Raw genomic sequence first — 288,358 nt, 5'->3', positions numbered from 1 at the left:
CTATCTGCATCACCCTGATAAGGATCACCTGCAGTTCAGAGTCCAGCTCTGGAGTCCTCAGCACATGAGTGATCTTCTTGTGGCCTTTCAGTACTTAAAGAGGTCAGTCAGAAAGATGGGGACAATCTTTTTATCAAGACCTGTTGTAACAGGACAAAGTGTGATGGTTTGAAACTACAAGAGGGGAGAATTAGACTAGAGAGGAGAAATAAACATTTTATAACAGTGAGGCACTGGCCCAGGTTGCCCAGAAAGATGGTAGATGCCCCATACCTGGAAAGATTCAAGGTTGGGTTCTACATGGCTCTGAGAAACATGCTCCAGTTGAAGATGTCCCTGCTGACTAGAGGGAGGTTGGACCTTTCAAGTCGCCTTCCAACCTAAACCATTCTATGGTTTCTAGAGCAGATATCCCGCAAGTAGTACTCAGAGGAATGAATCTCATTCCCAAGTGCTAGAAGAGGAAAGTTCTACACTGAACCAGTTTAGAGCAGAGCCTGATAAGATGTTAAGCCACTGCAGTTAATAAACCCCACACCATTGTCTGTTCCACAGTACCATCAAGCTTCACCTGTGTAAGGAAGCTGACCTGCCACCCAACCCAGGGAGTAACTCATGTGCTACCTCCCAGCGCACACATCTGAAGCACAAGCCACAAACTGAATCACAGATCATAGAATTGTTAGGGTTGGAAGGGACCTCAAGGATCATCTAGTTCCAACCCCCCTGCCTTGGGCAGGGACACCCCACACTACATCAGGTTGCTCACAGCCACATTCAGACTGGCCTTAAAAACCTCCAGGGATGAGGCTTCCACCACCTCTCTGGGCAACCTGTGCCAGGCTTTCACCACCCTCACGGGGAACAACTTCTTCCTAACATCCAATCTCAATCTACCCATTTCTATTTTTTTCCTATCCCCCCCTTACATCCTAAAAAGTCCCTCCCCAGCTTTCTTGTAGCCCCCTTCAGATACTGGAAGGCCACAATTGGATCTCCTTAGAGCCTTCTCTTCTCCAGACTGAATAGCCCCAGCTTCCTCAGTCTGTCCTCATAGCAGAGCAGCTCCAGCCCTCTAATAATCCTCGTGGCCCTTCTCTGGACACTCTCCATCACCTCCACATGCTTCCTGTAACAGAGGCTCCAGAACTGGACACAGTACTCCAGGTGGGGTCTCACCAGAGCAGAGTAGAGGGGGGAGAATCACCTCCCTCGCCCTGCTGGCTGTGCTGAAGGCAGCTCCATTTTCATGATGCTGAAGCAAAGTGGGACGTGGGGATTGCACACACCCCAATGTTTTGTCGCTTTCTCGGGCTCAAGCAGCTAGAGTAGTTGAACACATCATTCTTTCCCTTGTCTGAGAAACATTTACGGCTTGTTACAAAAGGCTCAGGGATGGCATACTGTGTAATAGCTTAGATGACTGAAAACAAATTTAAATATAAGAAATGTGCTGGCTTATTTTTTGCATGTTGTAAATACTCTTAGGAACGGCATGGGGCCTTATTAAGTTTTAACCTCGGGTCTTTCAACTTCCTCGAGAAAAGAGAACAAATGGTGAAAAGCACGAGGAAATAAATAACCTCTATGATTTCCCACTTCAGCTCGAGCCCAGATATTTTTGTCAGTTGTTAATTACAGTCATATTTCCTTAACACCTTTAAAAAAGAAACAGCAAGCAAAAAGATTTCAAAGAGGGAGGCTGCACCGGCTCAGAAAAGTTCTGATTTCTCCAAACAGGCGGCAGCCCACTGAGCAAGGAAGATCTGTGCTGCCTGCAGCCCCTGTGGCCTGTTCTTCACAACTGAGAACTTTCTGATTATTTTCCAAACTCATATTGAAATCGACTGGGTTAGTCACTTTAAAAAGAGACCTCCTCGGAGCTGCTCTGTAACCCTTCAGCCTTTTGTTGGGTTTTTCGCTCCTACTCCTAGGTACCAAACTGTGTAAATATCTACCCAAACGCTAGCAGGAAAGCTGCAGGAGGACAACAAAGAGGTAACTGCTCCAACAAGAGATGTTGTCATTGCATTCTGTGCTTGCATGAGGCAAGCTGGTGAGGGGTTTGGAGCACAAGCCCTATGAGTACAGGCTGAGGGAGCGGGGGTTGCTTAGCCTGGAGAAAAGGAGGCTCAGGGGAGACCTTATTGTTGTCTACAACTACCTGAAGGGAGGTTGTAGCCAGGAGGGGGTTGGTCTCTTCTCCCAGCAATCAGCACCAGAACAAGAGGACACAGTCTCAAGCTGTGCCAGGGGAGGTTTAGGCTGGAAGTGAGGAAGAAGTTGTTCCCAGCAAGAGAGATTGGCCACTGGAATGTGCTGCCCAGGGAGGTGGTGGAATCACCATCACTGGAGGTGTTTAAGAAGAGCCTGGATGAGGCACTTGGTGCCATGGTTTAGTTGATTAGTTGGTGTTGGGTGATAGGTTGGACTCAATGATCTCAAAGGCCTTTTCCAATCTGGTTAATTCTATTCTATTCTACTCTATTGTACTCTACCCTATACTGCTCTATTCTACTAGATAAATACCCTAAGAATCACAAATGCATTTATTTATGCTTGGGAATTATGTTCAGAGGGTTATTTGGGTGGGGATTTTTAGGCAAGCATTTGACTGTGATTATTTTTACCTAGGGCCATAAGCACTGCTCTGAAAAATGCAGCTGACCTGTCTGTCTGCTTTTTAGCACATAGCCATCCACTCCCAAAATAGGAACCTCCACATTGCTTAACCTTTTGCCAGTGAAAAGCCCTTCAAGGTGGAGTCAGCCTGAGGGCTGGTGGTAGGTAGCTCAGCCATGCAAAGCTCTTGGTGTGTCCTGTCAGCTTCACATGGCTCCCTGATTAGTGCAAAGCCTAATTGCAGAGCTTGGCATCTCCTCACCCAGCTGAGACCTCCTTGCAGGGGCAACGCCTAAGCCGCTCCCCAGGGATCATGCAGCAGAGCAGCTGCTGAGTGCAAGAGGCCCAGAACATGCATGGAAGTTCAACAAGGGCAAGTCTGCAGTCCTGCACTGAGGGAGGAATACTCCAATGCACCAGTATAGCTTAGGGATTGACCTGCTGGAAAGCAGCTCTTTGAAGAAGGGCCTGGGAGAGCTGGTGAACAAGTTCATGATGAGCCAGCAGTGCGCTGTTGTATCCAAGAAGACAAATGGTATTTAGGGATACACTGAGAAAAGTGTGGTCACTGAGTCAGGAAGGTCACATCTGGAGTATTTATCCAGTTCTGGGCTCCCCAGTTCAAGAGACACGGGCAACTACTAGAGAGAGCAGTGAGGCTATGAGGATGATGAGGGGACTGGAGTATTTCTGTGAGCAGAAAAGGCTGAGAGCCCTGGTGTGTTTAGCCTGGAGAAGAGCAGCCTGAGAGGGCATCATCTCAATGCTCAGCAAGAGCTAAAGGGTGGGGGTCAAGAGGATGGGGCCAGACTCTATAGCCAGGAGGTTCTTTCTGAACTTGAGGAAAAACTTCCTTCCTGTGAAGGTGTTGGAGCCCTGGAGCAGGTTGCCCAGAGAGGCTGTGGAGTCTCTATCTTTGGAGAGATCTCAAAAATTCCTGAACATGTGACAAGAGGACAGAGTCTCAAGCTGTGCCAAGGGAAGTTTAGGCTGGAGGTGAGAAGGAAGTTCTTCCCAGAAAGAGTAATTGGCCATTGGAATGTGCTGCCCAGAGAGGTGGTGAAGTCACTGTCCCTGGAAATGCTAAAAAAAGGACTGGATGTGGCACTTGGAGCCCTGGTTTAGTTGTCATGAGGTGTTAGCTATTAGGTAATAAGCTGGACTTGATCTCTGAGGTCTTTTCCAACCTGATTAATTCTATGATTCTATGATGCTAGGCAACTTTGATCTGGGTCATCCTGCTTTAGCAGAAGGGTTGAACTAGATGATCTCCAGAGGTTCCTTCCAACCACTACCACTCTGTGATTGTGTGAACAAAATGTCCATGCCTTATGTGCAATCAGCAGGACTCCCTGGTAACCCTGCAAAGGTGATGGATGAGCAAAGTTTGGTGTTTAATGGAAGTTATCAGACACCTGTGCTGCTCTCAAATTACTGCACTGTGCTGTGATACGACGTGGGGCTGAGCCAGCTGCCAGAGGCAAGCTGAGATACCTTTGTTTTGCACAACCTATTGGTTTACATCTTTATCAAATTATGCTACTTTTTCATTTGATATTTTTCTTCAGCTGAGCATATGGAAAACAAAACCTCTGACTAGTGCTACCATGAAGTATTTGCAGTGTACTCACAGAGTATGTTGCAATGAATAACAACCCACTCTGCTTTCTGGGTGATCCAACAGTCACAAAGCTGTGAGCGGAGACAGCAGTGGTCAGCCCAAATCAATACAGAAATACTACCTCAGAAAATGACCCATTAAAATCTGTCTGCAAAAGGATGTGCAACCCCACTGACAACTCTCCATAACCTACAGGTTTTAGTAGAATCACAGCAGAAAAAAAACCCCAAACAGCAAAAGGATAGACTGTGATGATTACAGAATCATAGAATCATGGAAGGATTTGTTTTGGGAAGGACCTTTAAAGGCCATCTAGTTCCAACCATGTGCAGCCAGCAGGGATATCTGCAACTAGAGCAGGTCTCTCAGAGCCCTAAAGAACATGACCTGGAACCCTTCAACCACCTCTCTGGACAAGCTGGGCCAGTGTTTCACCACCCTCACTGGAAAACACTTCGTCTTTCCACATAGTCTAATCTCCCTTTTTCAGTTTAAAACCATCACCCTTTGTCCTGTCACAACAGGACCCTGATGAAAAGTCTGTCTCCATCTTTCTTCTTGGCCCCTTTAAGTAGAATAGGATAGAATAGAATAGAATAGAATAGAATAGAATAGAATAGAATAGAATAGACCAGACCAGGTTGGAAGAGACCTTCAAGATCATCACATCCAATCCATCAACCAATCCAACACCACCTAAACAACTAAACCACGGCACCAAGCACCCCATCAAGTCTCCTGAACACCTCCAATGATGGTGACTCCACCACCACCCTGGGCAGCCCATTCCAATGGGCAATCACTCTCTCTGCATAGAACTTCTTCCTAACATCCAAACTGAACCTCCCCTGGTGCAGCCTGAGACTGTGTTCTCTTGTTCTGGTACTGGCTGCCTGAGAGAAGAGACCAACCTCCACCTGTCTACAACCTCCCTTCAGGTAGTTGTAGAGAGCAATAAGTTCATCCCTGAGTCTCCTTCTCTCCAGGCTAAGCAGCCCCAACTCCCTCAGCCTCTCCTCACAGGGCTTGTGTTCCAAACCCCTCACCAACTTTGCTGCCCTTCTCTGGACTCCTTCCAGCAAGTCAACCTCCTTCCTAAACTGAGGGGCCCAGAACTGGACACAGTACTCAAGGTGCAAGGTCTCACTGGGAGTCAACTCTTCCACAGGTTGAACAATTCCAAAATGATAGTCCTGTACCCAGAAAAATCTCAATCCCACTGCTGGATTTCTAGGATAGCAAATGATTTGCCATTCAGTCTTTCAAATCTGTAGAAATCCTTTGGTGTCTCACTGTACTCGGGGGACTCTGAGTGGAGAGGCTTGATGCTCCATAGCCTGGGGCTCTGCTGGAGGTCAGCTTTTATGGCATTCAAATATTGAGCAAAGAAACATGCTCTTCTCAGTTTAGTTGCATAATGCTGGTGACTTTAGTTGTGCCTTTTTTCACATAAAATGAAAGCATTATTTTGTTCCTGAGGAGGAGCAGCGAGCAAAGGAGCATTGGAGATGGTCAAATGCTGAGAAATAGGTCTGGGAATGTATTCAGTCATGAATAAACAACCAATAAGATGATTCACTGCTGTGCACAGGTGCCTAACATTTGCTGTGTGGGAACACAGGGTGATGACTAGGTTGTTCATCATGCCACTGTGTGTTAATACACAAAAGTTCTCTGGCTTTCAGTTGAGACTTGTGCTACCCCCTGATTTTTTCTTGATGTGCCATTACGTATTGGAAGCTGTATCAGTTATCCAATAAATGAGTAAGCAAAACCAACCACCTCTGAACCATAAGGCATCATTAAGGATGACAAGCAAATAGCTAAAAATTTCCTGGGGAAATTAATTGCTGTGTTTCTGGGGAGCACTGAGAAGTCCCATGCACATGCAATACCTGGGGAGCATGGGCCATTTCTTAATACAGTTCTGGCTGATGGAGGGAGTCCCACTGCAGTGGGCTCTGGTGTTGCATAAAACCAGCACAGCAAATATCAAAGAGTACAAGGGTCAAGATGTGGGCAAAAGTGCTTAAAACAGAGCAAGGAAAAGACATCTGAGAGGGTAAGAGGGTTGCATCTCCCACCATGACTCCCACCATTGATTGAATTAACAAGCTAAGGCTAGTGGTATGAGGTTAAAAAACAAGTTCTGAGTCCTGCACTTGGGTTACAGCAATCCCATGTAATGTTTCAGGCTTGGGGAAGAGTGGCTGAAAGCTGCCCAGCAACACAGGACCTGGGGGTGCTGGTTGACAGCCAGCTGAACATGATCCAGCAGCATGCTCAGGTGCCCAAGGCCAAGAGCATCCTAGCCTAGATCAGCACTAGTGTTCCCAGCAGGATGAGGGCAGTGACCATCCCCATATACTGGCATATCAAATACTGGGTTCGGGTTTGGGTCCCTCACTACAAGAATAACATTGAAGTGTGGGCATGTGTCCACAGTACCAGAGTACATTAGAGATTGGAAGGAACCTCCAGAGATCATTGGGCCCAACCCTCCTGCCAAGGATCACCTAGAGAGAAGGGCAAATAAATTGGTGAAGGGTCTAGAGTGCAAGTCCTATGAGGAGCAACTGAGAGAACTGTGGGTGTTCAGCTTGGTAGAAAGAAAGCTGAGAGAAGGCTTCCTGGGTCTCTACAGCTCTTTGAAAGAATGCTGCTGTGAGGTGGGTGCTGGTCTCTTCTCCCAAGTAACAAGCAATAAGGATGAAAGGAAAGAGCCTCAAGTTGCACCAGAGGAGGTTTAGGTTCTTATCCAAAAATGTTGTCAAGTCCTGGAAAAGGCTGCCCAGGGGAGTGGTGCAGTCACCATCCCTGCAGAGATTTAACAGACATTGTGTAGATGCTGTGCTGGGGAACATGGATTAGTGGTGGACTTGGCAGTTCAGAGTTAATGGTTGGACTTGATCTTAAAGGATTCTTCTAACTATAGCAGTTCTATTATTCTGTGACAAGAGGATGGCAGCCTCGTGCTGTAAACATCCAACACAACCCTTTAACTGACTTCATTCCTCTGCAAAAGAATTTCCCCTTGTCCCAGGTGGGCTGAAGGTGTCTTGGATTTGGTGCAACCCTCACACCACCCAGACTGCTGCCTCCCACCTCTGGGCGTCCAGCTGGCTTCTCCACACTGAGCTGCTGCACTCTGCAGCCTTGTGCCCCCAGCTCTGGCTCTCTGCTCAAAGTGTCCACCCTCCCTGACTGACCATCTTGGAAGAAGAGCTTGATTTTCATTCAGAACCAGGCAGATAACTCAATCCTTTAAGAAAAATCAAAATGAAGCTCATGTTCCACTCATGGATATTTATGAAATCTACTGGTGAGACAGCTACAGTTCAGTGCTCTAAGGGTCAAATCCTGCTCCTTGTTACACCATTTAGGCCTGAGAATAAATCAGCTGAAGTCAGCTGATGCAGAGCACAATTTGTCTCTAAATATTTTAACTGCAGCATGAGTTTGTTGTCTACATGAGTGACTCGCCTTAAGAAAATCCGTGCCTCCTCTTTGCCTTTGCCAGTGGGGCTGCACTGATCCTTGTGCTTATTTAAGGCAAGCAGCTTTCATGCCTCACCTCCCACATCTGCACCTTGTGCCACTCACCTTTCCTTCCCTGTTGGGTGCTGTGCATGTAGGAGCATTTAACTCTTTAGCAATTAGTGCCAGGATTCCAATCTTATGTTTTATTTCTGCAATAGCCTGAGAGACCTGGGGGTGTTCAGCCCTGAGAAGAGCAGCCTGAGAGGGCATGTTCTCAATGCTCATCAATAGTTAAAAGGCAGAGGTCAAAAGGATGGGGCCAGACTCCTTGTGCTGGTGCTCAGTGATAAGGACCAAAGGACACAAATTAGAACCCAGGAGGTTCCATGTGAATCACAGAATCACCAAGGTTGGAAGAGACCTCAAAGATCAACAAGTCCAACCTGTCACCACAAACCTCATGACTAAACCATGGCACCAAGTGCCACGTCCAATCCCCTCTTGAACACCTCCAGGGATGGTGATTCCACCACCTTCCTGGGCAGCACATTCCAATGGCTAACAACTCGCTCGGTGAAGAACTTTCTCCTCACCTTGAGCTTAAACTTCCCCTGGTGCAGCTTGAGATTGTGTCCTCTTGCTCAGGTGCTGGTTGCCTGGGAGAAGAGAACAATCCCCTCCTGGCTACAGCCACCCTTATATATGAGGAGAAAGAGGACAAAGCACAATGGGCACAAGTTAGAGCACAGGACCTTCCATCTAAATATAAGGATGTGATCCTGGCCAACCTGCTCTAGGTGACCCTGCTTTAGCATTTAGGATGAACTAGCTGATGCCCAGAGGTCCTCTCCAGCCCCCAACATTCTGTGATTCTCTGGAATTCCCAGTCCCTTGAGGGCTAATTATAAATGTTCTCCAAGAGCACAACTTACTGGAGAGTCTACATGTACATGAGGCTCGAGAGAGAGACAGGGATCTGCTAGGTGAGTCTTCAATGAATCTTAGAAAATAAAGGAAGATATCAAATACCTCAAAACCAATCTAATGGAGTAAAGTTAGATTTAAAAGATTTTGTAAAAGAATTGAAGATAACTCTTAAAAAAAAAAGAAGCAGACTCTGAAAAGGGAAGTGCTGGCCAGGAGACTTCCAAGAGTGGACACTAAGGAGAAGAGTTTTTTTCACAGGGTCACAGAATCATTAAATGAATTGGGTTGGAAGGGACCCTGACAAAAGAAGATTGAGAGGGGATCTGACCAATGCCTATCAATATCTGAGGGGTGGGTGTCAAGTGGAGGGGGCCAAGCTCTTTTCTATGGTGCACAGTAATAAGGAACAACAGATGCAAAACTTGAACATGGAAGATTTCACCTCAATATAAGGTGAAACTTCTTTACAGTGAGGGTGACAGAGCACTGGAACAGGCTGCCCAGAGAGGTTGTGGAGTCTCCTTCTCTGGGGACTTGCAAAACCATTCACCTGGATGCATTCCTGTGCAGACTACCCTGGGTGATCCTGCTTTTGGCAGGGGTGTTGGACTTGACAATCTCTGGAGGTCCCTTCCAATCTCTAACATTCTGTGATTCTGAGAGACATGACTTCATCAAATGCTCTAACTGTGACTAGAGACAGCTTAATAGCAACAAATAGCTTTGGTTGTCCTTCACAAAGACCTTTCCCCCAGCTGCTGTGTTTATCTCTGGTTTTGCACTGTCAGGAAACAGGTGTTTTTCTATTAATAGCTATGATGCAGCAAGGCAAGGAGAAGGTGCAGTAGTATAGGAAAACAGGTGGTCTCCAGTTGAACAGTTTATAAACAATAACTAATCACTCAAGACCTGTAGCAGTTTCTAATGAGGACTATAATTACCAGCCAGGTGGCTGTAGTTAGAGGAATACATTGTTTTTAAACAGGTTCCTTGACTCAACAGCAGTTTTACGGGAGGCAGGATTGTCTACAACATATGTTGCCTCTCATTTTCTGGAGGGTTTTTTTTTGCCTGCCTCCCTCCCTGCGTGTGTACGTGGAGACGTCTAACGCCTTCCGGTGTAAAACCCTGTTTTCTGTCACTTGTGATTCCACAGACTTGTAATTGCTCTGGCTGGATCCTGAGTGCTTATGTCAGGGCTAATTTGGGGAAGAATTCAGCACAAACAACTTCAGCAATTTTTCAGATTGATGGTGGTTGGGGTTTTTGTGTGCAGTGCTACTGCATTGGGCATACGACAGAGTTAAACAGAAGCTGAAAAGTGGTGAAGAGCTGAACCACCAAAGCCTGTCTATTTCTTGTTATTATTGATTTTAATTGATCTAACAGAATCACAGAAACATTCAGGTTGGAAAAAACCCTCAGGATCACCAAGTCCAATCCATAGCCCTACTCTACAAGGCTCACCCCTAAGCCAGATCCCCAAGCATCACATCCAAACCACCTTTAAACACATCCAGGCTTGGGGACTCCACCACCTCCCTGGGCAGCACATTCCAATGTCTGACCACAATTACTGGGAAAAAATTCTTCCTAATGTCCAGTCCAAACCTACCCAGTCACAGCTTGAGGCCATTCCCCCTTGTTCTATCACCAATTACCTGTGAAAAGAGACCGGGACTTACCTCCCCACAATGTCATTTTAGGTAGTAGTAGTGAGCAATGAGGTCTCCCCTCAGCCTCCTTTTTTTCCAAACTAAATAGCCCCAACTCCCTCAGTCACTCCTCATAAGATTTCTTCTCAAGCAATGATTCCTTTTCCTAAAATCCTTGCTTACTCTAACAAATAGCTTTATTTTTTTTAAAGCCCTGATGACCCCCTACTTTGAATTGAGATGTTGCATTCTACAGGGACAAACATTGTCAATGACAAAGACTTGAGCTGTTTTACTGTTCCCTTGAAAATTCACCCAAACATGGCCAAGCCATAGGCCTGGGAACACACTCAGAATTTGCAATGAGATTCACAGAAGATTTCACAGGGAGGGAGCATGGTTCATTCACCTCTGGGCTGTACATGTGCTGCAGCCAGTGCCATTGCCGGGAGACTCTGGCATAACCTCCTGTTCTGGCTGCAGAAACTGAGCTGTGCTTATGGGAGACAGTGCCCTGCTCTGAGAGGGATGGAGAGATAGGGGGAAAAAAGAGACAGAGCAAGGCTTAAAGAAACAAAACAAGAAAGAGGGGAGCCACAGGTGGGTAGGAGCAATGACAAGACAGGCAGGAGCAAAGAATCATAGAATTGTTAGGGTTGGAAGGGACATCAAGCATCATCTAGTTCCAAGCCCCCTGCTATGGGCAGGGACACCTCACACTACAGCAGGTTGCTCACAACCACATCCAGCCTGGCCTTAAAAACCTCCAGGGATGAGGCTTCCACCACGTCCCTGGGCAACCTGTGCCAGTGTCTCACCACCCTCATGGGGAAGAACTTCTTCCTAACATCCAATCTCAATCTACCTATTTCTAGTTTTGTTCCATTCCCCTCAGTCCTATCACTCCCTGACACCCTAAAAAGTCCCTCCCCAGCTTCTTTTGCAGGACCTCTTAAGATACTGGAAGGCCACAATAATGTCTGATGTTCTACCTGTCCAGAGTTTTCAAGTGAAGACCAGTGAGACATGCAGGCCAGTTTCCTGGAGAAAGGAAAGCATATCCTTGTCTCCAAGGACCTTCCTATGAGTACCTCTCACTTTGATCATTTTGACATCTGTAAGAATCCCAGCTACACTGAAAATGTCTTGATTTGGCCACTTAGATCTATGGGAGAGTTTTGATGTAAATCCTTCTATATACTACAACATTTCTGGTCAATAACACAAGAGAAGAGATGTTTCATCACCAGGATACCACACCGCAGATTCATGACTTGTTGGAAAGCATAGTGACACACTCAACAATTTTATACTCAATAATGGGTTTGGATAGTGCCATATATTGAAGGATTATTGTGAAAGGAAACACATGGGAGGAGAACATTATTCTCAATATAGCTAACTTAGAGTCTATTCAAGCATGAAAGAGTAATTGGCCATTGGAATGTGCTGCCCAGGGAGGTGGTGGAGTCACCATCCCTGGAGGTGTTCAAAAAAGGATTGGATGTGGCACTTGGAGCCATGGTTTAGTTGTCAGGAGGTGTTAGGTATTAGGTAATGGGTTGGACTTGATGATCTCTGATCTCTTGATTCTATGATATTTTCATGTGATATTGATATCTTGTTTCTACAATTGGTGGCTATTAAATATACACAGAGGGACAGGTAATGACTATCTATGATAGCAATGTCATAGTACATTTTACAGTACTTTTAGAGACTGGAAATTTAGTTAATAATTGTGAAGAGGTGTTTGCTTAGAGTTTTGGGGATTTGTTTGTTTTCTTTTTGTTTTTAAAGTTACAGACTATCTCTAATCCTTAGCTTCATCCTCATCCTTTCTTAAAGTCATAAAGCTTAGTGCTTTGGGAAATTTAGTTTTGCTTTGGATGAGTTGTACAAAGCAGGATACAAACTTAATTTTCAGTTGATACTGAAAGATACAGCATCAATTAATAGGGCTGTATTCAGGACTGCAGTGAAGCTGCCAACAGCAGCATGAGTTCTGATTTTCAGAGAGCTTTCTGTTTCCTTCCAAGTGTACACAAAGGCCAAAGCCCATGTTAAATATCACATCTCGCTTTTAAGTTTATACTAGCCCATTTTGACATCTCCTTTGTCCTTCTCAAGTTAGTGGTATCATTTATAGGTTAATATCATAGCCTCAAAAAGGACTTGCTACTTTATTTCCTGGAATTGTAGGAGTAGGAGTCTTATGATAGGTTGGACTCAATGATCTCAAAGGTCTCTTCCAACCTGGTCTAGTCTAGTCTAATGTGTGAAGGTTTTCCAGAATCAGACACATAAAAATCTCTTGCTTGAAGTGCAAAAGTGAATTAGACAAGCTCCAAAGATCCACCCAACCAACTTCTCAATGATGTGTGTGAAGTCCAGAAAATCATAATGAATACAGAACCATATAGTGGTGTGGTTTGGAAGGGACCTTTAAAGGTCACCTAGTCCAACCCCCCTGCAGTCAGCAGGGACACCTGCAACTAGATCAGGTTGCTAAAAGACCTGTCCAATCTAACCTGGAATGTTTCCAGGAATGGGATATCTACCACCTCCCTGAACAACCTCTGCCAGCATTTCACCACCATCACCATAAAAAAAGTCTGCCTTTTCTCTACCCTAATCCTCCCTCTTTTAGATTGAAACCATCACCCCTTGACTTTGTGCAACAGCTCCTGCAAAAAACCCAGACTGTTCCCATCTTTCTGATTGGCCCTTTCAAGTGCTGAAAGACCACAACTGGGGTCACCCAATGGCAACATAAATAAAAGAGACTGTCCCCCTGTATCTGAGATTCTAGCCCAGACATTAATTTGTTCTTTTTCCCTTGATGCTTGATGCACAATGAGACATGAGTGTCTCCCAGATTTTCCTCTGCACTTGCTCTCCTGCCATCCATATTTCCATGTGTCTATTCATTGCACACCCAGGAAGGACAAATTTTGCTGCCTTTGGATTTTTGGATGGGGGTTTGAGATGGATTAATTATATGTCAAGAGGGGCAATAATAAGCGACTTTTATGACCGTCTTTTACCACTTGGTAGAAAGGTTGCATTTGAAAATTGGCTTTACTGTCCTGGATTTTAGGTTAAGTTCAAAATGCAGCTTCCGCTCTCAGAACTGAAGGGTCATATAAAATTCATTGCACTAGAATATTTATAAGTATCTGGGATATTTGTAGGAAACACCATAATGGGAGAATCAGAGCTCGCAGACAGAAGGGGGAATTGTTAAACGGCAAATAAAAAACCCTCCCCTTCCCCAGCACTTAACCCTACATAGAACCAGAATTATTACAAATCCCAGCAATGATTACATTTCATTCTGAACCTAGCTAAACCTACGTGCATGGAAAATGATTTCTGTGTTAATAACTCCCCTGCTGTGTGCACTGATGTGGGTTCACACTGTGCATCTCAGCACTGCCGCATGCCGTCGAGGTGCAGGTATCCTTGGAAGAGGTTTGGGGATTGACATTCCTCGCTTCAGGTATCTGGGGAGGAGCAAAGCCCTGTTTGTTTACAACCTCTTCTTTCTAATCACATAATCACATCCTTGAAGGCAGACGTCTGACAGAAGCCCTGAAAGTGAGCAAGGTAAACCTGCCGCTGCTATTGTTCCGACTATTATCTCCTCATCCCTCTTGCCCCGCAAGGTACGGGGGGAGGACGTTTGTCCAAGGCTATCATTTTATCTCACCGGCGTGTGCCACCACAATTAGCTCCTTGAAATACAGAAGTCAACTGGCTGTTGCAGAAACAGAGGGCATTCAAATGGAGGGTAACAGAGCACACCTAATTAGCTTTAAGTACCTGTAAACCTAGGAGATTCTACCTAACGATAAAAGCCAGGGAAAGTCCCCCAGGTATGAGTAACGAGAGCACAGCCAGGTTGGCCATGGATCAGGTGTTGGATGTCAGCTCCGTTGAATGCAGCCTATTGATCCAGAAGTTGCCTGTGTTTTCTGCCACAAATTGAATTTAAATGGCTTACACGACGACGACATCTGGCAGGTTAAGGTTTACCTGCTTCATATTTCAAAATGATTTTCTCCACCAGCAAATAGGTAGGAAAGAGCTCTTTTGGAAAGAAACCAAGCAAAGCTTTTGAAAAGATAGAGAGGTGCTTGTTGGCCGTGCCTGAGCGCGAAGCAAAGAGTTGACATCTGAGGAATACATTTCGAATTATTAAAATAATAAAGAGACAGAGCTTGCACAGATTAAGCACCGGCACTGTGCCTTCTCTCCTGCTGAATGAGATACCTGGCTCAGCTGAAGAAATAATAGAGCAGCACTAATAAAATATCCAGTCCTCACTGTCACAAAAAAGAGAAACAACCCAAATCTAACTTGATTTGGTGAAAGATTTTTGGTGATGATTTTGGGTTGGTTTGATTGTTACCTTTTGTTCCCTTTGCAATTCAAAGTTATTACAGCCAGGTAAGGTGCTGGTTTATTGACACACAGTTATCATTTTTGTTTGGTTTTAGAGTGGTCAGCATTCCTGACTCATGATCTAACAGACCCAGATCATTTACTGGAGGCTGTGTAGAACAAAATTGATTACTGAGTGTTTGTTTGTTGTTTTGTTTGGGGGGGTTTTGCGTTTTGCTCTTTCTTTGTGGGGGTGGGGGTGTATTTTTCATCCTCTCTCTCCAGCCATAGAAGCTCTGAATCTCCTTAATCTGTCTTCCAAGCAAAGAGGTTGTCATTTTTAAACCATTTATTATGATCCCGCAGGGTTGCACCTACAGTGTCCAATGGGCTCAGAGTCTTGAGTGCTTCTAGTTGCTAGAGTATAAAGACACTAAGACAACATGGGACCTCTTTGCCTGAGGCCTTTGAATTAGGTGTGCAAATTGAATCTGTTTTAGGTTGACAAACAAATATTAACTTGCACTAATGTTAGTAAAATATCTGTGTTTATGTGCAAAAAATAGTTTAGATGCTGTGAGAACAAGAAGATGAGGGGGGGAAAGCACCTCAAAAATGCAAGAGGCATAGGAGAGATCTTTCAGAAACGCTATCAGATGGCTACTACCTTTATGTCCCCCCCAATTATTTGTATTTAATGTGCCTGATAACTACTGGCCTGTTTATACACCAGCCCATTTGTCTTACTCGTGAGGCACCTTAGCTGCTGTTTGGACAACATCCATTTGATAATGAAGCAAGATGCAGGCTAGACAGCTGCTTTTTTCTCACTCATTTCACTCTGTTATTGGTTAACTTAGTGGAAAAATGTAAATTTTCCAGGGACTTTAGGTTGGAGGTATCCCAGCCAAGGTAGATATGTGCTTGACTTGAGGTCTAATTTAACTCCTGTGTAGTATTGATCGGCTTGGTCCACTAGGGACCCTTAGAGCCTTCTTTTGCCAAAGGTAGACAATGGTAAGTAAGTAAAGTGTAATAAATGCCCCTGTCTGGTCCCATGTCAATATACAGCTGCTTATTTCACCCACCCCCACCCCCCACCCCCCCCGCCTTTTTTGCCATTTTGAGTGCATCAGTATTTCACATTTATTGTAGTGTGATGAAACACCTTTCAAGATGGCCAGAGGGACACTCAGCAGCAAGCATTTAGGCAGTACAAATTGGAGTGAACAGGAGGACAGTTAGCAGGGAATATTTCTGAGGTCAAAGCAAGCTGAAAAGGAGCTGAATTGGCTAAAAGCAGAGTTGAGAGCTGCAGTACCTACTGCAAAGTAAATGTAGATTCTATTCCTCTAGACGAATGGACGCACTGGAGGATGATAGGGCTTCTAAATAAAAAAGAGGTTGCTGCAAAAGAATTAAGTATTTTGCACTGCCATGCATACAAAGAGCCTTTAAACACAGCAGCCACAGATGTGTCACCAGGATAGTCCCTACTTGGTCTTCATATGAACAATTTGCAGTGCACTGCAAGATTCAAGGGTCCACAAACCTGCACACTCCGGTAGATGCTGAGCTAATATTCTGCACAGTAAACTAAGCATTAAAATTTAGCTGCTCAACTGAGCAACAATGGTCAGTTAGGCAAGTGGACAAACCATAAGATTGTGGAATGATTCAGGTGGGAATGAGCCCTAGGTGGTCTCTGGTCAGACCTTTTCTCCCAGCAGGGTCAACTCTGGGGTCTGACCTGGTTGTTCTAGTCTTGATCCTCTCAGGGCCTGCAAACCTCCAAGGATGAAGACACTACAACTAGCAAAGGTGAAAGGACATCCAGGTTAACAAGTCTGTCCTCAACAATTTTAACTCCAGGATCAACAAACAGAACCCTGGATGTGAAAGCACAGCAGTCTGTCACGAACAGCTCTCAGGTTTCCTGAGGAAACCACTAAATTCTTGAAAAGAGTGAGAGAATAAATGACTTTGTGAATGCTCTCCTCTCTCCCCACTGACCCTACAACTGACCTAGATGACAATCTTTTAGCTCCCACAAAACTGTGCCCATTGTGTGCATAACTTTTAATCAGTAAAATACTCCAGGAGGAGCACTGAACTGCTCTTACCAATAAAGCTGCCATTGTCTAACAGTTGCAACAAATCATTTAAGACCAGATTGTATCTGGAGATAAATGTGAATAAATATACATGGCCCCACAAAAATCTCTTCAGCATCACACCACAAAAATTCAGGGATCAAAACACAAAGAACTGTGCAGAACTGTGAATCCCAGTAAGTGAGTACCTTGTAGCACAAAGAAGAAAACACATGCTTGGAAAATACAAATCATGGTTTCCAAATAAAGAAAATGATAAACATAGAGATGAAAATGTCTTGGGGCCTACAAGAAAGATGGGGAGAGACTTTTTAGGGTGTCAGGTAATGATGGGACTAGGGGGGAACGGGAAAAAGGTAGAAATGGGTAGATTCAGATTGGATGCTAAGAAGAAGTTCTTCCCTATGAGGGTGGTGAGACACTGGCACAGGTTGCCCAGGGAGGTGGTGGAAGCCTCATCCCTGGAGGTTTCTAAGGCCAGGCTGGATGTGGCTGTGAGCAACCTGCTCTAGTGTGAGGTGTCCCTGCCCATGGCAGGGGGGTTGGAACTGGATGATCCTTGAGGTTCCTTCTAACCCTAACAATTCTATGATTTGCCCTCTTTTTCAACAGATTGTTCTAGACTGATGAAATGTTAAGGGACCAAGGAGAGGACCTTCTCACAGCTAAAGACCTTGATGATCTTCTGCTTGGTCTCTCTTCAAGTGCAAAGGGAACCCTTTTCTCTTTTCAGTGGTGAAACTTACTCAAGGCTCTATAAACATGCACATAGAACAGAATCATAGAACCATTTAGGTTGAAAAGACCTTTAAGAACTCTGAATTCAACTAATAAGCCAGCACTGCCAAATCACCACTGAACCATATCCCTCAGCACCACATGTACAGGTCCTTCAGAATCACAGAATAAAACAGAATTGTATTGGTTGGAAATAACCTTTAAGATCATTAAGTCCAACTTGACATTGGACTTACTAACCTAGCACTGCCAGGTCACCACTAAACCATGGCCCTCAGCACCTGCTATTGATCTTCACATCACTAGGATTTCAGCCTACATGACTAGGGATAGCAGTTCAAACTTCACAGGTTTTGGCCCAAAGAATCACAGAATCACACAATCATTTGGGTTGGAAGACACCTTTAAGATCATCAAACCCAAACATTAAACCAACACTGACAATCCACTACTAAACCATTTCCCTCAGCACCACACTTACATGATGTAGATGTGTCCAGAGAAAGGCAGCGAGGCTGGGGAGAGGTCTTGAGCACAAGCTCTATGAGGAGACCTTGAGGGAGCTGGAGTTGTTTAGCCTGGAGAAGAGGAGGCTCAGGGGAGACCTTATTGCTCTCTACAACTACCTGAAGGGAGGTTGTAGCCAGGTGGGGGTTGGTGTCTTCTCCCAGGCAACCTGTGACTGAACAAGAGGACACAGTCTCAAGATCTGCCAGGGGAAGTTTAGGCTGGTTTTGAGGAGAAAGTTCTTCCCAGAAAGAGTAATTAGCCATTGGAATGTGCTGCCCAGGGAGGTGGTTGAGTCACGGTCCCTGGAGGCATTCAAAAGAGGCTTGGATGTGGCATTTAGTTATCATGAGGTGTGAGGTGTTAGGTAATAGGTTGGACTTGATGATCTCGAGGTCTTTTCCAACCTGGCTGATTCTATGATTCTGTGGTGGCTTTTCAATCCCTCCAGAGATGATGACTCCACCACTGCCCCTGGCAGCCTGTTGCAGGGCTTAGAGTAGAATAATAGAACAGTCTGGTTTGGAAGGGACCTTCAAAGGTCATCTAATGCAACCCCTTCTGCAGTCAGCAGACCCATCCTCATCTGGATCAGGTTGCCCAGAGCCCTTTGACTATCTCCATGTATGGGGCTCCTTTTGGTGAAGAAATATTCCCTGACCCTGAATATCTCCAGCGATGGGGCCCTTCGAGGTGAACAAATATTCTGCCTAAACCTCTGCTGGTACAATTTGAAGCCATTTCCTTTTGCCCTATCAATAATCTGGAAAATGGAAGAGCAGTGTGGAATTTGATTACACTCAAAACACAGCTGCATTTGTAGGTGAATTCTGCCCAGAATATCTCCTCAGTGCTTAACAAAAATAAATCAATCTTACAAACAAAGTGATATTTTCTTGTTTCACTACAAGCTTGTGCAAGCCTCTGAGAATGGTGGCACCATTGCTGGGAGCTATTCTTTTTCTCAAAAGAGAGTGTCCAAGCTTGCACATGCCATGGGGCTAGGGTTTCATCGGCACATAAGCACGGCTAATGGATTTCCACGCTCAGCACTCCTCTGCCAAGAAGCTGACTTTTAATATGGGAAATAGACCCCTGCTCAGGATGGAGCAGTCCTGGGCAACCTCAGGGGTCCAGGGATCGGTGCAACTTATTTTTGCCAGAGCAGGAGGTGTTTTGGAGGCATGTCCACAGCGGAGTGTAAAGTTATAGGCAGCTGGATTTAGCTGGAACACCAAACTATTTGTTGGAGCTAAACCTACTTGCACACACAGTAGCATTGTCTTTTGGCAGTCTCTTGCAGCATTTGATTGTCTGAGAGTGGGAACAAAATTACCAGAAGAGGAGAGATTAGCTTTATGTATAGTTCATTTGTTGCCTGCTCTCTATCCTAGCCTCCTCCCATTTTTCCATCCTGAGTATCCTGAGTTTTCAAGGGTAAGTCACTTTGTGATTACAATACATTTTTTTCCCCAGCCTAAAAGCCATAAGTAAAGTGAATGGGGCTACTCTTGTAAGTGCTTAATGCCTGGTGTAAGACTTGCATGATCTAGTCCAGAAGTAACACAGTTACCTCAATTACTGCAGTCCCACAAGGCTATTCACAGCAGTACTTAGGAAATGTTGTAGGCTCAAGCTCTGGTATTATAAACTCCTCAGGGCAGCATGACTGTACAGAGGGTCTCATCAGTAGTTAACAAACAAGTCCTCCATGAGACACTAGCCATTATTTTGTACCAGGCTCTTATTTACTTATTTATTTATTTTTACATCCAGGCAGGATGGCAAAGCCCACCACCTCAGCCTATCACTTCCCTAAAGCACCACCACACAGCGAGATGCTCTCTGCACTTTTGTGCCTTTCCTTTTTCCTTTTTTGTTTTCCTTCCCCTTTTCTTTTCTTTTTACATTGTTATCAGGGAAAAATATTTCTTGCAATTTCCCAGGGGGCTCCCTGGGACAGTGTCTCAGTGTGAAAGGGCACCATGGGGCTGCCTTGGACAGTTTTCTTTCAATAAGGTTGTGGTTTGTTTTGGGTTGTGGTTTTTTTTTTCCTCCTTTCTTTTCCTATTGTAACCACTCTGCTCTGCTGCTTCACTGATTTCCCAGCTGTTCTTCTTCTGTGGTGTCTCAAGCCAAACGCAGAAAATCTGTAGCTGGACAGCTCAGAAACAAGCAGCCCATCATGGCAAGCATGAGAAAACCATGAATACATCTTTCTCTTTGGACATAATGGTTTGATTCTCTGTTGCGTGCTGGGGGCACAACGTGTGGTGTTTGTACCCACACTTCACGGGGAGAAATAACTCTGCAAGGTACCAGCTGAGAGATAATAAGTCCTATATCCCCTACACATGACCCATATCCCATGTCAGAGCCCGTGTTAGGACTACAAAAGGTGCAAGATTCCCAACACAGAAGCTTATGTTATTGTTATTTATATCTGTGTGCAAAGCTGCCAGGGTCTCCAAGGTATAATTTCGGTCAGCTAGGTAGAAGTTAACATTGTCCTGGGAGCACTGAGCTTTCCGTGCCAGTGGATGGCTCTCACTCTGTCACACAAGGGGATGACAAGATTGAAGGCCCTACCAATTGTCTGCCTTTTCCCATGTAGTACCCCAAAAGGCATTATTTCTTGTATGACTTCACACAGGGGACAAAACAAAACGAAACCAACCCCCAAAACCAGCAAAACAAACACTACCTTTCCAACAACAGCTGAGAGTATAGCTACAAAGCACTTTTTTTGCTCAGCTGAGAAGCCCTTTTCCTTTTTCTTTTTCTATTCTTAAATACATTGTAAAAATACTCTTCAGAAAGGAGATTATGCAGGAATCTGCAAGATGCTTTGAAAGTTGAAGTAGAATTATAGACAAAATAGGACTGAAAGGATTTAGAAAGGTCATTTTTTTTCTCCAAGGCCTGAAGTTTTCTAGCCCATTATAGGTAGGTACCAGTAAAAACCACGTATTTGATACCAGTGAAGTTCTTTGTCAGCCTACAGTTCAGCATTTGTATTTTGAAAGAGGAGAAGACATAGGAAGAGCAATAAGATTTGGAAAAAGAAAAGCATAATGTATGGCAGCTTCCACAGTCAATTTCTGATTTCACAGAATCAGAGAGTGTAAGGGTTTGGAAGGCACCTCCAGAGACTATCCAGTCCAGCCCCCTGCCAGAGGAGGATCCCCTAGGGCACATCACACAGGAACACATCCAGGTGGGTTTTGAGTGTTTCCAGTGAAGGAGACTCCACAACCTCTCCGCCAGCCTGCTCCAGGGCTCCAGCATCCTCACAGTGAAAAAGTTTTTCCTTATGTTCACATGGAACCTCCACTGCTCCAGCTTGCACCCATTGTCCTTTGTCCTATCACTGGACATCCCTGAGCAGAGCCTGGCTCTATCCTCCTGACACTGCCCTTCATATCTTTATAAACATTAATGAGGGTACCCCTCAGGCTCCTTCTCTCCAGGATGAAGAGCCTCAGCTCCCTCAGCTTGGCCTCATGAAGATAGAATAGAATAGAATAGAATAGAATAGAATAGAATAGAATAGAATAGAATAGAATAGAATAGAATAGAATAGAATAGAATAGAATAGAATAGACCAGACCAGGTTGGAAGAGACCTTCAAGATCATCACGTCCAACCTATCACCCAACACCACCTAATCAACTAACCCATGGCACCAAGCACCCTGTCAAGTCTCCTCCTGAACACCTCCAGTGACGGCGACTCCACCACCTCCCCAGGCAGCCCATTCCAATGGGCAATCACTCTCTCTGTGTAAAACTTCCTCCTGACCTCCAGCCTAAACCTCCCCTGGTGCAGCCTGAGACTGTGTCCTCTTGTTCTGGTGCTGGCTGCCTGGGAGAAGAGACCAACCTCTGCCTGTTTACAACCCCCCTTCAGGTAGTTGTAGAGAGCAATAAGGTCACCCCTGAGTCTCCTCCTCTCCAGGCTAAGCAGCCCCAGCTCCCTCAGCCTCTCCTCACAGGGCTGTGTTCCAAGCCCCTCACCAACTTCGTTGCCCTTCTCTGGACTCGTTCCAGCAAGTCAACCTCCTTCCTAAACTGAGGGGCCCAGAACTGGACACAGGACTCGAGGTGTGGCCTAACCAGTGCAGTGTACAGGGGCAGAATGACCTCCCCTGCTCCTGCTGGCCACACTGTTCCTGATGCAGGCCAGGATGCCCTTGGCCCTCTTGGCTGCCTGGGCAAAGATGTTCCACTCCCTTCACCATCTTTGTTGCTGTACACTGGAGTCTTTCAGGCAGTTCCCTGATTTCTTCACCTGAAACATTTTACACCTAAAATGTCAGATTCAGTTGCCTTTGTTACAACTAATGTGAAACAAACAAACAAACCAACCAACCCCACCCCAAAACTCATGACTGAAATACATGGTGAAAAATCTTCAAGGGACATGGAAAGTCATTCTTTCACTTCTGTGTAGCCATGTTTGGTGTATGTGGTCCACCAAGTCTCTGACCAAATTGGTATTCTTGAAGTGAGCTTTTTTTTATTATTTATTATTTGATAGTCTTTTAATAGCTTCTGGATTTTTTTGTTTTAACATTTATTTTGAATATTATCACTTCCAGGCTCACTTCAGGGTGGGTGTCAGGGTGAAGGTGCCAGGCTCTTTTCGGTGCTGCCCAGTGAAAGGGCAAGGAGCAAGAGGTACAAGCTGGGACTCAGGAGGTTGGAGCTCAACATGAGGAGAAACTTCTGTGCTGTGATGGTGACAGAGCCCTGGAGCAGGCTGCCCAGAGAGGCTGAGGAGTCTCCTTCTCTGAAGACTTTCAAAACCCACCTGGGTGTGTTCCTGTGTGACCTGCCCTGGGGGATCCTGCTCTGGCAGGGGGCTTGGATTCCTTGATCTTCAGAGATCCCTTCCAAGCTCTACCATTCTGTGACTCTGATTCACATTTTGCAAGCATGCCTTCTCTGTGCAAGAAAATCTAAAGCCTTTTTATGCATCCTTAATGATGACAGGTATTGCCTACACATCTACTGATATGAACTTTATGTACCATCTGGTTACTCTTTCACTAAATCAAAACCCAACTGGTTTGATTCAGATGCATTGGAAAGTTTCACAGACAGGTCCTGCCACAGGCTTATCAGATGCAATCACTATGGCTCACCTTACAGACCAATCTACTGAGGCTCAAAGAAGATAGACAACATCTCTGAAGGCTCCAGTATGCAGAATACAAGCAACACAACCCTTTCCTTTCAGCTTCCTGCTCCAGCAATCAGGTTTTTCTCACTACCCAAGGAGAACTCAGATCCATTGATTCCATCAAAAACAAGGAATCATCATTTTTTAAGAAGTTCAGGAAGACAGTTTCAGTATTTCCCAGCAGGTATCTAAGCACAACCTTTGTTTCTGTCTCCATTTTTATCACTCTAGGCAATGGAAACTGGAGTTTCTATACTTAATGTATCGAAACTGCCTGGTCTCCAAGGTAGCAGGGGTATCTAGATACACTAGTAGAATACATTTCAGGCTCAATCACTTTGAAAGCCTGGATAATAGAGGAGCACTTGTACTTTGGATAACAAAGTTATTTCCTTTAACATCAACAAGCTGCTCAGCTAGTAACTGCATCAGGCATTGATTTTGTTAGCCTGTTTGTAGGCACTGTAGGAGCCTTTTTAACCAATAACACTGCAAAAAAAGAAAGAAAAAGAATTTGCAGATCATTCTTCTTGTGCCTTATTTCACAGAGCAGAGCTGACAGGAGGAGCTGTATTCATTTCAGCACTGCTGGTCTGAATGTCAGTGGAACATCTGTAGGAACAGCCCTGGATCTGTCAGCTGTAGCCTCACTGCTTGAGGATTGATTGAAGCCTGGATTCGTACCTCCAGCCAAATTTTATACCTGGTTTCTATTGGGCTTGCAGATGAGGTCTTGTGCTAAGGCTTGGAGATGCAACTAGATTCAGATGTTGGCTTCTTCCTGCAACACTCAGGGTTACGACAACCCTGAGAAGCACAGAATGGTAGGGGTTGGAAGGGACCTCTGGGTATCATTGAGTCCAACCCCACTGCCAAAGCAGGATCACCTGGGGCAGGCCACGCAGGCAGGTTTGGGATCTCTCCAGAGGAGACTCCACAACCTCTCTGGGCAGTCTATTACAGGGCTCCAACATCCTCACAGCAGAGAGGCTTTTTCCTCATGTTGAGGTGGAACTTCCTCTGCTCCAGTTTGTGTCCATTGCCCCTCACACTATCACAAGGCACCTCTGAGAAGAGCCTGATCCTTTTTTCTTGATGCCTACCCTTCAGATATTTATGTATTTCATAAATGCCTATATATTTGAACAGGGCAAAAATCTGCCTGTTTACTCCTTTGTCATTAGGAGGAGACTAAGGGGAGACCTTGTTGCTGTCTACAGCTACCTGAAGGGAGGTTGTAGACAGGTGGGGGTTGGTCTCTTCTCCCAGGCAACCAGCACCAGACCAAGAGGACACAGTCTCAAGCTGTACCAGGGGAGGTTTAGGCTGGATGTGAGGAAGTAATTCTTCCCAGAAGGAGAGATTTGCCATTGGAATGTGCTGCCCAGGGAGGTGGTGGAGTCACCATCACTGAAGGTGTTTAAGAAGAGACTGGATGGGGTGCTTGGTGCCATGGTTTAGCTGCTTAGACATTGTTGGGTGATAGGTTGGACTTGATGATCTCAAAGTTCTTTTCCAACCTGTTCATTCTGTATTCTGTAATATTAAATTTCAATTCTCCTAAGCTACCAGTTAGCTATTCCCTGGCCATCTTCTCCTTTATTTTTTCCTTGCAGGAAATGCTCAATTTCCATTTTTCCCTATACCCTGTGCTCTCTCTGAGCAGCAGCAGCAGGACAGCAGTGCCCAGCCCAGCCCTCCTGCCGTCCCTCACCACCTAACTCCTATTATCAGTAATAGCAGCTAGGCATGTACACGAAAACGAAAGCAGATCCCTTCGTGCAAACTTTCTGACAGAAGGGTTCATAACAAATTCAACAAAAAAAAAAAAAAAAAAAAAAAAAAGGAGGAAAGAAAAAAAAAAAGCAAAAAAAGAAAGCAAGAAAAAAAGGGGAAAGAAAAATAAAAAGAACCCCATGTCTCGTTTATTTTCCCCTTTCTTCCTCCCAGCTTTATGTCAGTCATCAATCGAAGAGGAGACAACTCATTTCATTTCTGTGACACACAATGATGGACTTGTGTTACAACCCTGACTTATTTTGAGAACTTCAATTTCTCAAGCTGAAAGCCTGAATGTCCCATGCTTGGAAGGGCTATTGATCTGATGGAGATGGACAGCTCAAGAGGAACTGATACATTCCTCACAGCATTTTTTAATAGTTCTTTATTTATTTATTTATTCTGACCACTGCAGAATGTAGAATTTCTGGTTGGTTGTTGACAACAAAATGCTTTGATTCTGTGATTTGACTGATACACTTTTACCATTTCTACACAATGTTTCCCCGTCCTATTTGATGTGGGAGTTAGTTATTATCTACTACCTGGAATGGAAAAGCTGGTTTGCTGTGATAAAACGTGCTAATTCGTAAGGTGCAGGAACCTATACATGCACAGCACAAAGGGACAGCTACAAATGTGGGCCACTTCCAGATCCTAATCCTTCCCACGTTATATGTGCAGATTTATATAACATTTCCTTTCAGGGAAAATAATGTCACCGGGAACGGCTTTAGATACTCACTCCCTGCCTCAGACAGGACAGACCAAGCATTACAAGCTGCACACATCACCTTGCATTCAAGCACTGATGGAAGAAAAGCTTGCATCACAATACAGAATACAGAATGAACCAGGTTGGAAAAGACCTCTGAGATCATCGAGTCCAACCTATCACCCAACACCATCTAAGCAACTAAACCATGGCACCAAGTTTCTCATCCAGGCTCTTCCTGAACACCTCCAGTGATGGTGACTCCACCACCTCCCTGGGCAGCACATGCCAATGGCCAGTCTCTCTTTCTGGGAAGAATTTATTCCTAACACCCAGCCCAAATCTGCCCTGGCACAGCTTGAGACTGTGTCGTCCTGTTCTGGTGCTGGTTGCCTGGGAGAAGAGACCAACACCCACCTGGCTACAACCTCCCTTCAGGGAGTTGTAGAGAACAATAAAGTCCCCCCTGAGCCTCCTCTTCTCTAGGCTAAACACCCCCAGCTCCATCAGCCTCTCCTCACAGGGCTGTGCTCCAAACCCCTCCCCAGCTTTGTTGCCCTTCTCTGGACACCTTCCAGCAACTCAACATCTTTCCTAAACTGAGGAGCCCAGAACTGGACACAGGACTCAAGGTGTGGCCTAACTAGTGCTGAATAGTATCTAATCAAGCAGACTAATTTTGCTCCAGAGCAAGATAAATATCAGATATCTGTGTCTCCTCCTCCTTTCTGGGTTTTCTCCCCACTTTGCCTCCACTCCCCCACACTTCTTCTGCATGGACAGCAGGTACCTGTCAAGCGTGGGGACATCAGTGAGATGGCAGAGCCCCAGCACCATGCAAGCAGGAACAGCCTCTTGGCTGTCTGCAGATCACAGGAAACAATCCATTCCACTCCTAATGATTTATATAATTTCTTTGGACTCACTCCTGGCTTGCAAGATTTTCTGCTTTTTCTGTTGTAGTTTGGAGAACCAAAGGGGAGGCTTTCAAAACCCAGGGAGCAGCTCCTCAGCCTAGGTGGCTTTGTGTGACAGGATTAGCATAGAATAACATCAGCTCAGAACCAGTCCCCAAGTTTCATTACCAAACCTTGCTTTTAAAGGAGGATCTCCTCCTCCAGGACTAATTTAGAGCAATGAAAATTAAACTGCACCTCATCTAATAGTCAAAAAGGTCTGGAGAAATTGTCCTTGTTTAAATACCAATTCAAGGCTTTTTCTGGCACAGCAGGCTCCTGTATCCATTTTGTTTCTTCTAAAAGCCAAATACTATTCAAACAAAACAGCCCCTTCCACATCAATTACGTGGCAAAATAATTAAAACAAAGTGGGGGGGAAAATGAAAGGAAAAAAAATAATGTGAGATAAAAAAATACAAAAAGGATATTAAAGCATTTTATGAGAACCTAGATTGTGCAACTAGAGCACGATGTGGCCTTAGATCTTTACTTTGTGTACAGAGCCAGACTTTATTCTTTGATTTAGTGCACAGGATCAGAGTTTGTTATGGTTAGAGTGGTTATAATTTTGTTGACATTTGAAAGGAATAAAGAATAAAGGTAAAGAGGTTGCTGCAGATAAAGCAGTGGCGATTCAGATGATGGGAAGAGAACTATAGCAACAAAGAATGCTAAAACACCATCCTAAATAGTTTGCCCCAACCCAGTCTCAAGCTGCACCAGGGGAAGTTTAAGCTCAAGGTGAGGAGAAAGTTCTTCACCGAGAGAGTAATTCACCATTGGAATGTGCTGCCCAGGGAGGTGGTGGAGTCACCGTCCCTGGAGGTGTTCAAGAGGGGACTGGATGTGGCACTTGGTGCCATGGTCTAATCATGAGGTCTGTGGTGACAGGTTGGACTCGATGATCTTTGAGGTCTCTTCCAACCTTGGTGATACTGTGAAAAAAATCTCTCTCTGTGTAAGCATTGGGGTTTTAAAGTGATCAATGAATTAAGGACAAAGACTAGTCGGCCTTTACCACATTAAGGGCAAGTACATGTTCAATCAGAACTGCCTGTTTAGAAATGATGTGATCAGATTCTCTGCCACTTTAACCCTTGGAGCCAGCAAAGCCCATCTGACGAGAACTGGAGAGGAGTCCCTTCTGAAAGGTGAAAGACACCAATAGCTACAAAGGAGTACCCAAGTGCCCCTTCCAACTTCAGCTGAGAGTATTTGTCATTGAAATAAACCAAACCAAAGCAAATCCAAACCAAACCAAACAAACAGCACAACAAAACCCAACCAAACAACAAAAAAACCCAAATAAAACAATCCAAACCCAAACCCAAGCTAGTGGCATAGCAAAGCTTTGGAAAACTGATGCAGTTCAGGCTTCTCAAACTTTTTTTTCATAGCATGACCTATATTTAAATAACTCTCCAGTTTTTTTCCCCATCACAAAACCACCATCTCACGCACAAAATCCCACATAGTATCTGTCACTGGCACTCAGAGGAGAAAAGCCTTTGCAGAGAGCTCAGTATTTTCCTATTAATAACTTCCCTCTCATACTGGAAGATAGCAGGGTGCTTGGGTCAAGGCAGCTTTTTGATTCCCATCTTGGAAGGCCAGCCACATCCCTCCCAGCTGTTCATGCCATCAGCATGGTCACCTCTCCGCTGGGCAGCTTGGAAAAATTCTTTTTTCCCTTCTGAGAAGCAGCAATGCTCCCAGCTTTTCCCTCTTGGATGTCTATTTCCTAGCTCCTTCCCACTCATCCCTTGTTATCCTGGGTCTGCAGGGTGGCAGTGGGGTAAAAGGGATCTTCATTTCTGACAGCTTCTGTGGGGCCATCCCTCCATAATATGGAAAAATAATAATAATTAAAATAAAAATACATTAAAAAGCGAAAGGAGATTCCTGGTTAAATCCTCTAGTTGTGCAAAAAGCATAACAGCTTGCATGAACTGCAGCACTATGACTCTTGCTGTTAATGCTTCCAATGACATCATTGTTTTCCAAATTACAAAGTGCAGAAGACTGGTTAGGGAAGCTGAAGAGAACGAGCTGAAGGCAGGCAGGCTCTGAGAGGACGTCGGAAGCAAAGGATGTTTCTTTCAGTTCTCTTCCTTATTGCACTAATTCCTCTCTGCACTCAGATTTGGTTCTATGGAAAATGCCACTGCAGCAAAGTCCAGATAATTAAAACCCTAAATACCATCAGACCTACCTCAGATCCCTGTGCTAACTTTGCTCTCCCCAGCCCTGTTCTCCCTGTTCCTCTGCTGCGCACAGCCCATCTCCCAGCTTGCCATCAAAGTGATTTTTGAAGTAAATGTTGAGCAGTGAGGCACAGAAAGCATTACAAAAATACAAGCACATTACAGCTATCATGTTTTCACTCTGCACTTTACATAAATACAAGGAGCTTGTGTCAAGATTTCTGGTTTAGAAATCCATGCTGTTCACTGCCCGTGCACTTGAAGGGTTTTTTCCCTTCCCTTTAAGCAGGAGGAGGCTCTAGGAAGACTGGCAAGCTGCTTTTCCAGGTGCTGGAATAGTGCAAAGCAATTGAACCATACTCATGGATGAGGGCCATCTAACTCATATGGCCAAAACTGTGTTTTCCTTTTTGGCAGTGCTTTTGTTCCAGGTGGAATAGTCTTTCATTCACATGAAGGAAACTCTTGTTTTCCTCACTCCCAGGTAACACAACCCACTCTACAACCACCCAGCTGCAGTAAAACACAGAATCTATCTGCACATATAAATATATGCACCTTGTCCTCGCTCATGCATACATTCTTACTTCTTGCTCATGCATTACACACCCTCATGCTGCTTACTGAGCTAATTGAAGAAAAAGCAAGGGCATTTTTTCCCCTGTTCTGTCCATGCCAGAAAGCCCCAGCATAGCTGCAAGAGAGAGCACTTTTACAACGCAGACGCTCCAGACCAGGTTCCAGCTGTCGGAATTTTATGTCCTTGAGATACTTCTGGAATAACAAAGTGTCATGCACGTCCCTGCCAGTACACGAGATCAGCACATGAGATCAGATGTACAGATGTTGCCTCCACATCCACCCACTGGCATCTTATTATCAGTGTAGTTAGTATCCTCCACCCATTTTCAGCCAGCTAGGAGGTCAGGAGTTGTAATTTGTGAGAATGAGCTGTATAGCAACCATTTATCTGAAAAACAAACCTCTCCTGGCAAAAACTTAGGAAGCAAATAGGAATCTTCTGGAGGTTTTTCTGTCTTGGCACACGTAGGTAACTAACAGGGAATGCTGTGGTTACGCAGTCCCACGAACAGTGGTACCTCTTAGAGGTGAAGGAAGGGACATGGACTAGCACAGGGCACACTGAATACTTGCTTTAGTTGACTAACAAAGGCCTTGTCCTTGGGAAGGAACATGGCAGAGCAATGCACCTGACTTCCTTCACCTTTTTATCCCTGTTCTTGTTGAGAAATGAAAGGTTAAGTGGAAATTCAGGCTTGTGGATGCTGCTGGGGGTAACAACCATGCCATGGTGACAGGGAGGCAAGGGTCAAGGGCAAACACTGCTGGACAGCCAGGGCCCTTGGTTAGGAACTGGTGAGCATCAATCAGAAGTGCCTGGAAGGAGATCTCTTGATAACAGAGCATTGGAACAGGCTCCCTAGAGAGGTTGTGGAGTCTCCTTCTCTGGAGACTTTCAAGACTCATCTGGGTGCATTCCTGTGAGACCTGCAGTAGATTCTGCGGTCCTGCTCTGGCAGGAGTGTTGGACTCAACCTTCAGAGGTCCCTTCCAACCCCTAACATCCTGTGATCTTGTGATCCTGTGATCTCAGGTCATGGAAATCTATGGATTTACAGAAGCAAGTGTAATTTCTACTTGTTTAAGGTGGCAATCTTATCAGCCTCATGCATGGCACATCAAGATGTGCAGAGGGAAAGACCCCTGGGCAGAACAACCGAGTCAGGATAAGTGCTGCATTGTTAATTACTCTGTTAATACATCCAGGAAGAAGGTGGGTTTGGATTCACTGCCATACAGACTGGTATTCTGGCAACTGGGGAAAGACATCTGCTCAGCCCAGGCCTCTGCTGTCTGTTTCTATGATCACACCTTTCTAATGAGCATCTTAAAGCACTTCCTGAGCAGAACAAATTCAGCCTCATATGTGTGCCCTCTTACATCTTTGGATGCCAACAGGTTAAACAGCTCAGAGTTACCACTGGGCTGGGTCCATCCAGGCTGAGCCTCAGGGCATAGTTCAGCAACTGGTCCCAGTTAGGCTGAACTCCAGGGGATCTGGTGCCCATGAGGGTCTGGTGCTGCAGCAGAAGGTGGGTTGAGCTCTATCATCCTCACACCCCTGTGCTCCCTGAAGGAGGAAGGACAGGAATTTGCCTGTTATGTTTTTCCTTCTATGCTGCAATTATGATTCCTTGCTTAACTTTCCAATCTTTAATTGGGTTGGAAAATTACAGTCACAGCACAGGGGGGGGAAAAAATTCCCAGCTACTCTGCCTGACTCAAACGTCTGTTTTCATTTACTACACCATGCTTCTGAGTGATTTTGTTAAGTAGACTAGAATAAGGATATCTTGACTTAAAAAACGTTTTGCCCTTCCTGGCTGCTCCATCTCTCCATGTGCATAGCAAGGTGCCCAGGAACTGCCTCTGCAGGGGAGTTTGGCCAGGGTAGCTTTCTGTGGGAGGTGATATAAATAGACAGAAAAGCCTCACTCATGGAATATAAATTTATTTCTACATATACCTTTCTCCCTGGCACACAATGTAATGTAATCTGTGTGACTCTTCCTTGCCAGAGAGGCCCACTCACAAGCTTTCATACGAGCACAGCTATTAATGTTGCACTTTTGTTCCCACTACAGAGAAAACTGCTGAAGTTTCTGGTGCATGGCACACAAGTTCACACTGTACTTTCATCATCAGATCCTCTAGTGCAATTAATCACACAGTGCAGGGTTAAAAGTGGTTTTCTTGCACCTGCCTCCCCGCTGGCAGGAGCAGAGTCAGAACATTTCTAATGATGGAGCTCCCTCTTCCCAGGAATTCAAAGATTATTCACCTGATGGTAATGAAGGAGGCCAATATAAATTGAATCCCTCTCCTTAAAAGTGGGGAAAGGGGTCAGGAATCAACTCACACAGAGCAGTATGGAGCAACCCAGTGCAGTTCTGCTTCAAAAGGTTTGAAATGCATCACTGATGCAGAACTGAATACAGAAAAATGCAGCCTGGGACAGCTGTACTCTGTGTGCAGCTCTTCCAAAAATCAGCTCTGACTTTCACAGAATCCCAACATGGTAGGGGTTGGAAGGGCTCTCTGGAGATCACACAGTCCAACCCCCCTGCTAATGCAGGGTCACCCCGAGCAGGTTGCTCAGGATCACAATTTCCAGGTGGGTTTGGAATCTTTCCAGGGAAGGAGAGTCCACAATCCCTCTGGGCAGCCTGCTCTTCTGCTCTGTCAACCTCACAGCAAAGTTGTTTCTCCTTAAGTTTAAGTGAATCCTCCTACGTTCCAGTTTGTACCCATTGGCCTTTGTCCTATCACTGGGCACCACTTAAAAGAGCTCAGCCTCATCTTCGTGACCTCCACCCTTTAGATATTCATATGCATTTATAAGATCTACACTCAGCCTTCTCTTTTCCAAACTCAAGAGCCCCATGTCTCTCAGCCTCTCTTTGTAACAGACATGCTCTGTTCCTCCTTCAATTCTAGTTCAGATATAGACAATTGAAGGTTACAATTAATAGTAACAGCAAGCTTCAATTTCACCCTCAGAATCAGTTTTTTTATTTCTCAGGAAGTCCTGAGAATGTAACACCTTTGAGGGTAAATCCTGGAGAATGCTAAGTGCAAAGGTTTTCACTATTTACAAGCTCTCAAACCTAACAGCCAGGTTTTAGCACCTAAAGCTAAATCAAGCTAGTGCTTGATTCTTTGCAGAACAGTGACAGCACTCAAATCTATTGCTATTGTACAGCCAAGCCTAAGTGATAGTGATAGGTGGTCATACTTAATGCCACATCAGTCTGTCACTTATGGCTGTGCACTCTTTACAGAATACAGAATGAACTAGGTTGGAGAAAGCCTTTGAGATCATAGAGTCCAACCTATCATCCAACACCATCTAAGCAACTAAACCATGGCACCAAGTGCCTCATCCAGGCTCTTCCTGAACACCTCCAGGGATGGTGACTCCACCACCTCCCTGGGCAGCACATTCCAATGGGCAATATCTCTTTCTGGGAAGAATTTCTTCCTCACATCCAGCCCAAATCTCCCCTGGCACAGCTCCCTCAGCCTCTCCTCACAGGGCTGCGCTCCAGACCACTCCCAAGCTTTGTTGCCATTCCAGTATCTCAACATCTTCCCTAAACTGAGGGGCCCAGAACTGGACACAGGACTCAAGGTGTGGCCTAACCAGTGCTGAGTACAGGGGCAGAGTGACTTCTCTGCTCCTGCTGGCCACACTATTCCTGATCCAGGCCAGGCTGCCATTGGCCTTCTTGGCCACCTGGGCACACTGCTGGCTCATGTTCAGCCTACTGTCAACCAGTACCCTCAGGTTCCTTTCCACCTGACTTCAGAGCACAGAATCACACAGTTTTGGAGGCTGGAAGGTACCTCTGGAGATCATCTGGTCTAAACCACTCTGCTAAAGCAAAAGGGTCACCCACAGGAGGTTGCCCAAAATTGTGTCCAGGAAGGTTCTGATGACAGCATAAGATCCTTAAATATTGATGAGTTTAAAGTTATGTTTAACCTAAACAAATACAGGTAGTTGTTAATGGTCATGGGCTATATTCTGCCAGCTGAAGCCAAAAGGATTCCATGGTTATAAGCTAAGTCTATAAATCACAGGATCACAGGATGCTAGGGGTTGGAAGGGACCTCTGAAGATCATCCAGTCCAACCCCCCTGCAAGATCAGAACCATAGAATCTAGCAGAGGTCACACAAGAATTCATCCAGATGGGTCTTGAAAGTCTCCAGAGAAGGAGATTCCACAACCCCCCTGGACAGCCTGTTCCAGTGCTCTGTGACCCTCACAGGAAAGAAGTTCCTCCTCATGTGGAGTGGGAACCCCCTGTGCTGTAGCTTATATCTATTTCATAATACCCTTAAAATACACAGACTGCATGTAAGTTGGCTTTCTATTTGGAAACAAACAACAATAACCAAAAAACCTCCACCACAGTAATTTGCTGCCCCTTTTCTCATTTTAGAAAATCACTAGACATGCTTGATGACTGATAGACTTGGCTCAGCTACACACATCTCTCATGGAGCTCAAGGCTGAAGCATGGCTTCTAATTCAGAAAAAAAAAGGGAAAAAAAAAAAGCCACACACTTGAAAACATTCATCTTATTTACTGTCTTAAGGTGAAGTCTACAATGGCAGAAGTGGAGGGTTACTACCTTCCTCTCACAGCACTCTGGCAGCACAGCTGTAGCTCTATGGGACACCAAGAGCTTTTTTTTTTAACATCTTTCTAATGGGCAAACTGTGCCCAAGACAGAACTAGAATACCTCCTACCTTGGTCGCTTGGCACACCACTTAGCCCTGCAAACAATTCCTCCACACACAGATTTCACTCAAACATCATAGAAGCATACAGCACACTAGGTTTCAAGGGACCTCTAAAGGTCATCTAGTCCAACTACCCTGAAGTAAACAGGGTCATCTTTAAATGGATCAGAAGCCTATCAACACTGACCTGGAATGTCTTCAGGGGCAGGTACTCTACCACCTCCCTGAGCAACCTATTCCAGTGCTCCACCACCCTCATAGTAAAGAATTTCTTTATAACATCCAAATGGTTAGGGTTGGAAGGGACTTTAAAGATGAAGCTCAACAATACTAAATGCAAGGTCCTGTGTCCAGTTCTGGAGCCCCTATTACAGGAAGGATCTGGAGGAGCTGGAACATGTCCAGAGAATGACCACGAGGATGATCAGAGGGCTGGAGCTCCTCCGCTATGAGGACAGACTGAGGGAGTTGGGGTTATTCAGTCTGGAGAACAGAAAGCTCTAAGGAGATCAAATTGAGGCCTTCCAGTATTTGAAGGGGGCTACAAGAAAGCTGAGGAGAGACTTTTTAGGGTGTCAGAGAGTAATAGGACTAGGGGAATGGAATAAAACTAGAAATGGGTAGATTCAGATTGGATGTTAGGAAGAAGCTCTTCCCCATGAGGGTGGTGAGAGCCTGGCACAGGTTGCCCCGGGAGGTGGTGGAAGCCTCACACCTGGAGATTTCTAAGGCCAGGCTGGATGTGGCTCTGGGCAACCTGATCTAGTGTGATGTGTTCCTGCCCATGGCAGTGGAGTTGGAACTGGATGAGCCTTGAGGTCCCTTCCAACCCTAAGAATTCTGTGATTCTATGATCATGGCCATGGTCACTCGCTTCCACTAGAGCAGGTTGCTCAAAATCCCTTCCGATTTGGCCTTGAAAAATTAAGCCCAGTTCTAAAGTGTGTTTTTTTTTCCCCTTTCATCATCATTAAATTCACCCTCAGAAGAATATGCAGTACAGTACTGTGACATCCCTTGGAATTATGAAGCACTGCCTCTGAGCTGCAAAAAAATGGGCTGGCATTCGTTTCTTTTCGATCTGAGGCCATTGATAATCACCTGTGGTTTAGTATTTGTATAGTGCACTGAAAACAGACAAAGTTCATCCTAAAGTGCCAGCTCAGTCTTCCATTAATCTCCAGCTCGGTCCCTTAAAGGAGGAAGTAACAAGTCTGTAATGATAAGGCTCGTGGCAGCAGCCAGAGCGCTTGAAGCTCTGTTCTTGTAAAGAAAAATTTTCAATTAGTTAAAGGAGCCAGGAGCATCAGCTTTCAAAAAAAAAAGGGAAAAAAGAAGAGCTTCCTTATGAATCTTTGATCTCTCTCCCTGTACCATGTTTCTTATGAAAGACAGTCGTAGTGGCACTGTTTAAATAGCATCTACAAAACAGTTCAATTTACAAATCAGGAGGATTAGAGTTGCCTTTATAATCTTTATTTAAATGGAGTAGCGTGAACAAGCTGTTAAATTAAGGGCTTGTCTGCCAGAGTTGTGTCCAACTAGAAGTGGCCAATACTTGAGAATAACAAACCCATGATTCATGCAAACTAGAAGCAGGAAAAAAAGGCCAATTTAAAATGCCTGATCTCAGCTTCGGGCCTAGAGTCTCAAAACCAAGGAGACTTACACTGCTACCCATCTTCTTAACTCCCTGCAAGCCATTACTTTACTTCAGAACATTGCTGTTCATTAAACTTGAATGAAAATAAGCAGTTTGTGAGCACACTAGAAGCTGGGCTTGGCCAGCTGCCCCTCTTGCTCAGGAGAAGACCTGTGTGGTACTTGCCATTTCAGTTATGCAGCTAGTGTGTGTGTGTGTGTGATGTCTCCAACTTCAGCTGTCCACCTCATGTTCCCCACTCTCTACTGCATGTAGATAAAGAGGCAACAAAATCACCCAGGGAGCTGTGAGAGGCCAGAAGCAATCATAGTGAACACCCAAGGAAAGGTCTCATTTGAGTCCTGAGCTGAAAGCAAGAGGAGCAAGCCTCAGAAAGGCAGACCATGGGAGACAGAAGGGAGGGAAAGGAAGACTCTAGTCTTGTCTTTGGTCTCCCCTCTGGCTGGAAGATTTTTCCTGTTATAAAACCACAGAATCATTGGGGAATACCTCTACAATCAAGTTCAACCCAAAGCCCTTGTCAAGAGATGTACCCCAAACCCTGCTGCTTTGCCAGCAGGGCCCAAAGGCTTGCAAGGAGAAACGTAGGTAGTGTATTATAGTATATTCAGCCAAAACTTGATCCCTGTCTGTAGCCTCCAGCTTTTAAAACCCCAGACAGCCATGGATCCATCCTCTCTTTGGCTGCAATGGGAGCATATTCTTCTGATCACAGATTTAAGAGTTATTACTGCTACTGCAAAGTGTGATGGCAGAGGTTATGTTCTAAAAATGTAAATGTCACTGAATTATAAAATCATCAATTTAGCTTTTTGTGCAGATATGTAGACATGAGACTCCAATTCCTGACACACTCACTGGGATTATCAAGGTTTTCCAGTGCTCTGGTAGTTGGCAAAGTGAGCACAAAGAGGTTCTGAGCATCCCATAAGTGGCAGAGAGACCTGATAGTGTTACCTGGCAGAGGCAACAGAAGACACTCATTCAGCATCTGAAAGATCAGGTTGTGGTTTTTGTTTTAAGGCAAATGCCAACTAAGAGTAGATGTAGGATATTTCAGTGTTTATGATAAAAACATACCAGAACATAACCCCATATTTCATCATAAAATATATTACATCTTGAAAGCATTTTTGACAGGGTTCCACTTTAGAAGTTAATGGCAACATCAGAGGTACAGAAGTCCTAGAATAAACGGAAAATTGGCTCCTAATATTAAAGACAGAGAGCAAGAAACCAAGAAAAGCATAGTCATAGATGGATGATACTGCTTTGGCAGGAAAGGTAAACAGTAAGGAAACATGCTGCCAGATGCAAAAAGACTTAGATCATTAAAAGGGAAAGAGATGTAAAAAAACATTCAACACAAATAAATTAGAACAGTATCACCAATACTGTCTGTCATCATTTCTGCTATAAATCCTGGTTAGCAGGAGCTTATTCCACAGCTGAAAACAAATATCTCCTGGATGGAACTTGGCACACCAGATTTCTGGCCTCTGTTAGCGTGCCTTTGGTCTTCACTAGGGGTTGTGAGAAACCAATGGAAATTGAATTTGGATTCACAATGATTCAGCTCATATTCACAACGCAGCCACAACAGTCTGCAGTACCTGAGCTTTGGAGAAGCCTTCAATAATTTCCAACAGGAGCAGGGTGGTGATTGTCCCTGTGTACTTGAGTCTGGTGAGGTCACATCTTGAGTATTGTGTACAGTTTTGGGCACCTCAATACAAGAGAGATGTGGAGGTGCTGGAGCCAGTGCAGAGGAGGGCAAGGAAGCTGGGGAAGGGCCTGGAGAATAAATCTTGTGAGGAAGTGACTGAGGGAGCTGAGGATGTTTAGTTTGAAAAAGAGGAGGCTGAGGGGAGACCTCATTGCTCTCTACAACTACCTGAGAGGGCATTGTGGAGAGGCTGGTGCTGGTCTCTTCTCACAGGCAATTAATGATAGAGCAAGAGGGAATGGCCTCAAGCTGTGTCTAGGTAGGTTTAGACTGGACATTAGGAAGAATTTTTTTCCCAGTAAGAGTGGTGAGGCATTGGAATGTGCTGCCCAGGGAGGTGGTGAAGTCACCAAGAGCCTGGATGTGTTTAAAGGTGGCTTGGATATTTATATATATATATATAAAATAATCCCATTGTTATTGCTACTACAATTATTATTACTATTACTACTAATAATAATAACATAATAAACTGATCCTGGCAAGACCCTGGTCTGTATCTCACCCATTTTATTGTCAATCCATAGCATTTTGATTTGCAATCTGATCATCAATACGGTAGAACTTGATTTTCCCCTTTACAACAGTAAAAATGTCATATCCTACAAAGTGTCTTTTCAAATCACTGTAGGATTCCTGGAGGATGTAGCATTGTCTTCTACTGGAAACCATAACATTTTAGGCTGCCGTTATAGATTTCCCTTCGGTGGAGCGTTTTGATCCATGGATACAGGGGATTGGAAGGGATTTGTCAGTGTAAAATTGAATTAAGTATAAATTGCTTAAATAATTGTATGTGTACAGTAAAGTGCCTTTGAAAAATAAGTCTGCAGGCCTGTATGTGCTGGGAAAAATGAGAAATTCCGAGCTCGGCGCGGGTCATGCCCTATGATACACGGTGCGCATCGCTGCTGCCTTTGGAAATTCAGCTGCTTCACCTGTCCCCCTGATGTGATGAAGACAGCAGGAGTAAGATAAATTGCTCTTCATAAAAGAGATTAGACCAGAGCAGCAAAACTTTATTATAGCCAGCAGAAGGGAAAACAAAGACCAAACAAACTACCTCCAAAGTGAGATGGTGTGTTTACTGCTGACCATTGTCACCCTGCAAGTGTGCTTTCAGCAGCCTGCCCTTTCCCTGTTTGTTTTGTCTTCTGGGTGACTTTGGTGTCTCTAAACTATCACCTCTTGTATAAATAAGGTCTTATAGGAAAGGGGCTCTTGTATTCCTGTGCTGGTGAATCAGCTGAGTGGTTTGGGCTTGGGGTTTTCCTGATCCTGTCATCATAAATCCACATTTCTTAGCAAAGTCTGGTAAGAGATTTTGACTCATGGGCTAAACCTAGACTTGTCTGTAAATGGTTTCAGCTTATGACTTAGTTATTTACCTGCAAGGATCATAGAAACATAGAATTGTCAGGGTTGGAAGGGACCTCAAGGATCAGCCAGTTCTAACCCCCCTACCATGGCCAGGGACACCTCACACTACAGCAGGTTGCTCACAGCCACATCTAGCATGGCCTTCAAAACCTCCATGGCTGAGGCTTCCACCACCTCCCTGGTCAACATGTTCCAGGGTCTCACCACACTCATGGGGAAGAACTTCTTTCTAACATCCAATCTGAATCTACTCATTTCTAGTTTTGTTCCATCCCACTTAGTCCTATCACTCCCTGACACCCTAAAAAGTCCCTCCCCAGTTTTCTTGTAGGCCCCCTTCAGATACTGGAAAGCCACAATAAGGTCCCCTCAGAGCCTTCTCAGAGATGTAAGAGAAAAGAAAGAAGAAAATGAAAAGAGAAAAAACCACAACGTACCTTGGTTCTCACAAGTGAACTGTGAGACATGAGGAACCCCTGTGTCATCTGGCACCAGGTATGGCGCATCTGTAATGTGGGCATATGGGTGATAACAGCGGGTCCCAGTGCACAACAGATCCACATAAAGAAGTGGAAGCAGGAAAGGTCTTTATGCATTTTTTCCCAAGAATATTTTATTTCCTGCCTCTAGCATGTGTCCTGAAGGATGAGTTATATAGTGCTGCAGCTCCAAAGGAGCCTTCATCCCCACCTGGTGTGTGTGTAACACACCTCAGAAAAATATCAGCACATACTTAACACCGTAGGCACCAGGAGATCCCACAGGTATATAGAAAACATATGGAAAAATAAGCACATTAGCATAGCAGAAGGCAATAAAGTACTAGGAGAGAAAAAAGGAATTATTTGGAAGTTGGAGACTGAATGTGTTGGAGGAAAGAGGGAAGGCAAAAGCAGCAGCTCACACCTCTGTAAACAGGCAAACAAGCAGAAACATTGCCTCTCCTTGCCTTCCAGGTTTTTGTTTCCACATAACCCTTGTTTTCCAACTTCCACTGTCTCCTTTCCACATTTTAGCTTTCTGGATGTTTTGATCAACTGCATACACATCCATGCACCTATATACAATCATTAAGGTTGTATATCCAAGATCAAGTCCAACCATCAGCCCAACACTAACATGACCACTAAACTATGCCCTGAAGTGCCATGTCTACACATCCTTGAACACCTCCAGGGATGGTGACTCTGTCACCTCCCTGGGCAGCCTGCTTCCAATGCTTGGCCACTCTTGCAGTAAAGAAATTTTTCTTAACATCCAACCTAAACCTCCCCTGGCACAACTCAGGAAACATTTGCTCTTGTCCTATTTCTTGTTACTTGCTAGAAAAGATCGGCCCCCACCTCACTACAACCTCCTTTCAGATAGTTGTAGAGAACAATAAGGTCTTCTCTCAGCCTTTTCTTCTCCACACTAACCAACGCCAGCTCCCTCAGCCTCTCCTTCTCCACACTAACCAACGCCAGCTCCCTCAGCCTCTCCTTCTCCACACTAACCAACGCCAGCTCCCTCAGCCTCTCCTTCTCCACACTAACCAACGCCAGCTCCCTCAGCCTCTCCTCTGAAAACACATAAACAAATAAATCCTGCTGCGCATTCAGACCCTCACCTCATTCTGGGAAACAGCAACTGGGAACCAGCCTGATGGTGAAAGGTTGCCCTGCAAGGTAACTCCTCAACTGACTTCTTCAGAGGAGAATTTTTAATGGGGAACCACTGCTCAGGGATCTACCCCTTCTATCAGGAGAATGGGTGGTCAAGAATAAAGAGAGTAAAACAGGGTTGTTATTGGTTTTTTAATGCACTCATGCCTCTTAACACCTTGTTTATGCTTTGGCCTTGGTAGTTTCTCCTTCCAGTTTTTTACTTTCTGTGTTTTTAAGGCACAGGACTTATCACTAGAGACCTTCTGACATCTTCTCAGACAGACACTAAAAAAGGGCGTAGACTGACTTCTGCTTTGGAAGAATTACTGAGAAAATTCATACATGCTGAGGGTACTGAGAGCGCTGCCGAAAAGTTCGGCTGTGATTTGTGCTGAACTGGCATGGTAATGTTCCAATTTCTGCTCGCTGTTGGATGCAGATTCTTCAGTGCTTATTACTCACACAGTTCAGAGCCTAAACAAGTTTTCTCTGTAGTTTTTGTTCTTTATTGGTAGACATATTCCCCAGGGGAAATGTTTTCCCTCCTCCTCCTTCCCCCCCCCCCCCCCCCCAAAGTCTCTCATCCACAAACTGTTTTCTGTTTCTGTTACAATTACTTCATGTCCCAGTCACATAAATTACAATTTAAAAACATAAAAAAGTTAGAAACCCTTCTTTGAATTTCTCTTTATCTCATATTTGCTATATCTCAAAAAAAAAAATGAGTAAAATGGTGGTTTTTTTAGAAATAAATATTTCCCTTTAATCGATAATAACTGAACAGACGTTTGCTAAATGAAGCCAACAGACATGAGAGGATTCGTGAAGTATTGGAGTTTTCTGACACTGCAGATTGGAAAGGGAGCAGCAAGAGGGCTTTGCCAAAGACAGGACTTTGAAGGCTTTTTTTTTCCCCTTCTCATACCAGCAATCTATGGAATGGAGGAGTTACAGCATGTGGAATGCCAGGATATTACACTATGAAAGATACTCTGCTCTGGTGAGACCCCACCTGGAGTACTGCAGCCAGTTCTGGAGCTCTTATTACAGGAAAGATGTGGAGGTGCTGGAACGTGTCCAGAAAAGGGTCCTGAGGATGAGCAGAGGGCAGGAGCTCCTCTGCTATGAGGGCAGACTGAGAGAGTTGGGGTTGTTCAGTCTGAAGAAGGCTCAGAGGAGACCTTATTCGGGCCTTCCAGTATCTGAAGGGGGCTACAAGAAAGCTGGGGAGAGAGTTTTAGGGTGTCAGGGAGTAATAGGACTGGGGGGAATGCAACAAAACTAGAACTGGGTAGATCCAGATTGGATGTTAGGAAGAAGTTCTTTGCCATGCGGGTGGTGATACACTGGAACAGGCTGCCTAGGGAGGTGGTGGAATCCTCATCCATGAAGGTTTTGAAGGCCAGGCTGGATGTGCCTGTGAGCAACCTGATGTAGTATGAAGTAGGGGATTTGGAACTTTATGATTCTTGAGATCCCTTCCAACTCTAACAATTCTATGATTCTATACTGTGCCCTTTCCCACCCTCTGAAGCAGAGCACACAGGTCACAGCTTAAATAAAACGAAATTCAAGCAACATTTTTAACTGTTCAAAGTCATACACAGTGACAACACCGAGCTGATAACAAACCTTTCAGCAATTCCTGATCAGTAACAACTGGGGGAAAATAAAAGGAAAAAAAATAGATGGCAGAGAGTCATTTGGCCTTCTTAAAAAACCTTAAGCTGCTGAAATCAGAGTCTTGATATTAGCATTGAATACAGCAACATTCTGATTTAAATTATTGACAGCCTGAACTAAATTAGTTAGCGTCTCATCTAGTTTCAACAGTCTGGTATTCATTGAGTCGTTCAGATGTTGGATGGATTCCATCAACATCTCCTGAACACACTTTTTTTTCCCCCCCCTTTTCTTTATTTTTTTTTAAGCCAATCTGCTGCTTCCTGGTTCCTTTCTGACACTTCCACCCCTTTCTAATATAATGTTCTCCGAGCTCTCACCCCTCCTTTCCACGTGCTTGTTCTCTGTCATCTTCACTTTCTGCTCTTGCATTGCATTTTCACACAGAATCACAGAATTGTCAGGGTTGGAAGGGACCCCAAAGATCATCTAGTTCCAACCCCCCTGCTGTGGGCAGGGATACCTTCCACTAGATTGGGTTGCCCAGAGCTACATCCAGCCTGGCCTTAAAACCATCCATTTTCCTCCCATCTCCTTATCTTGTATTATGTTCCTTATCAACTCCAGCGACACTTAACTCACCAAAATACTAATGATTCTTTTGCTTTTACAGTTCCTAATCCTAATTGTTTTTTTCTTTACAGATCACTACTGGAAAAGTTGCACTGCCATTGAAACTCATCCCCAAATTGAGTCTGAATATGCCAGTTGCTTTGCACTGCAATACATGAAAGTATCTCAGAAGGAAAGGAAAAAAAAAGACACCAGCCTTAGGGAAAGCCTTAAAGCCCCATGGCTTTTCATGTATGTCCAGGAATTTCCCCTCACTCTAAAGACCATTCAAAAAATGAGCACTTCCTTCATGGTAACTTTTCTCCTCCCTGTACTTTGATGTCTTCTGATGCAGCCTCAAAGTCTTACCCACGTGCTCTTGTTCCCTACAATTTCACTGCTGTACAGGCTGGATGTCACGGGGTGGAAAAAGTGGCTGAGTGGGGATGACAGGCAGCGTGGAAGCTGGGAGAGAAGGGAACACAGGAAAGAACAAAGCTTTGTCTTGAGAAATGTGGGAGATTTCTTCTGAGGGCCAGAAAACAAAATCCCCCTTCTGGGAAAAGCCTTTCTGACAAGCATAAATACACGTTTGTGTTTAGGCTGACGTGCAGGAATAGCAGAATGACATTTCTTTCACATCCCAAACTCATTTTCATCATTGAAAATTAGTGTTAAAAATGATAAACCCTTTCCTGCTCTTATTTCAAAATTACTGGTCTCCAGTTCCCCATGCATCCTTCTGAGTGACACTATTTCAGCTCCCACAGAAAAACAGCTTCTTTCTTTGCATCAACTCAGTCACAGGCCTCAGTGTAGGTATAGTGGCTCAGATAAACTCAAACCCAAGGTAGTCTCAAGTGCCAGGCTAGCAATGAGGGTCCTGGATACATTTGTCATCCTCAATTTGCTGTTCTTTATTCTAATTGCATGTGTAAACTAACTACCAGTTATAGGCTAGCAGAGAAGATAGCCTGTAAGCTAGATTGCAGGTGAGGAGGAAAGAGGAGGCACCAGTAAGACTGGCAGATTAATTCTTATACTACAGCTATCAAAGAGGGGAAAAAATAATTCTATTCTAAAGGGTGTCATATTTGACCAAAAGCCCACCATCATACTGCAGCACATGGGAGGTTTCACTGAGTTGCTCTTGTATCCCAACCCTGTCCTCTCTGAACCATCTGGGAGCTGGCAATAACAAAAACTGAGGTGTCTAAAGCACAAGTCTTATGAAGAGTGGCTAAGGGAAGTAGATTTATAGCCTGGAGAAAAGGAGGCTCTCTACAGCTACCTGAAATGAGGTTGGAGCCAGGTGGGGGATGGTCTCTTCTCTCAAATAACAAGCAATAGGACAAGAGGAGATGGCCTCAAGTTATACCAAGGGAAGTTTAGGTTGGACATTAGGAAGAATTTCTTCCCCCAAAGGGTTTCCAAGCCCTGGATCAGGATGCCCAGGGCAATAGTGGAGTCCCCATCCCTGGAGGCATTTCAAAGATGTTGTGATGATGGATGTGGTCTAATGGTGACCAGCAGTGCTGGGCTAACAGTTGGACTCAATGAGCAGGCAGTGTGCACTTGCAACCCGTAAGGCAAATCACATCCTGGGTTGCATCAAAAGCTGCACTGCCAGCAGATCCAAAGAGGTGATTCTGACACTTTGCTCTAGTGAGACCTCACCTGGAGTACTGTGTGCAGGTCTGGAGCCCTCAGTACAGGAAGGACATGGACCTGATGGAGAGGGTCCAGAGGAGGGCCACAAAAATGACCAGGGGGTTGAAGCAGCTCTGCTATGAGGACAGGCTGAAGGAGCTGGGGGTGTTCAGCATGGAGAAGAGAAGGCTCTGGGGACACCTAATAGCCTGCCAGTACCTGAAGGGGCCTATGAGGAAGATGAAGAGAGACTGCAGTGACAGGATGAGGAGTAATGGCTTTAAGAGAAGAGCAGATTTAGATTGGTCGTTAGGAACAAGTTCTTTATTATGAGGGTAGTAGAGCACTGGAACAGGTTGCCCAAGGAGGTGGTTGAGGTCCCAACCCTGGAAATACTCAAGGTGAGTCTTGACAAGGCGCTGGGCACCCTGATCTAGTTGGGGATGTCCCTGCTGACTGTGGGGAGGTTGGAACTGGATGACCTCTGGAGGTCCCTTCTGGCCTGGACCATTGTATGATCTTCAAGTTTTTTTCCAACCAAAACAATTCTATTTTTCTATGACAGCAAGACCTGCAAAGGGAGCAGCTACTTCCATGCTTTCCCCTCTGGCTTATTTGGGATTCTGGGGAAAGGGCTAACAGCTCAGAGCAACTCAGATTTTTGGCTTAAAAAGACACACAGCTGGCTGGGGAGAGAGTGAGAATTTGAGCTGCAGGCTCTGCACTGTGTTGTGCTTTCCTTGGCTCTAGCCTAGGACTTCTTGACTCTGTGTACCTGGGTCCTTTGAAGCAAATCTTGCTCCAAAGCTGCCTGGTCGAGACTGTGCCTAGGGTTCAGAGCTGCACAAAAAGACTCTGCGTACGGTTGAGAGCTGGACAAGCATCAAGAGTCACTGAAAGAGACACATCCATATATTTAGTGCATTTCTGGATGGCTGCACGAAGGTGTTAATCCCCCAATGTACAGCCATTAGCAAAAGAATTCATTATTCTGCCCAGTGAGTTATCCCTCTATTAAACGTTAGGAAGAATTAGCTTAATATTTACAGTCAGCTATTTGTTATGTTAAAGAGGCATTTGCCAAATCTTCAGCACCTCCACCACGTGTGCACACACACACACAGAGAAAAATAAAATCAGACTTTAAATGAAGTAATTCTGAATTAAAGAAGCACACTCATACTGCTGGGGGGGCAGATTTATAGGAGCCAATAAGGGGCTGAGAATGTATTTCACAGATTGCTGCTTTATGCTGCAAAAAAGGAGGGGGGAGAAAAAGCGAAAGCAAAAGAATAGAGTTTTCTATCTGAAGAAACAAATCTGCACATTAAAAATCAATGTTTCTCATGATACAAGCTTTGGTATTATTTCTGGGAATGCTACAGCTGGCATGCACAGCCTAGTTAAAATATTATAATTTACTTGACTGCGTGCATAGTCGATTTGCAGTCAAAACTGCCACTTACTACATGGGAGGAAAAACAATGACTTCCATGCTACTGGAAACATCAAAGGTACTTTTTGCACTACTCCCCCTCAAAGCCTCCTGGGAAAAACCCTGACTCATAAGCTTTCCACTGGTTGCTAGAATGCTTCTTAGCTTTGGAAGGGGGGAAAAAAAAGAAAAGTAATATATATAAATAAAATAAAAATCATATTTTGCTACAGCACCTCCACTGAAAAATCCTCAACAAGCAGAATGGATTGAAAAATTCAAGCATGACTAAAAAGTACATTCCCCACCAGTCAGTGAATTTTGCTCCCTATTTGTCACTGCCACCTTGGAGAGCGGTGAGCATTAATAATGCATGGGTGCTAGGAATGTATTAGCAACTAACCTTGCGAAGAAAATCAACTGGGGACCCAGAAGAGCTGCTGAACTAAAGGGAAAAAAAAGAAAAAACACAAGAGAGGAAAAAAAGGAAAGGAAAAAAAAAAAACCAAAAAGGAAGAGCAGAAAAGAAAAGAAACTAAGTCAGAGCTCTCTGGTATCCTCTTATTTATTGAAGAGATTTTGGGAGAAGTGTCAGGGCTGGCAGCGACTATGGATCACTGTAAGCAAAGGCTGAATGTCTCTGGAATGGGGTCATAATTGAGTTCATTGATCACATTCAGGAGGAGACCCACCCCCACCCATGAAGCTCCCCCCAGCACCGACCACTCTCCAGCAGAAGAAATACCCCAGAGGATAAAGGATGTTTATGCAAATTGGGCAGCTGGGGCAGAAATGTCTTTATTAAACATGTGGGGGGTTTTGTCCTACTGTTATCCCTGGTTGCAGCTGGTTTGTGTGTGCTAGTTTTGATCAAGATTTCTTGGAAAGTGGTCACTGTGCCATGTTTGGTGACAAATATTTTTTTGCTAAGCTAAGGATGGAAAAAAAACCTTAACCTATCTCTAACAACTGAATACAGAATAAGCCAGGTTGGAAAAGACCTTTGAGATCATCAAATCCAACCTATCACCCAACACCACCTAATCAACTAAACCATGGCACCAAGTGCCTCATCCAGGCTCTTTTTAAACACTTCCAGTGATGGTGACTCCACCACCTCCCTGAGCAGCACATTCCAATGGCCAATCTCTCTTGCTGGGAAGAATTTCTTCCTAGCATTCAGCCTTAAACCTCCCCTGGCACAGCTTGAGACTGTGTCCCCTTGGTCTGGTTCTGATTGCCTGGAGAAGAGGCCAACCCCCACCTGGCTACAACCTCTCTTCAGGTAGTTGTAGATGGCAAGTACTGAACCATAATGACCACAAGTTTGCTTCTAGAAACACAGATATTTACATCTTCTATGGTATGGTGGCATGATGACATATGGGTGCTTGGCTTTTTTCCCCACATCCCCCCCCATCTTGAAGCTCTTAGGTCTTTTCAAATCCAAGTACCCAAAGACATCCAGTACCCAATGAAAACATTCTCCTTTCTAAAAATAAAGCAGGCTTACCATTACACTTCTCTAGTTTGAGACAATTTGTACAGTGAGCTGCTGTATCCCGCTGCTAGTCTTGGCAGTAATGGTTTCAGTTATGTATTTATGTCCTGCCATCTCCTTTTAATATATATTGTTGATATTCCGAGGCCTGTTCTCTGCTATAACAATCATTGCAAGTTTTACATGGAATATAGGCACTTTTTTGTGTGTGTGTTATTAGCCAAAACAAATATTGTGTTTAAATCCACCTTATTGATTCACTTTCTCAATGAATGTACCTAACTTGTCAAGGGAATGGGCAGACAGGGAGGAATATTCCTAAGGACTGAAGAAAAAAGGCAAACAAAGTGTTTTGCTGCTTTTTTCCCTCCCCTTCTTCTGGATATACAGGCCAATAAAAAACAACACCCCATCATCTATTTGCCTGCATGCCCCAGAATTAACTGTGCAATCACAGTATCACAGTACATTAGAGGTTGGAAGGGAACTCAAGAGATCATCAAGTCCAACCCCCCTGCCAAAGCAGGATCACATAGTGTAGTCTGCACAGGAATGCTTCCAGGTGGGTTTTGAATGTGTCCAAGGAAGGAGACTCCACAACCTCTCTGGGCAGCCTGTTCCAATGCCACACTCTTCCCCCTGAAATAATCACGCTGACTTGATGCTCCCAGGAAAACTGTTTGCTTTGCTTTTGGGGTGTATTAGAAGGAGTGTGGTTTAGTAGATTAAGAGAGGTTCTCCTCCCCCTCTACTTTGCCCTGGGGTGAGGCCACATCTGGAATATTTTGTCCCATTTTGGGCCCCCCAGTTCAAGAAGGACCTCAGGGATCTGCTTGGAAGACTCCAGTGCAGAGCCACACAAATTATTAGGGATGTGGAACATCTTCTTTACAAGGAGAGACTGAGAGGTGACCTCATTCATGTTTATAGATATGCAAAAGGTGACTGCCAAGAGGATGGAGTCAGGCTCTGACCGGTGATTCCCAGTGACAGGACAAGGGGCAATGGTTGGAATTTGAGGCACAGGAAGTTCCATGGAAACATGAGAAAAAAAAAAATTTCACCTCTTTGGAGATATTCAAAACCTGCCTGGATGTGTTCCTGTGTGATCTGGTGTAGGTGATCCTGCTCTGGCAGCAGGGCTGCACTGGGTGATCTGTTGAGGTCCCTTCCAACCCCTAACACTCCGTGATTCTGTGACTCACTGGTTATATTTTTAGTTACCCATCACAGACCTTCATGCAATTAATTCATTAAGCTCATTATGACTTAATGTTGCATCCCAAATTCAAAGTTCTAGATATCCAATTTAATCTTTGGTCATTTTTCTCTATTAAGATGAGCTTTGAATGAGTTATGTCCCTCAACAGAAGGATTGGACCAACTCCCTAATTAAAGGCTGCAGCCTGTGGATAAGCCAGAAACCTTACTGTGACACAATCCTCCTGCTTTTCACCTGCTTTCCTAATACCTATCAACTAATTCATGCCATTCTTCTCATCTTCATTTGATGCCAAAGACAAAATGAAGTTAAAAGACACCTGCTGGTAGATAGATTTTCCACTGAACATGCTTATACAGGCCTTTAGGAAAACAAGATTCTGGCATCCTAAGAGGATCACATGATTAAGATCTGAAGATTGAGAAGAGAATTGGTTCAGTACCAGTTTCCCATTCTCATTACAATTGTTCTCCTGAGAACAGAGTAATTTTTCACCATTGTTTTCCTGACACCACAGCCTTTGTTGCATTTTAGTGTAGCTTCTTTTTTTCCCTTCCTTGCCATCTTGCTTTCTTTATCCCACCTCCTTTTCTTCTTCCATCTAAACCTCCTTATGTATGCCACAACTGTGTAATTTTTGTTATGGAAATGATTCAAGTTTTGTTTTGTTTTGTTTCATTTATCTCCCAAGAGTTTGTTGGGTTGATTTTTTTTTCTTTTTTTAGGGTGATAGTCACTCTGTAAATGATTGTAAAAATGCTTTTGTCACATTAGCTTGCATGTTAGCTGGTAAAGTGCTTGTTATTTTACTCTGATGTTACATTCACAACAGGATAACAGTTTTGATCCTGTTATGCAAAAATCTGCATTATAAATGAGAAGGCATATTTCACACTTTTTTATCTTGGGCAGATTCCTAATGCAGTCATTAGGTGATAGGATAAAAAAACTTGAGAGAAGTCAACTTCCATTATCTTAGCTCTCATTAGATTCAGTAGACATTAGCTAAGGCCATACACGCTGGTACCTTGTTTATAAGACCTGAATCTTGGTAATATTTAACCAATATGAGGAAAAATTTCAGCTTGACAAAGCCCACATATAAAACTTGTTAGTGGAATACAAAATATCTTGGGCTGAAGGCAGTTTAGAAAACCTTTTCCTTTTAACACATTTTTTGCCCCCCTTCCTTCATCTACTTCTATATCTTCTAAATAAGCCTAGAAATTATCATGATAAACTTTTTAATGGATTTCTGTTCATCATATTTCCACTAATATTAGCACTGCAAGGCTTCTTTCAGGCTGCAGGTGTGTAGATCATTGTTAGAAACTATGCAATGCAGTGGTGCTAAGCTCATAAAGCAGTTTTAAGATAAGTGTACATTGCAGGTGACTTAATTGTCCAGCATTTAAATCACCTCTGAATGAGTGCCCCCCTCTACAACTACCTGAAAGGTGGTTATAGCCAGGAAGGGGTTGGTCTCTTCTCCCAGGCAAGCAGCACCTGAACAAGAGGACACAGTCTCAAGCTGTGCCAGGGGAATTTTAGGCTTGAGGTGAGGAGAAAGTTCTTCACTGAGAAAGTTATTTGTCATTGGAATGTGCTGCCCAGGGAGGTGGTGGAGTCACCATCCCTGGAGGTGTTCAAGAGGAGATTGGATGTGGCACTTGGTGCCATGGTCTAGTCATGAGGTCTGTGGTGACAGGTTGGACTCGATGATCCTCAAGGTCTCTTCCAACCTTGGCGATACTGTGATACCTTAAGGTTTCTACTTGCTTTATTCTTGCTTTTAGAAGTATATTTGGTATCAACATACTGTAAGAGACTAAATCTTGTCTCTCTTGATGTGAATCAACAAAGATAAAATTACCTTTGCTCTTTTCCCAGAGAATAGCTATGTTGGGCAGATGCCACTGGACAAGGACTCTCTGGAATGTGCATAGACAAGATCAACTCTGCCCATGTCGCCTTCCAGTATCTGAAGGGGGCCTACAGGAAGGCTGGGGAAGGACTTCTCAGGATGTCAGGTAGTGATAGGACTAGGGGGAATGGAATGAAGCTGGAGGTGGGGAGATTCAGGCTGGATGTGAGGAGGAGGTTCTTCCCCATGAGAGTGGTGAAACCCTGGAATGGGTTGTCCAGGGAGGTGGTCGAGGCCCCATCCCTGGGGGTGTTTAAGAGCAGGCTGGATGAGGCTCTGTCCAGCCTGATCTAGTGTGGGGTGTCCCTGCCCATGGCAGGGGGGTTGGAACTAGATGATCCTTGTGGTCCCTTCCAACCCTGAATGAAACTATGAAACTATGAAACTACCCCTGAAAGGGAGAATGGTGCAAAAGGATTCACCACCTGGACACATACCTAAAAAACTGTATACAAGACCTGAGCAATACCTGCTCAGGAGAAGACAGAGACCTGAGCAATGGCTGTTCTGTAGAAGGAAAATGGAGAAGAAAATACAAGGACAGAAAAGGACATCACCATGGAGCCTGGAAGCAGCAGACCAGAAAGAACCCTCTCTCCATGTCCTAAGTTCTGCCTGCTGCAACTCATGGAGCTGAAGAGACTGCTCAGAGAAGGACTTGGACTTTGGGATCTCTCCCTGCATTCCTCCAGTGAAGGACAGCACAGCCAACAAGGATGACATCTCCACCATGCTAAAGCAGCAGCAGGCTTCCTCCACAGACCCAACACCTCCTCCACGCCAAAGTGGCAGCAGCCTTCCTCCACAGGCCCAAACCGTCTTGGGGGTTGGGGGGTGTAGTAATATAATTCCTTTCAACTTTTCTCTCCCTCTTGCTATATTTTCCCTCTCTCTCTCCCCCTTCTTCTGTTCAACCCACTTCATTCTGTTAATAAATAGCCTCTCTGTTGATATTTCGGCCTCGTTTGTGCCTCTAATTTCATAACACTGGAATATTCAAAAGAACTGAGTCTCTTTCCCTCTCTGGACCGAGACACGTACCCACTACAATCTGATAGCTTCCAACAGCAATCATCAATCACCATGACAGGCTCAAAGGGATGCTCCTATAAACTGGACACACAGAAGAATAGGGGAGCCTCAAGTGAGACGAGCAAGTTTTAGGAGGCTGTGTTCAAAATGCTGATTGGAGAATCATGGAATGCTTTGGTTTGGAAGGGACCTTTAAAGGTCATCTAGCCCAATGCTGCTGCAATGAGAGGGATCCTCCATGCTCCTTCCCATTAAAGCAGCACCTAACATCCAGATGCCCACCATCAGTACTTGTCAATGTTTTTGACAGGGTTATCCCTTGGAAAGTTGCATTTTGGTTTGTGTGCCTGTGGGGTCAGACCTCTCTTTCTGGCCAGTGCTTCATTGTTCTCAGGGATGACCTGATCCCTCCAGCACCTGCCCTGTATTTGAGAAGCACAGCTGCAAGGGCTCAGCTTGCTCTGCCCCTCAAATGAAGCAACTCAAGTCCCTTGGGTGGGAAACAGACAATCATTAGTGTGATGTTTAGGTATGGAAGCGGGGATCTCATTTCCAGCCCTTGACAATACATCTTGACTCTAACCCCTACTCTATCATAAAAAAGGTAGGACTTCTCCAAACAGCCTTAGTTAAAACTAATAAAAAGCTAAACCCAACAACAGCTCCCACAAAATTGATAAAAAATGCACAAGAAGAAAAGAGGTAAATAGAACTAGAGAATAGGGAGGAAGAAACAAACAAGAATTGCACTTCTTGGCTTAATTTTGACACAACAGGCTTCCACATTCAATTTCACAGAATGATAGATTCATAACACATTTTGGGTTGGAAGGGACCCCCAAAGGCAATCTAGTTAAACCTCCCTGCATCAAACAGGGACATCTTCAACTAGAGCAGGTTGCTCAGAGCCCCAAACAACCTGACCTGGATCACCAAGTCCAACCCAGAACCCTACTCTACAAGGCTCACCGCTAAACCAGATCCCCAAGCACCACATCCAAACCACCTTTAAACACATCCAGGGATGGTGACTCAACCACCTCCCTGGGCAGCACATTCCAATGCCTGACCAATCTTGCTGGGAAAAAAACGCTTCCTAAAGTCCAGTCTAAACCTACCCAGTCACAGCTTGAGGCCATTCCCTCTTATTCTATCACTAATTACCTGTTGGAAGAGACCAGCACCAGCCTCTCCACAACATCCTTTCAGGTAGTTGTAGACAACAATAGGGTCTGCCTCAGCCTCCTCTTTCCAAACTAACCATCCCCAGCTCCCTCAATCTCTCCTCCTCAGATATATTCTCCAGGCCCTTCAGCAGCTTTGTTGCCCTCCTCTGCACTGTCTCCAGCACCTCCACATCTCTCCTATATTGAGGTGCCCAAAACTGGACACAATATTTGAGGTGTGGCCTCACCAGAGCTGAGTGGAAGGGACAATCCCCTCCCTGCTCCTGCTGGACACAGCATTTCTAATTCCAGCCTAGATGCCATTGGCTTTCTTGGCCACCTGGGCACACTGCTGGCTCCTATTCAGCTGCTTGTCCATTAGAACCCCCAGATCCTTTCTGCCAGCTTTCCAGCCACACTTCCCCAAGCCTGTAGCATTGTTTGGAGTTGTTGCAACCCACATGCAGGACCTGGCCCTTGGCCTTGTTGAATCTCCTCCCATTAACACTGGTTCACTGATCCAATCTATCCAAGTCCCTCTGTAGAGCCTCCCTACCCTCATGGAAAGACCCCAAATAACTCTGCTGAGATTCAGATGAGGAGTTCTATACCCTTATTTCTATTTGCACATCTACACACATATTTACACATTAAGCCATATAAGGGGAAAAAAAAACCCTGAAACAAATTAACTTTTAAGCAGTGTAACATGAAGCCATTTACAAATACCCAGTCCATCCTGAGAGAGTCAAAACACACATTGTCTTTTCTCTTGCCCTTGCAGAGCCTTGCCATGCCCCCTTCCACTCTCAAGCCAATTTATTTTTGTACAAATGGAGTCTACAGATTACAAAAATGGTTTGCTCCAGTCATCACCATCCCTTTGAACTCTGAAGCCATTTGAATTTGCTCCTGACCAGGCTGACCATAAACCATTCAGTTTAGATAATAAAGGAAATGGAACAGTTTGTCTTGAGTAACCTTATAATAAACTGTAGCTCAGTAGTTATGAATTACAACTAAAACTGAAAACAAACCCAATAAAATAGGTGTCTGTGTGTAGACTTTATCTACATGTATGCATTAGAACTTCTTCCTAATGTCCAAAGAACATCCAGCTCCTGATGCCCTACCATGGGCAGAGATACCTTCCCCCAGACCATGGTTGCTCAAAGCCTCATCCAATATGACCTTGAACATTTCCAGCTCACTAGATAACCTGTTCCAGCATTTAATCACCTTCAAAGTCAAGACCTTCTTCTTAATATCAAATCTAAACCCTGCCCTATCTTTTAGTTTAAAGCTGATACCCTACATGCCCTCTCCAGTTCCACAAAGGTCAGGTATCACACAAAATGCATCACAAATTTTACATCCCAAATAATAATAGATTAATAGATGAAGGCTGGGTAACTGACATCATTTACCTGCACCTGAGCAAAGCCTTTGACACTGTCCCACACCACATCCTGGTCTCCAGGCTGGTGCAGGATAGGTTTGATGGATGAAGCATTCAGTGGATAAAGAACTGGCTTGATGACTACACCTGAAGGGTGGCTGTGAATGGGTCCATGTCTGAGTGGAGGCCAGTGATGAGTGGAGTCCCTCAGGGATCAGTACTGGGACCAGGCTTGTTTAATATCTCTGTTGGTGCCAGGGACAGTGGCATTGAGTGCACCCCCAGCAAGTCTGCTGAAGACACAATGCTGTGTGGTACAGCAGACACACTGCAGGGAAGGGAGACTATCCAGAGGGACCTGGACAGGCAGGAGAGTTGGGCCCATGACAACCTCATGAGGTTCAACAAGACCAAGTGCAAGGTCCTGCAGCTAGGTCAAGATAATGCTAGGCACCAATATAGGCTGGGCAGGGACTGGCTTGAGAGCAGCCCTGAAGAAAAGGACTTGGGAGTACTGGTGGATGAGAAGCTCAACATGAGCCAGCAGTGAGCACTTGCAGCCCAGAAAACAAATCATATCCTGGGCTGCCTCAAGAGAAGCAGAGCCAGCAGGTCAAGGGAGGTGATTCTCCCCCTCTGTTCTACTCTGCTGAGACCACACCGGGAGCAGTGTCCAGTTCCGGAGCCCCTATTACAGGAAGGATCTGGAGGTGCTGGAATGTGTCCAGAGAAGGGCCACAAGGATGATCAGAGGGCTGGAGCTCCTCTCCTATGAAGACAGAATGAGGGAGGTGGGGTTGTTCAGTCTGGAGAAGGCTCTGAGGAGACCTTGTTGCCACCTTCCAGTATCTTGAGGGGGGCTACAAGAAAACTGGGGAAGGACTTTTTAGGTAGTGATAAGACTAGGAGGAATGGAACCAAACTAGAATTGGGTAGATTGAGATTGGATGTTAGGAAGAAGTTGTTTCCCATGAGGGTGGTGAGACACTGGCACAGGGTGCCCAGGGAGGTGGTGGAAGCCTCATCCCTGGAGATTTTTAAGGCCAGGCTGGATGTGGCTGTGAGCAACCTGCTGTAGTGTGAGGTGTCCCTGCCCATGGCAGGGGGGTTGGAGCTGGATGATCCTTGAGGTCCCTTCCAACCCTAACAATTCTATGATTCTATAATCCTTCAAATCCTGCAAAACAAATGCCAATGTTTCAGCCCAGCAACAGGAACCAGAGCCCAACTCTGCTTTTTCCCAGTGTTTGAAATGAGCAATGGGTCCTGACCACTTGCTGGGTTAGGAAGCCTGAATTTCCATAAGTGAGGAGGGAACTGAACTGTTTTACCACATAGTTGGCTGCAGTTACACTAAGTTGTGAACTGCTGTTTGAAAAAGCAGAGGGTAGTGGAGGCATGTGCTCAGCCTTTGAAAAATGTTGTGTGCTTTGGTAGAAGGGTTCAGGGCTGTGTTGGTTCAATGGCTGAGGGACAAATAGAAGTGGAGTAAGACTCTTCCACTCGGTATTTCTGGCAACAAATCTGTTTTCAGCAGACCAATGGTTTTAGTCTTCTGGAGACTGTAACTTTTTCTGTGCACTTCCTGTACCAGGAGCTCAAATACTGAGCAGAGATGATGGTTTCCTTGGTGGCCACATCCCTAAATTCAGCAGTATTTCTGCCAGCCATGGATGAGAGGACACATTTCAGCCTGGCCACAGAGTTGCCCTGTGTTATTTAAGAGGATGCTATAGGAGAGGAGGTAAGAGAGACCTAGTGGAGCCAAGTGAGGGAATTTAAGCCCTTCCAATCCAGCAGGACTAACAATGAAAAGTTTGTAAAGCATCATTTCCCAAATATAGATTTCAAGGCTCTCCAATTCTCCAACTTCACAGAATCACAGAATTGTTAGGGTTGGAAAGGACCTCAAGGATCTTCCAGTTCCAACCCCCTGCCATGGGCAGGGACACCTCACACTACAGCAGGTTGCTCACAGCCACATCCAGCCTGGCCTTAGAAACTTTTAGGGATGAGGCTTCCACCACCTCCCTGGGCAACCTGTGCCAGTCTCTCACCACCCTCATGGGGAACAACTTCTTTCTAACATCCAATCTGAATCTATCCATTTCTACTTTTGTTCCAGTCCCCCTAGCCCCATCATTACCTTACACCCTAAAAAGTCCTTCCCCAGTTTTCTTGTAGCCCCCTTCAGATACTGGAAGGCCACAAGAGGCTATTAAAAAAAAAACAAAATCAAAAGAAGGAAAAAAAAAAACAAACCCCAAGAAGAACAACAAAGACAAAGCCACCACCAAACCTGCCATGCTTCCATGTATCACAAAGCACAGACTTTCAGTCTATCAAGAAGTCATCTATTAAAGTAGACAGCTGCTGATTAAAGACACAGTCAGAGGTTCCCAGGCTGAGCCTGTACCCAGTCCTGTTTCCCAGAAACCACAAAGTTCCTGGAACTTGAGTGGAGCACATGGAGATGTCCAGTGGCTTTGTAACACGTTGTAAAACATGTTTCTTTAGTCCACACTTTAAGGTGATGATAAGAATAGGAGAGCTGAGTCATTAAAGCCCAGCAAGAGGAGCTAGAGCAATGAAAGAGCTACAGTTTGGTTTTTAATTTTGGTTGGGTTTGTTGGAGTTTTTTATGAAGAAATAATAAAATAATTTTTCATTGCTGTCATTCATTGGCCAGCAGGATTCATAGAAACATAGAATTGTTAGGGTTGGAACAGGACCTCAAGGATCATCCAGTTCCAACCCCCCTGCCATGGGCAGGGACACCTCACACTACAGCAGCTTGCTCAGAGCCACATCCAGCCTGGCCTTAAAAACCTCCAGGCATGAGGCTTCCACCACCTCCCTGGGCAACCTGTGCCAGGCTCTCACCACCCTCATGGGGAACAACTTCTTCCTAACATCCATTCTTCCTAACATCCTACTTCTAGTTTTGTTCCATTCTCCCCAATCCTGTCACTCCCTGACATCCTCAAAAGTCTCTCCCCAGCTTTCTTGTAGCCCGCTTCAGATACTGGAAGGCCACAATTAGGTCTCCTCAGAGCCTTCTCTTCTCCAGACTGAACAGCCTCAACTCCCCCTGTCTGTCCTCACAGCAGAGCAGCTCCAGCCCTCTGCTCATCCTCATGGTCATTCTCTGGACATGTTCCAGCACCTCCAGATCCTTCCTATAATAGGGCCTCCTGAACTGGACACAGGACTCCAGGTGGGGTCTCACCAGAGCAGAGCAGATTCAGGCCCTGCATTGACACATGACAACAAGTTTATGAATGAAAATATCTGTGAATTCAAAATCAGCAGATGATGATCAATGTCTGAAAATTTGTGCAGGGTGTGCATTCTTCATTAATTGCCTTTTCATTTGATTATTCACCAAGCACTATTAATTATTCCCCTCTTTAAAACAGCTTCAATGATCTAATCAAGAAGAGAGGGGGAAATAGCATACGTCTTAGGAGACCAATCGTGTACATCAAGAATCAGGGATGAATAGGAAACAGTCAAAAGGGAAAATACGTGAGCACCTACAGCTAATATATGTGAAGTAGCTAAAAATAACTAACTAGGGCATTCACAGGAATCAGGATTGGTTCCCAATGACAAAAAAAAATCACAATTAAAAATAAACATTTAGCAGAAAATTGTTGCTAATGAGCAATTTGCCTAGCTATTCAACAATGATCCCAGCCATTCTCTGCCGCAGAAAATGACAATCTGAGCAACGAGGTAGCTGAAGGCTGACAAAGAATATTTTGACAGGGAATATCTGGGAAGAAGCAGAATTTAGTTATAAACTTGTCCACAATAAAGAATATTAGAAAGCTCAGCTAGCTTCACTCCTAGGTGTCTGAGAATGTGGTTGAGGAGGAAGAGATTTGCTTCTGAGAGAGAGAAAAGGTGATTTCTGAGGCATCCAGAAGCTGATTCTAATCCCCACTTTAATTAAAGAGGAGCAAGTTCTTCACACTGCATCTGCTAGACTTCCTTGGCACGGCCAACTGCTCATCACTCTGACTTCCATCATAAGGATTTTCCTAGTGCCAATAGGAGACCAAGGGGGAGGGCTGGAGGCAAGGAAATGATTGTTTTTAATTCCAAACTGGAGCTTTATATAAACTTCAAATACTGTAACCTTTTTTTTTCCCCCTCCCTCCCTTTAGTTCCTCAGAAAGGAGTTTTAATCCAAGCCTCTGCACATAGCCATAATTCATATCATTCCATAAAACCTCATTTCCAAAACTATAAACATGGTGAGGGGTTTTTTTAGTGTTCTTGTTGTGTTTTCCCTTTGTTTTTTTCCTCCCCAGGTCAAGACAAATAAGCCTCATGTGTCTAATGATACATGAGCTCATCAAAACCAATACTGTTGCCATACAGCATTTGCCTTCTCTTGCAGGCAGTACTTATCAGGTAGATAATAACATTTTATGCTGGGGGAAAGAAAAAAACACCACAATAAACCAAAACACAAAACAAACCCAAGACTTTTCTGAAGTCAAAAAGCCTGTAATCTTCTCTAATTCAGTACAGAAGAAAAGACATTATCCCAAGGAAATTCTTTTTGGCAAAGTAGGCTATGATTAAAGGTAGTCACTGGTACTTGTGATCGTTTCCTAACCTTAAGCTTTAACTCTCCTTCCAAGTAACCTAGTAGTTTATGGTTAGAACATATCTTGATAGCAATCCAAAGGCTTCCTGAAACACACACGAGTGGCTTGTGTTCTCTAGCAGATAGCTGAATTCAGCCATGAGATTTGCTGTCAGCTCTCTACAAAATAAAGCACATCACAAAAGAAAAACCCACCCTACAAGCAGGACTTAGATAACCGTCGCTCATGCACAAAAATAATAGCACAGAAGTTGGAACACACAAAATCTCAACTCCCCAAAGCCTATTTAATAGTAAAAGACTGGCAATAAGACTCACAACATTCCCTATACTTTTCCAGCATTGATAATTTCTTCTTCATTGGCCAGAACTGCGTCTCCTATCATTGAGACACACTGCAGTTCCTCCCTGCAAAATTATCATGACAGCATAGCACCACAGAAACCTTCCCTGCTCATAACCACAACGAGAACCTTTCATGAAAGAATGAAACTCTTTTACTTGCCTGTCCTTCCCCCTGCACAAACACCCCCAAACCAGCGCTGGCTCTCGGCAGCGAGATCAATAGGATTTGGTACTGCTGATCAAAAAAAAAATCAGCTTTCTACAGGACGTGGCTGATATTGAGGCATTCGAGTTCCCCAACAGATTTCACATTCAATTCTGAGACCTCCTTAGTTAACAAACAGCTATTGCATATGTTCAGTGTGTCTCCTCGTGCCAGGGAGATGGTGTGTTATAGACACGGTGGTTCTGTTCAGTTTTGCTGTCAGATGGATTACTGCAGGACACATGGTTGTGCCTCAGACACATCTTCTGGCCGAAGCACTGCGAAGTCTGGGAACGACCCAGAGCAGCTAAACTGTGCTGAGCTGTTCAGTGGCAAGGTTAAAAACCCAGCACAATGCTTGCATCTGTTTAGAGCTGCTTTTAATCCAATCTAATACAGGTTTTGTTATTATTTCTTATTTCAATACAAATTCCTTTTCTTCCCTTCCCCCCTTTGTTTTAATTTGATTTTTTATTTTCCCCTTCCAGTTAAGCGGAGAAAGAATAGAATAGAATAGAATAGAATAGAATAGAATAGAATAGAATAGAATAGAATAGAATAGAATAGAATAGAATAGAATAGAATAGATCAAACCAGGTTGAAAAAGACCTTCAAGATCATTGAATCCAACCTCTCACCCAACACCATCTAATCAACTAAACCATGGCACCAAGTGCCTCATCCAGTCTCTTCCTAAAGACTTCCAGGGATGGTGACTCCACCACCTCCCTGAGCAGCACATTCCAATGGCCAACCTCTCCTTCCAGGAAGAGCTTCTTCCTAACATCCAGCCTAAACCTCCCCTGGCACAGCTTGAGACTCTGTCCTCTTGTTCTGGTGCTGGTTGCCTGGGAGAAGAGACCAACCCCCACCTGGCTATGACCTCCCTTCAGGGAGTTGCAGACAGCAAGAAGGTCTTCCCTGAGCCACCTCTTCTCCAGGCTAAGCAACCCCAGCTCCCTCAGCCTCTCCTCACAGGGCTGTGCTCCAAACCCCTCCCCAGCTTTGTTGTCCTTCTGTGGACACCTTCCAGCAACTCAACATCCTTCCTAAACTGAGGAGCCCAGAACTGGACACAGGACTCAAGGTGTGGACTAACCAGTGTTGAGTACAGGGAGAAGCATGGCACTGAGCTGCAAAAGTCAGGCCAGGTGAAATCCACAGCTAGACTGTTCATTGCTTCCATCTAATTCACATTCAATTTCCCAGAGCACACTGAAGAGCAGAGTCAGAGCAAGGATCTTGGTATCTCTCAGCAGAGGTTCTTCCTTGCAGGGGGTAATTGTCATCATTCTCTCTTTGGTTACTCCCATATTAAAAGAACAGAATATGCCCAGAGCTATTTATTGGGCTGAGGACAACACACACACATGCACAAAAATCTACAATCCCATAATGGCCTTATTTAACATCACAGTCACCTCTGTGTTTTCCTTATGATAGAAGGAAACATCATATTTTAGGGAGGGTAGGAGATGTGATATTTTTGTTGGAGCAAATTGAGCTCACAGAAGTAGCTTATAAGCAAAAAAGGAGCTTCATCATGTTCAACCAAGAAATCCCCCACAACAGAATAAAACAAACACCCACCACCCCTCAGTGAAAAACAAACAAAACCAAACCAACCAAATAAACCCCCACACACACAAAAAAACCCCAAACCAACCAAAACCCAGACAAAAAAACACAGGAAAAAAAATAAATAGAAGAATGATTTGGGTTGGAAAGGATCTTAAAGGTCATTTAGTTCTATCCACCTCCCTGCCCATGGGTATTGACACCTTCCCATAAAATCAGAGCTCAAAGCCCCATCCAACCTGATCTTGGATCACACACAATCACACAGAAAGAAATTTTGTTCAGGGAAGATGTCCAGCCTCAGCTGAAGGAGCTGCCTTTGGAAAGCATCCAGGACAGTGGGAAGTTGATGCATCCTCCCCGCAGCTGACTCTCCCCACGTGTCCAGCTTGCATCCTGTGGCTCAGGGAGGTGAGGCTGGCAACTAAATCTTTGTTTGGATCAAGACCTAAGTCAAAGGTGCTAGAAGAAATGCTGCTCTCACAGATCACTTAGAGGTCAATGTTCCCCCAGTAGTATGAGATGGAAGGTGTGAATGTTGCCACTGCCAAATGACAGCCACCAGAAAGCCTTCTCTTCCTCTTTGCCCCCAGTAGGAAGATCTAAGAGACAGCATAAATATCACACAGCCATCAAAACTAACTGCACTCATACCATCACATCTTCCATGTTGATACCACCATGACTTGTCCTATACCAAATGTCACTGGCTCACAACCAGTCCAGATACAGCCATATTCCCTCCATGCATCAGGTCTCCATCTCTCCATAAAGACTGAGACACTGAAATACTCCTCCTTCTCTCTTTGGAAAACAATTACCACAGTACAGATGTGAGGGGAGAGAAACTCTCACAGGAAGGCACATGTTCAGGACACTTCATCTGCTCTTGTAAAACATCACTCAAAAGCAGCTGAGGAACTTGTGTTTCACTTGCTTGATGATCTGTACCAGTGGGTACAACATACTTTGTGCTGAGTGAAGGAATATGAGATGCAAATGTAAGTTTGAGAACAGCTTGCTTGACCATTGCTTAGAATCACAGAATTGCTGAAGTCGGGAAAGACCTCCAAAGACCACTGAGTACAACTGTTAACACTGTCAAGTCCACCACTAAACCATGTCCCTTAGCACCACATCTACACATCTTCCCAACCCCTACAGAGATGGGGACTCATACACTTCCTTGGGCAGCCTGTTCCAGGGCTTGATAGCCCTTACAAGAAAGAGTTTTACTACTGTCCAACCAATACCTCTCCTGGTGTGCCTCAATTTCTGTCTCTTGTTACTTAGGAGAAGAGACCAACTGCCACCTTGCTCCAGCCTCCCTTCAGGGAGCTGTAGATAGCAATACGGTCTTCCCTCAGCCTCCTTTTCCTCCAGTTTCCTCAGTCACTTCTCACCAGATCTGTTCTCCAGACCCTTTACTACGTTCATTGCTCTTCTCTGAACCAACTCCAACACCTCAATGTCCTTCTAGCAGTGAAGTATGAAGTGAAGCCTCACCAGTGCCCAGTACAGGGGGGCAATTGCTGCCCTGGTCCTGACTTCTGATGCAATTTCTGATCATCACAGTAGAGGAGCTCCTAAAAACATGATCCATTTTGTGCCCAGCTGTAACATCTGTACGCAGCTACAGCTGTGACATGCACTGAAAGTGAAGAGCAGCATAAGTAACCACAGCAGGGCAAGCCAAGCCCAGCTGCTAGGTCCGAGGTGCCACCTAAGGTCGCAGGATGGGATGAGCCGGCGGCAGCCTGCCCATGGTGGATTTCAGGCTGCGGTTAAATCCTCTGATTTCATTTTGCTTTGTCTGAATTCTGACCTGTGGGTTGCTGCAGTTTTTGCCTTTGCCAGTTGAGGAGCTTTTGGCTCATTCCCAGCTTGTGGCTGCTGAAATTATTCAGCAGTCTGCAAGTGGCAAACGTAAAGCACTTTGGACCCATTCTGCTTCCACTGCATCGTATCACATCCAGATTCTACACCTTAAGGAAGCAACAATGACCACCTCAACAGTCCCTGCATCTAACCACTTTGCTTAGGAATCAAGACATTTCCAGCACCAGGTAAAAAAGGCAGCTTCACTTCTCTCGGAGCACTTTTAGACCAGTTATAAAGTACCCACACAAAGCAGCAATACAAAATATCTCTGCAACTAAAGAAAGCCCCCAGGTAGCGCCCCTTTCCCCGGGCAAAACTCCCCACTGACTTCCATGCCCTAGAGAAGACTGGATTGTAGCTGCTGGCCCCTGACTTTTTGCTGCTTTTCAGATGTATACATCAAACCTCTCCAGAATGGAATCTTTGTCCTGGAGGGTTTGGGATCCAATGCATCTCCAACTCTTTTCATTTCTGTAGAATAATGAATCTGCATCAGATGCCTGTAGTTGGAACACCTACCCCTGCCTGTTGCTGCCACACTCTAGGAGATAATGTGCTCCATCCCTACAGCACGTTGTTGTTAGCCATCTAAGTAATAACAATAATTTCCACACGACTCACACACTTTTTTTCCCCCCTCAGTATTTCTGCAAGCCATCCAGAGGCGACAGGAACAAATTGATGGAGACAGAAATGGGAGAATCCCACCCTGTCAGAAGATGAATGAGCTGAGCTTGCATGATGTGAACCATGGCTGACAGAAGCGAGGGGGAATCAAAGAGTGAGCAACTTTTGACAACACACGCTTCACAGCTCTGACCACTGAGGATCTACATGATTATCTCCAGACAAAATAACTGTGAGTAAAAGGCTTACATACACTTAAATTAAACACAGCAGGGTTTTAGTAATCTCTGTTTGCATTTTACTTTCTGTTAAGAAGGAAATTGCTTGGACTTGGAACATTTCATTTAATGGCATTTTTAGTTACCTTTTGTACTTCTAATGCCATAGTCTAAATTCACCCCAAATTACCCAGCAAGGCAAGGGAAACTTTTGTCCTTTATTTTTAATTGCTGTAGCTTCCTTACCAATTTCACTAAATTAAATGTGTTTTAAAACATCACCGTATTTGAAACCTAATTATCCCAATCTCTGGATGAAGAATAGCTAACAATACAAACCCCATTTATGTAATTTATTTTGCAAAGGAAAATAAATGGAATGCAGTTGCAGTAATGATATACATGTTTGCAATTCCACCCTGGGTTGTTGTTGGGCTTGTTTTGTGTTGCTTTGTTTTCTTCTCTTCCCCAGAACAACCTAGGGAAGCTGCATCTCTTTTTAAACAAATGCTTCAAAAGCATCTCTGCTGTGGCATTTGTTGTATCTCTGTGCTGCTCTGAGAACGAGGAGAACTCTGCATAATGTCATGTTCTCTTAGTCTAAGAGGCATGAAGGACTTTTGTTTTGTGTGGTGGGGTTTATTTTTTTTTTCCTCCCCCTTATTTTTTGTTGTTGTTCTTCTAGGTGGTCATGAATGAGGATTATGGCCTGTCGCCCGCAATAAGGCGTGAATGAAGATCGTGGCTGGTAATTGTAAAGTGGCAAAGAAAAAGAGTGGGAGATGCAGGGCTGAGATGTGCTGCTTGTCGAATCATTATTCAGCACAGCCCAGCAGAGGAGAGTTTAATCTTTTTAGACCACCTAGTCCTGAGAACTTAAATTTCGTTTTTGTTGGATAAGCCACCATTTACTCACTGCATTTATCAATTACTTGCTGACTTCCTGCTACTTCCAGCTACAGCAACTTCTATCCCAGGAAAGAAAATTGTTCCCAACTGCTGATCCCCATTAAGCAAACCCGAGCAAACGTGCAAGCCTTCTTTGAACAACCACAAAAAAAACCACCCAAAAATAAAAATAAAATAAGAAACCAAAGCAAACCAACCAAACTGAAACCAAACAACAACCAAACAACACCTCTTGAAAAAAAAATAAATGCCAAACCAAATCAAGGCTGCACACCTCTCAAAACTCAAACAAGTCCTAAACAGAAAGCCAACAAAGTTGGTGAGGGGCTTGGAACACAAGCCCTACGAGGAGAGACTGAGGGAGCTGGGGTTGCTTAGCCTGGAGAAGAGGAGACTCAGGGGTGACTTTAGTGCTGTCTACAACTACCTGAAGGGGGGGGTGTAGACAGGCAGAGGTTGGTCTCTTCTCCCAGGCAGCCAGTACTAGAACAAGAGGACACAGTCTCAGGCTGCACCAGGGGAGGTTTAGGGTGGAGGTTAGGAGGAAGTTTTACACAGAGAGAGTGATTGCCCATTGGAATGGGCTGCCTGAGGAGGTGGTGGAGTCACCATCACTGGAGGTGTTCAGGAGGAGACTTGCTGGGGTGCTTGGTGCCATGGGTTAGTTGGTTGGGTGGTATTGGATGATAGGTTGGACACAATAATCTTGAAGGTCTCTTCCAACCTTGTTTATTCTATTCCATTTTCTATTTATTCTATTCTATTCCATTCTATTCAAACAATAAAAAAGCACAAAGAAAACAAAGCAAAGAGACTAAAACTTACAAACAAAACAAAGCAAAGCCCCTAAACCCCACAAATGAACCAAAATGGAGGAAAAAGTTATTAGAAGAATACACTAAAATGAATAAACAAAATCATGAAGGTCTCTTCCAACCTGCTCTGGTCTATTCTATTCTATTCTATCACCATTTTCAATAGGGTGTCTCATCATTCAACAGAACTTTGCTGAACTCTTCCCTCAAGCTTACAGAAAAACTATTTAGAAATGAGTCTCAAAAATAAAAGTCTGCTCTAAAAAATAATATTTATGTAAAAAAATCATTAAACAATAACAACAACAATAAAAGAACACAACCAAACAAACCCAAACCCATGGAAGCCAAAAATTCACTTCATATTTAAACTCCTTTGCTGAGAAGGTGCCTTCAAGCTCAGTAGCCTGCTCACTGTGAGTAAACAGCAGGGCATATGTGGCCAAACAATCCAAAAATACTTGTTGAAGATTCCTTCAACAAATATGCCTTGGCAATTTGCTTTGCTGTTTTCTGGGGGGGGTCATGTTATTTACTCTCTGCGAGTGCTCAGATGAGCCCTGCCTGGTTTATTCAGAACAAATATTTGGAAGACCTTTTAAATTTGGCCCAAATGTTTATTTGTTAAAAAATTCATCCGAGGGAGGGCTTGGTTTGTTATTCTTCCTTCGGTTTTTTTCCATCCATGTCGTTCCCTGCTTTACAAAAGCACTCCGATACCCAGGAAAAGAATGGATACAATGCTCGTGTGAGTTTGAGGACAAACTCTGCACTGTAAACAAGGGCTGGGGGAAAGGAGCAGGGCATGAAGAAGTCCAGCACTTGTTTGCATGAACCAGCCAGCAAATATTTCAAAATGCCAGACACATTCCTAGAAATCAGAAGAGCTGGGTGAGCGGATCGCAAGCAAGCAAGCAAGCACACTCAAATTATGGAATATTTCAGTTGCTATAAATAATTTAACCCCTTGTGGCTTAACACTTCAAATAAAATAATAATAATTAAAAAAGAAAATAAAAAAAGTAATGAACTCCATTATTTCTTTCTATCTTTTCCAACACAGTTGACTATAAGCCACCGGGAGCCCACTACTTGTATGGGATTCTTTAAAAGGTTATTAGGATATCTCTTAAAATTAGGTAGTTCACAAAGCTATTTACATTTGCTCTTGGGAAGCCAGAAGCTCATTTTTCCCTTCCATTCCTTTCCTTTCCCTTCCATTTCTTTCTTTTCTCTTCCCTTCCTATCCCTTCTATTCCTTTCTCTTCTATTCCTTTTCCCTTCTCTTCCCTTCCCCTTTTTATTTCTCTTTCTCATCCCTTTTTTCTTTTCCTCTTTATTTTCCCCCCCTTCTCATTCCTCTTCTTTTCCTCATTTTCTTCTTTCCCTTATTTTCTCTTATTGCCTCCTCTCTGTCTCTTCCTCTCCTCTTATTTTCTGTTCCTTCCTGCCTTTATCTTCTTTTTCTCTTCCTTTTTTCTTTCCTAAAAGTATGTCCTTCCTCTCCTCTTATTTTTTGTTCCTTTCTGCTTGTATCTTCTTTTTCTTTTCTCTTTCCTAAAAGTATGTCCTTCCTCTCCTCTTATTTTCTATTCCTTTCTGCTTTTATCTTCTTTTTCTTTTCTGTTTCCTAAAGGTATTTCCTTCCTTGTGCACACTTGCTGCCTTGTTACCCTTGGTTCTTCCTATTTGCTTGGTCTCCTCCATGGTTTCTATTCTAGAAAATAACGGAAGTAGAATTTTTTGTTTGGTTGGTTTGTTCTGTTCTTCAGGGGAAAGAATGAGCCTTAAAATATTTAACACGTGGCCAGTGGATAGAAGGAAAACAAACACTGGCACAGTGAGATCTTCCAGCATTCCTGGTGTCCCTTCACCATCTTAAAAAGAGGAGAAATGTCAATATCTGCTTTATATGACACTAATGATAATAAAGGTATCCAAAGTGTAACTGGAAAGAGAGCTTTCCTATTAGCTAGAAAGCATTTATTTATGCAGTGCTGAGAAGAACTGGAGCTGAAAATATCTTTTCAGGTTTGCAGACATTTAAGCACATTATTAGGAGCTGTGGCACGCCAACATGCAGGTATCACCCAATTTCATTATTACCTGATTAATTAACCTGCTTAAAGTGTGAAAGTTGGCACCTTGTCACCAGAATCCATGGGAATAACTAATGAGAAACTATGAAATAATTTGTTCCTCAATTAAATAAATAAAAAGAAAAAAACCCTGCAAGAGGTTTTATCTCATTATTCCTCTTCCCTGTTATCACCTATGCAAAGCCAAGAAGATTTTGTAAAACTCACTGTCTCTACATAAATAAATAAATAAATGCACTGTGTAACATCTTAGAAAACACTTCACAGATCTTTAATCAAATGGGGTGTTATCCAACACCAATAGGCAAGCCAAGAAGTTTTCAGGAAAAACATATTCAGCCAACAGTGGGAATGTGACTACGAGTCCTTTCATTTAGTAAGATTTCTTTGTTACCCTTTCTTAACATATCCAGGGGTCAGAGAGACAAAAAGATCTGCCTGAAATACTAATTGAGAACAAATTACACAACAAATATGGAGTTTTTTTGCTATTAATAAGTTACCTACAAACAGGCAATATCTTTAATGAGGCTCATTTGTGGTGAATGGTTGATGGGAAAAGGAATCTCAACTATAGAGAATGGCTGTTGTGAGCATAGGTTATTTGTTTTCATAGTTTAGGTCTATTTGTCACCCTGGCAAGTGTTCATATTCCGTTACAGGTAAAGGAACAGGTTCAGGAAGACGTTCAGGGAAGATTTAAACATTTAGGTATCACTTGAGGTGTGTCCTCTTCCACAATAGGACTATTAAGGAGCAAAATGGTCACTGCGCTCTTCTGCATCAGGAGTGTTAAAGAGCAAAGTAGTCACTGGGCTCTTCTGCACCCAGCAGACTTAGCTGATTATATATATGGAAACCGAGATGTTTAGTGCAGTGAATCATGGATTCTAAGCAGAAAGTCAGACACTTGGGGGATTTGGATGTGAAATTGTCTATAGATATCCAAGATACTGACACAGTAGGATGGGCGAGGGTGGTCGCTTGAATAGCAGATGGGCATTAGTTGGGATAAATAAGGATAAGAGTTCTGAAGATTAAACTTGTGGCTTTAAGGGGGAATGGGAGGAAGAGTAGGAAAGCTCAGATGGTTTGTTTTCTTTTTTTTATTCCCCTTAAAAGGAAATCTGGAAGTTTATTGAAGAAGAAAGGAAGGTGGTGGTTATGGTCACCAAAGAGAGAAATATAAAGCTGTAATTGAAAGCATCAGCTGTAGGTTTAGGAAAAGACACAAGCCTAGATTCATTGAGAAATGACAGTAAATGGTCTTGGCTGGCTTTGTGGGAAAGGAAAAAAGGAGAGAAATAAAAGCTGGGTTTGCATGATTTATGAGCGTAAGTAGGTATCTTTTTTGAGAATAACTTTGGGAACTTGGAGATAAACTCACTTCTTTTTTACTCCTCTCTCCATCCCTGGAGACTTGGGCACTATTCTGTTGAGAGCTTCAGTGTGCCATGAGGACAAACTGTGGTCAACATGAAGACAAGCTGTGGTCAACCCTACAAACACTTGCACCTCTAGTCACACTACTTGATCCTAGGCCCAGAGTAGAAACTGAAAACAAAGAGGCAAAAGCAGTTTCCTGATAATTGTTCCAAAAATAAGCAGATTCTCTCCCGTGACTGGAAACAAAAAAACAAACATATAAAAAGGAGAAGAAGAGGTGAGGTAACTGAAAATCTGCTGACATCTTCAGGGTTTTGTTACTGCTTTGGTGGTAGCTAGTGGAGACAGGTGACACATGACTTCCTTCCCCAGAAAAGGAATCATCCTTTTTGTCTTGGTTTACATCGCTGTCATGATTCATGGCAGGGGCACCACAAATCCCTTCTATCCCCCAGAACAGAGTGTAAGGTGCAGTTTGAGAGTGGGCTGCTAAATCATCCTAATACACTTAGGTAGGAAATAAAGGGGATGTTAAATTAATTGAAAAAATATATACCAGAACTGGTTCCAAATGCCTCATCCCAATAGTTTCATTTGTTATTACACACAAAAAGTCTTCCCTGTAGCAACAGGCTTGTTTATCCTTGAAAGTCTCTTATGCCATTGAAAATCTGTAAATATGAAAAATAGAATATTTCCCTCTTTCTAGCCCTCCCTGGTCAGGAGAGAACTTCCCCAAAACATACAGTCAGGGAGCACAGGCAACCCCCCCACCAGCCCACAGTCACTATTCACTTCTCTAAGGGCCTGCCTCCCAGTGAGACCATAGATAAAATAGTTTAACTGCTTTTATACCAGTGCAAATAAGATCTCCTTTGCTTCAAGAAAGTAGAAACAATGAGGTTTTGGCTTTGCAAGGCAAGAAAAGAAGGGTTTCTTTACTCCTGCTTTGTTACGAAGAGAACAAGACACTAGCAGCAGAAATACCTTCCCACCTTCCTCACATTAGAGGTAACAGAGACAGTCCTACTAGAAGTGACCTTTAATGGTCAGCTAGTCCAATGTCCCTGAACTCAGCAGGGACATCTTCACCTATGCAGGATGCACAGAGTTCTGTCCAGGCTTCCCTGGAACAGTCCCAGGCATAGGGCATCTGACACTTCTCTGCACAACTTGATCCAGTGTTTTGCGACCCTCAGAGTTGAAAATGTCTTCCTTCTATCCAGTCGGAATCTCCCCCTTGTTTAATTTAAACCTATCACCCTTTGTCCTGTTACAACATGTCCATCTAAAAAGTCTGTCCCAGCTTTCTGATCACCCCCTTTAAGCACTGAAGGGCCACCAGAAGGTCTCCTTGGAGCCTTCTCTTCTCCAGTCTGAACAACCCAAGCTCTCTCAGCCTTGCCTCACAGCAGAGGGCTGCCAGCCCTCCCATCATTATTGTGGCCTCCTCTGGATCTATTCCAACAGCTTCCTGCCCTTCTGGTGCTGAAGGTTCCAGAATTTTGTTCCATTTATAGCAAGACATCAGAAAAGACAAAAAAAATCCTGCCAATAATCTTTGGTTTTGTTTCTCCCTCATAACTCTCACTGATCCAAAGAGAATGCGGAATACAGAACTGACCAAGTTGGAAAAGATCTTTGAGATCATCGAGTCCAACCTATCACCCAACACCATCTAATCAACTAAATCATGGCACCAAATGCCTCACCCAGTCTACTCCTAAACACCTCCAGAGATGGTTATTCCACCACCTCCCTGGGCAGCACATTCCAATGGCCAATCTCTCTTGCTGGGAAGAACTTCTTCCTAACATCCAGCCTAAACCTCCCCTGGAGCAGCCTGAGACTGTGTCCTCTTGTTCTGGTGCTGGTTGCCTGGGAGAAGAGACCAACCCCCACCTGGCTACAACCTCATTTCAGGTAGCTGTAGAAAGCAAGAAGGTCTCTCCTGAGCCTCCTCTTCTCCAGGCTAAGCAACCCCAGCTCCCTCAGCCTCTCCTCATAAGACTTGTGCTCCAAACCCCTCACAAGACCTAGGAATGACTCTTTTGGTGTCATTCTCTCCTCACAGGGGAGGAGCACAGGGGGTTGGAGCACAAGCCCTATGAAGAGAGAACAACACCAAAAGAGTGGAGCAACCTCCCCCAAATATTGCCACCCTTTCACCTCTGCCATTACCCACAGTCACGCAGACACTTGCCCGTGCTCACACCTGCACACACATGCATGTACTTGATTGATGGAATCAGACACTTTTCTTTCTGGAAACCAGCTTTAGATGATCTTACTTATTTATTAGTACTACTGTTCAATTTATATTTTGGCTTGCTATTTATTATGCAAAATAGCATGCTCATATTTTATTCAGCAGAGCATTTGATTAGTGTAAAGCTTTATTTGCTGGCCTGCATAACAGCATTTTGTCTAGTCTGCAGGCAATATAAGATATTCCAAATCGTTCATAATTCTGACTGACTCCAAAAAAGAAACCTGTTAACAGGCTGAAACTGTGTTTCTCAGCGTGTAGATGGCAGCAGGGCCTTTGGTTACAGGAGTTTGGAGCACAAGCCCTGTGAGGAAAAGCTGAGGGAGCTTGGGTTGCTTAACCTGGAGAAGAGGAGGCTCAGAGGAGACTTTATTGCTTTCTACAACTCCCTGAAGGGAGGTTGTAGCCAGGGTGGGGGTTGGTGTCTTCTCCCAGGCAACCAGCACCAGAACAAGAGAACAGTCTCAAGCTGTGCCAGGGGAGGTTTAGGATGGGTGTCAGGAAGAAATTATTCCCAGCAAGAGAGATTGGCCATTGGAATGCGCTGCCCAGGGAGGTGGTGGAGTCACCATCACTGGAGGTGTTTAAAAAGAGCCTGGATGAGGGATTTAGTGTAATAGTTGAGTTGATTAGATGGTGTTGGGTGATAGGATGAACTCAGTGATCTTGAAGGTCTTTTCCAACCTGGTTAATTCTATCCTATCCTATCCTATCCTATCCTATCCTATCCTATCCTATCCTATCCTATCCTATCCTATCCTATCCTATCCTATCCCAAGTTTCAAGCTAATTTTATTCTGGATGGAGTGACTTGTTACTCTTAACAGTGAATAAACTTTTTTTGTTTTGGTGGGGGAGGGGAGTCTTCTTACAGTAGATACTGAATTGCTGCAGGTATTAGAGAATTCACTGCTTACTGCAGGGTGATTGGACTAGATGACCTTGAAACTTAGAAAGTTAGAGGTTGGAAGAGACCTCCAGAGATCATCAAGTCCAAACCCCCCAGCCAAAATCAGGATCACCCAGGGTAGTCTGCACAGGAACACATCCAGGCAGGTTTTGGAAGTCCCCAGAGAGGTCTCCACAACCTGCCTGGGCAACTTTGTCACCCCCACTGTGAAGAAGTTTCTCTTTATACTGAGGTGAAATCTGCAATGTTCAAGTTTTGCATCCATTGTTCTATGTCATATTACAGTGCACCATAGAAAAGAACTTGGCCCCCTCCACTTGACACCCACCCCTCAGGTATTGATAGACATTGATCAGATCCCCTCTCAGTTTTCTCTTGTCAGTGTCCCTCCCAACCCAATTCATTCTATGATTCTATGACCCTGTGGAAAAAAACTCCTCCCTTTAGCCTCCACTCCCTGAAGTCTCCTGGCCAGCACTTCCCTTTTCAATCTGCTTCATGGTTGGGTTTTGTTTTGCTTTGTGTTTTTTTTTAAGGAGTTATCTTCAATCCTTTTGTAAAATCTTTTAAATCTCTCTCTACTGCACTTTATTTGTTTTGAGGTATTTCATATTAATTTTTTTCTCTAAGCTTCATTTAAGACTTGTCCATGTTAATGCTGCCACAGAAAATAAATGTTTCTGCTGTGCTTCAAAAGTTGAAGTCACAAAGGAAGACCAGGGAACTTAAAAAAGGTGCCTTTAGCTATGTGTATAAAGACAATTCCAAACATTCTCATTTTAAATACCTTTTTTTTTTTTCCCTTTTATTTTTCCTTTAAAAAGGTAGAAAGTATAAAATCAAAGATAATGATTTGAAGTGGGAAAAACTGAGTCCAGGATGCCTGAACAAAATCAACATAATTCACTCTAAATAACAAATCATGAGGTAGATGGAAAAGGAAATTGCTGGCTTCAGCACATATATGGAGGAAGCATAGTTTGAATGGTTTAAGGGGAAAGGTCCAGGCTAATCTTCCCTGACAACAGACCATGAATGAGAAAAAAACCCAACTCAGCTCTTGTCTTGGACCCTGGCACAGCCAAGATGCTCTTTAGGACCGTTCTGTGTGTGGCCCCTGGTGGGGTGGGAAGAGCCATGCTCCCGGAAAGAGGGGAAATCTGCTCTTTTCCCCCAAAATGCTTTGGGTAGGGATGAACACAACATAAAGGGACCCCACAGACAACCTGAGAGAAATGTATGTCTTTATAATGATACTTTTAAAAGGAAAGAAGAAAAGAAAACTCCCTACCAACCAACCACCCAATATGAATAAAAAATCTTCTTCTCAGGGCAAGGGAAAGCTGTCTCAGCAGCATCACTTTTAAAATGGATAAAAGCCCTTCTCAGAGCTGAAGATAAATCAGTGGCACCAGCTCTAACAAAGAGAGAAACCTTACTTAGGGCTAAGAGACAGCAGGAGTGGTAGGAGTACCAGCTGGAACAGAGATGCACATCAAAGAAATGAAAGCCCTATGGCTGAAGAAATTACATGGATACTATAAACTAATAATTTTAAATATTAAAAAACCCTTTTCAGGCTAAAGAAAAGATCCATGTTGTGAGCAGCCAGCCCAAGGTTAGCCAGCACCATGTGAGCACGGCCCCTCAGAAGCTGAGACCTTTACCTTGATGCCTCCTAGGTAACAAAGTGAATTGTTTAATCTCTGCCGGTTAGAGACACAGCTTGTTACGTGGTGGGGTTGGATTCCTTTTGGTTGTGTTTCATCGCTGGGCTTTTTTAGTTTCTGTTAAGATACACTTGTTAATCACACAGCAAAGTTGCACACAATGTTCTGGTGCAGAACAAGGAGTTGTACACAGCCTGTGCTTCCCTCTCCGCTCGGGCAACAGCTTGCTTTTCAGCAGGACTCTGGCTTTTCCTTTGCCCTAGACATTAGGATTTATGGAGTTAAATTTAAGGTCTAATTTTCTTTTACCAGCAGAATGTGTCTCATTTGCTATCAGTGCATGCAGCCTACTTTTTGTCAACATGGTAATTCAAGGAGAAAGTCAGGCTCTCTTTGTTATCAGATTTACAATGGTTTCTTAAAAAGACAGCTTGTGTATACCTCCTGCCTCACTAGAATACTTGCTTGCTTGGTTCCTAACAATGGCTCATTAAATTCAGTCAAACTAGTATGAAACTTACCTTCAAACAGTTTCACTTGCTGAACCCCATTCTCAAAGGATTTTCTAATCTGCAATTTCTATTTTAGACTTTGAGCAGGAAATTGGAGAGAAAAGAGCACAGAGCACTTGCTGCACAAACACCGAAACCAAACAATACTTGATGATGCCGTTTCAGAAGCAGAATAGATTTGTGTCACTCCTGTTTTGAAGGCAATCATGCTCACAACATTTATTCTTAGAGCAGGAGCGTTCACCAAAGGCTTTGCCCGCAATTAATCTCATCTTGGAAAAGAAACCTACAGGTTCTAGCAAATTTTCCTTTTTTCCCCCCTTTTCTTTCTTTTCTTTCCTGTTACTTTGTTGAGCTGCACAAGAAGGTGCAAACCGTGCACAGCTCATTACTGACTGTTGTAATGTTCAACTGTTCCTGTACACTTCTCACCTCATCCCCCCAAAGCCCAGGATATTTAGCCAGATAAACAGAAACAGGAGGACAGCTAAGGTTTAGCTGGACAAACAACAGCACGAGGACTGAATTTTCCCTTTTCCTATACAAATGAGAATAATTCAGATATATAAACCTTTCTATCAATCTCTTGATATGCCTTTTTCACACTCCATTTGATAGACTGATTAATGAAAGAGTGGTCAGGCACTGGACCAGGCTGCCCAGGTTGGTTTTGGAGTCAACATTCCCAGAGACGTTCCAAAAAGACACAGACATAGCACTTTGGGACATGGTTTAATGGCCATGGTGGTGTTGGGTTGATGGTTGGACTTGATGATCTTTGAGGTCTTTTCCAAGCAAAACTGTTCTATGAGCAGGCATTGGAACAGTCTGTCCAGGACAGTAGTGGAATAGAATAGAATATAATTAAACAGGGTGGAAAAGACATTTGAGACCATCAAGTCCAACCTATCACCCAACACCATCTAATCAACTAAACCATGGCACCAAGTGCCTCATCCACTCTCTTCTTATACACCTCCAGGGATGGTGACCCCACCACCTCCCTGGGCAGTACATTCCAATGGTCAATCTCCCTTGCTGGGAAGAACTTCTTCCTAGGATCCAGCCTAAACCTCCCCAGGTGCAGCTTGAGACTGTGTCCTCTCATTCTGGTGCTGTTTGCCTGGGAGAAGAGACCAACCCCCACCTGTCTACAACCTTATTCAGGGAATTGTAGAGAGCATGAAGAGGCCCCTGAGTCTCCTCTTCTCCAGGCTAAACACTCTCAGCTCCATCAGGCTCTCCTCATAGACCTTGTGCTCCAGACCTCTCGCCAGCCTCCTTGCCCTTCTCTCTGCCCTTCTCTAGCTTTTGTTTATGCTTGCCCCTGGACTCTGCGTGCAAAGCTGAGCATGTAAATGTCACTGCACAGCTAAATACCTCCACAGAACCTTACTGCCTTGTCCTGCCACTAAGAAGGGTTCACCACCGCTTTCCAGGCAGCAGCCCCGTGAGCAGCAGATCGCGGCACTGACGCAGGGTTCGTGTCCCACGGGCAGCTCAGACCACACGTATGGTATAGCAAAAGTGCCATCTGGAAGTAATTCCCTGTTATTACTTCTTATCAAGACTGCTGAGGGTTGGGTGGGTTTTATTTTATTTTATTTATCAAGTATAAATGAATCATAGGGCAAACTGATGTATGCTCATTAAACTATGAAAACTTATTAGGCTATCCTTTTACTGCTCAAAATAGAAGCCTAATAGAGGTAGGCTAGCTCACGCTAACCTACAGCATGAATGTGACATGCAAAAGAAGAAATAGACTGAAATCTGTCTGAGTTATGCCAGGAAATTACATATTCTTCTTAAAGTAAAATAAACACTTGACAAAGCTGTTAATCATCCCTAGTGGAAAGGATTTACAGATTCAATATTAAGATGATGAGCTTCCCACTGGTCTTAGGAGCACTATAGTCAAATGAATCAATTTTCCCCTGAAATCATTTAGATAAAAATTACATTCACATTGAAGAATATGAATGGGTTGAATGCTAAAATGTCACTTTACAAATGTGTCATCCCTCCAGTGAGCTCCTATTAGTTGTCAGTTAATATTTAGTGTATTTTGAATGAAAAATTCCCACGTCGGTATCTTATGTGTAAATAGATCTGTAATGTACCATACAGCCTCACCTACATTTTTCCCCCCCTCCCCCCTTCTACAGAAACACTATTGCATAAGCATCTGCAACCTGAATTAAAAAGAATATATATATTTAAGATTGATTTTCAAATACTACTCCCACCCAGGCATTTCACATGCAACCACACTAAAAAAGATCTTCTTTAAAAAGAAGAAAAAAAAAGCTAAATTTGCACATGAAATAGCAAAAGAAGAAAGAATACATATTTATCTTGATTAAGATGATTTCAGAAAAGCTCTTGACAATTAAGGGTGAGATTTTTTTTGGTGGTGGTGTGAGGTTGGTTGGTGTTTTTTTTTTGCCTGTAATTTGAAACAAGTCCTTTGTTGAGAACATATTTGAACATTTACCTGCAGTTAAATGGTATCTGGGGACTCCAGTTTAAAAGAAAAGGGGGAAAAAAAGAAGAAGAAGAAGAAAACAAACAATTTTTAGAAGTTCCCCATTCAAAGAGGGAAGGGGAGGAGAAAGAGAAAAAGAAAGAAGGAGCCAGGGAGATTATAGAATTTAATGATTAAGAATGTGTGCAGTGCAGTATAAGTGCATTTGTTTCCTTGGAAACAAACTAGTACTGTTGCACTGAAGAAATTTGTAAGCATTAAAAAAATTCTGTAATCAGGCCCCAGGAGAACATATTAAATTTTTTAAAAGGGATAAATATTTGACATTCCTGGCCATTTTCTGACTGTACTTGTTGATGAGGCCTGCTGTCAATGGGTGGATGGAGAAATGGAGACGATAGGTGAACCTGCACAGCCAAGAACACACTTTCCGACGGCTAATCCAGGCAGCAGGACCAACAACTCTGGCATCACACAGAAAGATTTAGGTCTTTTAAGTAGCAAGTAGAAGGCAAATGCAGCTAAATGCAAATAAAGGTAAACTATCAAGCCTGTAATAAAGATTCGACGGGGGAATTATGAAGAAAAGAGTCTAAAGCCTCTGCCTAAGTCATCTTTGCTTGCAGCAAGCAGTGGGCTGGCTCCCAGGGAGAAAACAGGGCAATAATGCTCCTGTTTATGCCAGGTACAAATTACAGCATACTGGAGTTCTGGAGCTCAATTGATTCAAATAAAACAACATGCTCTAATCTCCCCAACCTTCCCCTGCTTTAGAACCAAACTCAACACACTTCTTTCCAACTACCCAGGAATATCTAAGGGCTTTGGTGGGGTTTTTTGTTTGGTTTTTTTCACTTCAGTTTTCCTAGCAAAGAAATTAAAAGTAATCAGAATGTTCCATTTACAGGCTGAAGTAAAAAATATGCAGAAACTCACAGGCAATGTTCTCCTGTTGAGCTGTCTGTTTTCAAATATAAATTATGTCAATAAGTTAGAACTTGTCAGTTCTGGCTTGGTGTCTATATAGATACATATCTATATCTATTTTTTCTCCCCTGGTCACTAGTAACAACCTTAAGCCAGGTTGTAGCAGCTATAACAGCAATTCCATTTGCCCTGGAAATCCATTCAGTTTGTCTTGTAATCAGGTAGAATAGAGTAGAGTAGAGTAGAGTAGAGTAGAGTAGAGTAGAGTAGAGTAGAGTAGAGTAGAGTAGAGTAGAGTAGAGTAGAGTAGAGTAGAGTAGAGTAGAGTAGAATAGAATAGAATAGAATAGAATAGAATAGAATAGAATAGAATTCTATCTGGTGTCACATGTGTAACAAAAGCCATATGACTTCCCTCAGTTAATTGCTCACCTTATTGCTGTCTACAACTCCCTGAAGGGAGGTTGTAGCCAAGTGGAGGCTAGCCTCTTCTGCCAGGCAACCAGCACCAGAACAAGAGGACACAGTCTCAAGCTGTTTAGGCTAGATATTAGGAAGAAGTTCTTCATAGAAAGAGTTACTGGCCATTGGAAAGTGCTTCCCAGGGAGGTGGTGGAGTCACCATCACTGGAGATGTTTAGGAGGAGACTGGATGGGGTGCTTAGTGCCATGGTTTAGTTCATGAGATGATGTTGGATGATAGGTCAGACTCGGTGATCTCAAAGGTCTCTTCCAACCTGGCTAATTCTATTCTAAGTCACAAACCAAAAATTCTATCAGGTAGCAGATGCACATGGATAAATAAATGTGAGACTGGTCAACCATTCTAAAGGAAACCTGCTTCACAGAGCCAAAGACACAGAGGAAAATATGCAGATCCTTTCTAAAAATACTATAATACAGTGAGCTCATCTGAGCTTATCCCTGTTACACTCAAGACTGTGAGATGTGGTGGATGAGGTTTTATAGTTGTGGGGAAATAATAATTGCCAAAATGATCCCTTGGTTTCTCCTGAATGGAAAAAAAACTCAAGACATAGAAAGTTAGATGGAAGAAAAATGTGGTGACAAGGATTCTAAGAACAGGCTTAGTTTCCAGTTTCCAGGAGCAATCTTAGATGTGTAAGGGGAAGCTCATGAAAAAAGTGTGTGTGGGGGGGAAATAGGTAAAAACTAGAAAAGGGTAGATTCAGATTAGATATTAGGAAGAAGTTCTTCCCCATTATGGTGGTGAGACACTGGCACAGGTTGCCCAGGGAGGTAGTGAAAGGATCATCCCTGGAGATTTTTGCAGCCAGGCTGGATGTGGCTGTGGGCCAGCTGATGTAACATGAGGTGTCCCTGCCCATGGCAAGGGGGTTAGAATTGGATGAGGTCCCTTCCAACCCTGACAAGTCTATGATTCTCTCCATAAAAAAATAAATCTGCATTGCTTCTGTACCTTCATTGCTTAGTGTCAGTGGATTAAGCCTCCATCTTTTTACAAAACTGGAAAAGAGATTCTTTTTTGCCTACTTGGATACTGAACTTACAGTGGTGAACCTGGTGGGGTTTGAAACCGGTCTGAAGAAGAAAAAAAAATTGAGCAGAGGTCTGAAAGGTGGAGGATCTGATGCTGTAAGGAAGCAATGCTGACTCTGGAGAGGTGAGGGCCACCTTTGCAACTGAGTGTTTTAAGCAGGATTGCTGCACAGCCAACCTGCTCAGTGGCATTTGCAGACTTCCAGACTGCAGGCTACTGGAGATACCAGGATCCTCTTTGATTCCAGTGATATTTTCATTATTTCACCACATTACATTAATTCCTTTTGACTCAGTGATTCTCTGCTGTGCTTCAGTATTTTATAGTGCTTATAAACAGGCAGAAGAGAAAGCAAAGTGCTTTAATGCAAAGTGCTTCCATCAGGTTTATTTACAAATGCTAAACATGTTTCCTACTGTAACATATCTGAAAGTGAAGACACAGAATACAGAATACACCAGGTTGGAAAAGACCTTCAAGATCACTGAGTCCAACTTATCACCCAACACCATCTAATCAACTCAACTATGGCACTAAGTGCCTCATCCAGTCTCTTTTTAAACACTTCCAGGGATGGGGACTCCACCACCTCCCTGGGCAGCACATTCCAATGGCCAATCTCTCTTGCTGGGAAGAATTTCTTCCTAACATCCAGCCTAAACCTCCCCTGGTGCAGCTTGAGACTGTGTCCTCTTGTTCTGTCACAAGTTGCCTTGGAGAAGAGACCAACCCCCTCCTCCCAGAATAGTAGAGGTTGGAAGGGAGCTCTGGAGATCATCTAGTCCAACCCTCCTGCTAAAAGCCTCCAACAGATTGCCCAGGATCACAATGCCCAGGTAGGTTTGAAATCTCTCTGGAGGTGACTCCTCCACCTCTCTGGGCAGCGTGTTCAGGGCTCTGCTACCCTCAAAGGAAAAACTTTTTCCTCATGTTAAGAAGGAACCACATGGGTTCCAGTTTGTGCCAATTGTCTCTTGTCCTGTTGCTGGGCACCCCAGAGAAGAGTCTGACCCCATCCTCTTGACTCTGCCCTTTAGATATTGACACATGAGGAGAACCCCTCTCAGTCTGCTCTTCTCCAGGCTGAACAGTCCCAGGTCTCTCAGCCTTGTGTCCTCAGAGAGATGGCTTATGTCTCATAGATAGAAAATACCTAGTTTCATGGGAAAACTGTTGCTCACTTTCCTTCCCAAATACACTCTTGAAACCACTAAATGCTACAAAAGGTCAACAGAAACTTCAGCTACCTGTGTCTTGTCTGACATGGTTCACTTGGTCATGAGATCAGGGAATAACTGGTTGGGAGACACATCTGGAGCCATCTAGTACAATCCTCTCTTAAAATAGGGCCAAATTTAGAGCTAGAGAGGGTTGTGCAGGAATGTCTGCAGTTGTGTGTAGAACACCTCCAAGGGTATGCCCCCCAAACATCCTCATCAGTTGTCTCTTTCAATACTTCACTAGCCTCAAAGAGAGAAATTTCAAGACTGATAAAAAGTAACGTGTGGTTTTGTTTTGTTTTTCCTTATTTGTTTGCTTTCAGTTTCTCAGGCTGATTCTTTGATGAGACAGAACAGTAGGTAGAGTTCAGACGGACATACTAGCCTTTCCTGTAGCTAAGAACAGAAAATAAAGACCTTATCGCAGTTATTCCAGCTCTTAACACAGCCCTGCTCTTGGAATAGATGCAAATCAGCTCAGAGATTCACCATTCTGCTATTTACAAGGACTTTGAAAGGGGGAAAAAAACCCACAACATCCAAAACCAAATCATATTTCCCAGATTATAAACCTGGCTATCAAACCTGGCCCAGGACTAACTGTGTCATACTTGGAGAATCATAATCAGTCCTTCCTCTACTTCCATCTGCTTAAAGAAGACTTGTGGGAAAGGCAAACTGCTATTCCTCTTGACAAGGGAGATAAACCTTTACTCTTTTTTCCCCCTCAAGGTTAATATTTCCCTTCATGTAATTAAAAAAGCCAACAAACTAGAGAGCTAGGACCAACAAACTAGAGAGCTAGTACCAACCAACCAATAAAACCCCAGAAACCAAAAACAAGAACAACAAATAAACTCAAAACAAACAAAACCAAGCAAAAATAGCCCCACAAAAACCCCAAACAAGAACAAAACCTGACCCAACCCACCCCCAAAAACCCAAATCACCACCAAACATAACAGAGCCTAAATGCACCTTCCCTAGTGTGTGTTTTCCTGCAACAAAGCAACAAATTAAGGACTTGCACAGACTTTCCATGCACACAGCTCTCTTTGATATCAATATGTTGCTTTTAGTTGAGGCACAAGGACAGTTTTGAGCTTTTTATGGTGTTTTTCTCTGACTACTTTTAGGCAGATTGTCACTTCTTCCTTTGAACCTTTCTCTTCCCAGCTCCCCTGTCCTGTATGTTGCTTTTCCTCAAATTCCTCATTCCTCAGGGTAAATTTGAGACTGGAACCTCTGACTCCTGTGCACTGCGATTATCTATGGGAAAAGTAAAACTGAGCCAGCTCTAGGGAGAGTTTTTCCTTTGGATCTCTGCAGGGACCCAAGGGTATTGCTCCTTTGATACTATTTTGTTAAGAATCTTCCAGTCTGTATGTGTGCGGTGGAAAGTTTATTGTGATATGACCATGTGGTAATAATATATCAAAGTCCAGCATTAAAATATTTCCAAAACATGAAAAATGGGCTGTTCATAATGCTAAAGAAGGACAAGCAAATTTGCTGACAATGTGGGTAATTTCCTGAAATCAGAGTTCATCTTGTAGCGAGCCCATGTTCTGCAGACAACAGAAACAAGCAAAGCATAAATCACTCACTCACATACACTATCTCCTCTGTCCTGAGAGTCACGTGCTTTGGGGGACCACAACAGAGGAGATTTTTTTGCCTTAGAAGATTAATATGAGGCTGCTCCAATATCCATAGAAAACAATGGAAAGCTTCTCATGGATGTGAACTCCAAGGGATGAATGCTGCATCTGGCTGTGACGCCACAAAGGCTTTAAAGCAAGACCTGCAGTGAGGTTTTTAACTGAGAAAGATATTGAAACCTAGGAGCTCTTACTACTTCAAAGAGCCTATACTTTTAATTCTGTGAAATTAATGCACACATGCAAGACAATTATGATATTGAGATTAAAAACAAACAAACAAACCAACCTGGATTTATCCAATTTTCACAACATAAAAACATATTGTGGAATAGTTCTTCTAATTGTTTTTTTCATAGCCCTATATGTCCACTGCTATATTTTTTGTATCTGTACAGGAGTTTACCTGTTGAGGCATAAATTGGAGCATAAACAGTCCCAATAACTGTGAGAATATATATGCATATGTATATATATGTGTATATATATATATATATGTGTGTGTATATACATATACACACACACACTACAAGTAACTTTGCTCTCTCAATGCATTAATAGCTCAGAAATCATTGTGGGGGGGGAATCTAGTTTAAAGAGTATTAAAAGTTTTTGGTACTCTTTGGGCTCTTGCAGTTACTTATTTCCAATTTTCACAACTCCAAAACCTATTGTGGAATATTTCTTCTAGTTCATTCCATAGCTTTGTATGTCCACTGCAATATTTTTTTGTATCTGTACAGGAGTTTACCTATTGGATCGTAAATTGGAGCATAAATAGTCCCAATAACTTTGAGAATATATATATATATATATATATAAAAACTATAAGTAACTTTGCTTTCTAAATGCATTAAGAGTTGAGAAATCATTGTAGGGGGAATATGGTTTGAAGGGTATTAAAAGTTTCTTGTACTCTCTGGCCTCTTGCAGTTACATATTTCCAAAGTGCTAATTCCATCTCACCTTTTATATGAATTTAAAACTGCATCACTTAAATGCAGTCTCACTTTCTGCTTTGATACACATCCTGTCTTGGAATATTTGACAACTTGATTATTTATTTGTTTTGTTCAGCAGAAAAGACAATTTGGGGGGGAGGGGGAGGGGGCTGGGGACGTGCCCACCTACTAAATCACAACTGGGATTGCGTTACTTAAAACTAAAGGGCCCTTTAACACAGGAAAAGTAAGGCTGCCTCGCAAATAAATTAGATACAGACATGAGATAAAGAGAGCACAGTAATCAGAAGACATGTTTTATTATTACAGGTGGAGATAATGCTGGAGGGGAAAAAAGTGTGGGAGAATGCCTTGGGCTTGTTCTAAGAACAACATCAAACTGCAGTACCTACGTGTTTGGCTTAGTGTCTTTTTTGTCAAGTTGGAGTTTTTCCTTTCTCTCTTCTTTTTCCCCTTAACTCTCTGATATTTATTTACTCTTCACATGCAAAAAATAGGCCTACTGAATTATTTAGATGTGCCAAATACCTAGAAGTGACCATGACCCAATCAGGACTGAAGATCATTCTTTTCCTGACAACAATATTTACTACAACTCACTTCCGCTTCTGTAATCTGCAGTGATGTCAACAAGAAAATCTTCTACCGTCCTGCAACACCTTTCTAGATTTTGCCTCTCTTCTATTAAATAGACGAAAATAATCAGAATTTTTGTGCCCCTCCCTGAGGTCCTTCTTCCAGGTTCATATGATCATGGTGGTTGTTTTGCTGGGAGACTGGCCCACCCAATCATTTTTATGGCATTTTGTGAGGTTCCACTGCTCAAATTGCAAGAGAAAATTATATTCACCATCCTCTACTGCTAGAATTCATTTTAGAAGGAAACACTTCTGCCCCAAAAGATATATAAATGTTCCACAAGCCTTTCCTTTACTGAACTGAATGACCATTAACCTGCTGCTAACCAATCTAAACAATGGTCTGAAGTCCATGCAATACAACTAAGAAAACCTATACAAGCTATGCAGCTTTTCCTTTGTGCCTTTTAAGCTCAAACTGGGAATAAAACTAATACCCTATAGCATGAAGTCAACCTTTCTAATCAGCAAAAGTCTTACATATATATAATAAGAGGAGGTTTAAACATTGGTTATGTTTTGACCTGTGTTCAACACGAGATTGTGTATTTTATGGGTGCAAAGACAGGGACAGACTGCCCATTATAACTGTGACTAAAAAAGCTTTTAAAAAGCTAAAGGAGGAGGCAAAACTAAATGGCAGTATTAACTTCCTCCCCATTCCCAATTTCTACTTTATGTTGGTATCATTTCTGGTCAGCTCACTGCAAGTCTGACGGATTTTCTAGACTATTGTGGCACATGATGATGGAACAAAATATTTCAGTAGCCTTGAATCTGGACATCGTGTAAGCAGAGACTGGAAAAGGTCTAAAAAGTTGGTATCCAGTACAACTTCCCAACATGTATATTTTTTAATGAGCAGATACTCTTAAAATAGGGGGGGGTCTCTGAAAAAAAATCTTCCACCATATTCTTTCTTAAATATTAAAAGACCACTTCTGCTTAAATAATATTACTTTAAAAAAGAAAACAAACTGAGGAGACTTGATGGGGTGCTTGGTGCCATGGTTTAGTTGATTAGATGGTGTTGGATGGTGGGTTGGATGTGATGATCTGGAAGGTCTCTCCCAACCTGGTTTATTCTATTCTATAACAATATTTTTTTGATTGAATAAAGAAGAAGAAATGCTGTTAGATGATATTATTGGTGGTTGTTTTTGCAATAATAATAATTATTAATAATAATAGTAATATTATTATTACCAATGAAAATATAAATTATATATAGAATAGAATCAACCAACTTGGAAGCGACCTTTGAGATCATTGAGTCCAACCTACATCATTATAACAAATATAATAATATAATGTTAATATAATGTTTATACAGTATTTTAATATTAATTTATTATTATTATTGTTATTATTCCTATTCCTATTATTATTATTCCTTTTGTTTTAAAAGAAACCACCAGTTTTCAGGCAAAATTGCCAGGCTGATCTGTTTCATGTAACCCTAAGTGGTTCTGTTCATTTCAAGGAAGGATTCTGCTACATGCCATGGTTGAAATGAGAATCTAATCAACACCCTGTATCTCACAACACAGAGATGTAGACAGTTTAGATAAAATTCCCTTTTCCAGATCATGTAGAGGCACTACATTGGTTGCTTCATTGTTTTTGTGTCACTGTACTATATTTCAGTGTAAGACAGGAAAAAAGTAAAACCAAACAAGAAAACAGGACAAGACCTGATGCCCAAACCAATTGTAGTTTCCATCAGAGAGTTGTTACACAAAGGGAACTAAAATAATAATAAAAAGTTGCTACAGTCGTTGCACACAGACACAACAGTTTCAGCAGAGAGGAGCTGTGAATAATCAGAAAGGTTCTGTCTGCAGGAAGAGCAACTTATCTTCCCTCCTTTCAGAGAATCCTAGAATGGCTCAGGTTGGAAGAGACCATAGAGATCATCTTCTCCAACCTCCTTGCCATGGGCAGGGACTCCTCTCGCCTAGAATCAGCTGCTCAAGGCCTCATCCAACCTGGCCTTGACCAACCCCAGGGAGGAGGCATGCACAGCTTCCCTTGGCAACCTATTCCAGAGTCTCACCACCCTCACACTGAAGAACTTCTTCCTAAGACCCAGTCTAAACCTAGTCTCCTTCAACTTCAAACCATTCCCCCTTGTACGACTGCTAGACACCCTTATGAAAAGTCCTTCATAGGACTTTTCAGGTAGGATGCCTTCAGGTACTTGAAGGCAGCTCTAAGGTGCCCCAGAGTCTTCTCTTGTGTGCACTGAACCTCATCTCCCACTGGCTATTCTCATAGCAAAAATATTTCAGCTCTTGTGTCATCTTTGTGGCCCTCTTCTGGACTCCTTCCAACAGCTCTGTGTCCTGACCATTTAGGAGATATTCTTTGGTCTCTTGGTCATAGCTGGTTCAAATGTGGGAAAAAATGACTTAAGGATCTCACAAACAAGTATCACTGATTTTACTTGCACCACAGTATTTCTCTTCTCACAATGCTTGATTTTCAAAAGCATCCACAGGAAAGAGGTTTTGAAGTAATGAATTCCTCACTGGGAATCCTCATCCAGAGAGGTTATTCTATACAGGCTTATGCAACCAGGCCAGGAACAGAAACCAAAACCACCCTTGTCCACTCAAAATCAGCAGCCCAGGACATGTAAATTTTAGTAGGGAATAAAATAACTTCTAATCCAAGTCAAATATCCAACAGTCTTAGGAAACATTCAGGAAGAAGACCGGTTTCTCCAGCCTCGCTTACAGCACACGGCATCAGATGACAAAATAAATGCATCAGTCAAAAAAAAAAAAACAAAAAGGCTGAGAGGAGAGCTGGGTCACCAGCTATATCCAGACTTCAGAGGAAGTACAACAACTGAGAAGGAGTTGATAATGCTGTCTGATCTCTTTCAAAGGGCAAATTGAAATGAGCTGTAGATAACAATCAGTTCACAGACGTATTTGTCAGCAAGGAAATGCAGACCACCACATCCTTTCCTCCTTTACATTTGACTTGACATCCTTTTAGCAATGGAACCCTCTTTTGAATCTTTCCCCTGTGAAAGTATTAAATACCTGTGTGGGAGCTCTACAGAATACAGAATTAACCAGGTTGGAAAAGACCTTTGAGATCATTGAGTCCAATCTATCATCTAATCATCTACATTACTGTAAGGCAGGAGAAGATTCTCAGCCTGAGCATGATCAGGCCATTCTCTTGGGCAACAAGAACCCTCTGATAGTAGCTCCAGTGCTGAAGCCATGTTTTCAATGTAAAACATGTTTCAGAGGGAAAACCCAACATAGATTTGTCATGGGAAAAGTCCATCAGAATACATTGCCCAAGCAGACAATGGGGGGGTTGCCTGATTAAGATGTAGAGAAGCAGACAGGTAATGTGTATGCAAACACAGGTTCCCCTTCAATCCATCACCCTTTGCAGAAACATCTACATTCATCAATGCAACCAGGACAAAGCACTTGGCAGGCAGCAGGTGAAGCAGAAGGGGTTAAACCTCTCCCCCAAAAACTCAGGAAACACGGTGCATAAACCAAAAAGGGAAGGAATATATTTGTTTTAAACCTTGAGGCACAACAGTCTCCTAGAGCAGGGGGGAGAAAAAAAGAAAGGAAGGAAAGCTAGAGAAACGGAGCCATTGATATGCTGATCACTGTAACAATACAGAGCACAGAGACAATTTAAAACTTTACTCCTACATCTGATTTAGGGTATTGTTGAATAGCAGTTGTTAGAATTTATACAAATAGCTATTCTTCTAGGCTGTGTTTATGATATTTTATTAATCTTTCCACTATTACTATTATTATTAATAATACAAGAGCACTGTGTTGTGGGTTAGGTGGTGGTGGTGGTGCTATTTTTTTTTCCCCCTTCCAAAGCTGCATTGTGTTCTCACAGACACCCCGTGCTTTGAAGAATTCCCTTTCAAAAGTATAAAATATTTATACAATAAATCATCAGATGGGTTCAAATTAAATCATTCCAGGTTGGATGTAGGTTCATGAATCAAATGGGGCTTTTCTCGCTTTCCATAGGTCTGGGCTGCTCTCAACCTCAACCTTTGCAAGTGACATTTTCATTTAGAATCTTATCATTTCATAATTATTACCTTTCAGAACTCCTAGGGAGAGAACAAAAGCTTCCCCTTTGTATTTCCATTGTAATGTTCCTTTGAAGAACGAATTAGGTTTCAATCCCAGCCGAAACAAACTTTTCAAGTACAAAATAAATTAGAAATTATGTGAGGGAAAAAAAAAACAACAATCAACACAGCAAATAAATAAATAACTAAAACCCCACCAACAAAGAAACAGCAACCACCAAGCCATGAAAGCTTAACAGGGCCTCTTGTAAGCCCAGGTATATTCTAGGTAATTTATGGCTGTGTTTTCTTTGTTTAAGCAGTGGACCAAGCTCAGCCTAATGAAACACGGCAAACCCCTCACTGAAGTTGATCCCAACTGCTATAAACTGATGCCAGAGCTCTTGTGATGCTAATAAATGAGAGGGGCTTGTTTCTACCTCCAGGGTGATTATTTACTATCTTTCAGCTTATTGTTACCTTTTAATTGTCCTCTGAGCTGTCCAAAGAGGAGATCTCTGATTATTTCCCAGCTCCCATGCAAACCAGGGTCTCCACAACACCACATTTACACAGTTGCTGCTAATGGTGATTCTTATTATCATCAGTTTCTTTTAATTTCACTCCAGTGGGCAGATTATTCTTTTTTAGGCAAATGTCGTGGCTCAGATTGATAGAAAAGGCACAACTGCAATTAGCAGCTACAGTAAACCAGAGAAAGCAGAATATTTGTGAGCCTGGAAGGCACTCTTGCTTTTCCAGGGAAATTTCAGTTTTAATTAAGGAAACAAACAAACTTTGCAGTATCAAAGTGGAAGAGTGAGGAGAAAAAAAAAATAAAGAAAGGAAAAAAAAATAAAGAGAGAGAGAAAAATCAGCCTGGAAGTAGGAGGAGGGGGGGGGTAGAAATCAAGGGACCTGGAGAGTGTTCAACTCCCAGCAAGGGACAGAAATGTAAGTGGCTCCTGGCAGCCCCATCCGGATGAAGAGACAGGGTGGCAGCACTTGAAGCCTGGCAGGGTAAGAAGCATTGATGGGAAGGAGAGAGAGAGGCACTCACCTCATAAAACAATGACACCTGGGCATCCAGTCGGGATGCCTGCCCTCATTCCCAAAGCCTGGGGTCATAGGTCCTCCAGGGATTTTACCAGAGATCAATAACACACCAGAAAAGAAGAAAGTCTTGGTGGAGGTGGTGGGGCCACACGCACAGCATCCCTGTCCCCCAAAAGGGTCCAGCACCTACTTTGATTAGAAGTTGCAAGACTCTCACATTTTAACATGAGCTGAGTCACCAAGGCTCAATGAAAGTCATCCATTCCAAGTAAAAACAAACAACCAAGTAAGTATCTGCACAGTCCAAAATTATGAGCAAAACAGGGAAGAAAAAACAATATTTTGTTTGGACTCCAAACACAATTTATTGAAAATGAAGGTTACAAATCTATTTTATTTTCCCCTGGAGCCTTGCAAAGAAAACCAATATTCATCTGATATATTCGGTGTATGACCATGGCTATACATTTATCTCAGTGATTTAAACTGCAGTTGTGCCTAAATGTCCTAGGCCAGGACAAAACCCCTCGTCCAAGGAGCAAACATGGAGTGGGGCAGCCACGAGAAGCCCTCACTGCATGGTGTTGCCACCACAGGAGACAGCTGAGACAGTAGAAGGGGCATCAAGGAATTGAATCCTCCTAGGTTTGGAAAGGGATGAAGCTTAACTCCTTCAGCATCAAGGTCTCTAATCACCCTTGGCCATTTCCAGCTGATTGATTTTAAATAGGCCACTTTGACCAAGCTTCCTGTAGCAACTCTGTGATTGAAACCACCAAGCTTCCATTCTTTCTCAGTTGCCAGGTGAAGCATGCCTAAATTTTTGCCTAATGCAGGTATCAGCCACAGCTTCAACATTACTGTGCTGCAAATGCCATGGGAAGCTGTCCCAACCTGTGGTAGGTGAGGACAGAACAGATTTTTTTTAATCCTTTCCAGTGCCATCACTGTTTCAAGAATGAAAAGGAGAAGATATTAGTGCAGTCACCTGATCTGCATATATTGGACAAACACTGGATTAATTTGGGGTTTTAAACCCAATTAGGTAAAAAATAAAAAGATGGGGAGAGCCTTCTCTGTGGAGAACATCTCTCATCCTAAGTAAAGGGAGATGCTGGTTCATCAATATTCCTCACATACAATTTGCAGCCTGCTACTCCTCTATTTTCCTGCAATCCTATTTTTCAGGAAAACTAGGTTTTTTTTAATTTACTTTTTTTTTTGGTCTTTCCAGAGAGTAAGATGCAAATCTACTGCCACCAACTTTGTGTTATTCAGAAGCACTAAGAAGTAAACCACCTGGTATTTTTCTTCAGCGCCTATATATGCATATGCAAATCCAACAGCTTAAGTATCTGCCAAACTATTTACCAAGTTTGTCAGGGAAACAGGCTTCTGAAACAATCTTCTCTTTAAAATATTATTCTACTGCTAAATTCTTCCTTTGGATCCTATTTTTGTCTCATAAAGAATATTCGCCCTTGCAGTCTGACTGTGTTTAGAAAGAGAGGGAAAAAAGAGAAAAAAAAAAGAACACCACCAACAACACTAAAAAAAAAAAAAACAGAAGAAAGAAAGAGGAGAAAGAGGAAAAGAGGAGAAAGAGGAAAAGAGGAGAAAGAGGAAAAGAGGAGAAAGAGGAAAAGAGGAGAAAGAGGAAAAGAGGAGAAAGAGGAAAAGAGGAGAAAGAGGAAAAGAGGAGAAAGAGGAAAAGAGGAGAAAGAGGAAAAGAGGAGAAAGAGGAAAAGAGGAGAAAGAGGAAAAGAGGAGAAAGAGGAAAAGAGGAGAAAGAGGAAAAGAGGAGAAAGAGGAAAAGAGGAGAAAGAGGAAAAGAGGAGAAAGAGGAAAAGAGGAGAAAGAGGAAAAGAGGAGAAAGAGGAAAAGAGGAGAAAGAGGAAAAGAGGAGAAAGAGGAAAAGAGGAGAAAGAGGAAAAGAGGAGAAAGAGGAAAAGAGGAGAAAGAGGAAAAGAGGAGAAAGAGGAAAAGAGGAGAAAGAGGAAAAGAGGAGAAAGAGGAAAAGAGGAGAAAGAGGAAAAGAGGAGAAAGAGGAAAAGAGGAGAAAGAGGAAAAGAGGAGAAAGAGGAAAAGAGGAGAAAGAGGAAAAGAGGAGAAAGAGGAAAAGAGGAGAAAGAGGAAAAGAGGAGAAAGAGGAAAAGAGGAGAAAGAGGAAAAGAGGAGAAAGAGGAAAAGAGGAGAAAGAGGAAAAGAGGAGAAAGAGGAAAAGAGGAGAAAGAGGAAAAGAGGAGAAAGAGGAAAAGAGGAGAAAGAGGAAAAGAGGAGAAAGAGGAAAAGAGGAGAAAGAGGAAAAGAGGAGAAAGAGGAAAAGAGGAGAAAGAGGAAAAGAGGAGAAAGAGGAAAAGAGGAGAAAGAGGAAAAGAGGAGAAAGAGGAAAAAGATGAGGGGAAAAAAGGGAAAAAACCTAAGACAACCAGCAAAATCTCGCTGTTGGCCTACGTTCTAGTGCCAGTGTTCAAACATCAGGACCCCAACAGCATCCCAGTGCCTGAAAAACACATCTTGTTGCTTTGAAATCTGCCTGGCTTGCGGACGAGAATCTGCCAGTAGAAATTATAACACATTTGCCATGACTGAGCTGGGGTGGGTTTTCGAGTTTGGACTGAATGAAAGCATGGAAAATGTTGTTAGCAACAACTCCAGCGTTGAGTTTAAAAAAAAATAAAAAAAGGAAAGAAAAGAAAAGAAAAGAAGAAAAAAAAAATCAAATCAAATACAAATCACCAAGCGCCAGATTTTTTTTGAGATTAAAAGGAAATATTCAAAATCCCCTTCAATATTTAAAGCTTACTTAACTGGTAGCACTTCACTTGACACTGACTCGTGTCATTTGCTTTCATTCCTCTTTTGATCCCTGCAAAGCGGTTACACGATTGCAAATATCTTATCATGTCACCTTCTCACATGGATAGGAGATGAAAGAATATTATCTCAAGCTGAGTGATAAGTCCTGTACCAAAACTAGGGGTGGAATCTGCACAATCTGATGCTAAATGGGAATGGGGAGGCGGCGGCGGCAGCGGCACGGGGCGGTTTTATTCCTGATAGTCCACGGTTGAGGATGGTTCTGCAGAAAAAAGGCTCTTATTTTAATAGGTTATTCCAGGCTACTAATTAACCCTCCAGATTTGATACCAGGTTAGCTGAGCTGCTTTTCAAGGCACAGGGATCATTTCAAATGGCTTTTATTTGCCTGATTACGAAGTGGCAAACCGTTGATATTGTTTTGCCTCTGATGTTAAACATGCAGAAAGGGCATCAAAAGGCCTATTAACATGAAATAAAATTAGCCCTCATCTGTTTTATTTTAAAGTGACTCTTCCCTTCCTCCTCCCTCCACCCCCCACTTTTTCTTCCCTTTTTTTTTTTTCTCTCTTTACCCCCCTTGCCTTTCTTTCCCTTTCTTATTTAGGGAACTCAGTTCCTTTCCCATACTTGGTATGTAGTACATCTTTTTTTCTCCAAGTTAATTCTCCAAGTCTGGTCTGTCAGCCAGTATAAACAACACTTGATGAATGAGACTCAAGGTGTTTAGTCACCTGAAGCAGCTGTTTGAAGTAACTCTACACACAGCCTGAGGCCCGTGTTTTCACAGCTGTGGGAACTCTTCAAAAGCTTTTCCCCTTGGCCTGCTTCTTTGCTGTGGCTTCAGACTCTTAACGCAAACTCTGGACAATTTCAAAAGGGCAGCATGAAACTAGAGACAGTAATTTTTGATGATTTTGGGGCCAAAAAAATGGCCTAGAATAAATAAATGAAGTACATTTGAAAGTGCTTTACCTAGGTGGGCTATATATCTAAGAATTGCTCACTCTTCATGTTGCTCAGGCTCTCACTTAAAAGGGGAGATACGGGGCTGAAGTTCTGCTCTGTTTACATGGCAATATTTTCACCTCCTCTGATGCAGCTACATTGAAACTAAACATTTATGGGCCTGGAAATACACATACCTGAAATAAACTCAGCAAGTTCTGAGAAGTTGGAAAGCTCTCCAAACTCATAAATAAAGACCTGCAATGATTAGTGATCTGTGCTCCCCGCTGCGAAGCTTTGGAGAGTTGGCCTCACAAAGGTCGTATATGATTGCTTCTCCTGGCTCAAAGTCTGTGCTTTCATGATATGCCTCACTGTATCCATGTAGGTAGCCAAAGTAGTGATGAGCCTCTTGAAAATAAAAAATAAATAAAAAAATAATAAAAACATTGAGCAAGGCACTGAGCTGGCAGAGAAATTAGAGCTTTGCAAATGCAGGACCCAATCATGCAGCTGGGCTGAAATATTATATGCAGAATGAGGTCATGGATCAGAAAATGGATTTTATTTGGGGATGGGAGCACGCTGCAAGCCTAAAGCATGATGATGAATTTGCTGGAAAACCCTGAGTGAGAAATGGCCAGGTTCTACCTCCCTCAAGATTTGCAGCACCACCATCCTCAGAGGCACTGCTGCCAGAAGATGAAGCTCCTCGTGGGGTCAGATGGGTGTCACTCAACACCATGAGTAACGTTGGTGCCATCAGACCAACCTAAGAAGGTGAGCATCCCCTGGGAAAGGGAGATGGAAAAGAAACTCAGCAGAGCACTGATGTGAGCACCAGAAAGGGATGTGAACAGGCAGATTTAATCCGTGAGGCTATGTCAGGTGGAGGCTTAATTCACTGAATAATGCTTTCCATTCCCAAGTTCATCCAAAAAAGGAAATACAGATGCATCAAACCTCAACTTTCAAGCGTGTCCAACAAAAGGCATCGGCAAGCTTGCCAGAAAGAGAGTAAGGATGGGACAAACTACTCCTGAGACAGCAGAACAAACATGCCCCAGCCTTAGCTGTTTTAGCACCACATGCCTCCCACACAGTACTCCATAAATCGTTCCTTTCTTCCCTCTCATTTTCTCCACTTTACAAAAATTCTCATGTTAACAGAAAATGTTTAGTTTAAATTGATCCTCAGCCATCCTTGGCGTGGATGATACACGCTCACCCTTTTATGTTTTACAGCTTATGTCATTCTGTATTTATCATTTAGTTAAGGCCTTATATTTTTGGCTTGCTGTTGCCCCTTATCCAGTGATAAAATGTTCCCTCAGGAGAGAGAGAGAGAGTTTTTATGAATTATGATGATAGTATAGAAAATAAATGACTTATTGGCACTAGAGACAGGCTATACAGGGAACTGTGCTCCTTGAAATTTGAGGGCCACGTGAGAAAGGTGCATGTGGAGGCACTGGCCCTCCTAGGGAAGAAAACTGCCCCGAGGACAAAGTGACCATGTGGTGACAAGGACAGCAGTGCTGCCCGGTCACAGGCTCAGCACGAACCCTGTGCTGTGCTAGGGTCTCTGCACAAAACTGCTCATCCCTTTGTGGCTAGCACTCTCTGGTGCATAAAAATGCCAGAAGGTGCTGGAGTTTCCAGATGCTGTGTGAACAGCAGGGCATTAATATTTCCAGAGCAGATAAATAAAATGTGGGCATAAATAAGCTCTCTTAAATGTCTTCTGTGTCATTGCCCACATCTGGGTGCCCACAGGTACCTGTGTTTTGCAGTGATCCTGAAGGTTGGAAGTGCCAAACTATATCCTGACCATTAGTTTCACCCTTCTGATGTGCTCCTACCTGATTCTCACTCCTGACCTACTCCTGAGAGGCTTCAAGAAGCCAAAACCCCTCAAGGTTGCCCTTCCATTTCCAAAGTCCTTCTATCCTACATAGTGAAAGCACATCTTGTACGACCAGAGACACAGCTGGGCTGGGCTCTTCTCTCCAAAAACATGACATAAATACTGACACTGGTCACAGTACACGTCAACCAAGTCAAACTTTGCTAATGAGCTACTACAAAACTTCAAAACAAATAGACAGATCTGCTGCTGGACAGCAAACTGTAACCATTTCCCCCATGTACACATGACAGTTATACATATAAAGCCTTGCTGCATTGCACCTCAGGAAATAAATCCAGTAAGAAGAAAAATTATCAGACAATTACAGTTGTTTGCTTAACTTAAGCTAGAAAACTAGTTTATACTGTCAAAGCCTGGAGCTACAACAAAAAAACAAACCCAACAAACCAACAACATATGAGCAGCCAGGGTAGTGCTCTCCTTAGGAAGGTACTCCAAGACAAAATAACAGTTCAATTTTAACTTGTCAGGTAAGTCCTGTTCAAACAATCGAGGCCTTTGAGGCACCATAGAATCATAGAATTGTCAGGGTTGAAAGGGTTATCAAGCATCATCTAATTCCAACCTACCCTGGCATGGACACCTCACACTTCAGCAGGTTGCCCAGAGCCATATCCAGCCTGGCCTTCAAAACCTCCAGGGATGAGGCTTCCACCACCTCCCTGGGCAACCTGTGCCAGTGTCTCAACACCCTCATGGTGAAGAACTTCTTTCTAACATCTAATCTGAATCTACCTGTTTCTAGTTTTGTTCCATTCCCCCTAGACCTATCACTCCCTGACACCCTAAAAAAGTACCTTCACAGCTTTCCTGCAAACCCTCTTAAGATACTGGGAGGCCACAACAAGCAAAGCCTCTGACCTTTCCTATCCCCTTCTCAGCTGCATGCTAGGATCAGACCTATTTGCTGCTCTGCTCTTCCCAAAGAAATTTCTCAGCCTTTTTTCCACAATGACCAACCAACTGACTCCCAAAACAGATCCAGGCTTTTCTCATTGCCACTTATATTTTGCAGGGGTTGCTCAAGGACAAAATTTCATGAATAGAATCTAGGAAGCCGTATCAGTGCCTTTTCTGTAATGGTCCAGTAGAGATCAAGATACCTCAAATACTCAATCCAGTTCTGGTGTCCCCATCACAAGGAGGACACAGGTGTGGGAGTATGTCCAGAGGAGGGCCACAAAGATGATCCAAGGGCTGGAGCACCTCTGCTATGAGGATAGGCTGAGGGAGCTGGGGGTGTTCAGCCTGGAGAAGAGAAGACTCCAGATAGGGACCTTTGAGCTGTCTTCCAATACCTGAAGAGATCCTACAGAAAGGCTGCAAAGGGACTTTTCCTGAGGGTGTCTAGAGATAGAACAAGGGGGAATGGTTTGAAGCTGAGAGAGAGCAGAGTTAGACTGAAGCTGAGGAAGAAGCTCTTCAGTAGGAGGTTTCTGAGACTCTGAATTAGGCTGCCCAGGGAGGTTGTGGATGCCTCCTCCCTGGGGGGTGATCAAGGCCAGGTTGGATGAGACCTTGAGCAGCTGAGTCTAGTTGAGAGACATCCCTACCCATGGTGGGAAGGTTGGAGTAGATGATCTGTGGGGTTGGAGTAGATTATCTGTGGGGTCAGAGTAGATGATCTCTGAGTTCCCTTCCAACCTGAGCCATTCTAAGTTTCTATGGTTAGAAAAAAAAAGGGGGGTGGGGAAAGAGGTAAAAAGATACATGGATATAAAAAGGAAAAAAAAAAAAATATAGAATAGAGAGAAGGATAAAGAAAAATAAAAGGGAACAAGAAAAACAAAAGGAAAGAAGCCAGCCAACTTTTCCTGCCTAACTTCTTAAAATATGATGCAATATTCCAGGCTAAACTTGCATGTATACACACACACATATATATGCACAGCATGGTGGTTATTGGAGACACTACAGCAAAAGGCTTTTCTTCTCTCTGACTCTGAAACATTTCCCCAGGTTAAGTCCCATTCCCATGGCCACCATAACCATTCCTCTGGCTCTCACAGTGGATGGTGGTAGAGCGAGTTATGTTTGGCTGTGAATTCCAATGCACCCAAAGATTTCCTTTTCCATGACATCTCTCAGAAACAAATACTGGATCTGATTCACATCTAGCCACAAGTATGAATCAAAACCCAATACGGAATTGGACACACGCTGGAAACTTGATAACGTGTGAATATGACTTTACTCCCGCAGTTGCTGAGCTGCGAGGGGAAATCTGGAGCATGCTTGGAATTACAGCTCCTTTGCCTTCCAAAAACGTGCATAGTTTGTTCCCTGTAATCATATTCCTGATGAAGTCAAAGGCAGAAATCCCACTGAAAGAGCTGGGGAGGAAGGACTTTGTTTTAGAGACGTATGTTTTATGGAACCCTTCCTACTTGCTGTCCTTCCAGGGTAAAACATTAGTCAGCCTAATCCCTTTCTTCTTCTGTACATTAATAGAGACTTAGAAGAAAAAAGAAAGAGGCTACAAGTTTTATAAATTGGGATAAAATGGCCTCTGTTTTCTAACACTTGCCAAAGCATCTGGGGTCAAAGCAAAACAGTCCCCCACGCTGGCCGGTTACATGCCTTATTTAAACAATAAATTAGTGTCAAAGTTTCCAGTAATTAATTTCTATACCAATTTACATATTTCATTCCTTTCTCTCTCTCTCTCTTTTTTTTGTTGGCTTTCATGTTTTCAAACTGTAATGCAGCTAACATCTATTTAAAGCAACCTCCCCTACCCGGTGATTGATGTTAGATACAACAATTACAATGCCAGTACCAGGGATAATTCTTTGCAGATGTTGTCAAATTACAGGTTAAATGAGGAAAAAAAAAGGGGGGGATAAAAACTGTTCTTTTCTTCCGGCCACCCACTCTAGTTCCCTTGAAATAGGTGCACAGCGCTGTATGGCCTGTGCTGCTGTAGGTGCAGCAATTCCCTGTTCAGTCACTCATCTGGTTTAAATGACTTCCATTTGCCATTTCAAAGGATGACAGAACACTGGGTTCAGATTGTTTTGCAGGTACCAAAAACGGAGTAACTCTGCTTTGTGTTTTAGCTGGCAGAGAGAAGTGAGCTCGATCTGGCAACACAGTGCTCATTTTCCCTCTAATATAAATAGCATTTACCATTGTGACCAAAAGAAACCCCCCCAAAAAAAAAACCCAAACACCCAAGAAAAAGGGAAAAAAGAAAGAAAGAGAAATTAAGGTTAGATTGTTTTAACCCTTTGTAAACCTTTCCACTCATTGAGATAAAACAGGATCCTTGTCTTCATGCTCTAATCATAACAGTATGTATTTGGTGTTGACAGAAGAAAGATTGAGCATGGGTCCTGCCTGGCTGTATAGTTTGTGGAGAGGTGATGAAACCTCTCCATTACCCAGCACTCGTAGCAGGAGCCAGGCAGAGTCACATTCCCTGAAAGGAAGAGAAGGAAGGTAATGCACCATAAACAGAATATGGAAAAAATCAAGAGCAAATTGAACAAAAAGAATGGCTTTTTGCCTGCCACTGTGTGTAGCCAGGCTCGTGCTATGCTCAGGAGGAGAGCAGGCTCTGCCACTCCTGAGCTCAGCTAGAAAACCTGCAGCGTTCCTACAGCCCACCAGCACGCTCTGTAGTGGCACTTAGGGTGGTGTAAAGCACTGGAACAGGCTGTCCAGGAAAGTCTTGAAGCCCCCATCCATGGAAGGGTTTAAAAGACATGTAGACGTGATGCTGAGGGACACGGTTTAGGGGTGGGCTTGGCAGTGTTTGAATTAAGGGCTGTACTTGATCTTAAAAGTCTCATCCAGCCAAAATGATTCTATAAATTCTGCTGTGGGGTGTGGGAATTTGAGGTGAGCAAAGAAACTTGGCACCAGTTCTAGGCACATTTGTTCCCTAAGAACCACCAGAAAGTAACTGGATGAACACAGAGGGAGTGAAAATGCCATGAGTCCACTAGGCACAGGAAACATCAGGCACCAGAGCCCCCACAATACAAGGTGGGCCAAACCAGCTTGGTGGCACAGATACACCCAACTGTTTCTGAGCTGATTCTCAAGCTGCTTCTTCATTCCTGGTGCTGGTTCTCACTGGCACACCATGCTCAAGCCCTAAGGCTTTGAATGGGATTTCCATTTTAATTCTTTCTTTACATATGTTGGGCTACGATCGCTTGTTCTTACAGTGTACAGGAATGAATTCTGGCCAAAAGAAGAACAAGAATAAATTGCAAATAGAAGTTGAAGTAGAGGACAGAAAAGCTAGGTTCTCATATATATATATATACATTTTTTTTTGCCAAAGGAGTGGTTTGCTGTGTGACCTTATCCTCATTGCCTCTCCTATCCGCATCTGATTAACTCCAGCTCGCAGAATAAGCACATTGAAAACAATAGCCAGGTACAACAGGAAGGCAGCACTGTAGAAGTACCAGCAGTAAGTAAATAAATACTGCTCTGGCTAAAAAAAAAAGATCAGGGACTGATGGAGACACACTGCCAGCTATTTGGGTGATGGTGAACAGTCCACAATGCCAATTTGTAATACTATCTGTTTCATAATAAACTCCTGGGAGGCATCTGCACAACTGTGTGTGAGGTAACTGTTGCATGCTATTCCCTAAATAATTATATTCTCTAAATATCCACTAAATATTCCCTTTCTCTTCTGCAAATCACCACCCTAGGACTCTATCTCCTCCTGGCCACACCAGCACGCATTGCATCCTGAGGTATTCCCCTTCCCCTTCCAATAATGAGACCATTTATTTTTAATCTACAAAGCTTAATAATTTTCAGGAGAGAGCTAGGGGGTGGTTTGTGAGTAGTGAAGGCACAAGCATGTGATTTGTGTGCTGAGCTTCAGCATCCTGGCTTTTGAGAGGAAAGTGCAGCTTGCTGATGAAGGCTTGTGGTTTTCCTGTTTGTTGTCTGGGGAAAAGAAAGAGAGAAAAAAAAAGGCTGTGTAGGTCGTGGGCAAATGGGCAGAGTGGGGCAAAAGAAAGAGGAAAGAATAAAAAGCAAAACCAGAAAGAAAAGGCATCTGGGTATATTTCCAAGTAATGAAGATGCTCAAGACTCATCTGCTTTACAGGTTGAAGACAGTGCAGTGTCCCAAACGTAACAGGATCATGGATCCCAGTCTTTGAAGGACAGTCTTAAGGTCTGCATAACTTTTGACCTACGTGCAATGGTTTCAGATGCTTCAAATGTGGCTGCAGCTACGAGAAACTGAAGGGGTTTGGTCTGCTCCAAAATGAAGCCAAAGAGCTTTTGCATGTAAGAATGTTTAAAGCTCTCCAGCAGTGCTGCTGCCCAGAAACAGACAGTTTCTGTAAAAGGATGAAGAGCTTCCTGCCAGCCTCCCTCACTCTGTTTTGGTTTATAATACACTTTTGCCACATTAAGTGATTTTAAAACCAAAAAGCTTGCTTTTCCTGGTAAAAGAGGGTGGACAGGATTGGGAAACATGAGGGATGTCTAATCTGTGACTTTCAAGGGTGTAGGATGTGTAAGGCATGGTTAAGAGTTTGGTCACACATTGAATGTTCTTTCCTATGCTCAAAATTATCCAAAGCCAGTCACTATTCAGTGCATTCTTAAAAGTAAAATGAAATGAAATGAAATGAAATGAAAGACAATGAAATAAAAGGAAATACAATAAAATAAAATAGTAAAATAAAATAATAATAAAACAAAATATACATTAAAACCAACCAAAAAGCAAGATAATAATTAACATGTTACTGATTTTATTCATGGTATAAATTAAACACAACTGTTCACGGATGCTACTGCGAGCACACTGCTAACTTAAGAGAATGTGCAAACAGTGGTGGCATAAATATTTCATGGGCAACTTGAAATTTTGCTCATAGACATTGACAACTTCAAAACCAGTTTTCTGCCACTGCTTTTGCCAAGTAAGCTCAACAGTCCACAAAAAGGAAGCGTAAAATGGCCACAAGCGTTCTAGGCAGAGCTAGAAAACAAAGATTCCTCAGCTGATAGAGGAAATAAATTGCCTTAATATACGTTGATGCTATTTACCAAGCCTACCAATGTGTGGATTCCTGCACAGAAGCCCAGCTCTGGAGATGACTGCAATCTCTGACTGTACATTCAATAACATATTTGCAGCTCCTTGCAGGAAGGATGCATTCCATAATATTTTTGTTAGCAACTCCCCAGTGTTGATTTCCAATAGCAGCAATTCCAAAGCCTTGACCATGGGCAAACAAAAAGCCTTGCCTCTGCGCTACTGGATTTAAGAAGCCAACACTCCCATAGTGGCAGCATAGCTGTGCACCACATCTTTGTTTAAGCAGTCCTTTGCTTACTCAAATTAATGGCAGGCTTTATATGGCTGCCTACAAATAGATATCAATAGTTCAAGAGATTTTACAGCATTTTGATGTTCAACATATTAGGCAGGTTTAAAAGGCTCTAGGAAAAGAGAAAAATGGATGGACTATCTAAGCTGAACAACTTTGCAGTTGTAAAAAATGCTGCTCAAAGTACAGAGGATTCAGATTTAATGCTTAGTTTTGCTTGTTTAAGCACAGGCTCAAATGTGGAAGAGGTTTGTTCATATTTTAATCCCGACAGAACAATGCAGCCTCCTTAGAGCCGATGCTAAATGAAACTAATGACAGACATATCTTATTAGGGAAGATAATTTAAGTAATACTTAATTTTAATGCTTCACTTAAGCAATACTATTTTATGTCTTCAAACACATACAAAACTCTTCCCTTTCCGTCGTTGATTTATGTCACCACTTGTGCTGCACAGATTCTTATAAAAATAAGATTCTGGGTTGATTTAAGTCCCTAACATGTTTTAAGAGCTCTATTATGTATCCCCCAAACACAGTGTGATGGATCCTATCTTTTATGCTGTGCTTCCCTCTTCACAAGCTTCATTTCCATTTGCCAGTGAGCAACTCAGATGGAAGAATCATAGAATTGCTAGGGTTAGACGGGATCTCAAGGATCATCCAGTTCCAACCCTCCCCTGCCATGGACAGGGACACCTCACACTACAGCAGGTTGCACACAGCCACATCCAACCTGGCCTTAAAAACCTCCAGGGGTGAGGCTTCCAACACCTCCCTGGGCAACCTGTGCCAGTCTCTCACCACCCTCATGGGGAAGAACATCTTCCTAACATCCAATCTGAATCTACCCATTTCTAGTTTTGTTCCATTTCTCCTCATCCTATCACTCCCTGACACTCTAATAAGTCCCTCCCCAGCTTTCTTGTAGGCTCTCTTAAGATACTGGAAGGTCACAATGAGGTCTCCTCAGAGCCTTCTCTTCTCCAGACTGAACAGCCCAAACTCTCTCAGTCTATCCTCACAGGAGAGCAGCTCCAGCCCTCTAATTATCTTTGCGGCCCTTCTCTGGACACGCTCCAGCACCTCCAGATCCTTCCTGTAATAGGGGCTCCAGAATTGGATGCAATACGACAGATGGGGTCTCACCAGAGCAGAGTAGAGGGGGCTTGAGAGCAGCCCTGAAGAAAAGGACCTGGGGGCGCTGATGGATGAGGTCCAAAATAAAACTGAAAACATAGGCAAAACTCTTCAAAAAGGATAATTTGTCTGAGGGACTCGTCAGAAGCCTGGAGATTCATCTCTGATTGATACAAATAATAGAAAATTTCCTAAAGAACTTTTGCTCCTGGTAAGCTTCCAAGCAAGTAATCCACAAAATATGGCTTTCTTCATTGGAAAGGTTATAAAAATTTGTTTGTTGGAGGTAGGGAAGGAAATGTAATTAAAGGCTAAATTCAGGCTCGCATTTCATTTTAACTAAAAGAGTATGTGTGATTTGGACAGAAGTCACCTAGGCACTTCCTTTTTTTTTTCCCCCCTGTCTTTCTTTCCTTTTTTAGGTTTTCTTTTTCTCTTTCTTTCTTTAAAGGCAGTGCACATTGTCAGCAAATCAGATTATCCAATAGCAGAAGTACATCTGGCCAAGCTGACTCTGCCAGGTAACCTTAAATAGAAACTCTGCAGCAGTTAACTTGTGTTGCAATCCTGGGCTTTGCTGGAAATACTTATCGAAAGTTCCCCTTTGTAGCATTTCTATTAAAAAAAAAAAAGAAAAAAGAATTTAAAAAATAAAATAAAATGGGAAGAAGTGAAATGAAAACATAAAACTTGTTGGGGTTTTCTGTATTTATAAAAAAATGATCCCTTTGCTGTTGGAAATGCTTACAAAGGCATATATAAAATACAGCGACTCCAGTTATTTTTAACTGCATATGGTCTGCATAAAATGAAGCTATAGATCATGGAAGCTGTAATGAAGGCAAGTTAAAGACCATAGCAATTCAAGTGCTTTAGCCAGTCTTGAATTTATAATGTCTTCAGGTAATACTTCACCATTCAAATGACAAAGAAAACAAATTTCCCTGTTATTGGTCATAAAAGAAAATATTCATTTGTACCCTCGGTCGTTATTTAAATGACACGAGTGGGATCCTCGTTGCGGACGCCCTGCACGGATGACCTTATGCTGGTGGTGACTTTTACTCACACAGAAGTTGGTTTGACAAGACACATTGCGGGCATTTGCACTGCCTGCTACATTTCAGCTCAAAATCAAGTTCTGGATCCTGGAGCGCCTCGCAAGTCACTTTCAAACTGAGACAAAGCGTTTGGTTCTGGAGCTGAGCACTCAAAAGCCCCTTTTTATCCCCAAAGGCAAATACTATATGAAAATATATTAAAACCCAAATTTTGCTGGTCAGCTCTTTGGAATGTATAAATAGGCAGTTTCATGTGAGGAGAAGTGACCTGAAACCTTGGTTCTAACATTCAACAACTCTTTGTCCTTTTCAAGTAAATTTTAGCTTCACTCTGTCTTGATTATTTCAGCAAGGTTATGCATAAAGCAAGCTACTCTACAGTACTATACAGTATGAATAAAAATGGCAGAATCTGACCTGAAGTGAATTGCCACAGGGGGAAAAAAAAAATAAAAAGACCAAAAAAAAGGACTTGTAAAAGAGAGACTGCACCAAGAAAGAGGTCTGAACAGATGTGCCATTACATGCCCACAATTCATTTGTAAGCTAAACCATTTCTTCGTATTTTCAACTACTATATCAAATATATGTTTGAATTTTCAACTTGGAACAAATGTATCAATGTCAAACAGAGTCACCTACGGAGGAATCTCCTTCTGCAAGATTCCCTTTGTTATCTAGAGCTCACAGCCTTTGAACAAAGCAGAGTTATATTTTTGGCACATGGGTTGTGTGGCGCGAGGCTAAATCCTCCAAATAGTTGCTGGCATTGATGCATCTTGGGCTTTAGTAACCTTAGATACTTTAACCTAAAGCTTGCTGTGAGTCATGTAAACTAAAATTATGGATCTCTCCTCATTTTCCCAGTTCTTTCCCTCCCTTTTGTCCGATCCCTAAGTGAAGGATTAAAAACATGTTTGCACAGAAATTGTGGCAATGACGACCTTGGTCTGTTCCTTGGTCTATCACATACCAAGTGGGATGAAAGAACTTCAGCTAAGGTGAGCTGAAGGGCATATGAGCTTTCTGAAACATTTCAAGAAGGTCTGCTAGAGCCACACAGACATGCCACAGACACACACAAGTCTGCACACCCCCTGGGGACATACAGAATACTGATGGATCTCCGGCTAGCAACAAGCTTAACATAAGCATCTGGGCACAGCTTTTTCTTCATGCAACATTCCCCTTCCTAACTAATGAAAAGGTAGGTGTGCAAGTCCCTGAGAATCCAGGTGCCACTAGACTCCAGAACTCAGTTGTGCTGGAGATTATATTCTACAGCATGTTCTTGTGCAGCAATGCATGAATTTTATATAGCATTTAACTAAGGCTATCGTATGGCAACCAGGTCAAAGGAGGGGATTCTGTCCCTCTCCTCTACTGAGACTTCACCTGAAGTGTGGGACCTTTGGAGCCCCCAGCACAAGAAGGACATGGACCTGTTGGAGCAGGTCCAGAGGAGGCAAGAAAAAATAATCAGAGGACTGGGACATCCCTCCTATGAAAAAAGGCTGAGAGACTTGGTGTTGTTCAGTCTGGAGAGGAGAAGGCTTCAAGGAGACCTTCACATGGCCTTTCAGTAGTTACAAGGGAGGGGCCAGTAAGAAAGATGGGGACAGACTTTTTAGCAGGTCCTGTTGGGACAGGACAAGGGGCAATGGTTTTAAACTAAGAGAGGGAAAAATTAAACTAGACAGAAGAAAGGCATTTTTAAAATGAGGTGATGAAACACTCTCCCAGTTTCCTCAGAGAGGTGGCAAATGTCCCATCCCTGGAAACACTGGAGGTAAGGTTGGATGAGGTTCTGTGCAACATGATCTAGTTGAAAACAGAAGCTGGACAAGATGACCTCTCTAAGGGTCCCTTCTAATCCAAACCATTCTATCATTCTAGGAACTTAGTGACCACATGCCGAAGAGGTGACATCTGATGACTCTGAATTTGGGAATGGCCAACACTGACATTAGTAAACCTGGGTTTACCCTCTGAGGATCAGGTATATACACATGGCTAGAGACTCACTTATCACTGGTGATGGCATTGTGTCACCTGCTAAACAACCAGCCCAGTTACAAGGGCATGGCAAGTCAAATCCAGTTAAACTAGACACTTCTCCTGTTCTATGAGCTTGAAATGTCAGGCTTTTGACAACTAAATCAGGAGAAGGGATATCATTAGATTTAAATATGCCATTTTTCTCATTTACTTCTTTAGGCCATCAACCACCAAGAATAGTTTTGGTTGGAGGAGACCTTTAAGATCATCAAGTCCATGAACCATGTTCCTGTAAGTGCTCCAGCAATCCCAGAGCCTGAGTCTGGATGTATGGACTGAAGAGCTGAGTTCAGTTTTCATACAGAAATAGGTAGTATGGCTAAATGCCCATAAAATCTCTCTGCCTGTGCAGAAAGAATTCAGACTTCCATGGATGACAGTGACAGGAACCTGACAATAGCAGTCTAACACATGAGTCAGAGACAGGGGGAAATCTGACCAGAGAAACTGGTACAAAGCTATTTTTGTACTTTACAAAAAAGCATTAAATATCTACTGGCTATGCAGAAGAGAAGTAGGAAGGATCTTGGTCTCTGAAACCTGGTCCATAGGACTCCCACACAGTTAACTGGGTGCACTTCAGATCTGTCTACCTTAGATGAAGCTCTGAGTCACCCCTGCTTGGTGCTGCATCTGTGCCTTTGCAGGCTCTGGGTGCTTCAAGGCTGTATCTGTTCCTCTCTCCCATGCAGGGGATCATGAAATCATAACTATCAGGTAGGATATCATGTGGGGGAGGCTGAGGCTGAGTCACAGCAGAGCTGATAAAACCCACCGGCTGCTGGATCTGGGGGAAACACGGTCAGATAAGGGGAGGAAAAATCTTAACTCATTACTTTCCCACCTACTGTAGCTCACCACTGAGGCCTTGAAGTCCACCATAATGGCCAAGAGAAAAAGCAAGAACCATCTTGAGATCTGACTGGTCCTCAGACTCCTCAACAAGTCTCCTGGGGTGAGCTGTCAGCTCACTAACCTCTTTATTATGTAGGAGCTGCCAAGAGCAGCAATCTGCACAGAGACTTGGGGTGACAGCCTCAGAGACTCTGGGACGTACTCTCATTTCCACTGGGTATTGCAAACCAACCTCAAACAAATCCTGTCCCATGGGAAAAGCTTCAGGCAATCAAGCTTAGCTTCTAGCCTGAAGTGTCTTCTTCTAGAGGTGAGCAGGGTTATGTCCCTACCTTGTGTGACCTCACCAATTAATTGGGGAATTTTCAGTCTCCAAACAGATTGGTCTTCCACCCCAAATTACCTACTGGCCTTCCTTGCTCCCTTTCCATTATCCCTGCTTGTGAAGAACCATGGATTACTGTACTCTAAGGCTGGGTTTTCTCTCCCCACTCCATGTGCTCAGAAATGGTAGGTAATTTTCATGTATGAGACTCACCATCTCTAAAGATTTAAAGACAGGTCTTGTTTTTAAAGTCAAAAAATGAGCCCCACAGAAATCCAGGAGACTGTGACAGAGTTGTGACCCAGCTTTGTTAAACAAATTCTAGCCCAAACCTTGAACAATAAGTAGAATGACTTTTTTTTTTTTTTTCCTTTTTTTCCCCAGTAACCTTTGAAAAAAATCCTAGTTTGAGGTTTTTTTTTGCCTTAGCTTTTGCTTTTAGTAGGCTTCTACATTCACATGTGTGAGTGAAGTGCTGAGTCACAAGAAAGTTTTCCAGCCCAGTTCTTTGCCTCTCTGAATTTCACAGCTCTAAAATCATGTTCTTATAAAACATCTGCATATTTGGGTGCTTCTCAGAGCTCAGTTTGGCAGTCAGGTCACTGGAGAACCACCCAAGACAACAACAAAGTGCTGCAGCATATACGTGGTCCGACCACACCTCACTGGAAAGGCAGATTGGTGCCGAGACGCAGCTCCTGCTCCATTCCTGATGCCACACTCAGCAAAAGTGGGAGGAGGTCCCTTTGTGGTGACTGATCCTATTTTGCAGGCTTGGGCAGGGAGATAGCCAAGCATGAACAACCCAAATCCTTCGACTCTAAATATCCTTGTTTCTCTCGTTTCTCCACAGCCCCCCCGTCCCCCCACCCCCCAAATATCTTATCGTGTGAATGCAGTGTAGTTTTTTGGTTTAATGAGAATAATAATGGCTCAGGATGCAGGAAAATGACTCACATGGAGCTAGTCCAGCTCCCCTAGTTGGTTCTAGTCAGGTCACAATGAATCAGATGACCCTTATCTTAGTTTAAGACTGTGAATAAAAACCTCTCCCCTCTACACTTCAGCCAATTCTTGTTACATTATGCAACACATCTCCTTCCCCTCTCATATTTCCTAGCTCTTCCAGTCGGCCTATTACCTTCTCTGCAAAACTTCCCTTGCATGCCTCCCTCCTGAGTTCACCTCTGACTAAATCCTCTTCTATGCTCTGTAATTTCCCCTTGTCTTAGACCTTTCTTCCCCCCCCAGACTTCTTTGTCCTGTCTAAGCCTCACTTTTATCACTCTTCTAGCTCAAGACAAATACTGCCATATGCTTTCTCATGTGTTGTTGCACACGACCTACATCCCACCCAAGCCAAAATTACTTTACTTGCTTTAAAACCCTCAGTGGATTTGTACCTTGGACCCTGGAGAGATTTCAGCTGTATCTGAAACCACAGCAGAAAATAGACCCCTTCTTATTTTCGTATCACATTCATAATACAAACTGCAGCAACAGGGATGCAAAAGTATTTTTCCTTCCCTGAGTAGACAGTTCATAAAGGTTTGGGATCAAAATTTCAAGGGTTTGGGGTTTTTTTGGTTTGGTTTTTTTTTGTTGCCTTTTTTTTCCCAATAAAACCAACAGATCAAATAATAAATCCTACATTAGTGACCTTTATACTCCCTTGACAGTGCATTTGTGGAGACCCTGGCCTATATTATGGAGAAAATAGTAACTGGAAATAAGGAGGGGGGCAAAAAGAAAAGAAACACATAGATGAAAGAAAAAATAACATTTAGTACCATTATGTGAGTTAGAACTCATCACAGGTCTGGCTCCAGAGCAAGAGCTAACCCAGCTTAGCTAGAAAAAGGCAGACTCCCATAACAAGGGAATGGCTTCTCTTTTTGTTTTGTCCCAGGTTTCTGCCTCGGTTTTGCTCAGGGACTGCAGAAAACCAGGAGACTGCAAAAGAACGATTAACCTGCGTTACACTTGAGTAAACTAAGATTAAGAAACAAAGTGGCAAAAGCAAAAAAGCATTGGTGAACTCAAGAAAGGATTACACAAGCTTAAGGATGATCAGCCTAAAAATTCAGTCGTCCCCCAACAGCCGCAAACTCAGAAAGTCCCTAAAACACAACTTACTAAAAGCCAGGAATTCATACCAGAGCCCTATTCTTATACAGCTTCCCGAACTAGCCACTGTCAGAGACAGGGTACTGGGCTAGAGGGAATTTTGGTTTGGCCCAGAAGAGCCTTTCTGACATTAGTAGCTGAAGATCACTTGCTGATCTTTAATAAGAGCAGTCTGGCAGCAGCAGAGTAAAGCCATGCAGACCTACTGACTCCTGCTCTCCTGCTTTAACCTCTCGCCTGCACCCTCTCACCCTCTGCCACAATTCTGCAAATCTGGCTGAAATGCAGGGTAAAAAAGAGGTTACTGCAATATTCCCCAGTGGAAAACTCGGTAAAAGGAGTGCCACACCTTGTGCTCCAGCCTCCTTTCCTTGTAGCCTTAGCTTGTAGTGTTTGTAGTACAGAATAGTAGGAGTCGGAAGGAGCCTTTGAAGACCATTGAGTCCAACCTCCCTGCCAAAGCAGGATCACTTAAGGACAGTCACACAGCAACACATCCAGATGGGTGTTGAAAGTCTCCAGAGGAGACTCCACAACCTCTCTGGGCAGCCTGTCTTCTAGCCCTCTATCACCCTTGTAATAAAGAAGTTTTCCTTGTGTTGGGGTAGAACTTCCTGTATTACAGTTTGCATCTGCTGCCCCTCATCCTACCACAGGACGTTACTGATGCGAAGCTGGCTCTTTCTTCTTCACACCCACCCTTAAGGTAGTTATGAACATTAATAAGATCTCCTCTCAGCCTTCACTTTTCTAGACAAAACAGACCCAGGTCTCTCAGCCTGAAAGGACCTGGGCCAGGATAAAGCTTGGTCACTGCATGGTCATTCACAACTGAAATGAGGGGTAATGGTTTCAAAGTGAAAGACAGCAGATTTAGTTTAGATATTAGGAAGAAATTCTTTGTAATGAGTGGTAAGACCCAGGAACAGGTTGCCCAGAGAGGTTGTAGATGTGGCCTTCCAGTATCTTAAGGGGGCCTACAAGACAGGTGGGGAGGGACTTTTTAGTGTGTCAGGGAGTGATAGGACTGGGGGGAATGGAACAAAAATAGAAATGGGTAGATTCAGATTGGATGGGCCACCACCATGAGGGTGGTGAGACACTGACACAGGTTGCCCAGGGAGGTGGTAGAAGCCTTATGCCTGGAGGTTTTCAAGGCCAGGCTGGATGTGGCTCTGGGCAACCTGATGTAGTGTGAGGTGTCCCTGCCCACGACAGGGGGGTTGGAGGCAGATCATCTTTAAGGTCGCTTTCAACCCAAACCATTCTGTGATTCTTTGAAATGGTTGAGCCCTCACTCCTTCCACTGTCAACAGTGCCTGCTGCAACCTGCATCTCTGATGCTCCCCATCTGCCTGCTCACACCAGATCTTTTTTGGAGCTATCTATGAGATGCTGGTGCACACACGGAGCACAGAACCGCAGCAGAGCAGAGTGAGTACGTTGCCACTTTCCTCTAATTGCCATCTATCACTCTACCTGCGGCTAGGGATGAGAATAAAGCAGCTTTCCCCTTTTCTCTGTAGAACCTCCAATTTTCTGCTGTGCAAAATTGCGGGTAGCAGATGATCAAGTTGCAACTACACCAGTGTGAAACTGCCGTTGCGTCACCAGCTTGCAGACGCTGTTACAAAACTGAGGCAAGACAAGGCTCTGGGAGGTTCATAAATGTTTCAACATAACCTGAACAGAGTTAACAAGGAAGCCAGGTCTAAAAGTGGAGATTTCTGGATTTGACTATGTACAGCTTGAAAGTCAGGCTTGTCAGCCCTGAGTGTAGGGGAAAAAAAAAGCTTGTCAGCCTTTAGTTGATATGCTCTGGATGTTTTGTATTGAAGATCTTCGCTGTATTTTTAGGTTCATTCAGTCAGAATCAAAGGACAGCTTAGGGGAGACAAGCCTGTATATAGAGTACAAAAAAGAAAAAGCCAAAAAGGAGAAAATATACTTACACGAAGCCCCTGTGAACAGAAACTGCAAGCCATGGTTTGCTGAGCTTAAATCCAACTGTAGTCACTAGTTATCTGCAGCTCTGATAAATATTCATGTATCATATGTTCATATCTGACTGCAGGAAAAGAAAAAGGATTCAGAGAGCTTTGTCTGCCCTATGAGCTTTTTATCTGTGCTTTACTAACCTCCTCATACTTAGTAAATAAGAATGTTTCTTTGTTCAGACCTTAACACTTCTAATATCCTTGCAGATTCAGCAAACCTTTGTTCTAAAATGCTCTGTGCCCATTAGGGCTTTTGATTATAGATTACACCACCATTTGAGTTTTTTCTTTTTCTTTTTTTCCTCATGGCCAACATACTCTTCTTTCATTGAGCAATATTCAGAAACTTGGAAATCTAACCTGTGTTTTAGTCTCAGGACAGGCACATTCTTATGGTAAAAAAAAACACCCTCCCCAATTGAACTTGGGACACGTTCAACTCTTGTATGGTTGATACTTGGCCAGGTTAATTATGCAATCACCCCAAGCAGAAGAGGACAGCAGGATACATGAGCATTTTTCAAAGACTTGTTTTTAGCACAGAGACAGCTTTCTGGAATCAAATAAAGAAAATGGAGAATGTCTGTGATTTACAGTGAACTGGCACTCTGAAAATGCAAGGATTGGAAAGATCGGCAAGGCCAAATTTGGAGTCATTTAGGGAATGATTACAGCATTCATCTACATATCCAAGTTTAATCAAGCTGCCTTAGCTACCAACAGTAGAATAGCTGTGGCAGCAGTGGGTTTCAGTGTGAGCCTTCCTGGGACCCTGGATGTCTTCTCAGGCAGTTGGCCTGAAGTGAATTTCTTGCTGATACAGTTCCACTACTACTGGCACGCCTGCAAGATGAATTAAAGCCACCTCACTTAGGTCTGCATCTGTCACAGTGACTCTGATGGCTCGTGGCAAACAAGATCAGGCTTCTCAACACCTTCCAGTCACCCCACTGAAGTGGGTGGTGCCACGCAATGGAGAGGACAATGTCCTGCCTTTGTGTGGAGTAGTAATGTCATATAGGGCCCAGTTCTTTAGTTGGATGTCTGTCACACTGAAAATGAAAACAACTTAATGCAAACAGGCTGCCAGCTCTCAGTATTTGAAAATCACGAGCCAGAATCAAGGAAGTCAGGAGATTGGCTTGAAAATCATGGCAGTTCAAGAGACGAGAATCATGTTGGGTTTAATTGTTCTGCTCTAACTGGATTCATGTTTTGAAGCTTTTTCTTAGTAAACACAGGGGCTGGAAACACACGTTTAAAAGGACTACATGTTCAGATTAACAACCTTACTCCAGCAGTTGGGGCTTGAGGGAAAACAGCAAATATCACAAGGTTTGTGCTAAAATTGCAAAAGTTGCCAATGCTTAAAAAGAAATAACAATAAAAATCCAAATTTGGCCTGAAATGTGAACAATTTATTAACTAAATCCTGCACTGACAAAGTAGCTGATGACTCTGGATGCCTCCAAACAAACTACAGACACCTCCAAATGACTTGGTGCATCAGAGGGTGTGTGCTCACTTAGAACAACTTAGGCCAAAACTATCATGAAAAGAATGCAACGACTCTGATTTAACATCAGCCAAAAGGCTTGGAAATTATTATTTATTTTGTTTTTCCCCCTGAACTCAGAGATCATCACCCAAAAGAAAAAAGAGCGAGAGGGAAGAGCGAGAGGGAAGAGCGAGAGGGAAGAGCGAGAGGGAAGAGCGAGAGGGAAGAGCGAGAGGGAAGAGCGAGAGGGAAGAGCGAGAGGGAAGAGCGAGAGGGAAGAGCGAGAGGGAAGAGCGAGAGGGAAGAGCGAGAGGGAAGAGCGAGAGGGAAGAGCGAGAGGGAAGAGCGAGAGGGAAGAGCGAGAGGGAAAAACTAAAGAAAAAAGGAGGAAAAAAAAGACAGGGCAAGAAGAAAAAAAGAGAGGGGCAAAAAGAAAAAAAGAGAGGGGCAAAAAAGAGAGGGGCAAAAAAGAGAGGGGCAAAAAAGAGAGGGGCAAAAAAGAGAGGGGCAAAAAAGAGAGGGGCAAAAAAGAGAGGGGCAAAAAAGAGAGGGGCAAAAAAGAGAGGGGCAAAAAAGAGAGGGGCAAAAAAGAGAGGGGCAAAAAAGAGAGGGGCAAAAAAGAGAGGGGCAAAAAAGAGAGGGGCAAAAAGAGAGGGGCAAAAAAGAGAGGGGCAAAAAAGAGAGGGGGGGGAAAAAAAATAAGAGGGAAAAAAAAAACCAACGCAATGACCACCACCAAAAAACAGTAGGGAGCAGCAGCTTTAAAATTGTATTTCACCATTTCCCACGGCCCATGTATATGCACACTTGCTCTCTCTCTTTCCCCATTCCTTCACCATCCCTGCTGGTCAGAAGATAAAGCCATCCTTGTCATCTCCTACTAATACTAAGAAAGGCAGCAAGAAATACAAAATCAAGTCCCTGTCATATTCCATCGAGCACGCTGGCTAGATACGGATGTCTCGCCCCCATTTACAATCTGAACCAAAGGATCCGAAGCCAAGAAAGCAGCTGGCACAATAAAAACAGTAAAAGCTCTAGCTGGCACCTCATGCTGACAATGACTAGCCAAATCTCCATGGGGAAAAATGCCAGTATAGATTTCTGTGACAAAAACAACAAAATAGATTTTTGTCAATGTACATAGATTTGACAGGAAGTCAGACAAATCTATCAATAATGAGTGACATATATCTGCAATATTCCCAAACAAAATGGTACATTTGAAGACAAACTGAGAAAATAACTAATTGTGTTCCTCGTGACACACATTCATCTGGACTCTCCGATCACCACGCTGGAATTCATTAATGCAGGTTCTGATGAAGTTATCCTTGGAAGAACTGACCAGGCACACCAATCCAATGCAAAGTGCTTTCCAAAGCATCCTTCATAACATTAACTTTTTTTTTCCCCCCCCAGAAAGGGCTATATTCCTTCTGAAGGTCTTGTAGTTATAAGCTGGAATTGAAATTTCAGCTGGAAGTTGGCAAACTTGGATTTCCAGCTCTGGTACAAAGTTAGAATCATAGAATTGTTAGGGTTGGAATGGACCTCAAGGATCAGCTAGTTCCAACCCCCCTGCCGTATGCAGGGACACCTCATAATACAGCAGGTTGATGACAGCCACATCCAGCCTGGCCTTAAAAACCTCCAGGCATGAGGCTTCCACCACCTCCCTGGGCAACCTGTGCCAGTCTCTCACCACCCTCCTGGGGAACAACTTCCTCCTAACTTCCTACCCACTTTTAGTTTTGCTCCATTCCCCCTAGTCCTATCACCACCAACATCCTAAAAAGTCCCTCTCCAGCTTTTTAACCATCATCTTTATTTCCACAGTTACAAAACAAAGACAGCATTAAAAACCTAATACCAAAGAACTCTTATGTATTTATATTATTGTTTTTTCCCTGAGAGATTCTACATGAGAACTAGCATGTTGTGCTATGCATATGAAAATATTGCCAGTGCTCTGCTGCCACTGAACAACACACAAGAAGCTCCCATTTGCTCCCCAGCCAGATGCATCCACATAGACCCCAAGAGAAGCAAGTGGCTCTGCTTTTGGAAAGACTTCAGCTGCGTAAAAGTTCAACTAGGGGTAATAAATAACTATTTGAGAACTTCTTTAGTTGATAAACTGAATCTAGCTTAATATTTCAGTATTACAAAGCAAGCTTTTCATCACACGTAACATGGTGCACCTTAGTGTGCACAGGGTGATGAGCGAGGTCTCAATGATAGACAGGCACACAGATTTCTGACCAAGTTTTGGCCAAACCTGGGAGAGACTCTGACAGAGCTAGAAAGAGATGATTAAGTTCAGAAGCCACAGTGATTTGCTTAAAGTGAGTGTCTAGCAAGACAGCTATGCAAACAGATGGCAAGACCCAGATAGAAAATTCTTTTTCAGTGAAGAGAGAGAGAAACTCAGGAAAAAAAATGTCTTACTCATACAAATTCCATAGAGTCTTCAAAAACATCTGAAGTAGTTGTGATACATAAATGAACTAGATGAGCCAAAGTCATCTTTACTTGGGAAGAAGTGTGTTAAACACGCTGCCCTAATTTACCATGAGGTGTGTGCTGCCCTGTGTTGCAGCATGAATTATAAAAGTATGAAAGCTGTAAAAAGTGCCCCAGTCACTAAGTCTCAGATATTTTGCTTCCAGTTCTGGGCTTCCCAGTGCAAGTGAGACATTGAACTACTGGAAAGAATTCAACAGAGTTTATGAAAGAGGATGAGATGAGTAGAGGCATTCAAACCCCACCTGGATGTGTTACTCTGTGATTTAGTCTAAGTGATCCTGCTCTAGCAGAGGGGTTGGACTAGATGATCTTCAGAGGTCACTTCCAACCCCTACTGTGATTCTGTGAAGCATCTCTCTGATGAGGAAGGCTGAGAGACCTGAGACTGTTTATCTTGGAGAAGAGCAGGCTGAGAGGGGATCTTCTCAATGCTAATCTAGATCTAAAAAGCAGAGGTCAGGAGAATAGGGCCAGGCTAGAATCACAAAATCAATAAGGTTTGGAAGAGACCTCAAAGATCCTCAAGTCCAACCTGTCACTCAAGACCTCATGACTACTAAACCATGGCACCAAGTGCTGCGTCCTATTGATATTGGCTATTTTCATTAATGCCCAGTGCTGAGGCAAGAGCAATGGGCACAGCCTGGAACACCTTTGCTGTGAGAGTGCTGGAGGCCTGGAGCAGTCTGCCCAGAGTGGTTGTGGAGTGTCCTTCTCTGGGGAGGTTCCAAATCTGCCTGGTCACTGCAATACTGGACAAGCTGCCATGGCTGATCCTGCTATAGCAGAGAGATCAGGGTAGATGGTCTCCAGAGGTCCCTACCATTGTGGCTTATTCTAACAATTGAAAAACTCTGAAAATCTGGGGGATCCCTTTTCATGCACACTTCACTGACTGTGGGATAAGGGCACAGGACCTCCCATTCTTCTATCCCAGAATCCTCCAAGTCAACAACTAAACTGTGGGCAAAGAAGCTTGGGGAGATTCTCTGAAATCTATAGCTCTTCCGGATAATTAATGAAACAGTGCACTGCTTTGATAGTCAGGATGTCTACAACCTGAATCCAGTTGTTAGAATTCTCATTAGATCATCTTTATGGTCTCTTCTAACCCAAACCATTCTATGGTTCTATAAAAGCAACCGGAAAAGGAAAATGCAGCACAACTACAATCCAGCAAAGAGTGTAGGTGAAAGTAAAAGCCAATAGCTGAACCATTTCTAGCCAAGATTATATTCTGATTTGGACCCAAGGGGTCTAAACAAGAGAGTAGAAATCCATGGCAGGATTTCTGTAAACCTTTTTACCAGAGAAAAAGTTTTAGGAGTAAAACTTGAGAACTAAGAAGTGCTTGAGGAAAGCTGGTGTAGGAAATAAACCTTGGCCTGAGGTCATGCCTGTCAACAATTGTTTTAAAGATGGTTTTGTTTTCCTAATGGATAAAAAACAAACAGACTAAAAAGACTGATACCACTGTTAACTGAAATCAGTCAGATAGTACTTAATAGACCTTCAGAGTTATTTAGACATAATCAGTCATTGTTTCTGTTTCAAGAAGAAAGGTTTGTCACCCGTACCCTGCTGGCAAGCACACATCCACAGACAAACACAAGAGGGTGGGGAACCCAAGAGGAGATGCCCTATTAGGACAGTGGCTGGGGAGTAGTGGTGGATGCTGTGAGCCATCACAGAATCAACCAGGTTGGAAAAGACATCAGAGATTATCAAATCAAATCTACTACCTAATACCTAACATCTCATGACTAACTAAGCCATGGCTCCAAGTGCCACATCCTATCCTTATTTGAACACCTCCAGTGATGATGACTCCACCACCTCCCTGGGCAGCACATTCCAATGGCCAATTACTCTTTCTGGGAAGAGCTTTCTCCTCACTTCCAGCCTAAATTTCCCCTGGTTCCCAGGAGAAGAGACCAAACTCCACCTTGCTACAACCTCCCTTCAGGTAGCTGTAGAGAGCAATAAGGTCTCCCCTGAGCCCCCTCTTCTCCAGGCTAATCACCCCTAGCTCCCTCAGCCTCTCATCACAGGGCTTGTGGAGAGGCCATGTTCCACAGACTAGCCTCTGATGATGACCCACAGACCAGCTGTGCTTGGGGACTCAACAGAATTATGGCCAGATTCAGACCGTGCTGGGAGACTGTAAAAATACATGTTGGAGACCGACTGTTTCTCAGAGCACTTTACTCCCTCCATTTTTTTATGTTATTTTTTTAGTGCCTTTATCAAAAAGAAGAAAAAAAAAAAAAAAGAGAATGTAAATCTGTAGTTTTGAATACATTCAGTTCTGTAAGGTAATTTCCTCTTCAAAATGAAAAACGGAAAAGAAGTAGGTAATGCTTTAATTTGTTATTAGGAGTAATTACTGTCTGGCCTCGAGGGGTTACTTCTACACTGGTTTTAACAAGAAACCCATTTAACATATATTTATCTTTGTAAATTGTCCTGAATGATCAGCAAATACCTAATCATCTGCAAAAAGCTGTTTAAAACATCCTTACCCTGATAACAGGAAATTATAACCTATGAGACCAAAGAAGATGAAGTGGTGGTTTAAACCTTGATAGACATTTGCAAGAAGGCAAGAAGTAGATATTTTCACATGTTGTTTCTTTGAATCTTTTCTTCTTTGCTTATTAACACATTAGGAATAGATCTATTGTGTTACTCTTGTAACTGTGCAGGGCACAGGCATCTGGAGACTCCTGAAGTCCTTGAGGAAAGGTTAGGTTTGTGTGCTGAACCATCAAAGCAAAGCACAAAGCTTTGGTCTGGATGCTGAGAGGCATTGAGGCCAGGATTAGACCTTACAGAATACAGAATTAACCAGGTTGGAAAAGACCTCAGAGACTGAGTCCAACCTATCACCCAACACCATCTAATCAACTAAAGCATGGCATCAAGTGCCTCATTTAGGCTCTTGTTAAACACCCCCAGTGATGGTGACTCCACCGCCTCCCTGGGCAGCACATTCCAATGGCCAATCTCTCTTGCTGGGAAGAAATTCTTCTTCTTAACATCCAGCCTAAAACTTCCCTAGCACAGCTTGAGACTGTGTCCTCTTGTTCTGGTGCTGGGTGCGTGGGAGAAGAGACCAACCCCCAACTGGCTACAACCTCCCTTCAGGGAGTTGTAGAGAGCAATAAAGTCTCCCCTTAGACTCCTCTTCTCCAGGTTAAGCAACCCCAGCTCCCTCAACCTCTCCTCACAGGGCTGTGCTCCAAATCCCTCCCCAGCATTGTTGCCCTTCTCTGAGCACCTTCCAGCAACTCAACATCTTTCTTAAACTGAGGGGCCCAGAGCTGTACACAGTACTCAGAGTGGGTCACGAATGCTGAAGAGGACCAAAACACCCTCCATGCAGAGAAAACCTCAATATTTGAAGAGCAAGCAGATCCACTCAAACTTCACATCTTTTTGTGCTGCAAACAACTGCAAATTGCATTTCCTATTTACTGAAGGCCCTGGGACATGGTTAGAGGTAAAAACAGACTCAAATTGGACCTCACAGCTTTGCTTTGATACATGGAAACAGACATGAGTGTCCCATCTTTCCTGTGCCCTGCTTTCTCCGCTCATGTGAGCAGACAGGGGAAGGAAAAAATGCAATAATTTTCCTCTCTAGGGACTGCATAGCTCAAGGGATTGGTAATAGGACACAAGCTTTTCAGCCCTAAATCAATTACTCAGAATTGACTCAGGTTGTTAGTAACTGAGTTTGTTTGTTTGGCTGCATAAAATAGATAAAATATATTCACTCTCACCATGAATGTCATTTTTTTTTTTTTTTTGCTCAGGAGAAACCAGAAGCTAGAGGCTCAAAAGACCTTCCCACCTTTTCCTACCAGCTTTGAGAGTTCAGTGAAACCAAAATCCAGAAGCAAAACCTGGAAGCAATCATTAGGGTTTGTGTGTAGCTAAGAATATCCACACTCTGGAGAAAGCACGCTCAAAAACTTCTTTACAACATCTCCCACGTTAAGGCAGCTCACCCATGGTCTGCAACTACAAAAAGCCTCAGATGAGCAGAGCTGGGAGGTTGTGCCCAGAGAATTTCACCAGAAGTGCTTCCAAGGCATTCTGCTAATCAGGAACTGGTGTTCCTTTTGCTACAACAGAGGGAAATAGAGTTTTACGCCGACACAATTTTACCTTTCATGAGGCTTAAGAGATTCCTTAACTCCATATTAATTCATGTAGGCATGATAATGAGCCAATAAATATCCAAGTGGAGGTAACATTCAATCTCTAACAACATCTAACAATAATCACCAGTTCTGTGACTCTGAGCCGACCATGGATGCAGAACAGGAGTATAAAATGTCTGAATATTTGAAGGGAAGTGTTCCCAGGAGAACTACCAACAAATACCAGGCATTTCTTTATGCACTCTTTTGATTTTTCTTTGTCCAGACCCAGAGCACAGCCAGGAAGCACTAAGGCATGTGACAATTTGTAAAACAAACACCAAAAATAAGTTTGCTGAACTTTGTCACAAAACCTCCGAAAAGCTTGGGTTCGGTTTGAAGAATGTGGAAAAGAAAAGAAAGAAAGAAGGAAAGAGGGGGAGTTGGGAGGGGGGGAATAAAAACAACCCAGTTATGGTTCTTGTTTTATCTAAAGTGGTTTAACCATCCTAGTTAATTCACATGAGTTTGCTCTGTGTTGACACTGGGCAGTGAGGGGATTTTAAGCCCAAGAGTGGAAGGTCATAAGACAAACAATCCAAAGAAAACAAAACTCCAAGTAAGAAGCATCTTCAAATGTCAATATCCTTTCATTTAGTTAGCTCACACACAACTGCAAAGGGAGGCTTATTTCTACTCTTAAAGACTAATTCCAGATTGAAGAGACCAAAGTGCCCTTAAAAATATGATCATTTAAGGGTTTGGTCTGCAGTGGAACACTGTGAAGAGCAGCACACGTGGCTAGAGATGGGTGCAGGAGGAAGATGGGGATGAAGCAGCAATGCTGCCATTCTACCTCAAGATGGAAGATCTTTTCTTGTTACATATGAGATCCAGATCAGGGTCTGAGTACATTTTATCACAGTCTTAGCAAGTTCTGCCTACCAGAAAGCAGACTGGAACCTATTAAATATCTTTATAACTCAGAAAACTATGTGAAGGACCATAAAGAGTATGTATCTTTTATGCAGTTGGACAGAAGGAAAAAGGCTTTCTGTAGAATGTCCAGAAACTGCTTCCAATTTTTTTAACAAAGAGATAGATGTATGGACACAGGCAGACAATGGCAGCAGGCTTTTTAGATGAGCCATACTGCGATGGACCTAGAGCACAAGACTTATAAGGAGCATTTGGAGGAACTAAGGTTGTGTAGCCTGGAGTAAAGGAGGCTCAGAGGAGACCTTCTCCCTCTCCACAACTACTCAAATGGAGATTGGAGGGAGGTAGGAGTCTGTCTCTTTTCTCAAGTAACAAGTAGTAAGATGAAACAAAATGGTGCTTCAGATTGTGTCAGGGAAGGTTTAGGTTGCATATTAGGAGAACTGTCTGCTTTGTAAAGGTTGTGAAGCCCTGGAACAGGCTGTCCAGGGATTTAAAAGAGATGTGGATGTGATACTGAGTGACATGGTTTAGTGGTGACTTGGTAGTGCTGGATTAATGGTTGGACTGGGTGATTTTAAAAGCTTTTTCCAACAAAAATAATTCTGTGTATCTATACATTCAATCTCTCTCCTGCTTCTCTATTTGCAAGGGCAGGTCTGTACAGAGAGGACAAATTCAGCCTTACATTCATTTTGCTACAAAAGCAGAGAAAGCTGGTGGAAGAGGTTTCAGGAGCAAGCTGGTGGCTGAGTGTCTGAATCAAGTGATGGAACTGGGGCATGGGGGTGGCATTGTAGCTAAATGGAAACCAGATGAGACCTCCAGGTAGGGATAACCGTGATCTGCTTGAGTAAAAGAGGTTGAGAAATCTATTAACACACATTACAAGAACTGGTCATGACTGTAGAAGTCTTCTCATAGCATTGTAGAATAACTTTGTTTTGGGGGAGACCTTTAAGATCAAGTTCAACCCTTAACCTAGCACTTACTAGATTTAAAACATGTTCCTCAGTACCACATTTACACATGTTTTAAGTGCCTCCAGGGATGGTGACTCCACAGTTTCCCTGGGCAGCCTTTCCACTCAAACACAGACTTCTCCAGAACCTTTTACAGTTCTTCAAATTAAAACAATAAATACATAAATAGAGTCTCTTCAAAGAGCAACACAGCTGGCAAGTTTGCAGCACACCCAGCCTGACTCTTGTATGCTTCAAGAAATCATAAAATCACAGAATGGCCTGGGTTGGAAGGGACCTCCAAAGGTCCTCCAGTCCAACCCCCTCTGCAGGCAACAGGGACATCCTCAACTAGATCAGGTTGTCTGGAGCCCTGACAAGCCACACTTCAAGTATCTCCAGAGATGTGTCCCGAACTACCTCCCTGGGCAACCCACTCCCATGTTCCACCACCTCACAGTAAAGAACCTGCTCCTAACATCCAACCTAAATCTACTCTTCTCTACTTTGAATCCATTGCCACTTGTCTTATCACTGCAGGCCTTTGCAAACAGTCCCTTTCCATCCTTTCTGTAGCCCTCTTCAGGTACTGGAAGGTTGCTGTTAGGTCTCCCTGGAACCTCCTTCTCTCTAGGTGGAGCATCCCCAGCTCCCTTAGCCTGTCCTTGTAGCAGAGGTGCTCTAAACCCCCCGATCATTTTCATGGCCCTCTGCTGGACCCACTCCATCAAAGAGGAACTTCCAAACTGGGAGTTAATGAAAACAACAAGAACTGCAGTTTGGGAGAACTGATTGGAGAGCCAGCATCTTATGATTTTCACATCTACTTAGCATCTTCAGCTCTGATGCAGGGGGTTAAGCAAGTGTGGCATCCCTGCAGAGGAATGACTACTGACTCGCCATCTGATACAACAGAGGTGTGGAAGTGCTGGAGTGAGTGCAGAGGAGGGCAAGGAAGTTGTGCAGGGTCTGAAGAGTAAATCCTGGGAGGAGCAACTGAAGGAGCTGGGGCTGTTTAGTTTGGAAAAGAGGAGGCTGAGGGGAGACGTCATTGCTCTCTACAGCTACCTGAAAGGATGTTGTGGAGAGGCTGGTGCTAGACTCTTCTCACAGGTAGAACAAGATAGAACAAGAGGGAATGGCCTTAAGGTTTGAGTGGGTAGGTTTCGACCGGACATTAGGAAACATTTTTTCAGGGTCAGGCATTGGAATGTGCTGCCCAGAGAGATGGTGGAGTCCCCAAGCCTGGATGTGTTTAATGAAAGTTTGGATGTGGTGCTTGGGGCTATAGTTTAGGGGTGAGCCTTGTAGAGTAGGGTTCTAGGTTGGACTTGGTGATCCTGAGGGTCGTTTCCAACCTGAATGTTTCTGTGGTTCTGCAACATCCATGTTTCAAGGCCTGTTTCAGGGCTCAACTCTGTCCTCTGGTACCGTGAGTGTGCAATGCCAACGTCACCCACCCTGTAAATTAGCTGTTGCCCTGGTGCATTCACGTGTGGTAATTATTTGAAAGGATTTATGGTGAGCCTTGCTTTCACACCACAGGACTTGCCTGAGCTGCAGGACTGACATTCCGAGCCTTTATTTATTTCTTTATTTGCCAGACCCTTAACGCGATTCCTCTGTAGCTTTGCTGGCGTGTGAATTTACGGCGCCGTCTCAAGCTCTAATGCTTCTCTTTGAATATACTTGTGGACGTTTCTGATCTCACTTTAATTGGGCATGCTTTAGGCTCACATAAAATATTAACATCTTAGCCAATGAAAGTCAGCGCCCAAAGCTCAGATGGCTCTAAAATTAATATAACCTTGTTTCTTGCTCACACAAGCCACAAAAGATCAATTCCAGAATAATTTTTTTCTTCTATTTTTGGTTTTGGTTTTGTTTTTTTCCCCTCTTCTCCCTGTCTGATAGCTCATTTCATCTGGGCAAAGCATGCTTGCTTCACGACCTTCTGGACATGCTGTGATGCACATATATTGGTGGTAGAGTTGAAATAAGGACAGACCGAAATCGTTTGAGATAAAGATTATTTTGGGGAGAGTTTGATTATTTCTTCAGCTGACTTACTCTTAGGTACACACACACAATGATTTTTCCATCTCAGAAATCAAAAAGTCTATTTTGGAAGTTAAAGAATGTTGGTATCTGCCTTGTTTATTAGCTTGGTTTCCCTCAACAGGGGTATTTCTGTTACTTATAGAATCATAGAAGCAATAAGGTTGGAAAAGACCTCAGAGATCATCAAGTCCAACACCTCATGACTAACTAATCCATGGCTCCAAGTGCCACGTCCAATCCCTTTTATAAACACCTCCAGGGACAGTGACTCCACCACCCCCCTGGGCAACACATTCCAATGGCCAATTACTCTTTCTGGGAAGAACTTTCTTCTCACCTCCAGCCTAAACTTCCCCTGGCATACCTTGAGACTGTGTCCTCTTGTTCTGGTGCTGGTTGTCTGGGAGGAGAGACCAACCTCCACCTGTCTGCAACCTCCCTTCAGGTAGTTGTAGACAGCAATTAGGTCTCCCCAAGCCTCCTCTTCTCCAGGCTAAAGAAACCCAGTTCCCTTAGCCTCTCCTCACAGGGATCATCTTTCTCATCACTTTACACCATAACCACATACAAGAGAAGGTTAAACTCCCATTTAGACAAGTACCTACAGGTCTCCTAAACTCCCATTTAGACAAGTACCTACAGGTTTCCTAAACCCAGTCTGACAAGCAGAGGAATAAAATTCAGTGGGATGACCATGTGATGGCATAGCTACGGCAGGAGATCAGCCAGACCACTGGGCACTGAGAACTGGCACAGACTGAACCACAGGTAAGAAGGTTTGATAGTTTCTAGAGTTTATACTAATTATCATCTACTTTTCTAAGTCCCTGAAATGACCAGTTGCTCAATCCTAACAATGGGACTGCTGCTGAATTTAATAAACCATCTAACAGTGCAAACCTGCCTCCCAGAAGAGGTGCTTGTGACATGCCTTAAAGAGGATCATACATTGAACAACTGCTACCTTTACATCAGCTGAGAAAACATAGCAAGGTCAGCCTCAGAGATACCAATTTTCCTGAAGAGCTCTTTCTCTGAGGCCCATGGAAAGGCTGAATCTACCCAGGGCTATCTACTCACAACTGTTGCCAGGATCATGAATTCATATTGGCCCCATCCCTGGAGATATTCAAGGCAAGGCTCAACAGGGCTCTGGGCAACCTGATCTAGGGAGGTTGCTCCTGCTTACTGCAGAGGGTGTTGGACTAAGTGACCTTTGGAGGGCCCTTCCAACCATACTATGACTGGGTCACTGGAGGTGTGTAAGAGGAGATTAGATGAGGCACTTGGTGCCATGGTTTAGTTGATTAGATGGTGCTGGGTGATATGTTAGACTTGATGATCTCGAAGGTCTTTTCCAACCGGGTTAATTCTATTCTAACCTTCCTACTCCAGCCCTTTTCACAGCAATGAGCTATTGGCCTGTAATGTCTGAAGGCTGCATAAATCACCATTGCCTCTTGCATTGTCTTGCCCTTCTGCATATTCTCTAGTACAGTCCACAAACTATTTGGTGTACCTTCAATGCAAGAAAAGGGAAGCCTGGGTTAGCTAGTCTGTTGCACTGAGGGAACTAGGGCTGTTTGACCTGGAGAAAAGGAGCTGCAGGGAAGATCATCTTGCTCTCTACGATTCCCAGAAAGGAGACTGGAGTGAGGTAGGGGTCAGTCTCTTCCCCCAAGTAACAAGCAACATGGCAACGACCTCAAGTTGTGCCAGAGGAGAGTTAGGCTGGACATATGGAAAAGTTTCTTCACCAAAAGGGTTCTCAAGCCCTGGAAACAGGCTATGATTCTATTCTAAGTGAACTTCCTTGGATTTCAGAACTCTTTCAAAGGAAGGATCCACAATGTACTTAAAGTTGTGTCCATTACTATAGCACTACCATGTGGGTCCTCTTTCCCAGCTGAAGAGCAGAAACTAATTATTCTTTATATTCACTCTAAATGTGTTTCCTTAGTTCTCCTCTGATTTGGTGGTGCTTTATAGGAAAAATATAAACCTTCTGACAGAGAGCTAGCCAGGTTCAAAAGGCAAACCATTAAAAGTATAAATTCTATTTCATTTTTTAGGGGGCAATTATTTTGTAGGAAACAAGAAGCTTTTCTTTTTTTCCCCTAAAAAGAAAGAGAAAACAGTGGCAGAAACAGAAAAAGAATTGCTATTTTTTAACTGCAATAGATATGAGCATTTTGTAATGTATTTACTGCTATCTTGAATTTCCTCTATCTGAAACTTGAAAGAAAAAATAAAGATGTTTCAGTCTGGGAATAACATTCAAAACATGAAAACATCCATCATGTAAACGTCTGTTAACTCCTGATACCTCTCTTGTCCTCTCATACCACAAACAAAACTCAAAATAAACAAGAAATTAAGTTCTGACCTCTCCAGAGACCTCACAAACTCTTCTGGAGGTTTTGCCATTGCTGTTCATTTTACACAGAAAGTTCTCAGATGCCTTTCTGATGGCTCCAGTGTCTAACCCATAGATAAGCTCAGAGCTGGGGAACCGAGTCCAAGTCAGGAATTTATGGGAAAGCATGTGGAGCAGATGGTGGAGGAATGAGAGAGGAAGGGAGCCACAGCTGAGAGAGAGTGAGTGTTGAGACAGTGTCAGATGGGAGAAGGAGGAAAATTATGCTGATCTAGAAATGTACAGTGGAACTCTTCAATATTGAACTAGTAAATAACTAGGCAAAGGCATCTCTCTCAGGTACTCAAGGGCTTCTAACTTCACCACATACAAGCACTTCGCTTTTTAATCCTCAGTCTACCTCTGATAGCGCTGGCCTTTTACTGATCCTGGCTTCTCCCTATCCAACATTCCCAAACCTCCTGTTTCAGATCAGCTTCCATCCAATTCTCCTTAACAGAGGGCTACAAAGCTGATTTAGGGACTAGAACCTCTCTCTGAGGAGGAAAGGCTGAAAGCCCCAGACTGTTTAGTCTGGAGAAGAGGAGACTACTTATCAATATCTAATGGGTAAGGGTCAAGAGGAAGGGGTCAGGCTCTCTTCAGTGGTGCCCCACAACAAGACAAGGGACAACAGAAGAAAAATGGAACACAGGAAGTTTCACCTAAATGTAAGGAAAGACTTCTTCACTTTGAGGGTGGCAGAGCACTGGAGGAGACTGCCCAGAGAAGTTGTGGAGTCACCTCTGGAGAGGTCCCAAATCAATCTGGCCACTGGGATCCTGGGCAACCTGCTCTGGGTGACAGAGTGCTCTAGTGCTCTGGGAATCTAGCAGAGGTGTTAAACTGAATGATCCCCAGAGGTCTTTGCTGGAATTTTGTGGTTCTGTGAACTGGGACCTTTGCTTTATCATAGAAAACGAACTCATCAGGATGGTTTGAAGTTCAGCTTTCAAAGAACTTCTAATGCTTGATATTTTAGGGGAAAACAAAACAAAAAAGCAACAAACAGAAACCATCAGATCCTATAAAATAACTCCAAAACGTATTCCCAGTTCTAGTTATTGCTAAAAATCATTAATGGAGGATTCTTTTCCCTCACTTCTCAGTATAGCTCTTGCTCAAAGCAGTCATTCTCCCTTGCAAGATAAAAACCCAAGTTTTATTCACAAGTTTAGTTATTAGCACAGATATCATACCCAGCAAACACATCACAACCTGAACTGATAGTAAAGACACACAACCTTATAAAGGAAAGGGAAAAACTAAAAAGTATCAAAAGCTTGGCTTTTCAAAACATGCCTGCTTGCCCCCTCTGTATTTTAAGCAAATCTCTAATCCTGATTTCACTGAAAAAAAAACCCAAGCCTCCTTTTTAATGAGACTTGCGCTTTGTAAAGCTGAGTCTGAATGTGAGGCCAAACTGAGCAGCTGAAGAGGAGAAGCAAAGACAACCCCTTATCCCTCATCCCTACATACATGACCTCGGGGCACAGATAAGAGTAGCCTTGAGGCTGCTTAATGTCCCCCCATGGGCAGAAATCTTTGCCTTTCCCATCAACTGGTGATGCTCTGAAAAGCAAAGTCAGATCGCTCTGGTTTCTGATGCCAAGGATACATTCCGCTCCCCTTTCTCACACTTTCCACCCCCCAGCTGAGTGCCAAACGATGGGCAAGGAAGAACCAAAATCCTGCTGCCGGCAACAAAACACTCTCAAGGGTCGGGTACAGATTTCCTCACACTATTTCAGACTGCAAATCTGCCTCAGCATATCCCAGCAGAAGCTAAAGGTATCGCAGCTGTCAATAACGCCACGGTCTCTGCTATTAAGCGTAAGATCAAAGTGACAGAAGCTGTCCTCATTTCCACCCACTGGAGTCTGGTGGTGAGAGCTGGCCTGGCTTCGTCAGGGAGCAGGCTGTCACACAGCAACAAAAAGCAGAATAGCACAAATAGTATGATCTTAAGGGCTAAGAGCTCATGAAAAAAAAAATATGATGCTGGAAAGCACATTTGGGAAAGTCAGGAAGCCTTAGCTTGTACCCAGCATCAGAATCTGTGATGATGCTCTGCAAAATATTCACAACCCAAAAGGACATTTTCTCTCTCACACCATGAGTGAAGGGAGGCTATTTGTCACGAAAGGGCTCTTCTGGGCTTTATGGCCAGACTTTTGATGGTTAGGTGCTTCAGGACACAGATTGGTGTCACATTTTCAACAGCAGTTTCAGACACCTAAATATAATTTTTTTTAATCTGGTGATGGTTACCATGAGTATCCTGTGCTTTCCTTGTAACCCCTGACCCTCAGTGCTAGCCACATCCTCAGAGATGAAAACAAGCAGCCTTTCTGTTCTGACTTTCCTAAACTTCTGGACAGAGCTAACTACACGAAACGATCCCACAATTAGAAGAATCCCCTTTCCACTTGTGACACAACTGTTATAATCCCTTCAGGTTTCAGGATCACCAGAAGCAGAAAGATTCCAACTGAAGAAAAAAAAGTGATGAGTTTGAGTAGCACAGCTTGATCCCAGACTGAGGGTTAGAGCTGACAACAACTGGATGCCTCCCACAGGCAGAGCTTACCGGATGGAAGCTGTCGTACACAAAAGGCTAGACACCGTGTCATCCAGGACACCAGCCAGTTATTTCTCATGATACAACATGACCTTCAGGGAATATGAGGGAGTACACCAGTGACTACTGGAATTGTAATTGCCATTTACCCTCCAGTCCCAATAAAAATAATAAAAGAGAGTGTTTTAAAGGGACAAAGCAGTGGGGGGTGCACTAGAAGGGCTGCTATGAGCAGCAGCCTGGCTTTAAATGGTGTTTCCAAACTTCTGAGGCCCAAGCCCCAAAACTTTGAACTTCCAGTGAGCAACATTTCTCCTGCTTCTCTCTTGTCATGGCAGTGCTTTAATTTCAGGGTCCAGTCAAAAGACAGAAATGTTATCTTTTTAAATAGCAAGATACAGATGGAAACAAACAAAGCAAGCAACCAACCACACCAAACCAGACAGCCAACATCAAAACTCTTTACAAACATTGATGAAACTTTCCAAATGCCTACAAAAAAATCAGTTTGTATTTTGGACACAGTTCATACTTGCATCCTTTTTAGTTGTTCCTTTTTTTTTTTTTTTCTTATGCAAACCAGTTTGCTCATTCCTAATAAAATGTTGCATTTTTCAGCCCAAACACAGCTGCCTTCTTGCCCACATGTGGCTGCATCTGGGTCGCTGCCAGTACACTTATGTGCGTGGTCTAAAATAGGGAATGAGGAATAGTGGTGGGGTGGTGAGGAGTGAGGGGAGTGTTTCTTTGGACTACCAGGCAAAGTCAAAAGCATAGAACAGTTTGAGTTGGAAGACAGTTTTAAAGGTCATCTAGTCCACCAGTGACCAGGGACAGTAACTACTAGATCAGGTTGCTCAGAGCCCTGTCCGACCTTGTCTGCAGATAGATAAGCACATGCCTTACAAGGAGAGGCTGAGGGACCTGGGGCTTTTTAGTCTGGAAAAGAGAAGACTTAGAGGGGATTTAATCAATGTTTATCAATATCTGAAGGGTCAGGAGGGAGGGGACAGGCTCTGCTCACTTGCTCCCTGTGATAGAATAAGGAGCAATGGATGTGAGCTGCAGCACAGGAGTTTCCACCTCAACACAAGGGGGAACTTCTTTACTGTAAGGCTCACAGAGCACTGGAACAGGCTGCCCAGAGAGATTGTGGAGTCTCCTTCTCAGGAGAATTTCAAGGCCCATGTGGATGCATTCCTGTGTGACCTGAGCTAGATTGTATGGTCCTGCTCTGGCAGGGGGGTTGGACTTGATGATCTCTTTGGGTCCCTTCCAACCCCTAACATCCTGTGATCTGGAATGGTTCCAAGAATATAAAGCATGTTTTCAGGGAAAACACCTCTAACAATATAGAATTCACCTGGAAGAGCAAGCACTACTCCTTAAAAAAGGACTAGCAGAAGATGACATTGGAAAAGACAACCTAGGCTAAAAGTGAAGACAATCTCTTTATGTACCTGCTTCAGTACAGAGCAGGCTAGGGGCTGATGCAGCTATGCTGAGAATACAGCATCAAAGATGGGAATCACCCACTACAGGATGATATGAGCACAAGGGCAAAGGAAATGAGCACAATTTGCCATGGAGAAGTTCAGTCGCACGATAAGCACAAGGTTTTGTGTCTGAGGAGTAAAAGACTGGCACAACTAGGAGCAGCAGGCTTGGGGCTCATTCATAGTAAGACACATTTTGATAAACCTGGAAAATGGGTAAGAACAGGTGGTTGAAATGATGGCTCAAGAAATTTATTCATACATATTTCCAAGGTGTGTTCAACAGTGATCCAAAGTGTTGTGTTTGTTGCTCCCCCTTGCCTCTTCCATCCCCTTTTGCTTCTGTTGACTGCTACATTTCTCATTAACTCGTATTTTAGACTAACACCAGTGTTGCTGGAGAAGGGTCATCAACTTATCTCTTTATGTTTTGCAGTACCCATCTATAGGGACCTTCATAAATAATTAAAAAATAGCAATAGCCATAATGGCTTTTTAAGAGCATAAATGAAGGCACATTCAGGGTCTTAAGGACCATGCACTCTATGTAAGAGCAGTGCATCCATTCTGAGGTACTGGACTGTTTCAGGTCTTCAGGAGTGGTGTTAAAGGAAAATGGGGAAAAGCATAAGGGATTTCAAGAAGGAGAGGGAAGCTATGAGGAAAACCATTACAGACTCTACTGGAAGTTGGCAGATGGCTGGAAGATAAAAATGAGACAGAAAGAATGAAGATGCTGAGGGGTCTGGAGCATCTCCCTGAAGGGGAAAGGTTGAGAGACCTGGGGCTGTTCAGCCTGGAGAAGAGCAACTTGAAAGGGGGTCTGATCAATTCTCAGCAAGAGTTAAAGGATCTACTGGGAGCAGGAAGATGGGGCCAGATACTTTTCAGTGGTGCCAAATGAGAGCACGAGGGACAACGGCCACAAACTAGAACCAAGGAGATTCCATCTAAATGTGAGGAAAAAGTTATTTGCTGTGAAGGTCCTGGAGCCCTGAAGCAGGCTGCCCAGAGAGGTTGTGGAGTCTCCTTCTCCGGAGAGATTCCAAACCCACTTGAGCATTGTCATCGTGGGCAAGCTGCTCTGGGTGACCCTGCTTTGTCAGAGGGAACGGGACCAATTGATCTCCAGAGATCCTTTCTAAATCTCACCATTCTGTGAGACCAGAAAATGAAAGGAAAATACCCCTCCTCTTTCCCAGTTACCCTGCTATCTGCACAGATAAATAACAATGTTTCCCCAAATTACTTGTTTATGAGATCATCTGATCTACTTCTCAGAAGATAAGGTAGGCAAATCCTGGTGGGCACTGCTGTGACAGATTCAAAAGGGTGCTGATGTCTTACCTCACCAGGTTTTAGTTGTTATTATTTTAGTCAGTTTACAACACAGCCACTTATGTACTTCCATGTTTGTTTACCCATTCTGTCAGTGCTTTATAGGCCAGTTGCTTAAACTGGAAGGGGAAGCACTGGTGTGAGTGGTGTGGTTTGTTTTTGCTTGTAAATGATCAACAAACTGAGCTAAGAAGCAGACAGGCATTTTTCAGGCCATCTCTTGAGGAGGCAGCATGTATCACATACCTCACAGCTTCCAAATGGAGAGATTTTAATAATTTATTTCCCTGAGGAGTTTCGTGACCCTGGGGATAACAAATTTAGCTGTCTAATTATTAGCGTGCTTAAGTATGGGCCTAGATAATTTTCCTAATATTCCACTTGGTATCCTCATCAGCACATCAGGGCTGAGATTTAACGCACTCAGCGTGGCAAACCTCTGCTTAAAAGCACTGACTGAGGCTGCTGAAGCACTTCATAGCAGTCATAACACAGTACAGTAACAGCAATAATCATACTCTTTCTTAATTGTATCCATCTGAGTTACGGTTCAACACTGTACAGCCCACAATAGCAGCACTGGACTGCTTTGAGCTATTAATGGCCAATTCCACAGCAGTGTATTTCTGGAGGCTTGTAACTTTTCCTACATACAGCAGGTTGTTAAAACTCACTGCCTGTATGCTTATCAGAGAGGGAATAACGAAGGGTCTGAGAGGTTTGAAAGAAAAAAAAACCCTGACTTTTGCCATTACTGGTTGATGTCTAACAGTTATTGTCATAATCCTTCCTGTGTCAAAAATTCTAGCTAATGTTAAATAAGAAAGCATATACTTTTACATGCTCCCAAGTATCCTGCTTTTAAAAATCCCCACCAGTCTCAGCAAGATGAGTAATTGCCCATCAGCCTATGGTTCATTAGGGATCAGAAATCAATTCAGTAGGAGGGTTCACCGAGGCAGGTTGTACAAACCTTGGCTGTGCAGGATTCCTGATGAATAGAGTAGTTGGGAAAGAGAAACTTTTATCTGATGGCTCCAAGGTAGTTAGGCTACTAACAACAATGCAGTATAAGGCTAATTGGGCCGGTAAGGAAGAGAGGTAGAGGACAAGGGCCAAAGCAGAGAATCAAATGCTCCTTTGGAGCTCCAGGCCCAGCAGAAAGCTTGTCTGGGAGGATGACCTACTGTCTAAATGAAAGGCTCACAAAAATTAACCAACTAGAGAAATGCTCCTTAGACAAAAAAAAATGTGTTTTATAGCTGGGGCTAAAAGTGTGCTGCTGTAAATAGTAGCTGTGCGTGTTACAGGCTAGTTTCAGCTTGGGCTTTATCACCTATTAAAATTAAAATGATTTTGGCTGAATTCTTTCTCTCCATGGATGCTGATTCCTCTCACATTCTCCCTCCACAGCTTCGCTGCTTTGGAAAGCTAACAAATTATCAAAGCGATAGGATTCCTTTCCTCTTCCAGGAATCACAGCTCCTTCCCATTACCCCCTTCTAAGCAAGCTTTTGCTGCAGGCAGCCAAGGACAGGGGGTGGGAGAAGAGTTCAGCATCCATTTCACTGTCATGTGACACATGGAGTCACAATGCAGGCAACTGTTGTAAAAGAAGCGACAACTAAGACAGACATTTTGGGGAGAGGGTCCCATGAGGGTCCAGGTCCTGTGGAGAGGGAGCTGGGAGTCCTGGTGGGTAACAAGTTATCCCTGGGACAGCAAAGTGCCCTAGTGGCCAAGAAGGTCAATGGGATCCTGGGGTGTATTAAGAAGAGTGTGTCCAGCAGAGCCAAAGAGTTTCTCCTCCCCCTCTACTCTGCCCTGGGGAGACCTTGTCTTGAGTATTGTGTTCAGTTTTGGGTGCCCCAATTTAAGAGGGTTAGGGATCTGCTGGAGAGGGTCCAGCAGAAGGCAATGAGGATGATTAGGGGACTGGAGCACTGCCTGGTGAGGAGAGGCTGAGGGACCTGGGGCTTTTTAGTCTGAAAAAGGGAAGACTTAGATGGGATTTAATCAATGTCTATAAATATCTGAGGGCTAGGGGTCAGGAGGAAGGGAACAGGCTCTGCTCGCTTGATCCCTGGGATAGAACAAGGAGCAATGGATGTAAGCTGCAGCATAGGAGGTTCCACCTCAACACAAGGGGGAACTTCTTTACTGTAAGGGTCACAGAGCACTGGAACAGGCTCCCCAGAGAGGTTGTGGAGACTTTCAAGGCCTGTCTGGATGTGTTCCTGTGTGACCTGAGCTAGATTGTATGGTCCTGTTCTGGCAGGGGGGTTGGACTTGATCTCTTTGGGTCCCTTCTAGCCCCTGACATCCTGTGAGAGCAGGGATCCTCTGCAACAGAGGAGCTCTCTTCCTGGTGCCAAAAATACTTGATTTATACTCTTTCAGCAGGATGAACAGGGTGAACTTAAAGTGTCTACATCTGCTCAAGGCTGCATGGCTTTAATCACTGCTAGCCTTAGTGGTCTGCATATGCTTGCAGAAATCCTTACAATGAGATGAATAAATACATGAAAGCCTTTGCCCGCATGACGGCACAGAGCAGAGGTGCTGAATAATGATGGATGAACCTCCAAGGAGATCATAGGTTCCATTTAGCTGAGCACTGGCACATTAGGTTAAGAGCCCTAACTACATAAACCACTTAAGCCTGCAGAAGTGGACTGCAAACCAGAGCGAGAACTACATCTCCACAGCTCCTGTCTGAGTTTAGGTCAGGGTAACGGTGTCAACTTTCCTGTTGGTGTCACCAGCTCAGCTCTCTCACCATTTTAAGAACTACCTACAAGCAAATAAGCTTCATTAGGGAAACTGGAATAAACTCAAGTTGGTTGCTATTGTATTAAGCCTCCTGTCCATAACAACTTAAGCTATGAAGCAGAAGAGGTATTGCAAATGCAACTCCTCCTGCATGCATCAGGAGGCCTTTAGAGGACATGGTTTCACCACTCTGTTGCAACCATTGTGAAGCTACAAGTCTACTACCTTCATGTTCATAGAATTATGGAATTGTTACGGTTGGAAAGGACCTCAAGGATCATCCAGTTCCAACCCCCCTGCCATGGGCAGGGACACCTCACACTACATCAAGTTGCCCAGAGCCACAACCAGCCTGGCCTTAAAACCCTCCCGGGATGAGACTTCCACCACCTCCCTCAGCAACCTGTTCCAGTGTTATCAGTCTACACTGCTTAATTACTACAGCCATAGGATAAGAAGAAAGGTAAAGCATATTTTGGAAACTTCATGAAATTTCCTTCACCATCAGAATTTCCTTCACTGAGTAGAATAAACATCAAAGGTTGCTTTCAGCAGAGCTCCCAGGTGAGCACAAAAGCAATGACTAACTCATCCAAAGGAAACTGCAACAAGTGTGTTTTACCACTTTGAGGTTGCAAGTATTCTGTTGTCATATAAGGTACAACCAAGAACTTAAAATTGTTCCATTTATCTGAGCCAATACCCTAAGCTATGCAAAATACTATCCAATTTACTTCAACGAAATATCTTACTACATCCTTACTCACAGGATTAAGCCTATACATTGCACCCACAAATACTGGGACAAGCAAAACCTCCCCACAAATTCAGCAAGCTCTGGACATGGCTTTGTAATTGGCTGTATCTTCATTACCCAAGAATGCCCAAGAGCAGATAAACTTCTAAGGCCTTGTGTAGACAGCTGTGATGACAAATACAAAACCACGTGTGCTGTCCTCTAAATAATTACTCAGATTTTCCTTTTCTCATTCTTAAGGGGGGAAAAAAATATCTAAAAGCAGCAGAAGTGCCACCATAAATTTATTCTCCACCCCACCCCCCACTTATGGAGAAGAACTTTCTGCTTTGTGTAAGCCTTCTTTGAAGTGGCGCTGTCAAGGATAAGAGGGGCTGGAATGTTCACTTCAGCACAACCCAAATCTAGAGCTAGACAAAGACATTTCTGGTATTTAACTAATTTTTTATATATATATATGTATATAAAGTTGTTGTTTTGAAAGTTCCATTTTTATGTGCAGCTTCATGACATCTTGAGTCAAAGCAATAAATGCAGCACATTTTCTGGGTCATAACACTCCCATCCCCTTCAAGAAATCATGCCAAATAGCTATGTCTGTATTCACTCAAAATAATACTTCCTCTAAAAATGCATGACATCTTATATGATTTACATCATGTTATGCTGTGGATTAGGTTAATGACTTCTGGTGCTTCTGTGAACCATTCAAAGTACCGTGGCCCAGAATATTATTTTATATAAAACATAAATAGAGTATACTGCTGCAGCGCTGGGTTATTTAACACATGTATTTCCACACAGGTCTAGAATGAGGGGTGGGACTGACGTGTAAAAGCTCCAAAACTCTGGAGCTCTGTCTTCCTGTGTAAAAACAAATGTATCACACTGCTCTTCAGAGCTAACTGGTCTCTTTATAGATGAGAATTGAATATTTTTCTAGCTTTGTTCTGGGGTTTTTATGTGAAACGTGTGTGTGCTTTAAATACTGAAATGCTTAATTTCAAACACAGTGGCAGCTGAGAGAGCAATGGCTAAAAGTTTTTTGGTCATCTGTTGAAGCCCTCTCAGGCTGAATAGAATAGAATGGAATTAATCAGGTTGGAAAAGACCTTCAAGATCAACAAGACCAGCCTATCATCCAACACTATCTAATCAACTAAATCATGGCAGCAAGCACCCCATCAAGTCTCCTCCTAAAAAACCCCAGTGATAGTGAGTCTACCACCTCCCTGGGCAGCACATTCCAATGGCCAATCTCTCTTGCTGGGAAGAACTTCTTCCTAACATCCAGCCTAAACTTCCCCTGGTGCAGCTTGAGACTGTGTCCTCTTGTTCTGGTGCTGTGTGCCTGGGAGAAGTGACCAACCCCCACCTGGCTACAACCTCCTTTCAGGGAGTTGTAGAGAGCAAGAAGGTCTCCCCTGAGCCTCCTCTTCTCCAGGCTATGCAACCCCAGCTCCCTCAGCCTCTCCTCAGAGGGCTGTGCTCCAAACCCCTCCCCAGCTTTATTGCCCTTCTGTGGACACGTTCCAGCAACTCACTATCTTTCCTAAACTGAGGGCCCTAGAACTGGACACAGGACTCAAGATGTGGTCTAACCAGTGCTGAGTACAGGGGCAGAATGACCTCCCTGCTCCTGCAGGTCACATTGTTCCTGATCCAGGCCAGGATGCTATTGATCTTCTTGGACACCAAGGCACACTGCTGGCTCATGTTTAGCCTATTATCAACCAGTACCAGGATAAGGATAGTATTTGGCTGACTAAAAGGCTAGTAAATAATTAGACCACAGGAGTGTCTGAGTCATTCTCAAGATAACCTAGTTTGGACAAATAGTCATTATTTTACTGCCTAATCATACTCATTTCAAACACATACAAAGATTTGCTCGACAGGATAGGATTCATTTAGCTAATATCAGAGTTAAAACTAGATAAAAGTTTTGAAGTCACTAATGAGTGGAAAAATAGGTGGCATCTCAATGACCAGTTTAATTCTGAGGCTAAAGTAAGGCTAGAAAATGTTAGGAAAGGAATAGAGAGCAAACACAAACATAATTCTTGACATTTTAAGAATCTACTGTGTGCCTGTATCTTGAACACTGAAATCCCAGGTTTCTGATCACTCTCACCTTGAAAGGCATGTAACAGACAGAAATGGAACAAAAAAAGGTAGTGAGGAAAAGCAGAACTCAGGCTTGTCAAAAAGAAACCAAACAGGTCACCATGGGAAAGGTTTCAGAAGAGTATAACCAAGTTTGTATTAAAGTATGAATAATGCAATGAGTTCTAAAGAAACAACAACAAAACAAAACCAAACCACAAAATAACTCAACCCAATGGTTTCTAATAAATCAAGGAGTCAGCAATGGTCAGACAAGCAGGTACCAAACTGCAAGCTGAAAAACTCAGGTGCTCTAGACACATAGTGCCTAACTGAGCTGTGGAACCCAGTGGGAAGATGTGGAGGCCAAACCACAAGTTTTAAATAAGATTAGATGAATTACTGGAGATTTATCCTTCACAGAAAGAGTTATTTGCCATTGGAATGTGCTGCCCAGGGAGATGGTGGAGTCACCATCACTGGAAGTGTTTAGGAAGAGACTGGATGGGGTGCTTGGTGCCATGGTTTAGCTGATTAGATGGTGCTGGGTGATAGGCTGGACTTGATGATCTCCAATGTCTTTTCCAACCTGGTCAATTCTATTCCATTCTATCCAATAAATGGCAACAGTTGTGTAGACACAATGTGATGACAAGATGATATTCATATCACCTCTGCTTCAAGAGATCTCTAATTCACAGAGAAAAATCAACAGAAATAGGCCAAGCAGACAACTCTCTCTGTGGCCTGTTCTTATATTTTTCCATAACAATCTGCTATTGTCCACTGTTGGACACAGGCTATTGATCAACTTCTGGGTTCATCTTTGTAGAGTCATGTCTCAGACAGAACTGAAGCAATGTACTCACAAATGCAGTATCATCATAAAACTGACATATTTGCTTGGGTTTAATCTATTATGACACTTGGGAGAAAAAATAAAACTGTAAGAATATTGTCCCCAGTTCTGGCCCCCCTCAGTCCAGGAAGGATCTCAGGGCACTGCTTGAAAGAGTCCAGTGCAAAGCCACAAAGATGATGGAGTGGACCATCTGCCTGCTGAGGAAAGGGCTGTGGCTCTTTAGCTTGGAGAGGAGGAGGCTGAGGGATGACCTTGTTATGGTTTATAGGTATGTGAAGGGTAAGCACTGGGAGGACAGAGCCAGGCTCTTTTCAGTGATGTGCAGTGATAGGACAAGGGACAATGGGTATAAGCTGGAGCAGAGGAGGTTCCATGTGAACATCAGGAAAAAACAACAACTTATCACTGTGAGAGTGACAGAGCCTTGGAGCATGCTGCCCAGAGAGGTTGTGGAGTCTCCTTCTCCAAAGACAGCCAAGACCTGCCTGGATGTGCTCCTGTGAGACCTACCCTATGCAATCCTACTCTGGCAGTGGGGTTGGACTCAATGATCTTTCAAGGGTCTTTCCAAAACCTAACAGTCTGTGATTCTGTAATATTGTAGAGGGAGGAAAAAAAAAAAAAAAAAAACACACACAAAACAAATCCCAACATTTCTGAGCCCAAAATCACCATTTAACATACAACATTTGATGGTTTTATGGTACTTCTCTGAAGCGGGACACAGAAGCATAGAACCGTGAAGTTTGGAGAAGACCTCCAATCACGTCCAACCATCAACCCAACACCACCATGGCCACTAAACTATGTCCCCAGGTGCCACATCTACACATTTCATGAACATCTCCACCACTTCCCTGAGCAGCCTGTTCCAGGCCTTGACAACTCCCTCAGCAGAGAATTTTTTTTCTAATATCTTATCTAAACCTCCCCTGGTGCAACTTGAGGCCGTTTCCTCCCATCCTCTTACTTGTTACTTGTGAGAAGAGTTGGACCCCCGCCTCATTACAACCACTTTTCAGGAAGCTGTAGAGAGCCAGAAGGTCTGCCCTCAGCCTCCTTCTCTCCAGGCTGAGCAATTCCAGTTCCCTAAGCTGTCCCTCACCAGACCTGCTCTCCAGACCATTCAGAAGCTTCCTTACCTTCCTCTGGACATGCTCCAGCACTGCAGTGTCTTTCTTCTATTGAGAGGCCCCAAACTGAACACAATATTAGAAGTGTAAGACATGCACTACAGAAGATAACTATCCAGCTTAAAAAGGTGAGACTTAATCTTTGAGAATTAATGGTGTTTCAGTGCCTTTCTGTGTCTTTTTGCACAGTTGATTGCAATGCACCACAGGAATAATCCACTGAGAGGTACTGGGGATGATCCAGTCTCTAATCACTCCAAAAGATGACTGAGTGATTTCTCCAAGTTAGTCTTCATAAAAACAAAACTTATTGGGATCAATCCAGAGGTAAATCAGTGAAATGTAATGGCCTATGATATACAGGAGGTCAGATTAGATGATCTAATCATTCCCTTTGGCTTTAAACTTTATGAATCATGCTTGAGGTGGAACTAGTAACGGGAGTCATCTAATGGGAGTGGATGTTGAAGCAACATCCCTCGTGCTTAGGGGAGCAGAGGAAGCTCACAACATTTGGCCTGAGGAAGAAGAAACCAATTAAGGACTCTCATAAGAGGAAGACACTGCCAAGAAGGATTAAAGAAAGAGGTGTAGGCCTTGGTGACTTGGCATGAAAAAGCTGAGTTAGCCTAAGTGAAGAGAGAAATGAACATGGCCAAAGTCATGCTTGACCTCAAGACTTGCATGGAAAAGCAATTTTTCCTGTTCTGCGCATCTCTTTACCCCCTTCACCTCTGAATGAACCTGCTGGCTCTAGCAACTGCAGCCCCCTTCTCATGTAATTTGGGAATTTACATTGTGGAAGTTGGGGTTGCTGGTCCTGCCTTGTTTCTGTGCCTTCTTGGCTTAGGAAAATGTTACTGCATGTAGAGTTACTGCTTTTGTACTGCTATGGTCTCCTCCATCCCACTCACACAGCGCATGTTCTCATAAAAAATTGGGTTCAAAGCATCATCTGGGTTTGTTACTTTCCTAGCATAATGGTGATAGTCTGTCAACTAATCTGGAGGCCTTCCAGCCACACGATGAAAGGAAGCATTCACACTAAACCCCAAAATCATGCATTACAGAATAAGGTTCCTCATACAACTACCAATGACACAGCAAAAAGCTGGACTTGAAAGAGGGGTGGGGGAGGAAATATATAGCTATTAGATAGAAGAGAATCACAGAGTCATAGTATTGTTAGGGTTGGAAGGGACATCAAGGATCACCTAGTTTCAACACCCCTGCAATAGGCAGGGACACCTGAGACAACACCAAGTTGCTCACAGCCACATCCAGCCTGGCCTTAAAAAATTCCAGGGATGAGGCTTCTACCACCTCCCTCGCCAACCTGTTCCAGTGTCTCACCACCCTCATGGGGAAGAACTTCTTCCTATCATCCAAACTGAATCTACCCAATTCTAGCTTTTTCCCATTCCCCCTAGTCCTATCATTACCTGAAAGCCTAATAAGTCCCTCCCCAGCTTTCCTCTAGACGCCCTTCAGATACTGAAAGGCCACAATTAGGTCTCCTTGGTGCCTTCACTTGTCCAGACTGAACAGCCCCAACTCCCTCAGTCTGTCCTCACAGGAGAGGAGCTGCAGCCCTTTGCTCATCCTTGTGGGTAGCTTTGTGTTTGCTGAGAGTTAACATATTAAAAAGCACAGCATAATTCACTGCTCTGCATTTTTAAAGTTTGACTTCTAAGGACTGTACATTATTTATAGAAATAGCCTTATTTACATGCAGTTCCCCTCCAGCTGCTGGACGGCATCTCCAAGCCGCTTACACGGCGGTGCCGCATTACAACTTCTCTCCTGTAACTATCTGTTTGAATAGGAGAATGAGCATCAATCTGATCAAACATACAAGCCCCATCTGCATGAAAATCAATCCTTTGCAGAAGACTTGCTTGTGCTTGGAGCACAAGCCCGATGAGGAGAGGCTGAGGGAGCTGGGGTTGCTCAGCCTGGAGAAGAGGAGGCTCAGGGCAGGCCTTCTTGCTCTCTACAAGTACCTGAAGGGAGATTGTAGTCAGGTGGGGGTTGGTCTCTTCACCCAGGCAAGCAGCACCAGAACAAGAGGAGACAGTCTCAAGCTGTGCTAGGGGAAGTCTAGGCTGGATGTTAGGAAGAAATTCTTCCCAGCAAGAGAGATTGGCCATTGGAATGTGCTGCCCAGGGAGGTGGTGGAGTCACCATCACTGGGGGTGTATAAGAAGAGACTGGATGGAGTGCTTGTGCCATGGTTTAGTTGCTTAGATGGTGTTGGGTGATAGGTTGGACTTGATCTCAAAGGTCTCTTCCAACCTGGTAAATTCTATTGTATTCTATTTAATGTATGTGGGGGGTCTAAGTACAGTGCAGTCCTTGTGGATGCAACAAGAGCGAATCCCACCCACAGGGAAAAACATATGCCATGGGGGAAAAGAAAAATATTCATAACTAACTTGGGTTAACAAAGGCATTCGAAAATGTCACGATCCTCCTCACATATTTCAGAAACAGAAAACATAGTAGAAATTCAAGGAAAACATTAATAATTGCAAGTTATTTGCTCAGCCCTACCGATCAGCAGCAGCCCGAAATGTACTGGCAGATGTCTAGGCAAACTAAAGATAAACACAGTTGTGTTCAGACCAGTTTAAGATGAAAAGTAAATAAATAAATAAGTAAAATCTAGGGTGAGATTTGCAGGCTTTTTTGGATCTTGTGACTTTTCAGTTTATTTACTAGTTGAAGAATTTTAGAAGAGGAGGGGAAAAAAAAAGTCCTGTTTGCTCTGTGAATGTGAGCTTTTCAGTTTGCATGCTTCTGGGGATCAAAATATAATGTTTGAGACATTTTCCTTCTGCTGAGCATACCAGTGTCAGAATAACTTTGCACACAGTTTATAGTTATTGTATGCAAAGCGTGCTTTGTGCTAGAGATAAAAACAGTTACACTTCTTCTATTGATAGAGTGGCTGTGAAACACTTGGCTTTCATTTGAAATAAAATACTAACAATAAGAAAAAAATCACAATCCCCCAGTCTGACCTGCAGAGCTAATTGCTGATTGCCTATAACCTAGGAAATGCTTCAGCTACGAAGATGTGCCTCGTGAATTAGCAGGGTGTGACTAAATAAAACTGTTTTCCTCCAACAGATCATCATACTGCTCCTTGTATTTTTTTAATGCACTAACCAAAAAATTCCACATCCAGCTCAGCTTCTGATACTCAGACATTACATCATCACAGAGGGAAGGTATCACAGATTAAAACAGAAAGAACAGCAGCATCACCAAAATCACCATGTTGGCTGAACCCACACTGCTGTCAAAGGAATACTTTTCCACCTTTCCATTTGGATGGAAGCTTTGTTTAAAGCTGCTGGTTTAGGATTGCCACATTTTTGATTTCACACCTTTGTTTTACCTAGTTTGTTTCTCTTTGAGCTTGGCTTATTTTCCAGACCATTCTTGGAAAGTCAGCATATTGCATGTAGCTCACATGTAATCTTTTGTTTGTAAAGTAATCCTTTGACAGAAAAGTCACTATTTTTCACTCTTTTAGATCAGGTTAAATGCTGATATATATGTATTTCCCCCCCTTAAAAGTGCAGTTTTTATGGCAAGGTTTGTCATAATCAAATGGGAAACACTGTCCAGAAAGTAACAGGGTGTGACACCACATACCAATGACACATCAGGGCAATGATGAATATTATAACCTATAAAGTATCACATTTTGTTTGTTGCAAACAGAAACTTGCCAAAGACAGTGTGTTCTAGCTAGAGCTGTGAAAAAAAAAGGGGAAAAAAAAAAAGGCTAAAAAAAAAATAATAATAATTACGAATCTTTGTTCCCAAAGATCCTCAGGCTGCCATGGGGAATTTTTTTTATGCTTGCAAATCAAAACCAGGCTAAAATCTCAAATTAAAATAAATGAAGAAAATGAATGGTTTTAGAATAATAATAATACTAGATAAAAGATATTTTCCAAGCAGATCAGAAATTCAGTGAGACCTGAGCAACACATCCCCAGCAACAGTCAGTGGCAGATTCAAAATAGCTTTCTTGGGTGACTTGCTTTATGGGTTGGTTTCTCCCCCCCCCCCATCATCCCTTCTGAAGAGAGAAATACTTCCTGTTTTCATTTGGAATAAAAATAATGGCGAGGCAAATTGTATTCCAGATGTTTAACTTTTCATGAAACAGGTGAAAAGTTATTACATGTTGGTGAGATTTCTTTAAAAATAGGATCTTTATTCCTAGCTTAAGGGGGGCAGAGAGAGGGAGAAAGAGAGTAGAGATGAATGGCAGTGACATCTGAAAATATACAACTCCTTTATATTAAGAGAGTTTGGTCGTATAAACCTTCTGTCTTGTTGCTTTGAGACCCTTTAATAATGTTTGATACCACTAAAGTTTATTGTTTTTATTCATGAAAGAGAAAAAAAAAAGGGGGGGATGGGGGGGGGGGGTAGAAGAAAAGAAAAATAAGAATTTTAAATAATAGGCCGATCGTGAACCTGAGCTCAGTGAGTGATGAAGGAGTATTTTCCTCTGGGGAATTAGAGTAGTTGGAAGGGTTGGTTTGAATGTAACCCAAAGTTAAAGGAGGGGAGGAAAAAAAGAGGAAAAAAAAAAGGAAAAACAATAGAAAAAGCCAAAGAAAAAACAAAAGGATTAATGCTTCAGCAGGTTGAAAGGGAAAATGATTTTCAACATCAGTCTTGCTATGAGCCATCCTGAGCATTAGGTACTACTGTAATAAGTCAAAGTACTACAAGTGAAATAATGCTCTTACACGTGGTTGCAGGCTATTTTATGGCAACATATAGTGGTCTCTTTAATTGGAAGATGTATAAAGAAAAGAAAGAAGTCCCTGATTCCGGAGTCGAGGGCCGGCTTGCGCCTCGCCTCCGCGGAACAGATTCGATTATAGCCTTTAAAACTGTAATTGCAGAAATTATTTTCAATTATTTGTATTAAACAGGTTCCAAGGCTCGGAGGGCAAACGGATTCCACGTGCAGCAGAAGGAGGAACTGTTTTATCTCATTTTCTTTTTATTTTTTTTCGCCCCTGTAACTTTCAAAAGGCCTCCAAATTAGGATGCTGGCATCATTAAGCTTTTGACATTTGTCCAGTTAAAACTATTGACTCATACTTTCATTTCTTCCCCCTCAAATTACTACAGTGCCACAGCTGATCTAACTATATTTTTCCATTTCTTATAAATAGCCACAAGAAAAGTATTAATTATCCTTGTACGATTTAATGCACCAACTGCCTTAACCTTTCAGGTTTTCTTAAACGCCAGCATAACAAGGCATATCCATGGCAGCAAATGTGATTTATGACAGGAATCTTTAATTTCTGTTTTTAAATATGTTACCCAACCGATCTGCATACATTTAAATTCGCCTGCAACACTTTCCCCTGTCTCCAGGCTGTTGTTTAATATTCAGGGATGATTTTTGTCCACATACATTTTGGTCTATGTCACCTCAGATTAAATTATTACTGTTTGCAGCCTTTTTGGAGCAGGCCTCAGGCCCTTATTTACAAGAATCAATGAAACAGTAATGAAAATCCATTTTTCATACTATCAGCTCTGGCCTGCTTTTATTTAGTTAGCTGTGTCTAAGCAAGCAATTCATTTTGTGCAAATGTCACGTTGATAAAGGAAAGAAAAAAAACACACCACACAACAAACCAACAACACAACAACAACAAAAAACACCCCACCCCACCCCCCCAAAAAAAAAACAACAAACACAGCAAAGCATAAGGAAAGCCACGAAAGAGTTAATCGCGAAAAAAAATCAGGCTTCCATCTTCCCCACGCTGCCCTCCCCAATAGTAAAGCCCATCCCTAATGGTAAAATTAAAAAAAATATTCCCTTAATGTATGCAAAGTAATGTATATTGACACATAAGCAAGCCTTTTCATGATGAATATTGAAATATATATGCAAAGCACAGGAAACGTGTACCATGTTATAGATCTTTCAGTGTACATTTAGAGGAAATGAGCCATTTATATTCCACAATTTAGTGAATACCTACTGTTTATTGGTACAGAGCACATAGGAGTATATTTGTCTTAGTAATTTATTTAGGTAAATATATTTATTCTTCTAGGGGGTTTTGTGCCTTCCCCCCCCCCCCCCCCTTTTCTTTTTTCTCCTCCTCCCCCCGGTTCTATAGTGCTAGACATAAATATTTAACAACGCATTGTCTCAAATGTTATTCATGTAATTTATCAGGGGAAACGGTGGAGCTGTAATAACTTTTAAGCCTGCACCTTCACTTAAACCTGAGATTGATTTAAAATGTGGGAAACTGGGATGTTTCTCCATATACAGTAAGAACAGGGAGCGCTTCCCTGAAGAAGCGCAGAGTGAGTCACGCCGGCGCAGAGAGAGGGCAACGGCAGACAGTTCACTCCTCTATTCTGGGTTGTCTTCTCTAATCTCCTCATAATGAAAACATGAGTGAATGAGGATTTTTTTTTCCCCCCAAATAATTACTCTTGTTATGTATCACCTCATTTCCCTCGGCGGCCTCGCTTGTTTTCGTGCTGTTGAGGTCCCTCTCACGCTCCCTGGGCTGGGAAACAGCTTTTGACTTCTACCCTCCATCAACAAACCATCAACAGCCCTTCAAAGGTCTTCTGAACCTCCGCCTGCCTTCATGAGACACTCCAGGAGCCTCAGGTGGGAGGGATGGTTACAGCAAAGGGTACTTTTCCTTTTTTTTAAACCTCAGTCAACTAATTCCTGAAGGCTTTAGCCAGACAGTTTTCAGGCATTTCAGGAAACATTTCCCTGTACTTAATCACCAATGCCTGAACATAGACTTTATGAGTGGGCCTGCTAGTATCTATTAGCATCTTCTCTCTCAGTGTGTGATCCTGAACATCTTGGTGAACATGTTCACACCACTGAGAGAGCATTTTGCTACTGACTTGAAGGCGATAAGGATATTAGCTGATTATCTCTTCCTCTTGGCTCTGCTCTCTCCATGTCAATAGCTTCCACCCCAGCAACTCAAGGGGGGCTGGAGTAATTTCTTCCTCATTTCCTATTCAGGCTGGCCCTGCTAAAACCTTTCTAATCTACAAATTAAGAAATACTGCCTTTCAGAGTATGCACCAAGTGTTCAAGCAATGCCTACAGAGTTTGGGCTTGGTTAATAAAATAGAATAAACCAGGTTGGAAAAGACCTTCAAGATCGAGTCCAACCTATCATCCAACACCATCTAATCAACTAAACCATGGCATTAAGAACCTCATCCAATCTCTTCTTAAACACCTCCAGTGATGGTGACTCCACCACCTCCCTAGAAATCTATCCCTTTCTTCCACCAGTTGGAGACTGGTTGGGCAGCTCACCATAGGACTTAACAGCCCCACCAGGAAGGCAATTTACAGATGAAGGACAGGGGAAGGTACCTGTATCCTGCTGGCAGTTTAGCACTGAGCAACTGTTATACACATGATGTTAGAAGGCACAAATGGGAGAGAACATAATGCAAGAGAGCTTTACAAGAAAAATAACTAAATAAATAAAGGCTTTTAAGAAATAATTACTCACAGTGCAATCTTGAAAATGCAAAACTTATCACCAGACAGGCAACTGCTCTATGTTTCCAGAACCACAGATTAAAGTAAAAAGCACCCAGTAACTTGAGATTGATTTAGAAGATTGGGGCGGGGAAGGGGGATAAAATAAAGAGGACAACCAAGCCAGCAGCTTTCTTAATAAAATACTGCAGGAACTGAGTCAGTTAAGCTTTGGGCAGAGACCTGATCTCTCCAGAGATTTAAAATGGTAAGGAAGTGTAGGGCAGCTCTACGTGGAAAAGCTTATGGCAAACTTAACCTTTTCCCCAAATCATTATGCAGCTATAGGCAAAGAGACTGAAATACAACTTAGCTTAAGTGTGGAGGTTGGATCTTAGCATTCACACAGAGAAGACAGACTGGGTTACTGTAAACTTAGGGCTGGGCCAAGGAAAGTGGCACAAAACCACTGGTGGGTCTCCAAAACTAAACAGTGACTCTTCTTAGGACTGCATACATAGGGTGAAAAAACACTGCTCTCATAATTATGCATGCTAGAAAGGATGTCCACATTGATTTGTGTCCTTTAGGAAGGGAAAAAAAAAAATCATGTGAAGCAGAAGTATCCTTTGTCAAAGAATGTTCATATATGTATGGTGAACATTACCATACTTTTTCACTAAGGTAATATGGGAATTCAAAACAGGATTCAAAGCTACAAAGCACAGAGCATGCACTACAGGCTGCAAATCATGATATGTTTTCTACAAAAGGTGTGACTGCTGAGATCAAATCTACTCCATGACAGACCCAAAACTCACCCCAGAACAGCTCTCTGACACACCAGGTAAAAAGAATGTACTATCCTTAAGTACTACCATGGGATCATAAAATGTTTTCCCTTGGAAGGGACCTTTAAAACTCATTTAGTCCTACATACCTTGAGTGAGCAGGGGCATCAGCAACTAAAGCATGTTGCTCAGAGTCTTGTCCTACCTGATCTGGAATATTTCCAGGGTTAAGATATCCACCACCTTTCTGGGAAACCTGTGCCAGTGTTCCACCACCCTCAGTGTAAAACATTTCTTCCTTGTATCCAGTCTAAATCTCTCCTCTTTTAATTTAAACCCATCGCCCCATCTCCTGTTGCAACAGGCCTTGCTAACAAGACTTTTTTCCCCCATCTTTCTTACAGGCCCCTTCAGGAAGGCCATAAGGAGTTCTCCCTAGAGCCTTCTCTTCTCCAGGCTGAACAACCCCACCTCTCTCAGCCTTTCTTCACAGCAGAAGCGTTCCAGACCTCTGATCGTTTCAGTGGCCTCCTCTGGACCTGCTCCAGCAGGTCTATGAAAATTCACACATCCTCATCCCTATCTCATTTCTGGAGGTGTACATGGAAAGGAGAAGAAATTATTACAGTCCTTACAATAAAGCACACGAAAACTAGGTGAAAGTCCTGAAATTTCCATTATAGCATAGGCTATAAACTTGAACTTCATAAAAAGGATATATGAGGGCACTAATAATACCCCCAAAAAATGCTGTTAGAAGATCAATATCGCATTACAGAGGTGCTTCAGCTTGTTTTCAGCGGGTCAACGTTATTTTTGGTGGGTGTGCATGCACTTAGTGCATTGATCAAAAGTTTATATTCACATCTTAGCTAGAATATCCATTTCCTGTTGCCTGCTTTCTGGTTAAAAAAGCTCCATCTCTATTTTTTTCATGTTGTGCAGTGGCACTTTTTAGGTTAGCTCTGATAAATTAATTTTCTTTCTTCAGATTGCTGAATTCCTCTCTGCAGAAATTGAGCATCCCCTATGTGAGGAATGCCTGCTCTTTATGTTCTCCTCTTCTGAACTTCATGTTAAAAAAAAAAACCCATGAACATTCTCAGTGATGATAATCAATGTTTTCAGTTAATAATAACCATCACTTCTATGGATTATTACAATGAATAAATGACAGCATTATGGCATACATGCTATGCATTTATGACAGTACATGACAGAACACTACCCTCAGAGCACGAACATGGGTGACTGCATTTCTGCTATTCTGGGTGTTTTTTATCCTGAGAGGGAGTCTTCTTGGCTCTACCAGAGCATATTAAGGCACTATCTAGCCAAAACTCTTGACTTGCCTGATGGCTCATGCAGTCCTAGAAGGCCCTGGATGCAGTTTGCATAGCGGCTGACCTATTTGCTCTGATTCAACTAAGTATATCTCTAAAGGAACCCTTAGGCTTTACAGTGTCAACAGTCCTGTTTTGTTTGGTTTTTCTCCTCGAACCACTCCTTATTTAACAGAAGCAAAATAAGATCAAAAGGGCACTTAGTTAATTCAGATCAAATTTTGTCACAGAACATGAGAAAGGACAGGAATTCCAGCAGTATCTTGTTGGGTTTGCACGTACCCACTGCAAGACACAATCCATACACACTGAGTGTGGGCCCACAGCGCCCTTTTAGCCATGAGATTTTCTTTCTTAAAGCCTGTGCCACAGAAATGTAATCACTGCTAATGCAAGAAAGCAGAAAAACAGGAAGAAAAAATCCTTTTTTCTCATGCTGTTTGGACTGGTAGGACCCCTTTTACCCTGTGCTCATGCAGCACCTACAATTAGAGAGTCATGGGCTGGGGCTTCGGCTCTAGGGTTCACCCTAGGGGCTACTGAAGCAAACTGACTACGTAAGTTAAACTGCCCCCAAACAAGCAAGTATGATGCCACATGGCTGTGACAAACCCCAACCTAAAAAGCTGTGCATAATTATTACACTTTGTGAATTATTCTCCTACTTGGCTTTTTTTTTTGTTTCATATTTTTTCTCCCCCCACTCTCCAAGGAATGCTTTAGAAGGGTTAAAAAAAAGGAGGGATAAAGAAAGAGCAGCCTCAGAAACTCTGAAACTAAGGGATTTGAATCTGCAGCCCCATTAACAACAGAGAAAGTGGAAGTCCCAGACCTTTCAGCCACTTAAATGTCCTTTGATGCTCCCTAATTCTACTCCTCTGCTATTGCTCTATAAACTTACTCAGAAGTTCAAAGTTTCTTCAAGTCCTGCTTCTTAAAAGGCTTTTCTAAGCAATGAAAGGAAACAATATCATACCCTTTATGACGCCAGTAGCAAAGTGTGGATGTCAAACACTAACCATCCCTGAAAACTACTCATAATTACTGAAAAAACAAATAAATAAAAATCTATAAGCACTGTGGAAAAGTATCAGCTGGTGTCTGATGCTGAAGACAGAATGGGAGGAGATGCTCCAGGAGCTGGAGCAGAGATTCCCCCACAGCCTGTGGTGAAGACCATGGTGAGGCAGGCTGTCCCCCTCATGAAAGTCCACTGTGGAGCAGATGTCTACCTGTAGTCCATGGAGGAGCCCATGTCAAAGCAAATGCATGCCCAGAGGAGACTATGACCCCATGGAAATTTTGCACTGGAGCAGGTTCCTGGCAGGACCTGAGGATCCATGGGGAGAGGAGACCACACTGGAGCAAGCTTGCTAGCAGAACTTGTGACCCTGTGAGTGACCCACTCTGAAACAGTCCTTTCCTGAAGGACTGTACTCTATAGAAGGGACCCATGCTGGAGCAATTCATGAAGAACTGCAGCCCTTAGAAGGACTCATGCTGAAGAAGTTTGTGGAGGACTTTCTTCTGTGGCAGGGACTCCACATTGGAGCAGAGGAGTGTGAGGAGTCCCACCCTTGAAGAAGAAGTAGTAGACACACATAGTGAACTGACTACACCCCACATTCTCCATTCCCCTGAGCCACTTAGAAGAGAGGGAGTAGACAAAATCAGAAGGGAAGTTAAGCCCAGGAGGAAGGGAGGAGTGAGAGGAAGGTGATTTTAGGATTTCGTTTCATTTTTCATTACCCTACTCTGATTTAATTAGTAATAAATCAAGCTAATTTTCCCCAGTCAAGTCTGGTTTAACTGTGACAGTAATTACTGATCTCCCTGTCTTTATCTTGATCCATTAGCCTTTGTTGTATTTCCTCTCCCATGTCCAGATGAGGAGGGGAGTGATGGAGTGGTTTTGGTGGGAACTGGCATCCAGCCAGGGTCAACCTGCCACACAGCTACAGGTAAATACAGAATTTGTGTAAGCAAATAAGAGCAGATAGTCATATGGGAGACCTCCAGAGAATCACACAATCAGCCAGGTTGGAAAAGACTTCAGAGATCATCAAGTCCAACCTATTAGCTATTACCTAACTCCTCATGGCAATTAAACCATGGTTCCAAGTGCCATATCCTATCCTTTTTTTAACACCTCCAGTGATGGCGACTCCACCACCTCCCTGGGCAGCACATTCCAATGGCCAATCTCTCTTGCTGGGAAGAATTTCGTCTTCCTAACATCCAGCCTGAACCTCCCCTGGCACAGCTTGAGACTGTGACCTCTTGTTTTGGTGCTGCTTGCCTGGGAGAAGAAACCAATCCTCACCTGGCTACAACTTCCCCTCAGGTAGCTGAGGAGAGCAATAAGGTCTCCCCTGAGCCTCCTCTTCTCCAGGCTAAGCAACCCCAGCTCCCTCAGCCTCTCCTCAGAAGGCTGTGCTCCAAACCCCTCCCCAGCCTCATTGCCCTTCTCTGAACACATTCAAGTGTCTCAATGTCCTTCTTAAATTGAGGGGCCCAGAACTGGACACAGGATTCAAGGTGTGGACTGACCAGTGCTGAGTAGAGGGGCAGAATGACTCAGAATGCCTCAGCTGGTCTGAGTTGATCTGGCAAAGTTAATGCTGGGGGGGGGGGAAACTTCAACACACCACAAGTTCCCAATAGTTTTAATGAGATTTAAGATGAATGATTGTCCTCTTGCAAGCACCTTTAAACACCCATAATGCTCAAAATTTGGGTTTAACTCTTTTTGTTAATTTAAAACATAGCCAACCCTGTATTTCTCCTCATATCAGAACCTCAGGCAAGAGCTGGGTGTGTGAAATGGATACACATAGCTTGTGCTCAGAAAAAAAATAATGTAACTTCATCCTTGCTTTTATGGGCCCACTAGATTCAAAGGAATAGCCCCTGGAAATAGTAACTGCTGTGATATGCTTATGGCTCCATTTACAGACTTTCTTATAGGTTCATAAATGGAGACTAGGAGGAGGAGGGAAAGGAATAAAATTTAATAACTGAATAAAAATGTAAATAAAGATTTGCCTAAAATTACTTGTCCAAGAAATAATTCTCCCTCCCCCTTAAGCTAATACTTTGATAAGCTCTGAACAGTGATCCTGATTTGGAGCGTGACCTTTGAAAATGCTCTCCAGCTTGATTAAAGATGTATTAAATTTGTTTAAATAAACCTCGTTGTAATGGCACATCATTTGTAAGAAGCTATTAGGGGGCTGGAAACTGTGCTGCTGTATTTGCATGAAAATATGCCCTGCTCAAATTGAGGATCTCTCCTGAATTAACCGCAAAGGGAAAGTGACACTTGCATAATTTTTTGTGACAGAAGGGGGGGAAAAAAAAATAAATATTGAAAACAAAAAAGATGCCCAACCAAGGCACAACTTAGAGAACTTTGTGCTAAGCTCTAGGAGAAAGGAGGCAACTGCATATCAAAACAGGGCTACCTACATATCATGCTCTTCCACAAAGCACTTTCCCTTCTTGTCAATGCTTGCTTGACTTGAAATTCTTTCTTTTTGCTGTTCCCCTACACCTCAGAATGCAGAATTAACCAGGTTGGAAAAGACCTCAGAGATCATCCAGTCCAACCTATCACTCAACACCATCTAATCACCGAAACCATGGCACCAAGTGCCTCAGCCAGGCTCTTTTTGAACACCTCCAGTGATGGTGACTCCACCACCTCCCTGGGCAGCACATTCCAATGGTCAATCTCTCTTTCTATGAAGAAATTCTTCCTAACATCCAGCCTAAATCTCCCCTGGCACAGCTTGAGACTGTGCCCTCTTGTTTTGGTGCTGCTTGCCTGGGAGAAGATACCAACCCCAATCTCTCTTCAGGTAGTTGTAGAGAGCAATAAGGTCTCCTCTGAGCCTCCTCTTCTCCAGGCTAAGCAACCCCAACTCCCTCAGCCTCTCCTCACAAGGCTGTGCTCCAGACCCCTCCCCACCTTTGTTGCCCTTCACTGGACACCTTCCAGCAACTCAACATCTTTCCTAAACTGAGGGGCTCAGAACTGGACACAGGACTCATAAAATGACACTGAAAAAAACCCCAAAACCAAACCAAAAGGACAATAAGAGTTTTTCAGTGTGTTTCTTCTTGTAGCTGATTAAGGAAAAAGCAATCCCATGTTAACAGCAGTAAAAAAACAACAACCCACAACTCACAACAGAAAATGCAAATAAAGAAAACCAAACCAAATCAGTAAAACAATTACTTTAAAGAGGCAAGGTGGCATTGATTATATTTTAAAACCCAAAACATAGCAAACCAACTTTCTCCTTGCAGTGGGGCTTCAGCTTTTGCAATAGTCCAGGAGAGGGAAAACATAGCCCTGGATGTCATGGAATGTATGTGATTAGGCAGAAAGGTGGATCAATAGATAGATGGATCCCATTCCTGCTTGAATCATATAGATTGCCAAATGTACTTTAATTTCTTCCAATAGCTCCCAACTGAGTGAGTAACTGCTATGCTAATGAAAAAGTCTCTCTCTCTTAAATCAAATTTTAAATTAAAACCTTTCCCATTTCCCAGCTAAAGCCAGGACTCCAGGATATGTATGTGTACTTGGGGGCCTGGAGCCATTCTTTGTACTCCTGTTCCTCACCACCTATTTCATGTCAGCCCTCTCCAGACATCCTGTTTCTTGTATCTCTCGTTGTAGTTTCTGTAACAGTGGTACAAAGCAACATGGATTCATCTGCACAGGGTGCTTGGTGATGGCCTTGCCATGAGCGCTCAGGGAGCCTCTGTCCACCCTCCTGCTGGCACCCCAAACCTCAAATCTAGATTAGAAGTCCTCATTCTCTGCAAAGCGATATAGAATCACACCATGGTAGGGGCTGGAAGGGATCCTCCAAGGATCTAGTCCAACCTTCCTTCTAAGGCAGGTTTGCCAAGAGCAGGTTGCCCAGGATCACAATAGCCAGGCAGGTATTGAAAGTGTCCAAAGAAGAAAACTCCACAACCTTCCTGAGCAGCCCATTCCAGTGCTCTCTCTCAGCCTCACAGGAAAGGTTTTCCTTAGATTTAGGTGGAACTTCACATATTTCAGCTTGTGCCCATTGCCTCTTGTACTATCACTGCACAACACTGAAAAGAGTCTCTGGCCCATACTCTATAGACTTTCTTTTGCCTACTTCTTTGTGCTCTATTGTCTTAAAGACTTTGTTCTCAAACTCTCCTCCAAAACCACGAAACACAAAATAAAAACCCCCACCCAATCCACCAAAAACACCAGGAAAAAAAACAAAACCAACATGCAAAGTCATGAGGTTGTCAGTAAATCACAAGAGTCAGCAGCACTGCATGATGCAAGAGGCCATTGACACAGACAGTTTGCAGAGCAGGGAACATCTGCCCTTCAAATGCAGAACAACATTCAAGACAGAAATTTTGAGCAATGATGGTGTTTTGTTTACAGCCATTCCTTCTCTCCATCCAGGAGTAAAATCTACCATGAAAAGCTGAACTTTGCCAAAATCTATCAGTGGATTATTCATTGCTGCCACTGCTACAGGCACCCAAATGTACCAGCAACTTTGCCTGGTCACAACCAAAACCCCAGGGGGGTTGTGAAGTCTCCTTCTCTGGAGATATTCAAAGCCCACCTGGAATAGTTCCTGTGTGATCCATCCCTAGGTGATCCTGCACTGGCAGAAGGGGTTGAACTAGAAGATCTTTCAAGGTCCCTTCCAGCCCCTGACATTCTGTGATTCTGTGTGCAAGGTGAGTTGTGACACCATTGCTCCAGACTTTTATTTTCAATGGGATCTCCCACTACTGGCACAAATCCTTTAATATTTGAGTAAAACAGTCACTGAATGAGTATGGAACCAGAAACAGATGCAATTTTAGCAACAAAGCCTGCCAACCAAGATTATAGGAACAGGAAAATATCTGCTTGCTCTGAAGGACACCAAATGCCTTTTAGAAAGGTGTAAGAAATTCCCCTTTATTGATGGTATTAGAAGAATACAGCCAGAAATATCTCACTTAATAGACAGGTTAGGTTCTGCAAAGGTCATCTGTTGGCTGAGCTTCCCAGGCCAGTTCTGGGATTGTTTTTCCTACAGACTGACTACTTTCCTAAAACAATGTAAGAAGAATCACCTATACTATGCTCAGGCCTACTTCTGCCACATGCCTGTGTATTGGCTTTCTGCACTAATCTGTCATGACCTTAGAAATCCATCTGCATGTGGGAGTTGTACTAATCACCCATCTCTGAACTCTTCAAGTCCTTGTCGTGCACAACTCTGGGTACATCCACAAACAGATGGAAAGACCCAAATGCCATTGAAAGTAACAAAAGCCAACTCTTCACTTATTTTGCATAATAAAAACAACTTTTTCCCACTTTTTCATCCCACTTTTCTTTATAGGATAGATTAATGACTTGCTAAGGGTTAGGAAAGTAAACTGTACTCTTTCCACTAGAACCCTGCCACAATATAGCCAAGAATATGAGTCAAGAGAGCAGCTCAGAACCTTGCCTTCCAGACTATTCACAGTCTCATTTCTAGGTGAACATTACCACAGGGCACACATTTCAGATGCTAAGGTTCAAACCATGCACCTCCCTGATGGGTTCCCAGAGATACAGGGCACAGTCAAGCCTCCCATTTCTCCCACGAGTCCTCTGCTTATCAATTCACAGTGACTCAACTTGACCAAAGCCTTTGTGATTTTCCTCCTAAACCCTTTTTGGTCACAACAGTCCATGAGAAAAGGAAGGGACATCAAAAAATATCGTCAGGAAAGGGAAAGAAAACTTTCCCCACATCTCTACGCTGTTGGTGGTGAGAGCAAGGCGTGGGGAAGAGACAACCTGGCAACTGCTGCAAAAGAACTGTCACCTCCTGCCCTGTCCACAGTAGGTGCAGACACGGGAGCTGGGCTGACACCCAAGCTCTGAGCAACACAGGGTACACCAGTCCACAGCAAAGTGTCAGGGACATTGAGAAAGAGAAAGTTTGGAGTTCCACAGAGCCAAAGCCTTCAGGCATTGCAGCTTTTAATCTACATCCCCACAGGCAAGTCATTGGGGTTTTTTTATTGATTTTGGGGACTGGCCATCCCATATGAGTGGAGTATGAAGAGCTGTGAGGAAAGTGGTCTATCTGGGAGCAGTGAGCTGCTGCCAGACAGAGCAATCCCCTTTTCTTAAGGTCAGTGCCATCTTCCCGTGCTAAAGAACCACATTCCCTTCTTGTGGCGTGATCTCTCATCTCTTTTTGGTTTTAATTTGCCATTCTAAATTGAGATACTAGAGCAGGTGGAGGCAACCCAGCTCCAGGCTAATTAGTTCATCATGCACGTTACGATAATTTTCATTCTGGATTTCGATTAGGTCAGTGTGGAGACTGCCTTGGTCAGAGTCGGTAATGATCTGCTTATTAACTCTGTTGCAGGGTCCTTGACTCTACTCATGTTATTAGAGATTGCAGCTGCCTTCAGTCCTGTGAACCATGGAGTTTTATTGGACTGTCTAATGTCCTGTGCTGGATTGTCTAAGTGCTTGGTTTCTGACCTATCTGGCGCCAGGATTGCGTTTGTTCCTTTCCCATACCTCCAGCCACACCAAAATTGTCTGTGTCATTCTGCTGGGGTTCATTCCAGCTCCACCTATACTTGTTAAATGATGTTTTTCCTACTGCATTTCCTTCATTGAATAATTCATGAGTCACTTTCCCCATCAAATTCTGGTGTAAATACATTCTATTATCCAACTGATTTGAAATTCAGGTTCAAAACTCTTTTACCAGGGCTTGACCAAAAAGACAAATCAAACTGGGCTGCTGCTCGCTGGCAGAAATATCATAGAATCAATCAGGTTGGAAGAGGCCTCCAAGATCATCCAATCCAACCTATCATCCAGCCCTATCCAATCAACAAGACCATGGCACTAAGTGCCTCATCCAGTCTTTTCTCAAAGATCTCCAGATATGATGACTCCACCATCTCCCTGGGCAGCACATTCCAATGGCAAATCACTCTGTCTGTGAGGAACTTCTTCCTGCCAATGATATAGTCCCATGATCTATCAGCTACTATATATACTTTCATCAGTGGAGAGTCATATGAAATCCTATTAAAAGGCAACATATATTAAACATCTCCCAACAGACTAAAATTATCATCATAGACAAAACCACAGCAAATGTGGAAACCTTTTTTTTTAAGGCAAAGGATAATTTTTCTTAGATCCTTTCCATTCAAAGTGTTGCCTATAGCCAAGCTTGCTTTAGCATTTGCCTATGATGATAAATGTGGCCATTCATGAGGCCGTATCAGTGAAAGCACAAACAGTAGTCTGGAGAATACTCTTTAAAAAACAAAACAAACAAAAAAACAACCACAAAACAAACCCAAAGTCAACCAGCTTTCATTAGTTCTAGGAAGAAAACTTTCATAAAGTCTCAGCTAAATATTGTCAAAGCAGAATACAGAATTAACCAAGTTGGAAAAAACCTTTGAGATCATCAAGTCCAACCTATCACCTAACACCATCTAATCAACTAAACCATGGCACCAAGTGCTTCATCCAGGCTCTTTTTAAACACCTCCAGGGATGGTGACTCCACCACCTCCCTGGGCAGCACATTCCAATGGCCAGTCTCTCTTTCTGGGAAGAATTTCTTCCCAATATCCAGCCTAAACCTCCCCTGGGGCAGCTTGAGACTGTGTCCTCTTGTGCTGGTGACCAACCTCCACCTGGCTGCAATCTCTCTTGAGGCAGGGGGAATGGAATGAAGCTGGAGGTGGGGAGATTCAGGCTAGATGTGAGGAGGAGGTTCTTCACCATGAGAGTGGTGAAACCCTGGAATGGGTTGTCCAGGGAGGTGGTCGAGGCCCCGTCCCTGGGGGTGTTTAAGAGCAGGCTGGATGAGGCTCTGTCCAGCCTGATCTAGTGTGGGGTGTCCCTGCCCATGGCAGGGGGGTTGGAACTAGATGATCCTTGTGGTCCCTTCCAACCCTGAATGAAACTATGAGGTCTGTGACAAGGGGCACTCATCCTGTAGTGGCAACAACATGTGTGTCCTATTTGGATGTTTGAGCAAATGTGGGATCATTTTTGACACCAGACTTTCCAAATCTGAACTACTCTCACTCTCAGTCTTTCCTCACCTAAACAGTTTCCAGAAAAAGAGATTACCTTGCTAAACTGACACAAAGATTCTTTCTAATGCTTTCATTGCAATCTGATTTGATTACTGCAATACATTTTTTCTGCTCATCTTCCTCTTGTTAGTTCCTTTCAGTGGTTCAGCAAAACTTCTCCCACTGCCTAAAACTGCTGACAATAAAAATCTTGTTTTCTCTTGCATGCATTATTCTTTGCACTGCTTCCCTGTTTGTTTTTTTGTGGAACCCTTAAATGGGTTGATTTTTAAGAGTGAAACTCTTCTCTGGGTACACAGGCAAAAATCTTCTGATGGGGGTGGGAATGTCCCAGAGAAGCTAGGTAACTTTAGGGTGAGGGGAGAAGGCATGAAGCAGAGATGGAGAGGTGTTTCATCAGTGGAAAAACAAGCCTTGAAGAAGAGTATGAATTTCCTTTATGCATAGAAGGAGTTAAATGTAGCTTCAAGATGCTGATCAAGTGAAACAAGTCAATTTCCCTAATAGAAATGCACTTTCTTTGCTGTTGTTAGAAAAATGCCTTTTTCTGATACAAGTTTCCTAAACCCACTAATCCCAAGATGTGCAATTACCCTCAGGTTTCTCTGCAAAGATTTCAGTTCATGATCTCTTGGCCTTCCCCTCTATCCCTAATTTCCTTACTGTTTCTAAACCCCATCCATCCACTTTACTCTTGTTTTCATTCTCAGAGATATTAATTCTTTTACTCTTGGCAAAAAAGGCATTAAAGAAACCTGACCTAATAGTTTGGGAAACCTGACCTAAGAGATAAGGATCAAATCATGAACCATTCCAAGCTCTACTAAATTTCTCCTTGCCCATCTTCTGAGTCCTGTGTCCAGTTCTGGGCCACTCAGTTTCAGAAAGATGTTGAGTTGCTGGAATGTGTTCAGAGAAAGGCAACAAAGCTGGGGAGGGGTTTGGAGCACAGCCCTGTGAGGAGAGGCTGAGGGAGCGAGGGTTGCTTAGCCTAGAGAAGAGGAGACTCAGAGGAGACCTTATTGCTGTCTACAACTGCCTGAATCAGGGAGGTTGTAGCCAGGTGGGGGTTGGTCTCTTCTCCCAGGCAACCAGCTCCAGAACATGAGGACACAGTATCAAGCTGTGCCATGGGAGGTTTAGTCTGGATGTGAGAAGAAAGCTCTTCCCAGAAAGAGAGATTGGCTACTAGAATGTGCTGCCCAGGGAGATGGTGGAGTCACCATCACTGGAAGTGTTTAAGAGGAGACTGGATGAAGCACTTGGTGCCATGGTTTAGTTGATGAGATGGTGTTGGATGATAGGTTGGACTTGATGATCTCGAAGGTCTTTTCCAACCTGGTTAATTCTGTATTTTGTACTCTATTGTATTTAGTTAAATAATGCTCCACTGTACACCATTCAAAAATTACCACAAAGAATTTATTTTAATAGATGTCTCCAAAATGGAGGGTCAAATCCAGCCCCTCAACAGCTTCTGGTGTATGGCAACACCTCTGGCATTGGTATTCACCGGTTCACACACATCTAATGTCTCAAGGGTTCCTCAACCACCCATCACAGTGGTATCAAGGGATCCATAGTTTGTAAAATAAACCTTGTACAAAATTGAAACTGTATGAATCATGCCATCTGCAACAAACTCCCTGGGAATTTCTATTCCCAAGCTACTAAACATTCACCTACCACACACCTCACTCCTTTTTTTAGTCATTTATTTGTACTTGTAACTTATTGATATTTCATTACTTCCTTTTCTCCCTAAGTTTCCACTTCAACACATCATGTATGGAAGAGGGAAAACACACACTTAAAGTTATTCCTTTGGTAATTAGGGAAGAGTGAGAGCAGAAAGTTCAAAGCCACACCAAACAATTTATGCAGGAGCTAAAAAAACTTCTGCTTCAAACTTAAATCAGGAGCTTCAATCACAAAAGAAGGACTTCCATAAAGCTCCATGCTTAAAACAATTAAACTGTCCTAAGAGTTCAGCTTTTAAAGGAAAACCTGCAAGGGGTCATAGAATTCTTAAGGTTGGAAGGGACCTCAAGGGTCATTCAGTTCCAACCCTCCCTGCCATGGCCAGGAACACCTCGCACTACATCAGGTTGCTCACAGCCACGTCCAGTCTGGCCTACAACTCCTCCAGGGATTGGGGCTTCCATCCCATAGCTTTCTAATTACCTGGAAACTTACCAAAAGGGATCAGCAGATTGTTCCTAACACAAAGAGAGGGCACCAATATGAATCATAAGTACAGCAATGACAATTCCTTGACCACTTTTTCTAACATCTGTGAAAATCTGCAGGACTTGATCTTCTTCTCAGGCGCAGTTTCAGTGTTAGAGAGTTTCAGTTTAAGCTCTACTGATTGCCCTGATAGTTATCACAAATTTCAGTAGGATAATGGCAGAATAAAGCACTGTGGAAATGGACTGTAATTGTAAATTGTTGGTAATAACATAATGCTGGCACTGCTTAATTGTGGGCTATATGTGATCCATACGTAATGCTTTGGTTGCGTCAACTGGAGTCCATAATAGCTCAGAGTGATTTTTAGATGAGAAAGATTTCTATTCCAGCACCAATAAATCACAATGAGGGATGCTGGACTTTATTCATTCAAAGCTTACAGCAGGCCAAGTATTTTCAGCTTTACAAAAAGTTAGGAATCCAGGGATAGGCCTTTTGGGGGGGACATGGGGACTGCTTCATATATTATAGATGAATTTCCCTTGGTTGGTGCAATTGCTTCAGAGAAAAGTACTTTCATAGCTTGCCTTTTTTTTTTTCCCTGTGACTATTTTACTTAAAGAAGACAGAAGACAGCCCTTAGGTCTCCCATAGCAAGGAAAAGTGCTCCCAACTCACAGACTCATCTGACAGAGCACAATAAGGCATGAACAGGTCTGAGTATAAGCAACAAATGGTGTTGCACTGCCAAGTATTTTGTAGGGCAAACTCTGTGCCAGAGTTAAAGCTTCTTTTCTAGGTAGCATCAGGCAATGACCTTTTACAAAGAAATAAAAGTAATCTTTAAAAAAGTGTAGTCCAAGCAGTGAGTAAGAGTTAAACTTTCAGATACACTCTAAGAAGTGAAATCCTAGTTCAGTAGAAGGCAATGGGAAAAAGCCTGCTTGGATAAATAATCAGATCGACAGCTTCCTTAGCATAACAATGTCTTTGGGTCCAATTTCTTTCTCCCTTTAAAAATACCCTCCAACTTAATTATCATTGCTATTAACACATGCCTCCCTTCTTTCCTTGCATGCCAAGGTATCATTATCCAGAGCCTCATTTCCTTGAATTGGCCAGAAGAGCTTTGGCAACCTCTCCAGTAGATTCACAGAGCAAAGGCTATAACAGGTCCTGCCATGCTACCCCTCCAGTCTAGCTGGGGGTTACTCTTCTCCCCACTGGGCATGCTGATCAATAAATCCAAGACCTTAAAACCTCTCACATTAGTTACTTTTGTGCAACTTTCAGAATGTACCTTTATTTCTTAAAGTCAGAGTTGATGCTGGCTGAAGTTAGGATCAAGAGAAGACCTTCATAGTCTCAAGTAGCCCTCACCCTTCAAATAAACCATTATGAAAAATAACTGTATAGTCAGAAGCAGATAATATAATGCCACAGTGATGATCACAGGATCACAGTATGTTAGGTGTTGGAAGGGACCTCCAAAGATCTTTGATTGAAACCCCCCTGCTAGAGCAGGGCCATACAATCTAGCACAAGTTGCACAGGAGCACATCCAGATGGATCTTGAAAGTCTCTTAGAAGGAAACTCCACAACCACTCTGGGCAACCTGTTCCAGTGCTCTGTGACCCTCACAGTGAAGAAGTTCCTCCTCATGTTGAAGTGGAACCTTCTGTGCTGTAGTTTATATCCATTGCCCCTTGTCCTATCACAGGGTACAACTGAGCAGACCCTGTCCCCTCCCTCCTGACCCCCAGTCCTCCGATATTTGTAAACATTGATTAAATCCCCTCTCAGTCTTCTCTTCTCCAAACTAAACAGCCCCAAGTCTCTTAGCCTCTCTTCACAGAGCAGTGCTCCAATCCCTTAATCAGCCTGGAACCACAGCCTTAGCTGGTGCAGGTCAGGATGGTGTTGGGCATGGAGGGTAGAAGAATCATTGCATTCCTACCTCTCCACCAAGGTGATGGAGCTGAAGGTTAGCAGGCAGGAATACAAAGCAATTAGCAAACTGCCAGAAAGGATTTGCAGCCTTTGGATGCAAAACATAATGACACCTGTGCAATAAGAGCTGTCACATGATGTTTTACCTCATGTCACAGTGATGTCACAAAACATACTGCAGCCTTTCAGATGATGTGCTACATCATCTTCCACCAGGAGGTCACAACCGATTTCAGCGGCCGCTGCTCATTTTGAATTAGCGTTAACTGATGGCGAAGAGGCAGGAAAACAAGAAAACAAGGGGGTAGGAAGAATAACATTAGTCATGGCCATATTATGGCCATCAAAAAAAATTACTGAAAGGGATACATGACACCTGAGTAGTGACTCAAGGAGAAGTTACGGGTTCCCATCTGAGTTGTGGCAAGCTACCAAGAAGCGCCCGGCACGCGCGGTGTCTCTTTTAGAGTCAGGAAGGCACAGCTTCAAAGTTGGAGCAGCAGAGAAAAGGCAGGTGCCCTACCACAAGCACTGAAAGGCAAGTGATGCTGAGCACACCTCACTGCCAGACAGCTGGAGCAATACCAGGCACGTTGCTGTCATTCCCAGAAGTGCTCTCTTTGGAGGAGAATACCTCCAGGAATGTGTATTAAAGGACTGGAAATGCTAATTTGTTGGCACAGTTGCTCTCAAGAAATCTCCTGCCAGTGGGGGAAAAAGGCAAAAACACAAAACACGATCATAGGAATGCATGTGTTCCTTGTGTTCCTTTTCATTTAACCCCCAAATATGGTTTGTTTGTGCTTTAGGGGTTTTAATCATTTTAATTTGGTGGGAGGTTTTTTGTTTGCTTGTTCGGCTATTCTTTTACTTGGTTGTTTCGTTGTTGTTTGGTTTGGTTGTGGGGTGTGGTTGGAGGGGTTTTTTTGGGGGGCTTCTTTCTTTGTTGGGATTTTTTAAGTCATAGAATTGTTAGGGTTGGAAGGGACCTCAAGGATGAGCCAGTTCCAATCCCCCTGCTGTGGGCAGGGACATCTCACACTACAGCAGGTTGCTCAGAACCACATCCAGCCTGGCCTTAAAACCCTCCAGGGATGAAGCTTCTACCACCTCCCTGGGCAACCTGTGCCAGTCTCTCACCACCCTCATGGGGAAGAACTTCTTCCTAACATCCAATCTGAATCTACCCATTTCAGTTTTTCTTCCATTCCCCCCAGTCCTATCTCTCCCTGACACCCTAAGAAGTCCCTCCCCAGCTTTCTTGTAGGCCCAAATGATTATTCATTTTATTTTGTGGACTAAAAATGCCTTTCCAGGTTTCTCAGTCTGCACTTCAGAGACCCACCCTGAGCACATGGAAGTATTTTGTGTGCTCATTGCCTTCCTTTGGTGTGCATTTGAGAAGCTGTTAAAACAAATAGCAACTGGTCTGCAAAATGTACATTGAATATTTCTGGGTTTTTTTTTTACTTCATCTTTCTTCCTCATGCTGAAATAGCCAAGACTAATAATAACCTGGTTTCATTTGCAAAATGTATATCCTGCAGCTGATCATATGATTCATCATGATTGCAAAAGAGAGCTTTAAGGAGGAAAAAAAAAGAAGTATTTTAGTTGCCTGGGTTATGAGAAATCAAGAAGTTACTTAACATCTGCAGCCAGAATTACATATCTTAGGTACACAATGTATCAGGGGAGAACCCAGCAGATCCTTAACTTGCCTGAACCATCCTGCCAAAAGTTTGAGCAGAGCTAGTGATTGGAAGATTTACAGTGGTGCTGAGCAAGGGGGAATTTCATGCAGCACTCTTGCAGAGAAGAAATGGCCATTGACCTGTAATCCCTTGGCACACATTTGGGCTGATCTTCAGTCCTTGTTGACTGAGTCCAAAACGCTGTTCATGTTCTATGTGACAAGGAGATTGAAAAATACTGCTTTCTTATGGAAAAATTACATCAGAGCAAGCCTACATTAAGTTATGCCTTGGAGTTACAGGTGCTCTCTGGAAAGGAAAAATGACTTTGTGCTCTGGCACAACATGCTGGGAGTCACTGATGAAGAGTGATAACAGGTAAACTAGTCAGCAAGCCAAAGGCAGTCCCCCATGGTGCTCATCCCAGCCAGCATCCAAGCAAAGCCTCCACTCTGTTGGGCACTCCTCAAGCAGGCTCCAGAAACTAAATATGAACCCAAAACCTTCCAGAAGGCCATACTTCAAAATCTACCCATTGCATTTTTCCACCACAGTTTTACTAATGCTAAATAAATGTAACAAGTTCATTCACTACACCATGCACAGCTTGCATCATTTACTGTCTGCAGTGCCTTAGTGAGGCTACATCTGGAGTATTGGGTCCAGTACAGGGCTCCCCAGTTCAAGAGAGGCAGGAAAGTACTGGACAGAGTCCTGAGGAGGCTATAAACATGCTGAGGGGCCTGGAGAACCTCTGAAAGGCTTGAAGACCTGTGGCTGTTGAGCCTGGAGAAGAGAAGCATGAAAGCAAGAGCTAAAGGGTGGGGGGCAAGAGGAAAGGGACAGGCTCTACTCAGTGGTGCACAGGGACAGGACAAGGGTCAATGGGCACAAAACAGAACACAGAGGGTTCCAACTGAACATGAGGGAAAACAACTTTGGTATGTGTGTGTTGGAGTCCTGGAGCAGGCTATCCAGAGAGACTGTGGAGTCTCCTTCTCTGGAGGGATTCCACACCTGCCTGGACATGTCTTTGCACAACCCTACCCTGGATGACTCTGCTTTAACAAGGGTGTTGGACCAAATGGTCTCCAGAGGTCCCTTCCAGTCCCCACCATTCTGTGATTCTCACTGCTGTGGTGTAAAGACAGTGGTTTCAGACATGGCCCTTGCTCTCTTTGTTATTTTGGGTTTGCTGTTGGGGTTTTTTTATCATCAGTTGGTGTGCAATGATGAATAATAAGCCCAGTCTGCTTTCACTGAGAAATGAATTAGTGCTGCTGGCTGCCTGAAGCACCTTGACGTTTTAATTTCAGGTACTATGGACTTTCTTCAGTAACTGTAGCTAGCACAAAGTTGAATAACAAGCTAAGCTGACAAAACTATTAAGTGGCTCTTTTGAGATGAAAAATGGATTTCACAATTAAGAATCAATGTGATGCAATCCCACACTTCAGTAAAGCAAAAATCCTTTATTTTCTAATAATTATTCATTGAGCACCTTCTGCATTGACCAAACACTTAATGCTGTCCACTATGCTTAATCATTCATTCAGAGAATATTTCTCTCTCTGACAAGTAGCTGGTGTTGGCTCTACAGACATGAGTTTTGTTTCTGCAGAGTTTCCTGTTCCTGACTTTTAAAACTGCTGATGATGTGGTAATAAAGTCAGGGTTCCAGGTCCTAAGATGTCCCAGTTTTAGTTAAATTACCTATTATTAAAATGTTAGCAGTCAGAGTCTTTTCAACTGCATTTAACAAGTTGAAAACATATGTCTGTTATCACAAAAGGAAAGAAAAATGAGGAGAAAAGCTTCTGCTTGTAGCAGTGGCATCAGCTGCAGTCAGTGGGGTTGTCCTGGATGGCAGAGATTTCACCATTAGTCTTTGCTTGTCATGCCTGCTTGGGTCTTTTAAGGCAAAAAAAAGGAAATGGAAAGGGAAATAAAAAGCTTTCCCATGCTATCTTAGAATCCAAGAAAGGAGAACTGACCAGAAATGGTGCATCTGTGGGGCTAACACAGCTCTTGTGTTCAGTTGCAGGGCTGCTCTGCTGAAAATAACAGCAAGAGCTCCAGGAGCAGGAGCTGTCTGGCAGGACCCTCTGCTTACTTCTCCTTATACCTTGCTATTTGCCATCAACCACAGTATCACAGTATCACCAAGGTTGGAAGAGACCTCAAAGATCATCGAGTCCAACCTGTCACCACAGACCTCATGACTAGACCACGGCATCAAGTGCCACGTCCAATCCCCTCTTGAACACCTAACTCACTCTTTCCTTAGAACTAGGGGCTTGGAACACAAGCCCTATGAGGGGAGACTGAGGGAGCTGGGGTTGCTTAGCCTGGAGAAGAGGAGGCCTTATTACTCTCTTCAACTACCTGAAGGGAGGTTGTAGACAGGCAGAGGTTGGTCTCTTCTCCCAGGCAGTACCAGAACAAGAGGACACAGTCTCAGGCTGCGCCGGGGAGGTTTAGGTTGGAGGTTAGGAGGAAGCTTTACACAGAGAGAGTGATTGCCCATTGGAATGGGCTGCCCGAGGAGGTGGTGGAGTCACCATCACTGGAGGTGTTCAGGAGGAGACTTGATAGGGTGCTTGGTTGCATGGTTTAGTTGGTTGGGTGGTATTGGATAATAGGTTGAACACGATAATCTTGAAGGTCTCTTCCAACCTGGTTTATTCTAGTCTAGTCTAAGCACAGACTAAATGCTGCACTAGAGCGCTGTACCTTCATCACCAAGTAACAGCAGCTTGGGAGCAGCACCCCATGTCCTGCCTGTCCAATCCAAACATAGAACCAGGCATGACCACAGGCCACACAGCTGATACTTTCTTGGAGCAGAGGTTTATGTAATGCTCCAGAATATCTGCTGGAGTAAATAAGCCCTGCTAATACAATTGCACTGTAGGACCAGTTGGGGACGAGTGGGGTTATAACACATCTGCAAAATAATTTTTTTTGTGTGTCTTGATTTAAAAGTCTAGTCCCAAGCAAATTTTTGTTACTTGAATTCTTCTATGTTTCAATACCAAGTCTCTCCAACACTTGTGAAAGCCCTTAAAAGATACTTCTGTAAACCTGCCTTTTGCCTTTGCCTCTGCGCAGAAAAGCTTAGCGCCGAACCTCGCCCCTGCCTGCAAACTGCACTTCTGGGGGAGAAAAATTCGGTCCCTTCCGTTGGAGAAATGAAATCTTTCAAGTGCCTGGGCCACCAAGCAGCAATAAGGCTGTTGGCAATTTGAAAGATCAAATTAAAAACAGCAACAACAAAAAGCAAACAGCTGAGACACCGAAGCTACAACAAAAAATTATCTACGAGGCAGGAATAGTAAAACGCTGCTGTGAACTCTCCAAAGGAGTTTTAATTATTACAGATTGTATTAATTAGGTAATCATGCAATAGATTGTTTTGGAGCCATTCCCATCTATTATGCATGCAATAATGTGTGTCCATGCTGTACTCAACACTGGTTAGGCCACACCTTGAGTCCTGTGTCCAGTTCTGGGATCTCAGTTTAGGAAAGATGTTGAGATGCTGGAAGGTGTCCAGAGAAGGGCAACAAAGCTGGGGAGGGGTCTGGAGCACAGCCCTGTGAGGAGAGGCTGAGGGAGCTGGGGTTGCTTAGCCTGGAGAAGAGGAGGCCCAGGGTAGACCTTATTGCCATCTACAACTCCCTGAAGGGAGGTTGTTGCCAGGTGGGGATTGGTCTCTTCTCCCAGGCAAGCAGCACCAGAACAAGAGGACACAGTCTCAAGCTGTGCCAGGGGAGGTTCAGGCTGGATGTTAGGAAGATGAAATTCTTCCCAGCAAGAGAGATTGGCCATTGAAATGTGCTGCCCAGGGAGGTGGTGGAGTCGCCATCACTGGAAGCATTTAAGAAGAGACTGGATGAAGCACTTGGTGCCATGGTTGAGTTGATTAGAAGGTATTGGGTGATAAGTTGGACTTGATGATCTTGAATTCTAATTTTATTTTCTTTTCCCAGCTTTCTAAACCTCTGCTCCAGTCTGAGAGCCAAAGAAGGTACAAGGGTTCAATAAAGCACAGTTTTTGCTATGCTGTGCACCTTGGAAGCAGGAAAACAAGTGTCCTGAAAGAACAGTGGCACCAAGGGTTTTTCAAAAGCTACATAATATTATGTTTAAGTAATAATGAGAAATGTGCAGGGCATCTCCTCAGGATTAGTGACCCTCTGGGAGGAGGTGATGGCTCAAATTGTAGCTCAGGGCCATTAACTCCAACTCATTGTTAAAAGGTGCTTATAACATCCTAATGCTACACAGACAAGTAAAGCTCCTGGGCAGTTAACTTTCATTTCAATCAATCTATAGTTATTACACCACACTTTGGACTGCAATCCCTGGCCTAGGATATGGGCAAGGTTCAGGAAGGAAAAAAAAGTATCCAGCAATACTTTTTCCTCCCATCTCTCCTTCTAATTGACAATTTTTAGTTCAACAGTGAGCAACTTAAGAGTAACCCAACCAGCCATAGTTTAATGAGTTTCTGCAGCTATTGATTAGTCCTGAAAAGACAAAGGGGTGCTTAGAAAGGCCTTCTTTTCTTCTTACCCTCACAAAAAGCCATGCAAGTAAATATTAAGACCAGTATTAGTGAAACACAGACACAAAACCTTCCAACAGCTGGAAACAAAGGAGATGCACCAACTGTGACCTGACCTTTAGGTCTTTCCTTCCCCTGGTCATAAGCCTACATTCCAATGTTGGTGTAAAAATCATGGCATAACCTCTAAGCCTTCACTGTGGTAGGCTGAAAAAGCTAACAGCTTCTGGATCTTCCTCATTGCCTTTCTTTACCTCTGTCCTCATCTGAATCTGGTTTTCTAAGCCACCTCACAGTTCAGAAAGTTGGTCTTCCAGCAGGTAAAAAGAAATACAGGAGAAAAAAAACAACAAACAACCCAAAACCCAAACAAAGCACACAAGACTGGAAGAAAATAACAACAGACCAGTTTATAACCAAACACCACTAACATTCACCACCTGGGGAATGTATCCCTACTCCTTTCCACAACCCATCCACCACCACCAGGTATGCTGGGACAGCAAACTGCAGCATCTATGGGCTGCAGGCCATAAGGTAGAAGTCAGATGTCTCTACACCAAATCTAAGAGCAGTTTGCAATCGACTTTAATCAACAATGATTAAGAGCAAGAGGAGACTCTGGCCATGCCTTGTGGGCAGCGAGCCTGGGAGAGACCTGCAGGGAGCCCAGTTCTGCTGGTGGGAAGGCTGTGGCCAGGAGGGCTGCAGAGGGCTTTGAAACCCTGCAGGGAGGGTTGGATGGATACTGAAACCTAATAGGAACTGAAAGCACTAATTGAGCCCGGAGAAGAGAGCTGGAGGGTTTTCCATGACATTTATGGGGGGGGGGAAATAAAAGAATTAAAAAGAAGACAGAAAAAGAAGTCAGTTTGGAACATTCTGTAGACCTCATTAAACAAACAAAAAACGTGCAGTTGAAGAGAGCTCACAAAAATTACTCTAGTCCTATGAACTCCCAGTCCTCACCACAATACTTTTCTCTAACCCAGCTATTAGATGACACAATCCCTTTGATACCTTCATACTTCTACCCAAGGATACTTATTAATCCCTGATCAGTTGTCCTTCATCTCATTAACGCTGTTTTAACTCAGGTTCATCCCTTGCACCACTCAAACTTGATAGCCCCTTGAACTGAGGAACCCTGTAAACCACATGTACAGCATCAGTGTGTGCCTCCAATAATGGAACTTGCTTGCCAAGATTTCAAATGTATCAAATCCATAAATATATAAATTAGAAGAAAAAAAGAAGCCACAAAACTAAACCAAAACACCCTCAACCTTAGATTCTAGCCAGCATTTTGTAGTTTCACTCATCTTCTGATACCCTGCTCAGAAGAGTGGAATTCTGGTCTTCCCCCCCCTCCCCTGCTTCCTTTTGGCATGTTTAAGCATTTTAAATTGTTCCTCCAGTAGCCCACTAAATGATTTTGTTCTACTTCACCCACATTGCTTCATTTCTTGTATCACTGCTTGTCCTTTGATTACAATTGCAAATAGAAAGGGAAAAAAAAAACAACAGTTGAAAAGTTGGTTTTGTTCTGAGAGCAGCTAGAAGCAAAGTGAATTAGTAGATTAGCCTATTTGGCAAGTGAGACCCAAGCTCAGAGGGTACTGTAATAACTATAATGCTCACGTAGCCAAGCCCCAAGTCCGTGTTGCACAATCACCACCTATTACAGTCTCTAATTTAAAGATAGCTGCAGCCTTTGCCCAAAATTTGCAACACCTAAACAAATGGAGCTGTTCCTGTTAAAACATTTCTCAGCCCAACTCTCCTGAAACAAATTGGCTGTTCCCCTGCTGCAGGAGTAGGGGAGGCATTTGGAATCAGAGCAAGGAGAAGAGGCACAGAGGTTACTTTGTCCAAGTGTCATCTTTTGAAAGGGGTTTTGGGCATCTTCAGAGCCGTTCCCACTGCACAGCAGCTCTTCACCCAGTGTTGGAGCCTTCCCTGCTGCCTCAACCCCTCCTTTCTCTTTGAACTACCTTGAAAGTCAGCTTAAATGACAAGCCCAGAATAGGTTTCTTTTTCTGCTGCTAGTAACACAGATTCCCTAAAGTGTTTCGACAGTCTACAGCATGTACTGGTGGGTAACCCGAGCCAGAAGCCTGGTGACAACTCGCTGGCACCGGCGCTGTGCCGCGCAGACCGATGGTCCATCTGGAGCGCCGGGCAGATGAGCCCCTTGGTGGCTGCCCAAAAGGGTGAGCTGCCCCCCTCCAGCCAAGCTGTGAAATCCCTCACAGGTAGCCGACAGCAGGTCCCCTGCCTACCAACAAACACCCATTGAAAGGGGGAAGTGGTTCATTAACACTTCATCTTCTTCCCAACCAGATGGGTTCAAGCTCTGCAAAACAAACACGCAGCATACGCGGGCACTTGGCAGGGCTCGCGGCGCGACGCCGCTCTGGGCGTGACGTCATTATTACCCTTACTCCACACGATGCATCTGGAGTGCTTCAGGAGATGCAATACTCAGAATCACAGAAACACTCAGGTTGGAAAAGACCCTCAGGATCACAAAGTCCAATCCAGAACCCTACTCTACAAGAGGCGCCCCTAAAATATTTCCCCAAGCACCACATCCAAAACACCTTTGAACACATCCAGGACTGGGGACTCCACCACCTCCCTGGGCAGCACATTCCAATGCCTGACCACTCTTGCTGGGAAAAAATTCTTCCTAATGTTCAGTCTACATCTACCCAGTCACAGCTTGAGGCCATTCCCTCTTGTTCTAGCACTAATGACATGTGAGATCAGCACCAGGCTCTACACAACATCCTTTCAGGTAGTTGTAGAGAGCAATGAGGCCTCCCCTCAGCCTCCTCATTTCCAAACTAGCCATCCCCAGCTCCCTCAGTTACTCCTCATCAGATTGATTCTCCAGGCCCTTCCCCAGCTTCACTGCCCTCCTCTACACTGGCTCCAGCACCTCTACATCTCTCTTGGATGGAGGTGCCCAAAACTGGACACAATACTTGAGGTGTGGCTTCACCAGAGCTGAGTGCCAGGGGACAATCATCACCCTGCTCCTGCTGGACACAGCATTTCTAATCCCAGCCTAGATGCCACTGGCTTTCTTGGCTACCTGGGCACACTGCTGGCTCCTATTCAGCTGTTTGTCCATTAGAACCCCCAGCTCCCTTTCTGCCAGACAGATTTCCAGCCACACTACCTCAAGCCTGTATCATTGCTTGGGGTTCTTGTGACCCAAGTGCAGGAGCTGGCACTTGGTCTTGTTGAATCTCATCCCATAAACATTGGTTCATTGATCCAATCTATCCAAGTCCCTCTGTAGAGCCTCCCTACCCTCATGAAGATCAACACTCCTACCCAACTTGATGTCATTTGCAAACTTTCTGATGACACACTCTGTGTCTTTATCAAGGTCATACTACTCCTTGCACATCAAACCCAGATCAAAGAGGTGATGGTTTTGTCCTCAGCAATAGCCACTGCCTTATGCATATGTGATAGGCAGTTGATGGTAACTGTAGCCTCAGAATGAGGTTTGGTGCAGCATGGGAGGTTTAGCACTGCTCAGAAACTACTCCTGTTCTTTTGTGGAGCAGTAGTTTGTAGGACAGAAAAACTCAGAGCAAGTGAGGAGTTTCCACCATACACAGAAGGAAGATGTAAGCAATCAGCTTGCCACAAGCACCTTATCTCTCTATGAGCTCTTGGTGTCTCTGAGGTCAGAGAGAGTTCAGGGATGGTGCCTGGCATGACAAGGCTTCATCCAGCATCAGATCCGCTGTCTCGTAGCAAGAGCAGCACATCTGTCATCTCTTACCTCTGCATAAAGCAATGGCTCCTGCCAAGTTCCTACAGCCCTTTGAAATGCATCCATTTGCCTGGTGAGGCAGTGTTTAAAAACATGGCACATCACCACAAACCTCCCAATGTGCTGCTGCTGTGGCATGTTTTATCAGGGGATCAAAACATTTTAGAACTGAAGACACGAAGTACAACTTCTCTAATCCAGCATGGGAAGAGACAAACCCAGAAGAGCAAGATACATTCATGAACACCTGCAAAGGTAGTATCAGAGAGAGGAGTATCATATCCTAGATCACAAGATACGTTCCTCCAGACACAAGGAATATTCCAGACATGGAATGCATCTTTCTCGTTGCTATCATCCAGAAGCCAAGGTAAAGAAAGAGTACTTAGTATCATAGTATCAGTCAGGTTTGGAAGGGACCACAAGGATCACCTAGTTCCAACCCCCCTGCCATGGGCAGGGACACCCCACACATAGTAACATACTTTTCCTCCCACTCTCAGTGGTAGGGCTTGTTTTGCAGACCATGCTGCAGAGAGGAGCTTGGTTTTCTAGAAGCAGAGGTTTCACTTGTGTCTATAGAAACTGAAACACCATAAAAGCACCACACAGCACTTACACCTAACTTAATAGGCCAATGGTAGCACTGTCATGTCACCACCCTTCTGTAGAGCTCTTCATTAAACATAGATCCTGTATCCACCAATAGTGGCTCCACCACTGTCCTGGGCAGATCAATCCAGTGTTGAGAAACCTGTCTGTGAAGAAATATTTCCTAACCTGATCCTCCCCCAGTGCAGCTTGAAACCATCTCCTCTGTTCCTGTCACTTGCCACCAAGGAGAAGAGGCTGTCTCCTCCTCACTCTAACATCCCTTCAGGAAGTTGTAGATGGCAATAAGGTCTCCCCTCAGCCTCCTATTCTCCAGGGTAAACACCCCCAGCTTCCTCAGCCTCTCCTCATAGGACTGTGCTCCAAACCCCTCCCCAGCTTTGCTGCCCTTCTCTGGACACATTCCAGCAACTCAACATCTTTCCTAAACTGAGGGATGGCCCCCAGGTGGCCCTGCTAACTGCAGGAGGGGTGGATGACCCTCAGAAGTCCCCAGACCAAATTGTTCTGTGACCAGCAGCAATGACAAGAAGTGGTTTTCATTTTCATACCAGTTGAGAGCAGGTCCTTTTTTGGCAGAAAAAAGAAATTTCTACAGCATTCATATTTCTCTCTAATACCTCAACAGAGAGAGTTGTTAGCCATTGGAATGTGCTGCCCAGGGAGGTGGTGGAACCACCATCCCTGGAGGTGTTCAAGAGGGGACTGGATGTGGCACTTGGTGCCATGGTTTAGTAGTCATGAGGTGTTGGGTGACAGGTTGGACTTGATGATCTCTGAGGTCTTTTCCAACCCTATTGATTCTATGAATATATTGGGGCTGGGGGGGGGGAGTGTAATAAGTAACTGGAGCTGTACAAGCACTAACAACAAACCTTTTGAATCATAAAAAGGGAAGAATAATGTTAACCTAGTAGGGCTAATTAAAATTAGTTTGTTGGGAGTTTAATCAATTAGCACAGAGTTTTCAAGGCAATATTGCTGCTATTCACGCTCAGTGGAAGCACTTTCAGGCAGGCCTTTATTGCAACATCTCTGTTCAGATGACCTTTACTTCATAAAGCCACTGAGCTAAACATTTTATACACAGGGCAAAAAAATCTGTTTATTGAAGGATGCCAGGGGACTGTCTTTAGGAATGCGATTTGGCCTCACTTGGATAATTTACCAGAGCAAGAAGAAAGTTGCAAACCTATTAGTAGCCCTCATTTGAAAGACACGCCATTTCTTTGTAATGCTTCATCTGAAGACTTTGTGCTGTGCCTCTGCAGATGAACCTCCTCCCAGACAGATGCTCTGCTGATTGTCCTGGCAAACCAAAAATAATCCCCACCGAAACAAACCAACAAACACAACAACACCAAACCACCCCCATGAAATACAGGATGAACAAACAAACAAACAAACATCCTTCCACAGGGCAGATGCTTTCTCAATTACTTAATTTGACTTTTGTCTAATTCAGACATGATTTCAGGGAATAATATTTCCCAGACAGAACTTATTTATTAAGTAGTTTGTGGTCAGGCATCAATTAACCAAAACAGGCAGTGTGTCTAAGCCCTATGAGGAGAGGCTGAGGGAGCTGGGGTTGCTTAGCCTGGGGAAGAGAAGGCTCAGGGGGGACCTTATTGCTCTCTACAACTACTTGAAGGGAGGATGTGGCCAGGTGGGGGTTGGTCTCTTCTCCCAGGCAAGCAGCACCAGAACAAGAGGACACAGTCTCAAGCTGTGCCAGGGGAGGATTGAGCTGGACACTAGGAAGAAATTCTTCCCCGAAAGAGAGATTAGCCATTGGAATGTGCTGCCCAGAGAGGTGGTGGAGTCACCATCCCTAGAGATGTTCAAAAAGAGCCTGGATGAGGCACTTAGTGCCATGGTTTAGTTGATGAGATGGTGTGGGGTGACAGATTGGACTCAATGATCTTGAAGATCTTTTCCAACCTGGTTAATTCTATTTTAATGTTTTTTTAAAAGCTGTCCAGTTTTGTAAACCTCTGCTCCAGTCTGAGAGCCAAAGGTGACACAAGGGTTCAACAAAGCACAGCTTTTGCCAACCTGGTTAATTCTATTCTATCTTTGGGAGGCATAATTTTTCCCCCCATTCAAGAGGAGCAGAGAGAATGATACTGACACCATCCCCAGCTCCCTTAACTCAGAGGTCAATACCCTCTGCAAGATCCACCCTACTGCTTGTGAAAGGCCAACTGTTGAAACAGCACCTGACATTTCACCCTGAACTCCTGTAGCATTTGCTGATTCATTGCCCACACAAAGGAGGAAAAGGAAAAAACCCAACCATATTTACAGTTAACAACACTATCCTGCCTGGGTGAGTGATGGAAAACAGATTTCTGGGCTGCTTGTAGAAATCCCAGCATTTTCCTTTGCTTATTTGCAGTCCAGTTATTAACTTGGTTTTTTTCTGCAGTGAATGGGACAAGTGACTCCAAAGGAACATTTAATTCAAAAAGGAAGGAATACTGAAATAGAGAGATAAATATTGTGAACTCGTTCTATTGTATTGTTATTTCTTTGCTGCATTTTCCAGTAAGAGTTCTGTGAGCATTTCAGCTCAATCATCACAACACCAAAGCCTCAGCCCAGACAAAGCTCTTCTATGGGGCATCAAGGAGCAACTCGTGAAATAGACAAGCAGCTTCAGCCATACCAAGGCACAACCCTGATCTCAGAAGCTAAGTAAGGTCAGGCTGTGCTGTGCTCAAGCAACAGGCTTTTGAGGAAAAACCTTTTGGCTGAGTAGGATGTGAGGAGCTTGGCAAGGCTCCCCACACCCAGCCAGCGGATGCCCTGGCAGGGTGCTGGGTGTCCAGTGACATCTTTTGGCAGAGCTGCAAAAATGAAGTTGCTGCTGGGCGTTGTGATGCTTAAGAAGCCCCATGCTGCATTTTTCCATGATCCCATGGGGAGACAGATTTTTCCCCAGAGTCAGCCCATGAGGTCATGTTCTTCCCCTAAGAATTGTTGGGTTTTTTTTTTTCCCCTAAGCTAAGGTGAAGAAGGAGCCACAACTAAATGTTAAAAAATGGTTTCAAAACCTCAGTTCTTGCCTCTGAGTTATGCATAGGTCTGGATTGCCTTTCAGAAAAATCAGGATCTAGTTATAACTCCTTTCTTAATCTTCTCTCTATTGGACAACTGGTAGTTGTCAAGCCTGATTTTAAGCTTTAAATGAAAATATAAGTAAATTAACCAACTTGTATCACAAAATTCAGAAGTTGTCCAAAATAATGAGGAAAAAAAACCAGCAGATACAAAGTGTTACCTGCCATGAAGAGTCCACCCAGGATACTGACTATTTTTGCTACCAGTACATGATCCAGTATGTTTTTCCTCTTTTCCCCCCTCACTTACTGCACTTTCATGACTAGTTTTTTGATGTTATGCCTTGTACATAATCAGCCGCAAGAAAGAAATATCAAATCCTATTTTTTTCCCCCCTAGGTAGTGTGACTGTCTTCCACAAGTTAGATTGGATATTAGGAAGAAGTTCTTCCCCATGAGGGTGGTGAGACACTGGCACAGGTTGCCCAGGGAGGTGGTGGAAGCTTCATCCCTGGAAGGTTTTAAGGCCAGGCTGGATGTGGTTCTGAGCAACCTGCTGTAGTGTGAGGTGTCCCTGCCCACAGCAGGGGGATTGGAACTGGCTCATCCTTGAGGTCCCTTCCAACCCTAAAAATTCTATGATTCTAATATCTTGAAGGAAGAACTCCACACAGACAATTTAGATAGCAAAGAAGCAATTCCACTGAAATACAAGTGTTCTCCAAACCATACTGGATTTGCTCTTTGACAAAGGGCAAGACAGCTGCGGTTAACCTGAGCTGCTTGAAACATTTGTAGTGAACGTTTCCTGCAAATCCTGCAGCTTCTCTTGGAACATTTCTTGCTTACCAATAATTCAGAAGTGCAAATCTAAGTATAGTTTTCAAGAGAAGCACAGCCACATTTGCCAACTCCTGCCAATGATCTATTCTCATGATCTATCAACTACTATATATACTTTCATTAGTGGAAAGTCATATGAAATCCTATTAAAAGGCAACATATATTAAACATCTCCCAATAGAGACTAAAATTATCAGCATAGACAAAACCACAGCAAATATGGAAACTTTTTTTTTAAGGCAAAGGACAATTTTTCTTAGTTCCTTTCCGTTCAAAGTGTTGCCTATAGCCAAGCTTGCTTTAGCATTTGCCTATGATGATAAATGTGGCCATTCATGAGGCCATATCAGTGAAAGCACAAACAGTAGTCTGGAGAATACTCTTTAAAAAACAAAACAAAAAAACCCACAAAACCAACCCAAAGTCAACCAGCTTTCATTAGTTCTAGAAAGTAAACTTGCACAAATTCTCAGCTAAATATTGCCAAATCAGAATACAGAATCACCTAGGCTGGAAAAGACCTTTGAGATCATTGAGCCCAACCTACCACCCAACACCATCTAATCAACTAAACCATGGCACCAAGCACCCCATCCAGTCTCTTTCTAAGCACCTCCAGGGATGGTGACTCCACCACCTTCCTTCCAACCCAGACCATTCTATGATCAATACTTCACAGCCCACAAGTTTAATAGTTGCTTATTATCAGCTTGTTTAATGTCTTCCCCATGTTTCCATTCTTCACTGTTGGGAGGTGGCCACAGTCCATCCCCTGCTCCTAAGCTCTTATTTCAAATGTTGTATTTTCACCTAGTTTCATACTTTGCAGCTCATTCTGTTTTCAGGACCATTCTCCAGGATTTTGAAACATCTGAACCCCTTGGGAAATAAATCCTTCATGTTTGAAGCTCTCCAGGTGTTAATTTCATCTGAGATGACAAAGCAGACTTTCAGCTTTCAAAACATAGAAGATGATTTCAATTTTTGCTCATTTTTAGCATACACAACTATCTCTGAAACTACAGCTACCTGAAAGGACTGTAGAGGACACAGTCTCAAGCTGCACCAGGGGAAGTTTAGGCTTGAGGTGAGGAGAAAGTTCTTCAGTGAGAGAGTTTTTGGCCATTGGAATGTGCTGCCCAGGGAGGTGGTGGAGTCACCAAAGGTGGTGTTCAAAAAAGTTTTAGATATAGCATTTCCAGGACAAGGTTTAGTGGGCTTGATGGTTTGATTTGATTATCTTAGAGGTCTTTTCCAACCTTAATGATTCTATGGTGCCAGCTGGGGATTACTTTTACCCATGGAGTTCAAAGAAGTTCAACTCAAGTAATTGAAAACTGCAAATCAAGTTCTTCCACATTTTCTCTCCTTCTTCAGCATCAATTTTAGTATGATAAAGTGAATAAAGGTCTAATTTTCAAGAGTGTTAAACAGAAACTGCATTGACATTTAGGAATAGTTCAGCTACCACTTTGACATCTAAATAAGTAGCGAGATCTGCAGACGTGCTTAGAGCAATAGGAGCAGCAGAAGGCTGAGAACATTTGGAAAGCCATCCCCAAAATTCATAAAAGATTAACAAGACTAATTATAAGCAACTTCACTAAGCTTCCTACTTAAAACTTATTTCTATTGACAGCAGAAGCAAGTAAGGATTTGAAATTTCTCGAGAGCACCTTAAAGAAATCAACTGCTCATCTAAAATTCATCCCCTCAGACCAGCTCCTAAACCAGTTTTCAACTCGTGGAGGTCAGAGTCTGACTTTTGTGGTGGTTACAATCATTTCTACCATGGTGATCAAGATTACTGTCCCTTCACTAATTAAAAGGTTTTGCATGAATGCTCCAACTTTGCTTCAACATAGTGCAGTCCAGAGCATGACTGAAGGCTTCTGTGAAGGGAATGTCTGAAGTGCAGAGCAACAAGAAGTTGTGGCAGCAGCAAGCAGCTACTTCTAAAAAGTCAATGAGACTTTGGTGCTGTGAATACTTCCACGGTTTGAGAATTGCAAACATTATCCAGGGAACTATAGAAGAGCTTGTATTGGAAAGAACCTTTAAAAGCCAACTACTCAGCTCTGGCAAGCCTGATCTAGTGTGGAGTGTCCCTGCCCATGGCAGGGAGGTTGGAACTGGATGATCCTTGTGGTCCCTTCCAACCCTGACTGATACTATGATACTCTGATCCCCCTGCAGTAAAGCAGGAACATCCTCAACTGTATCAGGTTTCTCACAACCCCATCAAGCCTGACCTTGTATTTCATCAGAGATGGAGACTCTACCTCATCCCTGGGCAACCTGTTCCAGTGTTCTATCACCCTCATAGTAAAGAGCTACATGGGTTTACACTTGCTGCAGTCACACTAGGATCTTACCATCTTTATTTTTGTGCATTTCCATGACCACAGTAATCATGGAATCATACAATTGTTTTGGTGGAATTATTGAGCCCATCTGTTAACCTAACACCACCATAGCCATTAAAGAGCACGTCCTAAAGATCCATTTAACCATAATCAGCTACATGCTGAAAAAGCTGATTCGCTACAATGTTTGCTTGCTTCTATTCCTTCTTCGGTTTTGTGTTTGAAAGCTTGCCACTTTAGTCCAATTTATGACGAATTCTGAATGTAAGGGCTCAAATTTATTGCTGAGCTCTATTGATTATGTACCTGAAAATCTACAACTGTCAGTAACTGGGAAGTTGATGAATGAACTGACTTGGGGAAGGAAAAAAATAAAAGGAGGAGGAAAACTCAGGGATGAATAAATGGCAGCACTCTCACAATTCACCACAGGAGCCTGACCTGAGCATCCCGAGGGAGAATCATTTTGTTAAGAATGAGTGCAGCGTGTTTGGGAAGCGGTGCATTGTCAAGATAATCGTGACAATTACAGTCATATGATCAGTACATCTGGAAAATAACAGTCAAGTGATTAGTCTGAACTTTGTCTGGATCAGGCAATTTTTACACTGCTCTGTCAAATGTCAGACCTCCTTCTCCCTCACCAATTTCAGAAATCTTGCACCATGATTTCAAGCAGTGAATCATCCTTCCCTGTGCCAACCATCTGTTTCGTCTGCCCCCTCAGTGTCTGAAATTAGATGACGGAGGGCAGGGCAGGCTTTCTAGAGTGGCCATTAATGTTAGTGGAGGAGGGGCTCTGGCGACAGATTTTTCCATCGAAAATCATGGACTGCTAAAACTGGCAAGGACTTGCAGGAGTGAGGAGGAAAATATTGTGAGGAAGAAGAATTAATAAAGGAAGAGGGAGAAAAGAATGGAAGGGAATGAAGGACTGGGAAAAGGAAATGGGGTGGGGAGAAGTAGAAGGAATGTGATGATATAAAGGAAAAAAATAAAAACATACATCTGTTTTAGGAAAAAAAAAAAAAAAAAGATATAGAGAAAAAATCCACAAATTCCTCTACCTTTTCTGTTGGGTTACTTGCTTCAATGAAAAGCAAGGAAAGAGGGGAAAATAATTTTGAAGGAAGGAAAGGGGGAAAAATAATTTTGAAGGAAGGAAAGGGGGAAAAATAATTTTGAAGGAAGGAAAGGGGGAAAAATAATTTTGAAGGAAGGAAAGGGGGAAAAATAATTTTGAAGGAAGGAAAGGGGGAAAAATAATTTTGAAGGAAGGAAAGGGGGAAAAATAATTTTGAAGGAAGGAAAGGGGGAAAAATAATTTTGAAGGAAGGAAAGGGGGAAAAATAATTTTGAAGGAAGGAAAGGGGGAAAAATAATTTTGAAGGAAGGAAAGGGGGAAAAATAATTTTGAAGGAAGGAAAGGGGGAAAAATAATTTTGAAGGAAGGAAAGGGGGAAAAATAATTTTGAAGGAAGGAAAGGGGGAAAAATAATTTTGAAGGAAGGAAAGGGGGAAAAATAATTTTGAAGGAAGGAAAGGGGGAAAAATAATTTTGAAGGAAGGAAAGGGGGAAAAATAATTTTGAAGGAAGGAAAGGGGGAAAAATAATTTTGAAGGAAGGAAAGGGGGAAAAATAATTTTGAAGGAAGGAAAGGGGGAAAAATAATTTTGAAGGAAGGAAAGGGGGAAAAAAATTTTGAAGGAAAGGGGGAAAAAAATTTTGAAGGAAAGGGGGAAAAAAATTTTGAAGGAAAGGGGGAAAAAAATTTTGAAGGAAAGGGGGAAAAAAATTTTGAAGGAAAGGGGGAAAAAAAATTTTGAAGGAAAGGGGGAAAAAAAATTTTGAAGGAAAGGGGGAAAAAAATTTTGAAGGAAAGAGGGAATAATTATTCAAGGAAAGGGGGAAAAAATTATTCAAGGAAAGAGGAAAAACATTATTCAAGGAAAGAGGAAAAAATTATTCAAGGAAAGAGGAAAAACATTATTCAAGGAAAGAGGAAAAACATTATTCAAGGAAAGAGGAAAAACATTATTCAAGGAAAGAGGAAAAAATTATTCAAGGAAAGAGGAAAAAATTATTCAAGGAAAGAGGAAAAAATTATTCAAGGAAAGAGGAAAAAATTATTCAAGGAAAGAGGAAAAAATTATTCAAGGAAAGAGGAAAAAAATTAAGGAAAGAGGAAAAAAATTAAGGAAAGAGGAAGAGGACTTTTTTGTAGTGTCCTTACTTTTTACAACAGTAAAGTCTCAAATTTAGGAAATACAGAAAATCAGTGTTTGGGGAATAATGCAGTATACAACACAGAAAGCACAGAACAAAAACTCCATCCTTGCCCTCTGGTTTTTAACTCGAGTCACAAAGGTGGTCCTACATCATCCAATGTGTATTGCACTACTTAGCACAACATGGAGGCACTGACTACACCATCCATTGGTTTATCATCAGTGCAGGAATACAACATGAATTACATATGGATGAAGAGAGCCAGACCAACAAACTGCTTCAGGAGTGTAAGAAAAATATTGCTGGAGACATGGATTGTGCTTTTTTATGGTTATCAGAAAGTACAACACATGAATCTTGGATCAGAAAAAATAAAAGCCTTTTTCTGAGCAATAGCTTTCTGAAGCAGGCTAGTTGGGAAATCCTACTTGCCACTACCCAGAACTAACTGGTGAGTTGCTGTAAACCTAAATTGTACCAACTGCTTCATCTGTTGCTAGGGTATTAGACACTGAGTTGCTGGAGCACGTCAAAGCAAGGCAACAAAGCTGGTGAAGGGTCTAAAGCACAAGTCTTGTGAGGACTGGCTGAGGGAACTGAGGTTGCTTAGCCTGGTGGAAAGTAGGCTTAGAGGAGAACTCCTCATTCTCTACAACTAGAACAGAATTTAGACTAGAATAGAAAATAATTAACTAGGTGGGAAGAGAGCTTTGAGATCATCAAGTCCAACCTATCACCCCACACCATCTAATCAACTAAACCATGACACCAAGTCCCTCATCCAGGCTCTTTTAAAACACTTCCAATGATGTTGACTCCACCACCTCCCTGGGCAGCACATTCCAATGGCCAATCTCTCTTGCTGGGAAGAATTTCTTCTTCCTAACATCCAGCCTAAAACTCCCCTGGCACATCTTGAGACTGAAAAAAGCTTGTAAAAAGATGGGTGTTGGTCTATTGCACTAAGTAACAAGTGATAATACAAGATGAAATGTCCTCTAGTTGTGCCAGGTTTAGGTGGGATATTTGGAAACAATTCTGCCCTGAAAGGATGGTTAAGCATTGGGACAGGCTTAAGGGAAGAGGTGGAAAGCCAAACATCAAAAAATATATAGGAGCACAGGTTAGTGGTGGACTTGGCAGCAGCAAGATTATCCTGATGGCCTTTTCCAACCTTAGCCATTCTATAATATTCATAGAATCAACCAGGTTGGAAAAGACCTCAGAGATCATCAAGTCCAACCTATTACCTAATAGCTAACACCTCATGACAACTAAACCATGGCTTCAAGTGCCCCATCCAATCCTTTTTTGAGCATCTCCAGGGACAGTGACTCCACCACCTCCCTGAAAGTGCTTTTATTATTATAAGGAAGCAGACACAGAACTGTATTAGTTAGGCAGCACAGGAGTCTGGGCTTGCTCAACTGGGCCAAGTATAAATAAATCATTGATTTTACCCCAAAATCTAAGTTTGATTTTGCAAACAGGTCAAGGACCTTTATAACACTGCTACTAGTGAACAATGCAGAGGTTTATGCACTGTATCTAACAGCATCATCCCCACATTTGCCAACAGATTTTGCTAGACAAAAAGAAATCTGACATCTAACTTGCATAACGTTTGGAGGTTTTTAGGGTAACCTATTAAAATCACACCAAACCAACACACTTTCTAATGTTTATTTCCACAACAGCAGTGTTTTAAAATACTCCTCAAGTACTTTTCACTTTTAGTACTTTTGGGGGTTGTTTTGGTTTGCTCTTTGGGTTTTTTGTTTGTTTTGTTTTGGGGGCTTTTGGTTGGTTGCTTGGGAGTTTTGTTTGTGGTGGGTTTGGGGGGTATTTTATGGGGGGGTTGGGTGTTTTGTTTTGGTGGTGTTTTGGTGTTTTTTTGGTTTGGTTTGGGGTTTTTTGGTTGGTTTATTTTGGGTTTTGTTTTATATATATCATCTTCCCCCCCCCCCCCCCCCCCCTTTTTTCCCCCCGCAAATCCTATTTTGATATCATGTTGAATAAATATATCCTAAAGGAGACAAAACCAAACCAAAACACCAACTTAACTAACTGGAATATTATTAGATTTGTTAGGGTACTTGGTTTTGGTTTGGTTTGGCTTTTTGTTGTTGTTTGTTTGGGGGCTTTTTTGTTTGGTTTGTTTTCCCTGTAAATCCTATTTTGATACTGTACTTCAAACCAAAATAGCCTCAAGGATGCAAAAGCAATAAACCCCAAAACATCAACTTATCTAGCTGGAGTATCCACCAATTTGTTAGGGTTCTGGGTTTTGGTTTGAGTGTTTTTTTCCCCCCTGTAAATACTATTTTGATATTGTATTTTAAAATTAATAATAATAATAGTAGTAGTAATAATAATAATAATATCCTAAAGGAGACAAAAGCAAAGCAAACCAAACCACCAACTTATCTAACTGGGATATTAGTCAATTTATTAGGGTGCTTAGTTTTGGTTTGGTGGGGTGTTTTTTGGTTGGTTGGTTGATTGTTTTTTTGTTCTGTTTGCTTGTTTTCCCCTATTTTTTCCCCTGTAAATATTATTTTGATATCATACTTTAACAAAAAAATTAATATCCTAAAGGAGACAAAAGCAAAACAAACCAAACCACCAACTTATCTAACTGAAGCATTAGCCAATTTTTTAGGGGTTTTTGATTTGGTTTTATTTATATCTTTTTTTCCTTTTTATTTTTCCCCCTGTACCTATTTTGCATTGTACTAAAAATAAATAAAATAAAATATATATATATATATCCCCTAAAGGAAATAAAAGCAAAAAAAAGCCAAAACATCAACTTATATAACTGGAATATTAGTCAATTTGTTAGGGGGTTTTGATTTTTTTTTTCCTTTCCTTTTTTATCTCCCCCCCTCCATTTTTAACTACAAATATTATTTTAATATTCTATTCTAAAATATATATATATATCTGAAAAGAAACAAAATCAAACCAAAACACCAACTTATCTAATTGGAATGTTGCTTAATTTGTCAGGGTTTTGTTTTTTGGAAGGGTTTTAACTGCAAATACTATTTTGATATTACATTAAAAAACTATCCTAAAGGAAACAAAACCAAACCAAACCACCAGCATATCCAACCAGAATGTTGGTTGATTTGTTAGGCATTTTGGGTCTGGGTTTTTTGTTTGGCTGGTAACAGACCAGACCAGACCAGAATAGAACAGACCAGACCAGAATAGAACAGACCAGACCAGAATAGGTTGGAAGAGACCTTCAAGATCACCGCATCCAACCTATCATCCAACACCACCTAATCAACTAAACCATGGCAACCAAGCACCCTATCAAGTCTCCTCCTGAACACCTCCAGTGATGGCGACCCCACCACCTCCTCAGGCAGCCCATTCCTACAGGCAATCACTCTCTCGATGTAAAACTTCCTCCTAACCTCCAGCCTAAACCTCCCCCAGATATTGCATTAAAATATATCCTAAAGGAAACAAAAGCAAAACTAAGCAAACCACCAACTTATCTAACTGGAATGTTAGTTAATTTGTTAGGGGTTTTGTTTTTTTGGTTGATTGGGGTTTTTTGCTTTTTTGTTTGTTTGTTTTTATAACTGTAAATACTATTTTGGTATTGTACTAAAAAAATATCCTAAAGGAAACAGAACCAAACCACCAACTTATCTAAGCAGAATGTTAGTTAACATCAGGGTGTTTTGTGATGTTTTTTTTTTTTGGGTGGGAGGTTAGAGAAATGCTCTAAAATTTGTTGATTTATAGTAATGTAATTACTTATTTGCAATGAGTTTCAAAGTATAAATATAACATCTGGTTTCAGGTGTATTATTTAATCCATCTGGTTTCAGGTGTATTATTTAATCCTGAGAGCAAATTTTGGTGCACAGGTCTGCTTCTGAAAACAAACCAAAACCCAAACGCCAAACAGAACAATAACCAACATTAAAGAAAAAATAATAAAAAACAATAAACCCCACTAAACACAAGAGACCATAGAATCCAAAATATTGTGGTTTACATGACAGACAGAAGTTAAAGGCTTTTGAATGGTAATGGACCAAATTTTTAAGCCTATCATCAAGTTGTGCTGCTCTGATTTTTGCATCCGCGATTTTGCACCTGCAGTCAAGCACAAAATTGTGGGCAACAGTCGATTGTGAGAGCGTCTAGCTGTTTGATTGTACCAGCAAATTAAAGAGGAGCTCTGGAGGCCTGGCTGCTATCTGCTGCACCCATCCTGAGATTCACAGACAAAATTAGATTGCTTTAAAACAAAAAAAAAAAAAAAAAAAGGAGGAAAAAAAGGAAAAAGAGAAAATGCTGCTCAGATCAGAAGGAAGTTCCCAGCATTCTTCCTGCACTTAATGACACATTCACACATTATAGAACCATAAAATGGTCAGGGTTGGAAGAGACCTAAAGGATCATCTACTTCCAACCCCCCTGCAGCATGGACAGGGACATCTCACACTGGATCAGGTTGTCCAGAGCCACATCCAGATGGGCCTCCAAAACCTCCATGGAGAAAGCTTCCACCAACTCCCTGGGCAACCTGTGCCAGTGTCTCACCACCCTCATGGGGAAGAACTTCTTCCTAACATCCAGTCTCAACCTACCCATTTCTAGTTTTGTTCCATTCCCCCTAGTCCTATCATTACCTGACACCCTAAAAAGTCCCTCCCCAGCTTTCTTGTATCCCCCTTAAGATACTGGAAGGCTATAATTAGGCCACCTCAGAGCCTTCTCCAGACTGAAAAGCCCCAAAACCCTCAGTCTGTCATCATAGGAGAGGTGTTCCAGCCCTCTAATCATCCTTATGGCCCTTCTCTGGACACACTCCAGCATGTGTCCAGATCCTTCCTGTAATAGAGGCTCTAGAACTGGACACAGTACTCCAGGTGGCTCACAGCATTCCCCTGGCTCGGCTTGAGACTGTGTCCTCTTGTTCTGTTGCTGATTGCCTGGGAGAAGAGACCAACCCCCAGCTGGCTACAACCTCCCTTCAGGTAGTTGTAGAGAGCAATAAAGTCACCCCTGAGCCTCCTCTTCTCCAGGCTAAACAACCCCAGCTCCCTCAGCCTCTCTTCATAAGGCTCGTGCTCCAGACCTCTCCCCAGCCTCATTGCCCTTCTCTGGACACATTCAAGCATCTCATTGTCCTTCTTGAATTGAGGAGACCAGAACTGGACACAGTACTCAACGTGTATCCCTGAGTACTTTCACTGAAGAGGTATCTTATAATATCCCAGCTAAACACCCCCTGGCACAACTTGAGGCCATTTCCTTTCACTGGAAGACACTTTAAAGATCATCTAGTTACAACTCCCATGTCAAGGGCAAGGACATCACCTGTGAGAGTGTGGAAGAATGTGGAATTCATAAGAATGATTTTGTCATTCCTCAAGAGATGTGCTGTTCACAAAGAGAATAAAGTTTTCCCATTAGTTCAGCTTGACGTTGCACTGTAGAGCCGTCTCTTTGTCACCCTTTCTACTTTATGACAGCTTTCAGGGGAAGTCATTACTACTCTCAGCAGTAGGTTTGACAGAGAAAAAAAATATTACTTTCATAATTAATGTATGGTGACTTTCTTGCTCTTATTGAGGGGCAGAAGTCTCTTATTTTTATCCCGTTGCTGCTATCCCATAACAGATATTCTTAGCAGGCAGGAGCAGCAACAGGCTGCCATTAATAGGAGAAGGGAGTTGTTTGAGACCTCTCTGTATTCCCATCTGTTTGCATGCAGTTTTGGAGGCATTTAAATTCCTTTTGCTTTCGTTTGAAGTATGAGCATCCATCATGCTCTGATGCCAGGGAACTTCCACGGCTTCCCTATGCTGTAGTGTTCCATTTCTATAGAACCTCCATGTTGCTCTTCTAATTCTCCCTTCCTGTTCTGCCCACAGAAATCTTTAGGTTGGAAGGGAGTTTTAGTGGCCATCTAGTCCAACTCCCTCCAGCCAGCAAGGACATCTTCAGATAGATCAGGTTGTTCAGAGCAGCATCCAACATGCCTTGAAAGGTTTTTCTCTTTGGGCAAGGATGAAGTACTTGAAATTCACGCAAATTTGTGAGCTGGTGACAGCTGTCCCCTGTCTGGATTCATAATGGTTTCTTTTAATTTTGTGGGTCATTCCCAGTAGTTTACAAAGCTTCACAAAAGAGGCAATGGTTTGGACTGCTTGCTCAGGGCCTCTTCAGTATCAGTATCACTAAGGTTGGAAGAGACCTCTAAGATCATCGAGTCCAACCTGTCACCACAGACCTCATGACTAGAGTAGGGAGGACACTACTGCCCACTGCAGGCTTGAACTCATGACCTTCCCATTAAGGGTCTTATGCACTACCAACTGGTGCTGCTACAAGCCATTAAGGCCAGCCCATGACACTCACCTGGAGTACAAGGAAAAAAGACAACAGATTCCTTTCTATGGAGGAGGAAGGAGGAGGGAAAAAGATACTGAAAAGGAAATATTTCAGTAGAACCATCAAGAGATTATAGTACTGTGGGAAGACCCTATCTTAGGAATGAATAATCAATGATACCTAAAGTTGCATTAAGATCACCCCTAGGCCTTAATGTACAACCAGAGGTCACCCAACTCTCATCTAGATTTAACTGAATGACATGTATCATTTGATTCATATTAACAAGACAATACACTTCCCTTTCTACCCAGAAACATCAAATAGCATATAAAAGTTATTGCAGACTCTTTTTATTATTATTTTGTGAGTAAGACTGATGAGTTTTCTCTGTTTCTAACATTAGCCACAAGACTTAGAGAGATGCAAAAGCTGCAAACACTTCCCAGAGAATTAAAATCACAGAATTTCAGGGGCTGGAAGGGACCTCAAAAGATAAAAATAGAATAGAAATAGAATTAACCAGGTTGGAAAAGACCTCAGCAATCATCAAATCCAACCTATCACCCAACACCATCTAATCAACTAAACCATGGCACTAAGTGCCCCATCCAGTCCCTTATTAAACACCCCCATCAATGGTGACTCCACCACACTGGCTCATGTTCAGCCTACTATCAACCACTACCCTCAGGTCCCTTTCTGTCTGGCTGCTCTCCAGCCACTCTGACCCCAGCCTGTAGCACTGCATGGGGTTGTTGAGGACAATGTGTAGAACCCGGTACTTAGATGTGTTCAGTCTCATGCCCTTGGACTCTGCCCATCTGTCCAGCCTGCCAAGGTCCCTCTGCAGAGATCATCTAGTCCAAACCCCCTTGCCAGAGCAGCATCACCTACACCAGATTACACAGGAAAAACTAGTCCAACCACAGAGCAAACAACCTTAAAACTTGTTTTTCTTCCTCTATAGGTTGAAAAATGACAAAATAGGAAATTCCTTCCTTTCTTGTGCCCCTTGCAATCTCTGGTGGGTGAGACTGCCCATGTTTGTAGTTAGGCAGCTGGCTGAAGAGAAAGAAATCACCGATAAAAGCAAACGTTGTAAGTACAAAGCACAGAAAAGCCCAAGTCTTCCTTTAATGCTTTACTAACACTTCACTAATAGGCCCACGGGGTGCAGTCAGTCAATAATAACCCAATAAAATCAATAAGGATAAACAAGAGTCAGTGTTCTAATAAAAGCAGAATTTTTCCAATCCGAAGCAGCTGTTGCAGGGTTATATACAAACACAGAGCTCGTGTGAGGCTTCGCTCTGCTTCCCAGCACCCAAGTTCGGCTCTCTCTTCCACGTGGAGGAGGAGACTGATGTGATGGACAGCAACAGCCCATCATGCTGTACTGGCAAGGTGAACACGTGCATTTATTGCTTGCTTTCTTCTGGGGTTTTATTGATGCTCTTGAAGCTTGGTTTGCTTTCTTTTCTTACATATTTACTTTATGAGGTTTATTTGACACACAAACTGGGAAGCATTTTTCCTGCAGTATTTTCATAGAATCAGTCTGGAAAAGAGCTTTAAGATCATTGAGTCTAGCCATTAACCTGGCACTGCAAAATCCACCACTAAGCCATGTCCCTCAACACCATATCTATATGGCTTTTAAACCCCAACAGGGATGGGAACTCCACCACTGCCCTGGGCAGCCTGTTCCAGGGCCTGACAACCCTTTCAGGGAAAAAATTGTTCCTCGTGTCCAACCTAAACCTCCCCTTGGTGCAACTTGAAGCCATTTCCTCTCATCCTACTGTTCCTTATATTGGAGAAGGGACCAACCCCATGATACTCCCGCCTCCTGTCAGGGATTATTGTTGAGAAAGGTCTCCCTTTCAGCCTCCTTCTCCCCAGGCTGAACAATCCCAGTTGCCCTCAGACCCTCTTCATAAGACTTGTTCTCTGGACCTTTAACCAGCTTACTGACCTTACGCAAAACTGGTCTAGTAAGAGGTGTCCCTGCTCATAGAATGGGGTTGGACCTAGACGATTCCCACCCAAAACATTCTGTGAGTCTATCATTCTACAAAGGACAGGAGAAGTCTATTAGTAAAGAGATAGCTACATAAAAGGCTTAAGCATTTGACTTGTTTTGATCAGCAGTATGGACAGTTGAAACCTGACCAGACACTGTTACAGAAAGGTCCTACCAAAAAGGATCATGCAGATCTGGCTCTCAGATTGCCACTCATCCTCATCAAAAGTAAAAGCTGGAAACAAAGAAAGATGAGGTTTACCTTGAGTATAGTCACACAGGTGCTAAAGGAAGTCACAAAGGTCCTGACAAAAGTCATTGGCCAAAGATAAATTTCCATAGTTGCACCACAGTTGGATACCCTGATGTAGATAAACAGAGAGAATTCTCCACAAGGCAGATTTGGCTCTCTTTTACACTCAGAAATCCACCCCTCTAATGGCATGAAGGATGCTTCCTATCTCCTTCCTATCTACCCTTAGACATATTTACTGTGTGATGAAATTTATCTTCTAATATACAGCTTCTTCTGAACGCTTTCTGACAAACCCCATCAAAAAGTGCTATGTTCTGCTCCAATCATATGTAGAGTAATGGTTTACTCATTTTCTGCATGAAAAGATGGGCACAGTACTTTGCAGAAACCATCAAACCTCTCATTCTGTGCGCTCTTTCTACAGTGCTCTTTTTGCCAACATCATTAATTGCACATGCCTCTGCCGCATATACTAAGAAACACAGGCCTGGCCAAAAGCAGTTCCTGGCACCATTGGCATTCTGATATATGCATTTTAGCTTAACAATATTATCAACACATGGTTTTGAATCTCACTCAAAAAAAGAAGAGAAAAGAAAGTTTTCCCTTCTTCATAAGTTAGGGAGATGGTAAAAGTTCTCCAACTTGAGGTATTATTTACGAGAGAGCGGAGAGCGCCTTGCTAGCAACAACTGAGAGTCCATGGCTTATCCTTTTGGCTGTGGCAGAGTGGTACAAGGTTTCTAACATCCTTCAAGACATTCATTATTTCACCACAGAGACAAAAGACCACGCTTTGTGTATGCTTTTACGAGGGAGAGGTGCGGATGTCCAATCGGACGGAAAAGCATAGCTACGTGCTCGTGAAATGAATTACGCCGACGTCTGTTATAAATCTTTAACATAGCTCAGGAGATCAATTAAGATGTTCAAGCAGCTACAAAAAGGATGATTGAGGCAAATGGTAACATCAGGATGACCATATGGTAAGGGAACGCTAGAACTGCGTGGACATAAAAAGCCAGCCATCGGAGTGCCACCGCTAAACGGGCACAAAACAGCGAGCGGGTAAGCGGCAAGATACTCAGAAACATACCAGGAGAAAAAGAACAGTATGGGAACTGATGCACATTCAAGATCCAACAACATGAGACTCACAGCAGGCTGAGGTGCTTTACTCCTATGAGTTGGAGGTGCAAGGTTTCAGCCTGCCACAGAGTTGACATTCCCTGCCCTAACCAGTGCCCAGCCTCAGTGTGCCACATGGAAAGCAGCATAGCTGCATCTTTAAAACAGTTATACTTAATATGAGATGAACAGCTGTAAACAGCAGTGATTTTTTGGGTTTATTTTTGTCTTTCTCTTGACCTGCAGGAATTGAACAAATTAATTGACTAGCCCTTTTTAAGATCTCAGACAGTTGCTCTCAAGATTGCCCATTGGGCTGCGTTACTGCCGGCCATCATCTCAGCAGGAGACAACAGCCTATGGACAACTTGCTTCACGTGCGGTTGTGCTATTATAAGGTGATAACAGCACCATTAAGTCATAACACTGCTGTACTGAGGTTAAAAGACTTTCATTTCCTAAGGTTGTTCAGGCTACTGAACTGCAATAGGCAAGTTACTCTAACCTTTCACAGCAGTCCTAAATCCATACTTACTAATGAAGGCAGCGGTGTGTGGGGGAAACCACATCCTCAGCACCTGACTGTGAATGGGAAAGCTCAGTGAAACTCACCTTTCTGAGAACCCTACTGCTTCTCCAAGTAAGAGGCAAGTTGAATAGTCAGAATATTAGACAGCTAGCTTAAGAATATACAAAATAATGGAACTAAAGAGGAAATGGAGTTCTGATTGTTCATTTCCCTCCCACGATTATGCTGAAAACTTACTTTGAATAATTATACAAATAGTTCTGTTGCAACATGCTGATTGTTTCAGCCTCCTATCAGAAAAATAACACAAAAATTATTAGATCATATTTCACCTGATCCTTCATAATTGTATTTAAGTGCTGAAAACTCCAGGAGTATTCAATAGTTTTTATTGTGTTTATTCGTCAAGCAAGCATCTTTAGATTTGGTTCTCTGAGTCAATACACGAAACACTTTGATAGGAACAAAATAACGAGTTTACAAGATAATTTTGCTCTCCACCCAACAAAGAGTATTAAAACAAGCAAACAAACAAACAACAAAAACACACTAGAGAGAGAGAGGGGGAAAGTAAGTAAATGTTTTTGCTCCTAGTACTGGCTTATGCAATGACCAGAGTCAAAATTAGTGAAAGATGAGGCTGTCAAGGTGAAGTGTTAAGATATTTGGAAGATTAGCTTCCCTGAATAGAAAATAAACCAAACCAAACAGTTAAAAAGCTTCTCATCAACCTAAAATGGTTTTCCTACTTTCTGTGCACACCACCAACAGATACAGATGGAAGGGTTCTACATGGTTTCAAGTTAGCTAAGGTTTACACGAGGACCTGCTGAAGTTCAGCAAGAGATCCAACTAATTGTTGTTTGATATGTCAGGAAATATTTTGTGTCACAGATTGAGAGGTGGACACAGAGTAACTGCACGCCACAATCATAGGCCAGTGTTGCAGTTTGGGCTGGATGCCCTCTGTGTCTTCCTGTGTCCAGAGGTCCAGCCCAGTGGGTGGACACAGGAAACTAGGTATTTCTACCATAATTCTCTGCACCACTATAAAATCCACTGCGGGGTCTGGCACTTTCTCTTTCTTCCTCCTCCGTCACCCGGTAACTGGGGGAGATATCTCCCAGCCTTGAGCCTAGCCAGGCCCAAGGCCGGGGGGATGGGCAGTCTCAGATCTGGCCACTGAGACTAACCTAGCAGTTGGGGTGGCAAAGAAGGAGTCCTGGGGGTCTTGGGTGTACCCTCAGGTGGGGATGGGATGTTCCTGGGTCTGCTTTGGGATTTCTTTTGTCACTGTGCTTCTGGCTCTCTGTAAACATTCACTGCTTTCCATTTAAACTTTCCATCACTTTTGCAATCCCTTTGTCTGAGTTGTTATTTTTGCCAGGGGTGGGGAGGGGGTCTGCCTCAACCTATCACATTCTTGGTAGCAGAAGATGGTTGTGGTGGGGAGGGGGTCTGCCTCAAACCCATTACAGCCAGATGTGTCTCAGCAGTTGAAGGCAAAACCAAATCTATCCATTTTCACAAAATCACAGAGCAGTAGCAGTTGGAAGAACCCTCCAGAGATCATCTAGTCCAACACTGCCTGCTCAAGCAGATTCACCTAGATCAGGTTTTGAAAGTCTCCAGAGATTCCACAACCTCTGTGGGCAGCCTGTGCCAGTGCTCTGTCACCGTCTCTGTACAACCTGACATCCTCCCACTTCTATCAATCCTTTAGTCACACAACAGCTCACGACAAATCTTGCTGACAAATCTGGGAGAAATGCTAGGGAATGCTAAAGCAAAAAATCAAGATCCCACCAGCCTTACTTCTTTAGGAAGCTAGGGTTAAAAAGCATTTCTGTTGATGTTATTTATCCATTCTTTAAATTTAACTTTTGTCAGTACGTTGAGGAGAAGATGCAAGAAATCCAGATTGAGATGCATTCTATTGGTTGAATTCACATTCCCTATCTAGCAGTTGTTTTGTTAGAGACTGAGACTTGTGATTCTTCAGCTGCAAAATTCCCAATTCACAGAATCACAGAATGATAGAGGTTGGAAGGGATCTCAAAAGGTCATCCAGTCTAACCCTCCTGCCAGATCAGGATTACCTAGAGCAGATCACACAGGAATATTCTCATGAAGAAAAAAAACCTATTCAGGGATCAAGACCACTATATTTGGACCTCTTATTACAAAGCAACCTGCTAGTTTTTGCCTTCCCTATGACTTGGGCAAAGAGCCCTGATGGAAGCTTTCCTACTGTTTCTGTTAGAGGGGAAAAAAAAAGCCAACCCTGAATTTCTGCCTCTAGTGGAGAGAGAAGCAAATAAGTGGGGGAAACAGCATCCCTTGAGTGATTGCCAAGAATTCCCACAAAAAATAAACACAGTCTGGTGGTTATGTTCTTAACAGCTGTGTTAATGGGGTTAAAGAAACCTTAAAGAAACTCTGTCTTTTTTTAAATGAGCTCTGTTCTCAAAACCCCAATATGGTACAAGTGTTGCTTTTAAACTTTGCCTGGTTTGCAGGTAAGAAAAGTGTCACTCCAGCAGTGATGGCAATTCCCAAGGGAATGCAGAAGGGCCTCTGTCTTGGAAGAGCTGTGAGCTGCAGGGATGGTGATTGCCAGCTTTGTGTAAAGCCTCAATATCTTCTTGCAGAGAGCTTGTGGCAAGCAAAGTGCTGGGGTTGGATAATGCAGCTGTACGTGGCACCTCATCAGCCTTGGGTTCGTTCTGCAGCTTAACTTCAGAAACACAGATCTTAAAATCTGAGATTTCTCTTAAGCACAACCCAGTGAAGACCTCCAAAGCTCCCTCAACAACACAATCAAAATAATGCAGAAGGGAAACAAACAAAAGGTTATTTTTCCACTCTTCAGTTTTGTTTCTCCTGTGCAAAGAGCTCACAAGATGAAGTTTGAGATGAAGTTTAAGATGAAGCATGATAACCTCTGATGCTGTCCCCAGTCTTCACTGAAAATAGACAATGGTCTATGTGCAAATGACAATATAACTTCTTGAAATACAATGTGGCAGGGAAATGCTATGGAAGGCACCAAGGCAAATAAGAAATGACACTGGATTCCAGTCTACCAGGTCAGGCTTGATGGGGCTCTGGGCAACCTGATCGAGTTTGGGATATCCCTGCTGCCTGCAGATGATCTCTAGAGGTCCTCTTCCACCCAAAGCATTCTATGACTCTGTGAATGGATGACTACAACATTGGCTGTTGCTTGGTTAACTCATTTACTGGTATTTTGATAGAACATTTGTGCCTGTGGCATATTCAGAATGGATAGCATGGTATTGGTGTGCACACAGGTGGACTTGATCTTAAAGGCTGTTTCCAATGTAAATGATTCCATGATTCTAAACTGGATTTCTGAAGAGTAGGAAAAAGGAATATCTACTGAGCAAAAGTGTTCCCTTAGCACTGTTCATGATAATCCAGAGCCTTACAGCAGCCTCACCATCAGCCAGTCCTTGGAGCCCTGTATGATCCATAGCTATGCAAAGGAGATGCACAGAACCCAATAACAAAGTTAATTACTCATTAGCTTAATCTTATTTATTATAACTCAGAGGAGAGAGAGCAGCTATTCCTACATCTCAGTAAGAGTAAGGACATGGGTTTGTGCTTGAGCACTGCAAACCACCTCACCCAGCTCACCATCCTTCATTACAGTGTAGCCCCCCCGCCCCCCCAGCTTCATCCTCTAACACCATCTCCATCTCAAATTTATTTAACAAGCAAATAATAATTAACTTTGGGAATGCACAACTAACAGCCCTTGTGGGTCCTTCAGCTGGCCAGCCTCTCCATCTGACATCTCTCTCTGAAGACCCCACGTCCAGGCACTACATAACATTTCTGCTACCTCCAGCATGAGGTCAGAGAAGATAGAACAAAAGGATGTGGCCCTGGGGACAGGAACAGAGGATGGATATGAAGGAACAGACACAGGTATTAGGCAAGTGAGTTTATCCAGTGTCCCTTACTGGCCCTCATAAACCTGTCTGCTAAATCTGCTATCTTCTTTCATAGAATCATTTTGCTTGGAAAAGACCTTTAAGATCAGCAAGTCCAATCATTCTGTGACTTCACCAAGGCTGGGGCTAAACCCTATTCCTCAGCACCGCATCTCTGGCTCTTTGAAACACCTCCAGGGACAGGGATTCAACCAACTCCCTGGGCAGCCTGGGCCAGTGTTCAAGAACCCTTTCAGGGAAGAATTTTCTTCTAATATCCAAATTAAATCTCCCCTGCTGCAGCTTGAGGCTGTTTCTTCTTATTCTATCACTTGAGAGAACCCACATCTTGCTTCATCATCCTTTCAGGTACTTGTAGAGAGTGAGGTGGCCTCCTCCGAGCCTCCTTTCCTCCAGGCTCACTTTCCCTCAGCCTTTCCTTACAAGACCTGTGCTCTAGACCCTTCCCCAGCTCTTAGGGTTTCTCTGGACACACTCCAGCACCTCAGTGTCTTTCTTGTAGTGAGAGCCCCACAACTGAATGCAGTACTCAAGGTGTGCCTTCGCTAGCACCGAGTACAGGGGGCCAATCACTTCCTTAGTCCTGCTTGTCGCATCATTTGTGCTTCTGGCCAGGATGCTGTTGGCCTTCTTGGCCACCTGGGCACAGGCTGCCTCATATTCAGCCAGCTCTGGAAAGTTCAAACCATGACAGAAAGATCAACCACCTTCAGACTACTCTGTTCAGCACAGAGTTAGTGAAATGGCCATTACCCAAATCACACACACACACATTTCCAGATCAGGGCACCACTGCAGCCTCACAGAAAAGGCCAAGGAGATATTTTTCAAGCTATAATCAATCTGCCATGAGCCAACAATATTCCACAGTATTTAAGGCAGGAAAAACAATAAAGAAGCTAGCAGCAGCAGCGGTGGGGTTCTCCCCGAGCAGTGTGTCTCTGAGAACAGTGACTCATTTCAATCTCCTTGCAAATGTCAGCCGCCTGATTCTCCATGTCATCTGTGGCTCTGCAACAGTTTCAAGCCAGACCTGCTGTCGCTGCAGGGGGTTGGAGAAGCCATCACAGGAGGGACTGCAGCACGGTGCATGGCAGAGGTGGCAGCCCGAGATGCCTTCGCACCTCCTCGCTGCCATCGGCCAACTGCTGCAGCTGCAGACCAGTGCCAGGGCTGCGTGTGAGAAGGAGCTGCTGGAGCATGGTAGAGGATGCACAGAGCAAGGTGTTTCTTTCATGAACATAGAACACCTCTACAGCTTCTCACTTCAAGTACCTGCTAGAGGTAGCTTTGGGTCTCCTGCTACCAGAAGCTCTATTTCCTCCTCTACTCACGTGTCTACTACTGAGCCCAGAATTGCAGAAGCCCTACTGTGTTTCCCACAGCTGACATCATCTTTCTCCCAAAGGTAGGTGTGGGGTCTTCTTGGCCAGCACACCCAACCCCATCTGACACACAGCAAAATGGTTGCTGCAGAATAAGCATCACCCATCATTGTCTGACAAGCAGAAGGAAGAAGATGGTAGAAGAAAAGGCACAGTGGTGATCCTGCTGCAACCTGGGGATGCATTTGTGGCCACATGAAAATCAGAATAATCTCCTTCCCAGCTCTACAGTAGAAAAGCTAAAGGAGAGGTTCAAACCTCTGTAGACACATCTCTTAACTTCTACTCCATGCACATTAGATGCCCTCAGGGATATGTTGTTGCAGCTGTGCTTGATCCTACCTTTGAGCATGCTTTTTCTTGCTGCCCTGAAACTGCCTGAAAGCAACTTCTGTGCAGCCATTTAATTAGAGGTGACTGCCATTGCAGCATGTGGGCTTGGGCAACAGGCATTTTTATTTTCCCACTTGGCACACTGCACAGATATCAACCCAAGCATGGAGCTCCATCCAATGCTGACAGGTGAAGTGCTAATTAGGCTTCAGGAGATCCTCAAGCTGACCACATTCCAGCCTCTGCAACAAGTAGAAGGCACCCACATGGGATCAGGTCCCTCTACATTTGTTCAGCTCTATGCTTTGCAAATATTTCAGCTGAAATCACAGGCTAGAAGTGGGCAATATTTCAGCCCTACTCAGGGTAAAAACAACTCTCCAGACTTTGCAGAAGTGTTACATTTCGTGATCCTGTCTTTAGATAAATGAACACAAACTGCTTTGGAGTTTCAAAACAACCTCTCCAGTTGTTGAAATTTACATCAGATGTGTTATTTCAGTTTGAACACAACATTCAACAGAAAACTTGGGTTGTTTGTTGGTTTTCTTGGTTTTTTTTTTTTTTCCCCCCCTCTATTTCTAACTTGGGTCAGAAGTTGTGAACCAAAGTGACTGTTAAATCTTTTTTGGGGTAAAAGTATAATAAATAAATTGGGACCACTCAAACTGTAAGCTGTAGGAATAGACCTACCAAAGAGTCTCCTCTGGTCCCCAGACTTTAATCCCAATGACCTATCCTATCACATAGGTACAGATACAGGGCCATGCACAACCTGATGACAGAGAAATGAGCAGGACATCTATGCAAAGACAGCAAATGTCATGCTGAACCCTTTAAAGTTTGAAGGCAGGTTTAAGTTGCAGGTGTATAGTGAAGGTGCCACAGTGACATGGATACGAAGAGACAAAGGGGATGGGAGACCCCAAAAATGGGCAGGGCAGGAGATGGTTTAGTCAAGACAGAAGGCAGTCTTGAGTGCTCAAAAATCTGTACTTTGGCCCCTTCTTCTCATACCAGATGGATTTTCTGGCTGAGACTTAACTGTAATTTTCCTCATCGCTACTTTACAGAGGGAACAGAGCAAAGAAACCACTTGGATCTGGTTTCCCTAGAACAAGAGAAAGAATATCCTCAGCGCTGTTTTGGATCTAATAAGTCACAGGAGGCACCTTACCCCTTAACTCCTAGTTCGGTTCATGCATTCATTGCATTTTTCTGATTACAACCCCGGTTTTGCACTTTTTCCTTGATCCAGTTCTCCCAAAGAGCTTGATTGGGTTCAAAAGTAGAGAAATAAAAGCAAAGCTTCAGAAAATCATCCAGGTCTCTCATACATGTATGCTAGAAAATCCCTGGGTTGAAGGTCTTCACAATCAGAACACAGGAATACCAGTTGGCCCTGAAGCTGGATGGAATCAACAACCTAAACATCAAACTGGGGATGCTAGGAAGAGGCTCTAGATCCAGGTTTTTCCTCTGGCCTCATCTCAGTGATATTCTGGCCCAGGCCCAAACACGCCAAAACACTTCAAAGTGTTCAAATCCACATTAAACCCTTATGTACAACTCGATTCCACCCTGCCCAAATCCACTTTTCCCTTCAGCAGACAAACTCCCCAGTTTCCATGCATTCCAGATATGCTCTGTGTTTGGTCCTAAAAGCAACGGTTGCTCCATTGGCTCGCTTTGATATCAGCAGTCTCACATACCAGTGGTGAGTCAGGTGAGAACAAATGGTCTCACCTGATTGCAACATAGAAAGCAAGAAAGGGCTGCAAGAGTGTTACACAAATTGCTTCCAAAAAATGTAGCTTTCAGCTTCTTCTGCTATAAATTATAATGAGTCAAAAAAATTCCTGCACTTTCTGGGTCTTTAAGTTGGATGGGGTTTGGGGGTATAAAAGACCTCACTTCCATGTGTATGTCATCCTAGATCTCTGAACTGCATGAGCACAGGAATAAAGAGTAATTCGACCACAAAAGTGACATATAAGGAACATTGAGGGCCTGACTTAACCCTGCAAAAAGAGAGAGATTCAGAATCAAACCTGAAAACCTAGGCTAGCATGGGCTTACCTCATGCTCTTGTGGGCTGGAAGGAGAGGAAGGAAAAAGGCAAAATCATTTAACTACTTCATGGTCACAGAATCAACCAGGTGGTAAGAGATCTCCAACATCTTCAAGTCCAACTGATCACCCGACACTATCTAACCAACTAGACCATGGCACTAAGTGCCTCATTCAGTCTTGTCTTAAACACCTCCAGGGACATTGACCCCACCACCTCCTTGGGCAGCCCATTCCAAAGGGCAATCTCTATTTCTGGGAAGAGCTTGTTTCAAAGATCAAGACTCCAGTCAAGGCATTTTAATCTTGATCCTGAAATGTTTTATGAGCACTTGCTTAAGGAAAGACAATGATTTTTATCTGGAGGCAATATGAGAGATGTTTCTCTCACCAGCCTCTGCTCAGAAGAATAGCAACCCGTGACCGTGCATCAAGGAGTGGCTGAACATTCAGCCTGGAGAAGAGAAGGCTCTGAGGAAACCTTACAGGAGTCTTCAAGTACCTGAAGGAGGCCTGCCAGAAAGCTGGAGAGTGACTTCTTACAAGGGCTTGTAGTGGGAGGATGAGAGGGAATGGATTGAATCTGGAAGAGGGAAGAATTAGGCTGGAGTTTAGGAAGAAATGCTTTACAGTGAGGGTGGTGAGACACTGGAACAGGTTGCACAAGGAGACTGTAAATGTCCCTTCCCTGGAGATGTTCAAAGCCTGGTTAGATGAGACCTTGAGCAACCTGGTCTAGTGGAAGGTGCCCCTACCCATGGCAGGGAGATTGGAATTAAATGACCTTTAAGGTCCCTTCCAACCCAAACCATTCTACAATTGCCTAATGGAGCTCCTGCATCCACCCAAAGCTTCCTCAATACTCTAGAGAAAAGTTTGTGTAGGGTTTACTTGTGTAGAGCAGCCTCCTAATGGTCAGGTCCAAGGCAGTCAGACAAAACTGGAGTGAGAGTTGTTAATAAAAATCCACATGTTTCATAAAAATAGCTAAAGGGAAATTTCTCCACCAAGCTTTAGCTAAAGAAATTTTAACAGGCTCCTCATAAACCCTCGAAGGCAGTCATTTGCTTCTACTGCTTGTGCATGTAGAAGAGATTCACATTTTTCATGGTGTTACTCCAGGACCAGAGTTTTCATTCTTCTCCTCCAAAGCATCCCAGTCTGCATGCATTTTAATATCACACATTAAGTCAAAAGTTATAGCCAACATACTGAATCCATTAAATTGTTTTGGGGAACTCCTGGAAAAAAATTGTCATGCTACTGAAAGGCACATCAAAAAAGAAGCTATTCCTAAAAAAAGGACACCCCACATACACTCCCTGATTCATTCCCTGCCACACAACTGACTGCAGAGGAAAGATGCTCCTGTGAAAGAAACACAGCTTCTTTGTGGAGCCATTTTCCAAATATACGAAGCTGCTATTTATACCTCCTTCAGGCCTTATCTTTTACTGCTCCTTGAACACAACTCTTCACTGAAAACCTTCCTAAAAACACAGAAGTGGAAAATTAGCTTCTGCTTTCAATGTGTTATGTCACTGGGACAGGGAAAAGGCTTTGGAGAGAGACTCTCATGCCAGAGAGATACTCATCTATAGCACAGACCATGTAAACACATCATCTCAGGCTGCCCAGGGGGATTGTGGTGTCTCCCTCTTTGGAGATACTCAAAATCCACCTGGATGAATTCCTGTATGATCTGCTCTAGGTGATCCTGCTCTGGCAGAGGGGCTGGACTGGATAAGCTTTCAGGGTGCCTTCTAGCCTCTAACAGTCTGTGATCTCCAAAAGGTGCATAAGAAAGAAAAGCAGTTTCATGATACACCCAGCACCGTGCAAGACCAAGATCGTACAGAGCCAGTGTAGTTCCCATCCTACCACAGAGGTTACAGACAAGGGAGAACAAAGCAATTCCTGAAGCCTCGGAGATTACCTCCAAAATTTACACAAGCCTCTTCCACTCCCTTTTCAGCTCCTGTGCAGCTGGGCCAGCCCAACACACTCAAGACCTATGAACCTTCAAGCTCAATACCTTCAAGGTCCACAAACCTCCCAGCATGTCACTTTTCAGAAAGGGCCATGACACAGCCAAGCAAGGCAGGGCATGAACTAGCAGGGAGGGTTATCACAACTGGCATGCCTTGGAGGATTAAACACTATCTCCCAGGTTTGCTCTTGATTCACACAAGGAATGATGTTTTGCACCCTTTTCAGGATCAGGTCCTTCCAAGATTAACAACAAATACTAATTCAATGATTGCAAATCACCCTGGGAAAATGTGTGTGTGCCAGGGGACAGCAGCACAGATGCAGCAGCATCAGCGAGCTGGACAAAGCAACTTCGTACACTCATCATGAAACTCAAACTCCAGGCTGGCTTGCAGAAAGACTACAAACTTTCATTAGTACAATAATAAGGGAGAGGGTGAACAAGCCCAAAGTCTCCTTCTGAATAATTGTCTATTAGTTTATTATTCTAGCTTCCACAGGCTAATTATTTGCTTAAGGAAAAAATACCTTTAAAAATCCACACGCAGAAAGAAAGGAACAAAAAAAAAGTCAGCCGTTTGTTTTTCCAGTGTGGGGTTTACACTTTAAGTTTCAGCAACATAATGTACCAGATATTTGATGTTACAGATGGCTGTGGGGAACCAGAAATACTTGAGGGAGGCAGGGCAGGATGTACTTTTTGTATCTCTTACCAAGAGCTAATGCCTTTTCTTAGCGAGAAATTCAGCAGGATTGCATTGGCTCACAACCACTTCTCCAAACCTGAACGAAGAGGCAGCTACAGGGGCTGTGCTAATTGTGCTAAAGCACATGCTAATGTGCTGGAAGTTGCACTCATGGTTCCAAAAGAGAGTCTAAAACTTTACAGTTTTATTTAAATACTTCTTGGGGGGTGCACCTCAAGAGGCTCCTGCGTGCCACCAGACTGCTGAAACCTGCAGCCGCCTCTCGCATCCCCTCCGCCCTGCTTTTGCACAGGTACCAAATCACTCTTCCCCTTGTTCCCACTCTCCCTTTTTAGTGTTAACAGCTAATTATGACGCACTTCAATTAGCATCCCAGCCCCGTGACCCATGACCCACGTGCCTTTGAAACTCGGGCAGCGCCGCTCCTCCAGGAAGGAGTCACCACCACGCTCCGGGCAGGTTCCAAAGGGTTAACCCCGGAGTGAATTCTTCAGATGTGTAATTTAATACTTCATAACTGCTGAAAATTGGAGCCCACATAATTTATTTTCTTTGGTCTGGGCACATTTGCCTCATGCTTGGCTGTGGCTGACTTCAGAGAGACACACCTAAAGCCCTCAAGTGTCCCAAGTGGCCCATGTCAGTTGTGCAGAGAGATTGTGGTACTTGGAGGGAGCCCAAGGATTAGGTGTTCCTGAGAAGGTTTTTTTGGCTCTACAAAGCCCACGGATGTCATGGGAATAGGCTGCACTCCTCCCCCTGCCTTGAAGGCCACATATCAACAGGGTATCTAACCACTCAGAGACAGGCTTTGCACAAAGGTATACATTAAAATAAATAGAACATGCGACCAAAAAGCACACAGAGAGGGAAGGAGGAATTGCTGAGCGGAGACTTGCGGGGGGGGGGAAACAATTGCTTCATTGTGGAGCTCAGAATCGCAGAGCAGAGCTCCACCTACAGTCCCCTTTGCAAAGCTGACTCTGGCAGCTTTGAGCTTTCCTCTTCTGGCTGTTGGTTGTTGTTTTAGGTTTGGGTTGTTGGGGGGTTTGTTTGTATGTTTCGATTATTGTTTATTTCACTTTCTTTTTAAACAAATGCATCCACTGCAAAGAGATCCAGAGCTGCATTTCATCTGAAAAGGGGTAAAATTATTGCACTGTCCAGGCACTTCTAAGGGTAGTTTGCCTGCTGTCTTTTTGAAAGTAAAATTGCTTCCTTCTCCCTTAAGTTTAGTTTAGGATTCTGCTTCTATCAGTGGCTTTCATTTGCACCAGCTTCATATCATCTCACAGTATTTCACATTTTTATTGCAGTTTGATTGCAGCACAGCAGTTTCATCATTCCAAGGGAAAAAGAAAAGAATACCAAAATGTTTGGCAAAATTATACCCTTGCCCTTCTTTAAAAAAAATATATATTAAATAAAATAAATCAAACTTCAGACATAACTGGGGTTGTAACTTCTCAAAGTAGAAGCCAGCCTCTGAAAGCATCAAGTAAAATCATCCCTGTTTTCTACTTACTTAACAACAACCCCCTCCTTAGACACTAATTCAAGCTTTGGCATTGGTAGCATACAACAGTAGATCTCCTGCAGAAGATGTATGTTTGAGGTAAAATACTGGATCACACAGAGGGAGCTGCGTGTCCAAGTAACCAATAACTGCAGCTGAAGCTGATCACCAGCCTGGATCACCCTTATGCCCTCAGCAGAGTTCCAGGAGGCAAAAAGGCTGAGGTCAGCACCAACTGACACTTTCTGCCCCAGGGCAGTTTGCCTGCTGGGTTTTCACACATCCCTGCTGTCTCATTACCTGGGAGGCAGCTCCTCTACAGAGCAGATGAGAAACCTTTCCAAGAGAAACTGATCTCAGTGGCTTCAGAAATTATTTGGTCAGGTCCTCACCTATAAGACCAGTCTCCCCACACCTGCCATGAGAAGGTGATGCTAGCAACTGTGCAAACAGTACACACAGACAACAAAAACTCATCTCCCATAGACCCAGCAGGGATTAGAAACTTAGAAGTTTCCCAGGAGTTATACACTACTTTTCCACCTCTTCCTAGAAGGCCTTATACAAGGAGCTCCACAAATGTCTGTGTACCCCTCAGTGATGGAACAAAAAAAAAATGAGTAAATAGGTGCACTGTGCTCATTGTGTTTCCCTGCGTTAACTCAGACTCACACAAACCCCTGTGGCAGATGAAAGCAGCATGCTCCATTTGACATTCAGTCTCTGGTAGCACCAGGTCTGTCAAATAGAAGCCCTCTTCCATTAGAAAAAAAAAAATCATGCATTTGGATTCCTCCCTCAACATTGTTTGGAAAACCCCAAAGATTAGAATGTACACTAAGTCTTGGAAGGAGGAAAGGAAGCAAGCCTAAATCACCCCAGGGGTGCTCACGAGCAGCGCTTCTTGTCAATGCAAACCATAAGGCCAATCTGATTTATATCAGCTGAAATGCAATGCTCACAAACCTCTGCAAAACAAAAGTCATCAAGCCATGATCCCCTACTCATTAAGCTGTGGCTTTAAAAAGAGTCACAGAAGCAATAAAGCCAATGGAGGTGGCACCCTTGATGTTTGCCATGGAGGCACCATCCAAGCCCAAAGGAGATGGAAGGAAGACGTGGCCTGAAGAGGGAGCAAAAAGAATGCTGAGACACACAGAAGGAAGACCTCACTAAGAATAAATTTGTAAATCATTAATTCATTTATAAAGGGTTCTTAGGTGCTAGGATGATCTAAGACAAAAACTCTCTCATACCCTCAGGAGGTGAGAAACAGAAGACAAGCCACTTCAAAATTCACCTCTTGCAAGGATTTCTAGGGAGACTATTTCTCACTAGAAATTATTTCTCACTCCAATATGTCCAAAATTTACATGATTTTTCAAACTGTAGTAGGTATTGGCTTTCTTGCATCCTAGGTGAGAAAGCAGCAGAAAAGATTGAGTGACTTGGATGTCAACAGCAGCGTTAGAAATAGAACACGCCGTTCCATCTCCTGTGCAGCACTGCCACAACGGTTTGCTCTCCATGCCTCGTAAAAGTGTGCAGATATTTGACCTGCTCCACTATGATGCATAAAATAATAATAAGTAATGAGTGGGTGGGTGATCTCACCACTGTCTTTAAGCCTCCTGCAATGTGTGGGTTACAAGGTTTGAATCACACAGAACTAGCTCTGAATTGGCATGCTGTTTCAAGGAAGCCGCAGGAGGAGGAGAGTCTAGAGGGTGAAGAAGGAAGAAAAGAAAGAATTAAAAATGTGGAAGAATAAAAAGAGAAATGAGTCCAATAAAAGCTATAATGAAAATATAAAGAATATCTACTTATATATATATATAAAAGAAAAAGAAAGTTGCTCAGTCAAGGTTCTGAGACTTTTTATCCTTGACAAACTGCTTCCCACTTAGAGAAAAGAGACCTTGATAAATATGTATTTAATCTTATTTAGGGGATAAAAAAAAATAAGAACAGGTGTGACATTGATCCCTCTCCATCACTGTCAACCACAACAACTCCCTTACCCCAGCTCCCACCCAGCTGCCAAACCAAGTACAAATGAGATCAGAATCTACTGTGGAGTTCATGTTGCAGAAAGAAAGATATTAAATTCATCCAAACATCCATCTGCGCCCAGGCTGAGTTTCTACCCCTACATTATCCAGAGCTCTGAGCAGCCAGGAGTCTCAGGAGGTGACTCTGCCATAAGACTTTGTGGCCAAACCCCACATTTATGAATGAAATTGCTGGGTTTTTTTTTTTCCAAATGCAAGATTGGAGACCATGGATGAGTGCCACTTCTTCTCCCCCCCCACCCCCCCTACAAAACCCTTAGGAGAATGAGCACGCTGCATTTCTTCAATTCAAGGCTGATATATCTGATTTCCCTCCAGGACAGACCAAACACTAAATAACACTGAACAGGCTGAGTGCGTAGCTAAAATACTTGCAATGAAAAGTTTTCATTCTCAGCTTATTTCCTAGTTTACAAAAGCTCTTATCAAAAAAGCTCTCTAAATTGGAATTAGTTAGTGATCCAGGTCTCTAAAGCCCAGGGACTGGAAGTGAAGATTTCTTAATTATACCAGCAGGGGCTTGATTTCTATTCTTAGAGCAGCTGGGTAACACTTAGGTTTTTGCAGAGCACTGGTTTGCATTGGCAGGGATAGCCCCTGGTTTGCTTAGACAAAAGCATGGAGCTCTGGGAATTGAAGCATCCTCATGTACATGTGTGATGGGTCATGGAAGCTTTAGCCACACACACAACCCACAGCTCAGGTTACTTTAAAGTTCAAGATCTCCTTACTTGGGAACCTAATCACCAGTCTCAGACTTTTGAAAAAAGTTTTGTTAACTTTCACTTCTTTTTTAGCCTCTCAATAGGCCTTTGCAATACCTTTGCTTCCCCTTCTTCCTGCAGGAACCAGCTGCAGAGTGGCAAATTCACCCACAGAAAATGCCAGAGACCAGCCCAATAAGCAGCTTCTGGGATCATGACCCAAGGTGAGGAGAAATGTCCCAAGAACCCTCAAAGTTAAACACATCAACTCCCAGCAACTGAACTGCAGTAGACATCACTTCCCTCTTGTATTACAGAGATGTACTCAACATAGAGAACAATAACCACAAAAAGCCTGAAAAACAAATTTCACTCCAAGAAAGAAATTACTACATATTAAATGCATAGTTCTAAAATCCTAGAAATACTCTAATAAACCCACTTGCAGAACAAAACATGGTGCAAAACACAACAACAATGCCCACAGCCATAATTTGAGTGCACTGGGGGTAAGGAGGCACATTAGTTTATCTTCTTAAGACTCTTGGATAGAGCCCAAAGAACTGGGTTCAGTCCCCAAGTAGAGGACACAGTCTTGAGCTGTGCCAGGGGAGGTTTAGGATGGATGTTAGGAAGAAATTCTTCCCAGAAAGAGATTGGCCATTGGAATGTGCTGCCCAGGGAGGTGGTGGAGTCACCATCACTGGGGGTGTTTAAAAAGAGCCTGGATGAGGCACTTGGTGCCATGGTTTAGTTGATTAGATCGTGTTGGGCAATAGGTTGGACTCGATGATCTCTGAGGTCTTTTCCAACCTGGTTCATTCTGTATTCTATCCTGTAAATATTTTTTTGCTCCTATTAAAATATTTGACTCACACTGGCAATGTTCTCTACAGGAAAATAAAAGAAAATTACACTGGACTTGGAACAAGATAGAGATGCAGTTCTTAATGCAGCTATTTAAATCTCATCATTTGATGGTTGCTGGTCACCTTTATAAGGTAAGAGGCTGGTGGCCACCATCTGTGTCTCTCATTTTTGCCTGCACAACACAGAAATATCCTCAGAACACTCCACCAGGACAAGGCCAACTGCACGTCACAAGGCAACTGGTGGTCACATGCAATGCTATTTTTAAAAGAAGGCATAGAAACTTTGCATCTTTACATTCCTATCCTTTCAAGCTGTTTTATCAAAACTCAGAACTTGCTTGCTGGGAAACCGCTCTCTCTTTGGTACCTTTGCTGCCAAAATCCAACTGTAACAACAAAAGTTTATAAACAATGAAAATTCCAGCTGCTTGACATCAGCGATGTGAAGCTTTCACTTCACACTGATACAAATATTTACCCTGAGCTCTGGCAAAGCTTTCCTTGCCCATGTCGCCCTTAATCATACATTTTTCCTTGATTGAGTTATGCTTTCCAGTACGTGATTTGCTCTGGTTTACTTTTTAACACATCCCAGAGGCTTCGTCAAAATCGGCTCCGCGCAGGCCATGTCATTTGGTAGCTGCCAAACATGCTGTTCAGAAGGACCTTGGCAAACAGCAAAACAGTGTCTTTCTCTAACTGCTCTAATAAATGTGTTTGTTCTTTCTCGACCACCATTTATTTCTTAGATCCCACATATCCATAAAGCAATGAGCCAAGAAAGTAAGCAGAAACACACTCGGTTTCGCCTTTAATCTACTCCCTGGAGGCAAGACGCTGACTTCTCTTACAGACACCTTATAGCTAAGAAGCTGCAAACTATTGATGACTCACTTTTTATTGTTATTTACGAGACAGAAAGGTTATTATCAGAGGGAGGCATAATAAAGAATCACTTTGTTGCTGCTTTAATACTTGCAAAACTGAATATGCAGGAGTGAAAACAAATGTAGCTCTACCTGAACAAATAGGATCACCGCAGAATACTCTGACAATTATAATTAACTATTCTTGCATAAGAAGGAAAAATCACTTCTCTTGATTACATTCATATAGAGTCAAGTACAACAAGCAGGAAAATCTCACCTAAAAATGCTGACTTAGAGAGGAGAAACTTACAGAATCATAGAACGTTACCAGTTGGAAGGGATCTCCAGAGATCATCGAGTCTAACCCCCCTGACAAAAGAAGGATCACCCAAGGCAGTCTACACAGGAATGCATCCAGATGGGTTTTGAAAGTCTCCAGAGAAGGAGACTCAACCACCTCTCTGGGTATTCTGCTCCAGGGATCCATCGTCCTCGCTGTAAAGAAATTTCTTCTCATGTTGAGGTTGTGTCAGTTGTTCCTTGTCTTATTACCGTGCATCACAGAAAAGAGCTTGGCCCCCTCCACTTGATACCCATCCATCAGATATTTATAGACATTGATGAGACCCCCTCTCAGTCTTCTCTGCTCCAGACTAAACAGCCCTAGCTTTCTCAGTCTTTCTTACCTCTGTCCTCCTGAAAGAGGACAGAATTCTTAAGTAATAGAAGACAGTTTTCTTTCCTGGCCGTTTTGATGCCTCTTTACATCCACTTTTCACTGGGAGAGGAAGAAAGCCACAAAGACAAAAGATGTTGAAGAGGTTGAATCACACAAGTGTTTTGGTTGGAATGAAGATCATTAACTCCAACCATCAGCCTAACACCACCATGGCCATTAAACCACCTCCCTGTGTTATTTCCACACGGTTCTTCCACACCTCCAGGAATGATGACTCTACCACCTCCCTGGACAATTTGTGAGGGCCTGGGCAAAAATTAACATAACTTTGCAGGGAAGTTTGTTCTTCTAAGACTTTTTGTTTGCCTTTCTGTGCAGGGATGGTGGTGGACCGGTCTTGGTGAAGTGAGATGGGGATTCTTCTACCAACTTCAGCATGAACAGGATCTTGTTCAAAACATGCATATGTGTGACATACTTGGCTTTAAACATGTTTAAACACAGACTTCAGATAAATTTCTTGATACAGACCTGTTTTAAATGTTCATTTTGTAGTTACTTTTTTTTTTCCCCCCCAGGATTTAATCTAAATTTCTACTTGGAAAAAGAAATAGAGAGCTGCCTTTTCTTTTTAGGGGAAAGAAAAACTACATGGAAAAATAAATTATTACTATTATTATTTAAAAGATAAATCTTAAACCCAAGCCTGAGCTAAGTATATACTATTAAATGATATGAAACTGAATCTAACCTTTCCAGTGATGATCCATAGTCAGATGTATGAATCATCTCCCAGCTGTTCCTTAAAACAGAGCCACCACTCTTAGGCAGAGACAGATAAACTCTACCTGAAGTAGCTCTAAACCACCATCACATGTAGCTAGCAACACCATTTACATGTAACAAACAAAAGTCCACAGCAATTAAAAATGAGGGTCAAGGAGGAAAAGGAAGAACTCCTGACCCACCTGAAAAAAAAATTCCAATGTCCCAAATTTATTTACTACTGCAATAACATAGTGTTGAATACATTACAGGGTGCAAGGTGCATTGTTTGAAACCCAGATACTTCAGCTGTGAGTTTCAAGGACAACTTCTTTTCCTTTCTTTCCAGCCTAAAGTTTGCTTACCACTGGTGTTGGCACTGGGCACATTAAAAGAGTTATAATCTGAAATCCCTCCAGTTCAGGTCAGAGCTAGGCAATAGATTAGTAAATCTTCATGAAATCTCTATCTAGAGATTAAATATTTGGTAAATTATAAATCTGATTAGAGTTTAGATGTTTGCTGTTTAATTCATTGTGATAGTTCAAGCAAGAGAACATTTTATGGTGGAAAAAAAAATATATTTTAGAGGTTTATGATCCTGGCATCAGGTACAGGTAGCATTAAAGCTTTCAGGAGAAGTGGCCAAAAGGAAAAGCAGTCTGGGATGGCTTTGGTATGGTAAATTGTTAAGCCTTGTGCTGTGACCAGCTTGGAGTGCGAATCTGTCACTTGCTTAAGCACAGCATCTGCAGTGAATTTTCACCTCGAGCAGAAGGAGAACAACCACCCAGGGTGGTCTCTTCCCCAGTGCCAACGTGGCAAGACCAGAGAAGACTGTTACTTGTGACAAAAGAGAATGCAGAGCACAGATGAGGTTCAGCCTCTCTCACATGTTTCTTCAATGTCCTAGCTAAACCTGACATTCAAATTACCTAGCTTCACTCCCGGAATAGAAAACACGTTCAAGTCGCTAGGTGTGTGCTGAGTGTTTCGAAATCTTCCAGCAAAACCACATTTTAATGACAGTTAGGAGTCCAAGCCTCATCTACCACTATTTATAATACATCTTTCCATGGGTTTTATTCTAGAGTCGCACTGGGGACATTTAACATTTATACTGAGGCAGTATGACAAGAATCCATGGACATGCTGTGGTTCTGTCAGCCTCACAGATAAGTTTTCATTGCTTGAGTTTGAGTTCATCTGGAAATAACAATATCATGACCTGGTAACTAGGGTGCCAGAATTCCCCCAGAGCAAGAAGGGAAATGAATCAGTGGGAAAAGTCAAAACTCTAAGAGCTTTAGATATCGAATAAAGGACAAAGCACCCCACTGCAAAGCACAACACCGTAGCACACTGACTAGTCTCACAAACAGGAGAGGAAGTTGTCTTCACCTGAGGAGACAGGGGGGTCTCAGATGACCTTTTGTAACAAATGACAGAAAATAAAAAAGGTGTCTCCAAGAAGCAATTTAACTGCAAAGATGAGAGGTAGAGCTCAATCCAGCTGTCCCCAGCAAATGATCTGTGGGGTCCTCCAAACTACACAGGATATATCTATGGAGACCACCACCAGAAGCTGCAGCAGCATCTTCTCCTCAGATAGGTGAAAGAAGTGGAAACCACATGCTTTATTTTTCACATAAAGAGGAATTTACACTTAAGGCACAAGTTAAATGAACATTTTGGACTGAAACCATCTTGCAATACCTCCAGAGCTAAAACACATCCACAAAACCAAACAAGAACCCTTCAAGGCTTTTAACCACATTGAGGAAAGCATCAAAACTGTATTTAGGGGTCTCTGTTGAACTGGTCACAGTTTACGTTAGTTTGAGTCAGTCATGAGGTGTTGGGTGACTGGTTGGACTTGATCTCTGAGGTCTTTTTCAACCTTATTGATTCTATGATTCTATGTCTGTGTTGGTCAAACCAAGTTAAGAGACCATTGTTTTGGTCTTACATGCTTATGGACTCAAAGCTTTTCAGGCACTGGATTAAACTTAATTAAAACAAACCAAACAAAAAAAACCCCAAACCAAACACTAAAGCATCAAAGTTTCAGTATGGTTTTGAGTCCTCTGAAGATTTTCCTGGAGCTTGATGGAAGTGCATAGATGCAGTGAATAACACCACTATTCTCTACAGGTACTGGGGACTTCTAACAGCTTCTACCTTCCTTTCCCTCTTCATCACATCTCACAAAAGGCAATTTTTAATGCCTTTTGCCTTTTTACCTATTCAGTCTTCACTGCTTCTCCCTAGTACTGAAAGAAATGGACGCAGTCTCAGGCTGCGTCAGGGGAGGCTTAGGTTGGATATTAGGAAGAAGTTCTATACATCTGCAACTCTGAATGTGTCCAGAGAAGGGTAATGAGGTTGGTGAGAGGTCTCAAGCACAAGCCCTGTGAGAAGAGGCTGAGGGAGCTGGGGTTGCTTAGCCTGGAGAAGAGGAGGCTCAGGGGAGACCTTTTTGCTGTCTACAGCTCCCTGAATGTAGCCAGGTGGGGCTTGGTCTCTTCTCCCAGGCAACCAGCACCAGAACAAGAGGACACAGTCTCAAGCTGTACCAGGGGAAGTTTAGGCTCAATGTAAGGAGAAAGTTCTTCCCAGAAAGAGGAATTGGCCATTAGAATGTGCTGCCCAGGGAGACAGTAGAGTACTGTCCCTGGAGGTGTTTAAAAAAGGCTTGGCTGTGGCACTTGGAGCCATGGGTTAGTTGTCAGGAGGTGTTAGGTATTAGGTTGGACTTGATGATCTCTGAGGTCTTTTCCAACCTGGTTGGTTCTATGATTCATTGACTCTTTTCTCTCCTGTGTGATTCCAAGACCTTAATAACCAGAGTGGAACTCTACAAGTGAGCTGTTATCTACTACAAGCCACGTTTATTTTCTTTCCCAATCAACATGAATGGGAAATTCACTGCTCTCAAAGTTCTTCGTCATTCCTTAGGTGCAGAGTCAGTAGAGGGAGCACAAGAGCACACAAAAGGAAATGTTAAAAGAGCTCCCAAAAAATACTTTAGTCACAATTGTTACTACTCGGAGGAGGGCGTTTTCTTGAGCAGTCCCACTTGCCTCATCAAGTAACAAATGCATGAACACTATTTAAGCCATAACATGATTTGAAACAATTCTGGTTCTTGGAGAAGGAAAAAACTCCAACCCCAAGATTTTCATTTTGGTGTAGATTAAGAGCTGGGAAGATCTTTCTCATCAAGTAGAAAAAATAAACAGCTCCCTATAAATAGGCATCCTAATCATAATGCTGAGTAAATTCCTATTTTAGCGACTGCCACAAAGAATTTCTGACCAATTTCAGTGCACAGCTTGCAATGAAACATAATGATCACCACATCATTCATCAGGATCCACCCAAAATGGTCAGTTTGGTTCAGACTTTGGTCAAACTCTTATTCCATAACTGAAAACAAGACTACATTGGCTTGGCTTTGCATCCTATAATTAAAACCAAATCTCAGCCCAAGTTCATCCAAAATTTGCTGAATTCCCAATTTTGATTTTTTTTTTTCCTTCCAGAATTCCTCATCCCTGCATGCTGGAAATCTCTGGGCTCAGCCTGAGTGGACTCAGAGCTATTTATGCCTTTTTCTATCAAAACTGTGGGAAATTCAATTATATTTCATGGATTTGGCTTGATATCAAACACAACACTGCGTTTTTAAGCATGCTCCCTTTCAACCTCTCAGTTTTAGTTGAATCCTAAAGCAAGAACAGGAGGTCAAAGTCCTTCCTGACATCATTGAGTACAAATCCAGACTAATCACATGGATTTTATTGGTGATGTTCCAGTTTTACACCATCTTAGGAAAAGCTTTCATGAACATTTTGAGGCAGAGGGGGAAAAAAAACTACCCCAACAACTCTTCCAACGAATCCTTGCCAACCACTGACCTGAACATTCTTCTTACTGTAATTCATTCAACTGTTTTACACTTTGGGGTGCAAATGCATAGCAGAGGACTAAGCATGTTTGCAAGACTAGGTATATGCAAGATCATGGTCTTCCAGAAGATTCCAAGCTAATTACATTGAATTGTGTTCTTCACTCATGGCCAAAAGTTCTTTGAAAACCCAGTAACTCATTTGAAACCACTTTAAATGCAGTTAAACATTCCACTCTTGGTTAAATTTCCCAAAAGGACAAAATGCCTCATTTTTGTGTGTTCACTTCCTATCCAAGTGTAGCCATCTGAGGCTATGTGCCTTTAAAAGGGCCACAAAGTTGAGACCTCCGGTGTCCAGACTGTCCAACCCTGTGGGTGGACACAGATAATAACATATTTCTTCCCATAAACCCTGCATCCTTATAAATCTGGCTGCAAAGTTATTCTCTTTCTCTTTTCTTCCCTCTCTTACCCCTGGACACAGTAAGCTGCCTTATCTGATGTACAGGGGAGGGTGGTGCCAGGCTTGTCTGCGGCCTCTCAGGACCAGACCAGTCTGATCAGCATCTGCCAGTGCCTAATTGGAGAAGAGGAGGCTCAGGGGAGACCTTACTGCCATATACCTGAAGGGAGCTTGTAGCCAGGTGGGGCTTGGTCTCTTCTCCCAGGCAGCCTGCAGCAGAACAAAAGGACACAGTCTCAAGCTGCACCAGGGGAAGTTCAGGCTGGATGTTAGGAAGAAATTCTTACCAACAAGAGAGACTGGCCATTGGAATGTGCTGCCCAGGGAGGTGGTGAAATCACCATCACTGAAGGTGTTCAGGAAGAGAATGGATGAAGCATTTAGTGCCCTGGTTTAGTTGATTAGATGGTGTTGGGTGATAGGTTGGACTTGATGATCTTGGAAGTCTTTTCCAACCTGGTTAATTCTGTATTTGAATTGTGCCTGTCTGGGCTCACTATAGGTGGTAAGAAAGAGCCCTGGGGTTTTTGGTAAACCCCAGGTGGAAGGAAGGAAGAGCACCAGGGTTTTGGTCTGAATTGGTTGGCCTGGTGTAAAGGGAGCTTTGTGTGTTAAGGCTGGATTGTGGACTTCACATTTCCTCTACTTTGCTACGCTCACTACTGTGTAAGTGTAGCATTCTCTGTAAATCAGGAGAGATTCATCTGTTCCTTCTTACATGTTCACACACGAGGCATGGAATGAGGTGGGGTTTGCAGAAAAAGAATAAGAATGGACAAACAGGAAATGAGAGAAAACATTTTCAGTTAAATGCATCCTAATGTATGACTTGAACTCCAGAACTGCTCTAGAAAGCCACACTATGCCTTGAGATAGATATTCCACCACCAAAAAACCAGATCACTTTCAGTCTTTCCACAGATAAAGGATTTTTAGCTTAGCCAGTGAATAGCCCAGCAAAACTTTTCTTCTTTTTTCTCTTGATGGACCATCACAGAAGTTCAACTATGCAAACTGAAGGAAAGGTCTCACTAGAGTTTAACCAAGCATTCATAAGGAGGAAAAAAAACCTCCAGAAAACCAAGAAAAACCCACACACAACTAAATCTTCTGGAATATCTGAATGCCTTAAGTTTGCCAAGGACCATGAAAATGCCTAGGAGTATCTTTCATAGAATTCCTCTATTTTAGGTGCTGGCCATCTGGGGTCTTAGGAGTTACCAAAGGACTGAAAGAAATTCCCTTGTAGTATTTTAATATTCATAGTTTCATTCAGGGTTGGAAGGGACCACAAGGATCATCTAGTTCCAACCCCCCTGCCATGGGCAGGGACACCCCACACTAGATCAGGCTGCCCAGAGCCTCATCCAGCCTGGGCTTAAACACCCCCAGGGACAGAGCCTCAACCACCTCCCTGGACAACCCATTCCAGGGCTTCACCACTCTCATGGGGAAGAACCTCCTCCTCACATCTAGCCTGAATCTCCCCACCTCCAGCTTCATTCCATTCCCCCTAGTCCTATCACTACCTGAGATCCTGAGCAGTCCCTCCCCAGCCTTCTTGTAGCCCCCTTCAGATACTGGAAGGCCACAATGAGGTCACCTGGGAGCCTTCTCTTCTGCAGACTGAACAGCCCCAACTCCTTCAGTCTGTCCTCATAGGAGAGGTGCTCCAGCCCTCTGATCATCCTCGTGGCCCTTCTCTGGACACCTTCCAGCACCTCCACATCCCTCTTGTAATAGGGGCTCCAGAACTGGACACAGTACTCCAGGTAGGATCTCACCAGAGTGGAGTAGAGGGGGAGAACCACCTCCCTCACCCTGCTGGCTGTGATTCTCGTTATGCACCCCAGGATGTAGTTGGCTTTCTGGGCTGCAAGTGCTCACTTCTGACTTGAGTTACTGCACTGCCCAGATTTTATATATAGATTGTTTTCCATTCATGAATCCTTTTCTCCTGCTGTCTAGTTCCCATCTCATGTGAGCTGAGCCTAATATTTCCTTATCTATCTTCAAATATTTATTTATATACGTTCAGCAAGTATGAATCTGCCCAAGTGTCATTAAAGCACTGTATTTCTTGCCCTTGTTTAAATCAGGGACCCATTCTGATAGGTCAGAGGGTATAAACAGTGTGTTTATTGGCTTCCAATTAGGTTTGTGCCACATCTGTGCAGCTGCAAGTTTTCCAACTGATAGCTAAGCTTTGCAAAAATCAAGCTCACTGTATACATCACACAGGCTACACCTCACACTAGATCAGGCTGCTCACAGCCACATCCAGCCTGGCCTTCAAAACCTCCAGGGATGAGGCTTCCACCACCTCCATGGGCAACCTATGCCAGTGTCTCACCACCTTCATGGGGAAGAACCTCTTCTAACATCCAGTCTGAATCTACTCAGTTCTACTTTTTTTCTATTTTCACTAGTCCTGACACCTTCAAAAGTCCCTCCCAGCTTTCTTGTAGCCCCCTTCAGATACTGGACAGCCACAATAAGGTCTCCTCCTTCTCTTCTCCAGAGTGAACAGTCCCAACTCCCTCAGTCTGTCATAGCAGAGGAGCTCCAGCTCCTTGTGACCCTTCCCTGGACACCTTTGAGCACCTCCAGATCCTTCCTGTGCTAGGGGCTGCAGAACTGGACACAGTGCTCCAGGTGGGGTTCTCAGCAGAGTGGAGTAGAGGGGAGAATCACCTCCCTCACCCTGCTGGCTGTGATTCTCGTAATGCACCCCAGGATGTAGTTGGCTTTCTGGGCTGCAAGTGCTCACTGCGGGCTCCTGTGGAGCTTCTCATCCACCAGCACCCCCAAGGTCCTTTTCTTCAGGGCTGTTCTTAAGCCAGTCCCTGCCCAGCCTATATTATTACCTTTAAGTCACTACCTTGAAGTCAAGACCCCTGTGACCTTACTCATTGTAACAGGGTTCTAGTGGAGATTTATATCTAAATATAAGAGACAAAATGAGTCATAATTATAGGCACTGCTGATATGTTTTTTGCTATGTCACAGCTGCAAAGAAGCTGACTTTCAGAAGATAATGGCTAAGAGTTTTCTTAAACATGCCCTCTTCTCTAAGAGTCCAAAACTAGCACTCAAAATTGAGGGCCCTAAAGCAGTTTAAATTGCTTTAGATGTGAAGCAGGTGAATGGTTTGTATACTAAGTGAAAGCAGAGAGAGGATCCTGACTGATACCACCTCTAATTCACATCATTCTCTTAACAGACCCAGAGTTACAGAAGATTTTGAAACAAAATCTGTTCATTGAACACATGTTAATACAATTTTTGCTTCCAATAAGTTGCTATCCAAACTAGAGTATAAGCATTTGAAAATGCTGAAGCAGTAACACTGCTTAAAGCACTACCCATGGATTTCACAAAGGGATCCTGTGTACACAAGAGCTGGCACCAAGAAAAGATGGAGCTAATCTTACTTTATGGAGACTCAGAGAAAGGCACAATGCTCTGTTGCTGTAGTGGCAGGTAATCTACTGCCTCTTTAAATAAATCTAAATATTAGGTCTAGGAGGGATCAACCTGGGGTGGGGGGAGCTAAAATATAACTGCTAAAGTTAATACTTAATGCTTGCTTTTCTACAAGACTTAAAATGAAAAGGCTTTCCAACTATTATGAGATGTACAGTCTTAATCTACATTTCAATAAGATATTTAAAGGCACTGCTGAAACTGTCAAGGACCCTTTCTTAAGCCTGAGAGAGGTCTACAAAGAGCTGCTGACAGTCTTGCTTTCTGTGGCATGGAAGCATTATTTTATCAAGAAAATGTTATTATACTTGTATTCATTTCCACACTCCTCAAACCCCACCCCCCTATTCCCCGCCAGGTGTGTTTGGTGGCACAAATGGTATTGTCCCATTCATGGTGTCAGGAGCCTAGGCAAGGAAGGTAGAGGAAGAGGTTAGCATAAATGTACATTCTTCCCTTCATGTTTTATATACAGAGGCTAAAAACCAGAACTGGAATGAAGTTTACAGAATACAGAATTAACCAGGTAGGAAAAGACCTTCAAGGTCATCAAGTCCAGCCTAGCACCCAACAACATCTCATTGATTAAACCATGGCACCAAGTGCCTCATCCAGTCTCCTCTTAAACACCTCCAGTGATGGTGACTCCACCACCTCCCCAGGCAGCCCATTCCAGTGGCCAATCTCTCTTTCTGGGAAGAACTTCCTCCTAACATCCAGCCTAAACCTCCCCTGGTGCAGCTTGAGACTGTGTCCTCTTGTTCTGCCTGGGAGAAAAGATCAACCCCCACCTGGCTACAACCTCCCTTCAGGGAGTTGGAGAGAGCAAGAAGGTCTCCCCTGAAACTCCTCCTCTCCAGGCTAAAAACCTCAGCTCCCTCAGCCTCTCCTCATAGAGCTGTGCTCCAAACCCCTCCCCAGCTTTGTTGCCCTTCTCTGGATGTGTTCCAGCACCTCAACATCTTTCCTAAACTGAGGAGTCCAGAACTGGACACAGGACTCAAGGCGTGGCCTAACCAGTGCTGAGTACAGGGCAAAATGACTTACCTGCTCCTGCTGGCCACACTGTTCCTGATCCAGGCCAGGATGCCATTGGTCTCCTTGACCACCTGGGCACACTGCTGGCTCATGTTCAGCTTCTGTCAACCAGTACCTCCAGGTCTCTTTCTGATGGCCTCCCTCCAGCCACCCTGCCCCCAGCCTGCAGATCTGCTTTCTCCCTAAGATCCCTATAAAGTGCTCAGTAAATTTGTCATTCAACCTATTGTTTTACTGTAATGCCCCCACAAAAATCAGGAGTTTTTAGAAGAGCTCTTGTTAACATTTATGGAGTCTCAGGCATTGGAAGAGGTTGCCTGGGGACTTTGTGGAGTCACCATCCCTGGAGGTGCTCGTGAAACAGGGCACTTTGTGACATGGCTTAATGGCTGTGGTGGTGATGGGTTGAAGGTTGGACTTGATGGTCTTAGAGGACTTTTCCAATCCAAACAGTTCTATGATTCTATGTTGATAACTTTTTACATTTCTTCTTTGTGCTAAATATATTCAAGACAATGAATATAGTAAATGGAATTAATATATTGAATAATCCATGCAGTATATTGAACACATGGAATAAATGCAATATATTGGATAAACATATTCAATTGGACTGGATGATCTCCAAAAGTCCCTCCCAATCCCTACCATCCTGTGATATATTGACTGAATAGAACATATTGAATAAGAGGAATACATTGAGTAAATACATTCAATCTCATGACATTTTCCTGCATTAAGCTAAATATGCTTTAATATAGCTTTTTACTTTTACTTGCTTGTAAATACTACAAAACCACCTTGGTAAATTAACTCTTTCACTACTGGCATCGCTTCAGTTGGGGAAAGCAGCTTTTATTCTTGCCTGAGCAGACACATACAGACCATAAACAGTTCCTAATTAGCCACATGTGGGTTCAAACCTGGACTTGTACACCATAAACCCACACTGCAGTGTATAAGAAACTGTCAGTCAGATCAAAAGTCAATCCAAACCCATCCCATTGGCAGAGCCGCGGCGCTGTCACAGTTAGTTAGCCATAAATGTTTAAAACAGCAACCAAACTTTTATTCTAATTGAGCATGAGTTGAAAGGCTGCACACTTTGATGTCTTTGCTTTTATCATTTGTATATAGCTAAAAACAGCAGGGTGGGTTCCCCCCCCCCCCCCTTCTTCTCCTCTTTAGAAATAGGAGACATTACTTCTTATTGAAAATATACAGGTAGGTCAAGCTGTATTTGTGGAGCCAAGGTATCATTTTCAGTCATGCATGTAATCACTTACAGCACTACTCCTCAAAAGTGCAATTATAGTAGTTTCTTCTTACTGTTCAACCTCTTCTGCCTGTCAATTGTTGATCAAATCATTGGGGTGGGGGGAAATAAAAATGCATCTTTTGGAATATTATCTGGAATGAGATCCTACATCTCTGAGGGAAAGCGATCCCAAGGACATCAGCAGCACAGTCATTTCACAATCCTTTAATTTTTCAGGAGGGGAGAGGGCAGCAGAGCCCAGTTGCAGGAAGTGTATTTGAGCAGATGCCTACAATCTGGGAACATGTTAACAGAAACTTGAGAGGCAGCAATGAAATGGCCTGGCCTAATCTTATTATAGAAACACTCTGTCTGTTATACAAGGGAAATAGGCACAAAATGCCACTTGGGTGGAGCAAAGGAAGCCAAGGAGACCCTCGCAGCAGCTCAAGGCAGAGCACAAACACATCCAGCACTGGATGCCTCAGGCTACCCTTCCCCTCATGTATACAAGACAGAAAAGGAAAAGCAAAACAATAAAACCAACAACAAAAACCCCCAAACAAAACACACATACACACCAAAGAAATGCCACCACTTTCCAAAACAAAACCAAACCCAACTCACCAAAACAACCAACCCACCCACACAACAAACAAGCAACCAAGCAAAGTAATATTCATGCCTCTTGCTTGACTCCAGTCACAAAATAATCTCCTGTTACCTTCAAGAGATGTTAGAGCATTCCCAGCACTGGGACAGGTTGCCCAGGTTGTTGTTGGAAGCCTCATCCCTGGAGGTTTGTAAGGCCAGGCTGGAGGCAGCTATGGGCAACCTCATCAAGTGTGAGGTGTCCCTGCCTATGGCAAGGGGGTTGGAACTGGATGATCCTTGAGGTCCCTTCCAACCCTGAAAATTCTGTGAAAATCCAGCACCTGCCTGAGAGTTTTTGCCTGTCCTATGTGACTCAGGGGTTAAACATCACAGTGGAATCCATAGAATGCCAGCACAGCTGAGGCTTGGTAATGTCACTACACCTATGTGTGTGCTCTAAGGGTTAGGAGGGATCCTTTAAACCTTTCCAGTCCAACCTTCCTGCAGTGAGCAGCAACATCTTCAAATCAAGCAGATAGTTCAGACCCCTGTCCAACCAGACCTGGAATGAATCCAGGGATGTGACATCTGCCACTTCCCTGGGCAACCTGGGCCAGTGTCTCCCCACCTTCAATATCACACATTTCTTCCTTTTCTCTAACCTACATCTCCCTCCTCTTGGTTAGAACCATCAGCTCTTTTCCTGTCACAACAGGCCCTGCTCTAAAGCCTGTCCCCAGCTTTCTGATGACCCTCTTTAAATACTGATAGGTCACCACAGGGTCTCCCCAGAGCCTTCTCTTCTCCAGACTGAAGAAGTCCAGCGCTCTCAGCCTGCTCTCACAGCCCAGGGCTTCCAGCTCTCCCATCATTACTGTGGCTGCCTCTGGATCCACTGGAACAGGTCCATGTCCCTCCTGTGCTGAGGACTTCAGAGCAGAAACCAGCAGTGCAGGTGGGATCCCAGCAGAGTGGAATAGATAAATCCACTGAGCACTATCCCTGGCCAGCTTGCTTTAATGACTATAGAAGAACTGCAACAACCTACTTGACAATGAGCAACATCTCTGGTGAAACGGCTCCTTTTGCAGCACTGTCTGCTCTGCTCTAACATCACTTCCCTGGGAATGGGCTTGCAAAGGCTGTCCCTGAGGACAAACACTCTCCTTTAAGCCCACACAAGCTCTTGTTCCCAAAACCCATTCACATGTCTCAGCCTTTGTTTCAGTTCTAGCTCTTTCTCCTGAGACAGGAGTTTATTGCAATCTGAAGAAAGCAGTTTCAGCATACTTGTGCATGAATGAAAGGAGAAATTTAAGAGGGAACCTCAAGGCAGCTATTCCTCAGCCTGGAATTACAACCTCACGTGTTTAGGCTTGCATAAACATTGTGCCAAAACTCATCTGAGTACACATGTAACCAAATCATCAGCAGCCCTGGCCTGTGCCGACAGAGAGCAATAATTCTCCCAACTTGACAGAAGAGACTAACAACTGGAGATGTCAAGGAGAGGAAGCAGTGCACAATGTATCCTAAAGTCTTGACAGAAGGCACTTGACAACACACCAGCTTCTCTGAGCAGAAATTACCATACAGTTTCTCTGACCCAAAGGTCATGGCTGAGACCAAGACACCGTTCTGTGAGGGACTGTATGCAAGCGCGCTAAGGCACAAACTCAAGTACCTAAAAAACAGATGGGAAAGGATTGTGAGAAAATGATGACTCTCATTTTCCAGATGAAGAGCAGAGGAGAAGGAAATCTATTTTTGTTCTCACTAATTTTTTTTTTTTTTATGCTATTTCCTTTTCCTTTAAGGAATAGCATAACTTTACCACTTCCAACAAGAGATAAAGCAACCTTTGATACTTTGTCCAAGGACACCCCAGAAATCTGTGGCAAAGACAGGAACTCTACGCAGCCAGAGGTCCATTCATAACACCATCCTAATTCCCACGGACTGTTAGCCAAAAGGTGATTAGAGAGAGTCTCCTCAGACAGTTCTCGCATTGAAACAGTGCCCAGTGTATTCCCTCCAGATACACTGTGTCAGGGCTTCTCCTCTCCCTCCCTGCCTTGCTGGACAGGGTGCCAGATAGATCAGGCATATGGTGGCAGTAGGGAAGGTAGTTGTTCATACCACTTAGCTTTAGTTTGGAATTAAAAAAAAGAGACTTCAGGATGTATGGGAACAGGGTGTCTAGCAGTGATTGCAGCCATTATTTTTCCTCTTTTATAGTGCTACCTTTTAAACTACGCTTGAGATCTTTGTTGCCGTCTAGTGCCCTGTGGCACCGGCCTGGCGTGATGAGACTCACGCGAGATACAGCACATAAAAGCACAGACTGTAAGTGTGACGAATTGCAATGACAAGGTTGGGTTGGAGGTAACTTGTGAATGATCTGGTGAATTGAAAATGCCTGCGTGCTCTGCCTAGTAGCAGCAAGAAGAGAATATGGGCAGTGCCAGTTGCGTGCTACAGGCAGGAGCCTTGCTGGGAACACAGGAGAAACGCACCATACCTTATTAACACGCCCAGCTTCTCAATGAGCTCTTTAGAAAACAAATATATAGCATCAGCAATCAACCATATTATTATTAATAATGCAGCTAAAACGTGTGGAGGTGGTGAATTTGGGATGAATCCAGCATTTGAATTATGGAGCATTAAAATGAAAATCTCTGCTTAGGTACCCAGAGAACACAGGCGTCGCTATGAAAAAAAAATCAACCCCAACACGCAGCATACAAAGGCATGCAACTAACTAAAACCCAGCTCAAGTCATGAATAAGAACAATGCAATAATGCTCTGCACTCTAGAGCATCTCTCAGAAATCATTCTGCATGCATTCCGTGGTAAGTACGACATCCTCGCAAGAGAGATGAGGAACAAGCATCCTGCTTTTCAGGAGGGAAGAAAGAGTCAAAAATGATCCCACACCCAATCAGCAGTGGAAGGTTATTGATCAGAGCACATTATGACGGTGACTTATTAGCATAATCATTCAAGCATTGCAATAGGCTGCCCAGGGAATTGTGCTCTTACAACCCAGAAGGCCAATGGCATCCTGGGCTGCATCAAAACCAGCATCAGCAGCAGACAGAGAGAACGAGCATCAAAACCAGCTTCATCAGCAGACAGAGAGAACGATTCTGCCAGAGAGGTGATTCTGACACTTTACTCTGCTTTGGTAAGACCTCATCTAGAGTGCTATGTCCAGCTCTGGAGCCCTCAACACAGGAAGGACACAGACCTGAAGTAGAAGATTCAATAGAGGGCCACAAAGATGACCAGAGGGCTAGAGCCTCTCTCCTACAAGGACAGACTGAGGGAGCTGGGGTTATTCAGCCTGAAGAAGAGATAGCTCCAGGATTACCTAATAGCAGCCTTCCAGTACCTGGAGGGATCTACAAGGCAGCTGCAGAGGGCCTGTTTCCAGAGGCCTGCAGTGATAGGATGAAGGGCAGTGGTTTGATGTGACTGTAGATTTAGATTGGATAATAAGAAGTTTTTTACCATGGAGGGTAGTGGAATACTGGAACAGGTTACCCAGGGAGGTAGGTGAAGCCCCATCCCTGGAGATATTCAAGGTCAGGCTCAACAAGGCTCTGTGCAACCTGATCTAGTGGAAGATGTTCCTGCTCCCTGCAAGAGGGTTGGACTGGCTGACTTTTGGAGGTCTCTTCCAACCCTAACCATTCCATGAAGAGGTGGCGTCACAATCCCCATTAAAACATACGTGGAGACGACACTTTGAGACCTGATTTAATGGCCCTGGGGGTTTTAGGACGATGGTGGACTTAATCATAGATTTCTTTTCCAAAGAAAATGATTACATTCCAAAGAAAATGATTGCATCTATTTACACTGGACAGATGGGCAGAGTCCAATGGGATGGCATTCAACAAGTCCAAGTGCCGAGTGCTGCACTTTGGCTATGGCAATCCCATGCAGAGCTATACGCTGGGGTTGGAGTGGCTGGAGAGCTCCCAAACAGAGAGATACCTGGGGGTGCTGATCGACAGCTGCCTGAATATGAGCCAACAGTGTGCCCAGGTGGCCAAGAAGGCCAATAGCATCCTGGCCTGCATTAGGAATAGTGTGGCCAGCAGGAGCAGGGAGGTCATAGTGCCCCTGTACTCTGCTTTGGTTAGGCCGCACCTTGAGTCCTGTGTCCAGTTCTGGGCCCCTAAGTTTAAGAAGGACATCGAAACACTTGAGCGTGTCCAGAGAAGGGCAACGAGACTGGTGAGAGGCCTTGAACACAAGCCCTATGAGGAGAGGCTGAGGGAGCTGGGATTGTTTAGCCTGGAGAAGAGGAGGCTCAGGGGTGACCTCATTGCCCTCTACAACTACCTGAAGGGTGGTTGTAGCCAGGAAGGGGTTGGCCTCTTCTCCCAGGCAACCAGCACCAGAACAAGAGGACACAGTCTCAAGCTGCGCCAGGGGAGGTTCAGACTCGAGGTGAGGAGGAAGTTCTTCACCGAGCGAGTCATTCGGCATTGGAATGGGTTGCCCAGGGAGGTGGTTGAGTCATCGACCCTGGAGGCGTTCAAGGGGAGATTGGACGTGGCACTTGGTGCCATGGTCTAGTCATGGGGTCTGTGTTGATAGGTTGGACTCGATGATCCTCGAGGTCCTTTCCAACTTAAGTGATACTGTGATACATAGTTACCTTGACATAACATTTTAGTGTAGCCTTCGACATGTGTCTCCTCACTTCCTCCCAAAGTCCCTTTCCCTTCCCTGGGCCATCAAAATGGTTATGCTGAGCTACCACAGACACTTTCCTCCTCCATTCCTCTATGTTGTCACCTTACGTGTGCCATTTTTCTTCATGTGCATAAATCTACAAGAGTAAAATTGTCTGGTATCTACGATCAGACAGTTCAAATAAAAACTTCAACTTATCATCACAGAGCTGGTAGTGACAGAGTGTGATAGACACAAATTCACACAAAGCACACAGCAGTTATGTTGCTACACTTAATTCCCTGAAAACAAAGTCAAAATAATATACTAGAGGTTTAAACCAAAATTCAGTCATGATGCTTCAGTTTTTGGCCCCTTCAAAACATAAAGCATGGTATAAAGCAGAGCTCATGTTATTGCTGTTATAACTTACATAGATCTTTATGGTGTGGTCTGTTCAGGACCTGATGTTTGCCTCATTGCACCACTGTAATACTCGAGATATTTTTCCAATAAAAATTGAAGTATAAAAATGAGAAATCCGCTTCCAGCCTGGACAATCAACTGGGACATTCATTATACCAAATAAACCCCTTCCCCCTAACACTTCTTTTTCCCCTTGATAAGCCTTTCCTGGAGCACAAATAAAGCCTTGCAGCTCTGGGGAAGGTCTGGTATTTAACAGCAACCTAACATCATGAACGTGTGTGCACGTTGTGTTTTCCCAGAGGTGTTCAACACCTTTACATTCCCACCACCCAACCACCAATAAGCCAATATCCTCCTTAACACTTCAATACCATAACTTTGCCTCTATTTAACCACTACTGTGGGATTTAAATGACTTCCAGACATAATTTTAATATTAACTCACTCATATAATATATATTTTACCCCTGATCTTTTTTCCATTCTGCTGCTGATAACCTCATGCTGATACAGAATGCACCTTTGCTTGTCAGAGGCAGTGTTTCATTAGCTCTGTCCAGCTTTTGAGATGGCATCTATGAGATGTAAGTTTACCTATTTACAACATTAAAGCTGTTCTTTACAACTGTTTCAAAGATTATTCATCTGAAAACATGGAGCAATAAAATCATCATTTGGCAGCCACTTACAGATCACATGGAGTGCTTGGAGCCTTAAAACCCACAATCTATGGATAGCAAACAATAACTGCTTTTCTTTTCCTTCACCTAAATAAGGTGAAACTAAGAACAATACATTATGAAGAGTGTGACCAGCAGATCAAGGGAGGTTCTTCTCTACTCGGCCCTAGTGAGACAGTACTCCAGTCGAGTGAGACACTCCACAGATGGAATATTGTGTCCAGCTTTGGGCTCCCTAGTTCAAGAAAGACAAGGAACTAATGGAGAGGCTGCAAAGATGATGAGGAGATGGGAGCATCTCTCTGACAAAGAAAGGCTCACAGACCTGGAGCTGCATATTCTTGAGAAAATAAGACAGAGAGAGAATCTTCTCAATGCTAATCAATAGCTAGAGGCAAGTGTCTGTCAGGAGAGCAGCTCTAGGAGAAGTGGCAACAAGCCCAAACTAGAGCACAGAAAGTTCCACCCAAACATGAGGAATAACTTCTCTGTTTTGAGGGTGCCAGAGCCCTGGAGCAGGATGCCTACAGAGGCTGAGTCTCCTTCACTAGAGAGATTCCAAACCCATCTGGATGTGATCCTCGGTGATCTGCTCTAAGCAACTGATTTAGTAGGGTGGATGGACTAGATGATCCGTAGAGTTTCATTCCAACCCCTACAACATTCCATTATAAACTAGAGCATAGCAATCACTGCTGCTACTAGACAGTGATTCAAACACCACCACCACACACATGAAAAATTCAACCCTTGGAGCTCTGTATTTTGTTGAGGCATTCAAAGATAAGCAGCTTTATTTCCTCTCACAGGAGCATGGGGCTCTCACCAGTTCATGTATAGGTCATTTCTGCGGTCACAGGAGGTACAAGTCTCTGCCAGAGAGCTGCAAATGCACATTTCAGATAGGTGTTTGCCTTGTGCATAGTTTAGCTAAAGAAGGAGAAAGCATCATGGACACTAAAGGAAGACAATAATGACTCTCTACATCTACCTGAAGGGAGGTTGTAGACAGGCAGATGATGGTCTCTTCTCCCAGGCACCCAGTACCAGAACAAGAGGACACAGTCTCAGGCTGTGCCAGGGGAGATTCAGGTTGGATGTTAGGAAGAAGTTCTATACAGAAAGAGTGATTGCGCTATGGAATGGGTTGCCTGGGGAGGTGGTGGAGTCGCCGTCATTGAAGGTGTTCAGAAGGAGGCTTGATGGGGTGCTTGGTGCCATGGGTTAGCTGTTTGGGTGGGTTGGATTGGTTGATGGGTTGGACATGATGATCTTGAAGGTCTCTTCCAACCTGGTTTGGTTTATTCTAATTAAAATCCTCTGTTACAAGTGGAAGACACTCCAAGCACAACAACGGGTTTAGTCTAGTCTTCCACACCAGCTTTGACAAGCAAATAGCTACAAGTTAGAGCAGAGCCTGAAAATATTCATCATGATTGAATAATATGATCTGCACCAGCTGGGGGTCCTGTCTTTCTTTACAGGAGGAGAGGCACCTTTGAGAGGCTCTTGAACAGCATGAATCTTGTTCTACCTCGCTCACTGTGTGCGGTGCACTTAACCAGGTCAGGAGATGAAAAAGGACACCTACGGTGCTAAACAAGGACACCAAATCTCACTTATTCCCAGAGTCAGATCATTTCTGGTAAGTGAATTGAACAACAGAGAGGAAAAAATAATCTAAATATTAAACAACAAAAAAAAACTACAGCAAAGCAAATCAACCAACCTACCTACAACCACCCAGACAAAACCAACCACACAGAACCAAACCCCAAACAGACCCTTTCCCCAGCAGAAAAGGCTTACAACCCTCAAGGTCAGAAGACACAATATCCTTCTGATCACCTGTGAAACAGTTATTCAGCTGGGATAAAAAGAGTCCATTTTAAAGGAAAGATCAGGGACAAAAAAAAGGAGCTTAAAAACCTTTTATTTAAAAACTCTCATTGCTGAGCAGAACTCTTATATGAAACAGATCTCAACACACAAACTTTTAGATCCTTCCCATTATTAGCTTATTTCTAGTTGATCTGGAAAAGCCACTCAACTACTGAATAGGTCAAATCTAAACCTTTTTTTTTTACATTTCTAGGATATTGGGGCTTCTTTTCAATTATTTCTATACTCAATAAATCCATTTTGGTGTCAAACTTTTTTTTCTCTCCTTGTGGTAGTTTCAGGCTGTGCCTTTAAAATTTTGTTACAGATTTTGAGCAGAAAAGCAGAAAAATGTAAACAAGTCCCTACTGGGTGTGAAAAGGAAAAGAAAGATCATTCAAAAGTATTCCATTGGAGAGGTAGCTACCAAAAGACTGCTTGTACCAAGACATTTGGGGGGGGCTTCTCTTCTGATCTCTTCTCTGCTTGCTTCATGCTCTGAAGGGATCCTAATCTGCTGCTGCTTGAGCTTGGCTGCATCGTTTTGGTGAAGTCTAACAGATACTTTTTTTCCTCTGCTCCTTTCTCCCTTTTGGACAGGGTGTGGTGGGGAAGAGTGGCAGCTGCCTTGGTCTTCTTGACCAGGGAGGTTCTTGTGGTGCTTGCTAATTGTAAATACCTGTAACTATTGTAAATCCTGTATATTTTGTACATGTTCAGTGCATTCCATTGTAGAGTCATAGAAGCAAATGAAAGCTGGATTTACAGGCAATACTAACTGAGTTGGTCTGGCAAAGTTAATGTCGGGGGGGGCAAAATTTCAACCCACCACACAGAATCACCAGGGTTGGAAGAGACCTCAAAGACCAAGTCCAACCTGTCACCACAGACTTCATGACTAAACCATGGCACCAAGCGCCACGTCCAGTCCTCGCTTGAACACCTCCAGGGACGGTGACCACCACCTCCCTGGGCAGCACGTTCCAATGGTGAACGACTGTCTCAGTGAAGAACTTTCTCCTCACCTCAAGCCTAAACTTCCCCTGGCACAGCTTGAGACTGTGTCCTCTTGTTCTGGTGCTGGTTGCCTGGGAGAAGAGACCAACTCCCTCCTGACTACCACCACCCTTCAGGTAGTTGTAGACACTCCTTCATTCAAAACCTCTGACATCCAAATTGGGGTAGAACCAACAATATTTCCTCCCCCCCCCCTTTTTGTTATTGCAAGCCTCATCTCTGCTGATTAACGATGCTAACCAACAGCCACTGGCATCTGATTTTCTTTGAAAAACCATGTTTTCTCTAATAAAAACCATATAGCTGCTACTTAAACAGAAATATTATTTTGAAGTTATATTCCCATATCTTAAATACTGGAAATATTCTATCAGGCAGAAAGGGAGAGGGAAAATATGTTTTCCCCCCACCCCTTCTTCTTTTTTAATGCTTTTGATAGAAGTGATGAAAAGGAAGAAGGGGAAAAAAAAAAGTTTCCAGTTTTGCTGTGCATTTTACTGGAAATTTGTGACACGTCTCTAATCATTTCTGCTAAACGTGGTTGCAGTGACAGTTTTGTTGGGAGGAAATCACAAGCCTCTAATAAATAAAAATAAATAAATACATGTGTGCACATTTTATTAGTTTCTTTTGGAAAGCTGTTATCACTGCTGCAAATGTGCCTGCACCAGAGAAGAGTGGAGCAGCAAGGAAACCACTGCAAGGAGGGGGATGTGAGGCATCTTATCAGAGCAGCGAGTGGGAGTGCATCTCCTTGTAGTTGCTGTAATGGTAGTGGTAATTCTTAACTAAAAGGCCATAATGATAGCATCTAGAAAATGGCACGGTGCTCTCTCTCTTTCTTTCTAACATAACATGAATATTCCAGAGCAGGCTGATAATCAGCTGCAAACAAAACAAAATTAATTCATAAAAAAATTATATTAGCCTCATTTTGCATTGCTTGAAAGATAAATAGGTGAAGGGTAAAAGAAGCTTCAAAGCAGCATTTTAAGGTCTTTCCCCCTCCACCCCCCTCGAAAGCATCTGAAGGAGGAAGAGCTTTGCAAAGGGGAAGTTCCAAAATTGCCATTTCAAGGGTTTTTGTTGTGTTTTCAAAACATATTTGACTTAGGATAAAAGGAGGACAAGGAAAGCCTAAGTAGAGCTTTCAAGTCAAAAAAAAACAAAACAAAACAAAAAGAGAAAAGGATGACCGGGAGGGCAGAATTTTGGTAGAAGATTTCTGTTGCATCCTGTACACCCAGTCTCCAGGCAGAACTGGGGCAAAGCAGCCAAAACACTGAACTCTATCAATGCCATTCTGGCTTTTGAATGAATGTGACAGTGAGAGGCTGTGGGAAGCAACTTAACACAAATGGAAAATTTGCAAGTGAAGAACTGTAATAATCGTCTCCCATAACACTCACATCAGGTTTCAAGAGGGTTTTTTGTTGGCTTTTTTCGTATGAGAGGTTTTGTTTTTCTTCCACCCCCCCACCTCTTGCTGGGTAGAGTTAAGCTGGCACATTTTGTTCAGGATACTTATGAGAGCAACCCGCAATTTGCTGCTACTGATAAATAGTCAGGTTCACTCAGAATAAAGTACGGACAAACGGCAGTGGGAGGCTCAGTGAACTCCCCTGACTGTCACATACCTAGAAAAAGTACTCAGGCAGGTGTGGAAAATGTTATTTTAATTATTTCCACATCCACATCTGCTTCAGATCAGGGTGGGGCTTTTTTTGTTGTTGAACTCAATATAGGATAGCAATTCCCCAGCTGGGAAGAGCAGCATTTTCCCTCTTCAAGCCTGTGCCTCTGTGCAACAAAACAGCTCTGGGACACACCTTCGGCATCCTTGAGTCAAGGGCAAAAGGCATGGGCTGCAACCACCCCAGCAGAGTGCCATGCAAATTAGGGCAACTGGATGCAAACTAACCACAAGTTAGCTATTCATCCTGCAGTGGAAAGCAAGGTGATATCAGCCAAGCCCTCTTTCAGAGACCTACCAGAAAAAAAAGCTGAACTTCTGCAAGTTCACATGCTAGCCTCCTTGAAAGGTTTTTGGCAGTGTAAGCTTCTTGCAATCAAGTACTCAGCACCACGACCCCACGGCCCCTTCTCCAACCAAACCTCCAAAGCAGAAGTGCTTACAGAATCAGAGAGTACATTGTGTTGGAAGGGATAGTTAAAGGTCTTCAAATTTAACTCCTCTTTAGGGAGCAACAACATCTTCAACAAAGCCATAGAATCAATAAGGTTGGAAAAGACCTCAGAGATCAAGACAAGCTGCTCAGGGCCCCAGACAACTTGATATGGAATGTTTCCTGGGATGGGGCATGGACCATCTCTCTGGGCAACTTGGGCCAATGTTTTGCTACCCTGTGCATAGAAAAAAAGTCTTCTTTTGACCTAGTCCAAATTTCATCTCCCCTCTTATAGCTTAAAATCACCAGCTCCTGTCCTATCACTGCACCCCCTGATAAAAATGTCCCTTCCTATCTTTCCTGTAGACCCACTTCAAGGGGAACAGGCCCCTGGAATGCCCCTATGAGATCTCCCTGGAGCCTTCTCTCCTCCATGCTGAACTACCCCAACTCTCTCAGCCTGTTCTCACAACAGAGGGGTTCTAAACCTCTGGTTATTTTTATGGGCTCCTCTGGACTTCCACCGGGTCCATGTCTTGCCTGTGCTGAGGACTCCAGAGCTGGACACACTACTCTAGATGGGTTCTTATCACAGCAAAAGGGCAGAATCCCTTCCCTCAGCCTGCTGGCCACACTTCTTTCAATGCAGACCAGGATGCTGTTGGATGTTGCTGGCTCGTGTCCAGCTCTGCATCTATCAGTACCCCCCAAGTCCTTCTCACCAGGGCTGATTTCAATCCCTTCATCCTTTAGTACATATTGATACAAAGCACTGCTTCAACCCAGGTGCAAGTCCTTGCACTTGCCCTTGTTGAACTTCATAGTGACACACAAAGTTTAAAATGCTCTGACTTACTTCCTTTGTTGCAGGCAGTACTTGGACCAGCTGTAAGCTGGACCCTTGTAAGTCAGCAATGGTACTGCACCATTAGTTTCCACCAGAAACAGACACTGCCATCATGCCCAGGGCAATGAAGCTGGTGAAGAGTCTGGAGAACAAGTCTTATGAGAAGCAGCTGAGAGAACTAGGGCTGTTTAGTCTGGAAGAAAGGAGCCTGAGACCTCACTGCTCTCTACAACTACCTGAAAGGAGGCTGAAGTGAAGTGGGTGCCAGTCTCTTCTCACTATTGATAAGACAAGTGGAAATGGCCCCCAGGGAATGTCAAATTCAGTTATTAAGAAGAATTTCTTTATTGAAAGAGTGGTCAAGCATTGGAACAGGTTGCCCAGGGAAGTGGTGCAGTCACCACCACTGGAAACAAAAAAAGCCCTGTAGGCATGGCACTTCAGGACATGGTTTAATGGTCATGGTGGTGTTGGATTGGTGATTGAAGGGGATGATTTTAAAGATCTTTTCCAACCAAAGCAATTCCATGGTTCTACAAGTCACACCTGCTGCTACAGTGTCCTAGCTTGCCCACCCATCACAGCACGGTGCTTTTTCTCTCTACTGCTGACAGAAAAATGTCTAGACACAGATTATATTTCACTGCTATCCTAATTCTATTTGGCAAAAATCAGGAGAAATCAGGATTTTGCGGCTTTTCCTGGTAGCTGCTTCACTCTAATGCCTTTTCTCCATTAAACAATTAGTAGGAACCAGTGCTAATACATTCAAACAACTTCCAAAGCCATTAGAAAGGGCACACATTCATGCTGATGTTTGATTCACCATCACATATCACTTGTGTCCTATTTAGCAAAACCAGATTAGATGTACATTAACACACTCATCTATGCTGAAGCAGGCTCCTGCAGGAAAGTGAGAAGAGCAGTCTAAAGAGCAGGGCTTCCTTACCCCTTCCCTTCCCCACCCCCCCATTTTGTTGCAACTTAAGCTTGATTTTTCTATTGCTCCCCTTTTTCCTGACTCTCCACCTTCACACCCAAAGCCCTCTGGATACCATTTGTACCTTTGGCTGTACACTCACGTGAAGGGTTGTGGGAGTAACTTCCATAGCTCTGTTTGCATTGTAGTCAGTGAAAATGTCTTCAAGATTTTAGATTCTCTATTAGCAAACTTCAGCTCAGAATTACTATATATGAACCTTAAAAGGAGCATAGCATGGAGAAACTTCTAGAAAGCACATGGGAGCAGCCAGCCAACTCTACCAGGGAAGTCCAAGGCAGGGGATGATGTGAAATTACATAAGAGAGTAGAAGAGCACACAGGAAAAGCCAACAACTAAACCAAGTGGTGGAAAGTAAGCTGCCTAGAAGCTTCTTTATCACCACACAGAGCATGCCACCATTCTGAGATCTACTTAACCCACCTAAACCAAACCTAGAAGCAAGATGTCTCTTACAAGGACACAGCAAGAAAACATTTCTACCTTCCATGGGAGTTTTCCCATTTAAGATTATCTCTAGCTCCATTCCAAGCTTTAAAGCCTTTTGGTCCTCATCAACCATATCCTAGGCAAATTCACCACAAAGCTTGGACTGACCACAGCCCTTATACCTCTATATACCTCCATTTTGAAGTTCCAATCCAAATCCTCCAGAAAACAACCAACCAACTGAGTGGACTTCACAGATGCACCAAAACCATCAAGAAGCAAAAAAATCTGCATCACACTTACTTTGATGAGCCATGGAGCTGCAAGTGACACTCAAAACCAGGTAGGAGAAGAGTGCTGCTGGATCTTGCAATCAGGTCCTGTTGAAGCAGTGAAAATTCCGGACAATCTTGGCTGTAGTGTCTGTGAGATGATGTTCAGGATCTTGTGCTGTAGAGACAGAATACCAAGCAGGATCACAACCCTGGACTACAGCAGAGGCAGCTTTACCCTGTTCAAGCAATTGCTAGGGTATAGCCCAGGACAGAAAGCTAGAAAGGCAAGGGGTCCAAGATAGGTGGGCAGGAAACCAAGAAAGGAAGCCTGGAGACACACACAGTTAAACAGGGAACTTCTGGGCAAGCTCAAGTGAAGAAGAAAGTCTACAGATCATGGAAAAAGAGACTGGCCACTGGGGATGAATACAAGACTGTTGTCAGAGGATATAAGGAAGCAACTAGGAATGTTAAAGCCTCAAAATTAAAACTTGCAAGACAGGCCAAGGACAGCATAAAGGGCTTCTTTAAATACACTGCAGATAAAAACCCAACACAGACCCACTGCCAAATGAGGTGGGTGCCCTGGTAACAGAGAGTAGAAGAAAGCAGAGCTTACCAAAGGATGCATTGAGACACAGCAGAGCTTCACAACCACCCAGGAGCAACACAATCAGCACTAGCACCTTCCAGAATGCCTACGCTGAGTGCACTGTGGGAGGAGACTGCCTGCCCAAAAATGGCCACCCACCAGCTTCAGGTGCTGCTTATCACCCAGAAGTGGCCACCCAGCAGCTTCAGGTGCTGCTTAACACCCAGAAGTGGCCATACAGCAGCTTCAGGTGCTGCTTATCACCCAGAAGTGGCCACCCAGCAGCTTCAGGTGCTGCTTATCACCCAGAAGTGGCCACCCACCAGCTTCAGGTGCTGCTTATCACCCAGAAGTAGCCACCCAGCAGCTTCAGGTGCTGCTTATCACCCAGAAGTGGCCACACACCAGCTTCAGGTGCTGCTTAACACCCATCACTCCAGGTGAGCAGCCTCACCCAAGACCCAGCCCCAGGCAGCCCACAGGCTTTTATTTCTGATGTACTTAATTCTGATCTCCAGACTACATTAAACACTTTTATCAATTCCATTATCAGTCAGGTCTGAAACCAGCAAATGTCCTTTAGGTGTCTACAGAGCTTGAGAGGCTGTAATTACCTTAGCTGTAACAACAAAACAAAGAATTTACGTATTCTGCTGTGGTTTTGTGGGTTTTTTCATTGTTTTCTACTAACAATGATCCACTTAAAAGCAAGAAAAAATCCTTTCTAAGTCAAAAAAACAAGGCCAACACTTTTTCCAAGGGACTGATTCCTTGTTGTGTAAAGAGCTGTGTATAAAGTACAACTGTTGAAGTGATCTCCAGTGTGCCAATGGAAAGTGTTCTGTCCCACACACCCAGCTTTGGAGCCCATTCTCCAAAACAGAAGCAAGGCCATGGCATGAATTTGAGGTGAGGCCACAAAATTTATTCCCTTCAGGACCTCAACCTCTTCATTAAGCCCAGAGATACCTGGGAGGTGATGCGAGTGCTGCGAGTCTGTGGATTAAATAGATCACAAAAAATTAGGGGTTGGAAGGGGCCTCTGGAGATCATCTAATGTTAGGAGGAAATTCTTCACAGGAAGAGACATTGGCCATTGGAATGTGCTGCCCAGGGAGGTGGTGGAGTCACCATCACTGGAAGTGTTTAAGAAGAGACTGGATGAGGCACTTGGTGCCATGGTTTAGTTGATTAGATGGTGTTGGGTGGTAGGTTGGACTTGATGATCTCAAAGGTCTTTTCCAACCTGGTTCATTCTATTCTAAAGAACTTCTATTCTATAAGGGTTGGAAGGGACTTCAAAAGCTCAAAGCCAACATCCCTGCTAGAGCAGGATCACCTTTATTATTAGAATAAACCTTTATTAGAATAAACCAAACCAGGTTGGAAGAGACCTTCAAGATCATCGTGTCCAACCCATCAACCAATCCAACCCACCCAAACAGCTAACCCATGGCACCAAGCACCCCAGCAAGTCTCCTTCTGAACACCTTCAATGACGGCGACTCCACCACCTCCCCGGGCAACCCATTCCATAGCGCAATCACTCTTTCTGTATAGAACTTCTTCCTAACATCCAACCTGAACCTGCCCTGGCGCAGCCTGAGACTGTGTCCTCTTGTTCTGGTACTGGCTGCCTGGGAGAAGAGACCATCATCAGCCTGTCTACAACCTCCCTTCAGGTAGTTCACCTAGAGCAGGTCACACAGGAAAACACCCTAGTGGGTTTTGAATGTCTCCAGAGAGAGACTCCACAACCTCTCTGGGCAGCCTGCTGCAGTGTTCTGCCACCCTCACAGTGGAAAAAGTTTTTCCTTATGCTTGCATGGAGCCTCCCCTGCATATATGTCACCCCTTCTTCATACACCAAGGCTTGCCTTTGTTTGTCCAGTTATCACAATACAGCTATCACAATACAGTACAAGCTCCAACTCTGTGTCTTGGCTCCACCTAGGAGCTGAGTTTTGAGAGCTCTCTGCTCCAAGGGCAGTTTGCTTAACCTTCACCCCAAGATGTGTGTGATTCCCCTCCCTTAGCCAATTTTAACCTTTTCATGAGTCAGTTCCAACTGTTCCCTCTGCTTTTTGTGTGTGGTTTGGGATGGTGTCAGGCTGGTACTTTTATGAGTCAGATCAAATGTCATTAGCACAGTTCAGAGCATTCATACTTGAATTTCATGTTTGTGCCTCAGATTAAAGATATATTTCTCATATACTCTATTTTTATGTAGCATATTATACTGAAATCTCTGCAGCATAATTTTATACATGGGTATCATCTTAATGTATGGGTTTCAACTTAAAACAGTAAAAAATACAGTGGTCTAGAAGTTATCTTCATAAATAAAGTGCCTTTTGCTCATTCCCCCCTCCCCCCCTCCTTTCCACTCATTTACTCCTAATGTGCAGTGTTCAGTAACCACAGAATCCTTGGCCTTGATAAAGTTTTGCTGTTTGGCAATGCATCTCCATCTGCTTTTATCCACCAGAACCTTCACAAACCTCCATCCTGTTGTAAACTTTCTGCAAAATCACTTCAAATGTGATTGCTGGTATCACAAAGGCAGGCCACCATAAGTTTGTCTTTCCCCTGTATAAATAGGGCTTGATTCACTTTCAGCAGAAGCCAATATGAAACTGATACAAGAAAATAGCACCTGGGTTGGAAGCTCTATCTTCCATGACTCATTAATGACACTTGGATGAGTCTCACTGCAAATAAGGCCAGGGTTTTAAAAACAAACTTCAGGCTGATGGTGGACTGGCCAAGTCTTTCCTGATCCCAGCTTCCTTGTGGACAACATCACCTCCCTCTGTCTGGATCATCTCCCTTCTTCAGCAATGTAACTGTATCAGGAGTCACTTATTCCTGCTTTGTCCCTATTCTGGTAGTGCCATACAATTAAGACCAGCCTTGAAAATCCCCTGGACTACTTCAATAATTGGTTTCCTTCCTAAATGCAGTGTGTGAGCACAAGCACTGACAGGCAGAATCACAGAATGGGTTGTGTTGAAAGGGGCATTCAGAAGTCATCTAGACCAACTCCCACCCACTGTGAGCAGAGACAGCTTCAACTAGATCAGTTTTCTCAGAGCACCATCTGACCTGACCTGGAATAGAGATGGGGCTTCTACCACCATCCTGGGCAACCTAATCTGGACTTTAAACCTACAAAGCCTAGTTGTGAGATCATAGAATTGTTAGGATTGGAAGGGACCTCAAGGAGCATCCAGTTCCAACCCTGTGCTATGGGCAGAGACACCTCACAATACAGCAGGTTGCCCAGAGCATCCAGCCTGGCTTTAAAAACCTCCAGGGATGAGGCTTCCACCACCTCCCTGGGCAACCTGTGCCAGTCTCTCACCACCCTCATGGGGAAGAACTTCTTCCTAACACCCAATCTGAATCTATCCATTTCTAGTTTTGATCTATTCCCCCAAGTCCTATCACTCACTGACACCCTAAAAAGTCCCTCCCCAGCTTTCTCATAGGCCCCCTTCAGATCCTGAAAGGCCACAATTAGGTCCCGTCAGAGCCTTCTCATCTTCAGACTGAACAGCCCCAACTCCCTCAGTCTGTCCTCATTGGAGAGGAGCTCCAGCCCTCTGATCATCCTTGTGACCCTTCCCTGGACACCTTTCAGCACTTCCAGATCCTTCCTGTAATAGGGGCTCTAGATCTGGACACAGTGCTCCAGGTGGGGTCTCAGCAGAGTGGAGTAGAGGGGGACAATCACCTCCCTCTGCCTGCTGATTATACTTCTCTTGATGCAGCCCAGGGTGTGATTTGCTTCCTGGGCTGCAAGTGCACACTGCTGGCTCACGTTGAGATCCTTCTAACCCTTCACTGAAGTATTAGTTTTTATCATAGAATCACAGCATAACAGGGGTTGGAAGGGACCTCTGGAGATCTAGTCCAACCACCATGTGTTTGAGTGTATAAATGAAGGGTTGAAAATAAGTCAGAGAGGAAAAAAATCACTTTAAAATCAGCCCTCAGTGACCACTAACCTGCTTTACAAATGCCAGTTCTTTAATTATTAATAATTAATGATATTTTTTTTCTAAGAGGTTTGTTTTTTTTTAAATGACATTTTCTAAGCATACAGAGTGAGAAAGGAAACATCTGAAAAGGTAAAGCACGCACAGCTATAAAGGCATGGCAGAAGAAAAAGCATCCCACTAGTCACCTATCTTATCAAAGATATGAGTATGGCAGATGGATAATAAAAAGATACCACTTTAGCTAATCTGCCCAAATTGCAAAAGGAGATATTAAGACTCAGAGGTACTATTCACATACAGGAATAGGCACCATGTGGCTCAAAGCATGGTAGAAAATGTCACGTCAGAAATGCTCATACTCTAAGAAATAGAATCATAGAATCAATCAATAAGGCTGGAAAAGACCTCAGAGATCATCAAGTCCAACCTGTCACCCAACACCTCATCAATAACTAAACCATGGCCCAGCTCACATTCCTTTGGATTTAAAGCTTTATGGAAGTATAATATATGCTAAGTTAAACACAGAGGATCCCCCTCCCAGGCAAAGGTGACACCAATGGTCGTGCAAATTACACACCGGCGACCGCACGGGTGAGCTCCTGCGACTCGCAGCGAAGAGGAAGCGGAGCGCCAGGAACACTTTACGAGAGGGAGGAGCTGGGGAGAAGCAACAGGAAATAAATAAAACTGATGGAAATGGCTGCTATGCAAATTTGCCACCTCTTGCTTTCAAAGGCAGTGAATTGCAGGATACCTATTCCTCAGCACCAATAATTGCCACGATGCTGCATGGACTGCGTTCAGGGGCACTGGTGCTGAGTGAATAAACATCAAGGCTGATTATTTCCACTGCATCTAGGATGTAAGTAGGGTGGTTTTGGGCTTTGGTGTTTTTTTTTTTTCCCCAAGTAAACAAGACCAATGCCCAGAGCAAAGCATCACAGTATTATGGCCAGAGATGGGTGGCGCACAATGACGTTCGATTAAAGAGGGTTGGATATTTCTTCTTTTTTCTTCAATTACTCCTTTTTTGAAATAAAATTAAAGCTGGAACTGAAAATCTTGGGGGTTGCATAGAAATGCATCTGTAAATACATCTGCAAGAGCTGGGGCTCTTTCTCTTGGAGAAGAGGAGACTGAGAGGTGATCTCATCTTTGTCTGTAAATATGTGAAGAGTGAGACCCGAGAGGCTGGAGCCAGGCTCTGCTGGGTGGTGCCCAATGACAGCACACAAGGGGCAGTGGGTGGAAGTTGAGGCATAGGAAGTTCCATGTGAACTCGAGGAGGATTTTTTTTCCCTGTGAGGGTGACAGAACACTGGAACAGGCTGCCCAGGGAGGTTCAAAACTCACCTGGACGCACTCCTGTGTGTAAGTGATCCTGCTCTGGCAGGGGGGTTGGACTGGATTATTTTTTGAGGTCCATTCCAGCCCCTCACATTCTGTAATCACCCAAGTACCTCAGCTTTCAACCACAACCTTAGTCATATGACAGTCATATTATATATATCTATGCTTAATATACATATTGCATTAATATGCATAGCAATACACAGATATGTATCACATAAACACATATATATATTGCTATATATATAAAGATCCACATAACAGACAAAAATACACACACATCCCCAGAAGTTTGCATTTCTTGTCATATGACAGTAGCATATCAATGCTTATTATACATATTGCAGAAATAGATACCAATTAACAGATATATAGCAATATATATGTGTGTATATAATACATATATAGAGCGAGAGACACACATAATAGACATGAGAATACACACATTCCCAGATGTTTGTACTTTTTGTCATGGCAGTAATATTATGTATAATCTATGCTTAATACACATATTGCATTTATATATATAGGTGTGTGTATATATATAAATACACAGATATATAGCTATATATATGTGTATATAATACACAAAATTAACTAGGTCAGAAAAGACCTTTGAGATCATCAAGTCTAACCTATCACCCAACACCATCTCATCAACTAAACCATGGCACCAAGTGCCTCAGCCAGGCTCTTCTTAAACACCTCCAGTGATGGTGACTCCACCACCTCCCTGGGCACCACATTTCAATGGTCAATCTCTCTTTCTGGGAAGAACTTCTTCCTGACATCCAGCCTAAACCTCCCCTGGCACAGCCTGAGACTGTGTCTTCTTGTTCTCTTGTTCACAGGTTGGCTGAAAGAAGAGACCAACCCCCACCTGGCTGCAACCTCCCTTCAGGTAGTTGTAGAGAGCAATAAGGTCACCTCTGAACCTCCTTTTCTCCAGGCTAAACTTCCTCAGCTCCCTCAGCCTCTCCTCCACAGGGCTGTGCTCCAGACCCCTCCCCAGCTTTGTTCCCCTATATATAGATACACATAATAGACATAAAAATACACACATCTCCAGATGTTTGCATTTTTTTTTTGTCATATCACAGTAATATTATACATAATCTATGCTTAATATACATATTGCATAAGTATATATCAATCCACAGATCTATAGCAATATATGTGCGTGTATATATTACATAGAGAGATACACACACAAGGGACTTATAATACATCCCCAAATGTTTGTATTTTTATTGTCATACAACAGTACTATTATATATAATATACATATTGCATAAATGTATATATCAACACAGAGATGTATAGCAATATATATATGTGTGTATATAATACATATATAAAGAGAGAGACATAATAGACATCAAAATACACACATCCCCAAGTGTTTGCCCAAGGATTTTGTTTTCAGTGCCTGAAGTAAACAGCACCCAAGTACCTCAGGGTTCAAGCACAACGTTTGTCATCTCCAGTGCCACTAAGCATGTAGGTATGCCTGCCTGCTAACCCCACGTCCTCCTGTCGCTGGGGACAGCCAGGTTCTTCCATCTCCTTAATGGACATTCCTCTACGAGTGTCTGCAGCCTACCTGACTATAATGCTTTAAATTTTAATTCACTTTACATTTAGCAGAGTCATAAATACCATTTAGGTACCAATATTCTGCTTTATGCAATCCCTAAGGTGGTGCTTTTATTTTAATGAAGCCATTTGCAACTTAAGGGAGGGGGGAAAAAAATATTCCATCTTTGACTGAATATACTTGTCAGTTTTATTCCCAGCTGGCATTTTTATGGGAAAACTTGAATAAAACCAGGGGATAGCTGCTTACCAACTGGGATAAAACTTTCAGTGTGTTTTGGCCTTCAGAATCAGCTGGATGAATGGTCTTTGAAATCCGTTTCGAGAACACCGAAGTTAACCTCAACCATAATCAAGACATAAAATCCAGACTTAAATTGCATTACAAAGGGAAAAATAAGATAAATTCCTTGGCTCTCCAGTATTTGAGAAGAAATTATACAACAGGAGATAACAGACCTTTCTATTAAGAAAGGATATTTTTAGTACCCTGGAAAAGCAGTGCCTCACTGCACTTCTACAGTTATATAAGAATCCAAATATTGGTAGCACTCTGCCATTATTTATTCTCTCAGTTTTTCTGCTGTGCAGTAGTTTTCATCTTGTAGGCATACATCATGTCAGTGCATGAGGAGCTGTGTGTAAGCAATAATTCCTTTGCTTAAGGTGTGGATGTAAAAAAAAAATGATAATAGGGGTAGAATTATAGAATAATAGAATAGAATAATAAACCAGGCTGGAAAAGACCTTCAAGATCATCGTGTCCAACCCATCAACCAATCCAACCCACCTAAACAACTAACCCATGGCACCAAGCACCCCAGCAAGTCTCCTCCTGAACACCTCCAATGATGGTGACTCCACCACCTCCCCAGGCAGCCCATTCCAATGGGCAATCACTCTCTCTGTATAGAACTTCTTCCTAACATCCAACCTAAACCTGCCCTGGTGCAGCCTGAGACTGTGTCCTCTTGTTCTGGTACTGGGTGCCTGGAAGAAGAGACCATCATCCACCTGTCTACAGCCTCCCTTCAGACAACATTGCATAAATGAAAGTCAAGTTCCTAAGCTACATCTATTTACTATGCTCTCTGGTGAATATGCTTTTCCTATTTCTATGGCTCTACTACAGTGAGAGAACTGTGCCCAGTTCTGGGCCCCTCAGTTTAGGAAAGATGTTGAGATGCTGGGACGCGTCCAGAGAAGGGTAACAAAGCTGGGGAGAAGTTTGGAGTGAGAGAGAGTGAGGAGAGGCTGAGGGAGCTGGGGTTGCTTAGCCTGGAGAAGAGGAGGCTCAGGGGAGACCTTATTGCTCTCTACAACTACCTGAAGGGAGGTTGCAGCCAGGTGGGGGTTGGTCTCTTCTCCCCGGCAACCAGCACTAGAACAAGAGGACACAGGATCAAGTTGTGCCAGGGGAGGTTTAGGCTGGATGTTAGGAAGAAGTTCTTCACAGCAAGAGAGATTGGCTGTTGGAATGTGCTGCCCAGGGAGGTGGTGGAGTCACCATCACTGGAAGTGTTTAAGAAGAGACTGGCTGAGGCCCTTGGTGCCATGGTTGAGTTGATTAGATGGTGTTGGGTGATTGGTTGGACTTGATGATCCCAAAGTTCTTTTCCAGCCTGGTTAATTCTATGTTTTTCTATGGTCATGATAGGAAAATGCCCTTCCCTTGTTGATAACAGCCAGAGGTTGCTTTGCATTGAAGGTTTCCCTAGCTGCCTGGCTTCTGCTGAAATCAGTTGGAGTTCAGCACCTGGAAATGATACAAATACTTAATGTTGTATATAAAACAGAACTCAGCTCTTGAGGAGGAGCCTATCTCAAGTTGAACAGCACCTAAGAGAGGAAGAAGTGCTCCAGAATTAGAGTTATTAATTCATAAAGAGTTATCAGTAGTTTTAACACTAGCAATCATCTAATCCTTGCCAAAAGCAAACAAACAAAAACTTATGTAGAAACATAGAACCATAAATAGTTTGGGGTTGGTAAGAGACCTTCAAAGATCACCTTGTTGAACCCCCCTGCAATGAACAAGGACATCTTAGCAAACAGAAATAAAAGAGAGTAAATTTAGGCTGGATGGAAATGTGTTTTTCATGCTGAGGATGGTGAAATAATGACAGATTGTCCAGAAAAGTGGTAGATGCCCTAACACTGAAACCATTCCAGGTCAGGTGGGAAGGGGCTCTGAGCAACCTGCTCTAGTTGATGATGTCCCTGCTTACTGCAGGAGTGTTGGACTTGATGACCTTTAAAGGTCCTTTCCAATCCAAACCATTTAAAGCATCAATGTTATCAATTACCTGCTTCAGGAAACACCTACGAAAGTCATGGGGTACAAGCAGCAGAAAACTTGATTCCACCCAGTCCACCACATTTTGTTTGATCTACAGCTCCTGAAGCCAGTGGGGGAAAAATTGCAATTAATGTTGACTGATTGATGGATTGGGTCAGTCCTCTGCTTTTCTGCATATTCAGATATCTCTTTTTTTTTTTCAACTCAGACAAAAAAACATTAAAGATCTGGTTTTAGTTAGTTGCATCTTAACAAATAGTACCAAATTCAGAAGAGCAAAATCCTCTTTCACTCAGTTCTCTGGGTCCCAGAGAGTCAGAATAAAGCCCAGCTCCAAGGAGGAGTAGCTGTGGCACCCTGGGCTGTGTAGGGTTTCTGGTCAGACCAAGGGCTAGTCATGCAGGAGCCGCTGCCTATTCCAACATTTAAAGTGAATACAAAGATCTCCAGCAAAGGGATTTAGGTCAGTATTTACATATTTGTCTAGTGACATTATGGGTGCTGTCAGCTAATACAACAAATGCATTTGTTGTTTTGATTGTTTATGTTTTGGTTGCTTAGGGTTTTAGTTCTGTTTAGATTGTTGATATCAAGCAATACATACACTTGGAAGAAGGGCAAAGTCAAGGTCAGTGCACTGGCAGACTCAGTTCAGACCTTGCAGTCAGGATGAGGAGTCACTGGATGCTCTTGAGGCACTTCTACCGAAGAATGTGCTCAGGAACGGTTTCTCTTGTTACTTGTGAGAGTCAAAGTTCTCATCAAGCAAACATTGCTGGATGGTAAGACCAGACAGCAGGTTTTGTCTGATATGGATCTTGATTTAATGAGGTGATGGGAAGTCTGCAGTATAACTAAAGCCAGAACACTGGGAAGTTCTAAGAGCAGTGAAGTGTTCCTGCCCATTACAGCGAGTCAAAACAACAACAGAAGTAATATTAATGAGTGATTCTTGGTGTACATCACTGATTATTTTCTCTGGTACATGTTTTTCTCTAGTACAAAGTGGAGTTATAGATCTGTCTGATTTCCTATAAAACAAGAATATCTAGCTCACCAGCAAACCTTGAGACTGTATAGAGGAGAAAAGACCATAGCTAATTATCCCTGCTTTGTGGGTAAAATGGGATACAGCCAGGGTGACCTAACTTGCCCCAAATCATTTCACCTAGCAGGGGTTTAGGTGGACAGATGGTTGTCTCAGTACAAAGCAAACACTTCAGTCAATGGGTGGTACTCATACTTCCAGTATCCAAAGGGTGCCCTACAAGAAAGCTGGGAAGGGACTTTATACAAAGGCTTGTTGTGATAAGATGAGATGGAATGGATTTAAGGTTGAGAAGAGGAGATTTACACTGGGTATTAGGAAGAAATTCTTCACAGTGAGGGTGGTGAGACACTGGAACACAATGTCCAGGGAGGTTGTGGATGCCCCCTCCCTGGAGCTGTTCAAGGACAAGTTGGATGAGGCCTTGAGCAAACTGGGCTGGTGGAAGCTGTCCCTCTCTATGGCAGGAGGGTTGGAACAAGATGATATTTAGAGTCCTTTCCAACCCAGCCCATTATATGATTTAATCAGTTAACAGATTAGTACATTATTAATAGTATTATTAGTACATTCAGGGGAGACCTTATTGCTCTCTACAACTACCTGAAGGGATGCTGTAGCCAGGTGGGGGTTGGTCTCTGTCACAGGTTGCCTGGGAGAAGAACAGGAAGACACAGTCTCAAGCTGTGCCAGGGGAAGCTTAGGCTTGAGGTGAAGAGAAAGTTCTTCCCAGAAAGAGTAATTGACCATTGGAAAGTGCTGCCCAGGGAGGTGGTGGAGTCACCGTCCCTGGAGGTGTTCAAAAAAGGATTGGATGTGGCACTTGAAGCCATGGTTTGGTTGTCAGGAGGTGTTAGGTATTAGATATTAGGTTGGACTTGATGATCTCAGGTCTTTCCCTACCTGGCTGATGCTGTGATTCTCTCTCATTTGACCAGCTAGCAGGTTCATACATTATCTCATCATACAGATGTTTATAAGAGTAGAGAGTACAGTGTACAGGACTCTGGGCTAGACAGAAGCTTTAAGTATCCCTTCATCCTGGATTCACCACTCAGTTATTCTTTTACCAGGTTTGAGCTAAGAGCAGACCACACACATCTCTGCCAGGTAAACAATGGGCCATTACCCCTTACTTGAAAGGAAATAAACATCCACAGGTACAGTTCAAAATGCAACAAACGTTTATCAGAACTCTCATGTCCATACAGGGGATAAACATTTCCTAAGGCATCTTTTTCATCCACTTCACCTACAAGCATCCTAGCTGAGAAAACAGCATCTCAAAAATACCATACTATAAAGATCACTCTGGGCCATATCTCATTGCTGTGACTTCATGCAATATCCTATTGGCAATTAGAACAAAGGCCAGACAGAAGGTTTTCACTCTTTATAGCTTACTAAATGTTTAGACAAGTAATCATGAACCAGGGCTCATTTTATTAAGGATAAACATAGCTGGTTTGAAGTCTCAGCAAGCACAGACTGTAACCAGCAAGACCTGAAACCTCTCTCTAATCCATGGCTACTCTGGTCAACTCTTAATTCCTAGGAATTTGTAACATGCTTTTCTCAATTTCACTTTATTTCCCATTATTTTCTTGATTTGTACTGCCCTTTAGTTTTTACTGTCACCCTGCATAAGGATTAATATTGAGAGGCTGCTTCACACTGGCTCTGAAAGCTCTTTTGAGGTCAGGATGGTAGCAACTTTCTACTTCTTTTCTGCTACACAGCATATCAATCCTACCATATGTATGAATTCTGCTGCACTTTGGGCTCAGCACTGGTCAGACCACACCTTGGGTACTGTGTCCAGTTCTGTGCCCCTCTGATTAGGAAAGATGTCGAGTTGGTGGAAGGGCAACAAAGCTGGGGAGGAGCTGGGAGCACAGCCCTGTGAGGAGAGGCTGAGGGAGCTGGGGTTGCTTAGCCTGGAGAAGAGGAGGCTCAGGGGAGACCTTATTGCTCTCTACAACTCCGTGAAGGAAAGCTGTAGCCAGGTGGGGGTTGGTCTCTTCTCCCAGGCAACCAGCACCAGAACAAGAGGACACAGTCTCCAGCTGCACCAGGGGAGGTTTAGGCTGGAGGTGAGGAAGAAATTCTTCCCAGAAAGAGAAATTGGCCATTGGAATGTGCTGCCCAGGGAGGTGGTGGAGTCACCATCACTGGAGGTGCCATGGTTTAGTTGATTAGATGGTATTTGGCAATAGGTTGGCCTCAAAGGTCTTTGCCAACCTGGTTAATTCAATTCTATTCTATTCTACTTTGTCACTGTTTCAGTTGTGACTGCATTTTAACCTCTTCTAGAGCATGATTTTTTTCCCTACTACCTGTAGCTTGTTTTTACAGGAGACTTTAGTCCAAATGGCCAGCCTCCCACTTATCCCCCCTCAGTCCATGTTTATAATTTCAGAGTTTAAGGGCAGAAGTAAAGTTGATATCTTTTTCTAATCTCCTAGAGATCCCAGACCATCACGTTACACACCCTCCAGCTGCCCATGTATTGTAGCCAAGAATTTAGGTTAGAAGGAAACATTTTAGGGCCCCAAGAAAATAAACTGCTGCATGTCAGATGAGTTGTCAATATTCATTAGGAAAACTCATATGATGGCCTACAGGAACAGATAGTTGAGCTAGGCAGTGTGAGACTCCACATCTTCAAGAGGAAGCACGAAGGATGAAAAGAATGTATGGGGAAAAGAACACTTTTATCCATTTGCTTCTTCAAAAGGCATTTTCATCCTCCAAATTAACATTGTCTGTCCCCCTAACACACACATAAACCCCACTGTGTTTGCTGATGACACCGAGCTGTGTGGGGCAGCAGATGTGCTGAAAGGAAGGGATGCCATTAGGGACCTGGACAGCCTGCAGAACTGGGCCTGTGACAACCTCATGACGTTCAACAAGACCAAGTGCAAGCTCCTGCAGCTGGGTCGAGGCAATCCCAGGCACCAATATAGGCTGGGCAGAGACTGGCTTGAGAGCAGCCCTGAAGAAAAGGACTTTGGGGTTCTCATGGATGAGAAGCTCAACATGAGCCTGCAGTGTGCACTTTGCAGCCCAGGGTCTGGTTGGCTTTCTGGGCTGCATCAAGAGAAGCATAGCCGGCAGGTTGGGGGAGGTGATTGTCCCCCTCTACTCCGCTCTGGTGAGACCCCACCTGGAGTACTGCATCCAGTTCTGGAGCCCCTAGCACAGGAAGGATCTGGAGGTGCAGGAAGGTGTACAGAGCAGGGCGACAGGGATGAGCAGAGGGCTGGAGCTGCTCTGCTGTGAGGACAGACTGAGGGAGTTGGGGCTGTGCAGTCTGGAGAATAGAAGGCTCCAAGGAGACCTTATTGTGGCTGTCCAGTACCTGAAGGGGGCTACAAGAAAGCTGGGGAGAGACTTTATAGGGTGTTAGGACTAGGGGGAATGGAAAACAAATAGAAATGGGTAGATTCAGATTAGATGTTAGGAAAAGTTCTTCCCCATGAGGGTGTTCAGACACTGGCACAGGTTGCCCAGGGAGGTGGTGGAAGCCTCATTACTGGAGGTTTTTGCAGCCAGGCTGGATGTGGCTGTGAGTAACCTGCTGTAGTGTGAGGTGTCCCTGTCCACAGCAGGGGGCTTGGAATTAGATGATCTTCGGGGTCCCTTCCAACCCTAACAATTCTATGATTCTTCTAGTGCAACCCTTCCCAAAGCAGCAGCCACCACAAACACCATCAAATTACCATGGATTTAGCAAGTTGAGTGCTCAAATGATTATTTCCTGAAGGGTGTCTGGGTTAGATGTGACACTTCATAACAAAGTGAGACAGAGACACAAAGCTAAAATCATCCCTGATGTCTACTTTATCTGTCCCCCACAACATCAACAGCGTGTCTGAGAGCTCTGCAACATGGCACATCACATGCCACCTCCTTTGGAAAGTAGGCAACCAGAGTAGGAATCCAGGCAAATAGAGTAGGAATCCATACTCAGAAAGAGTCACTTCCAGCTTTAACAAATATCTTTGCCAATTCCTACCTACACCAGGCTTCCTGTGACATGTTTTAGCAAATGGGGGGAGGAGGGGGGGCAGGGAAACGACAAAAAAATAATAAGAACTGGGCCCCTCAGTTCAGGAAAGATGTTGAGTAGTTGGAATGTATCCAGAGAAGGGCAGCAAAGCTGGGGAGGGGTCTGGATCCCAGCCCTGTGAGGAGAGGCTGAGGGAGCTGGGGTTGCTTAGCCTGGAGAAGAGGAGGCTCAGGGGAGACCTTCTTGCCATCTACAACTACCTGAAAAGTGGTTGTAGCCAGGTGGGGGTTGGTCCCCTCTCCTAGGCAACCTGTGACAGAACAAGAGGACACAGTCTCAAGCTGTGCCAGAAAAGGTTCAGGCTGGATGTTAGGAAGAAATTCTTCCTAGAAAGAGAGATTTGCCATTGGAATGTGCTGCCCAGGGAGGTGGGGGAGTCACCATCACTGGAGGTGTTTAAGAAGAGACTAGATGAGGCACTTGGTGCCATGGTTTAGTTGATGAGATGGTGTTGGGTGATAGGTTGGACTTGATTATCTTGAAGGTCTTTTCCAACCTGGTTAATTCTATTCTAGTCTAGTCTAACTTTACCTGGACCTGTCTACAAGTTGAGAAACTTCCTAAGTCTTTGGAGATATAGGATTGCAAATATGGCATCAATGTGCTGGCATTAGGGCAACAAATGTGGTTTATGAGGAGTTGCTGAGGGAATGAGGATTGTTTAACCTGGGGAAGAGGAGGGTGACAAGAGACCTTCTGGCCCTCTACAACTCCCTGAAAGGAGGTTGGAGCAAGGTGAGTGTTGGTCTCTTCTCCCTAGTATCAAGTGATAAAAAGAGAGAAGATGACCTGAAATTGTGTCAGGGGAGGTTTAGATTGGACATTAGGAAAACTTTTTTGTACTGAAAGAGTGGCCAGGCATTGGAGGTGATAGAGACATCATCCCTGAAGGTGTGCAAAAACACATAAAAGCACACTTCGGGACACAGTTTAATGGCCACAGTGGTGTGAGATCAACAGTTGGACTCTGATCTTAGGAGACCTTTCCAGCCAAAACAATGTGGTGGTTGTATGCTGTGGCATTCCTGTTGGCATTAACTTGGTCTGGTTTATTTACCCTCATTTGCTCACACCGCCCCTCCCACTGGCCCTTTCCTCCACGTGTCAGTCCCACAGAAGACACCCTGCAGCCATCCACACCAGTTTGACTTTGGTTATTTAGAGCCTCCAGGCAGCATAGACACAGCGCAGGCAAATTTATAGATCTAAAGCTGAGACTCAAGAGACAGACAAGTTTCAAAATCACTAAGTATCTGCTGAAGTGCTCTGCCCAGTGTGCACGTTCTGGGTCCGTCTCAAAAGAGGACAAAACAAGCTAGATTAGACTTGACTTCTTTCAAGTTGAAGATAATGTGTTTTACCTTCCAGTTGCCACAGGCTATGAGGGTGCACCAAATTGGTTTCTGGGGCTCAGCTGATGCCTGTTACTTTGTCAAGCCACAGTAACTCAAACACATAGCCAGACCACTAGCAGCAGTCCCTGCCATTATGTTAAATGTCTTATGCCAGCAATCAAAATGCCCTTATAGATATGAATGCACCACCCCAGAAGCCATGTTCAGCTAGAACAGAAACACTGCAAAATGCATCAGACAACGTTTTTCTTTTCCTGTGCCTTGGTGGTGGTGGATCCAGTCAGGGATTTGGGTGCAACCCAATGCTACAACTCACCCCTGATGCCAGCTGTTCCTCAAGGACTCCCAGTATCTGGGATCAGCTGGCTCAGACAAGCGCACAAGACTGAAGCAGGGCACTGACTGATCACTTACAATTACTGCTTTGAACCGAAGCCTGGAGTCCATGGGAGAACTCTGCTGCACAGCATTTCCCTCTAGCCATGTCCAGATGAGTTAGAAACATGTTGTGACCTCTCCTATTTCTTTTTCCCCCCAGAAAACAAACACAAACACAGCCCCACACACACATGAATATATATAATTATTTTTTCCTTCTGTGATTTAGCAAGCCCACTTGGAGTCCCCTATTCCCTCTGGTTGGGAAGTCATAGAATCAGTGTAGAATCAATAAGGTTGGAAAAGACCTCAAAGATCATCAAGCCTAACCTGCCACCCAAGACCTCATGACTACTAAACCATGGCACTGAGTCATAGAATCATAGAATGAACAAGGTTGGAAAAGACCTCAAAGATCATCCAGTCCAACCTGTCACCCAACACCTCATGACTACTAAACCATGGCACCAAGTGCCACATCCAATCCCCTTTTGAACACCTCCCATGATGGTAACTCCACCACCTCCCTGGGCAGCACATTCCAACAGCTAACAATCTCAGGTAGTGACAGGACTAGGGGGAATGGAATGAAGCTGGAGGTGGGGAGATTCAGGCTAGATGTGAGGAGGAGGTTCTTCACCATGAGAGTGGTGAAACCCTGGAATGGGTTGTCCAGGGAGGTGGTCGAGGCCCCGTCCCTGGGGGTGTTTAAGCCCAGGCTGGATGAGGCTCTGTCCAGCCTGATCTAGTGTGGGGTGTCCCTACCCATGGCAGGGGGGTTGGAACTAGATGATCCCTGTGGTCCCTTCCAACCCTGAATGAAACTATGAAACAACTCTTTCTGTGAGGAAAGAGGTCTTCTATTAGCTCATAGAATCAACCAGGTTAGAAAAGACCTCAGAGATCAAGTCCAACCTATTACCTAATATCTAACACCTCATGACAACTAAACCATGGCTCCAAGTGCCACATCCAATCCTTTTTTGAACACCTTCAGTGATGGTGATTCCACCAGCGCCCTGAGCAGCACATTCCAACGGCCAATCACTCTTTCTGGTAGGAATGTTCTCCTCACCTTGAGCCTAAACTTCCCCTGGCAGAGCTTGAGTCTGTGTCTGCTTGTTCTGGTGCTGGTTGCCTGGGAGAAGAGACCAACCCCTACCCCTTGCACATTAAACTAAACATTCAAGCTGCTGTTCATCATTCAGGTTAGTAGAAATATTCCATCCCTCTGCGTTTTCTGTGTGGCTCTTTGTTGTTTGGGGTTTTCCTCTTTGATTTGGCCATGGACCACACTTTATAGCTCTGGGCTTCACCTCATTATTTCAAAACACACTCCTTAATTGACTGAGATAACACAAATAATTTTCTTATTGATATAGTACCTTGTGTGTAGCCACAAGAGGAAGGCAGGTCATGATCTTTCCTACACGCCGTAGCAGAGTGTTGGTGCCAAAGACAGCATCGTGGGTACTTAAAACAATATTACCCTGCACTATTGCTGCAGCACATCAGCTCCTTCAAAAGAGAGTTTCCTTTAAAAGAGCAAATTTATTCAGCACTTGATTTATTCTGCTTCTGACCCCCTCTTACTGGCAGCAAGGAAATTAAAGGCTTCTGGGAGGAGGATGATGGGGTGGGTTCTGCAAAGCAGCCCAATCGAGTCCCCCTTTAACTTCTGGTCACCACACTTTCAAGAGGGTGGTTGGTACCACTGAGCCCTCCTGGAAATGTCACACAGCCAGACAGGTCTAGCACAGCTGTAAAGAGCAACTCACAGAGAAAGCATCCCCTGGTTATTTTCTTGACACACTGCTTAATGCTGAGATACTGAACCCTAGGAAGGTCTATAAGAAAAGCAATATTTACTTTGAGCTGCTGCAGTTAATACCAGTGAAAGGATTAGCACTGTGGACAAGCCATTAGTGGCAACAATGATTATCTACTATATGTCAGGAGGTGTGACAAACAAAAACTAAAGTGCAAAATTAAGCTCTTTACTAGCTTAAGGAGATTTCTGGTTTAGGTGTCTCTACAAGGCTAGACTCTGCTTCACCTTATAAAACAAACATTAAGTATCACTAAGACACAGACAAGATATGAAATAAGAGCTACTTCATAATAGACTTACAGTAAACAAATAAGATGAGTTATTTGGAGCTGATGAAAAGATTGTGAATTAGACATCCCTGAATGCTATTAAATATCAGAGCCACTGGATCTTTTGGCAAGCTCACTAAAATGTTTCTTCGTGCTTTCAGTGTAAAATCAGCCTCTCCAGTGGACAGAAATAAAACAAGGCTCAACATCATTACTATCTTGCACATGCAGACTGTAACAGAGAATAAAAACTGACTGATGTTTGCTTTGGGAAGGCAAAGAAAGCAAAGCATCCCCCTCACATCCTCACCCACAGCACCCAAACATGTGCTCTTAGCCTGGAGTAGGAGTGGGTCTATCTTCCCTTGGCATTCACTTTGAAAGATAGAATTAGTCAACTCTGATAAATTCTGGACCAAACATGATCCTCACTAACCTGACTGCTCTGCTGGGTTGCAGATGGGAAGCAAATATGACAAAGATTTCTCCCAGTCTCTCCTTCCAACAGTACTGGAGGCTTTTCTGCTCTGAAGCTGCTGTGTTGGGACTCCTTTGCTGTAAGACATGCCCTGCCAAGATACACACTTTTAGAGGAAGACCTAGTCTGGAATTCAAGCTGTATGGATCAGAACCAACCCTACATCTCAGCCAGCACCTGAACACAAGCTTTAATTTATCCACTGACAGCAAGATTGGCTCTTACACAAGGGCCATACCAGCTACTTCTATCTAAAGAAGCCTCTCTAAATAAATTATCTAAATCTATCACAATTAAATTTCACCTAAATTTTAATTGATTTATGAAATTATATCTCTACATAGGTGAATATTTTATTATTGTTTTTGTTCATTCCTTTGGTGAATGCCCATAAATCCATGCCACAATGGTCATAGACATGAGCTGCCTCTAGGGCTTGAAATTTGTAACCTGGGTGCAACTGCATCATCGTTGTGTTTGGATTGAACCAGCCACAGTGTGAAGGCTTCAGTTCATTTCTAGCAATGGAGATTTCACTTGGCTAAAAGCATGAACTGCATTCTTAAGCACAGTAAATTATTGACACCCCCAAAATACGTCTCTAGGTCGCTGGTAATATGGTGAGCACAAACTTGCTTCTTCAAATGGTGGCTGGTTTCCTTTAGAAACAAATGAACAAGACAAAGCTCTCTTTTTCTCCAGCTAACCCAACAGATTTACATCTTGAGGTATGAACAGAGCACTAAAGAGGCATACAATTGCAGCCCACTTCACCAGCACTGGCCATAGAGTATTCTTTGGCTTTGACAGAATCTCAGACTGGTTTGAGTTGGAAGGGGCCTGTTTTTAATCCAACCTGCCTGGCACTGTGCAGGGATTATCTTCAACTAGATCAGGTTGCTCAGAGCCTCATCCATCCTGACCTGGCATGGTTCCCAGAATGGAGGATCTACCACCTCTCTGGTGTTTCACCGTCCTCACTGTATTTGTTTGCTTGGTTTTCCTCCCATCTAATCTAAATCTGACCTTTTTTAGTTTAAAATCATTACATCACTCTTATCACAACAAATCTTCTTAAAGAGGTTGTCCTAATCTCTCTTACAAACCCTTTTTAAGGTCTCCCCATAGCCTTCTCTTCTCCAGGCTAAGCACCTCTCATGCTCTCACCAACACTCACATCACTGTTGGGGACTTTTCTGGCTCTGCTCCAACAGGTCCATGTCTCTCCCATGCTGAGGACTCCACAGCTGGACACAGAACTGCAGGTAGGGTCTCAGCAGAGAGGCAGAATCCCCTCCCTCCACCTTCTGCCCAGGCTGCTGGGAACGCAGCTCAGGACACAGCAGGTTCTGGGCTGTGAGCACACATTGCTGGCTTCTGTCCAGCTTTTCATCCACCAGCACCCCCAAGTCCTTCTTGGCAGGGCTGCTCTCAATGCTATCATCTCCTAGCCAGTATTGGTATCAAGGATTGCCCCAACATCTTCTCCCAGGGTATCCCCTGCATCAATGTCTTCCCCAACTGAACTGCAAGACACTGATGATTTTTGTCTCATGCTAAATGTTCAGTTCTCATGTTTATGTGCAACTGATTCCCATGGCTTCATAGGTTACCATTTAATGCTCTTTAAAAATAAGACCATCACTCTCAATCTTCATTGAAAACCTGCCCCAGATTGGCCAGAATGTCCTACTATAAGAGTAACTGGGAATGAGCCATGCTTTGTCCCAGCCTACCCAGCACTCACAGCAGCATTGCACTCACAGCAGCATTCCACACCACGAGGAAAGGGCAGACCATGGCCATGGGAACAGACAAGGTTTTAAGTGCAACACATCTCTTTTTTGTCTGTGAAAAAAACTGCATGCACTGTACAGCCAGGTTTTAGCCTTCAGAGTCACCATTCAAGAGAGGTTTACTGATGATAAAACTGGTGTCTGTCGTGCTTTTCAACAGGTGAACTATCTAATAAGCAGCAGAATCCCTGTGCTAAAGAGATTATGAAGCACTGAATGCAGTAAAATGCTGCATTAAATTTAGCAGGTGCTCAGTGTGCATTTATTAAGTGATTATTCCCTGTGCTGCTACTTCCCTCTATTATGAAAACCTCAAGCTTTCTTTGCAGTGACTCTTCCTATGACTTTAAGCTTCCTCTCCACTTGAGAAATTCACTACTGCTTCACCAAAGACCTATGTATCAGGTGATATTAAGAGGTATTTTGAAAGCTTAAGTTGCGTTTGTCCTGGCTCACTGCACAGGAATGAATTTCACTCCCTGTGCATGTTCGCATTTGAAGGCTCTAAAATGGTTTGGACTCACAAATTGTCTCTTTGTTCTGATGGCATTTTATTGCATGTGAGGTTAAGCCCTTGAGTCATGGCATTTTTGTGTTGATTGGAGAGGGAAGGAAGCACTTGTAAGGAATTACTGTGTTTTCTAAATAACTCTAAACAGATATTAAGAAAGAAATATTGCATCAAGTGACTGAACCTACTTCAACCCAATCATGCACATTTATAGGAAAATTACCTTAACACTGCATCAAATTAACAACTGAATTTAACTGATTCTCTACCCTGCATTACTCACCATGTAGATTCATAGAATTGTTTTGGTCGGAAGAGACTTTCTAGGTCAAATCTAGCTACAAAGCCAGCACTACAGAGTCACCACTAAGTCACAGAACCCTATCTACAAGTCTTTAAAACCCCTGCAGGGATGGGGAATCCACCACTGCCCTGGGCAGTGTGCTCCAGGGCTTGCCAGCTTTTTCAGGGAAGAAAGTGTTCCTCACCTCCAACCTAAAAATCTGCTGGTGCAACTTAAGTCTGTTTTGTCTCATCCTATTTGTTCTTTAGGAGACGAGACTGAATACCATCTGACTCCAACCTCCTTTCAGGGAGTTGTAGAAAGGAATCAGGTCTCACACCAGCCTCCTTTTCTCCAGGCTGAACCACCCCATAAGACTTCCGCCCTAGAGCCTTTACCACCTTTGTTGCCCTCATGCCAAGATATTCTATTACAGAGCTTGTATTAGCAACTCCAAACTGTTGAAGTCCTAGGACATTTGTCAGCTGGTAGGGTTTGGACACACACCAGCACCTCAACATCCTTCTTGAAGGGCCCCAAACTGAACCCAGTTTTCAAGGTGTGACTACATGTATTTAATGTACAGTTGCAGCTACAAAGATGCACAGTATAATAACAGCAACCTCAAAGCAAACTCTCTTTCCAGAGCCAAACCCATAAATATATATGCTTTATTAATTCAGAGCTGCAATGTGCCTTTTTTTATTAGGCAATATAGAGCTTTTTTATCATTCCTGTATATGGATATTATTTCTTTAATGATAACTCAGTATGGCTTCAGTTTGCCTTATTCTTTCCTAAGCATGGTGCCCAAGCAATTATCCCACGTGGGATTTATAAATACAAGGTTGCAGATTCACCTACAGCAGCAAGCTTATGTGTGGAAGCCAAGGGGGGAAAACAAACAGCAAATTAGCAAGAACATCAAATTTAATCACAATAACTGAGATTTTTTCCATGAGAATTTATATGAAGGAAGTAATTTTGTGGCTGCCATGAGAGACTTCACCCTATAAAGACTGAGATGCCTGCGGCCATGCACTACGTTTGCTGCACCTTCCATTGCCTGAAGCAACTCCCTACATCCAAAATTTCCTTTTCTTTGCCTTTTTTTCCTTTCTTTAATTTTCTTTTCTATTTCTTTTTTTTAAACTTTTTAAACATCCTGAAAAGCAGACCATAAAAATCCTCTGTGCTCTGCAGCATTGCTACAGGGGTTAAATTGTTAATGCTTTACTTTCACTCTAGTTTTTTATCAAACTTTCTTTTTTCCTCTCCCTGGGGATAAACAAATGGACAGCTTTCCTCTCTAGTATTCCTCCTTCCATTACCATCACAGCAGAATGCATCTGAGACTATAATAATTCAGTGATGAAATACAAAATGTCGCAATGCCATCTCTCTTAAAGTGAACTGAGATTTTGTTATGCCATTTTAGGTGCACTAATAGCTCCTAAAGTCCCATGGAGTATCTTAATGTGAATTTAATGAGCTGATAGCATATAAATGACAGTACTGCGAGGGTGAAGGTGACATAACCTTTTTCCTTCTATTTGATGTTTGTCTTTGAAAAAAAAATAATAAAAAGAACACAGATCTCTTCAAGACTTCCTGGGTTATTACAAAGTGCTGCTGCATTTGGCTAGGAGGCGACCGTGGCTTCTTGATTTTAAAGCCCTTGATTTGTTTTTGCTCTCTTCGTGGCATAAGAAACAAAAGTACTTTTTAAGCTCACCAAGAAGGTGATTAAAACCCTAAGCACTTTTCCTCACAGCACAGCGCCATTACATGGCACTCCTGTACTCGTGGCTGTGCCGAGGTGTGCGCATCCAGCGGCAATCCAGCAGTTCTAGCAGCTTGATGTCAGCACTGGTAGCACAGAACCTGTGTGAATCAGCTGGAAATCATCCATCTTTATTTCCTGGGTGTCACCTCTCTTTCTTTCTCCTCCCATCAAGGATAACACTAAGAGGTCTACTCATCATTGCTGACTCCCAAACTCCGTGTGTCATTACGGGAGGGTTGTCATTTATAAGCAGTTACCTCCCCTGGCTCAGAGGTGTCACAGCCCATTGTGTGCCCAAATCTCAGTCACCTTCCACATGTTAATGAACTGTGATGCCATCAGCGCTGCCTTGGATCAGCACTGACACCACCATGCACAGGGGAGGAAGGGACTGGTGGGAGAAGATAAATACATAGGTAATCAGATGGCATCAGATGTATAGAAAACAGAAGTGGCAGATAAAGGAGGTAACCAAATGGATGAGGTTATTAAAGTTTGCCAGAGTGTAGCAGTGTAGCTTTTCCACAGCAGTAAGAAGCATTCTCCTTAAAACCTTTAATTCAAGCTTCTGAAATGACATCTCAGAGATCTCCCCCCACACACTTCATGTAAACACTTGGGAGACAAGGCGGCCAATGATTTGATCACTTCCATGCTAAATGCTTTGCAATTTGAAAAGAGGAAAAAAATACGTTGTTGAAGTTCACTTCTCTTCCACCAGATATTATAAACATATTCCTCCTAAACAATGCATAAAAGTCATGTATTATTTAAAAAGGTTATCCTGAACAGGACTGATTTCAGGTCAATCAAGGATTTATTTGGGTTCGTTTCTACATTTTAAAACACGTGTGTAGGATGGATTATGAGTTAAGTTCCACAGACAGAATATTTTCTGCCTTTTCCTGCAGCCTCAGTGCTGTCACTTAAGACTAAGGGAATCTCATTGCTCAAAGTGATTTCATAGAATCATAGAATTGTCAAGGTTGGAAGGGACCTCAAGGATCACGTAGTTGCAACTCCCCTGCCATGGGCAAGGACATCTCACACTACATCAGGTTGCTCACAGCCACATCCAGCCTTGCTTTAAAAATCTCCAGGGATGAGGCTTCCACCACGTCCCTGGGCAACCTGTGCCAGTGTCTCACCACCCTCATGGGGAAGAACTTCTTCCTAACATCCAATCTCAATATACCCATTTCTATTTGTTTTCCATTCCCCCCAGTCCTCTCCCTGACACCCTATGAAGTCCCTCCCCAGCTTTCTTGTAGGCCCTTTCAGATGCTGGAAGGCCACAATAAGGTCTCCTTGGAGCTTTCTCTGCTCCAGACTGAACAGCCCCAACTCCCTCAGTCTGTCCTCTTAGGAGTGGAGCTCCAGTCCTCTGCTCATCCTCGTGGCCCTTCACAGGCTCTCTGCCACCTGTCGAAATGATAACATTTGCTCCTGTGAGGAAGGAGTACCTTGGGCTGATGCTTGACAAAGCAGAAATGAATAAATAAATAAATAAATGAAGCAGCTTACGTGTTTCAAAAAAAAAAAAGGAAGAAGTTGGAATTTTGGCAGTGAATGAAATTTGTTTAGCAAAACCTCGTGGTTGCCAGGTGACAAGGCAAAACATATCACATATGCTTAACAACCGGCTTGTACATATTTTGTCTTTCCAAAGGTTTCCAGGGCTGGTCAGGCATAATGATGCATTACAGCTGAAGGAGCTTCCAGCGGGGACAAATGTTTGTCTCCTTCCAAAAGAATTTTCCTAATCCTTAAGAAAAACAACTCAATATTTCTCATTGTTGAATGATTGAGTAAGGATTAATTCCGTTCAAAATTTCATCACATTACGAGTCAGGACATATAGACCCTGCTTGCTGAGGATGCATGCTACTGGGGGTTTGGCTCGTCATATTTGTTAGTATTTCATGGTATACAGCACAGGTAGTAGTTCTCCCAATACATGCAAATTACCTACAAGAGGCTGACCTCTTATCCCTGTTCTACTGTCAGAAAACAAAGCAAGCAGCATAAAACACTCTCTGAATGACTAAGAGGCAATGATAAGGAGGTGTTAAAACATATCCTACTAATTACAAAACCTAGTGCTGCTGTAGACTGACCACTTTAAGGATCTCTGAAGTTTCTATTCTCCCAACCTTTTACTCCATTGGTTGAGGTTGTAAGGGAAGTCAGAGAGCGCAATAACCCCAACCACCCTGCACCAAGAACCTCCTGAAACCAGGCGTTGTCACCAGAGGACCATCTCCTTCCCGCCTCAAAACTCAGCCCTCCCTGTGAACGCTTACACGTGTCCCATATCCTGCAGTTGGAGTTAATGGACTTCACACATGTGAAATTAATTGTGGAGATAATTCCTGAACAATTACCTTTTCTTGGAATCCTGGTCAACAGCTACTCTAATAAATCATGGTGTTGCTCGTGTTCTGCTGATCATTAGTAATCAAACGCATCTGGATTCTCAGCCTGCTTGCATACTTTGACTTGAAGGGAGCAAAGGAGGAGATGAGTGAAGTGTCCAAGCTCCCATGCACCTAATGTACACTAGGGACACAGAAGAGCTGTCTGCTCTCTTCCAAGCACCCTGTTCTAGGTGCAATTATGCAAACTTTAACCCTAATCACAGTTTCTCTTAGAAAAAAAGAATGCCTTTTGTCCATACCTACATGCTCCAACTATTTCAAGGATTTTTTCTTTATCATCTCTATTTCCTTTTTCAAAGGATAATTCAGCATGACTCAGGACATCAAAAAGTTTTTTCTCACTCCAAGAAGGACATTGAGTGAGGAAGGTATCCAGAGAAAGGCAGTGAAGCTGCTGAAGGTTCTAGAGCACAAGTCTCATGAAGAGCAGTTGAGGGAAATGGGGTTGTTCAGACTGGAGAAAAGGAGGCTCAAGGGAGACTCATTCTCTAAAATGTCCTGAGAGGAGGTTGGAGTGAGGTGGAGTTTGGTCTTTTCTCCCTAGTCATCAAGTGATACGACAAGAGGAAAAGGCCTCAAGCTGTGCCAGGGGAGGTTTAGACTGCAACCAGGAAAAAATCCTTCCCGCAAAGAGTGGTCAAACATTTCAATAGGCTGCCCAGGGAGGTGGTAGAATCACTATCCCTGAAGGTCTTCAAAAACCATGTACACATGGCACTGTGGGACATGGTGTAATGGCCAATGTGGTGTTGGGTTGATGGTTGGACTCAGTCTTAAAGGTGCTTTCCAACCAAAACAATTCTATGACTCTATTCCACATTTCTCTAATTACTCCTGGCAGCTGAAAGCAATAAATCACTTTTCAAACAGCACCATCAATTCATTTAGAACAACGAGCCTTCATTCATTATTTCTCTGTGGTGTGGAGGAGCTGCCCACGTGGCCTCTGTGCACCCAGCTGAGCTTCAGCTTATATACAGTGCTGGGTTCAGTAACAGAAAGTTTTCTTCTCTCCACAACACCTTGTAAGTCTACCACCCTTGTTCTCCAATTGACTGCACCTATTCCCATATACTCTCAGGAAAACCCAAGCCTGTACAAAGAACTCGGTGCTAAAAAATGTCTTCTTGAATTAGGTATCCAGTAGGAACACTTGTGTCTGCAAAGTCCACTTTGCTCTCTCTGCCAGTAAACCACATACTCCAGAAATCCAGTTTTCTAGAATCTTCAAAGAGATGACAACAAAGCACTATAATGATCACAGAATGCATTGGGCTGGCAGGGACATCCCTAACAAAGTCAGGTTGCTCAGGGCCCCATTAAGTTTGACCTTGGATGTCTCCCCAAGGATTGGGCCCCTGAGCAACCTGTTCCACTATTTTAATACCTTCCTTGTGAAGAACTTCCTCATGCCCAACATAAATCTACCCTGTTGCAGTTAAAAACTATTCCCCTCATCTTATTGCTATATAACCTTGTAAACAGTCCCTCCCCTGCTTTCTTGTAGGACCCTTTCAGATACTGAAATGCCACCAGAAGGTCTCCTTGAAACCTTCTCTTCTCCAGGCTGAACAGCTCCAAGTCTTCTAGCCTGTCTTCATAACAGAGGTGCTCCAACCTTCTGACTGTTATAATGGCCCCTCCTCTGGACTTGCTCGAGCAGGTCCATATCCCTGTGTTGAGGACTCCAGAGCTGGACACAGTATTGCAGGTGAAATCTCACTAGAGCAGAGCAGCAGAATCACCTCTCAAACTGATTTCCATACTTCCTCTGAGGCAGCCCAGGATGCCGTTGACCTTCTGGGCTGCAAGTGCACATTGCTGGCTCATGTCCAGCTTTTCATCCACCAACACTCCCCAAGCCCTTTTCTGCAGGGCTGCTCTTGGTCTCAACATTGCCCAGCCTGTGTTGATAAGGAAGATTGCCCAAATCCGGGTACAGGACCTTGTGCTTGGCCTTACTGAACCTCATAATGGTCAAACCAGGTTTATTCAAGAGGGAAGAAGTGACTATAAAGAAAACATTTCTTCATTGCTGTCCAGATGCTCTGTGCCTCTATCTGCAGCCATTAATATTCACTGGCCCTCTAACTCCTTCAAATTTAGCTTTTTGGTTTTGTTTGCTTTCCCCCCCACACCACTTATTTGCTTTTCCATTGTAGATGATACCCTGTTGCAGTAGAAGGCATCCATTTACACAGTGTAACCTTACACTGTGAGATATGATCCCAGATGAGGTATTGCCTCAAAGAGAAAATGAAAAATATTCCATGCATTTTAAACGTGCATCAAAGATCATAAGTTACACAAATGCCTAATACATTTCTCCTAGTCTCTGGCAGGAAGGAAAAACAAAACTGGCAGCCTTAGCAATTGTCTAATGGTAATTATTGAGAGAAATAATTATACAAAAACCTGTTCAGATTGTATACAGGATGGCATGACTCAAAGTGAGGAGAATTTAAAGTGATAGCTAATGCTTCAGCAGACCTCACTGTATGACACCAGGCAGCAAATTCAGACAAGCAAATGTATCTGCTGGAAGATTTCTACCCTCTGAAGTTCATAAAAAGTGTGTGTGTAGGGGGGAAAAAAAAAAAATCAGCTATTATCACTTAGTGGACTCAAGCTATAGGGATTTCAGGGTAGGCTGCTTTATCTGGGAGGCTCCTCACTACGTCCACACTGTAAAAATGAAGCCCTAACAAAGTTTTGTGGTAGACAGGCTGTAATAATTTATATTCCTTCAAAAACACCAGTTCCCCCCTCAGCTGAGAAAATTAAACACCACATTAGAGGTGAGAAATGGAGTGAGATGTTGCAAGAGAGCCAGGTACCTCCATAGCCCTGAAGCCAGCCAGGAACTGTCACCTGCACCACTAAGATCATTCCTGTCTGTCCTCAACAGTAAAACTTCTTATCCAAGAGGTTTTCATCTGCAGGTCTGATTGCTGCCCTCATTCCATCACCCTGACACCTATGCATCACTCTGGATGAAACACAGAGTCACTGAAATAATCATTTTGGAAAACCATGGAGGTCTCGACCTTTTCCTTCCCCTCCCGCCCCCTCCCTTTTTAACATTCTTCTGGCCTTCCCATAACACATTCAAGCTTCTTATTCTTCCTTCTGCTCCAGATATTACTTCTGAAACACCTCCCACTATTTCAGAAACTTATTTTTCTGTCATGTCCCCCCTTTCCTTACACCCAGATTTCAAACCTCTGCCCTAGTTCCAGCTGGACACCTTGCCCAAAGCCCTTCTGAAGATGACAGGTTTTTCATTATGTGCACATGACAAAATACAGCAATCATTAATTTACCTCTATTACCCACAAGCATTGCCCCAATTATTCCTTCCAACATGTTGCATTATTTTAAATTCATCTTCCCTCTTCTACTGCCACTATGAGGACAGGCTGAGGGAGTTGGGTTTGCTCATCCTGGAGAGGACAAGACTCAGGGAAGACCTAATAGTGGCCTTCCATAACCTGAGGGGGGCTACAAGAAGGCTGCAAAGGGACTGTTTCCAAAGGCCTACAGAGACAGGATGAGGAGCAATGGTTTGAAACTAGAGAAAAGTGGATTTAGATTGGAGGTTAGGAACAAGTTCTGTACTATGAGGGTGGTAGAACACTGGAACAGGTTGCCCAGAGAGATGGTTGGGGCTCTATCCCTGGAGATACTCAAGGTCAGGCTTGGCAAGGCTCTGAGCAAGCTGACCTAGCAAAAGATTTCCCTGCTGACTGCAGGGGGTCGGACTTGATGACCTTTGGGGCTCCCTTGCAACCCAAACTATTCTATGGCTCTATTATTTAAACATGGTGTGACTCAGCTGAGGATTAAACAGTTTAACATGTGTTGTAAATGCACATTTGATCTCTGCAGGTTGAAACCACAAATGCTATGAAACAAAAGTGATATTGATTTCCTAGGACAAATATTTAGAGACAAGAAAAAAGAAAATGAGACAGTAAAATACTACTTTGGTTTATCTTAAAAGTTTTTTTCCTCTTTGTACAGACCACTCCTACAGGCAAAGCATCACCTGCATCCACATGAAGAATAATTTCTCATATATATATAAATTATTATTCTGAGAGCTTTGGAAAACCAACTGTTAAAGTTCTTTCATGTATATTATTATTATTATGAGAGCCAGCAGGAGCAGGGAGGTCATTCTGCCCTGTACTCAGCACTGGTTAGGCCACACCTTGAGTCCTGTGTCCAGTTCTGGGCCCCTCAGTTTGGGAAAGATGTTGAGTTGCTGGAAGGTGTTCAGAGAAGGGCAACAAAGCTGGGGAGGGGTCTTGAGCACAGCCCTGTGAGGAGAGGCTGAGGGAGCTGGGGTTGCTTAGCCTGGAGAAGAGGAGGCTCAGAGGAGACCTTATTGCCATCTACAACTGCCTGAAGGGAGGTTGTAGCCAGGTGGGGGTTGGTCTCTTCTCCTAGGCAACCTGTGATAGAACAAGAGGACACAGTCTCAAGTTGTGCCAGAAAAGGTTCAGGCTGGATGTTAGGAAGAAGTTCTTCATAGAAAAAGAGATTGGCCATTGGAATGTGCTGCCCAGGGAGATGGTGGCATCACCATCACTGGAGGTGTTTAAGAGGACACTGGATAAGGCACTTGATGCCATGGTTTAGTTGCTTAGATGGTGTTGGGTGATAGGTTGGACTTGATGATCTCTGAGGTCTTTTGCAACCTGGTTAGTTCTGTTCTATGGAAAACCATCTATTAACAAAGTTTTCTCATGTATATTATTATTATTATTCTGAGAGCTTTGAAAACCAAGTTTTAACAGAGTTTTCTGTTCCAACACATCATTGGTTCATCAGATGTTTCTGTATACATGACACAAAGCTTCAGAAAGGACTTCAGATGACCTGGAGTCCTCATGAAATACCTACAACATCACTTGTCAAAGGCATTAGGAAGGAGGAGATTATATTGCTTTGCTGTGACCATTTACATCATAAACAACCAAATCCTACCATCAGTCACAATCTTACCACCAGATCCTCATTTGCATCTGGACCAAGTTCTCTCAAAGAGAGGAAAAATGGCAAGGCAAAAATAATTTTGTTTTCCTCATCTTTTAGTTGCACAACACAGAAACAAAATCTTTGGCTTTTGAGCAACTAATGCCAGTAAACTGAGCAAATTGTATCAACTTTCTAGTGAATTTACTACAAGAGAAAAAAGAACAAACCAAAGACTCATGTTCTGTTACTATTTTCTTCTTCACTTTGCAAGCATCAAACAAAATGTGTTCTCCAAATGTGTCTCTAATTCTTGAGGTGCACTCAAGAGCTGAGGAAATATTACAGAGAGATGATTAGTCCATCAGCTCTGATGCAAGAGATGTTCTCTTGTCAGACATTACTGCTTGCCTTTGCCCTCCTCTTCTGAAGGAGGGCTGGGACAGTTTCATTGCACAGTTTGGATTTTAGATCTGGTATCATGACCACAGTTGTGAATAATGTACAAAAACATATGCCCTAAAATTCTGTTTGCCAGTGCAAGAGGATGCCTGGGAAGTGGTGGAGTCACCATCCCTTGAAGTGTTCACAAAATGTGTAGGCATGGCACTTCAGGCCATGGTGGTGTTGGGCTGACAGTTGGACTTGATGATCTTAGAGGACTTTTCCAAACTTAATGAGGGAATATCACAGATCACAGGATGTTAGGGGTTGGAAGGGAACTCCAAAGATCATCAAGTCCAACCCCCCTGCCAGAGCAATCTAGCACAGGTCACACAGCAATGCATCCAGATGGGTCTCGAAAATCTCCAGAGAAGGAGACTTCACAACTTCTCTGGGGAGCCTGTTCCACTGCTCTGTGACCCTCACAGTGAAGAAGTTCCTCCTCATGTTGAGGTGGAACCTCCATATGGTAAAAAACATGATTAAAGCTGTGACAGTTCAGCTGGCAGACAGCTTCTGCACATTGGGAAGGTGCTGGAAAAGGGTTGGGGTTTTGTCTCACATGAAATTTCTGGAGCTTCCAAGGCCAGAAGACAAGGCCACTATTTTTATTCCAACTTGTTTGTTGGTTTTGTTGTTATTTGGGGTTTTTTTGGTCAATAAGAGTTGCATATTTGAGAAGTGGAAGTTCTCATTTCAAGAAGTCAGATCATTAATTTCTCTGCCCCTAGCCAAGAATTCTTAAGCCATGGGTTACAAGGTCACAAACAAAGCTGCTGGCAATGTTATCCCCATTGCCTTCGTTAGGGTTAATGCATTCTGAGAAGCACAATCAACTTTTAAGGCACAATATAAACCTTTAACAGCGCTTGTAATTAGTGCCCACGGTGGTAGTTTCTGTGATGCCTGTGAGGGTCTTAGTTAGGGACCATAAATTCCACTTCACTTGGGTCAGCCATCTATCAGGTGATAACTACTGTTCCCTGCTGCCCACCTGGTCTGGCTGCCGCAGGAGGCTGCAGTTTCAGTTGAGCAACGTTTGTTCTGACAAGCTATGGCAATAGGCATTTTTGTCACGATATTTGGCAGCAGGCTTGGACTTTCTACCCAGGGCATGGACTTTACAGGAAGGTTGTTGTGCCTGTTTCATTATCACATTGTGTGTGGTGGGTTGCAATTTTTATCCCCTGCATTAACTTTGCCAGACCAGCACAGTTGGAAGCAACTGAAAGCTGTATTTACAAGAAAAGCTACAATCTACCATGGAATAGAATAGACCAGGTTGGAAAAGACCTTTGAGATCATCAAGTCCAACCCATCATCCAACACCATCTAATCAACTAAGCCATGGCATCAAGTGCCTCATCCAGGCTCTTTTTAAACACCCCCAGTGATGGTGACTCCACCACCTCCCTGGGCAGCACATCCCAATGGCCAATCTCTCTTTCTGGGAAGAATTTCTTCCTAACATCCAGCCTAAACTGCCCCTGGCACAGCTTGAGACTGTGTCCTCTTGTTCTGGTGCTGGTTGCTTGGGAGAAGAGACTAATCCTCACCCGGCTACAACCTCCTTTCATGTAGTTGTAGACAGCAATTAGGTCTCATCTGAGCCATTGCTGTTGTCACAACACACTTGGTTCAGTTTGATCCACAGGCAATGAGCATACAAAATATACAGCATTTACAATATTTACAATTAATAAACAGCACAAGAGCTCCCCTAATCAAAGGCCAGGAGAAACTAATAGCTTCTCCTTCCCTGTCTTCCCTGTGGCCCCTGTACAAAAGAAGGCACAAGAGAAAGGAGCAGAGAAGTTAATACCAGAACAATGCAGCTAAGGTCAAGCAGAAGGAAGTTAGGAAGTTCAGGCTGGATGAGGCTCTGGCCAGGCTGATCTAGTGTGGGGTGTCCCTGCCCATGGCAGGGGGGTTGGAACTAGATGATCCTTGTGGTCCCTTCCAACCCTGAATGATACTATGATCTCTTCAGACCAAAGAAGCAAGAAGAGAACAGAAAATTGTTTTGGTGCAACCAGTTCTACACCTTTTTACACCCAATAGTGATTTATTTGCACTTTACTGCTTTTCTGTTCAAGATCTGTGAAAATATTTAAAGGCATAGCCTATAACTACCACATTGTGAGATGTAGACCGAGCCAGGCTGCTTGGGTAAGCTATGCACAAAATAAATGACAGCAGCACTGCAGTGAATGGGATTTACAACTCCTGCTTCTGAGCACCTTTGCTGCACAAAAAACTGTTTATTAGCACAAGTTTTCCCTTTGTATGTTGTGTTTACTTGTTTCCCAGCAGGGTCTGCTGATGTTAATGGACTCACAGCAGTACATTCTACTTCTGTTATTACAGGTCTAATTCAGTCATTAACATTTCATTAATGGACTGGCCTCCTAGCTGTTTGCATGGCTGTCTAGATATTGATGAGCTTTCTAGTATAGGAAACTGGTATTTAAGGCAGACTTTTAAAGGTTTATTAAAATGCTACTGGATCTTCATAGCATTCTGTCATTTATTTTAGAAGATAAAAGCCAAACCCTAGAACAAATTTGCATTGCAGAAGTCTTCAGCACCTGAATAGAAAATAAATTCTGTGTAAATATGCTAAGGAGATGGGGCGGGGGCGGGGGGGGGGGGGAGAAAATAGTCTTCACTTACATCATAGAAACATAGGATTGTTAGGGTTGGAAGGGACCCAAGGATCAGCTAGTTCCAACACCCTTTCCATGGGCAGGGACACCTCACACTAGATCAGCTTCCTCAGAGTCACATCCAGACTGGCTTTCAAAACCTCCAGGGATGAGGCTTCCACCACCTCCCTGGGCAACCTCTGCCAGTGTCTCATCACCCTCATGGGGAAGAACTTCTTCCTAACATCCAATCTCAATCTACCCATTTCTAGTTTTATTCCATTCCCCCTCGCCCTATCACTCCCTGACACCCTCAAAAGTCCCTCCCCAGCTTTCTTGTAGGCCCCTTCAGATACTGGAAGGCTACACTCCTTGGAGCCTTCTTTTCTCCAGACCAACGTCCGCCTGTCTACAACCTCTCTTCAGGGAGTTGTAGATGGCAATAAGGTCTCCCCTGAGCCTCCTCTTCTCCAGGCTAAGCAACCCCAGCTCCCTCAGCCTTTCCTCACAGGGCTGTGCTCCAGACCCCTCCCCAGCTTTGTCACCATTCTCTGGACACCTTCCAGAAACTCAACATCTTTCCTAAACTGAGGGGCCCAGAACTGGACACAGGACTCAAGGTGTGGCCTGACCAGTGCAGTGTACAGGGGCAGAATGACCTCCCTGCTCCTGCTGGCCACACTATTCCTGATGCAGGCCAGGATGCCATTGGCCCTCTTGGCCACCTGGGCACACTGCTGGCCCATGTTCAGCCTACTGTCAACCAGTACCCTCAGGTCCCTTTCTGCCTGGCCACTCTCCAGGCACCCTGACCCCATACCCCAGCGGAAGGTAAGTGTCCCTTATGATATTACTCACTGCTTCCTTTTGCTGCATTTCTACCTTTTCCCCATTAAAAGGAACATTTATTTTGAGGCACCAGAGAGAATTGGAATGTACTGCATCCTATCAGAGGAGTGTCTAATGCAAGTGCTTTGTGGAAATTACTAATTTGGTATCATAATTATGCTTGCAATATAAAATTATTAAGCAACGTTGTATTGCACAGTAAATGGAACTTATATTGATGTAATAAAATGTATTTCAATTCCATTACAATAACTTTAGCATATTCTTTAATGGTACCCACAGTTAACAAAACCAAGATACAGCCAGGAAAAACACTGTGGATAGGTACCCTACACTGCAATATTAGGTCACAACAGACATAATTTGAGCGCTTCCTTATGTGCCTTTCTGCATTTATGAGCACCTGCAACTTCTGTTTGCTGCTGTTAGAGAATGGGATGTTAAAAAGCAGAGGTAGGATTAGAGGCTAGTAAACAAAATCCCCAGTGTAAGTTCCCTTAATAAATTCAGCATTACACATGCCTCTGACTTCTGCTTTATAAATGGAGCTATAAATATTATTGATCTTAAATTCATATCTGTTTAAAGGATCTTACTAACTCTGTCATGCCAGGATGACATGAAAATAGATCTCTTAATATGCAACCTGAAGCTTATTACCCTGATACATGTATCTATGTCTGAGAAACAGAATAGAATAAACCACGTTGGAAGAGACCTTCGAGATCATTGTGTCCAACCCATCATCCAACACAATCTAATCAACTAAACCATGGCACCAAGCACCCCATCAAGTCGTCTTCTAAACACCTCCAGTGATGGTGAGTCTACCACCTCCCCAGGCAGCCCATTCAATGGGCAATCATGCTCTCTATGAAGAATTTCTTCCTAAAATCCAGTCTAAACCTCCCCTGGCACATCTTGAGACTGTGTCCTCTTGTTCTGGTGCTGCTTGCCTGGGAGAAGAGACTACCCCCTGCCTGGCTACAACCTCCCTTCAGGTAGTTGTAGAGAGCAATAAGGTCTCCACTGAGCCTCCTCTTCTCCAGGCTAAATCAAAGGGGTAGGGGTTGAACTTCTTCACAGAAAGAGAGATTGGCCATTGGAATGTGCTGCCCAGGGAGGTGATGCAGTCACCATCCCTGGAGGTGTTTAGAAAGAGCCTGGATGAGGCATTTGGTGCCATGGTTTAGTTTGGATGTAGTTGGGTGATAGGTTGGACTGGATGAGCTCAAAGGTCTTTTCCAGCCTGGTTAATGCTGTACTCTGTGTGTGCAACGGAAGAGGAGGGACATTGTGTTTTAATACAAATATGTTCAAGTGGTTTTCTCCTCCGTAGAATTCTCACAGCCCAGCATGTTTGAAATACTTAGAGATTAAAATAAAGGAGAGGGGAAAAAAAGGAATATGGGGAAAAAATACTTATGAGAAAAAAAAATTGCCAAATCCTCATCTAAATATTGTCACCTAGGTTTCTTTTGTCTGTCAGGGTAAATGAAATGAAGAAACAAACCACAACAACAGAAGGGGAAGAAAAAAAAACCACCACAAACCCCACAACCAACCAAAAACCAACATTCAGCTGAAATGTCATGACTTGCTTCTCTGCAGGTGTCAACTTGACTTCAGTGAAATGGCACACCACTTTGATTTTCTCATCAGGAAAAAAAAAGATGTTTATTCCCCTCCACCAGACCTAGCAGATAAGAATGTTCTGTGTGCAGTGTTGCCTGGTTTGATATTGTGGATTCCTGTGTATGAGTGATCTTGAGACACATGCTAAAAATATTTTGTGTGCCTTGCCTTGAATTGTGGCCATGAATTATTAAATGGAGCTGTTGCTGTTTCATTAAACTGGCAGCCTTAATAATTTAAAGACTGGTCTTTAAGAGACTTACTGTGTGCTGATGATCGTCCCAGGAAGAAAGAGAGACTCCCAATTATTTTGCATCTTTCTTGATACTTTTTGTTGGGTCTTTAGTGTCATGTAATGCGTTACAGAAGCTCCCAATTATATCTGTCCTGATTTTTTTGTTGTTGTTGTTTTTCATGCATTTCAAGACATGTAATGCATTACTAGATACCTTTATTACTTGAGCATGACAAATGACATTCCTTTACATTTGATTTGTCATTGGGACTTTAGCTGGCTTTGATTCATTCCCCTAGCTACTATTTCCACTTACAGGAAACTCACCCTTTCTGAGTGTTCAAGTGTACCTCATAAGTAAAGGTTCAATCTGCTCTAGGAAATAGCCTTCAGTTGTTATATGTCTACATGGAAGTTTATAGTGAACCACTGGTCCATTTGGATGGCAACCTTCTTGCTCCTAAGAAGTATGCTGTCACAGAACCACAGAAACATTCAGGTTGGAAAAGACTCTCAGGATCACAAAGTCCAACTGAGAATCCTGTTCTACAAGGTTCACCCCTAAACCATATGCCCAAGCACCACATCCAAACCACCTTTAAACACATCCAGGGTTGGTGACTCCACCACCTCCCTGGGCAGCACATACCATTGCCACTCTTGCTGGGAAAAAAATGTTTCCTAATGTCCAGTCTAAACCTACCCAGTCACAGCTTGAGGCTGTTCCCCCTTGTTCTATCACTAAGTACCTGTGAGAAGAGACCAGCACCAGCCTCTCCACAATGTCCTTTCCTTATGCTCCAAAAGAAAAGCCAAAAAGAGACGTGTGAAAGATCAGCCTGACTTCAAAACTTAACATTCTTCCCAATTTCTTTGAAGAAAATAAAGTATTTGCTCTGTGGTGATAATGGCTGGGAATGAAGTTTTTTGGAAAGTTTGTTGGCAAGTTTGTTGAAAGTTTTGTTGATCACCTGAACTTCAACATTAAGTTGTGTAGAGTCTTATACAGAAGCATTCAAGGAACATTTCTACTCCCTTTAGGCATGTGCCTCAATGATTGATGATGGTATAATGGTCATCAACCCTGAAAGAAGATACTCTACCATCTTAGAACAGAATAGGAAGAGACCTCCAAGATCATCAGGTCCAACCTATCAGGCAACACCTTCTAATCAACTAAACCATGGCACCAAGTACCTCATCCAGTCTCCTCTTAAACACCTGCAGGGATGGTGACTCCACCACCTCCCTGGGCAGCACATTCCAATAGCAAATTACTCTTTCTTGGACAAACTTTCTCCTCACCTCAAGGCTAAACTTGCCCTAACACAGCTTGAGACTGTGTCCTCTTGTTCTGTCACAGATTGCCTGGGAGAAGAGACCAACTCCCACCTGGCAACAACCTCCTTTTAGGTAGTTGTAGAGAGCAATAAGGTCTCCCCTGAGCCTCGTCTTCTCCAGGCTAAAATGGTGATATGCTTAATGTGCATAGGAATAATACATTTGCCTTAATGAGAAAACAATAAATTAACAATCTCTGAAATTCCATCCTGGGACAGAAATACTTTCATAGTTTCATAGTTTCATTCAGGGTTGGAAGGGACCACAAGGATCATCTAGTTCCAACCCCCCTGCCATGGGCAGGGACACCCCACACTAGATCAGGCTGGACAGAGCCTCATCCAGCCTGCTCTTAAACACCCCCAGGGACGGGGCCTCGACCACCTCCCTGGACAACCCATTCCAGGGTTTCACCACTCTCATGGTGAAGAACCTCCTCCTCACATCCAGCCTGAATCTCCCCACCTCCAGCTTCACTCCATTCCCCCTAGTCCTATCACTACCTGATATCCTGAGAAGTCCTTCCCCAGCCTTCCTGTAGGCCCCCTTCAGATACTGGAAGGCGACAATTAGGTCACCTCGGAGCCTTCTCTTCTGCAGACTGTACAGCCCCAACTCCTTCAGTCTGTCCTCATAGGAGAGGTGCTCCAGCCCTCTGATCATCCTCGTGGCCCTTCTCTGGACACGTTCCAGCACCTCCACATCCCTCTTGTAATAGGGGCTCCAGAACTGGACACAGTACTCCAGGTGGGGTCTCACCAGGGCTGAGTAGAGGGGGAGGATCACCTCCCTCGACCTGCTAGCCACACTTCTCCTAATGCAGCCCAGGATCTGATTGGCTTTGCGGGCTGCAAGTGCACACTGAGAGCTCATGTTGAGCTTTTTGTCCACCAGCACCCCCAAGTCTCTCTCCTCAGGGCTATCCTCCAGCCAGTCATTGCCCAGCCTGTATTTGTGCCTGGGATTGCCTCGACCCAGATGCAGGACCCTGCACTTGCTCTTATTGAACTTCATGAGGTTGGCCTGTGCCCACCTCTCCAGCCTGTCAAGGTCCCTCTGGATGGCCTCCCTTCCCTCCAGCGTGTCTGCTGCACCACACAGCTTGGTGTCATCAGCAAACTTACTGAGGGTGCACTCAATGCCACTGTCCATGTCCCCCACAAAGATGTTGAATAAGATAGGTCCCAGGACTGATCCCTGAGGGACTCCACTTGTCACTGGCCTCCCCTGGGACATGGAGCCATTGACAGCCACTCTTTGGGTGCGGCCATCAAGCCAGTTCCTTATCCATCTAGTGGTCCACCAATCAAACCCATGTGTCACCAGTTTGGAGACCAGGATGTGGTGATGGGATTTGCATTGATGGGATTACCAAATATCTTAATCTCTTGAGCCTCACTCAACTAAACCACAAAACAACAAAGCAAGAACTGTTTCAACAAAGCAAAGGATTTTCTTTATACCACAGAATTTGATCACCATTCACAAAAGACACAAAGAGGACAAAATACAGGATAGGCTATTGATACCCATTGCTGTCTTCTGACCTCTTGCAAACAATACAACCCCAATCACATGGAGGCAAACCACAAAAACACACTCAAGAAAAAAAGAAAGAAATTGTATCTCACCTGCTGAATCTATCCACCTTTTCAGCTGAAAATGTTTCCATTTCAGTGCAATTTTGACCTTGGTGAAAGTACTTATGTTATTTGCAGAGAGCAACTTCACCTTCTCATGACATGGAGACATTCAAACACCTCCTGATACATTAGGAGCACCTCACAAGCAAATACTCTTGGCTCCTCTTCTTTGACATACCCTTGATGAAAATGGGCTTTAAAAGCCTGGTTCCAGGCACTCCCTTTCCCTGCCACTGGAGGATTTAAACAGATGACAGGATGAGGCACACCTGTCACATCAGATGAACATGGGGTGACTCAGGTCCCATCTCTCTTTACCCAATGAAAGATAATTCTTACATGACAGAACTATGAGTTTAAAACAAAACCAGCACATGGGTAGGTTATTTTATAAGTAGCACATGCATTAAACAAACTTATTTCTGCAACAAGATCTATGTATAAAATAAACAGGTCCTTCATGATGCTGCAGGTGCTATGGATTCTACATTTCCACCTTAAACCCATTGGACAGGTCTTTCAGCTCTCACCCTCAATGCAATCATTTTCATCTGGGCACAATGGACACAACTATAAGTGTCCTGGCTTGAATCACAGGAACATTCAGGTTGGAAAAGACCCTCAGGATCACCAAGCCCAACCAATAACCCTACTCTACAATGTTCACCCCTAAACCATATCCCCAAGCACCACATCCAAAACACCTTTAAACACATCTAATGTTGGTGACTCCACCACCTCCCTGGGCATCACATTCCAATGCCTGATGCTAGGAAAAAATGTTTAGGAATGTCCAGTCTAAACCCACTCAGTCAGATTGAAGCCATTCCTTCTTGTTCTATCACTACCTGTGACTGGCTGGTTTGGGGTATGCCTTGAATGGCTTTCCTACAGAAAACCTTAAAACCTGGGAGAGGGAGGGGCATGTAAAATAGAGTCAAGACACTGGAAATGCAAAACCATCATCAGAAGACATCAGATCAGACAGTCTTTTAGTCTGCACCACCAAGTTTTACAGGCACAGCTTTCCATGCTCTTTCTGAGGCTGCACAGCTGCTGGTCCCCATGGCCATGTCTACATCGGGCATCACAGACCCCATTCCTCCCTGGAAGGACGTGGGAACTGCTCAGCCAAGTGCTATAAAGGGAACTCCACCACCTCTTGATGTGTGAGTGTAGGGATTTACATGAGGAGCAAACACCAGCGAGCAAATGCAGCTGTTCCAGGCATTACACAGCTTTTCATCCATGAACACTTTGAGGCCTCCAGAAAGACACTCTGGGAGGTTGCAGAGCAACATGCAGGTGGGGAGGGACGTCTTTTAGCATTTAAAAATGTTTCTCAGCCTCAGGGCTGCCTGTTACAATCAGGTTTCACTTGCTAGCACATTACCTCTTCTCCTTTGTTCTAAACCTCCTTGTGCAGGTTCACCTCCCCTGCCTTCAAGGTTCAAGGCAAATGCACAAGACATTCCCAAAGCCATGGGAAACGTGCTCAGTTTTGCAAGGCTTCTCTGTGCTGCTTTAATGAAAACTCACTGTGGTTGTAATGGAAAGAAAACACCTGAAACAGACCCTTAACAAGAACCACAGAAAGAAAGGAGGGAACCCATTAAGCATAAAGTTTGATGGGTATTAGTGACGCAAAAGACCACAGCACACAAAGCTTAAATACCAAATAAATTTGTCACCATCAGATTGCCAGGGAGAGTTAAAATTCAGGCCTGGAAAAAGTATTACAGGAATACATTCTGGACTTTGCACAGTTCATTTTGGTTACAGATTAGATAGATCATCAGATTTATCAAGATGCCTCATGTTTAATAAAATACTCGTAAGGGTTTGTGGTGTTCCACAGGATAAATAACAGGGCTGTTAACAGGGCAGGTCTCAGAGTAACAAATGGTTTATTCAATAACTTGCTGACAAGTTATTTTAGATTATAAAAATGTGTGAGATAAGAGTCAAAAATGACAAAACTCAGTGGATCTGAAGTTCTAAGACAAACAACACTTGAATCCAAGACCAGGTTGCCTTAATCCAAGCATCATTCGAACTCCCGAAACCGCTTGAAAGAGGGAGATGGAAATTTCCACAGAAATTAGTTTCCAAGCCAAGTCCACAACAGGACAGTGGAGGCAACAGTTCCTGCATTTCCTACCCAGCCCAAGATGCCTCAATCTTCTCATGTTATTCAAATCTAATAAAAGATTAATATCTTTTCAGAATAAAACAATATGCAAGTATCTGAAGATAAACACATAATTATTCATCCTGGCTGTGTCCCCCAAAGGAGGCATGGAGAGAGAAAGTTGAATATATATATATGAGGGGTTTGGAACACCAGCCCTATGAGGAGAGGCTGAGGGAGCTGGGGTTGCTCAGCCTGGAGAAGAGGAGACTCAGGGGTGACCTTATCACTCTCTACAACTACCTGAAGGGAGGTTGTAGACAGGCGGATGATGGTCTCTTCTCCCAGGCACCCAGTACCAGAACAAGAGGACATAGTCTCAGGGTGCGCCAGGGGAGGTTTAGGTTGGATGTTAGGAAGAAGTTCTATACAGAAAGAGTGATTGCCCATTGGAATGGGTTGCCCAAGGAGGTGGTGGAGTTACAAACATTGGAGGTTTTCAGGAGGAGACTTGATGGGGTGCTTGGTGCCATGGGTTAGTTGTTTAGGTGGGTTGGATTGGTTGATGGGTTGGATGCGATGATCTTGAAGGTCTCTTCCAACCTGGTTTGGTTTGGTTTATATATATTTTATTTCTTATTCTTTTTTTTTTTTTTTAAAGTACATTCTTTCGAAACTCTTAACAAGTGGAGGCTCTCTGAGCACATTGCACTGCTAAATAGCTGCCTTTCTTTTTGGGAGTTGCTGAGAAGGCAGACACTCGTAGTGAGGTCAATGAGACTGACTGATTGCACAGTGTTATGGAAAATTAGGCTACTTATTTGGGAACTAAATCTGGATTTTAAGAGCATTCAGTGAAGTCACACTTTCCAGCATTTTGGAGCTGGCCTACATTTTGGAAGTTCGAGGCATTAAGCACCAACTTTGAAGAAGAACAAAACTCTTTATGATGTCCTTCATAGCAATTAAAGGCAATTCACTTACTTTGCAAAAGATGATTGGGATGGGGGAGAGGCTGGCTCCCCTTCTGGCAGGATATCATTTCACAATCTACTCAACATGCTTACAGAATCATGGAATCATTTTGCTTGAAAGAGATCATCAAGGACAATCATTAACCCAGCACTGCCAGGTCACCATTAAACCACATCCCTCAGCACCACATCTACACAGCTTTTCAACCCCTCCAGGGATCGGGGCTCCACCTTCCCTCGTCAGCTTGTTCCAGAGCTTGACAATTCTTTGGGTGAAGATTTTTTTTCCTCCAATATCCAACCTAAACCTTCCCTGGGACAACTTGAGACCATGTCTTCTTGTTCTTTGAGATTGGATGTAGCACTTGGTGACATGGTTTAGTTGTCATGAGGTGTTAGGTATTAGGTAATAGGTTGGACTTGATGATTTCTGTGGTCTTTTCCAACATGGTTAATTCTATGATTCTTTGATAAGGGGACTGACCTGTACCTTTCTACAACGAGGTGGCTATCCCCAGTTCTTGTCACCTTTCAGGTATCTAGAGGACAATGAGTGGGTACCCAGAATGGTATTTGTACTACCAGCATTTGATTTTCACTTGCAGTTCAGGATAAGAAGTGATGGAGATACTTTCAGGAGAGGGGACAAAAGAAAGGAATGCTAGGAAGAAAGGTTGTTAGGGAGTTCTTCCCCATGAGGGTGGTGAGAGACTGCCACAGGTTGCCCAGGGAGGTGGTGGAAGCCTCATCCTTGGAGGTTTTGAAGGGCAGGCTGGATGTGGCTGTGAGCAACCTGATGTAGTGTGAGGTGTCCCTGGCCATGGCAGGGGGCTTGGAACTAGATGATCCTTGAGATCCCTCCCAACCCTAACAAGTCTATGATTCTATTATTCTAAAGGGCTATAAATAAGCAATTTCTGTGTTTTAATGTAATTGTTCAAATGTAAAGAACACTAGCTCCAAAAGTCCCCCTCATGTATTTTATCAGGTCAGTTTATTTCTGAAGTTTTCCTATCTGGGTCTCAGCAGGAAACTGAGCTGTTGATATCCTTTAGGTCTTTGATGTTCACAACAGTAATAATGCAAAATGACAACTTTTCCCCCCTAAAAAGCATTTTAAACCTGCACATAACCAGCCATTTTAAACTGAAACAACTGCTATTGCTATCAGTTTAAGTAATCACTTTCCCAGCTGACAGATGCAAAGCTCTCCCATTCAGATAATGACTTTTCCAGCTGACAAGAGCCAGGGAACAGGAAGTGTATGCAGGGAGAAGTGTTTGGGAATTAGAGGACAGCCAAAGTTTGCAGCTACCTGTATTATCTGAATGAGGTCAGTTTACTTCTGCTGGCAGGCTTTTACCTGGAATCAGCACAAATAAACATTCTAAAATATGTTTGGGACAACATTATCTTTTCTTACAGCAATTTTACTTTAGTTTTTTAAAGTTTATTTATTTTCTTACTTTTTTTCTTTTTCATTACATCAGCCAGTAGCTGCAGTTTCAGCAATGTTTTTCACTGGGAAAGGAGAAGTGGTACACGTTGTATTGTTTCTTTCCATGCTTCAGCCAAACCTGTTCCCTGATTTGCAGCAGGGTTGGAAATGTAGAGCCTCCTGGCTCCAAAATGTGGCCCAAGCAAAGAACTGACAAACTACATTCATTATTTGTACAGTTCACCATCCTATGAAGTATTAAGGAGTTTGGGACCAGTTTGCAAAAGGAGAATCATACAATCATAGGATTGTTAGGGTTGGAAGGGACCTCAAGGATCATCCAGTTCCAACCCCCCTGCCATGGGCAGGGACACCTCACACTACATCAGGTTGCTCACAGCCACATCCAACCTGGCCTTAAAAACATCCAGGGATGAGGCTTCCACTACCTCCCTGGGCAACCTGTGCCAATCTCTCACTACCCTCATGGGGAACAACTTCTTCCTAACATCCCATCTGAATCTACCCAGTTCTATGTTTTTCCATTCCTCCTAGTTCTATCTTCCCCTGACACCCTAAAAAGTCTCTCCCCAACTTTCTTCTAGGCCCCCTTAAGAGGCCACAATTAGGTCTCCTCAGAGCCTTCTCTTCTCCAGACTGAGCAGTACCAACTCTCTCAGTCTGTCCTCATAGCAGAGCAGCTCCAGCCCTCTGATCAATCACATGGGCCTTTTCTGGACATGCTCCAGCACCTCCAGATCCTTCCTGTACTAGAGGCTCCAGAAATGGACACAGTGCTCCAGGTGGGGTCTCACCAGAGAAGAGTAGAAGGGGGAGAATCACCTTCCTCAACCTGCTGTGTATGCTTCTCTTGATGTCCAGAATCTCAAGACCTATTCAACACTTTGGACATCCAATGCTTTGGACATTCTATATCCTCAGTGCCTTTGGATAAGGCTCAAAGGATGCAGATAATTAGCCAGTCCCTAAATTATACCAGCTCTTAGAGATCATGTAGAGCTACCTTTTCCACACAGGTGGCGCTACTCACCTGGTCATGCCAAAGGGGACATGGTGTTTGAAAAGTCCTGGTGGTCAGGAGAAGTCCCTGGTCACTGGGAAGAGGGAAACATTCCACCCATTTTTAAAAAGGGAAAAAAGGAGGACCCTGGAAACTACCTTTCAGCCTCACCTGTGTGATGGAACAGAACCCTTGAGAAACTATGCTAAGGCATATGAAAGACAGCAAGACGAGTTGAGAATGCCACCAAGGCTTCACTAAGGGCAAATTCTGCCTGCCCAGCCTAGTGTCCTTCTATCACAGTATTACAGAATGTGATTGGAGTGAGTAAATAATGAAGTGAGTACATCAGTGCCTGTAGGAAGAACTATGGATGTCTTCTGCCTGGACTTCTGTAAAGTCTTTGACTCACTTTCCCACTAATTGGACAGAGAAGGGTATGAAGGATGGATTGTAAGGTGGTTAACAACTCGGTTGGATGGTGGCACACAGAGGGTAACAACCAATGGCTCAATGTCCAAATGGAGACTGGTGATTAGTGGTATTGCTTAGAGGTTCATACTGAGAGCAATGCTGTTTAGTATTTTCATCAATGACATAGCCATGCTTCTTTGCCCACATTTGAAAGCAGTGTGTTTAATCCTGTGTAGAACAGGGAAGAAGAATAGAATAGCATAGCATAGCATAGCATAGCACAGCATAGCATAGCACAGCACAGCACAGCATAGCATAGCATAGCATAGCACAGCATAGCATAGCACAGCACAGCACAGCATAGCATAGCATAGCATAGCATAGCATAGAATAGAATAGAATAGAATAGAATAGAATAGAATAGATTGGAAAATACCTTGGAGATCATCAAGTCCATCTTATCATCCAGCACCATCTAATCAACTAAACCATGGCACCAAGTGCTTCATCCAGTCTCTTCTTAAACACTTCCAGGATTGGTGACTCCACCTTGGGCAGCACATTCCAATGGCCAATCTCTCTTTCTGGGAAGAATTTCTTCCTAACATCCAGCCTGAACCTCCCCCTGTGCAGCTTGAGATCATGTGGCCAGGATGCCATTGGCCTTCTTGGTCACCTAGGCACACTGCTGGCTCACGTTCAGCCTACTATCGACCAGTACGCCTAGGTTCCTTTCTGCCTGGCTGCTCTCCAGCCACTCTGACTCCAGCCTGTAACACTGCCTGGGGATGTTGTGGCCAAAGTCTAGAACCTAGCACATAGATGTGTTAAATTTCATGCCCTTGGAATCTGTCCATCTGTCCAGCCTGCCAAGGTCCCTCTGCAGACCTCTCCTACCCTCTAACAGATCAACACCTGCCCCAAACTTGGTGTCATCTGCAAATTTGATGATGATGGACTCAATTCCCTTGTCCAGATCATCAATAAAGCTCTCCCTGGAACCGTCAAGAGAGTAAGTCTGCAAATCTGATGGCAGTTCCATGACTCAGCCTCTTCCTGCAGACCAATACGTTGAGAGCCATCTGTTAAGTTGCCCTAAAATAACAGAATCTGCAGCACTTAGTAAAATAACTCTGCTGGGCTGACCATCATATAAGCTTACAATATTTTAGAGCTTACATATCTTAGAGTTCACCAGGAAAGGAAAAGGCTGAGGAAGTTGGGCTGCAAGTCTGTAAGAGTATCAACATAAGCCAGCACATGGCAGGTTCATATGAAATGAAATATTTCTATTCATGATGACAGACTGAAATTTTTATTAGCTTTGACCAAACAGGGAGGAAACTATTTTTTTTTATCTCATGCTCCCTATCATGCAATATTAATATTTTAAATCAAAAACCCAAATTAATTTCACAAGAAATAAAACAAACCCTATAAAATGATTGAGCAGCTGTATCGGTGGCTTTCATATCAATGATCCCCCAAAACTACAAGAAAAACGATCAGCTTTTCAGTTTAACTCTCACCACTGCCTTATTACATCTGTTTCTCTATCTTATCTACATATAAATTTGCTTTCTCAAGTTAAACTTCCCACAGTCATAATAATAAATCAAATATGAGGCTTTTACTCAATGTCTGTTCTTTCTCTTCTGCTCGGAAGACACTGGAGGTAAAAAAAATAAAGCAGCATACATGAGAAAAATAACACAATGCAGACTGCAGAATGAGCATGAGTTAAGGAAAGTCATGATGAGAACTAGAATCATAGAATCAGTCAGGGTTGGAAGGGACCACAAGGATCATCTAGCTCCAACCCCCCTGCCATGGGCAGGGACACCCCACACTACATCAGGCTGGCCAGAGCCTCATTCAGGCTGCTCTTAAACACCTCCAGGGATGGTGCCCCAACTACCTCCCTGGACAACCCATTCCAGGGCTTCACCACTCTCATGGGGAAGAACTTCCTCCTCACCTCCAGCCTGAATCTCCCCACCTCCAGCTTCATTCCATTCCCCCTAGTCCTATCACTACCTGAGATTCTGAGCAGCCCCTCCCCAGCCTTCTTGTAGCCCCCTTCAGATGCTGGAAGGCCACAATGAGGTCACCTGGGAGCCTTCTCTTCTCCAGCCTGAACAGCCCCAACTCTTTCAGTCTGTCCTCACAGGAGAGGAGGTCCAGCCCTCTGATCATCCTTGTGGCCCTTAGAGGAAAAGACTGTGGCATCTGAGCTTTTAGAAAAGAAAGGACAAATATGAAGGAAAAAAACCCCACAATATATATAAATGCTGCCATGGGTAGGTTCTTCCTGCATGCTCCTTTTTGGTGCAGCTGCCACATCTGCACACACACACAAATCACAAACAAAATATTTTTCTTCTAGTCACAGAGCTTTAGCAAAAGTTCAATGGAACAATATAATCATTATGTGAGCTGGGGAAAGTGAGTGGGGAAAGGAGGAGGTCTGGTCAAGGAACCGATGCCAGTGGAACATTATTTAATAGTTTCATAGTTTCATAGTTTCATTCAGGGTTGGAAGGGACCACAAGGATCATCTAGTTCCAACCCCCCTGCCATGGGCAGGGACACCCCACACTAGATCAGGCTGGACAGAGCCTCATCCAGCCTGCTCTTAAACACCCCCAGGGATGGGGCCTCGACCACCTCCCTGGACAACCCATTCCAGGGTTTCACCACTCTCATGGTGAAGAACCTCCTCCTCACATCCAGCCTGAATCTCCCCACCTCCAGCTTCATTCCATTCCCCCTAGTCCTATCACTACCTGAGATCTTGAGAAGTCCTTCCCCAGCCTTCCTGTAGGCCCCTTTCAGATACTGGAAGGCCACAATTAGGTCACCTCGGAGCCTTCTCTTCTGCAGACTGAACAGCTCCAACTCCTTCAGTCTGCCCTCATAGGAGAGGTGCTCCAGCCCTCTGATCATCCTTGTGGCCCTTCTCTGGACACCTTCCAGCACCTCCACATCCCTCTTGTAATAGGGGCTCCAGAACTGGACACAGTACTCCAGGTGGGGTCTCACCACCTGTTCTCTGCTCAACATTTGGGTTTTTTGGGGAGGTCACCACCTGGCTACCCAATTGTATTTCTGTTCAGTTTGTTACTGCAGCTTTGAGTCATCAAGTGAAATTGCTGGGTTTCCCTTTTTTATTTTGACAAACAGGTTGCATTTGGACTGCTCAGCACCCTGAGAGCTCTCTGTCTCAGCACTAAAGGCAGCAGATGCTGCATGGTAGGGACCACTGACAAGGGACCACTCGAGAGAATCTCATACTCGTGTGAGTATTGATCTGTTCACCTAAACATGCAGGGAGGTAAAAAAGACTTTTCTGCTATCCTTCATTCTATTTCCTTTCACCATACTGCTTGACAGGGTTCAGGTTTACCTACTCTAGGTGACCCTGCGCTGGCAGAGGGCTTGGACCAGATGATCTTTTGAGGTCCCTTCCAACCCCTAACATTCAGTGATTTTTAATAACCTAGCTGCAAGGAGCAAAGAGAAGTGCTTGTGGAAGATGTGGACTTTCACAAACGGAGGGATGTAAAAGAGGAGAACACAGAACCTCTGAAATGTGAAAAGTCTGTTCTCTTGTCACACAACTTTTCTGCTTGGAGCGCAAGGGAGGTCTCCCAGCACACACTGGTGATAGGAAAATGCAATCCAAAGCTCCACATGTTGTTTTATTTACTTTCTGTAAAGGAATTAAGAGTTCATTGGAAACCTGCTTTTGCCTCACACCTATGGCATCCCACGCCTGAAACTACTATTTCCCTCTGAAACATGCTTGGGAAACTAAAAAGCTATCCCTCCAAATGTTGAGCACATATAATACTTAAGGGGTTAATAAACTCTTACAGTATACCAAAATCACAAGTTTTATACCTCGACTCTGAGCAGTTGGAGCTCCTAAGAGAGGAGTAATTGCATTGTAGTAATGTTCAAGTTTGATTTAGGTTTCTCCATCGGTGGAATGAAGTGTGTCTTACTCCTCAGGTGTGAGACTTGGCGGCTCTGCCTCCTGCAATATTTTATCCCAACACTGTCAGAAAATGCTCAGCAGTGCCAATTCTTACTAAACTGGGTGTGTTATAAATCCAGTGCAAGCAGGAGATTTCTTATGCCAACAATGCTTCTCAGCCTTTACCTTATTACCACGCTTCTTGGCTGCCCTGAGATAAAAATCTTTCAGGCTTTTTTTTCTTCTTCTTCGTTTTTACTGCTCGTGTTTGAAACCTCAGACAACGGAGCCAAATTCAGGGAAAAGTTCAGGGCTTTCTTTTTATCAAAAATGTTGATCTACAAAGCCTGGAAGCATAAATCCATCACTGGTGGATGAGGTCAAGTGAAACCACACCCATTCCCTCGACAGACCTTTTTTTTTTCTCCCCTCTAGTAGAAAACTTTATGTGGGTTACAGAAAATATGCCCTGTCAGGCAAGAAACACTTGCCCTCAGGTTGAATGCAGTGCCAAGGAAATCAGGAGCTTTCTACATGGTGGACTTCAGCGGCCTGTGTGCTTAAGACACATTATCTGTGAGTTTTGGAGGTGAAGTCCCTCCATAATGAAAGTCAGATGAGCAGGAACTAGCCTGGAAGCACCGTCAGGAACTCCGAGGGCTAAGGACAAGACAGGTTTGGCAGGGAGGGATGCAGGAAAATGAAATAACCACAGAGAAGACTTCCAGAGGAAAATGTTAACTGTCTTGTAAGAGGGAACGTGTGTGACACGAGGAACAGGGAGGAATGGCAAACACATGTCAAGCAGCACATGTTATTTACCTTTCATTAGCGTGTCTTCCTAGCAGAAGCTGAAGTACTCCAGGAGAGGGATGAGATTTTTCTTCTGTTAACTAATCTGGGCGAAAGTGAGGGGAGATTTGCTTTCTTCAGCATGCACTGACGTTAATTGTTTTATTGAACTAGCTGTGGGAGCACGGGTTTCCCCATGCCAGCATAAGGGATCGTTATTCATAAGCTAACTGATCCCACAAATTCTACACTTAGCTCAACATTTCCGCTGGAAAAGCTGAAAGAATCTTTAAAATAATCATCATCATCATAATAATAATAAAAAAAAAGAAAGATCATTATATTTCATATTTCACACTGAGGCAGCTAAGTGACACAGGTTTTCCAGGGAAAGAAAAACAGGTTTTTAAGTCTCATGTAACAGAGCCCAAATCAGAAACACTGCATATTATTACATCTTTCCTCCCTTGATTTTTCATTCTTTCCCTTTTCCCCTGACTTACAGGTGTCCTTAGTTACAGCCATCAGTAAAAACACAACACACATGCAGGCTATAAATCTCTATCTGTGTACTAATTCATAAGAGTAAAATATCTGGGGTTGCTCCTTCCAATTTCCTTTCCCTATTCGAGTCGTAATTGCTCTGTGGTATACTGGGCTTAGGCTTTCAGGAACTTGAGTTCTTTGTCCCAGAAGGTTGGTTAGCAGGAGAGACCTGCAAGTGTGGGCTCTGGCTTCAAGATATTTAGCGGGAAAGATTCCTGAGCACGATAAAAGCAGCTAAATAAACACTGCAACCTTTAATCAAAGCACCAAGTTGTCACTGCAGCCCTTTGGAGATCAATATGGATGAGTCAGTTCATCAGAGCTCGTGCAAAGAAAACATACACAACATCAGACAGTAACATCAAATTATATTTCTTAGTACCAAGGAGTTCATAAATTTCAAGGGGAGATCAAGGATGAATGTTAAGTTCTTTTTGTTCTAATATATCCTAACAATGCTCATGGTGTGGCTGCAGTTAAGCTCAACTTTGCTGTTCAAAGATCAATTTAGGGGCTTTATGTGCTGGTTTAAATCATGGCTGAGCTAAACATGGTATGTAAATTGCAAAGTGATAAATGTTTAGTTTTCTTCTGTTCCTTCCTCTTTATATCACAGTCAGAATCCTTTACCAGACCCCCAAAAAAGTAATCATTTTTGTCATGGTTTAAATGCCAAATATATAAGCTCCAAAGGAAGAGCTAGGATTTATTTTGCAGTCATAATCAGTCCACAGAGAGGGGGGAAAAAAACCTATCACTTTTTATATGCCTGAAACAAGCAAGGTATCCTTGGAGAAGACACACTTGGTTAGAAAGATCACATTTTTACACATACTTATGTTAAAGCAGATCCACAGGTAGGAAAACTTTTCATCTGGGGTTACAGAACTCCGAGATCAGGATACTCAGCCTTGGCAGGGAGAGGAAATCCCAGGCTTGCCTTATTAATGCAAGAAGTATTATTAAAAGAGGAATATTTGACAGAGAGATTTAAAACTTATACAGCAAAGTTGCTGTGAAGCTATGTTGATAAACACTGACCGTGATCAGCCTTGGACTGAGCATGCCACTGACTGCTGCTCCAGAGGACTTCAGCAGAAGAAAGTAAGCAGCATGTGAAGACCTGCTGCTTCTTAACTCAAATATCCATTAAGTTTCTGGTTCAGTAAGCAGTTGTAGGGATGAAATTTCACAAAATCACAGACTTATTTGGGTTGGAAGGGACATGTGGAGATCATCTAGTACAAGCCTCCTGGTACAGCAGGGTCATCCACAGCAGGGGCCCAGGATCGCAATTATAGAATCATAGAATTGTTAGGGTTGGGAGGGACCTCAAGGATCAGCCAGTTTCAACTCCCCTGCCACAGGCAGGGACACCTCACACTAGATCAGCTTGCTCAGAGCCACATCCAGTCTGGCCATAAAAACCTCCAGGGATGAGGTTTCCACCACCTCCTTGGGCAACCTGTTGCAGTGTCTCACCACCCTCACAGGGAAGAACTTCTTCCTAACATCCGATCTGAATCCACCCAGTTCTATTTGTTTTCCTTTCCCCCCAGTCCTATCACTCCCTGACACCCTAAGAAGTCAAAGGAGAGGTGCTCCAGCCCTCTGATCATCTTTGTGACTCTTCTCTGGACACCTTCCAGCACCTCCAGATCCTTCCTGTAATAGAGGCTCCAGAACTGGATGCAGTACTGCAGGTGGGCTCTCAGCAGAGCAGAGTAGAGGGGGAGAATCACCTCCCTCAAACTGTTGGCTCTGCTTCTCTTCATGCAGCCCAGGAAGGTTTGAAATCTCTCCAGTAAAAGAGACTCCACAACCTCTCCAAGCAGCCTGTTCCACTCTTGAAGTGAAGAAGTGTTTCCTCATATTCAGAAGGAACCTTCTGTGTTCCAGTTTGTGCCCACTGACCCTTGACCTGTCACGGGGTACCAATGTAAAGAGTTTGCCTCTGTCCTCTTGACATCTGCCCTTTTCCAAAATTTTTCAGTCCTAAGGAGATAAAACAACAACAAAAAATATCCCCACAACCACACACACACACAAAACCCCCCAAACAAATTAGAAAACAAACAAATTAAACCCCAAAACCATCTCCTGAAGACAGGGCTTTCTACATATGACAACAAGGCCTTGATATGTTGTGACGTGAGATGACCTGGACTTGAGGAACTTGCTTGGAGGGCTTTGACAGAAGAGAGCATCCCCTAACTGTAAAGCAAAACACACAGAAACTACCTGCAAGCATAAGCCAGACATCAGATATACTGACAGTAAGACCAAGGTTAAAAAGTCGACCAAGCATGCCTAATAATTACTAGGGAGAGGATATACAAAGAGAAATGGAAATATTATATTAAAAGGTGATAATTGTTAAATAAACATCAAAAAAAATAGAATAAAGGGTAAAGTTAGCTTATTCAACATGCAAGACTCAAAGTAAGTTATGGTTGTAAACTTGCCATAAACCAGATCTCCCTATAATCACAGAATGGCTCAGGTTGGAAGGGGCCTCGGAGACCATATACTCCAACCCCCCAGCAATGGGCAGGGACACCTCTCAACTAGCCTCAGGTGCTCAAAGCCTCATCCAACCTGGCCTTGAACACCCCCTGGGAAGAGGCATCCACAACCTCCCAAGGCAGCCTCTTCCAGAGTCTCACCACCCTCATACTGAAGAACTTCCTAAGATCCAGTCTAGTCCTACTCTCCCTCAGCTTCAAACCACTCCCCCTTGTCCTATTGCTAGGACTTAGGAAAAGTCCTTCTTCAGCCCTTCTGTAGGATCCCTTCAACAGTTCTAAGATCCCTTTGGAGGCTTCTCTTCTCTAGGTTGAACACCCCCAGCTCCCTCAGGCTATCCTCATAGCAGAGGTGCTCCAGACCTTGGATCATCTTTGTGGCCTTCCTCTGGACTCTATCTTGTGATGAGGACACCTGAACTGGATAGCAGTATCTTTTATTTTGATACAATATGGGAATGCCCCTTCTTAGGAATCCAAAGTAGGAAACACCATTTTGTTGTCAGGACATGAAATGGTAAAGTAGCACCAGGCAGGAATGGAAGTATTCAGGAATTTCTGTCTTATGTCCGAGAAAGCACTTTTTTTAGTCCTTTACTATGTTCCCACAGCTGTTCCTTTTTGCAAAGCATTTCAAGGTTTCAGAATCTGTTAAATTGGAGCTTTAATGAGGAAATGTTGCCAGGATAGGGCTAAACTTAGTATTAGCTTTGTATGTACACATGCAAGTGCAAACATCCACACAGCAAACTTGGAGAACCAGCCAGGGCTTACTTAGGTGGAACTGGTCACATTTTGTGTTCCATTCTGCTCCTGTACTCAGCACTGGTTTGGCCACACCTTGAGTCCTGTGTCCAGTTCTGGGCTCCTCAGTTTAGGAAAGATGTTGAGTTTCTGGAATGTGTCCAGAGAGGGGCAACAAATCTGGGTTTAGAGCACAGCCCTGTGAGGAGAGGCTGACGGAGCTGGGGTTGCTTAGCCTGAAGAAGAGGAGGTTCAGAGGAGACCTTCTTGTTGTCTACAACTCCCGGAAGGGAGGTTGTAGCCAGGTGGGGGTTGGTCTCTTCTCCCAGGCAACCAGCACCAGAACAAGAGGACATAGTCTCAAGCTGTGCCAGGGGAGGTTTAGGTTAGGAAGAAGTTCTTAATAGAAAGAGAGATTGGCCATTGGAATGTGCTGCCCAGGGAGGTGGAGGAGTCACCATCACTGGAGGTGTTTAGGAAGAGACTGGATGGGGTGCTTGATACCATGGTTGAGTTGATTAGATGGTGTTGGGTGATACGTTAGACTTGATGATCTCAAAGGTCTTTTCCAACCTGGTTACTTCTATTCTATTCTATTCTAATTGAAGTGTTCAAAGGAAGCCCCAGAAAAAGCCAAAATGTTTAAAACTCTTATTTGAATTGGGCTGGCCTGGAAAATTGTGTTCATATTGTACTCATTTGTTGTCTGCTTCTCCAGAATTCTAACAGATGACAATTCAAAGATAAATTTGCCTTAAAAATAAATGATGAAAAATAACTGGCTTCTCAGCTCTTGTTTCATAATCTCAAAAGTATGTTCAGATTCATATAATTAAAGTAGAAAACAGAAGACTAAAAATGAAATCTGGTTTCACATTAGAGCAGCCAGCATCAGTAGAACTCTTCTTTAAGGTTCCTTTGTTGGCTGCTGCTGCTGCAGCACCACACTCCTTGCTGGGATGGGTCATCACCAGGGAGGAAAACATGAGGCTCTGACCTGCTTGAGCTGTGGTCAAGACCACAGGACAGGAGCTGCAGGCTTCTCACCTTCTCTGAGAAGATAGCCAGTGGGAAGCCCTTTAAACACATATGTGCTCACAAACAGTATCACAGTATCACCAAGGTTGGAAGAGACCTCAAAGATCATCGAGTCCAACCTGTCACCACAGACCTCATGACTAGACTGTGGCACCAAGTGCCATGTCCAATCCCCTCTTGAACCCCTCCAGGGTCAGTGGCTCCACCACCTCCCTGGGCAGCCCATTCCAACGTGCAGGTGCTTCACTGAGCCAAAGCCCAAACTTGGGACGCTTTGGACAGGTTATTCATCTGAGTGTGACCTCTAGCTGTGATTTCAGCACTCATTCTCTTCTTTAATATAGATGAAGAATAAAATCATAAAAGT

Source organism: Melanerpes formicivorus, unplaced genomic scaffold, assembly GCF_026170545.1.
Source record: "Melanerpes formicivorus ecotype bairdi unplaced genomic scaffold, bMelFor1.0.p_v2 SCAF_41, whole genome shotgun sequence".
Taxonomy (NCBI): Eukaryota; Metazoa; Chordata; class Aves; order Piciformes; family Picidae; genus Melanerpes; species Melanerpes formicivorus.
Note: the sequence above shows the minus strand (reverse complement) of the source record.